The 280,467-nt window shown below is 40.7% G+C and overlaps 1 protein-coding gene across 1 annotated transcript; it reads right to left on the minus strand.

Moving 5' to 3' along the window:
• Positions 1-100,696: 100,696 nt before the first annotated feature.
• On the minus strand, positions 100,697-240,421 carry ofcc1 (orofacial cleft 1 candidate 1). The gene is made up of 23 exons (XM_084939934.1): positions 240,400-240,421; positions 221,868-222,110; positions 173,765-173,944; positions 171,275-171,379; positions 170,562-170,645; positions 168,239-168,463; positions 167,813-167,910; positions 166,332-166,418; positions 166,173-166,243; positions 164,804-164,927; positions 160,114-160,356; positions 156,904-157,052; positions 156,498-156,612; positions 155,375-155,672; positions 149,476-149,567; positions 147,542-147,687; positions 135,836-136,090; positions 133,538-133,790; positions 132,991-133,154; positions 126,684-126,843; positions 109,264-109,464; positions 103,891-104,023; positions 100,697-103,698 (listed from the first exon to the last, which is right to left on the minus strand). Exons 1-23 carry the CDS (start codon positions 240,419-240,421, stop codon positions 103,625-103,627), a joined length of 3,522 nt encoding a protein of 1,173 aa, XP_084796060.1. The 3' UTR covers positions 100,697-103,624.
• Between the last annotated feature and the right edge of the window lie 40,046 nt (positions 240,422-280,467).

Genomic DNA, 280,467 nt, shown 5'->3' on the forward strand with positions numbered 1-280,467 from the left:
TGTCCACACACAGAGCCCATATTTGCAACACATACACACACACACACACATACACAGTCGAATGCACCTATACAGACTTGGGCATACTTCCACACACATGTACACACACAGTTAGAAGCACATCAATTACCAGGGCCCGAGTTTTACATTTAATCTTCTTATTGGATCCTTGTTAATGTTAACCACTTCCTTCCCCTGCAGTTTATTTTGCTTTTGTGCATGTGGCCTCTGCTCTCAGCGAGTGTTCGTGGACCAGACCATCCATAACCACACAGACAGACAGACAGAGGACGGGGGTGGGTGGTGGGGGGGGTGGGCACACGGAGCAGCTGGCCTTTCTGAAAGCGTCGGTTAACTGGAAACAAAAGTGATGCGTCTATTTAAGGACAATCGTGGCCATTTATTTCAACCTTTCCTCTCGAAAACATGAGCAGAGAAAGTTCATGATACGATTCACCCTCCTCAGACTGGCCTTACGTAATCTCCCAGTGCTCTAAAGTAAACTAAACAGATGCTGGCATTTTTTGTGTGTGTGTTTTTGCTGTCACACCTGGCCACAGTTTCATTTCCAGTAATGCTTTTACTACAGACATCTTTGTTACAGTAAACCAGTGATGCTATCATGTAAAAATGGCCAGTGAGAATTATCTCACCGGTGTCACCTATGAGTCAGTGGCAGAAAGTGAGATAAAGACTGTCAGTTACTAGTTAAGGTAAAATTCAGTGTTGTTGAAACTTCCTGGTAAACAGTTTCAGTGCTACAAAAAGTAAAAGCCCCACTGTGGATAGTGTCCATTTCTTGTAAGCACTCTTTAACTGATCTTTAAACTTTTCAGACAGCAGACATTATAAAATGTTGATTTTCTTTATAACTTCCAGACTTCTGTGAGTTAACACCACTCCCTATCTTGGTTTCCCGACCAGCGCACGAGCATTCCCACCACTTCCCAAAGAACCTGACCGCTTAACCCCTCCTTCCAGCCCGCACTGGTGCAACATTTTCCCTGTCTAATTACGTAATCAGTGTCCTCTTAAAGGTATAAGCAAATCACCATCAGGGTGAGCCGCTGACCCTCTCTGTGAAAATTTGAGGCTTAGAAAAACGCGATTTGTACCAATCAGGGAGAGCCGAGTCTTGACTCAGAGCCGCGGACAGAGAGTCAGGACCTCTCTAATTAAGACTCCTAACCCCGCACTGACAGACAGATTTGTTTTTGCCTTGCCTAGTGTTTGGCCAAGATCTGCTGGGACCCCCGAGATCAGCAGATATGCGAAGTGAACTACCAGCATCCAGCGATTGCTGTTCATTAACTGACTTGTTCAAACAAAACACAATCAAACCCCAAAAGCTGCCTCGGTGTGCAGTCCAAATAATAGAAATAATGGGTCTTTTCCTCTTACTTTTTACCCTGCAAACACTGAGGGTTATAGCTCATACGTTATTAGCTGTAATTATGCTAAAATAAAGGGAGCAGAGAGCAGACACGACATTCACTTTGAAATGAGACAAATGTCGGCCTTTTTGCAAAAAAAACCTTGTTTTTCCTGATATAAATTGCACAACTATATGTCAGACTAAAGGAGGCATAGAGTCTGCATGTGGATAGTAATAATTGATCTGGTGCATTTCATTTTAGACATGGGGGGAGCTTGTTGGGTAAAGAGTGAATCCAGGCCATCAGTGCTTCCTATTAGGCATCTCTGGTATTTTCCAAACAGCTGCCTTTGATTATTCGCAGCAGGGGCTGCCACAATACTGCCATGAGATAGCATCAGCTGCCTCCAATGGCGCAGGCAGGGACAGGCAACAAGGACAGGATGCAGATGCAAACTCATACGCAGACAGACACACACACGCACGCACACACATGCCAAGTAAAGACAAAGGCCAAGTAGCAAGGAGGAGGAGGTAAAGGAGTAGGGGGAGATGGCCTGCAGTGGCTCTTCAGGGCTTCCTGTCTTTTTTTCTTTCTTTTTTTTCCACTCCCTCGAGGCCAAAGATTCTTCCCATGGCTGGTCACGCTCATGCAGACCATTTCACATAGAACTCAAACCTTATTTGATGTCATACATAACCGCAAACCAGACCCATTTCCCCTCCCTGGCAATTGCTTTTATTAAGCAACTGAGTGATGCTTTTACGGAAAGTGATCTTATTTGCACAGTCAGCCCCCATTATGTAGACATGAAAACTTAATCATTTCAGATTTCGGCATTATTATCAGTGACTGCATTTGTAATACATTAAGCCGTGATAGTCTTTTAAGAGGACACAGATGTCTCTGTGGGTCGCCGCCCATAAAATGTAATCTGATTAGAGATAAGTTAAGGTGAGTTAGAATTAATAATAATTGCGACTCATGCATTAGCTTCAAACATGCACCGTAATGTCACGATAAGCAGCAAAAAATAAAATAAAATACACATATTTAGGAAACCGATAATCAGGTGCAGTATTAGATTAGGGCATAGAGTCTCCATAATAACTCAAATGATGTTCTGGTCTGATTAAAATGCCAAAGTGAGGTGTTCTACCTCCATCTGTTGAATGCCTCTAAATTGAAAATATGCTTGAGGAAGTGGGGGTCGGGTGTTTGTAGGGAGGGGGCTGCTGTTGATGTGGATGTGGCGCTTAAAGCCTTTTCCATTTTGGATCAAACTGAGATGAAACTTCCCCCCGCTGCTCGCTTTACAGCAGGTGCTTCATGGTGTGTGCCTCTCTAAACTCAACCCCCTTTTTACCCACTGACATTTAGCAGGCACACACATTTTGATCCCCTGCTGCCACGCTGCCAAATATTGAAAGGCAACGAGGAACATAAAGAGCGCGTATTTACTTAGCGCTCGGCAATGACACTGCACGGGAGGCTGAGGGAGAGGAAGAGGGTGACAGAGAGAGGTTGAGAGGAGGGGTGTGTGTGGGGGGTGGTGTTATCTGTATCCATAGAAAGGCTCAATCAAAGCCGGTTTTGCGACCTCGCGTTTTAGCAGTTTGCGATTTTCGCGAAAACAGTTAAGGGTGAAAACTACTTGGGAAGCACTCAACGTGCCAACCATCAAGCTTCTCAGTTTGCAAGAGCCATTTGGCAAATAATCAGTTTGTTATTGGTCTTAAATAGTTCCCAATTAAAAGAGTGACCTCAGCCAGGCACCCTCATCCTACACCTAACCTAAACAGGAAAAATCTGTTTAATTGCAGCTGGAAAAAAAAGAAAAAGAAAAGAGTTTTTTTTTTTTGAATGGGGTGGTGAGAGGTAATTGACCCTCTGTGAAATAAATGAATCCTCGGGGGAATCGGGCTCAAATGGATGTTTAAATGCAAACAGTAGTCAGTCCACTCACAGCGAAAAGGGGGCCGAGAAGCAAGCAGCCCGCCCGGTCCCCGCTGAAATCCTATAAAATCAAATCAAAGAATCTGACATTTTCACTAACCAGAGGCCCTGGCGCTGGTTCCGCTACAATAACAAATGGACTAACGGGACAAATTGAAATGAAAGTTGTAAATGAATTCACGTTAAAAAGGTGCTGAGAGTGGGAGGGAGGGAGGGATGCAGAGAGAGAGAGAGAGACTAGAAGTGAGAGGAGAGAAAGAGAGAAGATTAGTGGTTAGGTGAAAATGTTTATTTTCACACTTCAAAGTTCCCAGCTCAGTGTGTGTGTTTAAGATCAACAGACCTTGTGATGAACAACCTGTTCCATGCTGGAAATACATTCTGTGAAACACAACAGTCCTCTGTAGAAAGCCTGCAAAGCACTGACTGGGGAGTATTGAATTACAACTCTACTGCTCTGTGAAGCAGAGAGAGAAATACACTTTCGCTCCCCTTTTCAAAAGATGTCACTTTTATCTGCGTGCCTCAACCTCGACACGCATCGAGGCCTTTTCATCTCTCTAAAGAGACGGCGCAGGAACCTGCCGAATAACTTGTACAGCACGCCGAGGCGCACCTCCACATCATGACTGGGCTGTGAGGAACTGAAGCTGTACAGTAAAGTCTACTGTACCCACTTAAATTTACGGTACCGCTGCAGAAAGGTACTCATTGAGTTTAGTCTGCATTTTCTTTAGTGGAGTTTTTATTTAAGTGGTAATATATTTCATATCCTCATATTTGTACTACAGAGAGTTAATTAAAGCATTTTAAAACATTTATTTCAGCTAGCGTACTCTCTTTTATAGCTAAAAATATCAAAAAGTAATAAACAGATACCAGACAGTTTATGCTTACCTCGCTGTGCTCGGATTTGTATTTATTGTGACGTCATATTGTTGGATAAATCCATCCCTCTGTCAAAGAACGATTTGAGGAAACGTGCATTAAAAATATAAGCAAAGTATTTGATCACATGTTGGGTATCTGATCCTCCAGCACGACTCTTTGAAACCCTTCGGCAAATCAGAATCACATTTTATTTATTTATTTTCTTCCATGCCCAGCAGAGACCTAGCCTCCAGTGGCCTTCGACATATGATTGAAGTCACAGTCTTGAGCCACCATGGGTCCCCCTTTTTTGTAAAAGTGCTCATTTTTGGTGCCAAGAGATGGCAGTATTTCACAGAATATGTGTCAGTGAGCGGCGTAGAGGTGGTGGGGGTTTATCTGAAGCCACTGCAGCACTGGTTTACAGCTTTTTCTGTTTGAATTTTTTTTAAAGGGAAAAGAAAGAACGAAAAAAGAAGGTCTAAGGAGAACTTGTAAAGGAATATCTGAGGAGCGTATTGTCATTCCTTTTTACATCTCTATACTGTATGTCTCTTAATATTTACATCTCCCTGTTGGATTTAATTCTGCTACTGCCCCTCGGTTCCAGTGTGTATTTAAAAGATGAAAGAGTGAGCTGTAAATGTTGATGAAGTAATATACTGCATCCGAGTGAACGCATTTGGTTGGAGCAGATGGAGCCCCCTTTTTTCTGCGTGCTGGTTTTACTCTCAGTGATTATTGCAGAGATATCTGTCTGTGTTTCAGACAATGCTAGGATAAAGCAGCAAGAAATATAGAGGTGGTAGTGTTTAAAGATTTCTGTTTTTATCCTATATCATGATCATATCATGTCATGTTATAACATCATTTAATTTTACAATTAAATAGAAAACTGATAAAACAAGAACCTCCCAAATGTTCATCGCTGGTCTTAAAAAGTCTAAATCATCAAGCCGGCAACACACTTTTTTTTTGTGCCCTTGAATGAGATATTTGTGAGGCATGTATTGAGAGGCAGCTGCTCAAATGTTAGGGGAGGAAATGAAATCTAAATAAACAAGTTGCACCAAATGTTTCGTCAGCTGTCAAGACGGGATGAGGAGGGTCACACAATGAGCATCGAGGCTTCCTCCTCTGTGTCGCCCTGCATGCTCCTGGAAAGCCTGCCAAAGTTTTGTGTAACATTTTCACAGAGTCAGTATTTTAAAAAAAAGGAGATCTTTATAGTTCTGCTTGTATTAATGCAGTTTGTGTGTGTGTGTGTGTGTGTGTGTGTGTGTGTGTGTCTCGTTAGAGTATGGTACAGTGCATATACATAAAAGTATCTCTGTCAAAGCATACGTTACACTGTGATGTGTGCGAGTTTCTCTTTTTATTTGCTTGTGTCCTGTGCTTATCTGACCATCTTGTGTGTGTGTGTGTGTGTGTGTGTGTGTGTGTGTGTGTGTGTGTGTGTGTTACAGTGTAGAGGTGTGTGCGAAGGCTAGAAGTCAGGCCTAGGCCTTTGTAATGAGCAGCCTGGGTTCTTTCTGGTTCAGCTGCTCCTCTCTCTTATTTCACGCTGCGCTGCTCTTCAACTCCAGCGGCCCAGTGACTAGAGTCCTGCCTCTCTCTCTCTCTCCTTCCTTTATACGCTCTCTCTCTCTCTCTTTTTAGTCTGCCTTATATCTCCTCTCTTTTTGTTTCACCTTCTTCTCTTCCTTAATTGTTTCCTAATTCTTTGTCCGCTTCTTCCCTTTCCTGGTAGTTCTTGTTTCACGAGGCTAAAAATCTCAAATAGGGAACAGTGAGGGGATTGGGAGAGAGCACGCACATGAGAGAGAGAGGTAAAAGAGCATGCATGAATGGTCACTACTGCTCCATACCATTCATTCCAGGCAGCAAAGGGAACTGCCCTCCACCTCCCCTCCTCCTTTTTTCCCCCTCTGCAGCTACCACCACCTCATCTGCAGGCTTCGGTGGAGCAAAGGGGCATGAGCTGCTTTTAGTGTCGACTGATTTTAACAAGATGTTTCTGCACACAGAATCACACATACGTCCACGTGGATGTATAGATAGGAACTGTATCGCCTACTTCCTGTTGTGTGTCGGCATTAAAAGCCACAATCTCAGGATTCACGGATTTATTTTTGTGTAATAATCATTTGCTCTCTCTTACATTTCACTTCAGTCTTTTCATTAATGTGACCTTGTGTTGAGCACTGTTTAAGTCGCTCAGACATACCGTAGCAGGAACGGTATGAGAAGAACGAGGAGGCTGAGTCCCCTCGGTTTGCACATGCATCCATCACTCCATCCGTCCACATTTACACACTGAAGCTTAGAGTACAAATGCGGTCAGTAAAGTGGAGCTGCCTCACTGTAGCGCTTCATAACCACACATTCAGTGGCTGCTTTGAGAAGACGAAGGCATGAACAAATATGAAGTATTATTAGAATTGTAATAAAAGAGAGGTGGGAGGGGGTGGGGAGGTGGGGGTGCGAATACGCCTTGACTTATTTTCCTCCTTTTGATGAGGGGGAAGAAAGGATGTTCCACAAAGGGTCCAATAAAAGCAGGTTTCCCTGAGTGGAGGCAGAGCGACATGTTTTTGAACTCCGGGGCGGGGGGCGGGGGGCTTCCAGGCCACTCTTTTGAATGGGTGGGAATCTGTCACTTACTGAGCCTAAGGTGTGCTGTGGAATTTAAAATCGTGTGAGTGACAGCCGCATATGGGTTTTTTTTCTCTCTTTTTTGTTATGGGCCAAATCTGATGAATCTTGTAAATGTTCTTGTTGACAGACAAGCAGTGAAATCAGCTGTTTTGATTATTGGTGGGTGTGGGTGGCAGTCAGTGTCTTTGAAGGCTACGCATGAGAAGAGATGAAATTCTTTTAGGGAAATATTAAAATGCTTTTATTTTGATTTTCATGATGCTTTTTTTGGGATTCGGATTTTCAAAGGAAAAAAAAAAACGCATTTCTTCCTCTTAAATTTACACACGAAGAAAAGTTTTTCGTATTTTGTTTAATCGGGGGAAAAAAATAAAATCCTTAAATGCAATTTTTTGGTTATGTGGTTCTGTTTACACCATATTTTAATCCCAACCAATTTGCCACTTATTGTGGCTGTGGCGTAATGCGCTGTGGCATGCATGAAAGCATGTGTGCAGTAGTGTAAGTGCAGATGTGTCATCTAAGTACAAACATTAATGCATTTAATTCAATCCAATCGTGACTTTAAAAAAAGGGTAGAAAGAGCAAAATAATGTTTACTCGACATTTTGTTACTTTAATTTTGCGACGCTGCGCCGTTTCCTGCAAGCGCCTGTTTTTGCAGTCTTACATGTCAGATGCCAGGTGCCTTATTTGGGTGCAGAACTCTTCACACCTTGCCCTCCTGTGACAGCAATCCTCAGAGAATGAATCAATTTACACCACACTATGGATATTAAAGCAGGTGATAAATATAATCGTCTCTGGCGATCACCTTCCAAAGTAGCCGTGTAACTGTTTTCAGCGGCGTGAAATCCTTTATCAAGCCGTCGCTGGTTGACAGAAACAATTATCCAGAGAGGGAGGTAAATGAATAAAATTAGCACTCGGAGCCCCTTTGCACATTTGTGCCCGTGGCTATCACCATGCAATGAGTTCCCAAACTCTTATCGTGAGCCTGACACCAGAACGGCATGGGCTTTGTGTCACACGGCAACCCCTCAACCGTTTTCACAATGCCACCCCGCTCTGCACATACGCACACATTTTACCCCCACGAACCGTGCTTGGTTTAATCACACTGTCTTGCTTGGGCAGCGGCAGTACGGTTCAATATGTGCTCATTTTTGCTGTGGAGGAAACCAGAATGCTGCCCTTCCATCGTGTATGTGTGGCTGTATATGTGTGTGTGTGTGTGCTCAACAGGCTTAGCGAAGAGAGGAACCTCGGTTCACATACTTGACATACATTTTTATTGCAACAGGAAACACTTAGGCCAAATGCTTGCATGTTCAGAGGTGACTTGCGGTTTTGAAACTGGGCATTCCTTTCCGATCTCTGCCTGGGAGCCCAAAGAAAGAGAGACTATTAAATGAGGTCATAATTGTTTCCTCCCTCCCTTCCTTAAACCCCCTCCCCCAGTCTTCACCCCCCACCTTTTTCACTAGTCCCCCGCATAGTATTTCCTGTTAGGACAGCAACCAGACAGCCTTTATTTAGCCTGTGCTCATTTCCCTAAATTAATACCCCTTCGCCCACATCTATGGCATGGGATCTTGTTTTGTGAACCTAATAAAAGTTTGGTAAATGCTCTGCAATTTGTTCCACTGGAAATAACTGAGCCTGGAGTGCTGGGCGAGGTGGTGTTAGCGAGGGCCTTGTTTTAGTGCTGCAATTATCAGCGGGGAGGATGTATAACAAATACACACTTCCTCCGAAGACACATTTCACAGAAGTGCCAAAAGAGTACGCTGCGCATTGTTGCACGGACATTACGACCAGAGTTATCTGTGCTATATGGGTATGAGGTGCACATATTATACCAACAGAGGGAAATGTGAGTGCATTTGTTATGTTTGAGGAATTAGGTTGTGTGGAAGTCTCGAGTGATCCCTGGAAACTCATCTAAGACTCCCGGGGGTCTGCGGACCTCGTTTTACAACCCACCAAAATTATTGTTCAAGGAGGAAAAGCACTTGTCTCTGCTAATACTGCACAATCTTGTCGTTCATCTTCTTCTGTATATACATCTGCTCATATCCTTCTCGGATGGATTGTGGTCTCTTTTTTCACCACAAATACACACTTTTAAGATGAAAAACCTCCTTGTTGAGGGTAATAAAGTGACTGTTTGTCTTGGGAGTCTTTACTTTATCTGTGCTGTGCTTTTATATGATTTTTCTATTAAATATCATCTTTATTAACATCAAATGGCGAGACTTACAGCCGCTCAGCCAGTCTGTTGTCTCAGCTTCTGCTCAAATGCGCTGAAAGTGCTACATCCTTATAAGAGAGTGCCACTGGTTATCTTCTTAACTCCTCAGAAATCTAATTTCTCTCTGGGCAAGCATTTAAATGCCTAATGACTGATAAGTGCAGCTTGGACTGCATGCGTGTGGTTCCTCCTTCAGCTGGATGGAGATAAGAAACTTTGCTGAGCGTCTTCATTCGCGGCTTATTTGGGATCATTATGTGTAATCGGTCTAACAGAGAGTGTCGGTGGCAGTACGTGGTGTTTGAGGCTCGCTTTGAATAGGTAGCCTTCACGGAATGACATTTTCAGATGAATCTTCGGGGTAAATTGAGGGTTTCGTGTTACAAAATTTGAGTATTGATCCCCATCCTACCAGCCTTGTAGCCAAAACTAAGAAAGAGAAAAAGCACCAGAGAGAAAGGAAGAGGGATAAGCAGTATAGGATATCCAGGAAAACACTCTATTGCTATGGCTAAGCCACGAATAATGACTTTATTGAATTTGACTGTGGTGCATTACAGTCTTGCATTCTTGAATGGCAGACTTCTCTCTTCTAATGTTTTCTTTTCTTCTTCTTCTTCTTCTTCTTCTTCTTTTCTCTGCCCCTGTAAGACATTCATCTTTGGTCAGAGACCTAAAAAATAATGTTTCTCCGAGGCGATCGCCAGTTGACCTTGGGGTTTGTTTTTGCCAGCAAAAATTGTACTTTGCTAATTGTGCATAAAAATGTGCTTTGAACTCGGTGGGGGAAGTTGAACGTGATTTTTGCCTATAACTGACGCTCTGGCACTTTTGGTTCACAATTTCTGTCACTGTTTTGAATATTGTACTTTTTGTTCAGTTGTTTCTTCCTCCCCCGCCCCTACCACAAGTAGAGTACCTCATCAAAATCCAGCGCTGTCGCCACCTCCAAAGGCGATGCCTCTGCTCGAATAGTTTAAACGGAAAGTGCACCACGTTCAATTCACGCCATCGACAAACACACACTGATCCCACTGTCCGCACGCCGACATGTATGCACACACACATGCTTACACTGTCACAATGAAAAGCACGACATAACGCCACACATCTCACGCGCCTCCTCAGTCCCCCGACGCGCTCACATTCGCTCACATGCAGGCAGAGTCCCTAAACCATGACATTCAGGACCGTGCTATAATTACAAGGCAGATGAACACATGGCGACAAAGCGGTCTCGGGAGGGGAGCGGAGCAGAGCGGAGCGACAGAGGTAATGATCTCTGGAACAAAGAAGCAGACCTGGGAGAACAGGTTCAAGAGTCAGCCACAGGGCCGCACGACACCACAGGCACGACCTTGGAGAACTTTCAGGAACACTCGAGACTCTTTCTCCCGCTCTCCCGTGCGATATGTGTCCTTGTGTTTATGTGCAAGTGTGTGCTAGTGTGCTTGCGAGCCTCTTCGTCAGTGCCTATGCGTGACTGGTTGTGTGTGAGCTGGTTGCGTTCAAAGGCAGACGTGTCCTCGGGGGAGGAAAACCCTAGAAATTGGTTATTGTATCACTGAGGCTATTTACCTATTTTGGGGATTAACATATTTAATTCCCCCTCTTAATCCCGTTGGAGTTAATGCCCTCGCATTTCCAATTATCTGACTAAGTGTAACGCAGAGGGAGTCAGGGCTTCTCCTCTTGCCTGTAACTGGGTTTAGCATGCAGGTCGCAGAGCTGTAGCTACAGTGTGTGGTGTCTTCAAAGGCAGCTTGTTTACGCAATGGTTTAATTGACTTACCAGGCTCACTAACTTTGTCCTGTGACATTTTTTGAAATGTTAACTTTATTTAACCTAGCGAGAATGAAAGCGGTGGTGTAATAAATTCTCCTCTTTAATGGTTCTGCTTCTGGTTCTGCAATATATCGTGAGTGGAGCTGCTGCTGTGATCCAGAATACAGTAGCTGCTCCATGTATAAAAATCTTGGCCTTCTTGATCATTTTCCTGCATTTATTTTGGATATGACTACAAGACGCCTGCCATTTACACAGCTATTGGGTGTGTGGTGATTCAGTTTCAGCTTTGGAAAGAGGGCTCGGTATTAAAGACACCTGTGAGATGTAAGGGGATATTTAAATGAAAGATCAGTTGAATTAATCAAAGAAAATCTGGCCTGTCTGAGCGTTTCTTTGCCAAAACAAGAGAGATGAAAACCTAGGAGAATTAGAAATCCTCAAAATAATGGTCCTAGATATGACTCAGAGTTTACAGAAGCACATGAGAATACAGTTTTAATATTGAGTAATGATTAGGAGGTAAGAATATTACTAATATCAAGAAAGGATCTGAACTTTATCCAAATCTTCCACATGTATTTTCCACCTATTTCCTAACGGCAGTTTCAATCAGGTCCATCTAGTGTGAGTCAGCCTCTAAAGCTTGGCTGAGTCACATGCAGACACACATGAACGCATGCAGACCAAAATATCTAGGCAGCATACGTTGATGCACACAACGAAATGTCAAAACAAACAAATATACGCTGACGTATATTTGCACATGGGGTATTTGCACATTTGCCTGTGCAAATACCCCTTCCGAGAGGCTGAATCATGTGGGTCAGTGTGCTCAGTGTTGGTTATCAGTCAGTCCTGGGCCTATGTTCAGTTTATAAAAGATGAACATCAACATAACCTGAAAAAGAGATCATGAGAGCAATTGTGGAAGAGATTGAGGTTAAGCAATAAGTATCATGCACTGTGGGCATCATAGTTGGTTGACAAGACCACTTGATGTGATGAATGAGGTGGAGCAGGAAAGACAGAACGGCGATGTTTACCGAAAGCGCAACAGCGCTTCATAATCAGATGATGAAGATAAACTGATCATAAGTCAAAGAAGCCTCTTGTGTTTTAAAAAACTGAAAAAACATATTTTTTTCTCTTTGTAGACATTCATGTCCAAAAATGAGAAGAAAATAGTAGGTTAAGGACCAGAGGAACACAAAAAAAACATGTTGCACATACAAGGACACCGCATATGTGCGTGGATGTGCGGATTGAGGCTGTTTTGGTGCTGCCCGTGAACACAAGTGATTGCACTTACCTTCGTACTGCGTCGCAAGTTCATCATCTCAAAAGGAGCATGCTATGCATACTATAACCCACTTCCTCAACGTATAGTAATTGCCCCTTCTGGTGATCTGTGCATTCTTCATTAATCCAATAATTACACAAAGACTGCACAGAGCTAAGTTGTAAACCTTTAAGATGTTTTCTCTACGCTCTTGCGCATTCACTGGTAATTACCGTGTGCCAGTATCGGCATGCCAAGTGAACAGAGGGAGCGTGTGCATCTGTCAAATCTGATTCAAGTCCTGAAAATTCTGCATCATTTAGGATCCATTTTCTTTAAAATATCTCAAGTGTAAAAGGTGAAATGTCAAGCTCGTTCTGAAACATGCTCACGCTGTCTTCAAGGGATTTTTTTTTGTGTGCAGAACTTGAAAGCGAGCAAAATTTAGAGACATTCTGTCTCAGCCAATATCAAAAGACTATTCAGTGTCATCTCCATTACCCATAAGCCGTCTATTGTGGACGAAGACATTCCCTGTCACAAGACTCCAGTTCACTGGCACCATCTCCAGACCCACGATCCTGCTAACAAACCATTAATGAATGCATCAGATTCATGGCTGTAACATAAAACACGATGACATACCAGCTGATGGTATGTTGGTGTGATTCTCTTGTGCACGAATGTGTGTGTGAGTAATGTTTGCTCTGATAAAGTATCCTTTGACTCGTTGTTATGCAGTGTGCTCCATAAATGTACAGAAACCTTGTTGAAACCAGATTCATGAGGAAAATTTATCTGCCTTTGGCAATAAAACTGTTTGCAGCCAATGACTAATTAGCACCAAAACGTGTTCTGTTACTGCCACTGCTGCTGTGTAATTCACTTCAGATCATACACAAGGTCATATAAGGCTTCATAAACAGCTATGCAGTCTTACTGCCATCATATACTGTGCGTTAGAACAACAGGAGCCCAGAATCTTGGCAGGAAATGTGTTTGTACCTTTTGAGCGCACTGATGAGGTCAGGAATATCATGCATTGTGCAGAAGTGAGAAGCTACAATATATGAAGATTGTTAAATCTTCAAAAAAGAAAAAGAGCAGTAAGGGCATTTGCTAATGCCCAAAAGTGAGTTAGTGAATGTAGAAAAAATAAATAAATCTTTTAACTTTTTTTCCACACACATTTTTGTATTTTTGTTAAATCGGGGCACACAAAAAATAGTTATTAATGTCTAATGAGTATTTATTTTTAAGTCACATTTATCTAGACTGCCTAAACATTTGACAGAACTATTTTTCGAGGCGACAACAAACTCTTGATTCAATCTTGATGCTTTAAAAAGCGGCCGTGTGAAGGGCATTATTTACAAAAAGTCGTGCAGCCCAGTCACTCTGGACAAATTCTCCCTCCTCCTCTCCACATAAAGGTCTCTTTATCTGCCCTCTGAAGTGAGAGGGCCAATCCGGCATCTCTCCTGTCCGTCAGCACTTGTTGTACTACAACTCATTCCTGATAAAGAAAAGCTCCAGTCTTTCATTCGACAAGTTTGGGTCTTCCTCCGCCTCCTCCCTCTTCTGACCCCCGCTTTAGTTCTTCTCCCCCTCCCTTCCCCTACTCAATTCGGTGGTGACAATCCGGTCATTATACCATCTTCACCCTGTCTGCAAAGCACCCCCTCCCACCTCATCCCAACTTCTGTGCTGCCCTCAGTCCTTTCCTATCACCCCTCCCCTCTTGCTGAGCCACCATGAGCTATATTACTTTGACCCCAGCCCATCAATCTGCTTCAATTGGATAATGATCTGTAATCACGTTCTTTCAGGGGAGTCTATAAAACGAGCCAGGGCCTCAGCACCCTGCCTGAGAGGGCTCCTTCTGTTCCCTCACCCCCCCTCTCTCCGCACACACACACATTTGATCCAGGCGCTTCTCCTTTCAGCTTTCAGGCCCCCACTAAATACCCTCGCACATGGGCAGCCTCTGCAGCCGGCGGTGGGCCTTGTAAAGGGACTGGAAGAGAGTGCGTGGGGTGGGGGGAGTTGATGGCTCCGCTGTTGATTTTTCATGGCCCTCGCTCTTCAATGGAAAGGGTCTAAGAGGGACAAGGTGGAGCCCAGCAGGAGGGAGCAGGGACACAGGAGAAGGAGAAGCAGAAAGAAGGGGTGTATAAAACCAGGCTCAGTTCCTACTAAGACAGGGGGCCCCCGCCCCTCACATTAAAGCTGACCCTCCATTAGGTCGTTTTGTACGACAAGCTTGTAATCGATAGAGGCTTATAACTGAACAGGAGGAACAGCCAGGGGTAGGGCTAGACCGCATTAGGGTGAGTGTGGGGGCAGCGGGCATCATGGCTGTCAAGGAAAGCGTAGGCGGGGAGGGAAAAAGAGTGAGATTAGGATGAAGTTGATGGACAGGGAGAAAGAGGCAATGAATGAATAAGTAAATGAATGAAGTGGAATGGAAAGCAAATTAAGCCATGAGCTTGGTTTTTCCCACCTTGTTTTAGCCCCTTTTTTCAGTTAAACTGCATTTCAGGACAAAAAGAAAAAAAGAAAAAGCGATCATCAAATTTGGACTTGCTGATAAAAATCAGCAGAAAAAACACGGCTAATAATGATCTAGTGCTGAATGTTTTTTTCCACCAACGTTCCTCTTCAGTTTGTTTGGAGAGGGAAATGACTTAATGTGTGTTACTGTATGAGATCTTAAGTGGTGTTATCACATGCGGAGATAAGATCTGAAGGGGTGAGAGAGCGAACACAAGAGGGCTGTTTTCACAGCATATTGCACATTTCCAAGTCCAAACCGACCCAGCTTGCCACTCTCGGTTAACAGTTATCAATTGTTCCGTGGCGCCTCCATCGTCACCGGTGGAGCTGCGAGCTGCGTTTCCCTTCTCGCAAAACACGCGTCCGTATTCCTGACACGGTTCAGAAGGCGAGCGGAGCAGCTTGACCACGATTTAAAACGCCATCAGTTCGGCGGGGGCTTTTGTGTAATGTCTTCTGCACTCTTGAATACACATAAAAAGGCTGCAGAGTTTAAAGAGCCGTACAATAAACTGATGAATGGAGTATTTTCTCTGTCTTCCTCGGTCACTCTCTCCTTCTATGAAGTGAGGGGCCCGTCCTGTATATCATTATTCCTTCCATCCATTCTTTTGCAGGTTTAGGCCTCTCACATGTGGAGCATATGTCTATTGAAAGGGTGGCACCACGCGAGGCAGGCACAGATGGAGTCACCCTCCCCGTCAATGGGCAGACAATAGAAAATGGAAATCAAAGTTAAAGGGGTGCATCCAGCCCCATTTAGCCCATACAAAAGGTGCTTGTAGGAGGCAGGGCGTGCATGCTGAAGGGAGGGGAGAGGAGGGCATGACAGGGTGGAGGAACATGTCCCTGGCTACAAGGGTCCATCCTCAGCTGGCCTCTCCATCACTGAGGTGATAGAGACACGCTGACACTGTGCTAGACACCCCGGCCTTGCTACTTTTAACTCCCCTGTCGCCCTGGTTGATAAATCGCACAAAGTGATAATTGAATTCTTGTATTTGTTCTTAATGTCTGCGCTTAAAGCACAGTTTCTCACCTAAAATTGCGTCTCACACTTTACAACTTTAAATAAAAATGTAACAAAAAGTGCCTCGGCTGGCCTCTCTCCGCTTCCTGTTGGGAAAAAAAAATGCTGGCATAGTGCTTGAAAGCCAGGGATAGATGTATGAGAAAACACAGCCCGAATGCATTAAACTTCTACTTTTGCTGCAAACAGTCACTTTACAAGACTTGTTATTTGTATGGGTTATTATTTTCACAAGTGAGGATGTGGGGTAAGCGTGAAAAATCTGTATTTAGAGCATTTAAAATATTAAAATATGTCGAAAGGTCAGAATAATTGCAGTATTTACAGTCTGAGTAGCAACTTGGAGCAATTAAGTTTGCATAAACAGTGAGACAAGAATCCCTTAATTGAGCATTTTCAATCCTTAAGATAGTTCCACGCATGTCATGCAGATATCTGACCACGAGGTGGACATTTTAATCCTGTCTTGTAATCGTGGAATTTTTACGAATCGATTTAAACACAGCTTGAAATGATCTCGAGCTTGCGTTCAAGTGAAACGCTAAAGACATTTTTATAAATGAAGAGAAGCATAAACACCTTAAACCCAAGGATTTTTGGTATTTTCAGCATTTGTTTGTCTTATTTAGTGATGCAATATCTTAGATATTTATTAGTAGCAAAAAGCACGTCACCATTCATGAATGACTCATAATGTAATCTGTGTGGGAATCACTTCCACTGTCATTAGCTGTTTTGTTTTTTTAGCAAATCAGCCAATCAGATTTCTTTCATCACTCTTCTGCTGGTTTCAAGTGGTCCTCAGTAACATATGTTGGTACTTTTGAGGGGTCTGCTTCTCCAAAAAGCATCTAAAAAAGGTAATGGCTTGAGCTTTTCTTCTTGCCCAGCTGGTTTCATGGATATTAATATTCTTTAGAAGTGCTTGAAATGTTTCTTCTGATTTTGTTTAAGTTTAAAGTGATTTTATCCACACCTCGTAGAAGAGCTTCTCTCTTGTTTGTAGCTGTGTATTGGCGATTCTGATCCTGAGCAACTTAAAAACAGAAATATTTCCAAAAGTAATCAAGGACAATTCTTTTAGCCCTCATATTAAACATATAAGCCTTAATCAGACTTTTTAAATATACGTTACACAAAAATAGGACGTTGCTATACTGCTGTTTACCCTTTTAATGCTACTATTACCACTACTATCAGTGTTTTTCTTGACTTATGGTTTAAACTGAAAACTGAATGACGTTTTGTTTTAATGCATGTGACAAACGCCTCTGCTCGTGTCTCTTCTAGCAGGCGACACAATAGCTGTGACACCCTAATGGTAAATAAAAGCATTAACAGAGGAAGTAAAATAAACTGGAGGAGGAAGAGGTGAGCGGTCCATCCTGTTGTTGCGGTGGATGCTTGCTTTGAACGCAGCTCTGATGAGCCCTATAAAACAGTATGTGCTTTTTTAAGAGACAGTGATTTCACTCCCATTAAATATTACTGCACTCTATTGTACATGAGTTTATGGCAAATGTGTGTCTAACGATACACTTACTGTGCCCTCTCTCGGCTTGTGTGCTCATTAAAAGAAAACCCCCCAAAAACACCTCTATGAGGAACAGGTGAATCACAGTCACTGAACCTGTTTTTTAGACAGCTAAGCTTTAATTGTACAACATAATGTATATAAGAGGCAGTTTTCATCGTGACTGTTCATCCTGCAGGTAGAATATGTTTACTGAGGTCCATATCAATATGTAAATAAAAGTGCATAGTTCCTAGATAATCAGTAAACAAAAACAAAACATGTGTTGCCTCATAATCCAGGAATATTAATATTTTAAAAACTCTCCAGCAGCTTTTAGTTTAAAGTGAGTCAGCAGCTTAGTTATTACACGTTTCCCTTTTATCATGAAGGTCTAAATGAACGTAATCCTTCATTTGATCTTTTGGTGCCATGTGGAGCCGCTGACAGTGGGATGTTGGTATCTTTAGTATGATCTGTAAGAGATCATAAAGAACCCCCATCTGACCTTTGACCTCCTACCCCTAACAGCATCAGCAGCTGAAGGCTGACACAAATACACTGTTTGTGCGGTATTGTGTGTGCACAAACATCTCTGAGATGTCCTGCATAAGTAATGTTACGTTTTCTTAGATTTTATTTATTTTTTGAAACCCTAAAGAAATACTGCGTTAAATGAAGAGACGCGTCACTCTCAAGAAGAATTAACATCCTCACGAACCGTTTTTTGTGTTTTTAAATTTGCCTAAACTAAATCATTTGTTGCTTTGTCCATCTGTTAAGAGTTTGTCCATATTCCTGTTTTATTATTCAGAATACTGAAATTCTTTTCAGCTGGAGAGAATTCACCTTAGACACCCTTCTGTTTTCTCACTTTTTGTGTGTTGTATGTCAGCAACCATGTCGTGCCCCCTGGATGGGGGGCACGACATGGTTGCTGAGGCGTAATACCCTCTGACATAATTGTGCTGTCAATCTACAATATCTCTAATGCATGAATAACTCATGACTGCAAGTGTGATGTCTGCTGTCTGTGGCTCGAATGAGATTTCTCTTTCCATTTCACATCTCTTTTGTATCTATTTTACCTCATTTGCAGCTGAATATATCCATGTGAAAGAAACACAGAATTTCATTCTGCTTAGTAAAGCTGAAGTTTGCAATAAATAACAAGAAAGAACATATGGATAGGATATGAAACGGCAGCAAAATGGTGAATATAATGTACGAGTGAGAAATCGTTAAAATATTAAGATCTTCATGTTTAGGTTAAGGTTGTCTATGACGACTATCTAATATACTAATGTAGACAGCTTGATCTTTGCCTGCTGTTTGGATATTAAAGATCTGGGAATATTTTATCATTGAAATTTTACTAAAAGGAGTTGTTTCTGTAAAATATTTAAAAAGCTCAAAATACCTGTCCCACTATATTTTGACATTTAAAGCAGGAAAGTTTATTAATGCAGTTAATTTTATTTATATAACACCAAATTACAACAACAGTCGCTTCAGTGTGCTTTATATTTTAAGGTAGATACAATAAATAAATAAATAAAAAAAACCTCAAATCAGATGACCCCCTATGAGCGAGCACTTGGTGATAGTGGGAAGGAAAAACTCCCTTTTAACAGGAAGAAACCTCCAGCAGAACCAGAGGACAGGACAAAATAAAAGGGACAAACATCAGTGGGAAGTATGCCAGCTATCTCTGGGAAACATGCATTCTTGTCGTGTTTTTGTATTTTCTATTGAACAATATGATTTTTCTGCTTGCTTTTCTTTAGTGATTCTCATGTTGCCAAATTTCTCTCAGTAGGGACCCTCAGCACAGATGCCTAACTAGTGAACAAGTCACAAGTGAGGCCATTTTTTCAAAGCCTAACACAGATTAGGTAAAGCTTCCGAAAAAGCTGCCTTTAACTTACTTTAATTTCATCCTCCTCTTTACATTTCCACAAGAATAGACAATCACAGCAACAGATTTTCTTTTCAAGTAGACTGACCTCTGAGCATCTAGATTGACCTCATAATTGTATGCTGTGTTTGCACATGTATCTACATGAGTGCACTTTAGTCTTCCATCTCATTGATCCCCCACAAGCACAAGCATCCACTACAAACACCCAGATTGAATATTACAGCGATATAAAATGCTTTCGCTAAGCCATCTCCTTTGTATTAGAATAAAATATTTTTAGTCGGTTTGGATAACGGTGCCGTCCTGTATTTACTGTATGCAAATAAACTGTACAGAAACACCTGAGGACACAGACACATGCAGCTGCTCATGCCAAGCCTCTCCAATAATTGACTTATCTATCTAGCTTGTCGTGGGTTCCGCCTGCCTCCTCACAGTGACTTATCAAATCAATCCAGGCTCTTGTCCTAAATGACATGTCCCGTAACAAATTACAGCTAATGAAATAACCATCAGAATATCATTACATGGGCGGGCCTGCAGTATTATTGCCCAGCGTGGGCCTACATGTGCATGTGTGTGTGTTGGATGGAAAGAGAGGAAATGTGAGTGCTCATAAATAGCCTCGGTTATGCTGTTGTTACTCCGCACGCTATTTAGCACCTGAGTCATTCTCTGTGACCAACGGCTCTAATGAGGGACTTCTGTCATCCGCCTTTGTTTTTATTTGGGTCAAACATGATCTGAAGTCCTCAATAATTATGAAGAATTATATTTTTTGATTCGACAAAAAGTTCATAATAGCCATTTTTGTCTGGATAATAAAACCCCCACCTTTTGAGGCCTTGAAAGACGGATGCAGTGATTTTCTTTTCAGGGTTGGACCTGCCGTTTTTTTGGAACTCATTTTTGTTTATTTGCATAACCAGACTGGTCATTTGCAGCAAAGATCCCATTTAGCTTCCTCAGTCTCGTGCACTGTCAATGTCCCTCTGACAAGAGACCACTGCGGCAGCCCGCACTCTCCACGTGAGTCCAGCTCCTTCCATTCTGCAGCCAAATGTATCGCTTGTCTCCCATTGCCTTCCTCTACCATCTCCTCCTCCACCACCTCTACTACCATTCCAGAGCTGACAGCAGATGGTGTTTTAATAAAGTCCAGTAGGAATAGGACTGTGAGTAAACAATGCAGCACATGCCAACTCAGTAATTGCTGGGCACTATTACAACCCCTATGTCTGGCAAGGGAGGGAAGGATGAGAGGCAGAGAGGATAAAAAAGAGAGGATGTAGCAGACACACAGTGAAAGGACAAATCAGGGAAACCAAGAGAACAAGGAAAACCAGAAAGGGAAAACATGAGAGATGTAGGGGGAAAAGACTGGGTATGGTGGGGGCGGGCAACATACACACATATACACCTAGCAGCTGGAGCCAGAAAAGCGCAGCTGGTGAAGGTGCAGGGAGGCCACAGGGAGGGGGTGGGGGGGCTGAGCAGAGCAGGGATGGGCTGGTCTAGGCTGTGCTGGGCTGGGCTGGTCTAGGCCAGTGGGTGCAGTGCTGGGCCTATAGCCTCCAGGCTATGGGATTCAAGCCCAGTCTCTGAGTCCCAGGCCTTCACTCTGTGGTCTCCATTGCTGACACGAGGCCAATGCAGTTCCTTGTCAAACCCCACGTCAATGGTCAGACACACTCTGAAGGAGGTGGACTGAAGCAAGACCAAAGTTAAAGCTCCCGTTCCCTGTGGTAGTGATACCTCAGCTCAGCGTGTAGCAGGAAAGATGAAGACAGTGATATTTTTAATACTCAGAACTGAAAATCTCACCAGCTGAACTAATACGTTGCATTACACTGATTTTATACTCAAGTGCAAAATTACTGCATGCTGGCCCTTTGACAGTAAAAGCAGCAAAATGGATGTAGAACAAATACCCCCTTTATTTCTCTCTCTCTCTCTCTCTCTCTCGCTATATATATATATATATATATATATATATATATATGTACATAAAATACATAGATATATAGATGTGCATTTTGCCACAAAAAACGTACCCTACACACACACACACACACACACACACACTTTGTGCTATTTGATCCTTTTTTTCACTAAGCCTTCATCACATAGGAGAGGTGTTCTTGCAAGTCTGCAAAGAGCTTTCCCATGATGCACTATTAAACTTGTTGCCTCCAGGGGTGTCAATCAGAAACCATCTCTCTGCAAGCCTGACAGCTCAGCTGCCTTACGTCACACACCTGTTTGGCTGAGGCATTTTAAAAGAAAATATGTGAAATGATAGATAACTAAGAAATACGCCGGTGAGCGCTTTAAACATATGCAAGACCCAAATAATTTATCTTACAGTGCATGAATATTTTAGATTTCCCAAAGATGCTTGAGCATCTCCAAATGATAATAGGTAGACTCGAGCAAAGCAATAACATTTCACTTTTACTGGGGTAAAACTTGATGAAGCACTTCCCAAAGCTATGTAGTTAGTGGCTCTCATCAAAGACAATTAAGGAAAATGGCTTTTATTTTAAAGCTAAGGTTAAATGACCAGTCTCCTTAACCTTGAAGTTCTCTGTCCACATGAATATTGAATGATTCTTAACCTTCTGTTCTAATGCTAATTGAAGCAGAGGGGGATATTACATATTTGTAATTAGGAGGCTCCTGGATAGGGTTTAAGCTCTAAGCCTCATTAGTTTAATCATGAGGACTCTATCAATTATGCAGGTGGAGGTATGGTGGTGATTTGAAAAATATTCTGCTCTGTAGAAAACTAGAGTAATTATATTGATGAATTTCTCCAATCTTATCATTAATCCCAATCCCTGTTTGGGCGCCCTTTTCCCCTTTCGATGGGGATATTTATGGATGCCGATTGTTGATGAGTTTGACACCAAAATTGCTGCGTCTTCCACTGATTGAGATTCTCGGGCAAGGCTGCGCTATATGAAGCTAATCCTTATGGAAGCTAACACAAACAGGGCGCCTGAGGACATCACCCAAATACGACATCAAACGGCCTCCTGACAGGTTTGCTGATGAGCACAAACAAGGCTTCATGTCGAAACACAACTTCTCCTCTATGACATCTTGAACTTCTGTCCAACCAAGTCTTCTCGCATACTTTCAGGCCTTGAGAATTTGCTTTTTTACCCCCTCGAGGCACCAAGGCAGAGAGACAGAAAGAGTGAAAGACAGAGATCTTGGCTGCTCAGAGAGAGTGAAATATGAGTTCCCCTTTCCTGAAACAAGATTAGTAAGATCAGTCTTCACCGTAAGGACAGTCCCTGTTAACCCTGCCGTATTTATGTGCGTACAGTCCTACACAACTACATAAATGCACACATATCTGCGCTCTGAACGTCTGCCAGGTCTTACCTCAGACATCTTCCTTACATCCAGTTTGCCAGCAGGTCTGGGTTCACACCATTAATCTTGACTGAGAAAGTGGGAGAGGAGATGGCGGTGGGGAATCCACGGGAGGCGGAAAAGGTGGGAAAGTGGGTCAGAGAACTTAGACCGAGGCGAAGACAGCTGCCCCTTCGCCACCTCGGTCTTCCTCCAGAATCTTCCACATCGCCCTCCTTCCTCTCGGTGGTGTGGAGGTGACAGTTGGTGAGGGACCTCGGAGAGGCTCGCACGCTGGCTTTGGCTTTTCTATACTGCCCCACTCTTGTATGTGAAAATGTTTCTCAGAATTGGAACAGCACTTTAGAGAGATCTCTTTGGTCAAGTGATGTGAAATTAAGAGAGTGAAGCAGTCTCAGATGTAAACTGCTATATCCGTCACGCTTACTTACTGACGTACTTGGACTTTTCTATTCCCGGCAGGTGCAAGTGTCCAACTTCCCTCTGGATTTTCTGATATTTTCTGACCCTCATTCACTTTAAGCATTTTTAGGCATGTACATGTGCCTGCAGTTGAAACCTGAATTTGCACATCAACATTTAATGGTGCAAATGCTGTTCTTGCTAGCGTTGGTGAATTGGCTTAATCACCAAAAATATTTTTTGCTAAAAATTAACCAAAAAATGATGCTGCACTTCCATCACCCTCTCCAAATGAACCCAAATAAAATTACATGTTTTAGCACAGAAACAGTGTTTCCAGCATCAAGGGGTCTTGAAAATATATACCTATAAATGTTTTAAAATATTGCTTTTACACCCCATCTATCATGAGTGCAATTTCACGGGTCACCTTTTTAAAAATGAATTTAATTCTTTGACCTGTTACGAGTGGAAGCGCTAACATGGGTAGGCTCTGAGTTAAATTGCACTTGTGACTTCATGGATCACATTTTCAATTACCTCTGAACACCGCGTGGTAAGATAGGGAGAAAGAGAGGGGTGGCGAGGGGAAAAGGAGGGAGAGAGAGAGATGATTACGAAGGCAGCGTGGGCCAACATCAACTTTATTTACTGGGACAAGTGGTATGGAAAAGTGATATTTAATGAGCTATGTTAAACAGCAAGAAGGTAATGGAGTACAAGCAGAAATATCCAGCAGACGATGACTGGTAGTCGATTGACTGCACACTGTCTGCTGTGGCAAACCTAAACTGGGGTGAGCCTTATTACAAAAATGACATGACACACACTTCTGAAAGTTTACTCAAGTCTGTCCTGACACGTGTTCCATATTTACCTCCACTTATTGCCAATATATGATGATACCGTGCGATATGACAATGACCAAACTCATCGGCCTGTCTGTTTGTTTAGAAGCTTTCTCCAATTATTTACATTGGAATATTTAGCAGATTTCAACCTTCACAGGTTGTATTTTAGCCTTTACGCCAACATCCCGCGACGGATTCGTGACGGATCGTCATTAATGTTGAATTTGGTGGTGAAAACGGTGGATTCATTCTTAGCTGACTCTTGGGTGTCACGGCAACAAACAGCCGTGCGCACGGGCAAAGGCAGAGATCATGTCATCTCTGACTTCCCTGTAAACACTGGGCTGAAAGGATATCCCGCATCCCTTCATCATGTGAAAAAGTGTAACAAACAAATGCTCTTTTTATGGTATAGTTGGGCTGGGTTCTGTCATCCCGCTGTGTGTCCTAACCAAGAAAATTCAGTCTCAATTCAATCCAGATGGACACAAACCTTTTTCTTTTGTGATTTTGTAAATATTAAGAGAAAAGACTCGTATTTATTGTGGATTACTGTCTATGGGGGACATGTCCACATGTCCCAGCCCTAAGGTAAATATAAACATTACCAATAACGCAGACTCCATTTGTACCCAACACTGTTTTCTCAAGGATTAAGAACCCTGCACAGACTCTTGTAAGGCGAAATCCGCTGAAATTTCTGTAATTTGGCTAAAGTTCAAAAAGGCACCCATTAAGTTCATAAGCTTTAAGTTTGTACTATAGCTTTCCTGTCATTCCCATTACCCAAAGGGCACTCCCATGTGATTAAGTACTAAACAGTGACAGTTGCTGGGAAGACAAAAGCTTAAGTCAAGGAAACACAATGTGGTGAGCAAAGAGAAAAATGCACCTCAGTCTATTGTACAACCAAGAAACCCTTAAAATTAAATATCATATTTTATTACCCGAGTCACCTCGTTTGAAAAAAGAAAAAAAAAAGAAAAAAGCAGCTGCCAAATCAAACAAAGAGTGATCTGTTTGTGAAAAGCCGGCCGCTTCACAGGTTTATTTTGTGAAAGTTAAAAGATATAGGGAGACAAGGATCCCACCAATGAGAGCACAAGACTGTGTCATATAATTACAGGGCTCAATCACTGGAGTAATCCGAAAAGCTAATGTTGACTTACCACATAACCTTTCAACTGGCTAATTCCACCCCTCCTCTGCTTTCGGAAGAGGTGAAAATGTAGCCGCCTCTTTCCTGAGGGTGAACTGTCTTCACAGGCATTACAGAAGAAAAAGAAAGAAAAGTCGCTCAGTGATAGATACGAGAGCGCATCCATGCCATGTCAACCACATCCTGAGGTGAAGAGGACACAGTGAATCATTAAGTGGGAGTGCTGCACAATTTTCTAATGGTCCTCTTATCGTCTCACTTTGAAAAGAAAAATCAGCTTTCAAAAAGGTGTGTTTATTTTAAAGCAAATGAACTGCATTGCACGTTTGAGCTTTCTAAGGTTTTATTAGCAACAGTGCCAGTTTGATCTAGAGAGGCATGGGAAACACAAAAAAGAGCATTTGGAGTACTAAAGTGTTAATGAATCAAGCAGTCTTGTGCTAAATGTTTCTCTGTTTGATACATAATGAGTAACGGCCTTTATTTATTAATTCATTACCTAAAATAGAAGCTGAGTGTTTTGGAAAGCAGCTCCTCAGTTGTTCCTAACCTTGTTTTGTTATCATGGCATGGCTGTTGTCAATGCCAACCGAGCTACAGTACAAGCTCAGAGGCTCTGCCATGTGGATGTAATTTTACTAGGATGATTTTTTTTTTCTACCGCAAATCAAATAAAAGATTCAGCTTTGAGGGTAGAAAATAAACCCAGAACTGATCTGCATTACACCGAAACAAACAAGAGTGAAGTAAGAAAATGAGAGAGACAAAATCTGAATGTAATGGTTGTGGAGCTATACACATTTCCTTTGATTACAAGGTATTAGTGTCATCCATGGGCCCATTGGCAGGAAACGCTGGGCTGTTCACCACATTGGAACAAACACAAATGTCAATGTCTATTAATTCACTTATAATCATATTTGAATGGATCTTCACTGCGCTGCCTATCTGTCTTTCTCCACGCAGTTTTGAATGAGTGCTCTCAGGGATTCTTGAATCACAGCGGAAACCACACAACTGGATCGCGTTTGTCGAAGATATATTAAGAGGAAAAAGTTTCCGACGGTGGTGATCGCATCTAGAAAATCCCGAATTGATAATGAAGAGAGCGAGCGTAAGTAAAATAGGTTTCAGAAATCATGATTCTGAAACACTGACATGATTATTCATTGTAGGTAAAATCATCTCAGCAGACTTGCACACTATATCTATAATAAAGAATGAAAACTAACATTAACTTTGAATTTAAGAAAGCTAAAAACACCATTGGGTTTTTTGGATATCGTCAGGCCATATCCAGTGTAGTGTACTCAAAATCATAAGTATTCTCTAATTCGTCTCCAGCCAATAACATTTTTATTCAAAAATACCTCTTTTATTGTTTCATGCATCTTGCAATTCTTTTTTAGAAAAACTTGCAGTGATATCTAAATATGTATATCTCGTCAGAGTACATTTTTATTTATTTTAACTGTGCTAACAGCAAAACTGTTGGGATTTGTGAATTCCCACATGGCTGTGGCACTAATGCCACATTAAAGCTGTGAGGAAACTGTAGAAATAAAGGGACTGGAGGACAGAAGGACTGTCTGCTTCATCGATCTTTAGCTTGTGGATGTTCATCCCCGCGGTTACGAAAACGGACAACTACGGATACCGTAAAGCACCCCTCACCCAAAAGAAAAAAAGCCCAACAACTTCAGAGCCGAGTGTCAAAGTTGATCTAAAAAGGCAATTTTTCAACTATGACAAAATAGCACTTTGCAAAATGGAGACCATGGTCGCAGTCAAATAAATGTCGTTCAGCAATGTTGACAAATTGCTTGAGTAGTGGCACGCGATGCCACAAAGGCACTGTTGAAGCAGTGCAGCGTAGCCTCTGCGCAGCCTCCCACTCCCACCCATCCTCCCAATTAATCAGGCTTATCTTCACCTCCATCACTGCTGTCAGTCACACTGGAAAAGCCTTCCACGGCAGCATGCGTGTGCATCATGGAGTCTGAGACGGGAGTATGCGCCTGTGAGCTCTATACACACTTGTGTGCAGGGCCAGTGTGTGTTTGCGTGCAGGAAGTAGAGCAGTAAACATCTGTATCTGGTCAATCCACATAGCCAAGCTGATTTCTCAGCTCATCTTAAGACTAAATGTTCAAGACTGTCCGTCACACTTAAGCATCAGTGTTCAGAAAAGTGTTTGCCAAGGAAAACTGAAGACCCTTGCTGTGTCGGATCCCTAAAATTTGTCCTTATAACATCTGGAGCAAAACACATTTAAATCTTAGCAGGTTCACTCAGTGGATGTAAGACAGCAAGATGATCAGAAGCTGGGTAAACTGGGTAAAACATAAAAGCCGAGCAAACTTTGAAGCAACTGAATTTAATTATTGAATATCACTGAATTATTGAAAGACAGTTTTTCCTGCAGTTAGCACTTTATTACACCTAACCTACTTTTCAGCAAAGTGTTACTATGGACACATCAGAATTCAAGTGTTCAAACTGTGGATTAAGAAAAAAAACAGTAAAGTTTTGAAATGTTGCACGCCAAAACAAACTCAGTCTGTGATGCATATCTGAATGTGAATGAAATCAGTCTGACATTAAAAGCAAATGAGATAAACTGTGTGTGTGTGTATATATATATATATATATATATATATATATATATATATATATAAAAATAGCATGATCAGGATTTCTGACATTTCTTCCGCAAAACCGCCATGGGACACTTCGCTCATCTGACAGTTTTATGGAATCTTTGTTTTGATAATCCTTGTATTGGTGCTACCTGTCATAACACACAGTAGTAACCACCAAACACCCCCAACCCCTCACCCCTCAATCTCTCAGCTAAATCTCCCTGTCTACACAACATTGGTCCCATGATAAGAAGGTGACACTGTCACTCCAGCCCACACACACACACACACACACTGATCACTCTCACGCACGCACACACACATACACGCGTGCACACAAACAGCCTCGGAGGCGTGCAGCGTGCATAGGCGTTCGGCATCATGCTAATTTTCATTGTTGTGATAAAAATAAACAGGTCTGGGGAGCCGAATCTGAAGGCCCGAGGGTCACGGCGCGCTCGACTGACAACGACGGGGAGGGGGGAGGGGGAGGTGGGGGCGGGAGGGGCGGGTTTGGGACGGAGGCTCAGACTGAATTACCTTGATCCACCACGACAGCCTCACATCACTGTCACCAGCCTGTTTGGAAGGCTTGATGGGGCCGCGGCGCTAAGTTGGAGTAAGCCGACTGCGATGGATGTGTGTTGACAGTGCACTGTATTCAAGGGCACATTGAAATGAGGAGGTGAAACAGGGGGAAAGTTTGCTAAGCCATGTGTGCCATAATTATCCCGGGCTCTCCTCGTGCCTCTTATCTGGTGGCTGGTGGTGACTGTCAGATGAGTGAGGGATCGACTGTGACATTATCTCTGTCTCACTATAGCCCCTCACCCCCCTCGAAAAAAATCGCAGAACAGACAGGAGGTGTTACCGTATGCTGAAGCCATTTCTGCTGCATTTTCCTCTTCAAGGGCCATGTCATATAATTAATATTTTTATTGCAATATAACATTAAGGTAGAGTTGCTGTTTTGAGCATTACAAAAATAATATAAATTACCCTCCTGACAGTGTATAGTCTGATCTCCTACTACTCATAAACTCAGTATTAATGGATTATATAAAAGATAAATAACTATTATAATGAGTGTAATGCAAAAGCATGCACTTGCCTTTCACTGGCAATATACAATATATAGTTTATTAAAATAAATTTTAAAGTATTCAGATATAAACATTCAAAATTATATCCCTTGCACTTATTGCTTCCTCCAGTGTTTCAAGCTTACACCCTGATTGTAACAGTTGAGGTGTTTTCCATCACAGGTGAGGTGCCACACTCGAGCACTAGGTGGTGCTTGAACACAGCCCTCACACAGACACACACTCGCTGACACACACGCATATTTAAACACACACCTCTTTCCCCCTCTCTTAACACTATCATCAGCTCCCTTTCTATTCATTCTAAGAGAACAACAAAACACCCCACCCCTGCCCTTACACACAGCTCGCACACATGCGTACGTACACACAAAGAAAGCCAAAAGATGCCAGGCTCAACTTACAGGCCTCTTCTCTGTTCATTTGATATGAAGCGGCTTCCCTTTCACCTCTCCCGCCTCACCTGTCATGCACACAAACAGACGCACACACTCGCAGATGCACTGCTCTCCGCCCTACTCATCAAATCTGGGCTCCACGTGTCTGCAGCCATGATATCCATCTAATCGTCCAACCTTTTCAACTCTGGCTGCTTTTGGGACTTCGAGGAAGATGTGGTAGCATGCTCAGTGTTTCAGGGGCAGGCGACCAGTTGCAACACTACACTTTTGCAACCGCACACACAAAAAGACACAAACTTACAGCTTTTCCATTAAAAAAGAAACCAATGTATGCATGCTAAAACAAATTTCTTAAGTACAGCTCTGTGGGTCGGTTGTTGTCATTTGGCTCTTATGCAATGAATTGAAATTTCTCACTAGATCTTTATTAAAGGCTTTTGATTTCCATTGATCTGCTGATGTTGGTGTAAAACATGCACAGAGGAGCATCTTAATCAACAGCTTTCCATTTTGATTTATTTTTAATATTTATCTGGAATTTATTGAACATGAACCTTTAAATTACAGGTTTATGGATGTGCCCAAACCAATCAAAAGTAAATTACAGACTTTCATTATATGATTGCTGTTGTAAGCTTGAACAGTGCTGATGCTAGCACACTGTAATTTTACAAATATTTTTCTCACCACTCTAGATGACTAAGATGATGACTGCGCTCATATATGTGTATTCTGTTTAAAGACGCTAAAGCGCTTTACCCACTGCTGTAAATACAGTCACTGAATAGCAAAACCAATCACGTTTGCATTAGTACAAATGAGGCTGCTGCACTCCAAATATAAATGATAACTGACCAATAGTTTAATGCATGCCCTGATGCAGCGCAGCATCAGCAAAAATTAAACAGGATGTCAATTCTATTAAATAAACACGTCACTGTGCATCAGAAAGGGCTGCATGTTTAATGACCACACTGTACGCGTGTGTGTTCATGCATGTGTGTGGCTGGTGCCCGTAGCTACAGTGTGACTGTACTAATGGGAGAGGTTGTTTGAGTCCCTGTGTGGCCCTTTTCTCATGCTAAACCAGCCAGTGTTTAGCGGTGTGTGTTGTCTGAACCAGGGGCTACACAGGGACACTGTGTACGTGCCCGTACGTGCGTGTGTGTGTATTCACGATCGACTTTCGGTCTTACGTGTGCGCGTGTAGCGAGGGTGAGCGCGCATATCTGCACGTGTGTTTGCTTCGCCTCTGCTATGCTGTGTGTGTGCTCACCGGTGCTTCTACGGGGCAGCTGCGTGAGCATTCCTGTTGACGTTAAGCAGCTAAACAGTACCAGCTTGCTGGGCTCCTAACCTCCCCTTTCAGAGAGAGAGCCCTAATGAAGTCCTGAAAGGCTTCCTGACTCCCTCATCTGGCTTTGTTTAGGCCCCGCTCTCCCTCGCTTTGCTTGAGGAAAGCCATTAACCCATTGAGAAGACAGTCACACAGACCCTGGAAGACAGTTAACAAGAAAAAAACAACAACTGTAGTGGTGTGTCTAAGATCCTCAGTGTCTCTCAAAGCGTACATTGGAGGTGCCTGGAAAAACCATAAGGTCCCACCGCAGTGTGTCCTTCGTGGCTGGAATTCTTGGAGAGCTTTGAATAGTTTTGGACACATCAGAAGATTAGTTTGAGTTTTTTTCAGTTTTCCAAAACATGCAGTGTGGAAAGTTTTCCGCTTGTTAATTAGTGTCTGATGACAAACAGCTATAACAAATCTCTGATACATGTTAAATCTACCACAAAGATGGCAGTTAACAATAATAATACCATTCTCATTAATCTAGATTCATTATATTGAGAAGATCTATTTTGGATTTTGTGACAAATGATTTTTTTTAAAAGACATGAAAGGTATTATTTAGAGCTGGATGGGCATCAAGTCAAATCTGGAACACTTAAGATGGTATCTATTCTAAATGGGTGCTCCATTAAACTTGCCAGGAAACAAGGCATAAAACATTAGCAACATGTAGTGAGCGGGTTATGGAACAAGGAGGAGAGAGAGAGCGGTATGGGCAGAGACTGATGGACGGAAGGAATAAAAGAAATTGGACGGATCACTCTCTGTTCCTGAGATTTCCAAACCCCCGCGCACGTGTAATAGCACTTCATTTTAATTTTATAGTTTGTGTATACTCAATAAAGGAAAATTGTTTCTATGTGGTTATGCCAGTCTATTGAGAGCAAGGCAAGTGAAAAGGTAAAGGAGGGGGTACATGCATGGCAAATAAAAAACTGCAGCAGTTAAAATTGAATTTGTATTCACCAGGAAGTGGGTTAACCCAGTTAAAAGTCAGGGAATCCAATAGCACCGACTGATATGTGATGTCGAGACAATCTCCTTTGGGGAGCTAAGGCGCTTGGCTCATATGCTGCCTACCCGGGCTCAGAGCGTGTTTTCAGGTAATAATAATACATCATATTGCTTAACGGCATATTTATGTAAGAACTCAGCGCGAGGAGCCTTCTGGAGTGCACTGGTGTTGTTCTTTGAAATCACCTCCTTCAGATATGTGCCACTCGCAGTTGTTATGTTTTCTCTTCCTTATCAGTTTTGCCGAAATGGAAAATTCTATTACAGAGCCTATTTGGTTTGTCACAGTCAGATGCCTTCTCCTCAGGTTGCATTTTGCGGGGGGCGCAGGCATTTTCCCCTAGATTTCTCCTTTTTAAGAGACAGCGCAACTGTGTTTGTGTGCATCTGCGGCTCTGCCGCCGCCCGCTTCTTTGTATGCTAAAGAAGAAAGGCATGTTTTTTCCATCAAAAAAAAAACAGAGTGGGAAAATGACAAATCTCCCCGTCTTTGTTATTGGAATATATTGACTGCCCTTGGTTCATTGACTTTTTATTACAGGAGGTAGCACAACTGTCAGCAAATAGGGAAAAAATTGTTTCAGCCATTTGCTTTGGAACATTTGAAGCTTATAATTTTTGTACTCCACGTAGGCACAGTTTTTTTTTGTGTGTGTGTCAGCAGCAAGCATGTTTTTGCTGTGTGTGTGTGTATGTGGATTTGAGTGTAGGAGGTGCAGCTGTAAGCACTGATGATGGTGTTCACAATAAAAAAAAAAGGAGGAGGAAGAGGAAGAACTGGAGACAGGGAGAAAAGATAGAAGGAGGGAGGGGTAGACTAAAGCAGAGAGAGACAGAGAGCCAGACAGAGAGGTGGTTTCGGTCTACCAGGAGCACACAGCTCTAGCCGCCAGCATTGTGTCAGTGGTGGTCCCCTCATCCAGTCTGCTGCAGCATCTGCCACAGAGGCACCAGGCTGAGCGAGACCCAGATCCTTTCACGGCCCTATCTCAGGACCAGAGCCCCATCAACTTGCCTTCTCCTCGAGGCCCAGCTGTCTTGCTCAGCTCTTCCCGCCCCATACTTCTCTCTGTCTTCACACCAAGCCATGTTAATAACCCTGAATCAGAACCCGCGGGCTTGTATCTCTTCTTTTCATGCAGCCTCAGCTCCCTCCAGCCCCATTCCCTCATATTCCACTGCTACAAAAACCATCCTTAGCCTCTGAAGACCCCCAACCTCATATCTATCATCCGTCCTCTTGCAATCCAAATACAGAATCATCCCAACCTACATCCATACAGAGCTGTATAACAGTCTGTGCTATAAATGAAAGTCTAAGTCATATAAGCAGAGCAATTGTGACGAAGAATTGCAAACATGCAAACAACACGTCTGCATGTTTGTTATGCATAAATTGTAGATTTTTGACTGGGAAAAGAGTAACAGGAAGTGATGCCTCTTTAAAAATTCAACAATGCCATCATCAATGTTAACCAGTAACTATGAAGTCATAGCAAGTATCCAGTATGGCTGAACAGGCACAACAAAGAGATCTGACCTCCAGGAACTGAAAACCTGATGCTACTTGGAAATTACGTCAGTATGCAAGTGATAGCAAGGACGTGGAAGCAACGTGAATAAAACCTGCATGCTTAGAGTAACGAGGTGCAGCGTGACCCCCGTTTAACATTCAGTACATTTTAGATTTTTTTACCGATAAAAAAAAAAGAAAAAGAAAGACTGTTCTGTAGCTATTTCATTAGCTACACACTTCAATTATTCTGAGCTACTGTCTCAGCCGTCAATAGCCCATAAAATGGTAAGAATGATTAACTTGTCAGTTAATTAATAACAAGTGAGATCACCTCGCAGGCACTTTGATGTGTGCACTTTTTTTTCACCTGCTGCTCCCACTTCATTCCTTTTTTCCTCCTCAGTCTCTACCTGATTTACACCAGCTTTATTTGTTCATATTACAAGGACCAAATAAACGCAGCAGTGAAACAGCTGTTGCTGTAGTGTGCCTCTAGTAAGAGCAAAACATAACAACAAACAAGTGAAGTCGCCTTCAGTGAATATTTTCTTACTGTTTTAGTTCTCCGGTGTTGAGAGCCACCTCGAGGACCTATAACCTTTAACCCCAGGTCTGACCTGTTCCTTTTTCCCCTGGATCACTCAGTCATTGCTCTGTGCCTTCCTCCCCATTCCCTTCCCATTACCCCGCAACAAACATTCTCCTCGAGCCCTATCTCCATTTAAAGCCCTTTCTCTCTTCCTGCTGGGGCTGGAGAGGGGCTGAAGCTGCAGCATCTCCCCATCCGTTAGCCAGGAGCCAGAGATCCCAGCCAGACATGCCATCTGATACAAGTCTATCATAATGAAGGTCCAGCATGGGGCTAAATGAGTTTCCACCTCAGCCGCGCAAGGGGCTAATGACAAAACAGCCTCCCTGTGCTCCTTGGCCTGCCGCTAGCTTTAATCAGGGCATATGGCACTTGCCTAAACTGCTTGCCTATGAGGAAAGAAGAAAAGAGGAGTGGAGAGGATTTGGGAGAATGCAGAAGGGAGAACCTTGAGAAAGTGCCGAGGAGATGAAGAAAAAGACAAGGAGAAGGCGAAGAGTTTGCCAAGACATTTTGAAAGTTTACACTGCTGCGTTTTACCTGAAACAATGCAATAAGTCCAGCGTATTATATACAGCAAAGTTGACAGCAGACGTCTTTTTAGCTATTTTAAGACATACTCTCGGTTACAAAGGCAGGCCTTTCTGGCTGTCTGATGCAGAGTGGAACTCGCTAATAGCTTCCATAGATTTATATTAATTTGCAGGATTTAATGTGCCTTAAATGGCAGATGATCAACAAGGGAAAACAAAAGTGTATTAGTGCCCCGGTGGCATAAAAAGAGTGTGGAAGGGGGTGGGAGCTTAACAAATAGGCTACTCCATTTCATAGCCCACTTTATGGCTCCCCAACCTATCCAAATTAGCTTAAAGGATTGATAATTCTTTACTAATATAAAACTGTTACTGAGCCCTAAACTGTGACTTGCCCTTTTTAGTTTTTTTCAAACACTAAATAGAGGGCTTGGTTGTGGAAATTAAATTGAAATCGCATAACAAGGCTTCCTTTTAATTTGATTAATTCTTTGTTGTTGTTTTAGATCCCTCGCAAAGACACCCATGACGTTTCGAGGTTATTTGTTCCACTGTCTAATGACAATTTTCTTGCACAATAACAGCAGTTAAAGAGCTGCCTCAGAGCGAGTTTTTTTTCCTACTTGAAATCACAGACAAGGCTAAGCCAAAGGGGGACTAATAAACCTCACTCTTAATTCCACTGTGAGGCTACTGCTGTGACTGCTTACACTACAACTTCCCCAGAGCCCTAATTGTATAGAGAAGGATGATCAAAACTTCATTTAGCCTTCTTGGCTCAGCTTTGGAGGCAATGGTCATTTTAAAATAAATATATGGTGGTATGTGTAAGAGACCATTGTGAACAGCTGACTGATGACCTCTCCGTTTCCAATCTCAAGCCTATTAAAGTTTCAGCAAATGTAATAGATGTAGCTGTGGATGTTTTTACACTTGAAGAATTTTAATCATTTCAAATGATTTCTCACTGCGTGCACAAAGCAGCTCATTCTACCTCAGTTACTGTGAACATGTTTAAAATGAATTCGAGTGCTTAGAAGATTTTGGTTCCATTTTAAGCTGGTGTACTGTAGGATCTATTTTGGCAGGAAGAGGGGAAAAAAAACAGAAGTCAGGCTGTACCAGGCTGTACTCAGCATGGAGAAAATGAACCTCCGAAACCCATGCTGACAGTTTTGGACCCTACTGTTCCTGATTTCAACAGCACCATAACCAGTCTTGGCAAACAACAAGCCCCCGGTACAAATTAGCCAGCCATCAGCAGGGTGCAAGGATTGCTTTTCCATGACAGGGAAAAGACAGAGGAAGGCTGAGTTTATCTAGGCAAAGGCCTCCACAGACAGTTTCTTGGACTTCCTACTGAAGCCTCCAGTTGTTTCTGCTGCGTTCCTTTCCCTGCTCTCTGATATATCTCTTCCTCAATCTCTCACTTGCACAATCCTTCCTCACTCCAAAGAGTGTCGCCCAGGTTTCCCCTCAGAGTGGGGTGATTGCTTGCAGCTGGGGTGCATTGAGAACATTTTAATATTATGCAGAAGATTAGAGCAAACTAACTACATTATTCTCCAATTACACTCATTTCATCCAACTGATGTCTTTATATCCTTCCCCTCGCCTCGATTAGCCTAATGTGAAAATGGAATGGGGGAATGCGCTTAGGACTGTACCGATTGTTCCTCGGTTGCCTATTATTTCAGAGCACCATTAAAAGGGAGGCGTCTTTTATAGTGACTGTAAATAAAACGATTAGGGGCAGATCCAGCCGGGTGCTGAGGAAGATTTCATTTCAGGGATCTGCTTATCAACGTTCTTGGAGGGTTTGGAAGGATTGCGAGAGCCCGCCACAGACGAGAAGCTACCTTCCCCCACCTTCATCCCACAACGGCTCTCTGTCTCTCTGAATCCGCATTACAGTAGCAAATCTCACACTCGCTTTGCATCCTTGTCATAAAATAAATAAATCAATTACATTCCCGCACACATACGCGGCTTCTATCTAACACGAGTTCAAATCGTTTCGTTTCACATTGCCTGTAAGCCTGCTTAATATCCCGCCAAGCATGCCCAAATTATTAGAAAGTACACGAGTGACAATTGTCAGCCAATGTTGGTGATCTGCACGCGCGGATATAAAAAAATATGCTGTCTGCCTGTAAGTGGAAAAGAAAAAAGCTCCCTCACTTCATAAACCCCTTGCTGAGAAGGAAGCTTTTTGAATTGTGGGTGTTCTATACAAAGCAAATGCGACAAACAACATGGAAGAAGACCTCAAACCAGAGAGCTCCTCCAGCACAGTTACCCTGGGTCTGATTTCTATGCGTGCAACAAGTCCCTGAGCCATACTTGGAAGCAAGCAGCGCCTTTCTGAAAGTTTTTAATGGATTTTTGGCATGTTTGGGACTTTAATCGTTCACAAACATGTGGAAACCTAATCTGTTTACCGTACATCAGGAATAATCCCACATCAATTAATACAACAAAGCTACCATCAACAAGAAAGAGGTCTCACGATATCAAATGCTGGACTTATATGGAGTACACTATGGTGGCCCTATGGGGTCAAATGCACTGAACTTAAATACTAGCAAATAGAAAAAAAAAACCCTGAAAAACATGCAAAACAAAACTGAAGTTGAATAAAACACAACGGAAAAAAAATGTAAATGTTCACAAGAAAAAGGGGAACCTTTTTGGGGAGATAAGAACATGATGGACCAGCTGCATAACTGACAAGCTAATGGCTAATGGCAAATATGTATCGACAAGCTTATATGAATCATGGGATTTCAAACACATGTTACGTAGCGACACTGATCAATCCTCCACTCCTTTAAAGCTAATCTCTGTGCAATCCTTTGCATGTTTGAGTTTTTGTCCTGTTTGCAGCTGTGCCGTCACACTATCCCCCAAAAAACACTTTTGTTACTTTTTTGTTTTGTAAGCTTTTGCAGCATCTATTTCCACTGCGTTTTATTCAACTTCTGTTGTGTTTTAACAGAAGTTGAATTGTGTTTTAACACAACAGAAGTGTGTGTTGTAGCAGCGTTGTAGCAGTGTGTGTTGTAACTTTTTGAGCGTTTTTCCATTTGCTTGCATTGTCTTCAGTTGCAGTGCCTTTGAGCCCTCAGGGCTACCGTAGCACACTGGTTATTAACATAAATATTTAGGATAAGTGGTGTAGAACAATTGAGTTCTGAGAAATGTTTTTAAAGTGAACTTAATAAACCTCTTGTGTTTCTGTTAGTCTTTTGAGTGCATATTTTTACTTGTCTTACCTTTTTTTGCATGGATAGAATATAGAGTTTTTTTCCAGGTGCCTCCCATACTGTATGCTTTTGTTGGGGATGGGGCCAACCAATATTATGTTTTATTGCCAGCTGATTCTACCAGTTATCTACAGCTAGACTCATCAGTCACATTCTTCTGTGTACAGTTAGTATCAAGCACACTTGTCTTGTAGAGTGGATATGTCTTTCTTAAAAAATACAAAAAAGAAATACTTATGTTATTATTATATCAACTCATTACATGCTGTGCTACATATTAGGCATTGCTGTGAAATTATTGTACAGTGAAACCCCTTTCGGCTACAGTGAGGCACCGTTGTAATGTTTGTTTTCTTTTTCCCCTCTCTCTTTCCTCCTCTCTCTCCTTTAGTTTTTTGGATTGACTCCCCTTTTGTGTTGGATAGCAGGGACACACAGTGTTGATTTCAGTTGTTCGGCAGTTGTTTCATAGCTCGCAGCATGTTTGTCTATGGTGGCATTCCTCAATTCCATTCAGCACACAAGAGCAGCCCCTGGGGCCGGGCATATCCCAGCATCCTCTGCTCCTCCACCATCCCAGTGATGGACCAGGCAAACATCTGATCTCTTACCCAAACACGCTAGTGCGTCCACAGATGCACAAATAAAGAAACGAGCTCACACAAACGCAGCGACACACACATTCTCGTGCACGCTAAGACACACCGCAAACCACCGTCTCCACACTCAATACTTGCTCCTATCATATTGCAGTAAATCCAGTTAAGAAGCTCTGTGAGGAGAGAAAATAAAAGATACAGTTACCAGGTCTAGAAAGGTTTGACCTAAGCTGTGTCATCATGTACCAATGCTATTGTCCAATGACATGTTTGAATGTGACAGATCCACAAAGCCTTTTAGCATGTCAGCATTGGTAATGTATTATAGTGAAATTTCCCACTTAAAGAACCTTTAACAGCGTGCTTCTTTCACACATTTCTCTTTAACTTCTGTGTTAAAACATAAAAAGCGTGACTCTTACATTCTCCTCAAATCCCCGAAATGAAAAAGACAACCAAATTTGGTTCAGTGCTTTGTTTGGATTTGTAGGCCTTTTCAGTCCAATTTAGTCTGAGGTAGCGATAAAAAAAAAAGAGCACTGCTTCTTTGTGCAACCAGAGGTTATGTTTTATTGCTGGGGAGATAAGCTCTTGAAAGGTTTGACAGATGATTTTGTTTACTGAAAGTAAAACTACTCCGACCATAATTCCCGTTGGAACTGGAGCAAACTCTGGTGCTTTGACCTTTTGTAAATGTATCTGAGCAAACCTGAGCACCTCATGTGATTACACAGCAAAACTGCTTTGACAGGACCTATCTGGACTGAATTGCTAACCTTATATCAGTTTAGACTCACTGTCTTGGAGAAAGACTGCTGCCGTTTTCTGCAGCGGTGATATAGCAAAGCTGTAACACGTCTCTGTAAGATGTGCAGAAGACTGTTTCACTTATACCCAAGGAAAATAAGACAAGTAGAGGAGAAATAAGGGATAGAAATGCTAAAATTGATATCTGTCCATCTTACTGTTAAAGACCCTTAAAGTAAATGAAGCTAAACAACCACGTGGTTTCCTATGGAGCCCATGTTGTGGAACCAACAACTGCTGCACACAGAACAAGCAGCACCTGAGTGGATAAGCCTTAAAATAGGAGCCATCGTTCACAGTGTGTGTCCTACTGCCTCGGGGACATCAGGGCTGACCAGACGACATTCATCTTCAAACTATCATGAACTGTTTTTTTTTTTGGGGGGGGCGGGGGGCAGACAACAACTGAAGTCTCAAGTGTCTTTCCTCCAAAGTATGACTTTACAGGCCTTGTTTAACAACCGATTTTTAGGTTACACCAGCTATTCCTGTCACTGAGGCACTAACACATTTTCAGATGTATGCACCTGAAAGTTTATTCAGTTAAAAGTACGTGAAAACGAGTGAAAGCTGCCAATTATCAATTCAAGTGTCTACTTAAAAGCGAATATTGCTGAGAAACTACTCGTTCTTTAATTAGATGACATGTGTCCTCTCAGCCGTGAAGGGTGATTTAAAGAGATGCACATCATTAAATGTAAATGTAGGTAAATAGGCTACTACTTGTTTTTGTCTGTTACCTTATACTGACAATATAACCCTCACTTGGTGTAAAGCATTACACCAAGTGAGTGAACAAAAAACACACAGCATACTTAGTAAAGATAACCTTTACAAGTGTAATGCAAGTAAGAAATGTAACCTAGAATCATTTTTGTGTGGTTTACCTGATGTTTAAATCATGCAGTGAGAGTTATTTCACCTGGAGTATCTGCTGAAAAATATATGTGTAAAGAAACGCTCTCAGAGAGTGCAAACCTGCACCATTCAGCTCACTTTCTGGGCAGTATTTACTTATAAGGGAATAATATCGTATTCTGCATGTGCTCATTTTGGTTTGTTTGTTTGTTCTTTTTGAATTTAAAAAGTTTGCAGTGCAGAAAAAACAAGTGCAAAGTGCAGGCTTTCATGCATTTGCTCTGATACATTTTAAATATATCTCATAGTACATCTGTGACATGGATTTCAATTTGTAGTAAATTGTTTATTATGTGTATTTAAATGGTTATAAGCTGGTACTGTAATGTACACAACAAAGACACAATAAAATAGTTAGAAGTTCCATATATAATTTCCTATATGTTTCCAGTACAAACAATGGCAGTAGCATTATTAGCACTATTATAGCATTATCACTTTGAGTTAGAGGTCAAAGGTCAAATGTGACATATTTTTAATCTTTATATGGTACTTTCTATATGTTGATTCACACACACACACACACACACACACATAGATATATATATACATATATGTACATCATTAAGATGACCTTTGAAAAACATTTCGAGCTATCATGTTTACAGATGGAATGACGCGCTAACAAACCCTAGCAAAAACATAACCTCCTCGGTGGAGGTAAAGAGAGTGGCCTCCTGCGGTGCATAACTCAAATATTAGTGTGAAGACACTCTCAGGCTTTGTTTACTGTCAGCATTCGACATTGTTTCAGAAATTCAAGATGGCAAAATAACAGGAATGTTTCCGAGCCCGCTTAAACATGAACTCTTCAGTCATTCTCGAAATAATGGGTTTTGAGATACCAATCAAACCTGACCTAAACAGAAGACACAATTGCACCCTATCAATCAAACGGTGATGATACGCTGTCTTAGAAATGCGCTCTGGCTGGCATGCCGTAAAGCGGTTCTGTTTTGCAATACCCTGAGAAATGAGGGTGGATAGATGTGCTTATAGTGGCAACTCGGATAAAATAGCCTATATCTCACCTTTCGCATACTCATTCCCTAGTCTCTTCCCTCCACTCCCCTCCTTGTGTTAGATGAGTTTAAAGCAGATCGTATTTCCACAGGTGGCTGTGACACGAACTTACCCTGGAATGTTGAGCGGCATAAATCTCCGTAATTGCACGGTATCGACCACATAACTGGAGCTGCAACTGTTAAGGGAGACGCCCTCTCTCTTTTTTTTCTTTCTTCTTCTTTTTTTTGCTCCATGCCATTTTTCATGCTTTTATCTGACATTGAGAAAGGGGCGTTAATCACTGCACATGCACACTTATACGAGAGCCAGTCTCCTTCCCACACACACACACACACACACACACACACACACACAAATGGTGATACATCCATGTCAAGCAGAGCTACTGACACTCCTATGGAAAAAGTGAGGATGTCAGGGATGTGCTCAGAATATGTTTTGACTGCTCTGACTTTGACTGCATATATTGAAAGTATTCCCAGAGAGGCCCGTGACATCGGTGTCCTGTAATTGATGGGACAATGTCAAGACTTTTAAAATCTGTAAACTTCTGCAGCTTGACTGCACAGTTTGATGACTTGACTGAGGAAAGAGAGACAAGTCTTTTCATCCAGACTGACTTCCGTGACATGTGACGATGTCTTTCTTGTTTTTCTTGTGTGCGCGGTCGCTTGACTGTACCGAACAAAGGCCTCAAACCTTTTTTAAAAAAGAAAGCAAAAAGTAATCCAGCCCCAGAAAGAATCTTGAACACTGTTTGGATGATTGTCTGCATGTCCCTGTTTACATAGTATGTATACATGTACATCACATAAGTCATTTTTCAAAGATTCTTCTCTGGGATTGTGCACACTTACAGATATCTTGAACTGATTAACCGTCAAAATTATGCTCTCCGATGTCTTATTAACATCTCTAAGTAAACGGGAAATGCATTTTCTGCTTTTTTTGTGCTATTGGAATCGAAATCTTGTCTGCAATTAGATTGTTGGCTATATTTTTTTTAATATTTTGGCTTGTTTAGTAAAACCTGGTTAAGCTAGCAGGTTTTGTTCTCAAGAGTTTAATCCACCCCCCTGTAAACACATGCCCTTCATGGTCTCCATTAACTTTTGTTTGCGTCTATTTTTTCCACAGTGCTCCTCTCATCATCCCAGTTGTTCAAGCAAAAAAAAAAGAAACCCCATAAAAGGTAAGAAAAAAAAGTTATACCATTGCAATTACATACATTTGAGGACAAAGCAAATGATAAAAAAAAAAGACTTCACCGCAAGATGTATACAGAACACGACCTGCCTAGAGAAACGATTTCAGATCCCACATACACGTACCAGTGTCTGTTGTAAACAAAGTAAGACAGCTCTTCCAGTTCATCCTTCTGAGCTTTAAAACCTCAAGTTGCCAAGAGTGACATCACTGGGTGCAGACACAGATACATCTCTTCCCTCGGGGTCTAGGGTAGAGGGAAGGGAAGAAGGTGGGATGGAAAGGTGGAGAAAGAGAAGCTGGGGGATGTGAGGGTTCTGAGGTCGGCCTGTGGAGGGTTGGAGGTCTCCTTTTCTGCCAGGTGTGCTTTTCACACACACACACACACACACACACACACACACACACACACACACACACACACACACACACACACACACACACACACACACAACCTCTCTCCTTCCATGGCGGTGTCAGTGCTGCGCTGAAAAATGACAAGGCCAGACACTGAAGCCGGCATGACAGGAGAGCTGCTGTGGCTGCAGTGAAGAGTTCCCACACAAGTCACAGCGGTGGGAAGAAAATACGCACACAAAAAACACAAGTCCAAGCCAGGAGTAATTTCTCATTTAAAACACAAGTTACACTCATTTTCCAAAACATAATATGACTAATCTTATAATACCTGTTCTCGGGTGTTTTCATGAGCTCATTGACACTTAAATGATTTTAGTTCGCTTAGCTTTGACAACACAAAAATGAGCTAATGTTTACAGGGGAACAAAAGTGACAGAAGAATGTCCTGAATTAATTTTTGTAAAAGTTTCCTATGAAAACTCGTGGAGCTGGACCAATATTAAATTTAGAGCAGAAGATGCGACTGTCTCCAGCTTGTGCTGATGAACAGGATATACAGTGACAGGACAAACATCCCTGGGTCACCATGCCATTGCTTCCCTGCCATTAATTACAGCTCAGCCGGTGCATGTAAGCTACTAAAGATTATCTAAGGATACAGAAGATTATCTCCGGATGTGAGCTCTTCGGGAAACATAAATAGTCTACCTCTTCTTTCCTCTTTTTATTCCACCCACTGCTTTGCCTGTGAAACCTGGGGTTCTTCACATGGTGTCCATTATGATTAAGAAAGAAAATGATGACCGGTTAAGACCACCGGGGCAGCTTTTAGACTGCCAGCAGAATTTACATTTCTCTTTGTCTTCTAATTGTTTTTTTTTTCATGCATGCATGCAAACACTCAGAAACAGAGAATTCTTTGTTTTAAAAAAATTTAAATACAAAACATCTTCATGACAGTACTGTAAATTCACCCCATTAGCCATTTGAGCTGAATGCCATTTGCATCTCCTTAAGTTTGTGTTTTGCATCGATTCATCGACATAACCTTACGGTGGACAATTTTACTTTTAGAATGGTTCCGACTCAAAGGACTTGAGTTTGACAAGGTAATGAAATACTAATGTGCAGTGACATAGGTAACCCTGAGCAATACTTGTGCAGCAGGGCTGGAAAATAAAACACTCCCACTCATTTTGTAAATGTTTTCGCTTTGAACCTCATTTGAGTATTTCGGCTAATTTATACTTCCACTCCACATTTGCCCTTCAGAAACAAATACTGCTGATTAATGATCCCGCATTTCCATTTCTCTTTCGTTAGTTGATTATCCGTTTTTAAAATTAAGCTTTTTGCGTAAAAAGAAAAAAATTGACACAAATGAGACGCTGCGTTGCCGGTGATTTTTTTGTTTTTAATTCTACCGATCTCGTGACACCTTGCACAAAACATTTGGTGCCTGTTGATATATTTCAGACTCTGCAAGACAAAAATGACACTTCCTCTAACATTGCACAGCTGGCATCATTAAAATCTGGAAAAAGCTGGAGTTATCCAAATATGTCATAAAAAGAAACAATTTGAGAAGAGCCAGAAAAACACTGATTAAATTTTTCCTTCCCATAACAATATCTTTCCTAACAGTAGGTAAACTTACCCATGTGTGGGTAGTATTACTCTTTTAACACCGCTAAATGCTGGTGGTACTTTGTTTAAGCTGTATGTATATGATCAAAATGACAATAATGGCTCAGCAATCACTGCCTCTGTGTACCATATTGAATATTAAGTATGTATTAAGTAATATTAATAAGTAAGTAGGGCACCTGCCACTGTCTGAAAAGGCATTACTGCTTGTCTAATGTCACTGGATTGCGTAATGTGCATTTTGTTTGTACAATGTAATTTTATGTCCCAATAAATACAAAATCTTTCTTATTTTCTAAAGAGCCTGCTGCTTTTTGATTTAATGCTCAAAATTTCTTGTGCTGCGAGTTCACCCGGTCTTTTGGCTTTGAAGTAAACACAAGCACTAATGAGAAAACAACAAAGCTAGAGAAAAAAAAGAAGAAATAAAATAACCGCCTGGAAGCCACTGTGTGCTTTAGATCATATGTTTATCAAGTCTGAATGGGAACACATGTCGAAAAGCAAAAATGCCCAAATGCCTTTTTATCAGCTGAAAATAAAAAAGTCTTGCAATCTGCCTTGTTTCCACCTTTTAGGGTTCATTTGCATAGATTTGTCCAGTTTGCAATTTCCCAGATAATTAAATTGATTCCCAAATGTCACTCATTTGATTGTTTTGTATTAATCCTCATATTTTATTTCTTGTCCATACAGAACTATGAGGCCAAAGGCAAAGCGTGACACTTTGAAAAAGCAAAGCATTCCAATAAATGAGTTCGCCGTTTGAGACTAAATGAACACTTATCAATGCTCATAATTTCTCTCCAAACTTTTAACCGCCTTCCTCACTTGCATGCGTGCGTTTTCATATTATTGCTGAGTTACAATTACTGCACCCTTCCTGTAATCCATTTACACGGAAAAGCGACTCTCAGCATGAGCTCATCAACTAAACATCCCTTCTAAACAATCGGTGAGACAACTGGCTTTCTGCTTTATCTGGAACAAAAGGCGTCTATGGTTACATCTTCTTGGTTACAGAAACATGACACAGTGTTTTTACTCCAGCACTTTTGACTGATTCCAGATTATCTTCCTCAGGGGGCTCCCGTGTAATTTGGTAATTTGTCTACGGCTACCTTTTAGCATTTTTACAACTTTTTTAAGGAATGCGGTCGTACAAAAGGCCAGTGTGGCATCACAATACAGGACAAAAAGTCTCTGGATCATACCCATGCTGCATCAGTGTGGAGTTACAATAATACTGTGAAGGTATGGTTACAGTGATAATGACAGCCGATGGTCTTTTTTTGTTGTTCAAGGAATTCCCCCTATTTTCTTTTGTTGAACTGTCAGTGAATTGGTGTCACCTTTGGATACTGTAACGATATATTGCATTGAAACATATGAAAATTACTGAGTAAATTATGGGAGATTGTGTAATTGAGTTCTGATGTGATAGTGTTTTTTCCCCCTCCGCAGCGCTGTGGGAGCATTCGGGTGGAGGGGGAAAGACCACAGGACACAGTGACAAGCTAGTGCTCTGCCTATTACCGGCCATGAGACTGTGCTCAGCTGATACGTCCTGTCACCCTTCTATACAAATCTTCCTGATATCGCCTCTGTGCACGCTTACACTCAGAGGCAGGCGGCGGCCTGAACTTGCTCTGTCACTCTGCTATACCCGGATTCCTACAGAGGAGAGAAGGGGCCCCCACGGGGACCCTAATCGCTAAAGCAAAGGGTCATCCATCAAGTCAGCCTCAGTGGGGACATTAGGGGAAAAGGCAGAGGAGGGATGAACGACACGGGGAGGGAGAAGTAACGGGGAGAGACAGAAGCAGAGAGTGGGAGGGGGGGAGACTGAGAGAGAAACAGATTGAAATACAATGAGCACAGAGAGAGAGAGAAAGAGGCATAGCAGAGCTTTCTGTTTGTTTAGGGTCTGTCTCTGTCATTGTGATGCCTTGGTAGAGAGGTTACCGGGGGTGCCTCTCGGACACTGGGGGCTGCCGTGCTCCGTTGACGGCCCTGCGACCGAGCATATGTCACAAGTCTAGTGCAAACGAGGGCGCTGCCTCTGCTGGGGCACACGTCATTAGCACCATCTGTGACAGTACCCATGAGGCCCTGGTATGCACAAATACACTGGTTTTGTTTTTGGGGGGAGGACGGGGAAATTGAGGAACATGTATCTGTGTGTGTACCAGTTCTTCCATGGTCACTGCTGCTATCGATCGAATGTGAGGGAAGGGCGAGAGGGAGGTTGAGATGAAACCAAAGATAGCAGCACAGTGTGCGTGTGAGGGTGTGAATGTGAATGCACTGTGTGATTTATGTTTATGTGTGTTTGTGTGTGAGATTTTGAGTCAGCATAGTGTCCAGTGCAGCAGTGAGTCCAGGATACCAGTATGGCAATGATTACAGCCCTCTGGGAGGGAGGTTAAGATGGGCCCAGGGTTCACTTGCTGCAGTCGTGTTGAGTCCAGATAGAGGAAATGCTGGAATAATAAGAACAGGAAGGGTAAATGGCCTATCAAACACACCCCTTTCTGACCTCCCCTGAGCCCGGCCGACCAGGATGAAAGATCCAGCCACTTTCTTCTTCTTAATGGTTTCCTCGGTAATCAGCGCAGCGGAAGTGCTCCAGTCCGGGGTGATTAGCCAGGGCTAGGATTCCTTAATCGCTCCAGCCTCATTCTCATGCTTTGAAAAAAAAAGGAGGGAGTGGGAAGGAGGGAAGAGGAAACAAGGGTGATAACAGGGCTGTATGTTTAAAGAGAAAGAAAAGGGGGGTATAAGGGGATGTGGAAAGGCCACAAGTAGAGAAGTTCAGTCAGATTTGTATGGATCAGACTAAATCATGTATGCTTTCAGTAAGGCAGATTTGTTTGTTGTTTCTTTGAACATGAACTGAGCTTGAAATATTTTTTTTACCTCATGATATATTATTTTTTTAATTGCTTTTTGTAGTTACTGTAGAGTCACGAGCAGCTCCAGCATTGAATAAGGTAGTAAATTTCTCAGACAGTAAAATGAGAACATATCTGTGGACTGGCGGTGACTGATGATGGGGTCAGAGCCTTGAGCCTAACCACAGAAATGGCTCAGCATGAGTCACTGTCACAGGCAATACTCTCTCTGTACCCACAGGTTGCTCCTCAAAACCTCTTGGGCTCGAGTGTTTTCCCCATGTTTGTTCTGAATAAACATCTCTGACCAACTTACCACTGGCTCTGGGATCCCCATGTATGTCTCTATTACAAGGAAATCTTTTTTCAGAATTATAATAATGAAAACAACAACAATATGGTTTTGGATGTTTAACCATTCTCAGTAAATTGCAGTCATTTGATGATTACCCCTCAGTTTTTATTTTAAATTCAAACTGATTGATCACCTTAGTTATGGAATAATAACTCACATAAAAAATAGAAATGAAAAGACAGCAGTCATGCTGCAGATTTGAATGAAGAAGTGATAATTTATAAGACAGAATTTCTATCTAGATGCTGATTGACTGGCTCTTTGGTTATGTCTCTATCGGGACCACCTGAAAACTTTCTGAGCTTCCTAGGTGGAATCGTGTTACCGAGCTTCACTCAAGCAGTTTCATTTTGTAGCTGCTTTTGTGGTTTTTCTTTTCAGAAGCCATGATAATACTCATCTGCTCTCCTTCGCTAATGTTCCCCGGCTGATTTATGCACTGTTTACTTTCCCTGCCAATGAAGCTGTACAGTGGCAGCATACTTGCAGCATACCTACGCCCTGGCCTGTTTGACAGTGCGGGGATTTGTTTTCATATAGGAATTCCCCCAGCGCTGCTGCTACTTTCTAAGTTCCCACCAAGTCCAACCTTCTTGTACCACATATTGTCCTCCGTACTGTTTTTCAGTGATCACGTTACAACGTCAGCTTCCAAAGCATCACCAGTATTGTGAACATGATCCCAAACAGGTATTGTGTGTATCTACAAATGTGCATGACAATCGGTGGCCCCGCCTGGACTTTTTGTCATAGCTGCTACAGAGATTTGGCGTCTCACGGGGAAACGTCTCATGTGTCGACCTTTAAAAATTCCCCTGTCCATGCTGTGTATGCCTTGCATATGAATAGCACGTATAGCACGCATGCAGACGGCTGCGGTGAACAGGATCACACATCGGCTTCACACACACCTGGTCATGCACTCGTGGACACTCACGTACACGCACTGTGGTTATTACAGATGATTTAATGCTCTTAAAGGATTGCTTTCACTCTTGTCTCTGCTATTTTTTAGTCCTGGGGGCTGAGTAGGTGTGTGTCTTCAAATACAGTGGACTTTTACACACACACACACACCAATGGCACTTGACTTCTACTTTACACCTCCGCTCAAACACCGTCATTTCTGCCATTCGTTTGTGCACGTTACCAAAAACAGGCAAACTGATATGAACACGTGACATTTAATGCTCTTAATCTTGAGTTAACGTGCTAATATTTTTTTTAAACAACAGTAAAGTAGGGTTCAGGGGGTTATCCACATTTTTTTCTCCCCCATTTAGCCTTAGTCTGGTGATAAAAGCATCAGTTTGTACCTGGTGTAACGGTTTCAAGCACAGTGTGTCTTTTGAACTTAGTATGCACTGAGGAGTGTAACTGTTTGAGCTGTAAAAGTCCCATGGTGCTACATCCCTTTGCCACCCCTATGGATAAAAGGAAGATGCACTGAAAGCAAGTCGGAGAGCAAGATGACAGATGCGCACAAAGCAGATAAGACAGAACAAAAGATGGTAGACAAAGTGATAAGAAGGGCGAATTCGACAGATAGACAGACACACCAGGCGTTTCTGTCTCACCATCCTGTAGTCAGTGAGCTGTCAGCGATCCTGCCTGCCTGCTCTATGGGTAGAGCCCCGCGAGCGATGGCATTTCAAATAGCCTTATAAATCAAGAGTTATGTCACTCTGCCACTGCCATTAACACACAGAAGAGAAAACCACCAGTTTTTTTCTTTTCTTTTTTTTTTCCTGCAGCACACAGGGCTTATATTACTGTGTGCATCCCCTACTGAACCATTAATACTCTACATCGGGCTCTCGCTCTCAGGCCGTAACTGAAATTTGAGAAATTTATCCTTAACATGGGTCCAAGTCTCAAGAAAACTTACCAGTGCTCCTGTCATCAGGGGACACGCCAGAAATCTGCCCCTGACCCATTTTTTTTTTTTTTTTGGCTCCTAACCTGTAGGTTAAGAAATTCTTTCTCCTCCCTCAACGATTACTTAAGAGTACTAAAGAGATACCCCTGAGCAAGGCACTTGACCTCCAATAGCTACACTGAAAATGCTCGCAGGTTATGAACACAACACTGTGGATCTGAAGGTTTACGCTTGTCGTGTCTGGAAAAAAAACCCAGCACGATCAACAGAAATAAAAACACACGGGCACACGTGATATCTTGAAAAAATATACTACAAATACAGGCTGTTGGAGCAATAATGCGTAATTTGCAATCATGGTTAATCGGTTTGAGACTAAATGAAAAATCGGTCTTTGATTCAACTATCAGCATCTAACAAACGCTTCAGACCTTTGTTTGATTAAGTGACTCACTCGCTATTCTGTGCCAGAGCGGTGCTGTTCCCAAACAACTTATCTTAATGATAGACAGATGGCAAAGGAATTCATTGCTACACCACTGCGCCCTGTGTCACCTTGAAAACTTTTTTTTTCATGCCCCACACGACCCTCTGCACCTGCCGCAAAAAACAGTTTTTCCCCACAAAGCAAGTCATCCATTCCACACGTAAGTCACGGCTGCTGGGGTTAAATATAGGAATCACGCATACGGGGGTAATCGGGAGTCTCGTTGCGAGATCCCCCGAGACTGATTCCCGGCGTGTGACATGGCTGTCAAAACACTGACGGATTGTTTTACCAGCACACTCGCACAAACACGCAGCTGTATGCATACACACATAGATGCAGACACACACTCCCGCACACGCGCAGACGAATACAAACACGTGCTTGTAAGTACACAAAATCACACTGACAGATTGTTTTATCAACTCCACGGGCTTGACTGACATCTGTTCTCCTGGGTATCCTCCCAGCTCTCAGCTTTATGAGGTACAATCAAACAGTTTAGTGCTGCAACTTTAGTTATTTTCTAAAGATTTTTATTTATTTTTTGCCAAATCACATTATTGCTAACTGCTATTTCTAGGCACGAGTTGCTCCTTAAATTCGTCTCTGCTGTTCTTCTTAGGATAAATAGGAAGCACACGTGCAAAGGTGCAGTGGCCAGGTGCACTGCTGGATTCTGTCGGCCACTCTGTCAGCCAGATCATGAACTTTTGAACATGTCAAAAAAAATCTAATAACACCATTAAACCATGTTGACATACTGTATGACAGTTAATTCTGTGGCCATATGTCACAATGGTGACTATATTGGTTAAATGCTTCCTGGGACAGATGCTACTTTTAGGCTAATCAGTAGTAATTGATGATCCAATTGGGTTAAAACGGCCTCGCTCTGGCCAGTGTCTTTGGCCTGAAGCTGTCAGGGGGATGGGCAGAGGAATGGGACAGACTGAGGCACTCCATCGTGCTAGCTTTGCCAGTGCTTCATTAAATGTGTCTGGGTCACAGCATGAAGAAACACAACACCTTGTACCCAAATGATGGCAATTTGTACGGACACTGTCAGACATTGTGAGCGAAAATGCTCAGTGCACAAATTTGCTGTATTCAGGGTTTATCTCAGGAACACTCACCCCTTACCCTCACCTCAGCAGCTAATGGATACACAGACATTTTGGGTTACTGGCCCAAGGAGACATGACGGTGTATTACTTAAAGGAAAAAGAAAACTTCTGTGAAGTCATAACACAGTACCTGCTGTTTTTATTTCGCTACTTGAGCTGCGTCCACACTGGAAGCAACGTGGGGACCAGAAACCATAAAATGTGAATGATATTCTGCAATTGGACGTGATGATGGGCGAAATAACCGCTGCATGACGCTACCAGTGAAAACGGCTACGATTAATTGATGTATGAACTGGCAGTAAATACATTTGAGGGTCACAGAGACAACTAGATGCTGGAATTTCCATAATGTCCAGCTGTTAGCGTCAAAGCTATGGGCGATGAGCTTCCAGTCCATGATCATTTCTGTAACTATAGCAACTTATTGCTATTGAAATTGTTTTTCATTGTTACTAGGTCTGCTGTTGCCATAGTTTGTTAGTTAAATTAATATTTATGGAGGTCATCTCCTGTATATAGTCATGGGAAACATATATTAACAATAATGCAGTTATCATGAGCACAAATACTGACTTTGAATTTAAACTGAAAAATAAAAAAACAAATACAGGAAGATATATTTCTAATTCTAGTTGGTAGATTAGAGTGGAGGCAATAACCACACCACTGTTTCCTCAAAGAAAGACGGTGTGACTCTGACGGGGCCTTCTGTTTGGAGTTTGCATGCTTTCCCCGTTTCTGTGTGGGTTCTCTCCACGCCAGCCGAAGCACCGGCTTCCCCACAACCCTGAGCTGGATGATCTGAAGAAGGTGGAACAACTGATGAATGGATAGATAGACAGCGGCATAGGAAACTGCAGATGTTGAGATAACATAATATTGTTACCTGTGCACACCGCACACTAATAACTGAGAGTCAGAGGAAAAACAACAGGAGAAACATCTGCACTAAAATAAAGACAGAGTTTTAATATCCCTTGCATGTTGACATAGAAATGATACGAATTTTAGTATTTGTGATTAAGATGTTTGGGTATTAGTTAACTTTAGCCACACATGATGCAGGAACAAACACTTCCCTAACTTATTTTACTAGCTACACCTTGCTAGTACCAGGTTGGACCCCAGAAGGCCATTAATGAGCAGAGCGTTTCTCATTAATGATTAATAATTGAATGAATATCAGCTGTATTTCATTTAGAAGTATTGCTTTATTTTTATGATGCTTGATTCGAATCACAGCAGGTCATCTTGGCTGTGTCTAAATGCCCTGGGTTTGTGCTATGTGATTGGCTGATTGGATATTTACATGGGTGATCTGTTGAAAAGACTCATATGAATACTGTGAATTTATTTTTTTTCACTTGTAAGAAGTGAAATATGTTTGAAAACGTCATACGATCTCACTTTAAACTCATGCAGGTACAACAGCTTCAAATTTATTAGCATACAATGAAAATAAAAGCTTCCATTATACTATACTTCAATGTTGCCTTGCCCAGCTTTATCGTACCCTTTGGTTTCCTTGTTATCTGTGACACGTGAGCTCCTCTAATGTCTTCTTTCTGACCTCTTAGCTGTATTCTTTAGCTCTGGGTTAGCCATCGTTGTCAATTTGCTATTTTACCTCTATTAACGCACCAAACTAGTTAGTCTCTCCGGTAAGATGTGTGTTACTGTACATAAACAATAACAATTACTTTATTCCTTTTTAACAAAAGCAGGTTTTGTTAAGTTTCCAATCACAGAAATGATATGATAGCAATGAATTCCTTTGATAAAAATGATAAAAATTAGATTTAAAAACGTAATTCTGTGAAACACCCTGACAGATCAAGCTAAGCCGAACTATGTTTCCCAGCAGCAGTGACACAAAGTAACTAACAACATCCCTCGAGACATTGCTAAACGAATAAACTGCAAATTAGGACGTTGAAAAACACTAATGATGCCCAGCAAATCATTTGACGCCTGAGCCTGCCATGTTTTAAAATGGCCTTCAGACTTTACTTTGTTGCATTATATATCAACCCTTACCCTAAATATTACATTTGTAATCCAGGGGCAAATATTTTCAGTGTGGGTAGTTCATTTCTATGCTTTAGCAATTCCATATCACAGCACTTGAGAGTTATCGCCACAGTGGCCGTAAGCTCCGGAGCAATTCATAATTGTATTCCCTCATTTCATATTGCAGTAGCTGAAGTTTGTACTTTCTTTTTTTCCTGCAACACACACACAACACACACACACACAAACAAATGAACACACACGTAATCACATATATGTCTCATCCCAGCACTTTTTTTGATGATACACTAAATGGCTTAAAGTTGCATCTTGCTCACTGTGCACACGGACGAGTGTGTGTATTTGTGTGTGTTTGTGTTTGAAGCAGGGTCCCTCCACCTGTGCTGGTTGGGAGTTAATCCGGTTAGATCCCAGTCTCGTTTCCATGGTTGAGCGGTGGTTGAAGCTCCACAGTGCCCTGCGGGGCCCCGAGGCGCCTCTCAAGTCCAACGCCTTGGCTTATGCGTGGCGCAGTAAGGAGATGAGGCCGGCTCGGCCCTCGTTACAGAAATTAGATGGATCAGGGAGTAAACATAACCAGCTTTTTATATGATCCCAGGCTCAGAGCAGACAGAGAGCGGAGAAGATGGAGGGGAAGGGAGGGGAGGGAGGAAGAGAAGGCGTGATTCCTACTCTAATTACTTCATGGGTCACTGCTCCTGCAGGCAGATGTCAAAATCCAACACTTTCTGATGTGAGGAGAGCGCTGGAGAATGGGTTAGATGTGAGTGTTAGTGTGAGCAACTTAAGTTAATGGGAGGTGGCACCGGTCTGTGGTGGTTTGATAATGCCATCTAACTGCAGTCCAATGCAGCAAACACATTAAAAGGCAAACTTCATACCCATGTCTGAGACACGACGATGAACCCACGCAAAAACAGAGGACCTGTGTTTATGAGTGGGCCGGTTGTTGGTTGTGGGTCAGTGTTGCACAGGGCTCTCTAAGGCCAGATTGAGGCTGATTTGGTCTCAGTGAATATGTCTCACTTCCCCCTCAGTGAAGCCGACATGCCCCCAGGTCCTGATTTACTTCTGATTTGTGGGCTGCCTCTGTCAAAACTAGGCACCATTCAGGCCTGTATGAGACAGAATACAATAAAAACACACACATCTACACAAAGAAAATATGCTCATGCATGCAGGTATGCACACCACAATTATTTGTATGTAGTTGGTGACATGTAAACTCACCTGTTCCACCTGAAAGATAGATAGATAGATAGATAGATAGATAGATAGATAGATAGATAGATAGATAGATAGATAGATAGATAGATAGATAGATAGATAGATAGATAGATAGATAGATAGATAGATAGATAGATAGAAGCAGATGGAGATCCCTTCGGCAATGACTTCTAAGCTCAGGTCTCCAGGGGCTGCCTGGGATTTTCATTTCAATGGACCCTAAATATTCATCACTTTCCCTCTCCCCACCCTGTCTTTAAACCTTCCTGCTGGCTGTTCGAGGCATGGAGTTTCCCAAAATGGCAACCCGGCCAGGATAAGTGAAACACAACTGAAGGCCTGGATAGACCAGCAAGTGGGTGGATGAAACTCACAGACTTACACTTACACACAAGCTCAAGCTCTGCAGTCCTACATGACACCCCCACCTCTACCACCCAGCACACACTACATCAAACACATGCACGCACACACACAAAGCATGTAACACGGAGCCAAGAGCCAACAATGTGCCTTTGTTTTAAGGAAAGCCCTCTTATTAAATCAAATATCGGGGCCGTCTTTCAAGCAAGTCTTTGTCTGTCTGTTCGGCTCTCTGGCCTTTCGGCCCCCCAATGGCCTGTGTATGAGCGTTAAGAGAACCCATTGACATCCTTGGATTAACATATATTAAGAGGTTAAATGGAAGTGCCATTATTGTGGTTTAAGAGTGAAAGCAACCCTTGGGATATTATGCTTCCCACTTGAAACTGTGAATGGCTAATGCTAAACAGCACTTTATTATGGCACCGCTCTTCATTGATGTTGTCTATCAGAACTGGAGATTTTTTAAAAAGCTTTGGAAGCTGCTAAAGTTAAACAGCTGAAATCCAAGCAGGCTGGTTTGATACTGTGAGGAGTGTACCACATGGGTAATAAAGCACAGTAGTGATTCAGTATTTCTGAAAAGATTTTATGTCTGGTTGATCTTTTTTGTGCATATTGCAAGTCAGCAAACCCCACACCAAAGAAATCCAGAGAAGCGCTATTGTGTTGTTTTGGTTTTTCTCCGGATGCTCGCTAAAGTATTTCTGCATTTTTGTGAGTTTTAGTTTGGGGATTTTTTTTTCTTTTTAATAATACTGCCACTCACTGCCTGATGCAAATGTGCAGAGAGTGACATCACTGCCTATAATGCAAAAATTGTTGAGACAGTAGTGGACTGCATGGAGATCGGTCCTCTTTTAAAGATCTGGAGGTTAAACTTTGAGTAATTCACAAGTTTGTTATCAAATGGAAAGTTCAGAAAAAAACTGTAGTTTGGATTCATTAAAAAACTAAAATCTCATTTTCAGTTCCAGCTTCAGAGACAACATATCCATATGAATGATAAAATAGGCGTTTTTTTATCTGAAATTTATATTGTTGCACTCTCTTTATATGTTATCATGTAAAATCTCAAGATAGAATCGATCGTTTAAGCTCTTGCCTGAAGCACATTTAAAAAAAATAAAAATTCTATTGTTTGTTTCATGGTGCAATCAGCTATCGCTGGATATTTTTTTCCTCTTGCAATGTTAAATGGGTCCTCTCTGAGGAGAGGTTCCTAGACAGGTCATTTACCGGTGCTGATGTACCACTAAATGAGCACACATTTAAGTATGTAATGACTCAGTGTCTGTCTGGAGACACCAAGGATCTACAGAGCTTTTCTAAGTTCAGGAGAAAAACCTTAAATCCTTAACACGCTTTCCCTCACTGCTACAAATGTAATGGCCTTTAATCAGGAAGTTACATATAAACTGGATTGTGCAGAATGCATGAACCTTATTTTTGTATAAATATGCCTGGGTATCAGAACTGGTTGCTCATCATGTGCTTGTGAGCAACATCTGACTCATGCACAAGATCCAAGGTAAAGTTTCCTCATTTCATAAAACACCGCCCAAATACAACACCGCCAATACCAAATTATTCTTTAAAGTATTCTATTGGACCCTTTTGTGATGAGAAAAAAATGTCTTTACTTTGTGAAAGCATGTGTGACTATAGGATTTTGACAGTGTCTCTCCCTAAGAACATGACTACAGGTGTCCATAACAGTGTAAAGGATCCTTGACGGGGATTTCCAGAATCCATGCCTATTGACATGGAGAATCAAGTGAAAGAGAGAAGCAGGGTACTATCTTGTGTCATCCCAACAGGAGCGGATTTGGTTACGGCCATCCTGTCTGAAAAGGAATTGTTGTTATTCTCATGGATACCTCAGAGTTCTTTTTTTTTTTTTCAACTTTAATTTTTACTAGTTTTAGTTAGCATTGAAGACGATACAGTAAAGAAAATTACAAACAAACAAACAGTCTGGAGTTTACATTTTGTTTTCCACCTTCTATCACATGCAAATCTCTTTTTATGTCGTGTTTTTGGTGTCACTTAAAAATGCTTTCCACTTCCTCCATTGTCTAGCATACTTACTCCCCATCAGTCTAATATTGAATGTGGATACCTCAGAGTTCAGAGATAAGGGAAGCAGGTAAACAGGTACATTTGGTACTGCAAGTTCAAAACGAGTTGAAAACAATGCAAGACTTTAATTAATGGGTTAGTATAGACCAGCTGACCACCTATGCCATAAATCTGAGCACAGGACAGAAAATAGCTCACATTATTAGAATTGTGTTACCTTAACGTTTACGCGGGCATTGCTGTAATGTCAGGCAGACAGAAGCCGTGTCATGTCTATCGGAGGAGGAGGAGTGATGAGAGCAAACTGGATGGAGACAGCGTCCACCCAGTCAGAGGCCTCATCAGTATGGCTGCAATCCTTTTGATCATCCCTCCTTCTCTCCCTCTCTTCTCTTCTGTCAGTTTGCCTGCCTCTGTCTCTGCTGTCTCTCTTCTACTATCCAAAAGGAGATGAGTGGTCGCCATGATGGCACGCCACGCACCCTTTTTGTCTTTTGAGTTTTTCCATCTCACTGACCCCCTCTGACACATCAACGCACACCCCTACCTACCCACTTGCATGCATGCGTGCTCACACTCACACACTTCCTGCCTCATCTCGGCTTCACTCGCAGGGCATACCAGATCCTATTGTGTGACACAGTGGAAATCTGCAAAGGTAATGATATCAAGGTGACGGTTTATTTGAACCAGGCTAAAAGCGATAGTTTGACTTTTCATAAAACACACATTGTTTTTTTTTCTTATCGAGAACTAGAAAAGACCACACTTATATCGGCACGCACTCTTTCAGTCAAAACCCTGTGAAGCAAACTACCCTGTTTGTGTTAAAAGGTAGTTTTTTTGTTTTTAGGGTTTTTTTAATGGCCACCAGCATCTTCCAAGCTCAGTTGTTTTGTCAGGTGTACAAAAAACAAAGGACAAAAGATATTGTCTTCAGTGTTTGGATGCTAAACGGCCTCTGAGTCTGGTTATGTTTTTTTTTTTTTTATATTTTAACTAGTGGCAGCAATGCAGATAAGCAGTATTATTAAATAAAATGCAGAATTGTGCCTTTAACCATCTGTTTTCCTGTGTAACAGGAAGAGACCTATAGTCAAACCAGGCTCAGCAAGGGGCAGCGATCTACTGATACTGGTAGGGGTGGGGGGAAAGAAAAGAGAAAAATGAGCATAGAGAAACCGTGAACAACAAACAGAGTCAAACACAGAGTATAAAAGAGAGAGAGAGAGAGAGGACAATTAATGACACGATACAATGGCGAGTCATTAGCTTTTGATGATCAGTGAAAATAGGGGATGAGTTATCAGTGCATCACTGGGAAGGCCCCCTAGGCAATTATACGATGGGATAACTAAGGTGCAGTTTGGCGTCACCTTATCTAACGCTAACTGTAACTGTTTTAAGCCTAATATTGTAAGTAAAGAGGATGTCTGTGTCCCAAACTCAAATTGGGAGCTTGTTCCACAGGAGTGGGATCTGATAGCTCAAGGCTCTGCCTCCTATTGTGTTTTTGGAAACTCCAGATACTGCAAATGATGTAAACCGTAAAGAAAAGTGCTCTATTTGTATTATATGGAACCATGAGGTCTTTAACATATGCTTTTAGTTTATCTAATTGATTTGCTTTTTCTGGCTTCATACATAAATATATTTGGTTATCATCTGCATAAATATGTAGTGTTTCCAATAATGTTGCCTAAAGAAGAACATGAAAAGTAACTCCATGACTAACATTTGTGTGAGAAAGACTCTTTGACTCACTGGAATCTATCAGAAAAGTAAACGCTATAACATAATCTCTGAAAAGATTATTAGTAATTTTCAATTGCGCTGTTTTTGTGTTATGGAAGCACCAGGAGGGAACTGTTTTTTTGATTTAGCACTATATAAATAAAATTGAATTGGACTGAATGATGTAGTCTAAATCCTGACGGAAGCTCTTCAGGTAAACCATTCCTCTGCAAGTGATTACATGTTGATGACATGTTGATGGTTTGGATGAGGCTTTTATTGAAGTTAGCTTAGAGAGAAGAGCAGCAGTTTTTAAAGCTGATTTACTTGATGATACCTGTGTGTCATCTGTGGGAAGGCTGTGGTTCTCTTTCTTTCTGAAGTCACTTCTTACCAAGACTTAAAGGAATAAAAGGATCAAAAGGGCTGTGATTCTCACTTACTTTCAATATGTAAACATCCTGCACACAACAGATTAACTTGAGTACAGAAGAAATAGAACGACAAATGTTGAAACTAATTATTTTATCCCATTATAATACCAGTCCAATAATAGCATGTGTTTTCAAATATTTCATCTTAAAAGCTCTCTTTATATCATTGATTTTCCCCAAATGTGCAAAATCTTATTTTCACAGCTTAGGCATAAAGGTGTGTTGCACCTTTCATGAAAGAAAAACAGAGGTCAAAGGTGAAATCTACTTGAAATGGGGAACAGATTTAGATGAAGTCAATGTTTGAGAGTTCATTGAGAATCCATTGTGAAGGTGGCAGGGCGTGGCATAAAGAAGAACTGTTGAGTGTGTGTTTGAATCTGTCATGTGTCACACAGCTACGCTTTGTAACTGTGCTACTTTTAAAACACACTCAACAACAAACCCAGGTCCAATTCAAACCAAAAGGCTGTGCAGACTCTGAGAAGACAGGCAATTATATGAGGTCGTGTCAAGTGCTTCAATATTAAAACCCTCAATGGTGAAATTGTAGACTGAAGTCATCGTTTAGATTCTGACAGCTTGTATAATGCGTGCGAGCGTTGTAGATATTTGGTTTCATGCCAGTTGTTTAAGCGCTCTGCTTCACTCGTTCGCAAAGTTACCTATCATATTACAAAACACTTGTTTTGGCAAGTTATTAAGATTGAATTCAAGCTAAAACCAACGTCTCAGCTGCTGGTATGACAGCTCTCAGTAGAACAAGAACGTACCCTGCAGATTATCGTAGTTGCTGGCTCCCGCTGAGGATTTAAGCAACAGAAAAGTGGCGCACTGACTCTGATACTTTGTTATTACGATGAAAGTAACCCCTGAAGTCTCTGCAAACCAAGTAAGCAAAGCTAATAGAAAATAATGCCGGCTTGATTAGCCTGCCTTATTATGTTGTTTGAATAGAACATCATTAGCAACTGCAGTCATTTCTCATGGCAGAGAATAAGAACTACTCCCTGTAGATTATTTGCTAATAAACAATAACAAAGAAACTATTAGTGAACTGGAGGTCAAATGGAGAATGTGACAAATAGTTTCTAGTAATATGGCTTTTAGTTCACTGTTAGTCAGTTTAGTATGATCACTTTGTATATGTTAAAACATCAGATAATGAATGAAATCACCAATGAGTGAATATTGATGCTTATATTTGGACATGGAAGAATTTGTTGTTCATAATATTCTTTTAAACAATCCCACAATCATAAAGAATCTACTTAGATTATTGTGTATCGAGTGATTTAAGGTCCGAACATTGCACTGACCATCCACATAATAACAGACCTCTGTCGCTGGCAATATCTTGCTAACCCAACTCTAATTGCAGTTTTCTAAAAGCAGTTAGCAGCAATTGTGATGGATTACATGCTGAAATTGTTCAGTGACTAGGTTTATTCTTCCGGGGGCTCTTTCACCGGAAAGAAGACTGTCTCCCCGTGTGACAGACCCAGATCATGTGACCAGGTTGATGAGGAAGTGCTGACAGAAGATTCCCTTAAAATACACATATAAGACACACAGAGTCAGCCCCGTGAAAGGGGATACCTTGTGAAAGTACTTGGTGATCCTTATGGAAAGTAAAGCAGGATTAGGATAAAGGGATGGAAAGGAAGAAACGAAGGCTAAAAATTGGGGAGCAAACAAAACACAGTCATCGCCGCCCCCCCATTTTCTTTTCCTCCTTCCTCACAGCTATGAGACAGCAGTGATTGTCCCCAGTTGGTCCCAGGGTCCCCGTGGTGAAGGCCTACCCTATAGTCATGCCTCCAGACACTGAGTCTGATGAGGAACACAAGGCCACGAAGGCTTACCCTGAAACCCCAGGGGAACACACACACACACACACACACACCGGACGCACACACACATACAAAGAGCAAAGCAGGCGAGCACAAATGCATGCAAAAAGGCGAGCAGACACATGTAAGCCTACCAGACATGTACAGTACACATATGAACACACAAACAGACAGATAAACACAAAAGCAGGTGGATGCACTTATTCACTGGCACACTTAAACACACACAGACACTGGCAAAGTATCAAAAACACAGCAAACCGTGGACTAACACAAACGCAGACCCGCTGGTACTCCCTGGCACAGCAACTTGCTATCACATCAAACATTTAACTGTACTGTCAGAAATAAACCCAGTACCAAATCAATATTTTCACTTTTCCGTTTGTATTTAATCTTTATTTACCCATATGTCACAATGGGATTGACATCTCTTTTACACAGGCCAAACAGCATTACTATGAAACTGGCATGAATGAAAACAATATAGGAGTGTTTTGGTTTTTTCAGTTAGTCAGTCCAGCTAAACCTTATCTCCTGTTCCTGTGCAATTACATTATTTTCTCAATAGCATTCAGGTGCAGTGTAATTGCTGGGTTACATGCAAAGGAAACCAAATCAGAAGTGGCTGATAGTGTGACTTAACCATGATTCATATCAGTGAGCGTGTTACTGATACTTTGACTATCAGTATTTTTGCATCTCGCCAACACTTTCTCATTATGCTGAGACAAAACGTAGCTCTGTAGTGTATTTGCACTGTAAGCAGAATGAGTTGATCTGTCAAAAAAGAGATTTTGCTTGTACGTTGCGATAACGCTGAGATAGCCTATTTAAAGCCTCACACGGATGGAGAATCAGATGCGTTTATTGTGAATAATGCGGCGCTATTGTGGATGTGTGAATAATCTGAGCTAAAAGAAGCATTATTATAATTGTTGACAAATTTTCCCGTCTTTGCTACATTGCCTTGAATTGTAGCCCCGGGCCTAGATATAACCACAAAATGTGAATACCTCAGTGGGACCAATTTTTGAATTTTTCCAAACAAAACATGATAGAGCACAGAAAAAAGAGTCATCTGCTATTGACACGAAGAGCTTAATCCTGCCTACCACTAACTAGCTCTTCTAAGACTAAACCTCTCACCTCTGAGTTGGCTAACTAGCCATCACTTCTGCCTGTTGGCTACACACCTGCCCCAGCAGCACCTAGAGGCAGAGGTGGGCCTCAAGAGAGCGTTCGCTCGCAAGAACACACAAACGCACACACACACATGCATGCGGGCGAGCGTGTGTATTCGCATCCCATAAACACCGACTCATAAGTTGCCCCTGCATACACATACACGGCAGGTAAACCTCCCCACGCATGAATACACGCACACACGCAGTGAACGCTAAGCCTGTGTGTCATTCACCCAATGTTGTTTGTCAAAGCCGTGGCAATTATTGCTAACAAATAAATGCCAGGTGCTAAAGAAACACCCAACGCGCTAAAGTAAATTAGTAATATTAGGAACGTGCACTCGTCATTTGCAGTCAATTTCCTGTCACTAATGAGATTAAAAACAATGCTGTCAGTCAAGAGACAGTGGAAACCATTTCCATTTTGTTATACTTTTTTCCCCCCACCATAATCAAGCCAATGCTTTAATAGTCACGAAAATAGCGGGATATGGCAGCACTGTTTAATTACATTTTGAATATCATGGAGTTTTTCAGTCACTCGGAAATGTCATTTCACATGATATTGGATTAATATTAACAGCAAATGAGACACACAATATGAAATTATAATTTTCCTGTGGATATGACAGGGGAATAGGATAACAGCAACTGCACAAACAAAGCAGGTTTACTTGCGATGATGAGAAAGGCACGCGGTATGAACGAGTGTTATTTACAAACAAGTGCCTAAGCTGTAATAATCCGCCGCCACATATTACAGGAGACGTCTGTAAGTACAGTACTGCCCCTCGTTTGTTCCGTGCCTTCAGTCTCCTCCTCTTTCACACATCTGTCTCTCCTGTCTTCTGCATCTCCTCCTTCTCCTCTCTTAGCTACCCCCCCCCCATCTCCTCCTCCTCCCTCCAGTGAGGACACTCTTGGAGTGGATGATGGTGATGGTGACCAGAAGAGGGCAGACATACTGTATTTAATCTCATATCCCATAATACATCTTTCTTTCTTTCTCTCTCCCTCCCTGGGCCTTACCCCTGTCATCATTTCTCTCCTTCTCTGAACTTTGATCAACAAGGGGATTTTCTGATACCCACCCACCCGCAGCCAACTCTTTGGTGTCTGCAGGGTGAGAGATCAGACTGGGCACTAAAAGTTAAGAAAAATCAGCCGTATACATTTTGTGTGCTCATTGTTTATTGATATTTTGTAGTTATAAATATGAATTAGATGGGTTTTTTTTCTTTGTATATAAATATATTTATACCTTGTGGCTTTACTAGATATCTCACATATATTCCTGTTCAGTTAATTTGCATCATAATTTCATTTGCATTAATTGCAAATATATGCTTGTATAGAATTAGTGGTGAAAAACGACAGAGACACAAAGTGTCAAGTACTGTCTTACACTAACCCTCTGAGGCCTAAATGGCAGTTTATTGTATATGTCATCACTGATGTCTGGATGCACAGGCATTTGCTTTCTATGTATCGTTACTTTGCTATAAATAAATTCCAAATTTGGATGCTGTTTCTACTGCATGTGGAGATTTGCACCACAAAGAGTGAACAGATCATTTGTTTATGTGTAAATGTAGCACAGCAGTGCTTAAGAGAGACTTGTTTGCTTACTCATCCAGGAAAGAGCAGGGCTGGAGACAGCACTGGGTATTATTACATATCGATTTAAATCCTTTCTCTTTTCCTCTCTGTATTATCTGATCAGACACAGGCACAGTGATTGTCTCTCTCTCTCTCTCTCTCTCTCTCTCTCTCACTCTGTTGCCTACGTGAATTTCTATCTGTCTGGCTCCCTGCTCTTTTTCTGAATCCTCCTTTCGGTGCATTTTAGATCTTGGGTGCCCCGGGCCTTAACGCACCTCAGTCCCTCCACCTCCACCTCACCCCTCCCTTGTGCTAATGAGTCGGTGGCACTAACAGTGCAGGGGTACCTAGCCTGCTGATGAAATGTAAATGGGCAGTAATGAGCACAATCATAGCCACTTGAGGGGAAAACTGCCATAACCAAGCACGCTGTCCCATCTTTCCATCACTCCATTCCTGATGGACAAGCCCCAGTCCCAGGGAGGGCATGTGACTGACAGGGCCTGGTGCTTGTGCTGGTGGGACCCCAGTGGGCCTCTGGAGTGGCCCTTCACGAGTGACCGCAGGGACAAGGATAGTGATGGTGGCGCGGGTCTCGCCGGCCGTTCTAAACCGGTCCATTAATTACACCAAACCCTTAGAGAAAATTAACAGGCAAATTTAATAACAGCGAGGAGGAGGTTTGTGTGTGTGGGGTGTATGTGTGAGTCAGGGATGGTATCCATACACAGTGGTGTTATTCACCCCCTGCTACTGTGAGGGAGGAATGCTCCAAGCTTATTGTCACTACTGACACTCATCAAAAAGGCTTTTTGACACTTAAGGTCAGTGATTTAGGGCCCAACAACCAGTTTAGTGTGAGCAATAAATTCCAACACTGTAGGCAATGAATTGCCACATTTGATCCTAAGTCATTCCTTTCCTCCAATTACATATATATATGATGATGTCTAAGTCTAAAATAAGTCTAAAATTATTATTAAAATAATTTTAAAATTATTATTATTATTATTATTATTATTATTATTATTATTATTATTGTTATATTGAAAACAGCTACTCAAGTCAAGGCTTAATTTTCATTCCATACATCATTAGCATGAGTCAGCTAATTACAAAAGAGGGAATTATTACATTTTTCAGCCATGTTTCTTCCCCTCGTGCTATATTGCCGTGACACTTGTATCACACTTGTATATAGCAAACAAATAAATGCCCAACTGGTCACTGCTCTTATTAAAATTATTTTATTTCCAAAGATATCCTCAAAGATATGACAGTACAAACAAATAACAATACAGCTGACACTCATTTGCTGTGGCACAGTGGTTAGCAGTTTGGACCTCGCAGCAAGAAGATTCCTGGTTTGAACCCTGGCTGTAGCTTCTCTGAGTGACGTTTGGATGTTCTCCCTGTGCCTGTGTGGGTTTTCTCTGGGTTCCCTCCACAGGCCTGTGACTTGCATGTTTGGTTAATTGATGGTTATAAATTGGCCATGGATGTGAGGAAGATAAAGTATAGAGAATAAATTAAAATGTGGATTGTAGTCTAAAGTGCTGTAAGATGAAATTCTAAACAGTAATATTTTGGAATTTCAGGTAGCTTTCAGGTAGCTTTTAGGCATTTTCACAGACTCAGGAATGTGCCTTTAGAATAGAATTGAAATATCCTTTATTGTCTCTCACTGGAGAAATTTCAGGTTTAAAAATCTAAATAACTACTCGACAATCAGGTTTGAAAATTCTATGATTTCTAAAAAAACAGCCAGCATGAAACTAAATTTATAGCACTTTTATAAATAAAATACTACTTTTGTATCGCTATTGCTATGAAAATGCATCATTCTCAAAGTGCTAGTAGAGCTATTCCTTCAAAGCTTAGATGCATTTGTCAATGCAGTGCGAAGGTTTCAAAGCACAATCCATGTGCTAACGTCACTAAACAATATCAATGTGCTCTGGGAGATTTGCAAAAGGAAATTCAAGTTGTAACAGCAAGTGGAAATCCCAGGGTGCTCCCACTGCATTCAAATGTTGTGCTCTTCTCAGTGTACAGTATTTCGCAGCTCTCGTCTCTCACGTACTGTACTGTTCAAAGACACGTATGCTAATGCAGAAAGTAGTTGGACTAAAGCGGTGTTATTGCAGTGCAATTGATGAAACCATCAGCTCGGCATATATCAAACTCCTGTGTGCATGTAGATATGGAAAGTAGAAGAAGTGAAGACTTTGGGGTTGCTGTGGCCCACTTCTTCTTCTTCTCCTCTGTATCCCTGCTTTCTCTGTGGTGCTGTCAGTCTCCCTGGGGTCGGATCAGTGCTGCTGCGATAGGTAGGCCGAGGCTATCAAAGTACATGTTTTAACTTTTTAAGACTTTGCAGGTTGGCTTTGTTCTCCTTTTCTCTCTGTTGTGTGGGCTCTCCTGGGCCCTGGGTGGGGAAGTCTCTCTGGGTGCTGGTGAGTGGCTTTGGGCTATTAAAAAATGCAGGTTATCTACAGGGAAAAGTGGAGGAGCCTTTCAAATTGGAGTGAACACTCACAAGCAGAGTTTTGAGGGGAAGGCAGAGAGGGAGGTATTGGTTACAATGATGAGTATGCATGTGCTGTGTACAGCTGTACACTGACGTTTCTAAGAGTGCGTGTAATGCAGTGGAATACCGCTGTGTCTTTACTGTCTTTTTACCGTTTCTGCACCTTGGCATGTTTTTCAAACCACAAGCCACCTCCTCGCTCTGTGAATGCTCACATAGATGAATTCACACAAAAATACACAGACACCAGCTTCATCACCCCCCCCCCCCGCCATGTCCACACACACATCTGCTCCATCCACCACTACTACTACATCTCTAACCAAAAGAAAAAAAAAACAAACCCCAGGCTCAAAGCCTTTGGGATGATTTGATTAGCAATGATATCTGAAAACGGCCTCATCGTGCTAACAAGATTAAGCTGAGGCCCTGTCTGTTTTCAGTGCTGGAAATTTGCTAGGTGATTAAAACTGGCTCTCTCTACTGGAACAAGAGCCTTAGCTGGCTAGTGGGACCGTTGCCAGGTAACAAGACATGACTGCTGTTTTGATGTTACTACACACGCAAAAGGCTAAAGCTACAGTGGGCTGGTTGGAGATAAAGTGGAAAAGCACGTCCTTGGCCAGGCGATACAGGAAGCAGAGAGCAACACTCACCTAATGTGCATCGCCGCTAATCCAGAGATAAAGCACTGAAATATTCCACAGTGAGGCTCTGCCCTGTGATCATCACGACACTCATAAAACCACCAATAAAAACAACAAATGATTTTACTGATTAGCATTTTCCTTCTTATAAATGATCATTGATGGATGGTAACACTTTTGGGCTCCTTGACTGTATTTCACAAATAACAGACTCCACTTTTTAGCATTAACATGACAATATTTATTTGTTATTTACCATTTTAGTAATAGATTGGGTTGATAATATTAATTTGGATGAAATAAACCTGTGCCATTTTGCAACGATCAACCAACAGACTGCTAAACCCCAAAAATACGCCTGTGCTCTGACCACTACAAACTGTCTTTATAGTACTAGTAAGTATAAAATTTTAATAGTAAATATTAAATGAAACCACTGGAAGCATTTGAGCTTTAGCTGCTACTTCACCTCGCAGTAGTTTCAGTATATTATTCTATATGAACAGGAGTCAAGCTGCAGAATCTCCAACTTTCAGTTTACCATAGGAGGGGTATTAATTCTTCACTCCAACCCTGTATTTATTCAATTGGATTATGTATGCATGGAAGACCTAATGAGGGCTTAAAAATGCAATTATTGCTTAAGCAAAAAATGTGACTTTTTTGATAAATGCTTCTATTCCCTAATAAATGGAGAATCAACAGACTTAGGAAACTGCTTTATTCAGGGCTTGAAATTAGCCCATCAATCATTTGCAGAGTTTGTTAACTATTTCTATCCGTCTCGCTTCTTTTTCTTCTCCCCTTTTTCTTGCCCCATCCTCAGAGGTCTGACAATATGCAAAACAGAAGAAGAGAAAGGAGACAGGGAGAGAGAGGAAAGCATGAAGAAGCATGAGAATAAACTCAACGAAACTAAAAACAAAACAAAACAGTGAGAGAGTTATCTCAGTTGGGACAAAAACGAAACACTTATGTGTAGGGTATGATATCCCTTAATGACTAGACTATGATAATGAACTGTATTTATAATTTATAAGGTCTATAGGCGCAGGTCAGTGGCGCAGTGTGAACAAGGTTAATCATAAGCAAGTGGGTTATGCGGTGCCATAAGGTCATCCTGATTTTTTTTATGAGCGTATTGATTATGTTCTCAGAACAATGAATATCACATAGTGGCATATGTGTGTGTTATTGTATTGATTTCATGTGTTCTCATCCATATGTGGGCTGCAAATATAAAATTGACCCCAAATAAATGAACTATTATGCTATTCAAGAAAGTCATTCACTGGGTCAGAACTCATCAGTGGCAGAGGGCCAGTGTAAAATATAATATAAATAATATGAACATTGGGAAAGCTGCATAATGCAGCCCTCTAGCTTGACCCAGGATTATCATCTATTCAGTGCAGTCATAACATATTCCTTTCTTCATAGTAGTGTTAAACATAATGTTTGGTTGATGAGATGCATTATGACACAGTTCATCTGCTCATTAGATACTATAACTCTCCCGCCACTTGAATTGCCAAACTTTTCACTTGCAAGACAATTTAATTTTCTGCTTTTCCCCACCATTCACTGCTGTTTTTGCCTTTTGTCCTTCATATCAGATGCAGAATGCAAAACCAGGCTAAAAAACAAAATTTTCTTTTTCTTAAAGAACATTTCCTAAAATTTAAAAACTTAAATAAACATGCAAAAACTGATTTCATCTATGTTTTTGTGTTGTATATGAATTTTTAACCAAGTCAAGCTGTGTTTCTTCTTTCCATAATCGTGGTTAGTGGAGTGCTTTACACATCACCTAGCAAGCAAAAGATCCCAGTTTGACACCAGGAGGAGACACGTGGCTCTTGGTGTTTTGTTTTTTTTCAGAAAGGGCATCTGGTGTAAAAATCTGCCAAAATATGCAACGTAGAGCTAATATGGTGAGCCGCGTTTCATACAAGCTGCAACATTTAGTATTCTGCATGTTTGCTATTTGGAAATAATGTAACGAGCAAGCTACTAATTTAACAACTGACAGCCTCAGAACGGTTTTACATGTTTTCTAATGTAATATAATGCAGTCTCGGGTTTTACTACTGGATTACAACTTGAGGTAGACTTGTGGTTACATCCACAAAGGGGTCTCTTCATTCCAAACTACAGTAGTTGTAATGTGATATTTAGTCAAAGCAGTCACATTTTAATGCAAGTTGTACCCTTTTAGTATCTTTTTCCAACATGCTCCAAAAAAAGCTTTTCTAGAAGAAGAAGAAGGTGTAGTCAGTCTTCATAATTACACTACTGTACTTAAGAGATTTTTATTTGTGACTTTTTTCTGTCTCTGTTTGGTTAAATTTAGGCATAAAATGTATGGCTTGGTTTATACAATAAGTTAAAAGACACATTTTAAAAGCTTTAGCCACAAATGAGGAAAACACAGTATCTTCTAACTGCATCCAGTGACAGCAAAGGACCTGTTGAACGGAATACCTTAAAATGTGATGCCTACAATTGAGAATACATTAAATATAAATTTCTCTCCTTAGCCCGTATTTCAAGCAAAACAAAAAGCTTTTTTTTTTTGGATGTACACCTTCATCTATTGCTTCGCCGCATCTTATGAAAAGCGGAGGTGTCGGATGCAGACATAACGTATCTCTATTTTGCACATCAACACTTATGTCAGTCAGCTAAGCTAAGCTTTTGTCTGTTGCCACATGCAATAATCCAAGGTAAGGAAGAGAGTCGAGGATATGTCTGCTGAGGAAAAACAATAAGGGCATTCCGTTTCATTCCCTCAGCCAATCTAAATGACTGGAAAGTGGTCCTTCTTGTCAGCGTTGATTGGGAAAATGTTGTGATAAGGGTGACACACAACACAAATCCCTGTACACACTGCTGTACATCAATTCAAACATAGGCGATGGGAATATTCAAAATATATTCATGGAATGTTCAGAGCTATTTCAGCAAGGGATCACACAATATTACCTCCATCCAGTGATAAGATAAGGTATTTTTCGTATTTCCATGTATTTTCATTCATTTTCCCATTTTGGGGAAAGAGGAGGAGGAAGAGTTTTGCCTTAGGCAAGATTAATAAGCATTTAAAACGGTTTCACTGCTAACCGGCAAATCACAGTGTGTGTTTCAGAGTATTGTTCACTACTGAGTGGCCATGAATGACATAAATAGATTGTCCTGGTATACCCCACCAAGCTACTGGGAAACACAGAAAAATAAACTAAACACAAGGACAGCACCCAGTGAATTCTCACACAAACCTAAATGCAAATGCAATTTAAAACTTACGTGCACATAAGTTAAAAAAAAAATCCAGCAGTGCTCATATTGCACTCCTTTTTCCATCTGAGCTGTAGTTAAATTAAATCTTCCCTTCTGGTGGTGTTTTCCTCAAAAGACAGATTTCGAAACACTTAACCCCTATTAGATACCAATTGACAAAGAAGCCTTAAATGATAGCTGCAGCCATTGGCTAAGACCAAATCAGTGTCAATAACTGGCTGAAAGTGGTTTGCAGTTAGCCTTCCTGCAAGAATGTGCCTTCTAGAGGAGGACAGATATATGCAACCTAAGAAAAAAGAAGACAAACACCTGTATACGAGTGCACATGTGTCCTGTGTGGATGAAAACTTGCAACAACTGTAAAGTGGTTTAATAGCTGATGTTCAAACAAGCAAGCGCTGCCACCATAATTGAAGCCCTCCCCAAATTGTGTTTTTATTTTGCTCCCCAGTTCTGAAATATAATCAGTTTGCCTAATTTTATTGCATTTCCTAATGATGCTCGCCCAGAGCAATTGTTCTGTGTGTTCCTTAGCAAACAGCGCGTGTCAGCTCACTGAGATTAATCTTGATTACTTTAGCCCTTGATGAAGTAGGCTACAATAATCCTTTAATTGGGGAATATTACCACATAGAGAAAAAAAATGGTGATAGATAGACTAGGAGATGGATGTTTGACTCCAAACTGCACTAATTGCAATGCTGTTTGGAGTGATTAACTTTGGATGGATCAGTGGCTGTGGCGGAAGGCAGAACATAAACAACAAATAGGGACCCACATCCATGACTGTAGTGTGCTGTAGCCATTGATGTTATGTCTTTGCTGTGCCACTGACTGACCTAACGACTGAGGTTTTATTATAAAGACAAACCCTATGCTTTGTAAAAGTCTGCATTCACCGAGAAGATTTCCAACAGATTCTCCAGATTATTTTTCTTTAATCCATTTTTCACTTTTCCAGTAAAGTGTTACTTGTTTCAGAGGGTGTACAAAACACTTTAAACACTTCTCTGTTTCTATTTCCTAACTTCAATTTCTATATTTCATATAAAGAATGTAAAAAATTGCCATTATAAATCGTCTCTATTTTAAAGCCATGTTTTAAAACATATCAGTATAGAACGATGTCTCATTATATCTGTTAAAGACTGTCTTGTCCATTGTGCCTGAATTAGTTGCGAGCACCGCAGCTACTGTCTTCTCTCCTTCTCTCTCTCATAGCCTTAATGAGTCGAGAGGTTCTTGTCTGAATTAAACATGCTCCGTACTGGAGATAAAATTCAGGACTATCCCTCCAACCTCATTACCTGGACCTGCAGTATAATCAAGGCACAAAAATATGGGTCTAAGGCCTGTCACGTCAGTGCTTATGGAGACCACAGCACACACCCTGGGGGCAACACCCAAATCTGCCCATGCAGCTCTCCTGCTATTCTGCCCCATCTTCACTTGTGCAGTATTGTACGTGACATGGGTCAGTACATGCACGCACTGTACAATGAAAAGCATCGCATGCATGCCCACGCGCGCACACACACACACACACAGCCGTGCACCACACCACACTGAAGCTGTAGGAGAGACCCAATCTGCTTGGTTGGGACAGTTGTCTTGCGAGGTGTTGTACGCCGACTGGACATATGCTGACCCCTTCTGATTTTTTTTTCTTTTGTGCTGACCTCCTCATTGGTGCCTCTTTGTGTCACTAGTTTGTGCTGAGTGTTGTTAGAGGGGCGGTGGGGGTTGCTTATACTGCATATGGAATAATCTTTGCTGTGCTTGTGTGTTTAATATGTTTGCGACAGAGGTGACAAACATAAACTGACCTTATGCAAACTCTTGTATACATACAGAGATATACACACATTTGTTAAGAACAAAAACATGTATATACAACTCCCCTATTTAATGAATAAACTGTTTCTGGCACAACAAAACTCACAGCAGTGCTTCTGCCCTGCTAAATCTCTGTCTAATCCCTGTGACTGACACCTGACAGATGTGTCTGGCTAGAGTTAAAGGTAAACACATACACACGCTCACACCTCCACAGAGCTTCTCACCTGCTTACACCAGGTGACCCGGAGAGGAGAAACTGGCGTTGGTGAAGGGGGTATAAGGACAACAGCCTAAGTGTGTGGACATTGGTTCTGTCTTTAGAAGGTGTGAATGTGTCATTGTGGAACATCACACACACACAGGAACAACACTCGCACAGTGAGTACAAGCAGGCAGGTTTCTTACAAGGAAAAACAGGTAATAAATACAGATATGTCCTATAGAAGTGCATCTTCATTTACACAGACGTACACGCACGCAAACTAAAACAGCCACAGTCCTTGGATGGGACTAGGAGGTCATCTACAGTCTACTGTTCAGCATGCCACATTTAATCCTGCTGCAGTGTGGTTGTGCATGTCAAAAAGGCCTTTCTTTCAGGAGACTGACAAGATGCAGAAGGATCAGTCACGCTGTACTTGAAAGATAACGTCACCAGAATCTGTTACGACATATTGAGGGGAGAGAAAAAAAAAAAATGACACATTCCACAAAAGCCAGGCTTAAAACAGGAGCGCTATAGTTATTTGGTGAAATTAATGTATGGCGACAACAAGTACAAAAAAAATCAATACAATTTTTTATGACATCTCCATTTCCTCTGGCCAGCATGTGATACTATTCAAATAGAAGCAGTGATGATAAGGTTTGGCCAAGGCTTCTATTATAAGGAGGGGTGGGGTGGGGGGTGGAAGACACGGATGATAGAGGACCCCCAGATAGCTCGCTTGAGGCTGTCTGCAGTGCCATAAGCTGTTGTTTTATTTCTCATTTTGTGGATATAATCAGAAAAACAAATACAGTATGTAGTTGGCAGGGAGGTATAAGGGTTCTCCCCATCTCTGGAATCATAAAGCCCATGATCTACATACTGTATGCCACAAAATGAATTACCGAGAAATGTGTCATCTTGGATCCCTACATAAGAAAATGGCCAAAGGTTAAATCTGTATTGTTCCAAGTGTGCTAGCTGTGATGTCTCTGTTGCAATAAATTCTTCATATACTGGAATTCAGAATGCAGTAATGCGACGCAAAGATGTATATATTTGACGTAATAACGGAAAATCATAAAATCACAAAAACGTTATGCGCTAATATCTTGGTTTGGGAATCTAATCAGTATGACCTTCCCGGGTGAATGTGTGTCATTTACTGAATGACACATTTCCTTCATCTGCAAGTAAGCACTAGGTGTTCATTTATTAATTTTTGTTTATGAGTGTGGCTTCTTGATTGCTTTCGAGTCAATTTCTTCATAATCTTTTGGCATTACCACGTGGAAAGTCCAACGACGGCTTTAGCACAGGAATTTCTGACAGTTGACAGTCACTCTTGGTTGGCTCATTAAAGCTTAGCAAGGCAAGCACAAACACACACAAACACGCATAGACACTGAAGGAGAGCCAACTGTACACTAAATAAACCTGCTTGTCATAATAATGATGAGAGCCGACTCCATTATGTTCTTTTGAGTTTATTTCTCTGATTTACCGCAGTCGAAGCGACGCGTGCCTGGGACGGTCTCCAAGGTTGCTGTCAGGGGGAATTTAATGTCCTTGGCTTTAACGTCTTTCCGGGAGCCTGTCACATCGGCTCAGCACTGACTGGCATACCAGACCATACCAGACCTCTGGCATTGTGAATATTAATAGAATATTGATACCTCCAAAACACTGTGGTGGGATGTTTCTGTGTCTTCCCCTCTTCTCTCCTTCTGCAGGACCTTAATCCACCTCTTTCGTCCCATTCCCCTCTCTGAATGCTCGTGCTTCAGCTTTTTTCCTGTTTTTTTTTTCATAATTCTGATGTTATGCAAAACCCACTTAATTAGTGTTTATACCTCCTGTCTTTGTTTAATCATTCATCAACATCAAACATCAACTTCATTGCTTTAATTATCAGTAGAACCGTTTTTTTATGATCTGTGGGCTTACTAGCAGAAAAGCTAAGCAGTGGAATCAAACTGCACACACACACAGGTATACTTATAGTACATGCACACTACAGTTCCTGTCACTGCTGTTGCATAAGACACACTATACATGTGCCTTCATGTGGACATTTTTAAAAACAATGACTCAGCCATGAAAAACTGGGAGTTCATCCAACTATCTTTATTCATGTTTCCACCACGGTTACACCAACCAGTACTGGCATGAATCCACAAGTCCTTTAAATTTTCCAACACTGTTACTTAAATCACGCCGGTATCCTTTCCCAGGCTTCTTTTCGAATGTGGTAAAGCGGTAGAATTTCCTGTTCTGTCACTTATACACCTTACACTGTGATGGCAAAGTCATATTGAATTTAGAGCTTGATGTAACAAACAATTCAGTAACATTACTTTTAAAAATTACAACTTCACATTGCAAGATTTTCGCCATTAAAAGGGTTGCTACCTTTTTATAACAGCGCTGTTTTGTAAGAAAAATAACTTGTGGGAGGCCTCGGGCTATTATAACATCTGTTATACATTTTCTTTCACATCTTACAGACTGCTTGAAATACACTTAGTCATCTTTTGCTAAAAGGAGAACATATACACTAACTAACAGTACAGTCGGTGTACTTTCACTAATACGAACAAGGCAGTATTCATTTTAATGCAAGCAGTCAAGTGCTATAGTGGTCTAGTAGTTAGTACTGTTGTCTCATTTTTGTACTTTTAAGTGATATTATTACATAAAATTGAATTAAATGTTTAGTAAACCATGTAAATTTTCTACCTATATTAGCACAAAGTGTTCATGTTTCATCAGACGGATAAAATCGGTGTTTTAACTTTTAGCTTTAACTTTTGTTAGCAGATGAAAATTACTGTACATCCAAAAAGTAGCTTCTTTAGAATTTCTCAAGTAAAGTTAATGCTGCAGGAGCCTGTCTTAAAACATACGTACTATATCAAACAAGAGCAGTCTTTAAATTAATAACATTACTATAGCAGTATCTAACAATGTCACTTTAAAAGTGTTTAGTATGTTCTTTTAAATTTGATGGGTATTGTTGGTTTTGCATTCAAGGAGAAATATTTCAATTTTTGCAGAAGAATTGTAACTATTTAATAAATAACTAATTTTTAACAAATGAGCTTTAATGATTAAAAAAGTGTTTCTAACCTAACTTACTTTTACAAACACAAAAGATATTTATAGATGTTAGGATATTACCAGACTAAATGATAGAGCTTACTCAAATAAAATAATAAGATCATTGTGGAGAATTATTTAAAAGCAACATAGGAAAAAGCATGACATTTATATCTGTATGTTCTAATGTAATATAATAAAGTATGACATCAATACAAACAGGATAATTGCATGTCTGTTACTATTACCCTCCATGTTACAATCTTGTATTCTAGATAGCATGAAAAAATGTACATTTTTTTATCAGTGTACTTGAAGCTAAAAGTGACGTGAGTTTAAATTCACAGAAACTAACTTTGGGTAGCAGAAGAAAATTACTACACATCCACAAAGTAACTTCCTCATCACAAAATCAGTTTTGTCCTTGAGAAATTCTGCAGAAGTTAACTAACCCTCCATTTCCTCCACTGACACAGACAGAATCCTAATGAGCGTGTGCAGAGTCAGTGCAATCACTCTAGATTGTTTCAGGATTGAGGAAATGAGTTCATGAATTTCCTCTCTTCTACCTACTTTTGCAGTAACATTGAAAACTCCTTTGTAATGTATTTTACCTGCTGGTTGTATTGTCCAGAGGATGTACGGCCCGCCTTACTGTACCTTACTGCACAACAAGGTAATATTAGCTAATAGACCACATAACCAGCACAATGAGGAATTTAGATAAGAGCTAGCACTTCCTGTTTTACACAAGAACCTTAACATTAAGTTAAAGCCAGTCATAATACCGGTGCCTCATTAAAGCTTGTCCTAAAAAAGGTACAATTTTAACAGTACTGCTCATTTGAATAAGTAACTTAATAACCAATTACATGGATTGCAAAAACCCCACAACCACGCACACATACACATTGCAACTTTGAAAACATTGCTGTCACAAAGAACATAACTTTACTGTATTGCCTTCGTATAATATTGAATCACATGATAAATTGTAATAGGCTCCATTTCATCACAAGGGGCATTGATTTTGATGTAAACATAATTATCAAAGAGCATCAGACTAAATTGGCCTGACAAGATAGAGAGTTCATTATCAGCCAAAACACTTGGGAGCGTGTTACTCTAATTAATTTTCTATAATGAACCCAATGTTTTTGTTAAGCTCGGAAATACCTCAATGACACTTTGTTTATTGAGAGACCTCATACAGCTCCAGCTCCACTGGGTTTTTGGAGTGGAGGCTCGTGTTGGGTTACATACTGCAGAGGCCTGGTGCATGCTCATGTTTTGTCAGCAACTCTGAACATACAAATTAATAAGAGTTAGAAAACGTGACAAGACAAGGTTCACTTCTTGCTTTCACTTCAACATGATGGAAGGTAAAGCCTTTATTTCAGGTGCGATATTCACTCAAAGCAGTCAATAACATTACAACGTTCCTTCCCTTTGGTCATATCAGCATTGTCCCCTCTCTGCATGCAATCGCCATACCAGGCGGTGTTGGCATCAGAAACTATTTTCAATAATTGATTCTGCACCCTAATTGAACAGCAAGACTGAACGACATAGCTCATTACTTTACTCATTAGTTAATTATCGGAGAAGTAGGACAAGTCAATAAAAGTGAAGGCAGTAAATTCCGATACTAATTAGCCGAGCTTCCTTCGAGACATATTTAAAGGCAGATTAGTTACCTGAATGTCCCGCGACGGGATAGGTGGGGGCTAGTGGGCGTTGTGGGTAGAGGGAGGGGGAGGCTTAGACGGGGGAGTCGGTTAAATCTTTCAAAAGTGACACATTGTAGGTAAAACTATGCAAGTGGCAAACTTTTCACCAACATGGGGATTCAAGGAAGGGCGAGTAAAGAGAGGTTAATAGCTACAGAAGAAATGACAAGAAGATCGTCTAAGTTATGGCTTTTGGTGGTTTTCTTTGTGGTGAAATTACCTTTGACATTTTAATTTATACTGCATCCATATTACCAATAATAAAAACATTAGTAATAATAGGAAAAACAAAGAGATATCCCTTAATATTACTTGAAATTTGAAGAATTTACAAAATAATGCTTTATGTGACTTGTCAGCAGTATCATCTGGGACTGTGTCTTTAACATATTGCTCCAAATTGATTAATGAGGAGAATTGATTAAAACAATTTATTCCCTTTCATTATGAGGCTCTCCGCCTCTATTTGTTTCCCTGGCTAACGCTGCCAATAATAACCGTTTGACATATTGGGCCCTCTGTGAATAGCCTTGAATGGGTTCATGCACTCCTAACAGGGGGGCTTTGCAACAGTGTAGCGCAGATGCGCTGTCAGCCAATCAAAAGGCAGGAAAAAGGGCCGGGGCGAAGCAAGCGCTAGCGTCTTTTTCACATGCAAATGCTACAATGTGATAATAAACACCTGACATGGAGCATGACTGAATTATCCTGCCTGTTTAATCAAAGGCACTTCTTATTGTAACTCCCCAACCTCATGTTGCCCTTCTCTTTTTCTCACATTCCTCTTCCTCAGTAACATCATCACCTTCTCTGTGGTTTGTTTTTTTTTGTTTGTTTTATTTGTTCATCACTTGGATTTCTCTCGTCCCTCTCTAAATTCTCTTCCTTCTTTCCTCTCACCTCACTTTCTCCCCTTCCCTCAAATCCACTTCCAAGCCAGTTAATCTCCCTCTCTGTCCATCCCCTCCCTCCTTTCTGTCACTCAGCTGTTTTCACAGTCATACATTATCACTTTTTCTGTCAATTGGCTTTAACAGTGCTAAGTTTTGTGAAGAGGCGTCGGGGGGGCCCCCTTGGGGATGAGGAAATGACAGAAGGCGGCCTTTATTTACCTCTGTGGCCCCTACCGTGTCATCTGCTTAATCATGTGGCTAATCGACAACACTGTCTCCCCGCTCGCCCGCACCAGGACAATAGGGAACCTCATTCATATTTAATACAATGGAGTGTTTAAGTCATTGCACGCGTCTGAGGAGGAGGATATTGTGTTTCATTGTGAAGGGCTCCACGGGGACCTCCTCCCTGCCCACCCAGGCCTTCCTATCAGCCCTCCTCCTTCCAACGAGCATATGCTTGGCACTTCTGGTGTTAAGCAGGCAGGCCGTGGCCAGTGCAGCTGGCTGGACGCAAGGACCTATAAAAGCTTTAATTCCCATGATTAATTCAAATGGTTAATTCTGCTTTATCATAGCGTACAAAAAAAATAACTAAGACAAATATGTACTCCGCTGCAGAATGAATTACATAGAGGTGTGTTTAATTATGCAACGGGGCGTGTAATAGGGGTTCTTTTTCCCTGCACTAATCTTTTTTTTTGCCACCTCCACTTTAGAGAGCACGATGCGAGATGCTGGGCACCATGTGCTGCCTCTGTTCTCTTTGTAAGAGGGATTTATCCGACAAAACAGATCACTGGGAGCTGGATCTGTTTAAGTGTCTGTTGCTGCTTAACCACTCTCCAAAACCACTTGAAATAGCATTTCAGTGGTCCAGTTTGGGTTTGGCAGAAATTATATAACGCCGCAAACAATTGATGGAAGCAATCAATATCTGGTCCCTCTCTCGCTGTCAAGCTTCCCTCTGCTCCCTCTCGTTGTCTGCTCTCCTCTCCATTTCTTTAAAAGATTAACCAGGGTCATTAAGGACACAGAGAAGGTTCATTTCGTCATTATGAGCGGCAAATTAATCATGGAGGGATGCCGTTTAATGACACACTTCCCCGGACTGATTACTTGTGTTCTTGCTAATTACATTGGTTAACTACAGTGCACCTATGATGGTCCTTTTGGTATTTGGTCTCTCAAGTCCATGGGCCTCCTTAAAGACACAATCACATGCTTTATTTTCTCCTCCGAGCAAATTAAGGAGCATAAAAGAAACAGCTGTACAAGGCACAGTTCCCCCAACGAGCCCATTACTTGCACGTCTGCCTGTGCCAGGAACTTAACTGTGTCCTATAACCTTAAAATGAGGGTGCGCCACTCACCACAGTTTTACTGTCGCAGTGCTGCGGCAGTTTGCCTCCTCATCTCTCGCTTCTTGTCTAAATGAAAGGAGCACAAAAGCTCAGTGTCATTAAAAACCACCACCATTAGGGCCGCCTGGCTTCATTTGTCCTCCATTATTACTGAAGACGGCTCAGCCTTCAGAGCCTCACAGCTGGGGAGGGGGTGATAGGCAGTAGAATACAGGTTAGACAGAGGGCCACAGCCCAGTTAATAAGAGAGGGAATCTTGGGGCAGGTAGGGGTCAAACTGGACACTTCCTAGCATGCAGCGAAGAGCCATTCATCTGAATGGAAATGTCAGCGGAGACCATCAGGTCAACAGCTCCAGGCTAACTTGGACCTGGGTGTGACTCCTGACACTCAACAGTGGACAGGGGCCAGATAATGGGTTTAGGACCCTGATGGTTATCGCTTCAACTCTGGCTTGTTTTCATTCCTCTCCTTCCCTGCCCCTCCTACCATTGCTCTGCTCACCCCCCTCCTCTACTGACAACTGAGGAGGGGTTAAATGGTCTAATTCCACAGAGATTTTTGGAGGGAGAAGATACGTGACAGATATATAGCGATAAACATGATGCTGGCATTACTTAGAAAAAGCAAGTAAGAAGCCAGAGACATGAATGAGAATGTTGTTTCCTTTGTGACGTATACCGGTGCTATTTATAGGGTGTGTGTAAACAACAAGAAGTCCTGCCTTATGACTATCATAATTGGTAGGTTCATTTATTTTTTTCAGATCAAACAAGACCCGGCGTTTTTTTGCACTCTTTGAGAAGCGAACTGATCTGAAGCTGAAAGCGGTTGTAAGGACTTGTTCCAAGTGTAATTGATTTTTCTTAATTGCTTTATATTTTCAGTCACCCTCATTTAAAAAATAATCTAATTGTAACTAGGAGACAAATTGCTGTAATATTAATTTGACTGCAGGAATTTATTCACAAGTGCAAAAAAAAAAGAAATGCGGTGCTATTTTTTTTTTTCAGGAATGCGACCACTTTGTGTGGAAAACAGCAGGCAAATATCCACATCTTCTTCATGTCAAAATCTGTCGAAGCATTCGGAGTCCTTTGATTTTTTTTTCCCTCTTGCTCATATTGAGACGGCTTAGAAGAGATCCTGAAAAGACCTTTTGAAATGGACCAGAGCTGGCAGTCTGGCTATTTGGTAACCCCCTCCTTCTCCTCGGCCTGTTTTACAATCTCATTAAATCAGCCCTTTGTTTTGCCACTTTCCAAGCTCTGATCTCTGGCTTAGGACGAGTCAAGAGGCCGAGACAGTTTGAAAAAGCCTCCCTCCTCCACAAAGAGGCCGCTTGTTCGCAATCATTCCCCTCTTCAACGCCGCCCAGACAAAAAAAAAAAAAAAAAGAGAGCGAGAGAGCAAGCGGGTCATTCACTGGCGCGATATCGTGAGAACTTAATGAAAGTTTTATAACACTTGAAATGTTTATGACCTTCCCACTCAACAGCTTGTCCCACCAATTAATGGCTGATTCTGACAGACTCGATGAGCTCAGCTGGCCCAACCAGATAAAACAAGGAAAAAAGTCAGTGAGAAAAATATTTCAAACGCCTGACACTGCTGACATGTTCATGATTTACTAAGTCATGTGATTAACATTCAAAGCTAAAACTACTACCTGAAACAAGATGCGGTACTCCTATTTTTTTATTAAGCAAGACTAATCCAACCTGGGTTGTTATTTACTTCCTGATAGTATATGCCATCAGTACTTTACGCTGGCTGTTCAGATGCTTCAGGGAAGCACAGCAAGGAGATATTGCAATCTCTCTGGCAGGCCAGGCCTCTCAGGCACAGCTAACAAAGTCTTCCTACTCTTCCCTGCCCAGAAGCTCTCCAGTGCTTGATAAATGCTGCTTTATAGAGGCCTTATTATGCAACCGTTCACTCGATTATGTCACGATGTTTACAGGGTATAAAAAAAGAAGGGGGAATTGAAAAGGCCACAATCAAAGGTTTCCAAATAATGCATTCAAAAGTGCTGCACCAAAGACCAAATGAACAGTAAGTGAAGCCTCTTTCATCCAGTAGACAGTAGTTACTGAATTACTCTTCTTGCATAGACTTAGCAGAGATCCATCTTGGTACCGTGAACCTGTCATAGAGCAATGAAGGGGAATCCAGCGCCCATCTGAAACAAATGACAAAGTCTATCGCCCAAGGCCCAACTCTCCCTCTTCTTAACAGCTATGCTGAGAAGCCATCACTGTCCACAAAATATGATAAAACCCATGCCATAATAGGATTCATAAACATGCCCAAATACAATTTGCTGAGATGTATTTCAGGAAAAGACAATCATTTACAACTTCTGAGGGAGATTTAGAATAAGTATGTTTGTATGCAAATCCGGCAAACACGTTTTATGTACTCCGCACCCACAGATCATGAAAGCGCATTAGATTTATGGCAATGCATGTGCATAATTGTGAAAATGGTGGGGTGGGGGAAAAGAAGGAGAAGAAGAAGAGGTCTCAGGATTTATACTGAGACCTTTTTTGGGGGGTTTTGATTAGTGTAGAACGAGCCCAGCTTTCATGCCCCCGACATGGAAAACAAACGCTGCCACTTGGCTGAGTCCTGGGCATCAGGGCCCCCATTGCTTCCACATGGGATGCCGCCAACATTCGCTTTTGGCAATAAAGATAGCTGAGGACAAAAAAACAGACAGCAAGTACCTCTTGGCAAGTTCTTATTGCAAGCAGGGCTTCTTAATTTATATATGTTTTATTTTTTTATAAGACCCGTTATGAGGAAAAAGTTAGACAGGAGAGGAATTTGGAGACTGGAGAATTATTCTGCTGCTTTAGTTTTGAAGAAATTCATTAATTAAACAGGGATTGACTTTATTATGTTAACATTCGCCCTAAAATTGCATTGTTAGGGTTTACATTTTTCTTTATTTTTCAGACATTAAAGATCATTTTCTGACTGATGTCATGGTTGCATTCCTCGCCACATTTCGCCACGTTTTTTGTTTTTTTTCTCCCATCAAGAAACTAAAGGATGTTTGTCTTCTGTGAAGATATGACTTTAAATACAGACACCAATATTGTGTGTAATGACTTTTTTTTCCAGACATGCTCTTATGTAAACACCGTTAGAAAGTTTAATCCAATAAAGTTCAATTTATAAACTCATTTATTACCAATAAAGAAGAATCCTAACCTCATTTTGACATGTTTTCTTTTTCTCACTCACATTATGTCTCGATTGTTGCTCTTTGCATAAATGTGGCGTAAATTTGGGTGTCTGAGACAGCAGCCACCTCTTCCTCTATTTGAACTACTGGTGGGAGAGAAATAGGAAAGGCGTGGGGGGGTTACCCAGGAATCTGGAGTTTTTTTTGGAATGAGAGTTCAAAGGAACTCCCCGCAGCCTACATAAACCACCCTCAATTGGCACAAAGAGGAAACTCAATTTGCAGGGAGCTGTGCTGTATACTTTTTATAGAGGAACTTTTAGTCATTAGGCCATATACTCCATCTCACTCAAAGAGCCAGGCGACGCGGCAGGAGGCTGCAACGTGCTTCTTCTACACAAAAAAGCAGGACAGAACCCCCCCCCCCGTCAACTCTAGAGAAGACAGAAAAAAGAAAAGAAAATGGTCTTAATGAGAGCCTAGTTAGTTCCTGTGTCTTCAGATGGTGTCCTGTTTGTTCGGCAAAGCAGGGGGATCTGTGTTAACCCTTCCACAACGAAATCTGCTTAGATGGTGTAATCCTATCTAGTATGCATGTAGCAGTCTTCAGGCGGGGCTGTGCGGGAAAAACAGCCAAAGATGCTGTATCAAATCAAACATATGTGTGAAAGAAGCACACTCTTTTGGGCAACAATCAGGCTGCATTGAAAGAGACTGAATTTGTTCTGAAAATCTAGTTTAGGGTTGTCATATTCATTTTAGTCAAATGGGATTTGAGAACAAAACGCAGTTTGAAACATGACAAAAGCAGACCCAATAGTTGATCTGTTTATAAAGAGAAAAAAAGAGAAAAACACATCTGCATTCTCTGTTCAGTCACTGTAGGACTTAAAGCAAGTCCACAGCACCTTAAATGAAATTGGGGGATATTACGACACACATTTAATACTAAAAGTTATTAAATACAATCATCTGAATATTATTGATGTAAATATTTTAGTACAATGGAGTTAGAAGTCATAAATAAAAGAGGTGCATTGGCAATGAGACATTTACTAATTGAAATTATGAGCTAGGAATGCATTTATATGTGTGTCATTTTCTTCTTCTTTGCATTGAAGTAGCAAGCATGAGACTTTGTTCCTGTCTTTTTGGAATTGCTGTGGTAAACAAAATCCTGTCATTCCAGTGTTTACTTTTTTTACTCGTTTGCTAAGTGAGCAAGTCAAATCTAAAGCCGTGTGTGCAGGTGGAGAAAATAAAGTTGCATTGCATTTGTGTGCTGCAACAATCATTAGGTTTATTTTCAGTTAAGACTCCATCCAAACGCTATCATTCATAATCTCCACCACCTCCTCTAGCCCACCTGGGTTCTTGCTAACCTTTGCGAACTTTGACCTTACCACACAACCCTTTGCCAGCCATCATATTTGTCTCTTTGTGTCCTTTGTTGCCCTTCTCTCCTCCCCATTCTCCCCCTTCACTATATATGGCAGATTAATGACAGCTAATAATATCTGATGTTCCTGGACATTGCGTCCGGTAATGAGATGCATTCCCAATGGGTAGGCAAGGTGTCACCACTAACAAATTCACCATTGCTGTGCGCAATTAGCCTGTAAAAAGGGTGGAAAAATACACTAAATCAGTATCGGCCAAGATGGATGAAGTGTGCTGAAAGAAAAATACCCCTTTGTTGCCAAAAACCCAGCATTGAAGAAGAGAGGGGGAGCGAGAAAAATGTCTCTTTTCCTCCTCCACATCTTTCTCCTGCAGGAGATGTGGACAGGTTACCTTTATGGAAACATTATTCCTTGACTGCTCCCTGGCAGGAGTTCATTACAGCTCAGCCTAACGTTGAAATATTCTCCGCAAAATGTCAGCATATGTAAATGAGGACTCAGCACTCATTCGCATGTCATGTTTTGTTAAAAGTTGTTGCAACCCCTCTTTGCTCGTTATTTCTGCCTTTCCTTTCCCCATTCTTCCTCATCAACAAGAATTCCGTCTACTTCCGAAATGATAGATGTCCGCTAAAAAAGGACGGAAAGGAAAATGTCTACTGGTGTATTTGTACAGTACTGATGATCCCTGGTGGCCATTTTTGATTTAATAAAGTATTAAATATTTTCAGTTTAAAATAAGACATGAAAGAGTTGTTGTCTCTTTAAAAAAAAAAAGTTAAATCTGAGACCAAATAATCGATTTTCTGTGTTATGTGGCTGTATTTATATCTGTACTAGTAGGCCATATTAAATCATGTTCAACAGTATTGATCCCTCAGGGCAGTTTAAATATTAGTGAGCATTAAATCAATATCAATGCAGGCTGTTGTTACACACTAAAAGGACGCTGGCATGATTCAACATTTATGCAAAACAACAGCTAAACTCTGGCATAATGTCTTGGCTGGTGCCATCCTCACTGTACAGGCCCTGTGGCTACTCCAAATGATGAGAATGGATAGAGCTTCCATTCACAACCATCCATGTGCACCCAGTAGCTTAAAGCATCAACTAGTTGCCCAGTCATTCCCCAATGTGACAGCTAGCTGCAGTCAGAGCAAGCGGCTAACGCTACGCTAATGCTGAAACACCACCCACTTCTTTGCTGTGAACTTGCGCGATATCATTGCTGATCAGCACCAGAATAAAAACTCTTTTTCTTACAAATCTGCGCGTGACGCTGGCTTAGATGGAGGGCAATATGGTAAATAATTTCCCACTTTTTCGGCGTCTTGTAGGGGGGTGCTCAATTTATGCTACTATGCATGCATGAATGCATTGACTTCTCAGCGTTGCACTGTCAAAAATTCATTTTATGCAAGGGTACAGTTTGAAGTTGCCAACTAGTTCACCTAGAGCTGTAAGAAAAGGGGATTTAGTGCATTGCGCCGCTGAAAAGAAAACTGCAGTACTCCCATATTCAACAGCCAGCTCCCTGCTCTGTTCTGTGCCCCTACTTTACCCGTATGCACAGGCTGGATCTGTGGGGGCTCTATCAGCAGCCTGATGAAAATTACATTCACACCCGTGCCATTCCTGCCTATACAGTCTACATTATGCAACAGATGAGCATTGGGGCCATGGTGTCTAAGTTTGATAGCATTTCTTAAGCAGGATCAGACTGGAAGCGCGGGAGGAGTGTTGGCAGTGATGTGAATTTGATGAGTTCAACAGTAAAAATATTCACTTTTCACGTATAATGAGTATGACAAACAGGTCGGCGCTGGGTAGACTTTTCGAGTAGACTTTTCAGGGGGTGAATCTTCTTTGCAATATCATTATGTGGGGTAAAATTGATATAAAAATGAACTTTTTGGAATAATTGACTCTGTGCTCATAAGGAGAGGGGATCCCGTCATTTGTTATGAGCCAAATGTATGCTACAATATAGGAAATCCAGTTAGAAGAAAAGTGATGAGTTTCAGGAAGGCACTGAAATCTACATGCAAATGCATAATAATCACACATCTACAATATTGCAGTGTTAAGAAAAAAAATACCTTGGATTCAATTATCATGTGGGCTGGAATAATCATAATGTTATTGGAAACTCAATTATGGAGGCAAGCCATGTCTGGAAATTAGCTGAACTTAGCTAAGGCAAGTCAGCCCCTTGAATTCATCAAGTATGGATTATCACAATATTACATGTTCACTTTGATTCTGCTGTCCAAAGACAAACATTCACAGTCACTGCTGCATAGTCCCTACGTTTGTTTTATTCATGAACTGCGCTCTGATCTATTATACATACAAAACTGATTCTATGCTGATCGCCCCAGGCTAAGAGGCTCAGACATAGAATTAATTATATTATATACACATGCATGATAATTGTGTACGATTCGGTCAAACACAGAGGTATTTCTCTATGTGTGATTACCATTGTTGCTTCACCGGCAATTATTTTCATTATTGTTGCTAATATTGTTAATGTTATTGTTTTCTCATTACAGCATTTCTCTGGGGCTTATTTTTAAGTTATTAGAATGTATGTGACCGCTACTCTGGAATAAATCATGGCATTGGCTGACGAGGCCCATGACATTAATACATAAACTGCATGCTCATATAGCAAGAAAATGACTTTGAAATTAAACACCAGGCTAGCACAGGTCGGGCACAGGAAATAGAGATAAGGGTGCTAATTCATTAAAAAATATTAATGAAATATCCCCCTCTACACAACATGCATGGAGACAACCATACTTTTGAATATTGCAACATTAAAAGCATTTCCTCTGGCTGATATGAACAGTAGATCTATCTTTATTATTAATAAGTTGATACTTTTAGCCTGTTTTCCACGCCTGAACGTGATTGAAAATATCATTTCCATTTGGTACTGGGAGCATCATGCATGGTTTTGTTATCAAATTCCAACACACACTGTGAGGTGATCCCAGCCCAAGATTGTCCAAAGACATTTACAATAAATACATCGGCTTTATGCAGATATGAAAAAAAAGGTCAATTGCATGCCTGGGTAGCATTTCTAATAACCATATTTAGGCCTGGACCATGAAAAAAAAGGTGCAAGGAACTTTATTGATATTTGCATAGATTCATCCACAATGTGAGAGCATTAGAAGGTCATAAAGAAGACAAAGGATCTTGTAGCACAAGAGGAAATTCCCTTCATTTTAAATGATCAGGGATGTTAGACGAATTATGCTAGTCCTATAATTTCTTCTTTTTTTTTTCTGTTGGCCAGCATCGAGGATTCTTGTCATTTGTGCGTTCCTGTCCTTGTGTGCATATCAGTGTGTATGCTTCTGTCAACTTTGAGAGTTCCTTTCAGTTCACTCTGTCACCAGCCTTACCCCCGTTCCCTCTGCACCACTGCTTGCCATGGCTGAGCTGGGGAACATGCAGCCTCGCTTCGAGACGACTTCAATCCCCTATTATCAGGAGAGCGCACATTGCCGCTCACAAGGGTTTAATTTATTTGTGCCTGTTTCAGCCCAAGATTAAAGTTTAATTGGCGCTGACTGGCAGCTCCCAAGTTTTGACTAATTCTCCTTATCGGGAATCCTTACCGAGTAGCTGTGGGCAATGTGAGGCCTGCCTGCCTGCTTGCCTGCCTGTGTGCATGGCAGCAGTGCCCCCCCCCCCCCCCCCACACACACACACACATTCAGCATAGTAATCCTTTATTTTAATTAGTCGATATATTGAGTACCTGTGACTTTGTGTTTATTTGAGTTGTGCGTTTTCTACTCGTGTGAGCTAGTGTGAAACCAATTATGTGCATTTGGGATTTTTAAATATATGTGTGTGTGTGTGTGTGTTTGCATGGTATTACGTGTGTTTGCTCCATTACTCCTTGGCAAGGCCCCTAAAAGCTTTTGAATTGTTGGGTAATAAGACACGCATCATATTATTTAGTCCGGACTTAATAATTGATTTGTAAAGGTGTAACCATTGTACTCTGTACACAGACCACTCGTGTTTCCGAAACACAGCCTGAGCCTTTGTGATACATGCACATGTAAGCATTAGCAGGAACCACGTCTATGTTGGGAAACAGGATGGGAAGAAATGCTAGTTAAAAAAGCAACTTTGGATTGTGGGTTGAATCTGCCTATATGCCGCCCCATTTTCCATGAATCATTTCGGCATAAATCATTGCTGTGTCTTACCACAGAAGGATTGCATTTCCATAAATGCGTGTTTATGCCAGAGAAATACAAGCGTAAATAACACTGATAATCTCAGTCTGTGTTTGATCAGTCAAATCTGAGTCTCAGGGTGCAATCATTTGTGACCTGTAATATTAGCGGCAGCTATTAAAAGCTGTAGAGGATTTGCAAAGCTTCATTTAGTCAGTCGGGGAGATGTGCGTGAAATAGAGTTCCTTTGGTCGTAACTAATGTCTCTAATTCTAATGAGCAGAGCTTCTGTGTTGCAGCTACATGCTCCTAAACTGGGAAGCACTGGATTAAGAGAGTTCTCATGAGGGCAAATGGACCCTAGTTCAAAGTCATCAGCTTTGATCATGCGTGCAGATGTACAAACTGGCATAAAAGCCTGTTTCAAATCACTCTACTGATGTACTATGCATGCTTAAACCACGCATACTCCCTTTCATCCTACAGATTTGAGGCACATTTGAATGTATGACCCTGACTTTTTTCCAACATTTGATAATTTGTCAGTGTTCCCCCATAAAAGGTTTGGATGCAACCCTACCAAAACCTACTTAGTACCACCCTTTATCCTGTATTAAATTACAGTTGTTTTAGAGGCTTTAATAAATAAACGATTTCAAAGAGAAAAAATAGAAAAAGAGCAGAGAAGAGAGTAAACAGACATCTATGCTGGGAATTGAGGACTGAAAAGAAAAAGTCAGGAAGGAAGGAGGGGATGACGCAACTTCAGAGAGTGGATCGGAATAAAAATTAGTGACACACGTAAACAGAAGAAGAAGAAAAAAAAGGAGGATGAGGAGGGTGGGGGGTGACTGAGCCAGGCTGGAAACAGTTTCTCATTCGGCAGAGCAAATCTGGGATAACGCCAAAACTCACAGGTAGCATGAGTGCTGTGTCCAGCTGGAGACAGCAGGTTCCCCTGTAGTACCAATAATGACTTAATATACAATCCCTGACCACATTAGCACATTTCCAGGTTGGGCTTGGCTGTGTGAGCAGACATACCACCACTGATTAGATGTATGCAGTAGAACAGAGCACAAAGTGGAAACAGCTCCTTGCTCATTTATACATATATGACTTCACCTAACAACTTCTGTTGATAGAAATCTTAAGAAGTCAAAAAAGAAGGAGAAAAATTTTAAATAGATATTCCACCTTCTGCAGCTCTCCCCTCCCTGTTGTAAGCCCAGGTGTCAGGGGGCATATTGTGCTTCCTACACACCAAAAAAACAGGTGAAAGTCTTCTTGTTCCTGCTACGGTCTGCAAAGAAGTGTGATTAGCCAAAGTCTCCCATAGCCTAGGTCTTCTAAACCCTGTAAACAGAGCAAAGAAGAGCTGCAGGAGTCTAGTCCCCTGCACTTGCATGTGATGAAAGGTTGTTATGGATTTTTATTTGGTTCAGTAATGCCAAAAAAACATGTTGCCAAGCCATGTACATAATCAATTTATCACAGGTAAGTCTCTCTCACAGAAGTTCTTTCATGACCTTTTGTCTTTTCAAAACTTGAGAAAAAAACAGTACAACGTTCAGGAGATACATTTATTATTTTCCTTGCCAGGCATTGATGAGACTATCAATTTTACTCTCATCTGTTTCTTATGTATGAAGCTGCAGTTTGACTTGTCCAAAAGCAATGGATTTTTTGAAAAAAGGCACACTAGTGAGATTTAGAGGTGGTTCTGGGTGGATGTTTGTTATCCAGTGAGCTGTTTAGCTAATCTAACCACATGGCAGGTCTGCTTATCTTCATATGTGTCTCTTATATTTGTTTAAAGGGTTAGCTAAGGCCAATACTATCACTATACTATACAACACTTCAAACTACAGTTTGTATTATGATACTTACACTGGTGCCGTATAAATCATAAAATCAATGCCTAGACACCATAACAAAACATTTTTATTCTAATTTGGGTTCCCTGTCATTCAAAATGTAAAACTAGGAGGAAGCAGCACAAGGAAAAATGATGAAAAACTGAGAGATAACTTCTTTAGTGATTCTGCTCTGATGTTATGTTATTGAAAGAGACAGCAAGCTTGTTGAAGTGTAGAAGAAGATACTTGTGAATGATGTTTTGTAGTTGGTGTGGTGTTTGCTAAAGTGGCCCTGTAGCATCACACACGTCCTCACAGGCAAAACAGAGAGGGCCAGGACACACGTGCACTGACAAACACTCACTCACAGACACACACATGGATACACGCTCCTCCTTGAACTTGGTGAGACTTTTCGCTGGGAGTCATTATTTGGAACAGACGGGAATGGAGTGTGTCTACCATGCACGTGTGTGTTTGGAAGTCAAGGGTGGAAGTGTGAAGGGCTGTCAGCTTGCTGAGATGGGGGCGGTTGTCCCTAATGAATCCCCCAGGTCTGAGGGTCCTTTTATTGACGGCTGCTAATTTCACCTGACACTGCTGAGCCGCTGCTGAGCACGGCCTCGCAACCAATCGGCATGCATCAGTCTCAATCAGAAAGGAGATGCCCCCTTTCTGGTGGTCACGTGCACGCTCACGCACAGACATGAACACTTTATACAGGGTCAGGGCTGCTATCAGGGTTCCCACATCGCCCGTCCCCAAGGAGAGCACCTGATCCTGACCAGGAGGAAGGTTTTTACTGAGTCTACCTCCACCTGACCTCTAGGTGCTAAAGACTGTTCTGACTCTGTTGTCACATCTGTCACACCTGAGGAAGAGGGCTAGCCGCTCTGGAGAAACACACTAATACAACACTCAGGGCCTCTTCTCTTCTCTTAGTAAAAACCCTTGACGAAACACTTTGGCTTATTGCCATCTTTGCACGCTCAATGAAAAGTGTTCTAAGACGCGGTTTGCAACACCTGACGAGCGCCAGACTAGATTCCTCTTGAGCTGAAGTCAAGCAGCACCAAACAAACAGCACCCAGCAGACTGATCGTGTCACGCTTTTGAGCTTGAGCACTTGGGAAGCACTTCCAAATAACCAGGATTTCCTATAAAAAGAGTGTATGAATCCACGTCATATGTTAATTTATTTATTTTATTAGCTCAAAGTCTCATATGTGCACGCTTACTTCAGCATTCGGACGGTGTCAGTAACTTGGCTGGAGAACTCTCGCATATAACACAGATGCAAGATGGCAGTCTCTGCTGGTCATTTGTGCAGCAATAACTCCACAAACATCTCTTTAATTCAGAAATCTGACAAATGCACAACCATCGTCTGCCTTCATCATCTTCCCACTGGTCCTTTTATTTGGGCTTTTTTTTTCAAGGTTGTTACTCCGGGGCACGAAAAAAAAAAAGCTTCTTTCTGCCATCCACTGTCGAGTTATGATGAACAAATCGTAAGGCAAGAGCTGTTTACAGGAGAAACAAAAAAACAAGAAACAATGTTGAAAAATGGGCTCCGCAGTTAGCTTTTGCGAAACAATTAATGTTGCTTGTGGTGGGCAAAAGCGCTCGGGGCCAAAACCCATCTCTCGTTCTCCTCAGCTTGTGTATGTAGTTGACGTTGTGGGTTTCTCACTGTGTCAAGATAGAACATATTCAAATGTGTATTGCTATTAAATGTTAATTTGCACAACAGATGAATGTCAAGTACAGTACTTTATCAAGAAAATGCCCCTTTGTTTCAGCATGCAAAGAGCCGGGCTTCCACCAAGTCGAATGAGCTCTTGATTTTGGCATTAAAGAAAAACTTATATTTCTTTACGAGCTTTGAAAAGTTTGCTCTTGTTTTTCCACCTAGCTTCACATTTGGAAGCGGTTGATGTTTTGTTCAGCTTGACAGCAGAAAGCTTTTAATGCAACTTATTTAAATAAAAGCTCTTTTTCTTTCAGCGGTGATCAAAACACTCATTTCTCTACTTCTGCTACACTGTACCGCGATGAGAAATGAATCTGAGCGAACAGCTTGAGCTGGCCGCAGACACAAAGTGGCTAATATGCTCGCTCTGTGCGGATTGAGGTGTCTTGATGGGAGCCTTTATTGGAAAAATGTCTTTAAGCACTGAAGATAACACTTTTTATCGCAGCTAGCTTAGTGTGTTGATAGATGGAGATTATCAGTGGCAACGGAGAGTTGTGCCTCTCAACACTTGAATGAGAATTTTAAATCCAAACTCAAACAGCGTTTGATTCCTTAATGCCTCATGTATCTTCAGCTAAAGAGTAGGTTAAACAATACTCTTACTGTTGCTTTTTTGAGAGAAAGGTTTGGCTACTACGCCCGCGCCTTCATCCTTTTTATATTACTCTATAGTTTTGTTCATGAATCCCTAGAAATGATGTTGGTGTGTCATATTAGGCTATGTGGGCTGTTTTAATCATACGTCATTCTTAAAATTATTAAAAAACGGTCTCGACCAGAGCTTAATCTTTTGTTCCCTGTCTGTACTGTAGCTAAACCACAAAGCAATGTCCAGAGGTGAGTCAGCCCCGCTCTCTTTCATCTACACATGCACTAAAGCGCCCCTGTCAGAAGTGCTCTCAGTGCATACACACCTGACACCTTCTCCCAGCCGCGATGAAGACACACAGCACGCTCGCACTCCAGATGCTGATGCGGAGACACAAAGAAAGGAAACAGCCTTCTGTGCCTCACACCCAAAGCTTGAGCTGATGTTGCTTGACACAGTCAAAACAAAGCTCGGTGTTCCTTCACCGCTACGTTAAGCATCGAGGATGGTGTGTCAGACCTTACCTGCTTCCTGTTTAAAGGCTCCATGGAAACACGTAGTGACGAAGCCACCTGGTCAGTGTCAGCAGAAGTCAGTATGAGACAGATAACAGGGGAAGGGAAATGGGGAATAAAGGAACACCAGATCCTCATACCGTTTCCCTTTAGTGAACCGCTGTCTGTATTTACCAGCATTACTTTGATCTAAAGCAGCACCATGCTGTATGTTGTCGGTCCCTGCTAGATTTTTCCACAATGCTGCTCTTTGGGCTTAATTTAGACAATATGGCATTGTACTAAACCCTCACATGGAGTGTTAATCACCCTGGATTAGAGTGCTTCTGGGACACATGTGAGAGGTAATTCTCAGAAATATTTCTCTGATAATGAACCTGTTTCTTATTTTTTATTTTATTTTTTGAGCTACAGTGTTGTCAAATGTAGCACATTGAGGCTAGAGAAACACAAGATGCCTCCGGGGGATTTTCTTTAAGCTGCTTGTGCATTTTAAGAAGTTACATACATAAAATGTATTCCTAGTGTCAGCCTATTATTTATTGATAACTGAAGCTGTCCCGTGTATTCATATTTTGTATTTTGTAAGCTTGATAAAAATAATAATAATAATAACAACAATGATAATAATAGATTCGGGAACATAATCTAGAAATTGTGGCTGATTTAAATGACAGTTGATTATGTAACGTGTCACTCTGTGCTTTTGAAGAAAGTGAAATATTGTACAATAGATACACAAGTTCTCCCAGAGTGACTCCAGTGGTGCTGTTCTTTGGCTGAATCCAACAACTGGGGAAACCCCAATGATCAAGTCTAAAAAGCTGCTATCTGATTTGCAGTATCTGCAATTAATTTACTTCCATTTTTGTGAAAAACTGTAAACAATCACGATGATAAAAGTAGGGCACTGCAGCACAAGTGCAATGCAGAAGGAGAAGCAGAACGCGTGCATGTTTTTTTTCAGCCTTCCCCCAAATTGAGGCCACACTTTTAAGGTCAGCAGAGTGCGAGGAAGTGCAGCGGGTTGCAGAATGTTGCTGGCACTTAGCTTGGCGCACTTCTGAACCTCGTAGACGTCTGTGGCAAGGTCACCGCAGGAAGCATAAATGGGAGTTGATGGCTCCGTTGTTCCGTGTCATCCGACGTGCTCGCCACCATATTTTTTTTTTTCAGGGACGGCACTACTGAGCGCAGCTGACGTCGTATGTGAAGAAAGGAGGAAGGCGATGTTGAAAACACGTGTGTGTGTGTGGGGGGGGGCAAAAAATAGAGCCGAGGTTGACATTATTAAGACACAAGCTTCAGTTAGCCCACACAATGTGACGATGGGAAATAATTGAGGCATCTCCCATTTTAAACCTGAGACAGCTTTTCACGCTAGCCTTCACAAACACACATCCTTGAGCCTTACGCCGTGCGAGTGCAAGTTTTTCAAATCTCCCCTTTCAAATGCAAAGGGATAATGGAAGCTGGTGATGCGAGGGCCAGAGTTGTCCTGATTCTCCGCTCATCCTTTTTCTACATGAGACTTTCTTTCTTTTCTTTTTTTTTTACTTTGGGAATGCATTGTTTTACTGCAAATTATAACCATAAAAAAGCCTCTGATCCCCCATTCTGTTAAATTAATAGAATTACGCAAAAAATGTAATGATAGCAATTAAGTCTTGAAAATGCAAATTTTATAGTCAAGGACGATTACCTCATTTATAGCATGTGCTGGAATGATGCCAGACGAAGGTAATTTAGATCCGGGTTGCTCACGGTTACATCATGATGAATATGAGGCGAATGGGGCCTCATCGCGTACCTCCAGTCACCCAACTCTCAATCAAACGAAGAGGCGGCGGGTGGGGGAGTTCTAGGGGATGAGGCGTACGTATGCTGTTAGGGACAGCTCTCCCCCAAGAAAGAAAGACATACATCAGGAGTAAATGGGACTTAAGGAGGTTATTCTACAGGTATTTCTCAAAGATTTTTTTTGTGTCTGTGGCATTTAAAAGGGCACTACGCACTGACCATAGGTTTTAAAGTGTCTGCTCTTGACTTCCGTGACTTTACAAATATTATGCATTCCAGCAACTTCCCACCAAGAGAAACAGTAATGCACTTTACAACCAATCTTGACATTTTAGACCAGGCTTTGATGGAAGCATCTCAGATGACAGCGAATGTCCTGTTAACCTCATAACGTTTATTGTCCCAGATTAAAAAGTCACATCAAAAGTCCGCTCACAAATGACATTTAAATGCACAGGTTTTTGAACGATAACTGCATTTGGCTGAGCAAAATACTCACATTAGTTAATTATTCGAGAAGGCAGCTGTGAATGGCATGAATCTTTTATGGTGTGTGTGGGTGGGGGGGTCTGCCTGGTGTCACGATCTCTAATAGCTTAACATTTCACTTTAGCACTCCCTCACTAGTGCAGTATAACCCAGGTCTGCCCTAATCAGAAAAATGCTTTACATGCTAGAGTGTGATGCTAACTTGAGTCCAAATCATGGGTGCTATTTTTGTTGTTTTTTTAATAAATCCTGAATTACTGTCTGTCTGCCACTGGTTTAATCGCTGCGGAGGATAACTGATTGCCATGAAAATCAAGAAAAAGATCATTTTGCTTTGGCGGTTTCAGTCGTATTTTCAAATATACTGATTTAGTTTGAGATCACCTCTAGGGAGAGACAATAGGGTAAAAAAAAGAAAAACGCCAAGATAAAATAAGAGAAATAGCACAAATATCCCTCCTGTTTCTTTTAAAACTGGAAAGCCATTTAACTAACATTTCACCCAGGCCTGGCTATTACACAGTCTATTGACACACATTGCACCCGGGCTGGACTCATTCTCAACCCCATCCATCGGTCACACAGAATGTCCCCTGGTAGGCAGAGGCCTGCGACGTTAATGGAAATGGGGCGATGCTGGGAGCATAGAGCCTGGAGAAGCCTGGATGATCCCTCAGGCCATGGCTGCCACGGGATGAAATAGAGAGACTATTACAGCAGAGTTGTAAAGCCCCACACGCTCCACGCACTATCATAATAGAATATTGATTCTATCAGATGCCAGGCCCCAGCCTGTCCCCGCAATGAAGAAAAGAGCACTAAAGGTCACTGTGCAAAAGAACAGTGTGGGGGAAGAGAGACAGAAGAGCAGAGAGGCAGAGTGGACAGGAAAGAACGAGTGGACTGCTGCTGATGTGATGCTGCATTTGTCTAATAACAGAACTTATGATGCTGGAGGCTCCGAGCTATAACTATTCGAAAAAAGTGTAACGGCAAAAATATATATATTTTGTTCCCAAGCATGTATGAATAAAGTTAAATAAATCTGAACTTCATTTCTGTTGTTCAATTAAACTTCTTTTTCCCACTATTATATACTTTATATATATATATATTTTTTTGCATTGCTGCATCTGTCTCCACAGCCATAAGTAACAGGGAAGCAATTTCAACCATTAATTGTTGATCAAGGCAGTTGGGAAAAGCGCCAAAGGAAAAGGATGACAAATAAGCGCCCACCACGCGAACAGCAGTACAAATTACACCACAAGCAGGAGACGTTTATGCTTGATTGGAGCAATTTAATGTTTTCTTACAAAAAAAAGCCCACAAATCCTGGGAGGACAGTTAAGGAAATGACTTTTTAATCATCCAAGGAGCCGCTGCGCCTTGTATCTCCTGATGGCCCCATATTGAAGACTTGAAGCCATTAGGAGAAGGACTTCATTGGTAGAAGCTGTTGTTAGCAACAGTTGGGCTTTTTAGGGATGAACTAGTCCAAACTGAAGAGCGCCTGGGATGAAACACTGGAAACATCTGATGTGCATTTCTTTTTTTCTTTATAAATAATGGTTTTAAAAATTCTGTTCTTTGTTCAGGCCGCTTGCTGCGTACATACGCATCGATAATATATGTTTTATAAGATTCGACACAGCTGCAAATCTACTCCCATTAAATTATAATTTATGGAGTATAGATTTAATTGGGCTCTAAGGCTTTTAGGAGAAACCCAAAACACAGTTTTACTAAAACAGCACAAAGTTTTGCACCCTGCCCACAACCATCCCACTCTGTAACTCTGCGAGTCAGGAGAGGCGTATGCTTAACAGTGCCACTGTGCATTAGGAGATTGACTAATCTTTGCTGTGACATTATGGCCTGTATACAAACTTCATGATGAATTCTGTTTTTCCTGGCCCTTGGAAAATATATTCATGAAATTTCAATGTCCGATGAGACAAGTCATCTTTTAACCAGAGCTTGACTGTGACATTCCATTCCTCATTTCTTTACCAGGCAAGGCTTTATTTTAGTCAAATAAATATCCATTTGTCTTGTTTTTTTTCCTTCTCCCCAATTCACAGACGTCCCCGGTAATTGAACAGTAGTTGTTGTCGAGAGGCCCCAGCAAATGAAACTGCCATTGTAGCATCAAAAATAATCAATTTGATGAGTCTTGTATATACTCCCATACTAAGTAATGCGATATTGATTTGCCACTCTGATGTAGTACTCCTCTCCTGCACCAGAATGATTATTGGCTTTTGACAAATTCCAGCACAATCTTTTATTCCCGCCCTCCTCGCTCTGCCCAGCCACCTCCTTTGTCTCAAAGTCCTCGGCACCAGTGCTACACGGCAGCCTGTCTTTCCGTGTGTTTGTAGCACACTCGGACAATAAAAGACGACTTCCTTTATTTCTTCTATCCTTTATTGCTAAACAACAGTGGGAATACAATTTGACCCAATCAGTCTGCATCAAACCATTTTACACGCAGCTCAATTTGCATCTAAAAGACATCCAATTTCATCTCCTTTGCTTTCCTTCACCTTCGCACACAAGCCTGCACGCACACACGCGCACCTTTAAGTTATTATGTTTCACAGTGTTGTGAGGTATTGTGGATGGTAGCTCTGAAAAACTAATACATTATTTAAATCCAAATCACCCTCCCCTGTCCAGCTACGTTATGGATGACAATAATGCTGCCAGCCCACAATTCACTGCCGCCACACTCCCACCTCTCTTTGCGCACTCTTTCTTTTACTCTTCACAACTTCTTGTGATGCCCCCCCCCCCCCCTTCCTGAATCAAAGGGATGCCAAGGACCGAGACAGTCATATAGAAGGAGTGATGGCTGGGCAGTGAAATGAGCGGATAAGAGCTGATAGATGGACGAGGAAGGGGATTGATGGCATTCAGGTGCGGAGAGGTGAAGGAGGGAAGGAAAATGATAGATGAGCGATGGGTGCTGGGGTGGAGGGTTGAAGAGGGTGTGTGTGTTGGGGAAAGATGAAAAGATGGCAAGCCTCAACGCCAGGTCAGTCTGTATTGATTAATGTGTACAAAATAAAGAAAGTGAGACACCTGGCCCCCGAGAGGCCACGGTTCACTCGGTGTCTGCTTTAACAAGAAGTGTACTGTATGCGTGTGCGAGCGCGCGTTTAAGATCTGAGACCGCCAAATATGCCGATGCCTGCATTTTACTCACAGAAATGCCAAAGGGTGTCTACAGAAATGAATAAATGAACAAGTACAGTATCTGTGCGTGTGCACCTGGGCATGCGTCTTTTTGTGCGGCGCATTTAACTGTGTGCGTGTGTGTGTTCGTGCATGCTGCAGGCTGCATTCCCTATGCACTGTGCATGAAAACACTTCACACACATGCACACACGCATACAACAAGGGCCTGCTCATGGAAAAATCAATTTGATGGTGATAGAAATATGCTTGAATTTGATAGATTGATCTGAGCTCCACAGAGAATCTGTCCGAAACCAAATAATGGTTAGGAGCCAGTGACCTCGAGATCTCTGCAGAAAACAATAATTATGACCACACTGTATATGCCTGGAATAAGCATAAAGGTGTGAAAGATGAACACTAATGTTACAAATATTGTGTTTCAGCATAAAAGACAAACCTGGAACTTTCAACAATAATTGCATTCACACTGTCAACACTTCTGTTTTCTTCTCAAATATGTGTCTTCTGGTACACATCATTTACCCTAGTTAACTATTTCCTGGCCACCTAATGATTCTCACTAAACTTGGTCACTTAAAGACAAAAAACCCTGGTTACTGTAGTAAACTTAGAGTGCTGTGAGTACTTTTTGAATGCATAAATTCGTAGGCGGACGTCAATAGATTATAAAAATATTGCCTAAAGTAAAATGTACACACAAAATGTTTTACAGAGGTTTCAATAATGAACACACATGAAACAAATAAAACACAAAAACCACACAAAAGCCTGAACAGATGAGTTTTAAGCTCCTATAGAGTCAGGGGTGAGAAGAATGGATGGTAAGCCGGTTTGGACTGTACAGTATCCTCAGTTTTTAGATGGGTAAATGCAATCACAAGAAGGGCTCTGAGCATAAATGAAGATATAAGAAGAATTAAGAAACAAAACAAAATAAAAGACAAATATTCTTTTATAGATTAAACTAAACTGAAAAAATCAATGTCACAAAACCCAGATTCAAATGCATCATGTTCAGCATGCAGACCTTTATGGTAATGCCTGTGTCCAACTTCTTCTTGGCAAATGCATTAACTGAGGCGAGTAAGACAGACTGATGGTGTGAAGCCAAAGCGTGCTGGAGGTCCTGTGGGTAGCACAGAACTAACTGGTCCAGCACTATTGTCAGGAACAGCCTAATGAAAATAAAATTTCTCAAATATATTCTGCCTTTTTTTTTTCCAATTATGTTACAGGAGCCAAAGGTTTTCCATATGAAAAACATTTCCAGGCTCAGACTGAGTCCTTTAAGTGTTTTGGTGGAGAATATGATATTAAATTGCCCAAGTCTAATTTTTAAGTAGCTGTTCATAATTGCAAATGAAAAAATATGCTAACATGTGACCTGGTCTTTTTCTCTCAAGGCTGGATCGGCCAACAGAAAAATCTTAATATTACCTACCAAGCCTAACATCAGCACAGCCACTTTTTGAGTGATGAGTCTCCTACAGGAACCAACAGCTGTATGTGCAAATCATGCATATAAATCAATTACCGGGGCCCTATGTACTTTAAATGCACCCATTAATTAAGCAATGTCAGACACAATGAACCGTGAAGTTCATTACATTTTTAGCATTCAAACCCAGGATTATTTGAAGAGTGCATGAGAGAGAGGGAGACGGGTTTACCTAATGATTAGCCCCATAGCTCAATGTCGGGCAGACGCCAGCGGAAATTTCAGGAAAGCTGTTGCAAGAGGAGACAGAACAGCAGTGAGCTGTCTCAGCAATCTACAAAACATGAAAGGGTTGATCAAAAGGAAGCTGGGAACAACAACAACAACAACTATGAGCTGTGCCCACTTTTTAAACTTTCAGCTCCAAAGAGCTTGATGCAACCGCTTAAACAACAATAGATCATCCAGTAGACGGTCAAGCTGCTGGATTGGAAAGAGACATACTTTACAGCCTCTTTTCCATTTTCTGAAGCTGTGCAAGCATCGCTCTGCACAAATGAAACACGTGACACACAGCAGCAGTCACTTTAGAAAGTATTCATATACCTTAACTTTTGGTTCTAAAGAGGAAAACTGATATTTTTACTTACAGGTGCACCCAAGAAACTATAATGATGCTAAAAATGATTCAAAATCTCTTAGTTTCCATACTTTGAAGCCCATTTGGTAACAAACACAGTCCTGCTGAGGTGATAGTGTAACATATCAGCCAGATCTGGTCTCAGGAGTTCTGACCAAAATTTCTGACTGATCAAATATGCTGTCGGCTTTATTCACATGTGGTTTGGCAAACTACATGCAGACATATCAGGATAATTTATACACACACAGTAAATCATGCAATTGTGTTAAACTGAAGTACTTCATAGAAGCAGCAGAGTTGTCTTAATCGGGAAATTGAACAACACAAGGTTTCCTTTTAGGTTTCCATATAGCTACGGAGACATCCAGGTGTCGTGTACCTGTAGCGTTTGTGAGTACCTTGCGTGCATTTGTGTGTTTTTTGTGAACTGTGTTGCCAGGCTGTAGTTTGGTTCAAGTTGCTATGAGATGACAGCAGAAATGGTGGTAGTGGTGGTGGTGGTGGTGAGGGGGGGGGGAGCTCATAGAGAAGAATCTAGGCCCAGCTGCCTGGCATTAAGCAATGACCTCTGCATAATGAAAGATGGCAACAACATTTCCCACTCATTACAAGGTTCCACACTGTGACAAGATTTGCATATTCATATATTTTTCCCTTCACCACCCCACCTCTCCCCCCCTTCTTTTTTTTTCTTTCCCCCCCACTGCAAATTATTTTTCCTGTGAGCAGGACATCTGCCTCCCCGACACTGCTCTGGAAGAGGAAAAATAAATAAATATGTGTGTGTAGAGAGGCACATGATCTATCCAGATGCCACAGAAATATGGCACGATGTTGACATCGTCACATACCCCGACCGTGTGGATTTTCCACAGCTTAAGCACCAGGGAATCCTTTTCGGGGTCAGCGGAGAAGAATACAGCCTGAGCATAAAAACCTGACAGAGGTCTGGAGTGTATATCTGTTTTGCATAATATTGTTCTTCCACAGTGGCACGAATGCTGCCATCGCACTGGTGTTGAGGTTTTACGGAGACCCTACTAAATTCATTTGACAAGAGGATCAGCGGACTTGCTGCTAAAGCTAGATCGCTATGCCTTGTATCTGATTTGGCACAATCTAAAGCAGAGGGATGCTTTCTTTAAAAATAACACATGAAATAATAGATAAAATAACGTAGCACACCTTTCTGACTCTAATGGTGCACACTCTATAAAAAAGTTTTGGATTTTAAGAAGTGTGTGCCAAGCAGTGCAGAGAAATACAAGATTTGGATTAACACTCGATCACTCTCTATGGTCTCAGACCTTCTTAAGGTCCCAAAGCAACAAGCTCTTTCACTCTTTACAAGACATAATACAATTTCAATATCAAACAAAGCAATGCCATAAATGGGGCTGTGCAAATAGAGAATCCAGGCGTGTATGCCAAAGACTAAAGGTAGAAAATTCCTCATCAAAAGAAATGCTCGGTTGCCTTAAAAACAGGTTTGAAAAGAAGAAAAAAAGTAGGAATTTGAATCCCTTTTATTTAGTTGAGCAACTTTAATTCAAATGAATCAGGCTGAGCTGCACCCGCCAACCCTGCCCGAAGAGTTGCCGATCTCAACGTGCAGCATAACGATCACGGCAGCACTTCTGAATACAAACGGTTTTATGTGAATACCTCAAGCTGAGGGCTACATAAATATAGAATTAGACAAAGTGTTATTTTTTCTTTTTATGTTTTATTTTCCCCCCTCTGTTCTCACTCTCCAGCAACATCCCCAGGTTGGGTTGGCTGCAAGCAGATGCAGGCACTTACTTCAAAAAGTTGCTGCTCCCTTATGATAGCACTGCAAAAAGGTTTTCTTTTAACTTAAATCAGCAAATGTGTGTAGCAGAGACCTAGCGGCGTGTTTCTCTCCCCTCAGAAATAATTGCTCCCAGGGATCAATTTGAAATTTAAATCGCTGTGAAACGGTGTTTGTCATTAGCAATCAAATATTTGAACCGCTGAAATACCTTTGCCCCCTCCGTTTCTGCACCCTCTGCCCCTAGTTGGGAAAAGAAAATACTGCACGGGGCTTTGTTTTGATGATTGCGAACAGAAAAAGTTGATGGAGCTCCCAGAGAACATCACACGAAAGAGAAAGCAGGAGGAGAAAGAAGAGCCATTCATCAAATTTTCTCTATTTATATATGAAAAAAGAGAATAACGTGCCAAAGCAAACGAGAAAACAGGTGAAAAATGTCCATCATTTAGCTGCGATGACCTCAGACCAAGGTCATGTCACATATATACTATAGAACAAAGTAAGACAGAGGACACTCAGTAGTTCCGTGAAATGACGCAGGCAGCAAGGTAAGAAAATTAGAGAAAGAGCTTCCTGTCATCTCTGAAAAACAGCGTCTCTGTTTAATGTTCATTTCAGGGCTGATTGAATTGGTGGGTGTAGCACTGTCACCGTTAATGGAGCGATCTCTAATTAGCTCTGTAGGTTCTGGCTAGTGTCAAAGGCAGACAGAAGGGCAAGGTGCAACACTACTCTGACACATCCTGCGAGTGCTGGAGGTACACTGTGATAAACAAATAGCTGACATTTGCATAAATTACAGATAACCTATCAACAAGTATCTCGATGTCTTCTAACTTCATTTTCTGTATTAAAAATGGACTTATGAGCCTTAAAGTGCTTTCATTCTTTTCTCTCTTTTAGAGGGATTGAGAGGCCTCTTGTATGTGTTTGTGTGTCCATACGCACTGTGCACCGGGCCATAGGGGCAGGGCTGTGATGGTTTAAACATGGAGGTGAGGAGCAACTTCAAGGCCAAAGTAAGGTGTGTTCGCGATAATGATGGGCCGCAAACGGGCGCTATCGCCATTCAGCAAGACCCAGAAGTTGATCTATAATGGCTGCCCATAAAGGAGAATCATCATCAATGAAAATGACAGGTTATTAAGATCCGATTTTAGGGGGGTGGCAGGGGGTGCTATGGCTTTAGTATGATAGGTTAGCTATCTATAAAACCTTTAAAGCCTGGCCCTCAATGACAGCAGTCCTGATCCTCATCTCCCTCCACCCTGTGCAGAGACACATGCTAATAAGCTCACAACCTTTAATTAAGCAATATGTGTAAGTAGGCGGCCATTACAGTCTGATTTGTGAGCCACTTCATTACACTAAGCACCGGCTAGCAGACACATATTCAATACAAATCAAGCTGGCCTGAATATTATCCTGCTTAATGTGGGGCCAATATTGATATTTTATCACTCGTGTTCTGATTAGTGACTTTAAGAATCTTCATATTTCATTGTGTTGAGGCAGTCCCCAGCACTTAACAACCTGTATCCATTAGAAGTGGTGGTGAAGTATTTATTTGCTTTATTAGGTCACAGATGGCTTATCAGTTCACATACACCATTTATGTTTACTTGCACAGGGTCTCAAGAGTGAAAAGTACAGTGCATTTCTCACTGTAATTCTTTGAAGTACTACACACATACACAGAACAGGGGGATGTTTTTTGTAACTACTAAAAAACAAACAGGTGATGAGAGCTGTTGTCAGATTAATAAATGCTGATTTTAACACAAAGAGCAGGAAAAGTAACATTCAGAATGCATAACTTCTGCAGTGCATTGCTAAATGATCAATAAGAGGACTCAGTGTTTATTCTCTCTTCCATCTGGTGTCATTGATTGAGGTCTTGTAGTGCAAAACTGGAGTCACACCTGTTTCCTCCTACTGGCTCAACACGATGGGACCCTAAGGGCAATGAAACGACTGATAAAACTGTGTCAATAACAGGTAGGTTTGCACAAGCAAGAGAGTCAGAGTGTGAGGTGAGGTGACTGGGACTACTGAATGTGCTCTAGTTGTGTGCTCTCAGTGTGATGAGCTAACTGTGAAAAACATATTTTTGTTACAGTGATAGAAATAACAGAGAGAGACACTCACGCCAGAATCGTTTCTTTCGTTTCCGTAGCTGGAGAGCGTCGCCTCCTTTGTCCTCCCTCTGTTTGTCAGAGCTCTGAGCCGGGCAGGGCACCGTGTTGGATGCGTTGTCGAGGCCTTCTATGTCACCCATCACCTTCAAAAAAAGAAAAAAAAAACCCACCCAAAGCATGCTTAAATCAGCCAGGTAGCATAAACGAGAAAAGGTAACAAAAAAGAAATGAACAGCACAACAATGATAAACCCGACTGTTTCAGGAGCCCCCGCGGCCTGTAAACGTATCAAGCGTCACAAAGTGCAGGTTGAACTTGGATGACAGTGACTGAGATTGGCAGAAGAACTGCGATTTTCCTCAAGGCCTGCGAATAGTGTTGTCATGCACAGTCTCTTCCTCTGTCCCCGTGCTTAGAGTGAAGTTGGAGGAGAAGCAGAAATGGAGACTTTATATGACACACTACCTCTCGTCCCAGAGGGGAAACGGCTCTCACAACTCTGGGTTGGCCTACTTATATACAGTGATAGGAAATATAACTTAAATCTCACTGGTATAAGCAATTACAGAATGATGAACCACACATTTGTCAAAAAAAGGCATATAAAAGAAGAGAATAATGTTTATCAGGTTGTGCTATACATCAAGTGGTCAGGCTGAAAATGCAGGCTGGCACAAAAGCACCCTATACATGAAACCAGTCTATATATTCAAAGTTTAGTTTTGCAAGTGTTGACAAAAAAATGTTTTCTTTTCTATTATTTATTTCATTTTAGCTCATTTTATTTTTTTATTTTTTCTAAAATTAGTATAAACTTGCTAGACAATTGCCTGTGGTGTACTTCAGGGAAGTCCTCCTATTAAACAGATATGACTGCCAGGGAGGCATTAATCTCCTCATGCAACATATAGTACATAGCCAAGGACATTCCCCTCCCTAATTCTTTTCCTCTGCCTCTCGTAGACACACGCGGCACATGAAACAACATCACACACACGCACGCACACAGAGAGCGCGCTCACTTCCTGTAAAAATCAAATTCATATTTCTGAGGGCTGCCGATGACCTCACGGCAAATGAAGCGCAGGTCTTCAGCTCCACAGCGGCAATCAAACATGCAGCAGAGTAATTACAAAAGAGGGGTAGGAGGGAGAATTGATGTGGTTTGTCAATTAATGTTGCTGCAAGGTGTTTTTTCAAAAGGTTAACTTCTTCATATTGTCTGCATGTTAAATTAGGTCAATATTGGTCCGGTGAAGAGTCGTCGTGTGCAGAAGGACAGTGGACTGAGCTGTGGGAAGGAAAACACACACACACACACACACACACACACACGCACACAAACAGCTCTGTTAATGAGAGATGGTATATAATGATTATTATGAAACCTCTTCCCAGCTTTGCATTGCTCTGCATCATTATTATCATATTTGTTTGCTTTGTCACTGTACTTGTAAAACTCCATAAGTCCAGCTGGGAAGGTAAACTAATAAATGTTATGGAGTTGAAACCGTATGTGTCTAAACTGCATAGCTTTGGTTTCTACAAACAGTTAAGTGCATTCCCAGAACAGGGAGAGAGAGAGGGGGGAGGAAAAAAAAAAGCACAGCTGAAATTGCAGAAAAAAAAAGTGTTTTTATTTATACAAGTCGCTGGAGATGCTCATCATCAGCGTTTTTTCCGAGCCATAAATAATTTGCAGAGAGAGGTAATATTCAAGCTGGCAGAGCCTTAGTTGTGCATCTTTAATGGAAGTTTTACAGAAGCTGAGCCAGTTCTTGCATATGCTGCTGCCTCCCATATGGAGGAAAGGAGACAAAAGGAGCACAGTTGGCTTGTCCTATCTTTTTATAAGTCCATCGACACTTAAATGTTAGCCCCGGAGAAAAAACGACACAGGGGGACATAAACCCACTGTGGTTTTAGGAGGGAAGATAATGACTTTGCCTGCATTAATTTCTTCATCAGCCATCTTGTTTCTCCAGACAGAGTGGTTATGAGTCCTTCTCTGAAGGTCCTAGGTTATATAGATGCATTTCCCTGCATAATTTTGGCCCTAACAGTTGTTGTCAGCAGTGCGTTTTGTGAGTCGGCAGCTGTGGAACATCTGTTTATAGGTAATGAGTGTTTGAAAAGCTACACCTCACTTTACCTTTAATGTCTTTTATTGGAGCACACTGATGGGAACGTAGCTTTAACTTTTTCTATTGTTGTGATTCAGCGAGAAGATTCCTTCAACATGGTCCATATTACAGACACCTGCCTTGGGCAACAAACTGAACGAGAGCATATGATGGATCATTAATATTAACTTTCTTTAAACAGAATTCAATATGCAAGTCAATAAAGACTTGAGCATCAGTTAATTTTTACCACGCACCCACGATTTCAGCTTTCCTCCGTTTGGTCCTACGTGTCACCGAGGACGGAAACAGAGGAAAGAAAAGAATGGAGCTGTTTCAACAGTAGCTGAATAAACAACAGAAATAGGTTAGTTTCTCGTGACTCTTGCTCAGACGTTCATTTTACAGCAAATCAAACAGTACACACCTAACTGTTTTGCTCCTTCCAAACGGTGTCTTACAGTGTCTATAGCTCAGGGCACTTCTTCTGGGACTTGCTTTTTAAAATGTGCATTTAGGCAAATCTTGGGTGTATATGTGTTGCGTTATGCAAAGCTACAGGCCCCTCGAGCTGTGGTCATGTTAGGCTAAGGGCGGAACAAGTCCTCCAGGGCACCGATGTCCAGGACGCTGCCTGAAAAAACAAAGGTTTTTAAAGGAAATGAGGCATCAGTCAATATTTCCACAGTAAATGGAAACAGACTCCTTAAGTAGTAAGATTAGCTTTTAAGCTAACTGAGGCGGAGAATCGAGTACTGTCAGTACACAGTTTAATTAAGATAAATGCTTTTGTCACTGGTTGTGAAAATTTCACAAATAAAGAATCCATGCAACTGTAGTGTAACCACATCATCACATCTCAAAACATGTTTTTTACATAAAAAAAACATGTTTTGAGATGTTTATATATATATATATATATATATATATATATATATATATATGTATGTATAATTTGTGCTGTTCTCATCTCTCAGCAGCAGTCACCTTACATTTTAAAGCCATTTTGTATATAGGACCCGGCTGCAGTGTGTATATCACTGCCAGAATTACATAAAGCACTAATAAAATCAGCTCAAGTGTTCTTCCAAGTGCTGGGGATGCCCTTTGGAGATTCTTAGATCTTGCCCTATACATAAAACCAGTCTATATATCCAGGGGATTCGTTTTGCATATGTAAAGAGGGGATCTGTTCTGAAAAGCAAAAGGAAGCGACAAAGTACTCTATTGGCGACTCCGCACATCGGCACTATCATACCCACCACTGGCGGGTGAAAGAGGATGCCATCAGCATGTCTTGCTGCTGGGGGTCCTTTGCCTGTGAAGTTGCAAGGAACAGACAGCGATACCCACGGGACATTGTGTGTGTGTGTGTGTGTGTGTGTGTGTGTGTGTGTGTGTAAGAGAGAGAGAAAAGGGATCAACAGAAAGATTATGAACAGCATGTGTCTCTGTGTGCATGTGTGTGTGTCTGTGCATGAGTGCGAGCCTGTTTTCCTGTTTTTCTGTGACACCTATCTTTCACTGACGGTGGCTTCTCTGACACTTCCTGCACTGTTTAAAGAATAGCATGTTGCCAGGTTGGGAATGAATTCTGTTTCTCTGAGTGAGCTAAGACTGTGTCTGCCAAGGTTATTGGTGTAGTAAATTTGTGTGTTTAAGCGAAGGGAGAGCGCTGAAGGTTTTGTGTGAACACTATAACTTATTTTTTTCACAGACAGAAAGGATATGTGAGTCGGTGTGTGCGCGGTTTTGTTGTTTGAAAAATCCTCCCAGATGTCTCATCTGCTATGCACAGGTCTAGAGGCTACGCACACACAAACAGACAGACAGTGTGACACCAGTAATAGATATACCATGCCATGTGTTTATTCACATAAGCGCTCCATCATTCAAATTATGATTGAGAGCTATTAGCGCACAACAGAGCCTCAGAGCTAATTGTTAGTGCGTATGACACCCTCTATCCTCACTCTGTTGACATATTTTGTTGGGACGATCCAGGTTGTGAGGGGAGTGACAGAATGATTGAGGAAAGGAAAACATTCTTGCCACAGCAGCAGTCGTTAGGAAGTCCTACTTTTAATTAGGCAACAAGCTATGAATCAGCTGGTTACTCTGGCCTGTCTCTCTTACAAGTGCTTAGAGGACAGCAATCAATATTTTCCAATGTCACCGTGAGTCGTGACTTAAACCGATGTCCGGGACTTTATACAGAGCAGACCTTTGCACCCCAAAAATTCTAAATGATTGTTACCCACACACACGGAGACAGAGGAAATTGTTTTGTTGGCTAAATTTCGGCTTGTAGTTACGCTCACATGTTGAACTCAGTCATGATTTGTTTCTCAAGGCAAATCCTGTCATTTTCTGTTTGAAAAGAAGAAAGAATTTCAAATCTGCTTTAGCCCAAGGATAACAACAAAAAGAAAAGAATCATAGTTATTCACCCTTTCAGGCCACAGAGCTGTACTGTTGCCTCTCATTGTGCTGAAAGTAGAATAAAGAAATAGTTGCTGGATCCACTTCTTTCCTTTCCCATTCTTACTCTATTCAGAGGGAATAAACCAAGTGATGCAAGGGCCAGTGAAACAATCACACCCTCTGTCTTCTTCTTGCTCTCTCTTGCCCTCTTCCTTTAATTTCAACGTCAGTAAGTATTAAAAGAAAGAGTGAGGGAATGAGATAAAACAAACTAAAATGGTCTCAAACTGAATAAAGATACAGATGAGTTTTATTAATATGATCTACATTAACAGATTTATTTTAGTCTCTTTTAGTATGACGTAAATCCCAGCAACTCCACATCAAATCAAACACCCGTTGTCATGACGCCTTGTGAATAGGGGAGCAGCCAAAGGTAGCTTTTTGTTTATTTACTGCTGATCTGAATGTAGATGAAGCAAAAAGCTTCAATTTTCAGGGAAGACAATACTCTGTTTTTTTTTAAATGATACAATTGTCTCATGTTTTGTCATTTGTACACCATCTGAAATTCTATCGCATTAGACCTTTAATTTGAATTGAAGTAAATCTTTGAAAAAACAGGACAGAGCAACAGAAGAGGGAGCCCTGTTTCAGGTTTTAAAGGCATATAAATTCAGCTCCAGTATAGATCACTATACAGTTTCATTTTGGAGCAAAACAGGAAGCAACGTCTTCCAACAACAGACTCTTTTTTCCTTCTTGTTTCACATTTGCATAAATTGGAGACATGCAAATAAATTAAGACTTCAGTGTCATCTCCATTGGTATCTCACCTCTATGATGGCTCCATCTGACTGTCGAAGAAAGTGCCTGTATATTTGTTTAAGCCCGCTGAGGTGCAGTGTGTAGACTGCCACGTGGGTGCTGGTCTCACCCTCTGGCATGTGCGCGCCATCCCTATGGGACTCATCGCTGGGCGCTGCAGAGTCTGACACGGGGTCCTCCGTTGTTAAGATGTAGTCATACACGGCCACCTTTGAGAGGGAGATAAGAACATAAAGGCCAGCTAACAGCAGGAACACATGAGAAGATATAAAAAAAACAAAACAAATATGAACGCCGTTGTGTTAAACAGGAGCTAACAGAGTGCATGAGTACCACGTGGCATGTAAAGAGACCAGTTGTTTCTCTGTGTGTCCATATGCACATATTAGGGATTACACACCTGTAATGTGCTGCCCTTCCCTATTAGGGTGAGGCATGGGGAGCAAGCGGCGCGTGTAACATGTTATGTAGGTCATGTAACTTGAAGTCATCCATGTGTGAAGATCATGGAAGCTCTCTTCCTCTCCGAGAGTGTCTGCTGGTAAAGTCTTGAACGTGTAATGGTCACAGATTGTATACGTCACTTCAACTGAAAGACCAGGTAGTAAAGCCACGAGCACCGCCCATCTAAATCTGGCTCACAGAGAGTCTTTAAATCAACTTTTTTCTTTCATATTCATAAACTGCGACTGTGACATTGCTGAATCGGTGACGCACTCTTTCTCTGCCTGTGTGTACGTGGCTGTACTTAAAGACATAATTTAAAGTCTAGCTCACAGCTACCGACCCAAAAGTGAACATTACACGCACGTAAACTGAGCCACACACAGAGAGTCAAAAGAAGGAGGAAGTTTTTCAAGGTGACCCTCTAATTGGTGGCATAATTATGATTCGTCTAAAAATACGGGAAAAAAGGCAAACTTATTCAGAGGGCCGTGAGTGGCAGGGTCAAGCTGAAGGAGAAGTTTAATTTGGTGGTGTATCGATGTCACCTCAGACTTGGAAACGGTTAGCCAAACACAACTCTAGGCGCTTCACTGAGAAAACAGTGGGAGCTATTACCCCTCTTGTAATTAGAAGCCTAGTATAAACTGCAAAGCACACGATCCAAAGAGTGGAAAAAGACCTCAGAGTCGAAATGTCAACGGGTTACGAGTGCAGAAAATAAGACTAGCTAAAAACACTCAAAGAAGATGTGTGTGTGTATTTGGTGTGTATGCTAGGATGGATCTCTTCGATGCTAATTCAGATGCTCATTTGTGGAATCCCCTCAGCTGCCTTGCCTCCAGCCTGGCCTCGGCCCACACGAGAGGGAAACTGATTACCTGGATTTCTTTTGTGTTTAGCGCCCCTGCAAGGCAACAATCAGTTTCGATAGGATGTTTACATCGATGTTGATATTCAGATTTTTATTGTTGTCATCTCTCTCTGAGTAAAAGCTACGTAGATCTCTTCCAATACCATGGTTCTCAGCAAGGTCAGACTGCATTTTTAAGGTCATTCATTAGTCTTAAAAAACGACCAAGAAAGCATCTTTTCCTCCTTTACTGGCCACAGGAAGTGTGCCTATGACTCAATTATGGCCCCTTTCCAGGATGTTTTAATCCAAGCTGTACAGTGGCGATAGAAACACCATGAATTCTGCCTCTGTGCTCTCAGTCACTTTGGTTAAACGCACCTGCTTGAATTCCCCCGGTATGGTGTGCTGCGTGTCTGCATTTTGGCTTGCATGAAAATGGATTTTTATTTATTTTTTTAAATGTTTGCCATGCCACCATCCTATGCTAATTAGCACGTGAAATCCAGTTGACAAGACGAGACAAAAGCTTGAAAAGGTGTTTGTGTGTTCGGTTTGGGTGATGCCATTTCATGCAATGCACCATGGCTCTCAAGAAGCATCATTGCAAAGACACAAAAAGGAAAGAGCATTAGAGGGCCTGTCTGCTCGACACTACTCTGTTCTGGTCTGTTGTGTTGTGTTATGGTGCTAGCCTGGCTTCTAGCCCTAGCTTGAGTGCTCCCTCCACTCCACCATTGTTCCATTTGATAGCACTAAGTGACTGATTTAGGTTCAATGCCTGCATGGAGCAGACAGGCCAGCTGTGGGTTAAGCAGATAGCATTCAAGTGAGCTAACCCAATTCAAACCCAATCAAGCCAGGATTTATCGTTGGGGTCTGTATTTAGAAATCTGATAGAGTCTGCATCAGTCCCTTGACTTGTATCAGGAGAGATGGGCCTTATTTCTTTTAGCGGAGGACTATAAATGGCAAACCATGTTTTCCAGCAGGGACATAAATTTCAGGATTTGTAGACATTACCGCAAATGCACATTGGGAATGGGAGGGAGGAGCAGGGGCACAGGAAGTGGGGATGGCACAGCTGCAGACGTGGCTCCATGGTTCGCAAATATAGTCTGTCTGTCTTTCTGGGAGAAGATGTGATTTCACACCTAGCGAATCATACCATACCACATATGAATGCAGAAGAAAAGCCATCAGTCTTTAAATACAAGCGCCTGTGGAAAGGTTCTCTTTAAAAAAAAAAATCCAGTGTGACTTGTGATAAAATTTGACTGACCTGACAGTCATTTTTATTCAAGTGCGTGTGCAAATATAAAGTCTAGCAACAGATGGATTTGGATTACCTGTCACCGATAGCATGATGCTTTGTTGCTTTTTTAGACTGAGGGCAAACAAAATAAAAAATAAACTGCGATCTGAGGCATCTATGGCTCAGAGATAAAAGTATAAATGCACTTCATTCTAAAAGGGTATTCTTTTGTGTTATATTTTAAGAGCGACCCATATTTATACCTAAAATAGGACTTGAACTTGCAAATAACAGCTAAAAAGAGGGCAGACGGAGAGACGCAGTTCCACTGGGTGACACATTTCTCTGGTAATGCGTGTCTGGGAAAGGTACAGTGTATTTTATTTGTTTGTCTTACATGGCCTTCCCCATCATACACATATACATGTGACATCTTGCTCCATTTTGTGGCATGACACATGTAAACACCATGTCTAGATTTGATTGTTATGAAAAAAAAAACCTGTCATGTCGCTCCTGACAATCAAAACAGTTCCCAAATGTAACCCTGTAACCTTGTAATGAACTGATCAAAACACTGTGTCAGAGCAGGGACTAATCACGGGGCCTCAAGAGCAAGTTAAAAATCTCCCACGAATGTAGAAATCCACTATTTTGCGAGTGAGTTAATTACATGTATTAGATATTAAAATGTTATTTTTAAAATGATGGGTTTACTATACTAAACTGCACAAACTTGTTTATACTTATACTGTATGATGCACTTGTGCAGCCAGAGTGTGTGTGTATGTTTGCAACTAAAGGGAGGAGGAAAGGAGAAGTTTCAATGAGCACACAAGCTGAGCCGGGCTGGCTACTGTCCAGAACAGGAGCCTAAGGCATGGGCACAAACAGGCTTGTCAGTCCCCCTGATCCCTTAATGATTGATCCAAACTAGATAGCCATCATTACCATTCATGCACTCTCTCTTCACCAGACCTCCCTACCTTCGCCTAATTTTACCTCCCATTTGCACGTTTCCATTGACTAATTAAACATTTCCCTCCTCTCTTGCTCTCTCTGTCTCCCTACCTCTTTCTGTCTCACTCTGTGTCCAGTGGTATGAAAAATAATGCAGCACATTTTTGGCACGTTATTATGTATGAAATGTGAGGGGCATAATGTATTCCAGCCGGTTGGAGTTCTCTTAGACTCGTCTTGCTTACATCGCCTTGCTTTACAGCCAGTGTGAAGGCTATACCTCCCATTTCTGCTTCCCTTCTTAAAAGCTGCTGACCTTGCCTCCGTCCCGCCCGTCACCAACTCACGCCTACTCCGCAAGGGCTGGGGTTTTCTCTACTGCCGTGATCCTTTTAGTTTGTAGTTCTGTCCCACTTGGCTTTAATTTACAGTGGGAAAATAATTAGAATCTCACTTTTGCAAAGAATGGAGTGAAAATGTAAACAATGCTTCCCTGCGGGTGGGTGCTTCATCACTTTGACAGGTGCATTTGAATTTGCCTGGGTGGCGGACAGGCTTGGTTATTTATGTGTCAGTCGCACATGGAAGCCCCGGCTGCGGCTGCAGTTGGGACTCAGACTAGGGACGAGATTGAAACTCAGTGGAGAGGGTGATACGGGGTTTGGATTTTGGGAGACTACAAAGGATGTTGCTGGTTCTGGACCCGGTGCTCAGAACGGTCCTGTGGCTCCTGGCATTTTTGCACATCTTGCCAACCAAAGCAGTTACAGCACCGGTGCCCAACCTAGCACCGCTTCCATGAACTGTCACCACAAAAAGACTGCTGCCCAGCAATTCTGTTTGCATCCAACAAGTTTGCTTGGTCCAAAGTCAGATCCACGGTCGTCATTGGTTACTGCAAGAAATTAATCAAAGAGTAGCAGATTCAGTCTACAGATTCCACCCACCGTGATTTTTTTTTTTACCATGTAAATTACCTCAAAAATATGCTGTCTAATATTTGTAATATTTGATTCTAAACCTGCTCGATCCATGCTGCTTCTTATAAGGTAGAAAGGCAGCACCAGCACTGGCACCAAATCAGTGGGAAAGAAGTGTAGAAGAGAGGAAAGAAATATGGGAGTGAATCTGGATATATGGAGGAGATTTAAGGCTATAGTGGTAAGAGACCCAGTAATGGGGAGAGTAGTAGGACCTATGTTGGATTAAAGAGGCTGATGTATGTCTGGGACTGTGTGTATGGATTACTGCTTTAATTTGCCTTATAGAGGTTTAGAAATAAAAAATAGAAGTCTGTGTACAGACTTGGTTTTGGGGTATCCTTAGCAAGTTACTTGGAGATTCTTACATAAGGAATACTTTGAGCACAAAGAAAGCTTTATGGAGTCACCTGGTTTTTAGCAGTCTTTCTGTAAATACATTTTATGCTGTGAACCAGATTAGAGTCATGTTGGCTGGAAATGCTGAACTGTGACATGATCCAAAAGGAAATATTTTAAGTGTTTCAGCAGATCCAGTGAAGCTTCATCTGGATCATTGCATTGCATTAAGTTTACGAAGTAGACTTTGTGTCATAGATAGATCGATTATTTAGTGGTATTGAACATAGGTACTTAAAACACATTAAAGCGATATTTTGTTTTCACATTTTCACTGTACATTGAATTAGTGCTCATTGGTATTACCATTTAATACGAATTCATCCATATACTTTAGAACAAAAGGCAATCACATCTAAGGCAGTAAATGCAGTGGGTTAGCACAGACAGATCTGAAAGAAGCATCAGTGATTATTACCAAGTGAGAAAAGAGGTAGACATGGTTGCTTCTTTTGTCCACATGTACACACAAACAAACACACACACACACACATACATACAGAGAGAGAGGAGAGAAACAGTAACACTCATATAAATACTAACACACACATACGACCATGCTCACAGACAGACAAAGCCCCACACAGTAAGGCAACGCATGCGTGCATCTCCAATGCCTGCGGGCGCTTAGGGCTATGCAGCAGGGAGTGGGGGGAGGCAGGGAGTAGTGGGTTGTGGGTTGATGGGGAGGAGGGTGTGTGTGTGTGTGTGTGTGTGTGTGTGTGTGTGTGTGTACTGTGCATTGAGGCTCTCTAAGCTATAGAGGGTCAATCCCTCCTCTCCAACACCACCATCGTTTCTGTCAGAGCTGGCTTGGGTTCAAGGCCTGGTTGCTGAACACGGGGTTCATGTAACAGATACAGGCAGTACGTAGAAACACAAACACACTGTCAACATGGACTCGTGGACACATGCACCACCAAAATGTAATTATACATTGCATGCAGCACAACAATTTGAATTAATAAGTGCATATGCTGTGGTGCAGATGCACAGATGCATTGCACGTACGTCAGAGGCTAAATTGTACTAAAGCACAAGCTCATTCTCTGATATCACTTCATGCATTTATGAACATAATGTTGGAAATGTTACTGGAAAATCAGTCACTTAAATCATAACATTATTTAAAAAGTAATCGCATTACTCATTACCCAGCAGCAAAAGTCATGAATAATCTGTTGTTACTCGACACTGATCTGAACGTTTACAAGAAAAACTTTATTTTGCATCTTAAGGAATTTTGTCTTCAAGGTCACATTAGCCTTATTTCTCAGCAGGTACACTATAACTGTTAAAGATAAAAACTAGGTGACTCCCAGTCGATAGCATGAAACTGTTTGAATTTACTAGAATTGGCATTTGTCTTTTGGTAGAGGTGAACCACCATCCTGGAACAGCTAATAAAAGAGCTAATAGGCCAACCACAAATGTCAAAGTAACTATGGAGGCACTGAGATTAGCAAATGTAATATAACAACTGAATTTCAAATTGTAACCATGTATAGTTCCTGTTAAAGGAAAAAAAATGCATCCACATTAGTGTAACATTTTTCTAAGTAACAAACTGCTGCACGCCACAGTGCATAGTAGCACACGAGGTTCGTGCAGCACACGAGGTTCGTGCAGCACACACACATCCAAAGCCAAGACACGCTACAGCACATTGCACATGGCTGGGAACAGACCAAACCATAAAGCATAAAAGACCACCGACATACATGCATGGATAAGCCAAGCAATGTCAGCCATTAGAATGGAAATAGATATGCTATTATTGCAAATTTAGCCAATATGTGGATGCTCAGCGGATATAATTGGAGCAGCTTGAAAATGGCATGGATGCACACTGTCTGCGTTGGGCCTGAGTTGGCTGAAGCAAAGGTCTGTGTCTGGTTAAACGCACCACTGGACAAGACAGGCCACCCATTCATATTTGCATGGAGGGACACACATACGTGCATGCGTATACACACACACGCACAGTGAGAAAATGACTGTTATGCTACAGTAGCTTCCACCCACCCTCCTCACATGGCTGTGCCCGTAAAGCAAAGATCACCGTCTGCATTTATTTCAACTTGAAGAATGATAGATTATAAGCAATAATACACTCCATCTAAAAGTAGCACAGGCTAAATTGGACTTCTAGAAAAGATAAACAAGCAAAAATGACTGTATTTACAGTCAGAATAAACCAAACGACTTTAAAAGAGATTATAAAATGAGATAGCATCTCTGACTGCCTGAGATAATCCAGAAAATAAGATATGCATAATTCGCCATTACTAATCTCCTTTGCAGAAAGCCTACTCTCAACCTACAGTAAACAACTCAGATAGCAGCCCATCTTTTTTTCTGCCACACCATGTCTGACTCACCCTGGGCCTTAAGGAGATCACTTTTTCCAGGTTTGTTCTGGAGAATATTGAAGTTTACTTGAAACTTTAACAAAAGATAAATAAGCCTGTGCCACATTTAAATGTTTCAATGTTTACAGATGACTCACAGTCACAAGTTTCTGCAAGTAAAGGTGATTAAAGTTGATCGGAATCTTCATCAGTGTTGAAATAATGAATCCACCGGGGAAAGGTGAACACGTAAACCAGTATCCACGAGCATTAAGACTCTTAAGACCAGGATCTGAACTGCTCTTGATAAGTCATGAGCTCACCTGATTATGATTTATGAAATGTTGCTGGTTTCTAAAATATTGATGATATGCTACTTTTTCCACACTCTTTTTTTCTGTATTTGAATTTCCATTGATCATGGGTTTTACTACAGTATTTCTCATGCATGATTCATTACTGCTTCACTTTTTTATAAGGAAACAGAATACACGCTCTCCTGCCAAGGAGCATAGTTTTCACTCTTACCTCCCGTAAAACAGAAAATAAATTAGTTACTATTAGTTAAATGTATGAACCTTAACATACTTAAGAATACTGACAAGCAGGGTGAAATAGTAAAGCAGGCACTCGTTCTCTCTGTCAGGAATAAACTGTATTACTGTTATTACTGGAATAAGAAACCTCTCTCTCATAAAGACGCACAGCAAGCAGCAGCTAGTTTTCAACTGTTTTCTTGTTATCCTTATTTTCACTAACAGAACTGATGATAAATGAAACTATAATCAAGTGTCAAACGTTTAGTAATTATTTTGTTTTGTCAACATTTGAACACACTCACACACACATGAATGCATTGGGGGCGACGCTACAACCCCAACCTCCAAGTGTCATATTGGCTTCTGTCTTTATTGGCTCCTTATTAAATCCAAAATCAAATTTAAAATCTTTCTACTCACATGCAAGTTCTTGAATTATCATTCCCCATCTTGTTTTAAAGATCTCATAGTAGAGTATCGTACTAACAGAGCACTTGGCTCTCAGACAACGGGCTTCCTTAAAGTATTTAAAAGTAGAATGGGAGGCAGAGTCATCAGCTTTCAGGACCCTCCTCTGTGGAATCAGCTCAACAGCTCCCAACCAGTCGCAACAGATGGCTGCTCCTCCATTAGCCTGGTTCTGCTGGAAGCTTCTTCCTGTTAAAATTGAGTTTTTCCTTTCCACTGTCGCCAAGTGCTCAAAGGAGGTCGTTTGATTTTTGGGGTTTTCTCTGTATTAATGTAGGGTCTCTTACAATGTTGCTATATAACTTAAATTGAATTGAAATGAACTGATTGGGGTTCAGTATCTTGCCCAAAGATACTTTGTCATGCAGACTGTAGTATCTGGGGAACAAACCACTGACCTTCCGATTGGTAGATGGGTCTTGCTAGACTTTTCCAGCCAGCCCCTACGGTCAGGACCATAACTTTCTAACATTAAGTGTATCAAGTTCAAACTAATTGTGTCACCAGTACTTTCCAACTTACTCATTTGGCATTTGTCGCATGGACTCCTCATGCTGGCCCTTTTGTGGTGGGAAAACACATTTCCGTGGAAGACGCATTTCAAAATGTCATGTTGAGTTCTTAAAATTTTAGGAGACCAGGCTTCGTATTAAGATGCTGCAGACAGATGCCAAAGTTGAGTATTGCCTTTGATATCCAGAATTTGACTTTGGAGTAGCTTCCACCTAATAAAGCCTCGAAGGCTGGAGGTGATAAGTATCCAAGCCAATAACCAAAATGAGAGCTGGGAATAAGTGGTAAGACTTCACACACGTTCTCACTCAGACACACTATAGCTGCATGTGCACACACACACACACACACACACACACACACACACACACACACACACACACACACACACACACACACACACCCTAAGTTGTCTCTTTAAGCTTATGAGGGGGGAAAAAAATCTCCAAATGTGGTGAAAAAAAAATCCGAATGTCTATCTCTCCTCTGGATGTCACGTGGGGCTGTTAAGACGCGACACCTGTCACAATCACCAGGACTTCTTCATCCCCTAAGGGCCACAGGAAGCGGCCAAGGTCAAACTCTTTAAAGGGGGAGTGAAGGGAGGAGAAGTAAGTAACGGCAGACAGTCGCAAAAAATCTGATCTGTCAAATTCAAGCCACAAAACCTCTGTGGAGCTAGAAGCTGTATACCTAAGCATGCATGTATGTTGAGTATGCATTACATACAACATCGCCCCAGTGTGTATGCAAAGTATATCTGCCTGCAGGGTACTTGCCCTGTAACATTTCCTCAGCTGATATAATCAAATCTTTTCCTCCAATAATGGCATCTCACTGTGTCATTAATCACTTAAAATGTTTGGTGAAACCACATTCTGCACCAGCTTCACAGATCCGAGCCAGGTGCTCTGGGTGAAAAACCTCTTTAACCGATGTAAAACGAGTCTTCCTAAATTTGTTCCATGGTTGGAAAGCTCTCGCTACAGTCTTTTTCTCACTTTCAAGAGTCCAATTTGTTGTCTTCTGTTTCACATTAGGGGATGGCAGTGCAGCAGAAAAAAAGGACTCTTTAGGACGTGGCCCGCTGGAGGAGGAAGAAGTCGAGGGAAGGAAGGCTTGAAAGTGGCGAAAACCTGTTGTCAGTTTAACCTCTTCCAGCTGCCCATGTTTTGACAGCTGACATGCAAAGCTTCATATTATGAAGAAATTATAGGGAAAAGCTTTTCCTCACTAATGGTTTCATGAGAGTCAAGTGTCCAAAATATTCAAACTCAATGTTTCGAAACAACACCCGAGCATATTACCTAAATCCTTTTGGTTGACACAGAGGTTGAACATAATATAGGCTGCTAACCAAAGGCGCTTCCTTGTTTAGACTCCTCTTTTTCCCCTCTCACATTCCATCTCTTTGAAAGAAAAGCCTGCCCAGGCCCAGGCATTGGTAGATAATGACATCCTCTCCCTGGATTAATTGTAAGGGACACATTAAGCAATGGAGCTGACACTCCCTGTAATTAAACTGTTCACACCGACGAGTTCATACTGGAACACTTTCTCCTTTCTCTTGCTATCTAATGTTGGAACTGTGCGCCTGTTTAGGAATGCAGGTTGACTATAAGAAAAGGAAGTGTGTGGTGAAATTTAAACCCAAATAAGATAGGGTTTGTGCTTTTTAACCCTCTTTATGAACCTGCAATGATCTCACTACATTTAAAAGTAGTCAGCTCATTTTACTGAAGATATTCTGTATTTGTGTCCATAAAATCTTGCGTGCGAATTGGAAAAGAGGTGAATGTGTTTGATCTTTATCTGTTTTTCCCCCCCTCTCTCTTCTTTTTTAACCACTGTGCACCACTTTCACACATTACTGCTCAGCAAAGTCCATGACCTTTTCAGGAACACAGGCATGTAGCCTTTGCAGTCATATCTCATATTGCGCTCCCTAATGCTCCGACTGTGGATGCTGTGCTTGCTGCTGTGTCGCTCCTGTCCTTGCCTGTCTGCTCGCTATCGCCTCGGGCCACTGGGGCCCTCAGCACTGTCCACTAAAAAAAGAAGAAACAAAAATCCACTGTAATTGAAGAAGTCTCTCTAATGTGACATGCACACGCAGGCAAGCAGAAAGGTTTGCATGCACACAGTCACACTTATAAATGTGCATGACAGTTTACACACATGCAGGCATACTGGGCCTACATGAACAGGTTTGCCTTCATACACACGCAACCAAGCAAATAAATGCACGCGTGCACACACACGAACACTTGCCCGCACACTGACCACATTGCTCTTTTGTAGAGCTTATTGGGGGTTGGGAGGACTATTTTGATCCCACGCACAAAGGCGCACACACACAGACACACACACACTACAGACCAGTAGTTGCCCTCTGACTCTAAAAACCCTTCCTGTGCCAGTGAACCACTCAGCTCTTCCTCTCCTCTCCCGGGGTTCCTGTGTTGCTGTTATGGGTTCCTTTTGAGGAGCTGAAGGTTCTATTGTTCTGTGACAGCGGTTCCTGTGTATCCTGTCACGGCCTACTGCTCCCTCTGTCTACCTTCCTCTCCAAAGCTTCTTTCTTTACATGAGTCTAGATTTGCATCTCAAGTGGCTCACACTCATTTAACTGTACTATTTGAACAAGCCCAAGATTGATGAGTACAAGTGCGCAGGCATGCACACTTGTAATGTTTTGAGGATTGAATTGTATTTATTTAACTATGGGATTAAGATTTTTTTGATGCCTCTGAAAATAGAGAACGTGCATGTCCTCATAGCTATTGTATAGATTAGGCAGGTATGATATTTGTAGCCTATATTATTTTGTCTGAATCCAGATTAACTTTTGCAAAGAGATTAAAGCTCAAAATCTATTTTTATCACTTGGTAATTGGTGCCAAAAGTGTGACCCTGACAGTCCTCCATGGTCAGGGGCTCACAACACACACAGGCTCTGGATTAAAATGGAGAACACACCTCATATGATTAACAGCCAGCCTCCCAGACACAAGTTATCATTACCACTCCAGTCTGTGCCGTTTGACTCTCAACAGGTTTACTCTCCACCAAGCGCACTGCTGTTGCAAAACACCTTGGGTGTTCCCAAACTCGCCTGCTGGTAACCCATTACCTAGACATACAGAGACAAACGGCACAAAGGTACGCAAATGTTGATGCAATCAGGTTGAGAAAACATCTCCAGGGCCATCATACAAACCCCCTCTCTCCACTCTCTCCCTCCTTCCTCACTTCTTTTAATCTCTCCCTCCCTCCTTCAATTAATACAATGTCACCACCACCACTGGGAAACTTTCCTTTCGGTGAATTAACAGCAACGGGAAAGCTGGTGCTCTACTCTGTCACTGTCATAGCGGTAGCTCCGACAAAACAGTTTGCGTACCTGCTTAAGTATTACAGAAATTAACACCTCCCTTCCAGGTACAGTAATCAAGGGGGTGACGGGAGACAATTAATTAGGTCCATCTGCATCACTGCCTTTACATAATTAATGGGGCTCATTACTGCACCACTAGTAAGATGTGGAGCATGCAAGCCCTCTCACTAGCTGGGAGCATTACTGACGGCACAGAAAAAGTGAAGATTTTTGTTTATTTGAAATCACTGAAATGCGCCTTTAGTTGGCTAACCTGTGGTACTGATTGCCGTCTACCAGCAAAATATGTGAAGTTTTTATTAATTTATTCCACAGGTTTTAAAAACATCATCCTGAGTCACAACATGTTGTATATCAGTCGTATATCAGGGCAAATGAAGAACATATGATGTTTTCTTTACGTCTCTCAGCTGTTTTCCATGATTGTATTTATCACACGATTAAATTAAAAAGCTACATACTAGTATTTTACTCGCCCTCTTTGCTTAGTCAGTGGACCCTGCTGTTGACATCTCCACCTGAGGAATTTTTAAACCTTCAAGCAACTCAATGGAACAACTCGATGGATGAATCTTATAATATAAAGTTAATTGGTGAGAAAGTAAAAATGAGATTATGTTTTATGACCACCTTGTGAAAATTACAAGTTTGATAATAATAGGCCATTTGCAGGTTGGTTATTGAATGTGGATTCTTTTTTTATTGTTTCATTGCTTGGGGGACATAGAGCATTACAGAGATTTTGCTGAGCATGCTAACACCATCAAGAATCTACTTTTAGCCTAACTGATTACCTGCCTCTCATATTTCTACTTGGTTTAATTTTAGCCTTTAAAAAAAATTCTTTAAAAAGAAACAGTGGGAAAAAAAATAAAATTCAGTTTTGGTATGACTTCATGTTGCACTTGGCAGGTCTGTTGTTTGGAGATTTTTGGAGAAATTGCCACCTGTTGCAGGGCTAATATTTATACCCCTGAAGTTTATCTGGACTGTTTTTTACTTTTACTGTACTATCGGTGGCTCCATTATTAGCATTGCACAATCTGTAAAGTCCTTGCTTCAAGGTGTTACATGGTAAGTCAGTTCATGATTTGTATGTGTTTAAAAATAATGGAGAAGTCTCAGCAATATAGCTTCTAGAACAGGTGCGGACATATAATAGAATCATACATTTCAGAAATTTGTAAATGATTGTCTGTAGAAATCTCCAAAATAGAAAAATAGGTGGTTCTACAACTTTTAAGGAGTGGAGATGTAAGTATAAGCCTAACCTTTATTGCTCGAAAGGAAAAGAAAGTGGGGGTAAAGTGGAACCCATGCCTAGGCCAGAAACAGCTATTCACTGCTAATGTCGTAACGTGCTACAAACGAATGTGTTACTTTAATCCAATTACAGTTACAAATATTTAATTACAAAGGTTCTCAGTGATTTCAACAGTAGTTAGAGAGAAAAAAGAAAACTTGCAGCTTGAAGGCTGAAGAAAACGGTGGCGCGGTCTAGATGCGGACATTACTTTTACTTGCACAAAAGGACGAGAGGTCAATAGTGAAGTGAAAAGAGCATCCAGGACAGAAACAACTACATTACGGGTAGCAAAGAACAGGGACGTCACTTAATCTTGCCATATGAGGGCCAATAAAAGTATTGTGTTGGCACAGCAAAAACTGAATTTCCAATTTTATTTTGCTGTTGTCAAATATAGGTTACCTGAAAAATATGGCAAAAAAGAGAGAACCCAAAACTCTGCTAATGCCCAGAATGAAGACTCACCAACGTTCACCTATGCTAACCAACTCTGTGATGATACAGTATAACATGTGTAACATGCACATTTAAAGTGCACACATCATGCTTGATGACATGGCTAAAGACTAGATATAGCACCCTGTTTTTTCCCATTATTATGAAGCCTCTTTGTATTTCAGTGAGGGTTAAAGAGGCTTTCTTTTAGCAGGTGAGCTTCTGTGCTACATGACAGTTAGGCAGCCAGAATATGTGCAGTTACAAACTTTCATATTTACACACTGTTTAAAATGATTTTAGCCTAGATGGATACCAGCTAGCTATTTAGGAGGAATCATAATCAGCAGACTTGTTTCATGTATTTACTTAAGTATGGATGGGATGAGAAGTTTTCCCCGGGCTGAGAAGAATCTGGAGGTATATCCATGATGACGCTGACACGGTGTGAGCACTGAGCAAAACCCGCCCTTTTGCGCATGGACCACACAAAGGTCAAGTGTGTGGTGGTGGCTGTCTGATGAATGCATTGTCTGCTTTCCAGGGGGGGAGAGGGAAAAAGGGGAAGTGGCTTTTCAAAGGTGACCACATTTCAGTAGAGGTGCGATGTTAAAAATAAAAAGCAATAATCGTTCTCTTCCCTTTTAAGGCTAAAGCTTCTTTCAGCTTTGGTCCAGTCTCAACACCTCTACAGGGTTAGAGGAGGATCTAAGACTATAAAAAATATTCAAAAGTGCCAGAGTTAGTTAAAACAAACATGGGCTATTTGCAGATCCCGATAGCCCGAGATCAGATTTGTTCAAAATATCTCACTCTATCTTTTTCAATAACGTTTTAAATTTGGTTACAAACTCTTGATGTTCCTATGGGTACCTTATTTTTCCTTCCCCTCATCCCTCCTTTCTCTCGCTCAGCTAATGAAGGTCTCGTAGCCCACTGTTATTAAAATTACGCCCTTGCCTCTGATATTAATTGGGTCCATAATAAGGAATGCGCCAGATTCATTATTTAATTGCAAGGGCACATTTGGAATACAGTTTCTGAAATGTATTTTTAATGAAAAACACTACATCCTGACCTAATCATATCAACCTTATTCTATCTAATTAAGGATGCAAAAAATCATTAGAGTTGCAAAATATTAGTTTCAGCTCTTTTGGGCTGCTCCTTTGCTCGCTTTCATGAATATATTTTTCCCCTGTCTATGATAAATAGTTAATGAGGGAAAAATGACAAAAATTTGCATGTAGTCAAATTAGTCTAATAGGGATATGTCTTTGCTGAGTTAGGAAAGTGACCCTTTTCATAGGAGAAACTGTTACAATAATTATGAAATAATGGTAAGGCCCATCTTATTTTGATGAAAAATGGTCTGCTTGAATAATGTAAAAATGTTAAAATGCAATAACCCTAAATTTTCATCAGACCAGAGAACGTGTTAACGTGTTAGCATTTTATCAGTTTAATAACATCAAATTAGGTATAATATGAAGTATGCTGTAATTGTTACCATGGAGAGGGATATGCAGTAATGCAAAGATGATTTAGCAGTGCACCACAGCAAGAGGCCATCAGCTGCTAAATGAGGCATTTTCTTAATCACAAACTTTGGGGATGTAATTTCTTTTAAAGTCTCCAAACAACGGAAGGCTCAATTTTCTTCCAATAAACAGGTCCATCACCATCCCATTAATGGCGGTGTAGTCACCTCTCAGAACAGGGGTTGCATTTCATTAAGGCATGAAGACCAATAAACAACAACAAAAAAAATACTTTAGAAAAAGAATAGCAATTACACGATTACAATTATACTATCTAGTTTAGCAATGTAGTGTAAAACCATTTAAAAAGTGTATTTTTTAGGTCCTGCTGATGCAAAATGTATTCCTCTGTTTCTCTCACTTTTGTAGCTGAGTTTTTGTACAATTTTCTATCAAGAAGAATCCAGCTTTTCAAAGGTATCCATTCCCCTGTGTCTGGCACGTCACAATCGACATAGTTAAATACTTTGTTTAGGAAAACAAGATTTTGCATACTGTTTTGTCTTCATGTTTCCTGCTTCCTGTTGCACGTCCTGTCTTTTGTTTCAAAATAAAGTGTAAATACAGATTAAAAAAAACCCAACAAAGCATTGCATCATTGAGAGGAAGACACAAGTTCTAATGCCATGTTGACACAACCGGCAACAAGCTCATTTTGTTGCATCGTTCACCGCTGAAGTTTTGTTCCGTCTCTGCCTGTGGGGCTCTGTTGGTTGCTGCTTCACCCTGTTATTACTGCCCTGAAGAAATTCAGGAATGTTTAACTTTGCTTTATCACATGTCACACCTGTCACACGGCGACAAGTGTCAGGTATGAGATAGCAGCTTCATGTTGCCTTTTTCATTGAAACGAAATTCGCTTTTCCACAGCGCTGTGAACGCAACATAATGAATGCAGTCTTGCTTGTAGTGTAAACTTTGTTAGGACACGGTTTGACGCGACTTTGATGTGTAGTCGTTCAGATATTAACTGCTACGACCCTCAAAAACTACATTTTGGTTTGGCCCATGCCGTTTTAGTTCTACAATTAGACAAAATAATGCATCACTTCCTAATACGCAGACCATCTTTCACCACAGTCCACTGCAGCTTCTCATCCCGTTGCCTCACATACTTATTTGAGAAAAGAGCAGGGGAGTTAATGAACATGGAGAACATGTAGCGAGCAGTGTGCTACTAAAATACCCTACAGAATAAATTAAAGGGGGCTGCAGTTTGATCGCTGCATTCTATTTCCCTTATCTCAACAAGTCACATTTTCAATCACTATGCAAAGATTTTACATCAGGGCTAGGCTTTGTGCTAATACACTGCCCTCTCCTGTGCCACCATCATCGACCTACACGGGGCTGGGCCACATGCGTCATCCTCTCCCTCGTGATAGTAATTTCATGGGGACAAGCATTTATTTCAGCTGCCTTAGATGATTTCGAAATGTCCGCAATAAGGGAATGCCCACTATATCTCACACACGCATTCCACTGTGTGTGTTGATTGAGCAGTCTCTCTTTAATGAAATATCTTCGAAAATTGGTTTCCACAGACTAATCAGGCTGCCTGTTAGCTGAGTTTCTGTTTTGGTAATTATCTTGTACTAATTAGAACGGAGCTAAAGACCTCTGAGATGAATTCTCAGCTTTCTCAAATGTAACTAAAGAAAATTTAATGATATAAAATGAACCTATTCTATACATCCTCTCGGATGTAATATCTCCTTTAAAGTGACCAGTGAATGCTAGCCCTGTGTTATCTTGGCTGCCTATAAATGCTTGTGTTAGTGCCTCACTGATCTCACCCAGCTCAGCACTTTCATTGAGCACCTGCACCACGGCAGAAGACCTTATTGGTTACAAACACCACAGTTAATTCCTCCCCTTTGACCAGGTTAATTGAAAAGACTAGTATCATTAGCCCAACAGGTCACTATTGGTTTAATTACAATGCAATTTATTTAGAGACAGCAAAGGAGACCAATAATGTATTTACCTTGCGCCTCTCTCCATTGAACCCTCTCCACTGCTCTGCTTTCTTGACAATGTAGCTCAGTTCCTGATTGGACAGCTCAAGGTCTTGAGGCAGGAAGTACACCCCCTCCCTGGCGGTGAGTCGCTGAAAGACATCCAGCATGCGACCATCATTGTGGAGTCTGGAAGGTGTGTGGTGAGAAAAAAGAAAAGATTCAGAAATGTAAGACGGAGCAACAACGTTTTTGACTAAACACAGCCTTTTGTAATAAAATACTGCACTGCATTCCTGATACAAAAAATATGGCTTCATATCTACATTTTAGCGTTATAATTTTTTAATTGCTGGTGGCAACTCAAGACTGATAAGAAGCTCTTTGAGCACATGAGAATATGCTTGCTATATGAGGGTACTTAGCCTGCAAATACAGCAGATATTAAAGAAACACAGAAGGGAATGGGAACTTCCCAATGACAGGGGATGAATGATGACCGATAAAGTATACAGCGGTAACTGTACTGCCCACCACAGACCTAGCCATTGTAAAGCCACATCTGGCCCTTTGGTTGTCCCTGACCAGCCCATGTTTGGTCAATCGGATTCAAATGTAAATACATGCATCATGTTGTTTTTCCTATTTCACCCATTAAACACTCTTTTTTATTGGAAATGTTTTGAAGAGGATTTCTCTATGTATGTGCATACATGTCTGCAAGGGGATATAGCTTCACTGTAAATGCACTGGAGCAGACAGTGATGAGAAATGTCAGATCACGGCAAAAAAAAAAAAGAATGACTGATGCAGACTGAATGTGGAGTTTTTGACAGGCCACGGACTTCTAAGTATTTATTTACTGAAGTCAGTAAAGCTATGTCCTTAGTTTTTGTCGAGCACATTGCTGTGTTTAAGAATTACACTTTGAATTGCCATTATGAGACTAAACACACAGAGAAATACAAGAACCTGACTGATGCAGCCTAGAAACCTTTACTGGCAAATGTGCAAAAGCAACAAAGACTTTTTACTCAGATTTACGCCTTAAATCATCAGACTTTACTGAAGCATTATAACACAAACACAACTAATGAGTGAAAATACTCATTTATGTTATTTCTACAAACACGTATGTATATCAATTTAGGAGTCACTGGCAATTAACCTGCTTTACCACTGACGTATGAGAACATGTTGCTTGTTTCATTGCCACCAAGAACCAATCTTTTTTTTTTTTCTTAGTTTGTTATTAAGAATATTAATTGCGTTCATTAAATCATGGTCGCTGGTTGTAAACAAGTGCACCTATGAGAAATGGAGGCTGGAGGATGGTGAACAAAAAAAATGTTTCCACTGTTGCAGAAACATGTCAATTGTGGTGCGTAATTAAATATATATGTTTGTTATTTCATAGGTTACTGCAGTATATGCCCTCAAAAGTTCCAAGAGCATTTGAAACATCACCTTTATTCACACATACCTAGAAAAGTTCATATGAAACCTATTTTTGGTTCCAGAACACAGACGTTGTGTGGATCTGCAGCTTGCAGAAATGCACAGGGCCAACTTTTTATTCTGACAGCTGGGTTGGATGCTCTATAAAAGTCTAATACATCAATTGAAACAGCAAAAGGAATCAAACAAATTGGCCTGTGAGTGGGAAGTATTTTGTGGACACAAGCTGAGTGTAGAAATGTCTGAGTTTGGCTGGGTGTCTGCATGGTTGCACAAATATTAATGTGTGGGAGTCGGATCCTGGGATGTTCTTCAGTGTTAATGCTGTGCTTCAAAGATGGCAGATACAGTGGACGTGCTGGTTGCAGATGCATCTGGAGAGCCCGGCTTGAGTCACAAGAAAATTTTCTGCCCAGCAGAAGCCATATTGATTCATACCTCCACATCAGTACGCATCACCAAAATGCTATTTTTCGTTTGCCACATGCAGCCAACCCCTAAAAAGAAACACCATGTCTGTAAACAAATGTCTTGGCTGACCATCAAAACCAACAGACCTTGTGCCCTTCCACAGAGATTCTAGCCTGTCAGAGGGTAATCAACTCTCAAATGAAACCAACATCAAGGAGGCTAGGATTTACACAAGAAGCTGGTACAGAGCTTTGAACTCAACATCATTCCCCATTGCTCTTGGGAGTGGGATGTTTGTAGAATCTTGACCTCAGACACAGGAATAGCATGCATTCATTTTAATCCTACACTTGAATTGTGCTTCTCATTCATTTATGCGGTTTCTCTCTTGGAGGAATTCACCATCTTTGCATCTCCGAGCTTCAAAACGGGCTAATTTCTTTGGTGTGGAAAAGGCCTGAATTTAAGTAATTCTTTACCATGTAGGTTGTGATCTGGATGACAAGGCTCATGGCAGGTCTTTGTTTAAGCACAAGGTTCACGGGTTGATGTCAGTGGATGAAAGGGTCAGAGAATAAAACACAAATGATTTGTCTTTCTAACGTATACGTTAGTATTATCTCACCCAAAGGTTTTTCTCACTTTGGTTGCTCCGTAGTGTAGTGGTTTACACATTTGCCTAGCAAGCAAAAGATGGGAAGTGACACAAATCCCTTTGGGGTTGCATCAAGAAAGGCATTCAGTGTGAAAACTGCTCAATCAAACATGCAGCGATACCCACTGTGGAAACCCTTTGTGAACAAAGGAGCAGTCAAAAGTAGCTTAAATGGTATTTCTCAATTTACAGAATGTGTGATTTATTTTAAAGGATCCTATCAAACTAAATTTAATGGAACAGAAGGATTCAGTGCAAACAAAGATACCTTCTTATCTTGTTCCATCGAAAACAAACTTACAAACCTCTTCTAATGAAGAAGGAAAACTGATAAAGAAACTGATGAAGTAGACACTTGCAGTAACTGAAATACTTTATACTTTTCAAGCTGCTCATTTTGGTTTCCATAAAGGGTCAAAGAATACAGAGGTATTTTACGTGTATTTTTGCAGGCAGTGAATAAAAGCTTCCTAAATGTAATTAAGAAAAAAGGATAACAGTCCATTCTATCTATACATACGGCCTGGAGCATATTTTTTAGAAATAGGTCATGGTCTGTGTCAGAGCCCCTTCCTTGTAGCCAATAGGAAATTGTAACCCATAAAATTATCAGCCTTGCTTCAGCCTCGTGGCCTACATTCAATACAAACCCGTGTGGCTGCTGAGTGGCAGAAGTCATTATTCCCGGCTGCTGTTTTAATATTGTCCATTTAGTCTGATCCCGATAAGCGTCTCGCTCACTGAAATTAGATGGCACCATCTCCTTGGCTGCCAATCTCAAACTGATTAATTCAATAGGCGTTTTCTTACATTTTAAGCTATTAATGGAATTTGGTCGTATGTTAGAGTGAGAGAACACACCTTGGATGAATACTGAGTTACACTATTCAGTAATTTATCACCTGCCTGCCTTTAAAGTGAGTCCTATATTGCAAAAAGTCTGTCAAATCAAATGCCTTTGAATGTTTGAGAAAGAGCAGTGTTTGTTTTGCCTGGGCTTTCGAACTAATCAGCAAAAGGTCTATAGATGACATGAAAAAGCCATAGTTGCCAAATCACAATGCAGGCTAGTAACCAAATGTTTCAACATGGCTGACCTCAATCTGCAAGACATGAGTGGAACACACAGTGCATTAAGATAGAGTATGTGTGTTCATCACCATCCGCACGCCGTCCTTTTCAATATGTATGAAACCTGCAGTGATCCCAACCATGCAAAACACCCAGCCTAATCGGATAAAGTAAGGGGGTTCCATATTCACGCTATATCAAAACACATCTAACTTTTGAATTAGAAATGATTTCCATTTTCCAGTGAATTGCAGCGAATGGTATGTTCAGGCAATCTAGCTGTGTGGTGCGTGTGTATATTCCTGATTCTGTGTTTAATAAGTTTGTGTATGCTTGTGTATGTGAGCCTTTGATGCATAACTCCATCAGCAATTCCCTGCAACTATAATTCAAAATAAATTACATCAACATTTGTTTATATTTTTGATTTTTTTTGTTTACAGTTTTTTTTGTGGACAGAAAAGGTGAATAAATACTTGATGAAGGGTGGAACAAGCAGGATAGTAAGATTTAGATATACTGTATTATTATTAACTGGTGCTATACTATCCGGTCGTTAAGTGATGACGTGACGAATCCTACTTCCGGGCCTAAAGTAGTCTGCGTTTAATATGGCTTTTGTGTTGTTAACATGTTTAATGTTTTGTATTTTCTTCTATTTAATCTCAAAAAGCTCCTAAAGCAGTCAGTGATCACTGTTGACCTCCCTCGGCTTTTATTACCGCTAATCATTTATTTAAGCTCAGTTTTTAAAACCTTAGGATGTAACTACAGCCCAGCCCATGCAGCAGTATATGAATGACTAACCTCGTATTGTGGATGGATTATCTCAGTTGTTCTCCTGGCTGAAGTTTGGTCCTTTTACAGCATCCTGCCATGCGATTACATTTGTTCCTGACCACCGAGAACACTCACGTTAACTTTTATCAAGTGGAAAAAAAGGTAGCTTGTTTCTATTATGCTAACATAGCTGTGTCGCTAGCGGTCACGTAGCACATCATTATATACCAGCTAGCCAAACTTCAGTAACCCTACAAACGTCACTGCTGTTTAGTTTTCTGTCTTCATTTATGTTGGAAGTGATAACAGAGCTGTACGTTTTAATTTGTTTCCAAAACCCCGCAGTCAGGACATGCTATATTGTATTTAGATAGAAGCTAGCGAGCTAACCTCCTGCTAACTTCTAACTCTGTTAAATGTCATAAATTCCGTTTTCATGGATGCCTGGATGTTAAACTCAATTGTTACACCTGGTAGAGCAGAACGCTGATCATTTTATTAAAGATGAAAGACTTTAGACAGTTTTTCAACTCTCAGTAATGCCATAGTGATCGTTTGATATATGGACCTGCAGCGGAGTTTAGGCCCAGACACGGCTGGTGACGTCAGACTTAACGACCGGATAGCAGGTTGGTGAGTGTCGGTGCATTTAAGAAAATATCTTCCTGTTCAGAGCCTGTAGCAGTCTACAGGAGTGCTCCTATATACCAAACTTGCCCACAACAGGTTTCAGTACGGCCCACTGGATGGCCTGATAGTAGAGAAGTCATCAATAATTTAAAACACATCAACGTGGTGATGCCTGCCAGCATTACTACACATGAGTGGAAATGTATAGAAAGTTAAATATATTTCTAGATCTCAAGACTCGTGAATTTTTCTTTAGTGCAAAAGCATTTTGTATGTGAGGGTTTTGTCCCTTTACACAGCTACTTTGATGTGTAATGCACATGTAATGAGCCTCGCAGGCCTGGAGACTAGCCAGCAACCCCTGTCAACCTCTAGTCCTTAAAGAAAAATGTGTATTTCCGGTTAGCAAGTGGTTGCTGGAAGTTGCTGTTCAAGAAGAGGTATACAGTCCTACACAAGAAACATCTTTATGATTGTTTTGTTGCTAGCAGATTGCTGTTTCCACCTGCAGTTTGCAAGTTGCAATCAAGTTTCACTACTCCTCGAGGAGCAGTTGGCCAGTGTTTGTAGGCAGGTAGCTGACTTCCAACTATAGGTGGCCACAGCTAGTTGCTAGCTGTATTTTAGCCGTGTGATTACTAGCAACCGAAGCAATCATAAAGAGATTTTTAATGCAGAAACTTTAGCAACCACTTCTTAACCACTTGTTAACAATGTTTCCCTCGAAAATAGAGGTTGTCAGGAGATCACTGACCTGTCTCTAGGCCGGTGTGACTGAGACCCAAAGAAACCAATTTCAAAATGTCATCGTTCTTTTTTACTAAATGGGGAGGAGGTAAGGTTTGGACGATTAAGGGCTGCTTGTGCATTTGTGTGCTGTGGGTTGTGGGGGTGTTATAGGTTTTACTGCAGTGGTTTTATTGTCCCAGCTCACTTGAGATCAGATTGACCTACATGTGGCCCCTGAAACAGAATTTAAGGCAGACTTATTTGTGGGTGTCTCATAAAGATACTTTGTATTTAATGCCACAGATACAACTGGCATTAACAAGTGATATAACTTGTTTTCAGATTCAAAACAAAGTTCTTGTAGATGGTTGACTTAAACCAAGCCAGCAAGTATTAAATAAGTTTATTGTACATATTATATACTAGGAGCATACCTAAAACAGAAACAAATTAACATTCAAAAATACATTCATTTTATCTCTAAAATAAGAAGAAAATTTGAGATTATTTTAATGTTAATGCCAGTTGCTTCAAAACATTTTGTGTTTAAGATAATGTAATTGTTTTCTTGCTATATTTGGTATTCTAACTGTGTAGCTCACCTGAGCAGGTACATGGAGAGGATGGTGATGGAAAGGAGAAAAATGACAGCATAGAGGAAGAGAGTGATGATCACCCCCGCTGCACCTGATTTGTCAGCTTGATAGAAGTGCCAATAAAGCTTGGCAGCATCCCCCACTGGTGTGTCAGGGCTGTAGGAGAGGCGCTAAGGAGACAAGGATTGAAAATAAATAATAAGTAGTTTCCTATAACTGTGGATGCAGAAAATCTCTTTTTCTAAATGAAGATCACAAGACAGTTCACAGATTTTCTTTCACATATTTCAAAAGTCAAAATATAACAACGTTTTCTCTCCCTTTTTACGTTTAAGTTGCTGCCTACATGAAACTGCAGCAAGAAATGTCCAATCCATTTCAGTCACCTTACACATCCAACCCGCTGCCAAAAAAGACACCCATCCAACCTTGCACATTTTGCTTCTCACCCTCTCTGCACTCTTTTTTTTTGTAATCTAAAGTCACTTTGCCAAGATAAAGTGAACTCCTATTTAAAGTGCACAAGTGTCCAAGTTATTTTTAAGTGACTTACCCCGAGGATGGCGTCCACTGCAAAGACTGCCAGGGGGTCGAGGACTGTCCACACTCCCTGAGCCATGATAAACTTTGACGTGAAGGAAGGGAGTGAGCCAAATATCTGTTGACAGCCCCATCTGATCAGAACCAGCAGGAACGTTATTGCGTTCAAGGTCAGGGGACCCACCACCACCATTGCCAACTCCTCCCGGGTGTGGAGTAAAGAACTCTGGTACACGAGGTCCACCGTGTGTGCGTGGAAGTGGAATCTGGTATGAGAGGAAAGTGTCAATATATGTGTACCATATTTGTGTTTGTGATGCTTTACAGCTCAAGGGCAGCTGTTTCCAGCAACTCCATATACTGTGTTATAGTATTTGTGGCTAATTCACTCAAATGACTTTGATGGCATTATGACTGACTGTTGTTAAGGAAACCTTTATACCTATTACTATCATAAAAGACACTAAAGATGCAAAGGACACTGAAAGTAAGAGTATTACCACCTTTGCCGATACATGGCAGAGCTTATCCAAGCCTGTTGTACGTTAAACTCCCCATTTACAGCAAGCCTCATGAGTTCCTTAATCTTCCCATCAGTCAGGAGGAGGTAGAGCCAGTGGTGGGAGAGGAGGGGTCCAGTTTTCTCTCATTAATTTCCATCTGATTTGCTCCAAGAGTCAAGCATCTCTCAGATTCTGTCCATTAATCTGACAGTAGAGGTCCATTGGTGTTTCATCTGAAGCAAATCTCTCAAGAGATTCAAGCCCCAAAAAGTCATTTCAGAGAACAGAGATTACCTCTCTGGATGACCGGTAAAGACATGAGACTTTGATGTGTTATTTTTTATATTTCCAGACAAAATTATAAGTAAAAATCTTAAGATCTCTCTCAAATGCTTCCTATTATTTTGGCACAAAATAAGATACATTTTGTGCTATAATTAAAGTAGATTTAGTTTAGTACAACTTTGACATACTTTTTCTGTCCTTGAAGAATGTGATTTATGCTACACTCTACTTCCGATTGCTCTCTTAACAGATTACATTGAAAAACATATTTAATAAGCACAAAAATATTATACTGCTTATGCCTACAGTATATGTTTACTTATAATTCAGGATATTCTGAACACAAGATGTTTAGTACCTTAGACCAGTGTATTACTGCTTTGTAACTTGAGTGAGTAAAAGAAAAGAAGAGAAGAAATGAAGCACTCATAGATGACTGTAGAAACACCGAAGGCCAGGGACTTTTGCTCTTGGGGACTCTTTGCAGTCCGATGATGTCCCGGGATGGATTATGGGAAGGGAGAATGCAAAAACAAACAGACACAGACGTAGAAAGAAAGAAAAAGGAACGAGTGTGAGATATAAGGGTGAAGTGAGGTATGCCTGTCATCATGCTAACCGCTCTGACTGTCACTTAGTCTCTCTCTCCCTCCCTCTCAATGGGCATCACCAGCTCTGACCATTGCATGGAGAGAGAAATGCTTGGAGGGAGAGCAGCAGATTTGGACATGTGGAAGTTGTCATCCAGCGTTGACCCCCTCTGTTTTCACATTTTTGTTTTCTATCCGCCCCCTCAGTCCATTCTTTTTTCCTTTTTTTTTCACTCAGCCACATTTTTTTTTCTTCCTGCGCTCTCCTCCATCACTTTCCATGATGTTTGCGCCCCTGAGTTATTGTAATAAAAACCTGGTTGTATGCATGTTTGCAGCCAGCCCTTTTATTGTGATGAATTAAATCAGCACCATATGCTATTCCAATGTGATTTAACAGTTCTGTGGCATCTTATTGCTGTTTATTATCAATGCTGCGTACCAAATAATAACAATAAATTCCTTCCAAATAATGTAGCCTTTTGGGACTTAAAGCTGTGTGGTGAGCAAACTCCCCCAGCAATGGTTTGTTAATATTGAGAAAGTCTTGTTAAAATGTTAATGGGGGGATTCCAAACAGATGATCTGGGTGTATCAAGCCTGCATTTGCCAACACACACTCCAAGACATACACAGCACATCCTCATCCTCTCAGCTTGTTGTCCTCTCCACATCGTATTTTCCCATAACTGTACACCGCATGTGTGTGAGCCTACATACAGGTCGTGTTATGTGTGGCCATGCTAATGAATTTACAGTATGGTAATATGCTACTATTATCTGGTATGTGTCAGTCCTCTGTTTTTATTAATGGATTTATGTCAGCAGCAATGTGTGCGCTTGAAAAGTTTTGCGCGTCTGTGTGTGTATTCATGCGATCCTCTTCCATGCATGCGTGTGTGTGCAGGGCAATATCAAAGGAAGCAAACTCACTTGTTGACAGGAACTGCTATGGCCTGGAGGTAGAGCCACTGGCTGCAGTAATGCAGGTAGAGCCTCAGAAACCACATCAAAGCCAGCAGCAGTATAATGAGGCCGAGCTGCTGAACGGAGCCATGCCAGCTACTATGCAGTTGTTGTTGTTGCCGCAGCAACGGCAGGCCCAGCTCAGATGGCAGCATGGAGAGAGCCAGACGCGCTCGGTCAGACAGACACGGAGGACAGGAGCCAGGTCCAGTCAGTTGTGATCTGTTTTCATAAGAGGAGGATCATACACACTGTACATGACTATCTGAAGTTTTCTTCACCATTTCTTTTTTTTTTTTTTTTTTAGACACTGATACTATTACTCAAGTATGTAATTATGTGAGTTCATTACTCCGATTTCCTCCAATGAAAGCATTGTAATCTCTTTTTTTCTCATTAATTTTACATCACACTTTCAGGCTGGATAAGAACGTTCATGCACAGGTGACCACATAAAGCAAGATTACTGAAACAGAACAAAGGTGTTGACTTTGTTCAGTCGATTTGGAGGTTATGACAATCACTTTGAATAACGATGCAAATCCTTCCTCCTCTTTCTGTTGCATACTATTCAGAAGCTTATTTCCATCATGACAGCCATGCAATAAACATTAAAGGTAGGGAAATGTAGTATTCAAACTGGCACACACACGCATACAATTGCCAACATATACACAAGTGCTCTCTCTTTTTTCCCCCTCACTAACACACCAAAGACACGCAAACAGATAGGAATCCCTTTCAGCGGTGCTCAGCTTCCCTCAGCACCTCTGCCTCCTATGTGCCGCCCTTTGTCAGGCCTGCTCAACTATTCCCTTTCATAAGGAGTGCACAGATGGAGCAGTGGAGGCAGGAGCAAAGGAAAGGAAAGGAAAGGAAAGGAAAGGAAAGGAAAGGAAATACCCTAACATAAAAACCTGACATTTCACATTTGTGTATAGGTAAATTAGGTGTGCATTTACAACATTCGTTGACTTTTATTCAATATAGTTTGCACATGTCAACAAGCAGTGATAGTGATGACTCCTAGCATTCGCCTGATAGTAATTAGAACAAGACTTAAAGTAGGTGTTTACAGTAGAGCTATGGCGAGGATCACACAATGTGACTTAAGGCCTATGCCTGTGGACATCCCCATGTCTCACCACTGTGTCCCAGAGCACAGTTGGAATTCACTTTGTAGTGTGTATCTAGGGAAAATGGTACATTGCCTAAAGACGAAAAACCGAATCAATTGTATTGCTCTCTCACCCCATTACCAAATGTGGGCTAGACTTGCATCAAAATGTACAAGTGCATTGTGTTCCCTGCTTCTACTAATACGAAAATATGGAGCCTCACATAGTTTTGTTCGAAACCAGAGATAATTTTGGCCGTCGCTGTGAGGTGTGAAGTGTGAAATTATCTGAAGTTGAATCACGTTTCCTCAGTGGATGCTATTTAGAGCAGTGGTATATTTTGCTGTACATGTGGGAAAAGTTTGAATTCATTGAAAAAAAAAAAAAAAGGTGCTCAGTCAAGAGTTTGGGCTGATAAATGTTCGAGCTTGGCTGAAATAACATTTATCCTGTTGGGCTAAATGTGTCATGAAAGTCTGTTATCACTCAGCTCTCTGTTTGAGATCTTAAACTAAAGTATACTCCACTGCAAATAAACTGCGTGTTTCCTGTGTGAAACCACTGGTTGCTCATGCACACAGAGTAAATATATATATTTATTCAGCCAAAGTCTTTGTTTACTATCACTGAAAAAGATCCAATTCAGTGCTTTTATACAAGATTTGGAGTTAAAACGCAGAGAGAAAGATGATGTCTTAGCAAACGCATCTCATGCTTCTCCACAAAAGCACTTCCAGCTTTATCGCAACTTCACTGTGTTGTACAAAAAATGCTCTCCGAATCCCTGTAAACGCAGTGTGTCGCAGACACAGGCGAGATGCTACCCTGTCAACTGGCATCGCGCAGAAACAGCAAATACAATCTGACGTCCATCTTTCATGTAATGAAGATATTGATGATGCATGAAAGAGGAATATTTTTAGACGTCTTCACGTAGCGGCCCCTTCTAAAGGAAACCGGTAACATGATGTGAAATCTGTTATCCCGACTGAATTGATTTCATTATGGCACCTCCAATTACAAAAGTATAATACAGAAAAACAGGGGAAGGCAGCGGGCGGACGTGTGGGATTTTTATCTCGCAGGGATGAAGGATGTTTCATTTCAATATCACAGCCTGTCCTCTGAATTGCTGATAGTATGTGGCACAGTGGCCAAGTGATGAAACCAACCATTTCAACAGGCATGCATGGGACATAATACTATATTTTAATTGTAGTTTTAATGCTTTTGTGAAATCTGGGCCAGAAGCTGTTTGCTCATTATCTTAGTTTTGATATGTTTGTTCTTCACACCCGTGTCATCAAAGCATATTGCAAAAGGACTCATCATCCACTCCAAACCTTTCCTGAGTGTGCCAAGGCCTGTAAATCAGATTTAACTAGCGTGTTTCTGTCAGAAGCATCTCCTGGACTGGTTTTCCCAGGCTGGTGTCCCTTAATGTTGTACGCTATGACAACAAACAGACGCTACGCTCTTAAAAATAGCACAAAGCGAAAAGCAAGTAGTGACATGCATTATACCTTGAAGATGGCACGGGTAATACGAGATGGAAGGGTGGATGGGGGAGGGAGTACAGTGGGGTGTTCCATTTAAAATAGCACACTTATGGTGTGAAGGCTCCAGGGCTGTAGGGAGTAAAGGTAACCCGCAGATTCCCTCTGCGTAGCCCCGATGGCTTAAACCCTCCAGTGTCAGACCACTTAAAGTCTTGGACTTATCCCTTTATTCGGAGGATTAAGATATTTTCTGTCACTTTCTTATTTAGGCCACCGGCATTGTTTTTAAATTCCCACACTTCTTTTCCCACCTAGTCGATGAACGGTTTGCTGTTGGGGAAACAGAGAAAGCAAAAAGAAAAAAAAAAACAACCCCACTGTGAAAATAGACTTAAGAGATTGACAGATAATGTAATTGTTTTCTTAGTGGCCCAGATGCATAAGTGTTGTGGTGATTATGGAAGTGTGATTATCTCTGTCAAGAGATAGGACTCAAGATACCACATCTTTGTTTATATTTCATTTTTGAGGAACGCTGATAATTAATTTGTTTTGAATTAGGAGAGTATCTGTCATCTGTCCTACGTGCGTTACACAATCAGGTCTAAGGCGTTGCTAGGGCTTGGAACGTGGTGAAAGGTTTTTGGTAATCTGAAAGAAACTTATAGATCATCATGTCAGCCTTGTCACCTGTGTTTGCAGTACCCATTTGATACATTAAGAGCTTAGAGGCATTGCTGGCTAATGACGGTTGCAGATGCAGGTAGTGGCAAAAAGCGTTTAACTGGAATAAAACAAAGAATGCTGTCTATCAGCCAAGAAAAGAGAGAGCAAGTAACTCGGAGAACAATTAGTGAGGGGATAACTGTGTATTTAAAAGTGGTGAGAGCGTCCAGAATAAAACTTGTGCTTTAAGTGGTCTTTCACAAATTTGATTGGCATTGTATATGTGCATCAGTATGCTGTCAGTGTAGATAGTTATGATGGGGCATGTAGAGGGGAAGACCTAAGCTACTAGAGTCCACAAAGCTGAATCAAAACATACCACAGGCATCACATCCAAAGCTGCGAGACTACTAAACACCTATATCGCTTTAGTCAGTCAGTCAGCCCAGCAACAACAGCATCCAGCATCACTGTCTTAAAATACAACAAAACAAACACAATATGATAAACAAAATGAATAATAAAAGTAATAAATCCTCTTTTGCTTTAGATGTTAAACTAAATGGCCTTTTTGTTTCAATGTTTCATACTTGTGTAATGTTAACCAGCCATTGCTCACTCCGGGCATGAGATATCTATCATTTTGTCAGAACATTGTTACATTTTACAAGTTGTTGGCACGCAAAAGTAGTTGGGAGCGCTTTGGCTTCTTTAGACTAACTAATTTAGCCTGGCATGCCACCTGCATAATCACTGTTACACACAAAGTAGACACACCAAGGCACTCCCTGGCCTCCCACAGCTGGATACTCCACAAAAACGAGTCCCCAACAGATTATTACTTGTTTCAATTGAATCGCTGCCAAAGCCATCACTGCTCCAGCTTCTTATGTCTTGCTTTTCATTTAACACTTTTTTTTTTGCATTTTGTCCCTGGAAACCAAAGAAGTGGATGTTATCAGTTATATTTGAATACTAATAATTATTTTTGATATTTGACTCTAATGCAAGTGATCCTGAAAAGCTTGAAAAGTTTTTGAAGCTGTTTTGCATCTCATGCAAGTGGTTTGTTTAGTTCTGTTGGAGATCTATAATGCGAGTGCAAAAAAAATCACAATAAAGAATTACTAACTAAAGCTGCCAAATAAGTTTCAGAAGTTTGTGTAAATAAAATTCACGTTTATGCATTTCAATTATGTGAACAAACGTATTTATTTTTAAATTTTATTCATGCAGAAGTACAGATGTTTATTGCAGTTCTGGCACTGAAGCAGTGCTTTGCACAGGTGGGCCAAATATAATGCACGAAGCTTACAAAGTGGAAACCATAAAGAAACACGCTCCCACAAGATGTATTAAATGATAATTATTGGTTTCTAAGCTGGTATCATTTTCCAAAGCACCTTGAACATGTATGTGTGTGTGCACAATAACAACTTGGACAGAGCATCTCTCTGTGCCTGTAAGGCTTTTAGATAATTGAGTCATTTTATATCATCTTGTGAGAACTTTTATTTATACAAGGGAAAAAAAAGAATCAGAAAACATGAAAAAAAAAATGCATCGGATACAACTTTGTGCTCACTCTTTCTCTCGTACTCCCTCCTCTCATTTGTTTCTTTTCTTTGCTTTATTTTTTCCAAGTGAAACTACCTTAACATGTTGAGGTTTTATAAGCACATTTATTTATTTATTTTTTTTGCAAATCTGCCAAAGAGTATATACATACCCTAAATGAGCTCCATTGACGAAACTGGAGCGCAGTGGCAGGTATTTGGAGTCAATTGCCATGTAATAAAACTTGTACACATCAGAATTAAAAATCAAGCCAATTACTTGCAACTAAACAGAAGTTATGGAAAACAGAATTTTAAAAAGTAAAAATATCTATGATACATTCATAGATGAGAGGTATAAAAACGGCTCTACAAGTCAAACCATGTAACCGTCTCATATCTCATATTTGTGGATAAACTAGTCTTAGATCATGAGCCATAATTTAGCAACTTGACTCTTGCATTGCCTAAACTCCTCCTGCAAAAACATTTTGGCCTCCTCGCACACATTGGAATAGTTTAGATGCATAAATGAGGTAGCTGTTTCATTGCTGAGCAACATGTGGCGTTTTTATGGAGTGCCTGACTTAGCACGAGAGGGAATTAAAAAATGGAAATGGCAGGTCCCTTGGTGCACCATAAAGTAGGGTGGAAACATTTCAAATGCAGATGCACCTGGGATGGACAAACACATACTGACTTTGCGAGTGCCACACACACACACACACACACACAGACACAAATGGTGCAACTACCACCACCCTGGTGCTCAACAATGAAGAACAGGTTATTGTTTTCTCGCCCTCTCTCTCTAGATTTTTGGGGGGCGCTGAGAAAATACAGATATGGATGCCAGTGGATGCGCAACACAATAAGCAATAAATGCAGAACAAATAAATGTTCCACATCCATCCATTCAGCAATCTGTGTGAGGTGTACAGGGACGGGTGCTGCAGAATGTATGTATGGCCCCCCAGAGAGTTGCATCAGTATTTAAATGGATTTCACTTTTTTGACCTTGCTTCATAACTGCAGGACATTGTCACCAGAGAGACAGAGACAGGATGGAGAGGGAAAGATGGAGAAAATGAGAGGCAGAGAAGTGAGATAAAGATGGAATTAACAGGAGGGAGGGAGAGGAAGCAAGGAAATAATAAAGAGCTATAGAGTCTAACTGTGCAGGTACGCAGAGATCAATTAAGTGAGTGCTAAAGACAAAAAGCAAACATGATGTTTGACTTGAAGACGTGGCCTGAAATGCCTTTTGGAGTAGGAGTCTGTAACTCTCAAACCACTTTTTTTCCAATCCCAGGCTTTGTTACAATACATTACCACTAATGGGGGCCAATTATGTTCACTGATGTAATGTTTTGTTATTGATTCAAATGCTTCATTCAAAGGAATCCAGCCTCAACACAAATATGGATTAACAAAGTTTTTTTTTATAGATACTATAACTGTAACTGTCTCCAAGCAAATATAAGAAGAAGGTAAATGCCTGTCATGCCTGCTCCACCTTTGTTCGTTGCTGATAATAATAGCTAAAACGTGTGCAGATGACATCATGCATATATATATATACAAACGCTGCAGTAGGCAACTGCAACTTCTGATTACATCGGCATCCAGAGAGCTTGTCAGTTATAGTATCAGAGCTGCCTGTCAGTAATATTTTCCTAAGAGTTCACATTTATTTGCACAGGACACAGTCCATTAGTGCATGTTTGTGCTACAGTGCATTGGCTGTTACATAGCTGCATGTAAAACTTGTAATTTCTGGAGGAGTTATGTGTTTATATAACGCTGGGGAACTAGTGATTACAGATATAAAAGAAAAAAGGAAGAGCGAAAGTTAAGTGCCACCTCTGGCTTAGCTCTATTTTTTCAAGTGCACACAAAGGCCTCATGCACAAATCATATGCGATCACTCATATATTCTTACATACAGCTCCTGCCACTTTTCAGTATCTGACACCTCCCCTCTTTCCCACGTGTCAGTGTGAAGCGCATTCATTTGACCCAGACCACCAATAGGACTGCAGTATGCGCCCACTGATGCACACCATCAGTGTGAATTAACCAATCATATTGCAGTGTTAGCCTGTCAAGGATGTGACAGCTCTGATTTCCATAAAGGAAGCGGCATGTTGATTTTGCGAGTATGTGTCTGTGAGATCTGAAAGTGACCCAGGGCACGTCTGGCCACTAAAAAAAAAAACCCTAACATGTGCACTCGGGCCGTGGTAGCCAGGGGCCACTCTTTCACACATGCAAGCAGGTACTTGGGCATGCAGAAGCGCAGACACTTCCCTGCTCCCTCAGTACAGGAAAGAGCCCTGGAAAGCGCTAGAGAGGGGTGACTAGCACCACCACGTCTCCACCCACTTATCCTACCAGTATTACATCAGAATTTATTGACCCTTGCACAGAGTTGTGATTCGTAGCTGCAGTTTGCAGAGGATTGACAGCCTGAAACTGGGTGTTATTTCAGGTGTTTTTCTGCCTTTTTTCTGTACACAACTTCAGGCTCGGCTTTCTTTCTCTCCACGACAGTTCCTGGTCTTTCCCAGGCGTGTGGCACTGCGGGGTTGCACGTTACCCTTGTTATAAACACGTAAAATAGAATAACACTTAACTTGTAATCTTATACTTGAGTGAGGAAACATACTCAAACAGATGGAGGGCACAGAATGATAGAGACACAGAGATACACATCAGGGAGCGCTCCTATAGGCTCGGTTGGGGGAAACGGGTGGAGAGGAACGTTGGTCCCCAACGAGGCGAGTTAACTGGGGGAAATTAGGTCAGTGTGTTCCCTCTGACTCCACAGCAAGAGCAGGCTGTGTGTGTGTGTGTGTGTGTGTGTGTGTGTGTGTGTGTGTGTGTGTGTGTGTGTGTGTGTGTGTGTGTGTGTGTGTGTGTTTTCCAGTGCACCTACAGTATAACACTGCACCACTATAGCAACATACTGTGCTACACAATCAAGGTCTGCTCCTGATTTCGTGTGTGTGTGGATTTGTGTACCTGTTTGAGACTTATTAGCATATGAGCTACTGTGCTACCAAAAGTTCAACCTAACTTTAATCTAGTTCACTGTCACCGCAGTGGCTTCTTCCTTACTTGAGTCCAGACTTAACGGTGGTGTTTAATAGCTGCAGCAATAACAGCTGAAACTGTATTTATTATTATTCATTCAACTTATCTGAGACGACAAACAAGCATGTAACTAATCATGGCATCATAATTAGCAGCAAAATAGTTCAGATTTTGAAACAACTAAAGGTTAAGCTACATTTATCCCCAGATGACCAAACAGCATTTTGTAATAAAAGCTTTGGGGACAGATGGGGACAGTTCTGCAGCCAGTTGTCCTCCAGAGAATGAAAACGCTCTCTGCTACCTTCAACACAGCTTTGTCTTCACTGTCGCTCTTCATGTTTCCCGATCAGGACGAGTCACACATACTATAATTGATATGAGATTTAGGGGATATATTTCAGTGTAATTAGAATCTTGATAATTGGACTAATTAGATCTAATTGCTATATGAGAATGACTTTGATTAAAACAGGTTTCTCTCCTCAAAACGAGAGTAGGAAAAAAAAAACAGTTGGGTGACATTGATGAGGTATAATACTACACTATAGCAATTTGATAATAATCATGTAAGTATGTGGTACACTACATAGGAAGAGGGTATATATTATCAGATAACAATTAATAGTAATTATTATTATTAGTAATAATTTGTCAATATCACACGTGATGAGGTTTCCACAGGTCGAATGTCAGCTACCATTAGTATCTCATCTCCGTGCTGAGTACACAAAATGTAAAATACAGCCAAAGTAGCCTTTAAAGTGTAAAATTAATTCAGCATGTTTATCCTCGACCAAAAGCATTAAATTGGCCCGATCGAATTACAACAGCCATATTGAATCAGGTGCTTTGATTTTGCTCAGTGCTATTCTGTGAGAAAAAAAGAGGAGTATTGAAAATTACACTTGTAGACATCAAATAAACTGGAGAGTCGGCTGGAGTCTTTCATGCGTGTTCAAACAGATATCAGCGGCACAGTAACGCTTGACAAAAAGATCATTCCTGACATGTTTTCAGACTTTTTCATTTGCCCAGAACTAATTTGCAATTGTCAATACCTGCAGTTTTTAAAAAAAGTGCATAGCATAGTGTTTTCTTTGATTTTCGACTTCATTATTTTTTTTATTTTATTTCTATGCCTTTTTAGATCACCAGCGTGGAAATGTGAAAACAATTACACAAGAAAGCCTGATCCTCACCCAATGAAACAAAGACTTTAAATAAAAAATATGCATGTGTGTACTATAATATATAAACAATCATATGCATTGGAAACATCTCCTCCCAAAATATGTATTTTGCAGTATTTCTGTCAAAGTAGATGACGTTGTCACCATTTGGAATAAAAAAAACTTTTGCATAAAACCTCTAGTAGTTTTCAGTCGTGTCGACTTGGTTCTACTTGTATCAGTATTATGTTTTTATGTAGTTGATACATTTAAAAAAAAAGTTTTTTTTATCCAATTTACAGTCCCACCTGTAACGCACACACAGTCTAAGCACTTGTATACAGGTCCCATACATACTGCAGATCTCTTTAAGACATTAGCCCACTTCATTCCAATTCATCGCACTGCATTTATTTTACTTGATGAATAAAGTGCTCCTGACTGCGACACATAAATGAATGCACTATGTTAAACCGCTCGTGTGATTCTCCGACTGTCTGAACTGAATCTTACTGTTTCAAAGTCTTTGCTTAATAATGCATGAGCATCTGATTTGCACGTTTGTGTCAGGACGCCTTATAAAAATCTCAATGAGCTCAGTCTCTTGTGGCTCAATAGATGGCAGTAATATCCCTCAATCACTTCAGTATGATTCCTTTCCTCAGTTAAAATACAAGAATATACAGGCAAGTGTGTGTGTGTGTGTGTGTGTGTGCATACTCTACTCGCTTGCATAGTCAAAAAATACTGTACACACCCTCTGTCTCTCACATTCGTCTACAGATGCGCATAAACACAGACACAGAGATAAAAACCCGAGCTCCCAAAATGCCAAAAGACGACGCGGGGCGAGATGACATCATTAAGGCAAAATAAATAAAAAAATATCTGTAAATAATCCCTTTTGTCGGCATCTCTGTCAGTCCTCAGGTAATGTAGACAAACCCAGAATAAGTCAAACAACACAGCGGGAGAGACAGATGAGAGACTGCTGCGTGTTTAACGTCACTGTGAAAGCCAGCACTGCCACTGTATCTTTCTAATAGTCTGATTAGGTGAGGGCAAAAAAAAAAAATAAAATTATCAGCCTTTAGCTCAAAGATACTGTAATGTGTGTGCTTGTAAAGATGAAATCAATAGCAGCAGCACCTTCACAGGGCATCAGGGAACAGCCGAGTCTCCAACTCAATACAATCCGTACCTATAACTGACAGAAATGTCTCATCTCACCGAACCCAGCAACTGCTCAGAGGTAAAAAGCGGCACTATGAATAATCGTGAAAACCATTTAATTGTGTCCCTTTGTGCGCAGTCTGCCCGGGCTCTGTGTTCATTTTTTTTTTTTTTTGTATTCACTTTCCCTCAAGATAGTCTCTATGTCGTCATTTGTTGGCAGGATACGCTGGTAATCATTTGAATTCCCTCAGTATGTTCAGAAGATGTCAGGGAGTAGTCTCTGATCTTGTTTAATATGTGACCAGCAGCTATAAATTACAAACTCCCAGAAATGAGGAAACATGGGTACTTTTAAATCTCCAGGGAGCGCTCGCTTTATGTCTCTCTTGCACATACATACAGTAGACTCTCTCGCTGTCTTTACTCTCCCCCCCAGTGCAGTAATGGTAATCTCCTCCCCTCAATTTAGTTGACATTCAAATAAAAACAAATACCTGTGACTTTTCTTGTTGAAATAAGCAATTTTGCTCTCAGTCTGTTTTGATGCTCCATGGGCACGCGGGTGCTACCTGGATGCTTTTAGCAAATTTGGCCGAGGTGTTTGAAATTCGGCGCTCTGTTTGTATTTCATACATTCCTGTTTTCTCATTAAAATCAAATGCTGTGAGCCACAATAAAGATGAAATGTAATTTCCACGCATTTTTGCAGAGGACTGGGAGACAACAACAAAAAAAATTCACGGGGACATTATTGTTATAGCTTGAGCAGCGTTTGATTTGGCTTTAAATGCAACACTGTCACAAAGCAAATTAGCTGAAATACGACTGATTATTTTGTCCTGAAAAGCAAAGCACAAAGAAACACTGACTGTTGATTGTGCAGTCTTGAGATCTAAGTCAAATGTAGGCAAGTACAGATTTAATTAACAGACAAAAGAGGACTTGTGACTTCTGAAAGTATCAAATATAAAAATGATAGTATTGTGGGCAGCTGAATTTCTGTGATTCCTCACCAAATTCTTATGGAGTGCTTTCCTTTCCTTCGGGACAGATGAGGCCATCAGGCTCTGGAAATTGCTTTGAGTGTGCCTTGTTTATGTTGGGAAATTAAAATTGAGTTATATGCGATTTAAGCTATACCACATACAAACTCATTTGGATTTCCCTCGAAAGACACTCGACTACTTTATCTATATCTGTTAAGGAGGTGTTCTAGGCACGTCTTGTTGTCAGAGTCTGTCTGGTTGATGCTGTACATTTCAGCGTCTGTGAGGCACAGAAACCACTTGTCACCCACGTTTTTCTTTCTTTTGCTTTTTTTTCTCTTTTCTTTCCCCCACACATTTGAATTTTGCAAGGCTGAGCCGGGATAATGAGTGGTGAGACTTACTGTAGGGAGAATGTACACTCCTCCATCTCCTCCGCGGAGAGGTTCTCCATTGAAGGCTGCATCTTCTGTTTGTCTGCCTGCCGAGGCGGTGCACTTCTGCCGCTCATGCTGGGGCCACAGCTATTTGTCTTCTTGATTGGCTTCTTCTGTGAGGAGCAGAAATCGGGGAGAACACATGCGGATGTCATTTGTAATCAAAGCAGGAAACAGGCCTCTGAATTTATCTTGGGGGATGCACACGGTGACAGTGACAGTGTGCGTGGCGCTTTGGAGCCTCTCCTATATCTCACCCGCGCCTCAATTGACACGAGACAAGAATGACGGCAAAATCGCATACGGCATGCAATCCTTCAACTTGAGTTCATTTGGGAAACATGCGTACAGTGATGGTGGCGTTAAATATGTGATATTTGAGCAGCTGGCACTGTTTTTTTCCACACAAGTCGTTTACTGTCATCGTCATAAACACAGTCAAATGGAGTTAGGAAGTGGGGTTTTAAATTTTTCACTAAGGTACTTGGGAGCAGATATTATTTGTTAAGCCGCCAACATGTTAACGGCTTGCTTTCCCTGGCCGTGTCAGCCCTGCCTGTGTTGCCCTTGGGTGGGCTTAGTGCCTTTCTGCTTGAAGTTGTGAAATACACACTGATGTATGTTAATGAGATCCACAGTTTGGAATAAGCAAGCTGCCTCTTTTTTCCACCCCTTTCTGACTCTACCTCTCTCCGTTTTATTTTTATTTTTTTCTTCATCTTCCCTTTCCTCCATCCCTCTCTGTCTCTCCCTCTGAGATAAACTAGGCCCAGGAAGTAGTAAATGGGCAGAGTCCCATAAAAGCTCCATCCGTTTTCATAGGGCAATCTTTGCCAAAGCAAGCTTGGATTCCAGAGTGATGATCACAATAAAAAGGTGGAAAAGAGTGAGAGAAAAAGGCAGAGAGACGGGGGGGGGGAAATGCAGGAGATATACCACAATGTTCTCCAGTGTCTCCACACAATAAATTTAATGCAATACCTTAAGAGTGGATTCCGTATATAGCTGAATTCCTGCCCTGTGGGCAAAGTGGTCGCCTGGAGAAAATTCATTTTAATTAGGCCTGCACTGCAGGTTGAAGGGCTGAAATCTGATCCCTAGCGCTTCCAGGCTGGGGCAGGTTGGAGATCACTCCACTTAATCATTAGACAACTGGGTTCCAACCAAGACATTTGACAGAGTTAGCAAGGTTTTAAAGATAGGCCAAGAGGGGAAGGAAAAACACGGTCAGCAGAGGCTGCAGAGATATAAAACCTCATATCAACAAACTCATTTATTTAACAGGTCATCCCTGATTAATGGTGGTCCAAAGAGCCTCTTGTACATCAGCTGGAGGAGGTTAGTAGGAATAAAGACGGGGAAGAAAGTGTGGTGGGTATATGTGTTTGAGAGAAGGAGGCTTGATGTTGTTCATAGGCGTCTAACTACCTCAACAATAACATCACAACAACAAAAGGCCGCAGCAGAGGCACAATGGAAGGGGCGGACCGGGAGGCAGCAATGCCAGATCAGCACATGGAGTAATTTTGCAATTACCACTTCAAAGTATGGCAGGTAACACGCAGGCTTTGATTAATTTAGCGTAAGTCGTCTGTAGCCCAGGAAGAGGCGTGTTTAGAACGGTTTGGAGGAAGAAAAAAAAAAGGCGAGGCCTGGCTAGCGTTGCTGATTTCACACAATTTGAGCTGCTTTGGCTTGTCAAGCAGATCAAAACTGGCTTTGAAGGCTGAAAAATACCTGTTAGTGTGAAATGTATTTTGACAAATCTCGGATAATAAGCCGGGGAGGTGCGCGCAAGGCCGCAGAGAGGGGCGGGAAGGAAAGGGAGGGAATGGAAGGGGAAAGCAGAAAGGGTGCTCATTTTAAGGGTGGGAACACTTCCCCTTAAATCACAGTGTTACCTTGTAGTGATTCCCACCCTCTGCTTTCTCCCTGCATGGATCACTCTTCTCTCCGGTGCTTCCAGAAATGGCTCCTGATGAGAAATTCTTGCCTGCACGCCCAAAAGAGAAATAATGTGCAGTAAGTGTAAAGAGGAAAAGAATATTTAAGGTTGTTTTCTCTTGCATACCACACTTTATCATTATAATTTCAGGGCTGAGTAATATTAATACACTTATATAATAAAAAAAAGGGGAAGAAAAAATATATAGGGAGATACAGTAAGATATATAGATATGGATATATATGCAATTACAAATGATGAAAAATCAAAAAATAAATTAAATTTTGGTTATGATACATTTTCACACATTTTCCCATCATTTCCCTTCTTCTGAAGTGTTTTTCATCCTCCATTTCTTTTTTCTTTTCTCTGTCTCGCATTTTTTTTCTTGCTGTAATTTAAATGGTAAGCCGCCAGATGTGTGTCTCATGCTTGAAGAGTCGAAGATCTGCATTATTTAGCATATTAACATTCACAGAATTTAAAAAAGGGTTCCTGCTTTGCCTGGAGGTTGCAATTAAGTAAACCTTAGCTTGATACATGTAAAAATCTCACTATGTGAAACTTTTTTTTCCCCCCGTGGAACCAATCACATCTATATAATACATATGGAAGCCTCAGCAATGATATAATTTTTCTCCTGCTGTGGGATTAAATATATCAGTAATAATAACTTAAATATTAGCCACACATCAGAAATCCTCCTGACAGCTAAATTTTTACTGCATTTAAATGGCAGGAAGATTCTGCTCACCTCTATTTTTCACAGAGTCTGAAATCAGATTTCACACAGATGCAGTTTTTAATTACCACCCCTTTGCTGGTAAACATTTGCCCTGGTGTTATAGTTAGTCTATTCTCAGGATAAATTTTTTATTTCTACATTATAAAGACGTTACATAACCGTGTACTCAGTTGTGTGGTCACATCAGGGCTTGGGATAAACACACTTGCCAGCCACAAGATTAAAACAGCAGGTGACTAGAACTGACCACTTTGTTAAATGCAATGTTTTGCTCTCTTTCTTGTTAGTCACTGCAGGCCAGGCCAGAAGACTTTAAGCCAAAAAGTGCTCAGTAATGACTCAAACAAGGAGAATAAGAGCCTGAGAAATATACCTGGTCTTTCAAACTCCCTTGTTACCAATCCAATCGAGCATTCACAGTATGCACAGAGACTCCACCCCTGCAAACCACAGGAACTAAAGGATCTAAACACCATGGGACACCTCCAGACATCCTCTGTGCCAGTTTTTACTGGTTAGAACTGGTTTGGTGGCATGAAAAGAACTTGCACAATATTAGACAAGTGATTTTAAAGTTGTGTCAGATTGGTATGTCTTAGTATAAAGAGTATAAAAAAGTAGTGTCAAAAAAATCAAAGAATCTTTTCGTAAACTATAGGATGTTACCCTACCTTGTTTTAAAAAGCATAGTCGGATTAAATAGCACACAGTGACACTGGTGACTTTAGTTTACATTGGACAGAAGTCTTTTTAATGTTGCACATGAGCACTACATCTGTGCTCATGTGCAGACAGTCTGAGTCAGAACAATGCTCTCACACACAAATACACACACCCCTCATACTCTCTTAGCTGAAGCATCAACCACATAAACTCACAGACTTGGACCACCGTGGATTAGGATCTTTTCAGAGACTGTACTACCACACACACACAAACACGAACTTATTACACTAGGCCCCACTTGCTTACGCTCAGACGCTATGGAACGAGAATCAGTGCGGAGGCAGCATCGACAGCTCTGACAGCTAAAGGCTACGTCCATGAACTCAGAGTGCTAGAGCTGCCACAACTCCAGCCTCCCTGGGCACCCAAGGCCAACAACAAACTCCTTGTTTTCCCCCCTGTGCTCTGAGCTATAAGACCAGAACACATACTCATCCACTGCACACACACACACACACACACACTCTGTATTGATGCACCCACACACAAAAAGGCAAAAATATTAATATGTAGACACTTGCATATATGGACAAACATTTTCCAGGGTAGAAATGTAAGAGTCTACCTCACAAAACGCATAACTCAACGCGCCTCTTTTCTTTCTTGCTTACACACAAAAACAGGCCAAGTAAAAAGAAAAGCCCGAGGCCTGTAACACCGTCGAGACCCCATCACTGTGTTACTGGTGAGATGGAACCAGACTGAGATGGCAGTTCTTGTTCACCTAGGCCCTTAATTGCCTGATGACTGGTCCAAATTTACAGAGGAATCGAAGGTTAGCAACTCACGGATTACCCTTGAGTCTGTCAGGCTCTCATGTTGAGGTTGCTATGATACGGTGCAGATTTATTGTTGCTTCACTCAAGTTTTTTTTCTTTCTTTCTTGTAATCCATTGCATTTTAATGACTATCAAACACTGCAGTGCATACCAATGTGTAAATAGTTATGTGCCATTATATCAGGAGTTACCAGTAAATTCTGTAGGTCTTGCAGGTTAAATCTGTCTACATCGTACCTGCTGAATCAAACACAGCCTTCACTTTTCTGGGACCTTCCATTGTGTTTGTCCCATGCAGTCTGCTTATACTAAAGTAAAGCTTTAAATGTGTGTTTCTGCATACATTTGGAAGTTGGACATTAACATTGTCGAATTAATCATCAGGAAGTGGCATGCGGCTGATTGAGAGTTTATGATGTAACATCGCGGTTTGAAATGCTGATGACTGGGAGTGGCCTGGAGGGGGGAAAAAAACATCCTGAAAGTAAAGGGCAACGCTCCAAAAGAGAGATGAGATGAGGAATCCTCGAAATCACCATCTATGCTCAAGGGGATGGATGTTAAGATGCCTTTGTGGGATAAAATAAATAAATGAGTTCAAAAAACGAGAGGAAAAAAAAGGAAGCAGTGTCATAGTTACGGCAGACTCATCTGCATGCTCATAGTGATCCACTAAAGGCTATCATGAAACAAGATGCTAATCTAATTAGTCATTTGGGTTCAAGTAAACCCATACTAACTGGATCATTCAGTTAATGCGAAAGGTCACTTAACCCATTGTGCCTCCAGCCGATCACTGCGGTAAAAAGCCAAATACACTCCGTTCTGCTTGGACAAGTCAACTGACGTAAATCAGATTATTACCATCCAATAGCTAATAATAATAATAATCTGAAACAGAAACACATTAATGCCCACATAAAATTGTTTTGATTGAAACTCGTCAGAGTTATAATCTTGGTTTGGGATGTCAGGTTTCGTTCCGTATAGACACCTCACCAACGCTGTGTTTCTTCTGTGGGGATTAATTAACTTAAGGCCCGAGGAATGCAATCTTCAAGTCTCACTGTCAAGCTCTGCACTGTGCAGATTATCGCAATGACAAGAGATCTCCATATACTTGTCCTGACTCAGAGACAAATGGGTAATGAGGAAAATCTAGGCGTTACATGCAGAGAGAAAGTGAGCTCCACGCAGAAGACATCAGAAACAGGGAGGCATGAAATAGGAAGGAAATGTCTGAAAACCCTCAGACTTGACTAAAAACTGAGAAGGAGGTGGGGTAGGGGGGTAATTCGTTCCTCTTTTCCTTGCTGAATTGGATTTCCATTTTTGGCTAGGTTAAAGTTGTCCATCCAATCGCTCCATTCAACCTTGACGTATCACCCCATCTGAACACCATAATTCGCTCCAGAGGTAATGCAACATGAACGGATCTGTATGCAAATGAGGCACAAACGTCAGGTCGGCTTAGGGAACAGCGCAGATGAGGTGTTGTGCAGGACACCTTTTGATCCGTTATTTCACTTGCGGATTGGGTTCACTTCCCAAGCAACCTCCTCACCTGTGAGAATGTGTATGCGTGCGCGCAAGTGCTTGTGTGTTGACATCTCTGCCTGCGTGCAAGCCAGAGTTTGAAGCCATGTGCGGTGAAGAGACCTGGTACCTTTTGCCTTGTGTGGCAGAACATAAATCTCCCATAGTGAGTGCTCCTCTCCCTCCCTCGCTCTCTTTCTTTCTCTCTGGAAAGGCAGTCAGTTCTTTGGGGACACTTCCCTTGTGGGCGTTAGGATCTCTGTGGGGGGTCACAGGTCAGCCAGCGGAGGAAGCGACAAGCTGTGAAATGTAAAAGACCAATTTCTTCCACATGTTTCAGTGCTGGGAGAACACTGCCAAGCTGTCAGCCGGCATCACGTTTAAAATGGGCCAGGGTGCTACCCAGCAGACCTGTCACAACTCATTTGTAATTAAAAAGCCTGTGTGATGTTTAAAGCAGAGCACCCCAGAAACTTTTGAGGACTGTTAAATAAAGATGAGCTGTGCGTGCAAAAAAATAGAAAGAAAGAAAGCCAGAAAAGGAAAAAAAGGCCAGTGTATTAATAACAAAGAAGCTAGCCAGTCGTCTTTGTTGAGGATCAATACCAAATGAGTCTGCACTTGATTTGTGGCAATGGCCAGAATGCTAGATGACTAAAACTAGTATGGTTTTTTTTTAAAATAAGGAGATGGACTCTAATATTATCATTATCAACAAAATCATTAGCCCCAATTAAATGTGGTTATGATTAAATATGTGATTTCAGCATTTTTATCACTTAGCTCAAACTTTGGACATTGTAAGATTCATACTTATATCACTTCACTCCATTTCAGTAATGAAATAAAGCAAAAACTATATTAACCCGGGCCCTCTACTAATATACCTGGGTTGGACCACCACATAAGCAAGGAAACCATAAAAAAACATTTCTCCTACGTAGCTAAAGGATACCTTAATACCTACGTTGTATGACACAGGATATTATCTCTGCATGCTGTAAAAGGAAAGCAAAGGAGCGCCCATCCCTCACTTAAACATGACTTGCATGTGTTAAGATTTAAAGAAGTAACTACAGGACACAGGAAGAGGTCATACATATATAAGGGAACACACAAACTCTAAAAGCCTCTCCTTGACTTGAAGCAACAGTAAAGACTGAACCAAGATGAAGTCTCATAACTAAATCTAAAATTTCATCATCTGTTTTATATCTTATCTTCCTAAGGAGAAATCATATAAAATAAAGCTAACCGGATGTTATTGAAATGGTGAGTTGTGGATAAAAAGGCAGATGAAGTTAAGATGGTAATCAGAGCGCCTACTATGTATTGAACTTAAGGAATTTCGGTCAACTGGCAGAAAATTGCTATATAGCTCTTTTTATAGCTCGAACTCGGTAATTATAAGTTAGTCATCCACAGTGAACCAAAGCCAGACCACAAAACACAGCAATGTGTGTCTTCCAGGTCATGTAAGCATGTAAAATGTTTAGTTTGGCTCAGCTGGACACAGAATATAAAGAAGAAAATGTGGTTATAAATTCCAAAACCTTTGTTGTGCTAATCATGGCAGCTAGGCTAACCACTGTTCACCGATAGCTAGCTTGTCTGTGAAGGTTCTCAGTCATCCAGGTCATTGTAGTCAAAGGAGCTTGCAAAGAAAAGCGTCTGGACTTCTTTAAGTTGCTTGAAGATAGCTAGCTTGATTGGACTTATTTAACCAGCACTTTACATGCCAGGTTTTTGTTTGCTTGCTGAAGTGGTGGTTTTATTTATCTAAATGTCTGTCAACTATCAGGTTCTGCTAATGTTGTGCACGATACTTTGCCTATGCTAACACTAACATTAGAGTCTATATATTTTACACATAATCTAACTGAGAAAACAAATATAATGTTTGTCTGTCAAGCATTCCCCTACCAAACCCTACCCTCAAGCACATTCACCTCAGTGGAGCTTTGCTGTAAGGGAGGCCTGTCATTCTTCTTTTCCCAGTGTTGGTGACATTAGGGTGACATTTTCTCCACACTGTGGCATAGTTGGGGGTTGTAACATCGGAGCCCTACCTGGCAGAGATGAGGAAGAACAAGCAGAATCAGCTGACAGGTTGAGAGGGGACCCCCGGTGAGAATGTACCACAGAGGGATCTCCCGCTCTGCAGCTGGGGTCCGTACAGGCCTGCTGTTGGGACTGGGGATGAACGAGCTGAGGACAGAGCTGGTGCTGCGATGGGGGCTTGGGCTGGAGTGGCAGCTGGTTCTGGTGGACCTCAGATTGGGGAATGATAGGTTGTTTAGAAGAGGGGATCGATAGAGTGATGCAGTGCTCTGGTCCCCGAGATGCTCCAGGTGGGAGTCTCTTTACCTAAAACACAAGAAACCAGAAGAAGAACAGGCCTGCTTCGCGTGTGTCAGAGGTCTGCATATGTGTTCAGTGAACATTAACAGCTTGTAATAATCAGTAGTTATGTGCATAATGTTCCATTGCATCATCATTGTTTGTGGGAGAACATCTTGCTGTATGAATAACATTACAGGTGTTCAAAACTGCAGGCACAGAGAACTACTAGCATTTGTCAAAGTGTGCAGTAAAACAATTCAATAAAATCTATAAATGTGACAAGAATATTGTGCTTGTTGTTGTGCTGTGCATATGCAGAGATACAAAAAAAAATATCCCACAGCAATCAAAGCAACCGTACCAACAGTAATGATAATGCAGTAATACAAACAACATGTCACAGTCAAAGGGACAAATAAAGAAGCAAATCCAAGACAGAGAGCTTTGTTCTGGTTTTTAATTCAATTAAGATGTTTACTAATCTAATCAATGCATCAGCTCTAATGCTTTCAGAATTGCTGGGTAAAGATGTGGTTCTTGTTTGCTCTCTGGGGCCAATTTTCAATTTCTCTGTAAAAGCTTTTTATCGTTGAAAATCCAAAAATCCAACCCCCCATCTTTTCAGATCCACCGTTCTGCCCCCTAAACATTCCAAATAAAAGAAGAGGATCAGAGTGAAAAAGACACAAAAAAAATGGCACACACAAGCACATGGTTTACAACTGAGACCAAGAAATAAACACGCACATACTGTACCTGCACGCAATTACAAATTTAAATAGAATAATCGAGAGGTTCGCGTCATCAAAACAAACATGTGAACACGGGGTTTCGTAATTGCACACACACCTGAAAATACAGGTTGCACAGCCAGTGGTCGAGATCAGAGGAGATGAGGGCTTCAATCTTTTTAAACTGGTCCAGCTGTGTGCTGGGCTCGCCCCGGATCAGTGGCGTTTTGAACCTGTGCACATAACAGAAACCTGTCACTGTACAAAGAAATACTCATAAAAGTTGCAGGTTGCATTTTTTTGGACTGCAGGTATTTTCTCTGAAAATGAATTACAGCCATCCATTTTCATTACCAGCTATCCTATCTGGGGTAACTGGGGGGGAGGCAGGGTGCACATGCTAAAAACTAACACGCTTAAGCTAAAGAGCTTGTCTTTGGACTGAGTCAGGGGGAAACTCGCAGAATGACAGAGGGAAACACGTGAAGATCATTTTGCTGTTCATCACAGTGGTTTTGACTCACATGCCCTCGACCAAACCGAGACTTGGCCCACAAGCAGGAAATGCTGCCCAGGCCAACGCAGAGCTGACGTGACTTCTATCTCCCGGTGCTGTGATCAGGTGGAAAACCAGCACCGTGGAAGGGATGATATTACAGGTGGAAGGTAAGACCTGGATAAACATACAGAGAAATATAAGGAAAGAAGAAAGTTGCTCACAGTTTCAGTCAGCTGAGCGCACATGCCTACAGGGCGCATGCATTAACGCATGCACACATGCAGACACATCAACAGCAGAGTATCTCATGCTAACTGCCTTTTAATCTACATCCTACACTTGAATCCTCCTGTAACTTATCTGCTGTCTTAGAATTGTTCTAAACTGCCACTCTAACCCATCGAGCTCAGAAAATTGCCTAAAAGGAGATGTCGGCGTGATAAAGACTGCGGCATCAAACACTGCGAAGAGGGCAACTCGAGTTTGCTGTTGTAGAGCGTGAGCTGACAGTTACCGAATTTGTGATTCAGAGAAGCCATCATCAATCAGACTGATAATATCAAGGGTGTCTTGCGCGAAGCAAAAATTGTTAGTGGTTAGCAGTCAATGGAAAACACATACATTCTTATTTACCCAGAGAACGGTGGGTTTGCTTAAAAAATGAACTGACAGTGAGGTGCGTGCGACATCATCCATCACTGGGTGGAAATATTTTATCCCTTTATTAGTTGTAATGGAAAATGCAGAGGACTTGTTTTAACACATAAATCATTTGTATCCCGTTCTCTTCAACCCCCCGCCCCCCTGTAAATCAGCCTTTGGTATGCACCTGTGAAATGATGGGTAGTAGTGTCTGACTCAGGACATAAATTTATGGAATAATATCAGAGATTATAGATATTGAGGATATTCATATTATTCATTTACTGTAAGAAATGTGACCTGCATAAATAGTCATTTACGTGCGCGCGCAGTGCCTTTGTGTAGACACGTGGGCATATGTGCGTATGTGGTGAGAGGTTTGTGAGACTTGATATGCGTCAGAGTTTTTTCTGCTCCTCTGTTTATGGAGGATCTACTTAAACTATTACAGGTTTAAGTAGGTTACAGGTTGACTTTTTTTTAAAGTGCTGAGGGGAAATTAACGGCTACAGTTGTGCAGTTCACAGTAAACTGATCAAAAGTGATCTTTTAGCAATAAGCACAACACATGACAAAAGATTTAAAAAGTGGAAAAGACAAGAATAAATTCATATACCTCCAAGGATCTTTCCTAATTTTCTTCCTGTCCACTCCCCTCCTCCCCTCTTTAATTAGAATGTGGATCATTTCTTTTCCTTTTTCGGTATAAAACTCTAAAATGAGTCTCGGCCCTTCTCAACTCTTTTCAAGCATTCCCACTCTTCTGCATATCCAAGACATTTCAAAACTAAGCGGCACTGTTTCTGTCTAAATCCAAACCCAGACACACAAAGCAAAGGGTGAATGAAAAAAAGTGGGAGAGAGATATGGAGAAAGAGGAAAGGAAAATAAGCTCCTGGCTTCCTCCTACCATCACTAATTCCTCATTTCCTCTTAGAAGGCACTGCAAGCTCCACTGAAATCGCACGCTATCGTGTGGGCAAGAGGCGAGAGAGACGGAGAGAAAACCAGCTAAGCCAATCCTGGTAGTCTCAGACAAATCTGATCAACGTTCCAACTACTATCAATGAAGACAACAACAACTGGTTTGTCTATAAAGCACAGCTGAGGGCTTGGGGAGGAGAGGAAGGAAGGCAGAGTGACACGAGGCATTTACCATGCTGTACTTAAACCTTTTTCTTTTTCCTCTTTCTTTTTACCTCTGACGCAGAGCCCAGGTTTTGCTTTCAGTTCGTGCCAGATTTTACCCCATCTTTTATGTTTCATGGGAGCTTGTGACAATATTATCAGAATGCTCTAGCTCAGTGAATACACCCACCAGCACGCTGACAGTGTCCACATGTGCTAAATGCTCCAGCTAGGCCTTTAGAGTTGCCATCACAACAGTGAAGAAATGCTTTCTCAGCCTGTATGAGACTCTATGGGATCAAGAGGGACACTGCATTTAGTGGTTTCTGTTTTAAGGTTTTGCTTGTGAATCTTTTGTACCGTGCACACATCACTGAATGAATAAACCAAAGAGTTCTAATCCACTGGTCAATATCGACCATCTATAATAAGTATGTGGTTTTTTTTTAAAGATTAGCACAGCTTATATAGAAGATCCGCTCCTTCATATCCAAAGGTTTAGGAAAGGGGTTGTGAAATGTGCATAATTTCATCTAATGTAATCTGCTGTGTTGTTTCAATAAAAGAACCAAATGGGAAAACATATTTAGTCATCTATTATGCAATAGAAATGTAGGCTGACATTTTTAAAAATATGTTTCAAATACGTATTTTTGTCAGTTCTGCCTAACTTTTCTATTTTTGCTTTTATTTGCCTTGATCCGGCTCAAGCATGTGGCAGATGCTGAAAGACACACAGGAAAGAAACGAAATGTTTCATTCCATTTGTGCTCCATTTTTATTCCAATAAAACATTATTTCTTCTATATGAATGAATAATTGATATTGGATTTGATTTACATGCATGGATTAAATGTCATGTTTGAGAAGTTGTTGTTTTATTCATATAGGGATCCCTAGAGAAAAACCTAGAGGCTGTGTGTGACATATTTTCATACGCTGCCTTTACAGTAATATAACTTCTCATAACCCTTTCAGTGTAGAAACTGCTCCATCTTCACTGCAGCTGATGAAAATAAAGGCAGAAGAAGAAAGAGAAATTCTGAAATAGCACCAGAAATGCAGTGTTGTAGCTTCTGTCGTTTTAGCACGTGCAGCTTTATTGTTTGACCAATTTATAAATATTATTAAATTTCTTGCCTCCTCAGTGTCAAAACTGCTTCCCGGCGAAAGATGTATTTTATATTTAGTTCCATTTTTCTTTGAAAAAATAAAAATTAAATGCAAGTTTTCCAATTGTCAACTGCAAAACAAAATTATACTATATTTATACTATTTCTTAACACTTAATAGTCACAACCAGGGACAGATTGTGTGTATTTTCCCTGATGTGTGTTGTTGTATTATTGTCAACAGAGAAAAGACGCATGACACTAAAAGTAAAACTTTTCTTTTGTTGTCAGAGCTCAGTGGATATCACCCCATTAGAGCACACCTCATGCCCTGATGCTTAAACAAAGGCTACCATGAACAGACTCTGGTTAATGTGGAGGTCAATGTCGTAGAAGCGTCCCCGATGCTCAGTGGGCTCAGTAGACGCTGCCCAAACATGTTGCCCTTTCCTACTGCACCAGGCCAGGGCTGGACCCCCTAGATGGCTGTGAAGTGCCACTCTGACAGTATAGAGACCCCTGGGAAGTCTGTCCCTCGTGGCTCTTAGGCAACGCACACACACCTCCACGGGCTGGGGAGCACTCCTCTGGTCCGCCTACAAAAAAGTACAGGCTTGATTTTATTATCTTTCTTTATTCGTGGAAACTGTGATTATAAAAATATTTTCTTAGAGAAAATACTGTTATTTAATCAACACCCTTATTGAACCAACACTTCTGTAACTTTGTAAATAACTGTGAGTGTAAATAAAGTTTGTCAAATTCTATTTGAACAGCTTTTCTCTATACTTAAATATAAATATAAATTATTGTATGCTAAGGAAACTACGGGACAATTAATAATTATATTAATAGATTTTGCCTGTCAACAGTGTCTTTGACTGCTGAGGATATATGAGACCCCCTGAGGAGTTTGCCAAATGGCATCTTAACGTCTGTATTATTTATCATGTAAGCTAAATATTGTGCTTACTTTAATGCTGGTGGCAACATCATTAGAACAAACAAATAAACAGACAGATGGACAAACAAACTAAAAACCCTCATACGAGTATATCTTTCAAACAAGAATTACATTTTTATCTCTCAAAAAATAAATACTCAGATTACAGGTGTTTCAAATGTGATTCCACTAAAGACAAGCTCAGTAAAGTCGCAATCTCCTATCTACATATCTCCATTCAATCCCTCAGCGTTTAAAGCTCAAGGCCTTGCTCAAGGGAATATCAGCATTCCTTGATAACGAAACTAGATTCCCTATTCAGACGACTGGTTTTAAAAAAAAAACCATCCTTGTGTTACTAAGATTATCCCGTTAACCTTCAGGCTACATCATTCCACTTGCAAATGCCTTTGTTTGCTTTGGTGACATGTGCCTTGTTTCAGAGCTTAGGATGAGTAATAGTCTAAGCAGGCTAGACAGTCATTTTTATTTTGTTCTAATGAAACATAATCAGACAACAATGTATATACTTTTTAGCCTTTTGTGTCCTATGGCATCTGTTGAACAGCAGTGGATGAAAAGTCAATCTAGTTTAAACAGAAAGCCCAGATCTTAGTCACAATTTATTTACTTTTTTAGCACAAACAGTACATTTCGCCCATTGCTTGCCTTTGCATGGCAACGTTGTAATAACCTGTACAATGTAATTATGTGCTGTTTCTAAATTTCAGTGCAATTCATATTTGAGTTTAGTTTAAGTGTAGGTTAAGATTACAGCAACTCCACTCATGAGTTCATGTTCCATCAGGGCCACTTGCAAGGGAGTCTGGAAAGAATGAGACCCTGTGGAGCATGTGCATGTTTGTGTGTGTGTGATGTGACATCATGCACCATAAGCCACTTTACAGCATTTGCCATTTTGATTTCACACATCAAACAGGAAGCAGCACTGCAGCCACCTGATAGCAATCACAGATCACCACAACCAGCCGGAATATAAGCTTTCTTATGTGCACATGTCATTTTTAAAAATATATATTTATTTTATTTAACCAGTAACTGCATATTTTATAATCATTTGAAAACCAGCAGGAGAAACTGTCCCATCAACAAGAAATGTTAAAGTCTTATGGGTGATATATATATTAGCCAATATACCACTTAAAAAACTAGAAGAAAAGTTGAGCTTATAGTTTAACTCCAGCTACTTCTGCTTATTCACATCATAACATCATTTACTGCAGGCTTCTAGCTGGATTGCAACTACTCCCCACAGAAAATATTCTGTGTTTCTGTTAATATATTCTCTACTCTTGGCTAGTATTTTTGTGTCATTGCAGGAGTGTTATATTAAGAACAGCATTGTGAGTACATGGCCATTGCAACCAAATCTATATGACGTTGGCAAAAATGGCTGAATGTTAATATCTCCAAAAGTTGATTCTGTTCATCTCGACGTAACGTTTTTGATGTTCATCCAGATGAACAGAATCAACTTTTGGAGATTTACTTACCTGGATGATTGAGCATGCATCAAGATGAATGTTAATATGTCAAAAATACTCACCCTGATTAGTGTATTAATGGTCAAAAGTGACCATGCCAACAATATACCGCTGCATATTGAAATAATTATGCATTAACATCAAGATATTACTGTTTATCTACCAACCTATACCATAGGATAGCACGAAATTTGGTCCTTACTTTGCTAAGTTGTCGGGTAATACAACTTTATAGTTATGTTACCATGAGACTACTGATACATTGCTATAATATTAACTACTTGTAACCTATCTGTAAGCTGCCATCTGAAGTTTTAAGCAGCTCTCCTGACCTAATCCTGCTGCCAGATGAAGGTAAATAAATCCACAATACAATTCGCACAGTGATACTCAACATATCATCCTATCCTATCCTAAATAAGTGTTGACATTATCTAAGGTCCAACTTCTAATTCCTATTTATTTTATGTGCTCAAATTTACACCATGTTAACCAGTCGCCAGGGGCAAATTCTGAGTGTTTGGCAATTAAAGACCTCAGTTCCAATCAATGATATAGCATCACTCAGGGGCTAGTGTCTATACTCATATGCACGCACTTTCACACAGTGCTGTTTGTACCTGAGATTGTTCCCTGCTATTTCACAGTCACGCACCACACACGTTCACCTAGCAAGGGCTGGTGATCCCCATTGCTCTGCCAGGCAATGCAGGGGTGTGTGTGCTGAGCCCTGCAGTAATGCCCCGCAATCTCCCCTCTGTGAGCATCTTTGCATACCAAAACAACTAAAACAATTTAGGCAGAAGCGAAATTAGTATAATTGGTGGCAAAGCCGTTTAGCCCACACATCTCACATTTGGGAGGAGGGGATGAAGACCTCCAAACCCCCACACTGGAACGAGATGTATGCATGCAGACAAGAAAGGAAGAGAAGGAGGAGGAGAAAGGAGCATAAAGAAGCACCGGAATAAAAAATAATAACGTCATACCGGTGTCCAATTTGTAAGCATTGTTATTATCAAGCCCAAATGCTTGCACAGGCATCACAGGAGTCAGTCGAGACAGCAAGGTGAAGGTAAAAGGTGAAGTGAGCCAATTTTCCATATCAGAGGTGGTTTGTTTGCCCCAAGCTTGAGTTGTGCCTAAAGTGCCATAACATTACAGCACTCCTACAGATGAGATCAAAGGCTCCAGCGAGGGATCCTCCGTGGTTTTGCTGGCAAGCGGCCGTCCTTTCACTGAAATATCTTTTCAGGGCTTTCCACACATTGACTGATCACACAAAATGCACTCTTAATAGAGACAGGAAATGCCACATACAAAAACTTCCTTTCTTTCTAAGTATGGGCTAATATTCAGAGATTAAGCTTTCTCGTTAATTATTTTCATTTTAATTAGTATATCTTAATTAACAATGAACATTTACCCTTAAAATTTTTTGGCTTTGGAATGAAGGAGGGGGGGTGAAGAAAGGAGAGAATAAATATGACAATCTTTTTGGGACCTCCGGGCAGGATTACTGATGCAGGCTGCCTTAGTTATTAAACACGTTCTAAATTAAATGCCTCCATGAATTTTGCACAGAAATATATTTTCATAGTTTTGCATGCCAAATGTGACATTTTATATTTCAGATTCATCTCGCTGCAGTGATTTTAGGGAAATGTCATATAAACAAAGATTTTGTCATTTACCAAAGGAAATTACTATGCGTGGCAGGTTTGGCCATTGCTTTCTCTTCTTTCTCTCTTTCCCTCTCCCTCTTTTGCCCCCTATTCTGCCTGTGCTAGTTGTTTCAAGTCAGCAAGCCATAAAAAATCTTTATCTCAGTGAAACACAGCAATTTGGGAGATAATCGAATGGTGACTGGGGGGCACAAACGCCAGTCTGAGGAATTATACCACAATCTCCCCTGCATTTACAACCTTCCTCAAAGCCAGTTGTCACCCTGGAAGGAAAGCCCCCGACTGAAGATTCATTACATCTTTAAGCCAGCACGGTGGCATGGCAGCCTCATCCCCAGATGCAACACAACAGCACACTCCTCCCACAGCTGGTGATGCTACCACTAAAGCTGCAGTCCCCTTCTCTCTCTTTCCTACTCGGTTATCTTTTCTCTCCTCGAACTCTGTTCCCCCCTTTTTCATCTCTAAAGGCTCCCTTTTCCTCCTACTTATTTTGCAAAAACCAAAGACAGCATCCACACAGAAAAAAAATTCTTTATATGCTACGTAAAAATACATTGTGTCAATATATATAGTGATATTGTGACTACTTATTTAGCACGCCGTATAAGGAAAACTGTTTTAGTCAGTGCTGTATTGCAAATATATGTGCCTTTGCGCAGGCGTGTGCACATACAGGAGCGAAATTTGAAAATCTAGAAAATAAAGGATTTTTTTTGGATACTCTAACAGGTTACAGGATTTCACAAAATTACATCATTCACTTTTGCTTTTTGTGGTTATTTGTAAACACTTCAGGATCAATATCTTCTCCTGCGAGACCACCCTTTTACAGATTAAGGGTATGTCACTTCCTGTTTACATGCTTTCTGTCCTCGGTGAATGTGTGGCTCGCTCTAACAGATCTTACCTGCCACAGGGGCCGTGATGCTGCAGAGGAGGATTCTGGGAGCTCTGTCATCTGGCTGTATTTGGCCATCGCTTCTTCTTGGCCTTCCCCCAACGCTCTGAGTGACGGGCTTTCGATGTCGCTGCTGCTACGTGCACAAACACACACTTGTATGCGATGCGCACAAACACAAGAGGCTAACCCTGTTAACAGCCACCTGCATTTTGGACCCTCTGTTGTTCCACTCTGTAGCCAACAGCGGCTCAATCTAATAACACCACAACAAAACACTTTCCACTGTCTCTCGCTCTCTCTGTCTTTCTCTCCCCCTCCTCTTTTTCTTCTCTCTGCCTTTCAATCTTATCAGTGGTAATGTAATAAGCGGTTGCTTCGCTCTGTCTCCTCGCCACCTCTCTTAATTCCTCAAAATAAAGCAATATCACAAGGGCCCTGGCCTGCCTGTAACTGGGGATAAGATGCTTGTAAAAGGGAGGATAATTCAGCAAATAAATGCTGCGCATCAAAGGCGAGCACTCTTTCTTTTCTTTCTCTCCTTCACTCCCTCCTCTCTGTTTGCCTATCAAAAGTATTACATGTGCTTTCATCAGTTCACAACAAGGCACAATGTGCTTCCTAATGCAATTACTCAACCTCCATTAAATTAGAAACAGTGGAAACAAATGAATTACACATTTGTTACAAAAACCACAAGTCAGCTCCGTGTCTCTGCTCTTTAATTTTTTTCTTTCACAGGCATAGAGAGAGAGCGAGAGAGAGAGAGAGAGAGAAAGTGAAATAATTTCTCATTCAATTTCAGGCAGATGTAGCCCTAGGTGATGCATAGAAAGTCTCCCATGTCTAATAGCCACCCACCATTGATATCAGAGGGAATTTACAGGGTTCAAGGCTGTCGAGAGGAGGTCATCTCGCTAAACTCCAAACCACATTCATCTGACAGGGCTGGTGTCCGACTGCCACCCACCCATAATACAACCCGGTGCGAGACGAGATGCTGATGTGTACAGTGGTGTCTTGATTTTATCGTGTCAGCCGGCGTGGTAGTCCGTAATTACTTAAAACTTAAACATGCTAAGCTGATTGCCTTTGGGGCTCTCGCTTCAAGATGTGATGTGTGATCTCTGAATAAAGCGGATGGACCAAGAATTGATGCACCTCCGAGCCCAGTGACATGGACAGATTTCTGTGCCCCGGAGCCATAGTACCCACAACGCAATGTCTGCCGACAAGAGAAGCCATGCAGGGGACACATGAATTACATTCCTTCCCGAACGTCAGTGGGAATACAAATGCTTTTAACACAATTAATGATTACAGTCATGTGACATAAATTTTACATATGGAAAGAAATATGAAATGGGCTGGACTTTACCACGGAAGCAGTGTGTTCATCATGGGTTGTGGTCTCACTGCCTCATCGCTGTCTCTTTGTGAACCGGGCTCCTTTAATTTAAAGTGGATATGTTGTGTTCTCATATGTAGCAAAACAGCAACATCTCTGCTCTGCACTATACAATACATGATCATTTACCTTAAAATCACCAGTGAAGAAAGCCATTAGTCTTTTCTTTCTCTTTGCCCACTCGCTTCTCTTCGGGGGTCCATTCTGAGCCACTTGCTGAAAACATGTTCAAAATCACATGCACGCGTTCTTATGGATGCAGCTTTGTGAAACAGTGCAGTGCACCATAATGGCAGAATTAAGCACAAGGAGCAACTGTAATGCAATCTGCAGGCAATCGATACCGAGCCAGACCCTAAAGACATGTAGCGTTTGATGAGTATTTCTGCCGGTTTTACATTCAGTCAGCACATTCACACTCCCCATTCAGACACATTGACACTGCTAAGTGACAATGTCTCGCACTGCAGCGGCTTTGTGCGGCAGAATAGAGAAAGAAGAAAAACGCTATTATTTTTAAAATAGATGTGAAATCTCTGGTGGATAATGTGCTTTCAATGGGAGGTGGGAGTGGAAACAGTAGGAGAGCGCATACATATTATTGTCGAATAAGATAACACCGATCCCACTACTGATACAGTACACAGTAGATGCCGCTGATTATCCAGTGAGGGAAGATGAGTCAACTGTTGCTGTGACTTCGGAGTGACAGTAATTCATTGTTGAGTATTTTGTTTCCCGGTTACATTTACTTTCTATTCATGTAACTTGATACTCTCTCTCCTCTCTTTTCAAATGGGATTAGAACTAAAAATACAGTGGATGGAAGTCCTGCATTCCTGTGTTTACATATGCATTAATGTGTTTCTTTGGAACCTAGATTTGCCTACACAATGAGAACCTGCTGTTCTTCTATCCACTCCCATTTCTCTTCTGTCTGATCGAATGCAAACACTTGTTTTGAACGAAGCTTCAGATCTTAAAGCTAGTTCAGAAAATCCTCAGTTGGAAAATGAAAAGTAGTCATGATCTTTTATTTTTTTCCTGAAAAGACCGTGAGACTTGTAAAGCACCGAGGAAATTCAGCTTCTGTTAGAAACAAATATGCATAATAATGCACAACAAAGTGGAAAGAGAGAAGAAGAGAGTCTGCATAAATCAAATAAATTAGTGGTTTGAGCTTATCATATGTAGAATAGGATATCGATTTAAAATCCATGTTCTAATTTTGAGTCAAGGATGAATGAGTAATCTAACCTCTGAAGTACCTTGAATGCCCGCTGTTCAAAAGAAACATGAGTGCATTCAGCTGAGACCATCTTCCAAGAAAATGAAATGGATTGAGAAGGGGGGGGGGGGGGGGGGGGGGGAGGTTTGGGACAACATAGAAAAGAAGAAAAATGGAAAATGAGAAGAAGAAAATTAAGCCAAGGAAGTTACTCACTTTGCAAACAGGCATGTGAAGAGACAAAAAACAGATAGACGTACATGCACACATGCACAGACTCTATGTCCATTAGCCAAGCCACTGGTACACAGCATAATGGACATGGCTGATGTGCTGGTGAATATGGGATGATGACACAGATATTCCTCTTTGTAGCGCTGACCTGCTGCAGTGAAAGGCTGCCAAGCATGATCATGTCAGGCCGCGCACGCTCCTTCAGCTGCTGGGTGTAGTGGGGGATCACCTCCTCAGCTGTCCTCACTGCAAGAAATATTACAGAGGCAGCAAAAGCATTCTAATATTTAACAAAACTACAAGATTACCAAAGCATGCATGATTCTTTGAATATTATGTCAAGTCTCCCATTGCATCATTGATCCAATCGTGCAACCCTGAATTGAATTAATTCATTTTGCAATGCTGAAATAATATCATGTTACCTTTAACTTTGATTTCATGAGACATTTTCTGCTCTCCAATATATATTTGTTTTAATCAGATAATCCGTTTAATTTAGTGCTATAAAATAGTACTATGTATATATGTATAGGATCAATCAACATTAAAACGAATAACAGGATAGCATTACTTTTTACAGTGCTCTCTCTGCCCATTACCATCCTCCCTGCTTCGAGTCCAGCCTCTCCTCCCAGCTCAGTACTACCCTCAGCCTGGGTTTTGGCAATGGTATGGGCCTGGGAGGGCCTGGAGCCCGAGGCATCACCACCACTGTGGAGCAGCAGTCGCCGCTGAAGCACCAGATCACCCGCCTTCACCTCCAACACCTCCTCATCCCTGGAGGCTAGCAGCGTACCTGGAGAGATTCGCATCAGTGGGCATGTGCAGACACACGCACAACCAGACATACACAAACACACACACGCACACGGATTTCCACTCGTAAACACTGGAACATGCATTCACATACTGATGGATGAGCATATTTAGCACATCCAGAAACAGGCACAAACTGATAGATATGTGTATGTTTGCAAACAGTATGATGTACTGAAGTGGAAGTTTGTACAAAAACACAATGGTGAACAGTCAAAAAGCATCATATTCAATTCACACATCCACATGTTTGGCTTAAAACTATACTGAGGCAGGACTTTTGTTTAGAGAAGGAACAAAAAAGAAATGCTGAATCCTATAATGTCAGTTTTTTATTATAAGAGGTGTACAAAAATATCTTTTTTTAGTTAGTTTAAAAAAAATAGGATGAATCAATGAATATAGCACATTTCATCAAATTGCTCTATTTCAGTAAAAGGCATTCTACAGGCTAGGCTAATCTAACATGCCCAGACTGAAATGGGACCAAGCCTCTAAACTGAAAAAAACATATGCAAAGTAGTTTTAAGTTAGTAACCTAAAAATCATTACTGAATGGAGAGAGGCATTGTTTGCAGTAGCTTATCATGCTCGCTGTTTCTGTTTCAGTTTTGCTGTGCTGGCTCATTGGTAGAAATGTGATGTATTCTTCAACAATCTCTATATTCAACGTGTGCAGTCCAACGTGTGCAAGAGCCAAATCTGTTAAAACTGCTTAATGCTTTTCATATAGAGGCTGATAGCGACGCCTAACGCCTTACAGAAAACCAGAATACCAGTTTTGTGGTCTTTCATCTCCAAGCCAAAGCAAAGGAATTCATCAAGATAAAAAAGAAGAAGAGCTGAAGATCCAAGGCAGACAGACAAGACTTCTCCAGGATTTTTTTTTTTCTTAAAAAAGGAAAGAAAAAAAGCTCCAACACTGGCCACTGTCCATTTCATTAATGTTTTGTGTTATTCAGGTTCTTTCTTGTGAAATGTGTATGGTGCTTTGTGACAGGCTGTAAAAGCCAAAACAAAAGCCTGAGAAGCAGTCACAAAATGTCAGGATCAGGACTGACATACTCTGAGCCCTCTGCAAAGAACACTTGAAGCCTACACCGGTGGGAGGCATCCATACAACTGCATAAGGTCATTGTCTTGAAGTCTATTGTAGCTCAGTAAAGTGCTAACTGGCAGTAGTGTTGGACAGTACAGAAGTACAAGCTCTCTCTCTCTCTCTGTTTTCCTGTCTCTCTTTCCTTCCCTTTCTCTCAGCCTATTGCATGAAGCAACTCTTAATCCAAGATCCTCTTTACTTTCTCTGTGGGATTTCATGAACATTCCAAAACAATGGATGGGGTTGCTAATCTCGGTGGTACAGCTAAATCCAAAACAATAGGAAATAATACAAGCCTGCTAAATTCTACCGTGTTGAAGCGGGCCTAAACCCATCACTTGTGCGCTGGAATTACAAGAGAGATGTGCGTCATGTCAACAGGATCTGGTATGACTGTCTTCACCCAGAACAATGCTAAGCTTAAACCATCTCAGTATTGCCTGGATGGCTACATATTTAAATGAAACTGAGCTAATGAGAAAAGGCACGACTACTGTGAGACAATAGGGTTGCTTGGAAAGCACCGTCTGCTGGTGAGCGTCCCTTTCTAGTTTACTCTTTGTTCTATGGTAGTGCTGCTTTTAGTGTTAGTGGGAAATACAGCATCATATTTTTGGGTGGATGGTTTTTGTTATTTACATTTAACATTAGAAAGTAGAACACACAAGAAAATATGACATTCTTGGTCACAAAATTGTGTTTTTAATGATATTTTAATACAGATGGAAGTTAACAGAAAGATGTATCTCTAAAGTCTGAAAACAAATTTCGTGCTTCTGCACTATCTACACTAACCAGCATGTCTGTGAATTATACCAATGATTTAAACCAGCAATACAAGCAAATACATGCAAATTAGTTTAAGTGATACACATAGGTTAAATGTGCAAAACTGGATAAAATTTGGCTAAATATCACAATAAATCAAGGACCCACAAATCACTATGGCACTGTAGTATAGCTAATAGATGATACATACCAGGTAAGTCAATGAAGGTGTCTTCGTCATCCAGCAACGCAGTTATTCTTTCATACAGTTTCTTTTCATCAGCAGTGAAAGTTTCTGTAAATCCAAACAAGTATATTTGAATGGTGCCAAAAAAAAGAAATATATTTCTTTTTGTGTGCTTTAATAATTACTTTCTACTTATCAGCCAACTCAATCTAAACTGCATCTTAACGTGCAAATTAGTCGTGGGGAAGGGTGAAAATCAAGTGTATGTAGAGGGGTAATGAAATGGGAGCATTAACATGCCTGTTAGCTGGCCTGTCATCATGTGATGAGATTTGATTTGGTGGATCCTTTGATATTACACGGCAGTGATATCCAAAAGATACAGGTGAAATGCCTTCTCCATTAATAGCCAGGTTTCATTATAACATGCATATTACTTGGCTCCCAAGAGCTTGCCTTTAATAGGCCTACTTTAGGAGGGGGCTGCAAACTCCTCATATGGCTCTGCACGTGTCATTTGACGGGGGGGAGAGAAAATGCCACGGTGAAATGAAAACTGACCAATGATACATGACCTTCATCAATGACAACGACTTGGGTAGCCAATCTAGTGATGCCATCACTTGGTGTATTTACATAGACCGCCGTGGCATCACGAATGGCAGCCTGTTACTAGTGATCTCTCTCACCCCTCTTTAATGAACCGAGGAGAACCATTATGACAGAGAATGGCATACTTAATTCCAGCTCATCTTCAGCGCTGACCCCAGTCGTCCTGCAATGCCCCGAGTCCGTCTGCCTTGTCGATGATGGGTCAAAGTAATTTTGTGCACGTTCATTTCCTGTGGAAAGTGCACGACGAGGAAAGCGAATGAGAGAAAGAGGGATTGGGAGTTGGCGGGGTGGTAAGGGAGGGGAAGGAGGGAGTTGTACAGGTTCAGGTTAGTGGTTATTAGAAGCACATGAAGCAAAATGTTAATTTTGAAACCCACACTGTCGAAGGGCAGTGGTAGTGGCTGCTACTAGATAAGGCAGAGCCAAGATGAGACAGGAGTTCAGAGGCGCAGAGAAAGAACTGGGAAAAAGACTCCTGGGTTTCTCAGTGCACCTCTCCACGGCCTGCGGTGCTCTGGGGCCTAATTAGCATGCTGCAAAAGGTCATGGCAAGCAATCTCTTAAATATGACTGCCATATGTTTTCCATGTTCAAAAGGAACTAATGAGAAAGTCTACAAGCCCAAAAGTACCTGGAATTTCAAAGACAATACCAGCTAAATACTCCGAGGTCAGCGGCCTAGAGAAGGAGGCAAGTTTGGGGGAGCAGATCCAAAGGAAAATAACTTGAGCCCATGTCTCATTGACTTCTTATTAGCAATCACTGACCTATGGGTATCAAGTCTGCTCCACAGAGTTTATGGGAATCAGTTGGCTCAGGGGCACTTTCTATTAAAGGTACACCCCACCTACAGCTTTTTTTTAACCCCTGGAATCATTATCATTGCAAGCCTTGAATATTTTGCTCCAATCTAAATTGCTTGACTTGTATTTCTCAGATTGTGGGGGGAAAATGGATTAAGTCATGTTATATATTCCACACAAGGCGCGTTTATAGAAGTCTGAGGGCTTCAGTGATTGGTTGCATAAAAATGCGAGTTTGTTTGCATAAAAGGACCACTGGCCACTCGGCCACTACCCCCAAAAAAATTCCACAGAAATTCTTTTGTGTTCTTGTAAAATATCTGCATGAGGTTTTCCTGCTCTTTCATACTCCAACTTAAACACTCAGACTGAAATACTTATTAAGAGTCATGCTGCTACATGACTCTTCAATGGTGTCATAAATTGACTGTGAAATTCACATGTTAAATCCCGGTACATTGTTAGCAGAGAGTTTGAACAATTTCTCCGCAAATAGCTCTGAGGTTATGAAACCCTTTTTTCAAATACAAATTTGCATAATGGTAGTAGCTTCATGAATCGCCTTTTGAATCATAGCTGTGATTTACCTAAATAGTCTGGCTGCCCTCCAATTCATCTCTCTAATGAAAATTTCAATTATCTGTTCTTACATGCACAATATCTGTAACTAGCACTTCTTGGCAGCCAGAGATACTGTTAGCAGAGACCAAGAGATAATGAAAGAGTCTGGAAAAGGCCAAAGTGTCACAAACATGGAACATTTTCTGTTTGGATCTTCCAGTAAAGGCACACAAGTCAGAAGTGCTTATTGCGTGCTACTGATTCATAGTTTGTGGATTCAGAGCCCATAAATTCTTCAGTGCGTGTTCAAATTTATTTATTTGCAGTGTTTCAGCAACCATAAATTGCCTTCCTAATCAAGTCCATGTAAAAATGAAGGCAGTCCATCAAAGCAGGCTTCCCTTGTCCAATTGCAGCGCTACTCTGAGTTACTGGCAGTCAGATGTAACGCTCTTCTCTGAACGGATGGGGCTCGCTCTCTGATTCCGGATTTGGTCGCCTACCTTGCAAATCCTTATAATGGATATTGACAGTGTTTAATTCACACCAAATGCGAGCCGCTGGTGGGAGAGAAGAAAAAAGATGATTGCTTTTCCAGAGCAACTTGAGAATGAACTTTATTTTCCACCCAGAATTTGCTCTGCCTCTTGTGCATAAAAAATAATGACAAAATAGATAATAATTACTAGCCATACACAGCAAAAGCAAAATAAACCATATTAAATCAAGAATCTAACATGTGACTCATCCCCGAGAAAACTGGCACACTCACAACCTCGAACACATCCTAATTTACCATCCCATTCCTCAAGAGTTCTCTCTGACATACTGAATTATAAGGGGGCATATTTGTATGCCTGATTGGCCTTAAGCTGTGTTTTGGGGGCGTTGTGAGTACACCACACAGACAGCGGATCGGCTCGATAGCGTAGTAGCGTATGTAAATGCACTCTCCTATGACTCCAACCCACCACAAGGCATGTAGCCGAGAGTGGGAGTCAAGGCTGATTGTGTCGAGGGTACTTCTAGATAGAGATAGAACACCCACTACTGTAGCGTTCTCCAGCGAAGGAAGAAGTTATACGAGGGTTGCTTGTTAGGACACGCTTGCTTTGGAATGCAGGGACCAAGGGCCCCCCAAATGGAAAGCTACAGACTGAGAGAAGGAAAGAGGCAGTGAGAGAAAGGTTAGATCAGGAACACATCTACTGTCAACAAATTTGAGGCTAATGAAGAATGAAGCTTCACCTCTTTCTTTGGCAGGGGCTCGCGGCTCCATTTTTTTTTGGTGAGCTGCAAGGGTGCTATCTGGCCTGTCACCTCGAATTTCTCTCCCGAGCCAAACCGGAGGAATGGAACGCTCGGTGCTTCTTTCTCCATCAAAGGCTGGGTTTTCAATGCCCACCACATTAGCTCTCGCTTCTCTCCCTGACAGAATAAATAGAAACATAAATGAAAATACAATGACACGCAGGGCCGGGACAACACTTACATCAAAGTGAGTCATTAAGAGAAAAAAGAAAAAAACAAGGCATATTTATAAACAACAGAATTCTATTGGTGCTTTGACTGCCCCAAAATGTTCAAGCGCATCCTCCTCGAATGATGCTAAAACACAATTAGGTTAAAATTAAATCAGAATCTTGCAGAAGGAGGAGAAAAAAAAGAGGAGAAGAAGAAATGATTAAAATAATTACAAATTGCGCCCTGACAAGCAAGAGCAAAATTTAGCCCAAAGCCATTTGTCTGTAATTAGTTAATTAATCCTTACACAAATTATGAGCAATAACTCATCAAGCAGGACTCACCCATCAGAAATTCAGCCGACTTGGATTTCTTCTGCTTAGGTTGCTGCAGAGCCTTCTGCTGTAACTTCTGGAGGGAAATTGTTAAATGAATAAATTAGCTGCAGAATGAAGATCATCATTTATGATCCGCAACTAACGCAGTATTTTAAATATGGGACGACACTGAAATGTCATTTAATTTACATCGCCGCTAAAGGGGTCAAGCACTAATTGAACAACAGGAGTGGAAAAGAATTTAATCATAAATAGATAAGAAAAGTTGACATGAATGTGTAATGAAGGTCACATTAAAATACTCCCTCCTTGTTTCTAAAAAGAATGGGAAACAACACTCGCGCCTGGAAAATTATGCATTTTCTTTCTTTCTTTCTTTTTTTCTGCACAAGCTGCATGTGAGTACACCGTCTCGGTGTGCAAATGAGTATGGAAATCCAGGCACACTTCTCATTACTTCCATTCACATGAACTCAACCTAAAAACCCTCAAAGGAGGGAGAGAAGTGGTGTTTAAATAACATGTCAGGTCTCCTGCATTTGGTAAAGACAGATTTTTGATGAAGGACTTATTCTTGAAGATGCCACAAATTTAATATAAATTGCGGCAGGGGGAATACAAAGACAGGCTAAGTGAACACTATTCCGACTTGGAGTTGTAGGTGGTCTTCACTGGTATGAAGGGGAAAGAAAAAAGAAGAAGGGCTATAAGAGAGAAAGTATGGGTTTCTTTGAAATCAAGAGTATGTGGAACAAACCCCACACTCCCACATTTCTCTCATTTCTGCGGACAAGCAGAACAATAAGAAAGCCGAGGTAAAAAGCATAAGTAGTTGTTTTTGTTATTGATATGTTTACATAAGAATGCGCCATATAAAAGAGCTTTGTTGCTCAGAGCGTATGGAGCTTTTTAAGCATCATTTTATGCAGATTTCAGTGATGAACTGTGCTCATGCCCATGAACAGCATGTATTTGTATACAATATTTAATTTCAAAGGAAAAATCAAGGGGCAGAATGGGTGGGGAGGGCTTATTTCGACTCTAAATGACAGAGCAATTAAAATAGCAGAGGACTACTTCCAGACCAATCTGGTAAGAGGAGTTTTTGTAAATCTGTTTTTACATTCAACAAGCCCTACAGCAAGACATTCATTTATACCACTGAGATTAATGCTTATCTAATTGTAACTTATTTAAAAACCATTTTCTTTTCGACTGGGTACCAATCATTTTCTCTGAGTTGCACATACAAAAATGAGAGACAAATTTGGCATTGGTGAAGATGTCTCCATGTCGTTTCTTTCATTTTCTTCTTCTTCTTCTCTCTCTCTCTCTGATTTTTTTTTTTTTACATTTCAGTAAACAATTTACAGAACTTTCTGCACTAATGTTCAGGTGCATACTCAAATTATCGACATTCCCCCAACAATTAGAAGAAAATTAATCAAACAGTTCTTTTTTTGCTAATACAAATGCACACACTCCTCATTTGTACACCAGACAACTTAAATAATATTATCCTGCAAACTAAATCAGTGATTTGAATAAGCTAAATGGTATTTGCATTCTTTATATGGTATTAAAATGCTGATTGTTATTGGAACCTCAGAGCCAATTCGGAAATCCTTAATGACTAAATATAAAATAATGTCCATCCACACTACATTTTCCCCCCTTGACACTAAAAGCTTGTTGTTCAGCCTTTTAACAACACATACTGTGATTAGAAACATTTCAGATTTGTTTGCTACTGTAATTGATTTTCAGACTAGAAAAATAATCTTTAATAGTCTGCATATATAAGTCCTTTCAACACAGGTGTTTGCTATTATTGTTCAATGTTTCTCCCAAGGACACTGTGGCATGTGGCTGGGGATTGAACCACAAACTATCTGAAGAGTGGACGTTTAAGATGAAGCCACCCTTTATGCTAACAGCCCAATTCGAAATATCTGCAATATCATTTACTTCATAATTTATAGCAGACTTTACATTTTAAGCACATAACATGAAGGGTTTTTGGCACTGTTTTTTTTTTTTCTTTCTTTGTCTTTACACTGGTTGTCCTCAAAGCATAGTTTGTATTACTCTGATTTATGAAAGTGTTTCTAACTGTGCATAGTGTGATAGCTTCATGCCCTGCAAATAAAAGTGTCAATTTGAATATAAGGTAACCAAGTAAAGAGCCTAGACTCTATATGGTAGCCCCAGACTCTGGGTGCACATCCTGCCATGTAAAACTCTCTGTCATGAAAGTTAAGAAAGGACTCATTAAAAAAAAAAAAAAAAAGCCAACTAACTGGTCAGGTGCAGGACTTACTATGCAGTACACTGAGAAATGTGAAAACCAGCCCAAGCCAAAGTTTCTGCTGTTTTCTGTGACTTTGCACAAACATGTGTTAAACTTTTGGAACCGCACCAAAATTACACGCCAAGAAATTTGGATGTATTATACCATTCACAACAGCCATACTGTAAATAGTAGCACAGCACAACAGGCCCATTCTCTTCCCATCTGAAGGCATCTACATATGCCCCTTTAAATCCACCCACTCCACCTCATTTCACTGTGAAGCACACCAAATGCTTACTTTGCAGCCAACATGGGAAAAAAATCATTTACAACGGGTGACAAAAAAGGAGAATCGTGACTTTTTTCCCTTTCTTTCTTTTTAAATGTGATTGTTGTCAAAAGGAATTGAGCACAACAATGCCTTGTTCAGTTCTTGTTGCATTCAAAGGCATAGCTAGAAGGGCTTGGGGAAGACCGCTCGCTGCTAGGGGCTGGTGGGCACAGACCAGCTAGAAAGTGAATTTTGCATACTGTACGGATCATCGCCCAGTTCAGCCCAGTCACATTGAATCTGCCATCAACCAATTGTGCTTCATGAAACCGTCAACCCTCATTTACGTCTGCCTGTTTTCTTCCCCACACAGCTGTAAACAAGGCCCCAGCTTTGAGCTGTCTTCCTCTGTTCCTGCGCGCTGCTTGCCAGGGGAGAGTAGACAGCAAAACCTTGTCTTCACTGAGCTACTTAAAGCTACCATTTCCAGACAAGCACCCTGCGCACTAGGCAAAGGATTCAGGGACAAGAGTGATTCTGGAAGTGACAAGAGTTTTAAGAGCTTTACACAGAGATCCCATAATGTGTTTTGTGTCTTCACTGAGCTCCAACTTGTACCCAAAAATAATTTCTTATTTGTCTTGATCAACACAGTTTGAATCCAAGGGCATGATACACACAGCGAGTACAGTCATTAATATACATATATGTGCGACTACACATCATAACTCCATGCAATAAAACGATGTGACACGCAAAAGTTGAGCCTTACTAAATCAATGACCACTTTTGTTTTCATGTTGACAAAGTCTCTTTTTATCTATCCACAGAATAAAAATGGTTATATTGATAAAATGTCATACGAATAATTAAAACATCTACAAAGCATCTCTATTTAAATGAGTATAGATAAGGTTAGCATTTTGTTTCAAAAGCATACAAAGCCAATTCTACCCTTAAAATGTGAAACAGTCTCAATTTATAGAGCAGCCTTATATGTGCATGGTAATTGTGACCCACCAAACAGTTTCTTCTAAACAACAACCGCGTCAGTTGGTGTAGACAGAAAACATAATTAGTATTCAAGCTTAATTAATCTACGCTGGCCCCCTTTAAGTGAATTAGTCAATTATTTATGCATGTGTGCTCCTTTGATGCTAACAGATTATGTATGTTGCTGGAAAAAACCTTGAAAAATGACTTTGAAAACTTTCTACCATAAAATGTCACTACAAGCTTTTGTACCGACTTAGAAATGTCATTGAAGGGCATGAATTCTGAATGGATGTGAAAACATAAACTGCAGAGAATCTGTAAATTCTTATTGTTGCCAAAATTTTAGATAAGTCGTCTAAACGCTGCAATTCCAAAATCCAGGGAAAAATACAAAACAAATACCAAAATAATGCCAGTAAATATGAGCCAAATATGCTCTTTTTGTCCTAATCCATGGAATGGAAATCTAACACAGGTCGGATCAAGGTCTTTCCTAGGATCATGGGAACTCCTTGGGATTTTCAAGAGCCTTTTTGTTTTTACCCTTGAGAACCAGGCACTGGCCTCTGCATCTCTCAGTCCCCCCCCATTGAAAACCCAGAGGCAGCACAGAGGAATGCTAAATGTCAATGGTCAGGCTGCTCCAGCACCTTGAGAGAGAGGGAGAGCTGGAGGTACAAGGATTTGACCTCGCTGTGTTCAGTCACACTGTTATGAGGGCCAGAAGTGAAACTGTACTCACACTGCCAAAGGTGTCCATCTCCACAAACTGCAAAAGATCATCACTGGCTGACCCTGATTTCTGAACTTAGACCAGGCCTAAAAAAAACAGAATGTGTGAAAAATGGTGGAAAAAAACAGTTAAACCGAGGCTCATGAAAAACTAAAAACTAAATAAAAAGCACAAAGAGATGCTGCTATTGACTTAATTTCAAACTTTAAATTTGCCTCTTAATTTAAAGCATGCTATATTATTAGAGCTATAAATCAAAAAAAGGTTTATTTGAATGTGCGTACGAAAGCCTTTACTGCAGCACACACAGCATTACACACTCTCCTCCTGCTTGTGTGCTTAAAACCGTTATCTCTGCAATGCATCTCAGAGAATGTAGGACACTAAACACCATTCATTATCACAGATAACAAATTATTTGCCTTGATTATTCAAAGTGTTTATTCATTTACATCTGATACAATATCATTTGGTATTTTTATCGTCTTTCCCTATGGTAATTCACATGGCTTGCACAAGTTTCTGCTGAAATAGCAAAACAAACCCCAGGCAAAATGTGAAAGATTATCCCATACCATGCGAGCTAGGATGAAATGCTATACTTTTTCACACTGAACACTGCTCCACTGGGTGTGATTGAAAAACATGTAAAGCTATTGAATCTGTGGTTTGTATATGTGAGGGAAAATGAGTGTTGTAACAAGTGGGCCAGTGTTTTTGTAATTGTTTCAAATTACACTCGACGTAATAACTCAGTGAAAGCGGAGCCAGTGTGCGGTCCGCGCACATTAACTAGGCAAAGACCACAGGATATCCATGCACCTTATCACGGCCACAAAAAAAGAGAGAAAAAAAAGAAAAGGAAAAAGCGATCGCGTAAACAACTGTGGAGAGTAAAACTTTTCAGCTACATTTCCAGCTGCATCTATTTGTGTCTAATGGCGCTTATCACCAGAAGAAGGATAATACTTTTAGATAAAGAGGTGCTTTGTAGCATTTCCTGTACATGTGTATTTTATTGAATTAAAGACACCCTAACATTCCTGTTTTTAATTTGGTGAACTGTTTTTCTGGCATTGTGTGTTTGCATGTGTGTTTGTGTGTGCAAACGTTTTACACAGGCTGTAAAATTGTGATGCTGTGAGAAAAATAAGTCCATTAGTAGTTAAAACTGAACACCCCCTGCCAAATACTGAGATTGCCAGTACTCTTGTTAACCATATAAAGGACTGGCTCACTTTTCTGCTTTCCGTCAACAGCCATATGTGAATATATTACAGCAAGGAACAAACCCCAAAAGTCCAGGAAGTTTAATGCACTTTCTGGACTTGGACTATCAATCCAAAAAAAAAAAAAGACAAGAAGTTTGGAGTTCTCTGCTGTGTTAATTTAACTCATGTGTTTACTGAGCAATACACCCATGCAAACACACTCTGCCGACACGAGCCAGGGTGCAGCTAAATGATCTATATACGGTTTCCTGCAATTGCATTTGTTTTTGACCTGCACACCACAAAACTGTTCAATCACAGCAAAATGGTGGGAACAAGCAGCTCGGTTCAGAGTTTAAAAAGACAACGCTGCCGTCGATTGATTGCTGTTTTAAATTTTGGAACTGAAAATATTTCGGCTTTTAAAGAACTTTTTCACGACTTTTTCTGGACCTTTCCACACAAAGCAGCATTTTAAAGGTTTTCTCTCAAAACTTTTTAAGAGTTAAACTTTATTCACATAAATTCAAACACTGAATATATTAAATAAGGAGCTTGTGCTTTACCCTAGAAGTCTAAAATAGTGACAGCACTAATATGAACAATGGATCTACTGATTAAAAATACCGCAAGTGTGTGCATTGTTCCTCAGGAATGTCACTATATTTGACCTGCAACCTTTTTCCATCTACTTCTTTCGCCCTGAGAAAGACCATCTCCTCTGTCATCTAGTCAGCTAAGCTCAATCAGCCCCTAATCCAGAATGACAGTGGGATCAGTGTTTGCAGTAGACAAGGCACTTCCCCTTTTTTTGAGGCATGGTGTGACCTGAAATCTTCCCTGACATTTTTTTTTTCCGTTTCCACAAACACGGATCGGGTCTGTAATTCAATAGTCACAAAGAGACAGGGCATCGCGCACCAAAGAATATTTTATTTGCTTGCAGACAGAAGCCTTTTCTTGTTCTTTGACAACCGTCAGTCTCCCCCAAAACACACAGTTCACACGGCTGACAATAAGAGTCAAAAAAGGGGCCATGCTTTTTAACATTTTGCATGCATATTTACTTTAAATGTGCTCTTTGCACTTTATAAATTCATAGTAACACAAGAAACAATCCCTTTTTCTGAGTTCTGTCAAACTGCTCCTCTTCAGGTAAATTAAAAGCAGGTAAGAAGGCTTTTCACTAAACTATGTAATTTGATCTGAATGGATTATTAAGCCAAACTTTTGCAAATAACTAGCACACCATAACAGTAACTGAATACATAGATATTGTTATTACTTAGGATTAAGAGGTATGTTACCTTGTGAAGTCAGAATCCTCCCTCTTTATGGTTAGCTACACCTCAGTCGCCAAGGCGATAGTGACGCAGGTCCTAACAGCAAGCCCTTACACTTGGTGTCAGATGACCTCCTCATGTTCACTTTCACTGGGTGAAAGTACACGCGTCCGGTTTTAAACTTTTTATATTTGAAAGATAGCACACAATTCATTATTCGAGAGCGGCAAGATGACTGTCATGAATACGACATGAATGACAGAAGCAGGAACTGTGAGTTATCCAATTTCACATTTTGGGGAAGGACATTTCTGACAGTTTGTGGCAACCCATGACCAACACCATTAAGCTAGCAAGATAAAGTCTGGTCTGTGCAATAGTTTCATCTAACAGATGGCATCACTGCTCAACAAGGCTGAATTATTAATGCGGAGTGCGGTATGGCGCTTCTTCAAACAAATGTTTATATATAGTTTCACCTGAACAAAAGTACGAAACTTCCCCCTTTTGTCATCGCTCAGTGTCGATTCCAGTGAACCTCCCAAACTGACGTTAAAGTGCTCGTGCTGCTGTGTAAACATCCATTATGTAGTATGTGACAATTCACACGAGTTGCATGCATTATTTAAAGGAAAGTGCAGACAAATGTATTTCTCAGCCAAAGAAAACCAAGCAAGCTTTACAGCTGCTATGAAGGATAGTCACAAAATGCCCAGCGGATTGGCCCATTCATGTTTGGCATAAGGCATATTAACACTAATGTCTCCTTAAAACAGATCATGAACTACTAATGCTTCCCTTAGAACAAACAGTCAGCCTCTGTTTTATTTATGACTGCAAAGCCATCAGGCCATTGGTGGCCTTTTCAACTGAGGAAGAGAGATTGCTCATATGTATCAGCAATGAATAGCCCTCATTTGTTTTTTGCCACTACGGAGTCACTGTTTTGTTTTATCAAAAGTTTATGATAGCTGCTGTGAACACTCTGAGCTCATTCAGGGGACCCGTATCACACTCTTTCTTTGGTTAATGAACAAAGCCGAAAACAATCAGAAGTTAACTACGAACAACAACGCATCATTAATGCACGTTTGAATCAAAAGCAGTATTTACAGAATCTATATTACAAACCTCTGGGATTTTTACATTTGTTTAATTTTATTTTTGCTTATTAAGCTGGTTAAATATATTCTAAATAAGATGCCCACCGATTTGGACCTCCCATTTTCTGCCTAAGCTGTCATTGATCGTTTATGCGATTAAATATAGACCTAAATCTCCATCTTATCCAATTAATTCTCTTTGCAGGCATGAGAGTGGCTAATGATGTTATCTTACCTAATTAACCTGTATAGGGATTCAACTCCAGGACAGGGGATTGTTCATCCTTCATCCAAGTGTTCATTATTATCATTACAATCATTATCATAAAAGGGCCAACTTATGATGTTGGCCATTCCACCACTATTAATCTAGATTGAGTCTTTTTTTTTTTTTTTCATTTTGGGGAGGGGGATCCTTTGGGTCATTTTTAATTATCACTAAAAGAATGGGAATTCTTGCAAAGCTGAGTAAGTTCAGTTGTGGTCACAGCAATCACTGAAATCCCACGAGGCCACATTACGCGAATGTGATCCGACTGTCTATGACTGAAGGGACATTTCAGATTTTTGCTGTGTTTAGGGCCCCGTGTCCCAAATACATTGAAACTGTTTCTACAGCTTTCTGTCAGCTTTCCATTTGAGTGTGGGCTTCAACCTATTAACTCCGCATACTTGAAGAAGATCAATAGCCTTCATTGGGCCATGTGTCATTAGCTAATCGGATATTGATGAGGGTATTGACACACACCTAATTAATCTCAGGCCTGGTGCTGGCTTTCATATGTTTCCTTAATTATGCACTTCATCTTAGTCCCAACACATCAGCAGATTTCTGCTTCCTGTGTGACAGTGAGTAAAAGTTACCTGTCAAGTCTCACTCTAGCATTTAAAGTTTTTTTTTCCTATGTTGCTCTTTTAAAACTGGTATTAATTTTAGGAGCACTGAAGTAAACAAGCATGTTAAGCACGTTTAGTTCTGAGTCAGTTTCCTAAACCTAGTATTATTGTAATCATTGCCAGGGAAATCCTATTAATATAACCTAAATGATAATATGTTTAAGTTCTAATACAAACTTATATCAGGTGTCACATGTTTTTTTTACATTCCCTATATTGTTTGTGTTCACTTGTCTGCACTGGTGAAAGCATCTTCCTGCATACATGGCACAAGTTTAATGTGAAGAATGAGTAAAGCATGCCAGCTTTATGCATGTGTGCACAAAAAGTATGCATACACACACTATATAGGTAGGAGGACCTATGCATTCATGTGCACGTCTTTGCACAAACCTTTCATATACGTTCGCATGTGCTTTGTGTGCAGCTGTATATGTATATCTGTTGTGTTGAAACATCCCGGCTGATCAATAGAACAGCGCGCTGGTGTACAGATGAGAGAGCACCTGAAGGTGACCCTGACTACTGGCAACACCACAGGGCTCCAATAAGCTGCTCCTCAACCGCTGCTCTGCAAACCACAAATCTCCAACTTTTAGCCTGCTGCTGTTGGTTTGATTATTGTTTATAGATACAGCCGAGAATTAAAGCATGGCCCGCAGGCAGCATAATTATTTACAGCTGAAAACTCATATCATTACCAGCATGCTCCTAATTGCCAGAAGTAATATCAATGTTAGTTGATTAAGCTTATTTTTTTCATCTTCACTCTCTGTAATGTGCAGAGATTGTTTTCCCTCAGCATATGGGGTGACGGTTTATCTCAATACAGCTGTTCATCTGGCTTCACTTCTATTTTTTTCCCCCCCCGCTGTTCATTCCAAAATACAATATTGTGGTATCTTCAGAGGGTAGAGATCGATTGCTCTACTTTTTGTATTTTGCTCACAAGGTCAAAGAAAACACAAGAGATTCATCCTTCATTGCTCAAAAATAATTTATCTCTGTAAAGATTTTCCCTAAATAGACACAGATGTGACTTACAGGAGCAATTGCACATTCTGACTCAAGGTGATGTCAGAGTTACAGAGAAAGGTCCAGCGAGATGTAAACCTACCGTTAATTCACAATCGAATGATTAATTCAAACAAATGTTTCTTTGGCCTGGACCTCTCTCCCTTTGCTATGGACTTGTCAAAATATTTCACCCTGTATTTAAGGCAGCAAGAAAGATGAGGCTATTAATAACATCGCCCATGAAGGGAAAATATATAAACCTTGAAGGCTACATTATTATTCGCATGTACTGTAGATTACTCAAACATGAATGTGGCGCTGCAGCACCATAAACCTATTTCTTGGATCCAAGTATAGGAAACTGATGTAAAAAAAAAAAAAGTTTATCCTGTTGTTTTATGCTAAATGTTAAAATTAAAAAGGATGAAACACTGATCTGTATTATATACTGTTTATCTGAAACTGCCTCCTATGCGTGTACATAATGCCTTAACATCCACCAGGTTATTGGGAATCCATTCAGTGTTAAGGGCAAGGTTTGGGGTCTGTGTGCGTTTTTACAGAAATGGAAAAAAGCTTTTCACAGAGAAACTGTAATGGCAAAATCTATGACATTTTTTTTTTATTTTAACATCCTCTAATATAGAAAAACCTGCCTTTTAAAACAATACCCAACTGTAACCCTAAACCTTGACGAGTCATTGGTGACCTGGCGGATTTTATAGGTGAGTGAAACTGGAAAAGGTGTTGCTAAGAGTAAGTGTTAGTGCAATTCTGTCAAAAAGAAAAAAAATTCTGTATCTATTGTCAAGATTTTTTTTCTGAATTCGATTTGCTGTCTCTTTCACCATAGAGTTCATGTAGATCTATAAGAGTGGGAGTGAGTGACATTTTTTTTTTAAAGTGGCTTGCATGTAAAACCTCAACTTTGGTTTCATCAATCTCGAGAAAAATTACTGTAGAAGGAAACTTGCTTTACATGATGCACCATAAGCACTTGTGAACTCACTTTAAAATTTCACATCACTTATTTTGAATGCCTCAAATGTCAAAAAGAAAACTGACGTGGCCCTAAAAGATTGCGTCTATAAGGGAGTTAATCACAAGAATCCTTCTCCTGTTTCTATGGTTAAAATTGTGCAGAGGAGTGGAATAATTTTTAAAAGGGCAATGCAAATAGTGATTAAAAGTGTGCCTAGGGTCATCATTAGGGCATGATCTCACAGAAATTGAGAGTAAGAGGGACGTGTTTGAGAAACATTTTGGTGACCAACAAGGGGCTTTTCACATGCAAATGACTCCATATGACAAGAATTTATTATTTATTATTTTTGACAGGCAGTGAGTCTGCCCCTTTTGATGAGCACCCAAAGTGCTTGAGGAAATTAGACAATTGTTAGGAAACTTTGTGCTATAAATACATTGTTTTTCTTTCTTTGCCATTTATTCTGAAATACAGCGAAGACATGTCAGAGTGAAGGACTTATGATCTCTTTTTAAAGATCAGGAAGCCAGAGGCTGCACTCTGTTAGTGGCTCAAAGGGTTGGAGTGTATAGGATACGATAAGAAATACAGTCTGAGACAAGAGTGAACATACAAGTTTGGCTTTATCGATTGCTGCAACTTAACTTTGGTGACTCACAGCAAACATCAAAAGAAATATGTAATATAAAACCGTACTGCTGCTTGGTGATTGGTTATATTTAGCTTAAAGTATCTTGAGTTTATTGACTTATTTGAACAACTAAACATCAAAAATGTAACAAAAACATGACATACAACATTGTGTAAAAGTCTTAAGCAGCCAAACTTTCTTTTAATTTGTAATTCATCACTTTATAAGAATTATAAAGTGATAAATCCAAATTTAAAATTTTGGTTTAAATCATCAATATATGTGGAGAAGTCCGGGACAGAGGTACAACAATGAGTGTGGGCCATCTGGAAAGCATCTGATTGGCAGCAGCTTCATTTTTCAGCATGACAATGAATGCAAACACAGTAATGCGGTAAAATCATACCTGGATATAAAAACACACAATAAAAGACTATCTGTCGTGGATTAGCCTCCCCAGAGCCTAAACCTCAACATTACTTAAGCAGTGTGGGATCATCTCGACAGAGAATAGAACAAATAAGCAGACAACATCCACAGATGAAGAAGAAGAAGAAGAGCTCTGAATGCCAATTACAGAAGCCTGGAGAACTATTCCTGAAGACCACTTAAAGAAATTACAAGAAAGCTTGACTAAGAAAGTTCGGTTTGTTTTGAAGAAGAATTGATGTTAAGGTTTGCTGGAATTGTACAAACTCTGTTTTGCCTTGTATATTGTATTTCCTTGTATATTTGGGCATGTTCCAATCTAATACCCTTTGTTTGCAATAAAAAGTGCAATTACATTAATATGTTCATTAATAAATTCTAATTGAATTACAATCCTAACTGTACTGTAATGACATTAAATTATTCCTATAATATATAATAGTGGGAGTAGTTACTTGGGTTTTAAAACCTGACATCAGGTGTGATCACTGCAGATCAGAGTAAATCCAGACATTTTTTTCCCTATTAAGTACAGTTTAATTCCTATTATATACACACAGTTGCAAAGCTGGACGAGCTTCTGCTTAGAAAAACCGTCTGTATTCCCGTTTAACTTCATTTCTGAAAAAAAGGTTTCCTCAATAACATAATCTTAAACTTTAACTGTCATTCGAACTGTATGAGAAAATTGTTAACTCGTTGGGTTTGAAAGATTGATTTGATTTGATTTGATTGAATCTTTATTTTGAACATGTTGAAAAAGTACAACAACATAGAATTAAAAAGAGACAAACAAACAAAGCAAAACAAAAGGAAAACGAGCAACCACAACTACAAATAACTTTCATGTTCAAAAAAGGAGCAGGAAGAAGCATACGCTTATTTAATCCCACCCCTTTTCCACTATCTAGTAATCAACAGACTACAGAAATACCTCCTTGCAATTACATTATATGTCACGTGTATTTTTATTTATTTATTTATTTATTATATATCTATCCATACATACATATATACGCATACACAGATATACACATTTTCAATAACCCCAGTAACACCTCAAAGGATACACAACCTACAGATATATATACCCATACCAACATACCTGTGCACCCACACACACATGAAAATATTGGACAAGGACACCCTATCAAATCTCTACCTCCTCCCTGTACCCTGCAAAAACCATATCCTTAAACCGCTTTTTAAACTGAGCCATGCTTGGACATTGCTTCATGTCTTTACTTAGTCTGTTCCACAGCTTCACTCCACACACAGAGATGCAAAAACTTTTTAATGTTGTACGGATACAAGGATGTTTTAAATTTAATTCCCCCCTCAAATTGTATCCCCGTTCCCTTTTAGAAAACAGTTTTAGAATACTGTCAGGAAGCAGGTTATTTATTGCTTCATACATAATTTGTGCAGTGAGAAAATGAACCAGATCTGTGAATTTTAGAATTTTTGATTTTAAGAATAGTGGATTTGTATGATCTCTGTAACCAGTTTTATGGATTATCCTTATGGCCCTTTTTTGTAATATAAAGATTGATGATAGCGAACATTTGTAAGTATTGCCCCAAACCTCTGCACAGTAATGCAAATACGGTACAATCAGGGAACAATAGAGAATGTGGAGTGATTTGTGGTCCAGAATGTGTTTTACTTTACTCAAGATTGAGACACTTCTTGAAATTTTGTTATGTATATGATTTATATGAGACTTCCAGTTTAATTTATCATCTATAATCACACCAAGAAACTTATGTTCAAGTACTCTTTCAATTTCCACACCATCTATATGAATCTGCACTTGTGCATTTCTAAGGGAATTCCCAAATAAGATTATTTTAGTTTTACTTAGATTTAGCGATAGTTTGTTCCTGTTAAACCATTTTTTAATTTTGCACATTTCTGAAGTAATTGTATCCAGCAGCTCCTTTAGATTCCCCCCAGAACAAAAAAGATTTGTGTTGTCGGCAAATGATACTAATTTTAATATATCAGATGCCTTACAAATATCATTTATATAAATAATAAATAATTTTGGACCCAGTACAGAGCCTTGTGGAACACTGCAAACAATGTCCAAGCATGATGAGGAATGGACACCCAGCTTCACAAATTGTTTCCTGTCACTTTAATAATTTTTCACCCAGTGCAGTACAACCCCCTTCATCCCATACCATTCCAGTTTATTAATTAATATGTCATGATTGATTGTGTCGAATGCTTTCTTGAGATCCTGAAATAGTCCAGCTGCATACTGTTTCTGATCTATAGCATTTGTAATCTCCTCAATTGATTGATTAATGCCAGAGATGTTGATCTTTTTGATCTGAATCCATATTGACTGTCAGAGAGTAATTTATATTTATCTAAGAATTTGTCTAATCATTTATTAAACAGGTTTTCTAGGATTTTCAGTTCATTCTTCTTGACATTCAACAGTTTATCCTGTCAAACAACTTTCTAATGTTGTGATGCTTTGTATTAAATTATAGACAGATAGTATACATTGTATACATTTCCTGACAGTCATGCATTCACATTCAATGTGAACAGTAAGAACTGCTGTGTAGCACAGAAATGCCTGTGTATGTAAGACAACTTAATTAAATATTCAGAGAGGATGTTTGCTTAATTTTTTGAAATCTCAAAAAGTGACTCTAGAAAATACTGTACGCAAGGTTTCTGAAGTTTATTTAAACCAGTTCATCAATGGCTCACAAGGACATATCCTGTTTTAATTAATGTACCAGGAAATAGTTGAGCTGTCCAGGTTAACCTCTTTCTGTAACAGCAGCTGATTGCCTCAAATGAGTTCAACCATGATCTCTGAGGTTGTTAGCTAACCCACACGTGTGTCTAAATTTCTAAGAGTACGTTTGAAATGTTAATGTCCAATGAGCAACTCCTCTTAGCTTGTCTTCAGTGGACATGCAACACTGACCCTGAAGGCAGTAGCAAGCTCATTGGACTATTCATAGACTATGTGTCCTCTGTCTCTTGCCTTTTAAGTTTTTTAAAGGGTATAATGTTCACTCTGTGAGTTTAACCTAGATCTCTTTTGAACTTTTAATGATCTATTTCCTACAGTTAATGATTCAACACTCGGTTTACTACTGTGTGTGTGCACTGACATATTAACGCACAAGGGAAGCAAGGACACATTGAGAACTAGGAGTTCTCTGGGGTAAAATTGCATTTTTCTCTGTTTGTGTCACTCTCAATGTTGTTGTAGATGTTGTAGATTTCAAAATTTGTATGTGTGTGTGTAATATAAAGGTTCTTTTCAAAATAAGACTTGAAATTTGTCACACATTTTTAGACCAGCAGCTAACTAAGCTTTATTTATTTACAATCATGTAAACATCTATCAGATCAAAAGTCAACAAATTTCTACAAAAATATTATTTCACACAGAGCCTGGTGTTTTGCAGTCACTGTTTAGGATGTTTAATAGGTGATAATATATATCTCCCTCCCACTGCTTTACTGATAGCTGGCCTGATCCATGACAGAGGTGAGCTGCTACCCTGGACTGCCTGCTGTAGTTCTCTTTCTTTCATTTTCCAAATCTCTTGTTTCTTGGGATTGTGGCAACTGCTGAATACAAAAGCAGTATGTTACATCAGCGGTCCCCAACCCCCGGGCCTCGGACCGGTACCGGTCCGTGAGTCGTTTGGTACCGGGCCGCAAGAGTTGAGGCTTAGGTGTGAAATGTATGGTTTTCAGGGTTTTTATCGGTTTTCAGCGTTATTTTGTTATCGTTTTCATCGTTAACTCGGTTTTCCTTGGTCTTTTCACGTGTGTTATGAATAAATCTTCTTTTTTTCGGTACCAGTACTAGTTTTATTTTGTTGTATTTATCCGCGACACATTAAAGGCTGGTCCGTGAAAATATTGTCGGGCATAAACCGGTCCGTGGCGCAAACAAGGTTGGAGACCGCTGTGTTACATGATAATTAAGGGTTAATCAGCATTAAATGAATATGCAACATTTAAGGTTTAAAGACATTTGATCGATAACAGTGACCGACACTGATTTAGGTTTGTGACTTGCATTTTTGAATTGTAATTTTTTTTGGAGAATGCTAGGAATATTTCAGTCTGATGATGAGCAAATTATCCAAACTATTCAGGGCATCAACTCTGTCGTCTCTGTTGTTTTTTCCCTCTGCAGCATGTCACGCAATTTGCTGCTACTCATGTCTTGCAGAGAACTTTGATATATTCTTTCATTTTGTTTGTACTGCTACATTGTCCACTCAGAGCAAAAGCCCAACCCCATGAAGCACCCACAGAACCAGACACCTGGTTTGTCCACTCTGACTAGATGTGTTTACGTTGTTTTCATCCAAAATAATAATGATAATTATTAAAAAGTATTTGTGTAGACAAATGATCACCTAATTCTCTCAGCAATCAAACAAAGAGACTGACTGAGCTCACGCGTTGCTTTTTATAAGCTAAAAGTGGATTATCATTGCTTGTGTTTGGCTGGCTGTATTAAATTGATTGATGGAACATGGATGAGGCTAGGGCAAACACCATCATTACCTGGCTCACCAGAAAAAAGCAGCTTGGAGACATAATGGCGGTCGATTGGCAGGCTTAGCTGCTTATGTGTGGTCTGGCAAAATTATAAAAATATAGTTGCTGGAAATTACATTCTTTAATTGGGAATTGTGTGCTGTGGGCAAAATTTAAGATTAAAATTGAAATAAAAAATAAAAACCACAAAAAAAACTGTCTTGCAAAAAGTGCACTTACCAAGGAAGAGGCCAAAAGGACAGGTGCTTGAGCGCCACTGTCAAGACTCCTCCCAGAAACACGTGACTTGAATATGGCTACATGACCTCGGTGTCTTTACATCTTGAACATATTACAAAATAACCTTTAACATTAGCTAATCTAAAGGCAATAGCAGAGGTGAGTAAACAGTATATCAAAGAAAATTTTGGTAGCCCACACAGCAACTTCTTGTGGGTTTTTGTTGTTTACTTTATTGTTTAATTTTGCAGGGACACCATATCTTTACAAGTAGCTGTAACAGAGTAAGCTAGCAGCTTTCTAGCATTGAGCAGTCAGATAGCCCAAATAAAAAGGCAGTCAGAAAGAAGACTGGGATATAGGTAAAATTTTAAGCTATAAGGATTGTAAGCTAGCTCCTTTAGTGGTTATGAGAAAACCACAAGTTTCTTTTCAATTTGATTTCCCAAATTAATTTTCCACATATGCTAGCTAGACAGCTCCTTCATGTCAGTACAAAAAAAAGAGGTTTCAATGGGGATTATGTGCTCTCATAGGAATGTGAAAGTCTACAACAAGATATTAATGCTATATGTTTTGGCATTTGCCTTGACAGCATTCACGCAGACATATAATTTGATTTTTATTTATGAACGCTTTCAGGGCTAACACCCAAAAGTCATAAGTGATGGATTCTCAAGAATGCAGTCTCTAAAGCTGGGTAATCCATTGTTTGTTTGCTGTGAGATGAGCAGCATTAATAGCTACTGTGTAGAAGATGTTTAACCATAGATGAAAAGTACATAAAAGGCTGGAGTCAAAATTCATTTCGTGAACGCATGTTATAACTCAGGTTTGTTAATCCTTGAGTCAACACGTCACCCCGGAGTCCTTCAGAAATCCGACTTCACTTTTCTGTTAAGATCTGACAAAATTATTTGACTGGATTGTGTTCAGCAAAGCTTTTGTCAAATACAGTAAACCCTCCAGATTCCTTTTCTGTCTGTCTTTTCAGGGCTTCAATGAAGAAAGGCATTTTAAAAGCAGGTAACATATCTCAGGGTGCTTATACTGCTTTGTCAGTTCATATTTTTCATGCGTCTATGCTCCCTAAAAACATATATTTTTAAAAAGCGTGTTATTATTTATAATCACCCCTGATTACCTGACATCTGAGCATTTTGTCCTGCTGTAAACTATAGGTTATAAGTAAAGCTTGCAAAAGTCTGTTTTTTAAGTGTTGTTATCGCAAAATCCTTATCTGTAAAATTATCCACATTTTCTGAATCTCAAAAGGAAATGATAAGATCTTTTTAGAAGTTTAACCACTGAATAGCTTTGAGTGATGATTTATGTCCAATTGCACTCTTTCCCTCAGATGCTTTGTCACATCTACCTCTCTTTTTCAAGACAAAAAAAAATGCAACTGAAGGGAAGACTGTCAAATCTGACGGCAATCACAGTACCACTCTCACATGAGCCAGTGTTTAATGTGGGCCTGTGTGGAGAAACTCTATAAGCTCAATATCTCCAGCACATGAAGTTATAAAGAAGACAGAAGCAAAGCATCCTCTGTTGTATAAAAGTCATACATCGCTCGCAGGCACCAAAACACAAAAGAAGTTGAGTCGTGAAAGTATTATGAAACAAGATTGGAGAGTGGCAAATTGGTAATTAGCCTCTGCGTTGCAAATGAGCATTACAGTCTTGCTTATGACTTTCCTCTCTGGTCCCCAAAGCCTCTTCTATTAATTTAGCTCTGAGGGGCCATCCATAAACAGGCTGAATAAGCTGTTAGCCTAAATGACGAGTGCAAATGAAGGGCTGGCTAAATATGCTGAAGGTAACCGAGATAGTGAAACATCCAGTACACAAATTACAGTGAAGAGAAAGTGAAGAAGCTGGAAGTAAATATGCTTTCTCAGGTATAGCTGTCATCATTTTTCAGCATATTTTCTGTGTAATTCCACTGAAAAAGCCCCATACTCCTTCCAAAAGTGTTTTTAGTATTTGATGATGTTTGTATCTTGGGAAACAGTATACAGCAATATAAGGTTTTAGGGACCGTACCATCAGGAAGGTGTATGATTGATCCCAGGTTCGCTCTGCAGGACAGGCAACCATAAATAAATATACACTTCATCATATTGTTTGCAATCTCCAAAGGTAGTTTGGGATTACATGAAATATCTGGAAAAAGTCTAAATTCCCAAAAGACTTATGGAAAGATTCTCCTAGAACAGACTTGGCCAACTCCAGGCCTTGAGGGCCGGTGTCCTGCAGGTTTTAGATCGCACCCTGGGTCAACACACCTGAATCAAATGTTTAGTTCATTATCAAGCCTCTGGAGAACTTCAAGACATGTTGAGGAGGTCATTTAGCCATTTAAATCAGCTGTGATGGATCAAGGACACATCTAAAACCTGCAGGACACCGGCCCTCGAGGCCTGAGTTTGGACACCACTGTCCTAGAACATCTAGCAGCTGTACCTAGAATTAGTGGTGGTCTGTAGATAGTTTGGTTACACAATAAGTGGATTTATTTTACTGGACTATAAGAAGTTACAATAAAACTATTTTAAGATGGTTACTTTACTTTTAGTTACTTTGCACAACACTACAGTTTGTCTATTTGAATCATCTTTCCAATTACCATCGCACAAATTAAGCTGTTTCTAATTAAAAAATGTGGTAATAATGTGTTAAATTATCTTCCTATTAACAGAGAACAAATGACTCATCTTTTTTTCCCTCCATGTGCGGCATTTGTCACATATTGCGTTCAGTCTCCCGGTTTTAATAGAAACCGTTCTGAACTCTTGGAGTTTTGCTTTCCCTCATGAGGTCAGATTCCTGCTTCTAAATTCATTCAGCCCTCTAGTTGTCTTGCATAAAAAGAAGTACAGCCCATTACTACCAAATGAAAAGGAAGTAAGACAGAAACTTCCAAATTAATTTACAGTAGAACACACCTTACAGGTAACTGACTGAAGTTTGATGTAATTACTCTAGAAACCATAAATGGCTGTAATTGAGAATAAGCCTACAGCACACAAGGATAACGAATGGCAAGATAATGGAAGCAGTGAAAGTCTTAGGTATTCAGATTGATGTGGGAGGGAGACACATCTAGCTTCTTTGAGATGGGAAATTCTTGCAAATACTTCTCACCAACACTGGTAGCAGTGCTGCCCTGTTCATGCCCTCCCCTGAGCATGGTGCTTATATTCAGATGAGCCAGCCATTAACACTAAGTGGTCTTTAGCCCCAAATTCAGCCATTTCACAAATTAGCCAATTTCAACATTAGATGTTAGCCGGTGGCTAGGGTCAAAAGGTCAGCTGTGGTAAATATGAGGTGCAAACCTGCAGTTAAGGGGATTAATAAGGGATCCCTGAAAAGCACTTAAATATAGCATGCACGTTTTAGGAAAAGAAACGTTCCGGCAATTCAGGATGAGTGACATTTCAGTGTTTTAAAATACTGGAGATATTTCACTGAGAAAGAGCTGTGCACTGCACTAACCTCAGCTACGGATGGCACAGGTTTTAAAGTTGTCTCTTTCTGGCTTTGTGTGGCCTATATAGTGGCCTAAATGGCCACTCCATGGTTTAATGCAATAGACAAAACAGCATTAAGCTTTCGCTCTGCACCAGAGTTGGGAGAAAAGCTTGTCAGCCCTGCAAAAATAGGCTGGAAGTAGAGAGAGAATAAAAAAGAGAGAGCACTCTCACATCCCTGTTCTTCCACTCCATCGAGTATGCACCAGGGCAGACAGACATATGGGTGACGCTACATTCTCTAAAGAGAGTGAAGCAAATTCCTGACCCCCTATTCCCACCCCCATCCCTCTCTCCTGGCCTGTCGCTCACAAATTGCCCGTTCGAATGTCAGCCCTCCTCTTTATCAAATAAGTTCATTGTCTGCCAATTCGTGGGGCACTGACGAGAAGGGCTAGCAAACTGTGGAACCTCTCATCTGTGAATGAGTGTGTGCGCGTTTAGATATGCTTGCTATCTGTCGTGTTAGCAGTCAGCCTCTTGAACACGGGGGCACGCAGTTAGACACACAGCCAAAAAAATCAATACAGCTTTGCATCGGCCTGACCCACATACAGAGAGGCCAGTGGCTGTCAAGGCTGTTCCATTATTTTGAAAGCAAATGTATGAATGCATGTATGGACAAGTCTGTGCTTACATACATCGCTGCAAATATTTTTATGAATTTATGGCCGTGCGTGTCTCTGCACATACACTGCTCATTTGCATGTGTGCAAGTCAGAGGCTGCGTGATTGTTGATTTGACTAGGGAGGTTTTGTTTTTTTTTGTGATGATGCATATGTACACATTTGTGTGTATGTGTGTGTCTGTGTGTGTGCAAGTCTGAACATTGGGCCAGAGTGGGTGTTGAGTTCACACAAGCCCTTCCTGCTGCCTGACTTCACTGTCACTGATTGCAAGCGACGCAGAGCTAATAAAAGAGCAAAGCTGACTGTCAGCAGTGATTAGGCTGGCTACACAGACAAGACAAAGAGAGGAGGGAGCACAGCAGCATTAGCCATGGTCATTAAACAACTTGAGTCAAGGAGATTTTCAGACTAACCAGGTCTATTAAAGGAGAGGGGGCCAGTGGTGCGGGGCCTGCTTACTACAATTTCGCCACAACATTTTAAGTAAAAATTGCAACTGAAAATCAACATGTGTGAACAGTGGTGATAGAGTAGAGAAATAAAAATGAATTTTAGAAAATGAGCAATGCACGAGCATTCATTCAACAGCTTCTCTACCATTCAGCCTGTGCAGTGAGTAAGCTAATCAAAAATGTATCTGTCTGCATGTGTCTACCATTTTTATTCTACTCAGACTCATACCTGTGCACTCTGCCCTTTTATTTATATTTAGTTCATGTCCACAAGAAAGACGAGACATCACATATCAGAAAGAAGAGAGGAAACCCCAGGTTTCTATCAACACTCCGCTCAAAAATGAAACGCTTAGCTTCTTCACATCTTGCTGTCCTACTGTCTTGTTTTGGCTACAGCTCAGTTGTTAACGATTTCTTCCGTATTGCTTGAAAGAAAAGGAAGTGGTATAATTTTGTAGGACTGACCTTTTTGATTGGCATGACCATGACTCATAATAATGAGATGATGTTTCTGGTTAATTACAATACAATTCTGTGTAATTCTGTGCCTTTATGTCCAGATTTATTCAGATTTTTCTGTCATAAAATGTTAACCAGTGTTTTGATGGTGAAATTTTGTAATTTTTCAACTTATGCTTGCTTTGTTTATTTTTGCTCAGTGCCCACTTATTTGGATTATTTGCACACACATCCCGGCATTGCTTGCAGTTGTTTAAGATCTATGTCTCACTAGTCCATGGTTGCTTTTTAATAACTTATTCATATAGTCAAAAAAGTGTATAAACACAAACAAACACACTGGCTGCAGTAGCAGGTACCTGTAGATCTTCTGAAAAATGGGTGGGAAGTCTCTTTGCTTTCAGCAGTACTAACTCTCCAGCTGGCTGAGTGGCTACCAGGAATGCTGCCGCACCATGTCCTCTCCCCAACCCCTGCCCATTATCGCCATCCATATCAATAATAGTGCTGTTAGATAAATAGTATCTGGAAGCAAACCATCTGGTTATCTTAGGATTAAGGGGGGAAACAAGTTAGGTGTTTAAATGTATGAATGAGATTGGGAGTGTGTGTGTTTGCAAAGCAGCTTTGCAAATGCTGCTTGTAATCAAAAAATTAAGGAGAGCTTCTGGCACGTCAGCACTTAGTACTACATTTATGAGCAGGTTGTTCAGGGTATCTCATCCAAAATCTTCATCAAATATCTGCTTACTCTGCTCTACCACCGACACCGTCAATAATTCAACATGTATCCTACCTTGGCATCATCCTCCACGATGTTACACATCATCAGAGCCACATTTTTCAAATAAATGTTGCCCTTATTTAAAGTGATCCAGTGGAGAAAAAAAAATACACCTGTCAGAATTAAAGTCCATCTTGCTTGGGCTGAACTATTCAAAGTCAAGGTCCAAAAGGCTAAATGGGAAAACTGGGGAAAAAAATGGATGAAAGGAAGGACAGACGGATGGAGCTAATTAAAGGTAAGAGGTGACCTCAAAGCCCAGACAGGAGGCAGTAAAAACAGCAGTTAGAGTTGCATGTGTAACTTCTTAGGAAAACATGTAAGTGAGATGGAAACGTGTATCTCTGCTGAGATTTCAAACCTTGACTCAAAAATGAGATCACAACCCTGATAGTTTATAATGTATTCAACTGTGCTAGATTTACAGGATGTTTTAAAAAGAATAATCCGATTACAAAGTGGTTTCATTCCACGGCCGTTCACTAGTAATGACTGAAACACATATTGTTGGAATTCGTATTTTAAAATTTACCGTAAGCTTCTCTCGCCTTTACTTTGAAAAATATAGCCTTTTCAAATCGGATGACTCTTTTTAAAACACCCTGTACTTACCGTAACACCCACTTATACCTACAGACGTACCTGTGCCTACACCTAAAAAATATAGTTGTTGAAAGATGTAAATTGAGTAATTCTGTCATGAATACTTGCAGCACAATCAGAATTCAGCATTTGAGTAACATGAAATGAAATAAGTTAACATGAAATGTTAACACTTTTTCTGCTCCTCAGGCAATTTACTTCAAACAAAATAAAAAGAATGAAGACTTCAAATTTTTATGCTTTTTGTTTGATTCTGTCATTTATACATTCACATATAAATCCAAAATTTATCTTTCACTTTGATTAAAAGTTTAGTAACGACACAAGAGCCCTCTGCAAGAACATTTTGTAATCCTTTTGTTGCATGGACAGAAGAAGAAATGATTCGCTTTTTTAGAAACCAGTTGCTTTCGGATCTCTTCTTTTTCCTAGTCTCCAGCTAATTCCCGTTTCCTCCTCTATGTTTCATTTATGTTTTTCAGCAGCTTTATCTAGTCGTGGATCTGTTTTTACCTTCTGTAATCCACACACATTTGCACAGGTGCATGCACAAGTTATCCCACAAAACAAAAGCCCGTCTAAAATGCACATGCCTGAGAAACAGACGTACTCTGAAAATACACTCACTCGTACAAAAACAAAACGCGCACAGAGAATGACTCAGAAGCGCAGACGTGCGCACACAAACCCGAAGCCTGTTTTTCTAGCTTGTGTTAGATATGAGTGCCAAGAAGCAGGGATATCCCACAAGCCCTGTAGCCAAGAGACCAAGGTTGATAACCAGATTGAAACTTTATGTGAGTGCTTGTGTGGATATGTAGGTGAGAGGAAGGAGGGTTTTTGTTAAGCATCTGTAGCATCAGTGAGAATTTCTTTCCCAGCTTTATATGTTCTTGTATGTCCTTTTATTTATTTTTTTAAAAACCCAAACATTATGATTAAGTGCTCCAATGCATCAAGTTTTTTGCTTGTTTTCATATTCATGCGGGCACTAAGTGTGGGTTGTCCCTGACTCTCTTCAACTAACCTGCCTTTGAAGGTCTTATTACTCCCCTTTGCCTCTGTAGGTCACCCTCCTTGTGAAAAGGTTGGAGGTCTCCCCCCTAAGCTTGGCCTCCCCGGAGGTCCCCCACCCACACAAGAAAAAGCACATGACGAAGGTTTTGCACTAATGATCTAATATATTACTTGTTGCACTGCTTTGGTGCAGCAAACCAGTCTGTGCAAGACTCCACGCTTGACACAAACAGGAGCCTGCCATTCCGGCTGCAGCAGAGGGCAGACTTTTACATTGTCTCCTCTATTTCTTCATTTTATATATCTTGCAAAATAACACGAACATTTGATACAAGATACACATTTTTGCATGTGTACATGAGAGAACGAGACAACGAGTCAGGCAGAATATATGATAAAAGCAAAACAGCATAATAACTATTTTGCTCTTTAGGTTTTTTTTGGGGGGGGGGTTTGTTGTTTTCTTTTTTTCTGTGGACATTCATACGGTTTCACTTGAGTAGTTATCCATATGCAAATCTGATTTAGTGTAGCTTGCAGCAAAAGAGAGTGTGTTAGTGAGAGATTAACTTGCCTACAGATGAGAAAATATGTCTTTGAGCCATGAGCCATAACTGACATTACCAGTTCCTCTCAGTGACTCTGATTAACTGTTGTCTGTGACTTTGTTCAGATGCAGCCATGAATTTCTGCAGTAAAAGCATGCGTGAAATACGAATTTTATTTCACAATAAAAAGCCTAATGCAAGCATTGGAGTCCCTTACTCGGCACTTTTATGCAGGTTTGAATGCAAAGTGCAAAATATTACTGCTGCATTAACAAACACGGAAGCTACCGCAATGAGTATGACAGCCTTTAAACCACATTCCCTTCAGCTTTGAACTTTAACTCTGTGTCACACTGATCTATATATGTAGCTGCACTGTGCAGGAACAGTGTACAGATACACCCGCAGAAGGACTCTAAACCTTTTGCCTCCACCTCTTTAGCTTTCATCTTAGTTTTTTATACCTCAAAGCTGTTTCTCAAATTCAAGTTTAACAACCCAATGAGCCTTTTTATATCTGGAAGTCAACATTGGTAAAAAAAAAAAAAAAAATGTGGTCAATAGAATATACACATCCAGATACAGAAGTGAGCAAATACACACACACATGCATGCACACATAACACACATTCACAATCTCAGAGCTCCAAACATTACCAACAGATACTTTTTTTGAACTGCTCCACATGCTCTGCAAATCAATACAATTATCTTTTGTTCTTGGTAGTATGTGTTTTCTTTCCCCAATAAAAATCGAAATGTATTTTTATATGCCTAACAAACACAGGCAAAATGTTCAATGACAACACAGCGTCTGGGGAATGAGGGAAGTCTTCGTCCCAGCAAACAAATGCGTGCATGCTATTTTTTGCTCCTCCAAGATCAGATATTTAGGGCAAGGTGTTCGCAGTTTCCTCGTGGGTCTCTCGAGGGAGTCATGTTTTGTGCTTTGTCTTCAGTCTGAGATAAATGAAAAACCTTTTGACTTTCCCTCCAAGGAGAGACTGCAAGTAGGGAGGAACTGTGAGCTATGCTGAGCAGAACCCTGGATGCCTCCAACGGCGAGAGAAAAAGAGAAAAGGGGGAAAACATTAATAAAACAATTTTTTCTCATTATAATACTCTATTTTTATTTTGCATTGAGGAACCTGCGTGTCACTTTAGTTCGCAGTGATTTGACGTAGCAGCCTTTGCCACCGTGGCACACAATTGCATGCTCTTGCCATCACTCAATGTCACTTTTTTTATGACATTCCATAATGTCACATATTTGCCTGTTGAAATAATGATAACCGTGGCATATTGTAAACAATGTTTTGTTTCTCATTTAATTTTAAGGCTTAAAGCTGTGCAATTTTTTTTATTCATCTCATACCAGGCATATTTTGCGTTATGTTTTTTTTTTAAAGCGTCAGTAGGAATGTGACATCACAAAGTGTTTTTTAAGCTTTATACTTTAGTGTTTTTGTTTAAACAACCTACATTTTCCCTTTTAAGCTATATATTGCACCATTGCCTACTTAACATCCATCCACTTTAACATGCTGTTCTTCATCACACTCTTGTTAACATCGTACAGCTGTGCTTCTCTCAATAAGGAACTTTTACATTAATGTATTCGCATATATAGTTAGTGTTATGAAATTGTCATTGTCTCGATAGCTTAAATGAGATTTCACCTTATTACATATTATGAAGCAATAAAATAGGGTTTGTGTTAACTGTGAATGTAATATCTTCAACACATAAGTGCAGATTCACACACTCGCTAAACTAAAAAACATTAAGTAGTTGTTGGCGTCACAGTGGCGTGGTGGCTGGGTTTGAATTCACCTACTATGCGAGGTTTGAATGTTCTTCCTGTGCTTGTCTATGGGTTCTTTCTGAGTTCCACCCACAGTCCAAAGACATGCATGTTAGGTTAACTAGTAATTTGTGAATGTTTTACAGTACCTGGTGACACGTCCACGGTGTTGCCTGCCTCTAACCTTATGGCAGCTGTGATAGGATACAGCCCAACCACTTGAATTGACCCCCTGTGTATATATTGCCTGTGTTTCCCTCTGTTCTCTGTTGTGTTCTTCTTCATTGTGTGTGATCTTTGTCAATCAGTTCCTGACCTGCCTTATCACTGTTTGCTATTTGCTTTCCCTGCTGTTTTGCCAGCATTAATAAAGCCAAGATTTAGAGATGGGTCCTGTGTCTGGGTTCGCTCCCTGCTTGCCACACGCCCGTACGTGACAGATGAATTAAAATGGTTTACACTGCCTTAGTGGCATTAAAAATTTATCTATAGCATTTGCAGATCACTTGAATTTAGTCTGATCTTACTTAGAAGACCAGAAGCAATGTTTCCTCGATTTGTTTCAGCCTTTAGCTTAAATTCTCTGATGTGATAAACTGTTGTGGTTAAATCACTGGTGCACCATGTTTATTCTGGAACTGAACTGGTTGAATTAGCAACATGTAACCAGTTAAAACAATGTTAAAAAACACCTTGATGTTATTTAGTTTTGCAGGCATTTTTTTTTTCTGGGGCAATTTGACTCTTGTAGGGTCACCCTAGACAAACTTATATTTTCCAAGACTACTGCTATAAGAAGAAGTGAGTTATGTTTGAAAGAAAACGGCTAAATCTAGTTTGGATTTACCTAAATGTTCAGGTTCTTGAGCCAATCTTTTGGAGAGAGGCTGGACTCTATTGGTCTCTGGAGTTGCCCTGGGTAAGAAGCAGTGCACAGTGGTGTACACTGCAGTACTCTTGGCTCCAGGTTTAGTGGCCATACATTTTGCTTTTCTCCAGTGCTTTCATTGTACTCTTGGGTTGGGGAACTACTTCAAGCGTCTCTCTGGACTCCTTTGGTGTGACTCCAGTGGGGCCTTCAGTGCTCACTTGGGCAGTGGAATGGGACTGCGGTGTGATCAGCAAGAACTGTCTGACCAACTCGTTGTGTTTCATCACAAAAGTGTCAGTTTAGGCAATTAGTAATCTGTGATCTCTTCAAATCTTGCAAAGATGTTGAAGCCTTATGTAAGAGTGTGGGGAACCAATGTTCCATGTTCCACATCTCTATTGCTTTGGTGGCTGTGCTGGTGTCAAAAGGCTGTTGTGGACACCATTGGTGAAGAAAGTTTCCTATAGCACTTGGCTGGTTTAAAGAGCAAAGATCTGTATTTTAGCATGTATCTTGGCTCTGGACACACTTGCCATGAGCCCAATTACCTTATCTACCAAAGAGGAGGGATGGCACGAACCCTTTCTGCGCAGAGTTTGGTCGCACAATAGCATAATAGCATGTTGTCTTTGGAGGTGGTTTTTTTATTTTGGTCACATAAAGTAAATGATCAAGTTGTAAAGTCTAAATCCCAGACTACTGTGTTTCAGTTACAGGCTGTTCAGGCATTTCTGAACAACCTGGACAGCTTTTTTCATTTCTAACATCCTGAACACTTGCAAAAAAGATTATTCTCCACACCGTTTTGAAGACAATAACACCTCTCAAGGTCATGTGTCCTCCTCTATTCTGCCCCCTGTAAACACCCAGATAGGCAGGAGAATATGGACCGATGACAAGAGCAGCAGAAATTTAAAGTGTGTAATTTTTTTGTAATGTGTTCATACAGGTCCTATATATCAGTGTATACTCTGTACATCTGTGTGGGTGTGTATAAAGTGGTGCGGGACGTGAGATACAAGCAGAAAGAGAAGGTGTGGTATTGTTAACAAACCTGTCGCCACCTGCCAGAATCACAGATGGGTAGCGTTGGGTCATGAGTATGTTTATATCTCCTAACATGTGGACTTGAATTAATGAAAAGAGAGACAGTTGACCTTAAATTAAAAAAAAGGCAATCTTCCCACGCTGGTAGGTGACACACACACATACACACACATTCATAAACTTGTCTCTTGTCTCCTTTTGTTTATCTGGGTGTTCTTCCTATCTCTACATCTCTTTGAATTTCCTCAGTAACTATGCACTACCTTTTACGTATTAGTCATCAGCGTAACAGGCTTCTAATCTTTCTGTACTATTAGATCTGCTATGACTCATACTCTCTCTACTCTTCAGATAAATATTTCATCTGAGGCAGCACAGACCACATGAATGTGCCCGTGCAATCAATTGTGCTGCTATGTTCTAGAATCACAAAAAGATTTTTGGTGCATATACAAGTTTGTTTTTGGATACCAGGCTTTTCTCCATTGCTGCGTCATTAAAAAAACAAATAAATACATAAAAGTTTGACATTTGTCATCATGTATCGTAACACTCCCAACTTGGAGCTGCACAAAATCTCCTGTTTCAGACATTCACCGTTTCAAACATAAAATTCCTGTGGAACCAGTCCCGGCATCTTGCACAGTGTCGTGAGAAAGGCTCGACAACAGAGTTATGAGCTTTCATGACACAGTCAAGTTGAAGGCTCATATAACCATGTACAATTTACCCTTTTATTTCTTGAATTGCTTTCTGGTTCAAACATGCATGGCAAATGACACCAATACTACACCTAGCCATTGTGTAGCTTCCAATGGAGGAGAGAGATGGAGAGGGTTGATGGAGCTGGAGGCAGAGACAGGTTTGCCTTTACAAAGGTGTAGAGTTACATTTTGTCCATTTAAAGAGACCAAACAAAACCTTCTAAATATGCCATTTTGATTAAGAGAGATGAGCTTTTAGGGGTTTAATCAATACTGGGAGAGAAACTTTCAGATGACTTGTTACACTGCTGGTGTGTGCACTAACCACAAATAGGAATTAAAATCATGGCGTGAAAGGCAGAAGCGTGGTCATTTATTTTCTTCATTGCATAAAGGGTGGGGACGGAACGAGCAAAAGCCACCTCTATCATGTTCATCAAAGTCCCTAACCACATGTTGAGAGGAGAGAAATCCTTTAAACTTGCTCAAGTGGAGGTGTACGTTCAACTTCAGGCAGGGCAAAAACAGCATTAAAAAAGCTCAATGTTCCCCAGTAATCCAATCGCATCACACCAGTCCCTAAATCTTTGTCAAGGAAATGCAATTGTTATAATGCATTTATTGAAACTTGGGCAAGGTTTTATTTAATCATGCCTTGCTCTAACAGCACTGGCGGTAGATGAGAAAAACACACAATCTTTCATCACACCATCATCCTTGGGAAATCCAATTTATTGCTATTCCTCTCACCCTGGTGCGTACCAAACGTGTGATTGCTACGTGGTACAGCTTAGAACATGGAGTAAAGTGTGTTGCATGTGTTTTTCCCTTTTATGTTGCATTATGTGTCATAGCTGTTTCATTTTTCTGGTGATTATCAGAGTAATTCAGTGTGTGAGGAAGACAGGGGGTCTGTGCTGAAGAAGAGCATGTGCATCGTTGTGCGTGTGTGTGGAAACATTCATATTCAAACTTATTCATCTTACACGTATAAGAAAAATATAATATACACAGACTTAATTGTGTGCCACCTTTATCACATTTCAGAGGGGGGATCTGCTTGGTGATTTTATAGCACAAAGGAAGGTTGTTTACTGCAAGCTTGACACTAGCTAAGAATTGATATGAAAAATTACTTGAATAAAAATAATGCTTAATAAATGCCAAGGAGAAAAGGGGAGAGGCTTGTTTATCTTTCAGTTTTACAGCATATACTCAGTAGAGAAAGCAGAAGTGAAGTCAACATTGCCACAATAACCTGTTTATCAATTCCTATTGGTGCTTTGAATAATTATGCTCAGATTATGGTTAACTGTTGCCACAAAACCCCACTCCACAGTTCAACTATTTATATCTATGGAATAATTTTAGAATCACCAGTTGACCAAAACACACCAACTGCATGTCTTTGGATCATAGAAGAAGACACGGGAAAAACATGCAAACGCCGCACAGAAAGGCCTCGGCCAGTTGCTGGATTCAAACCCAGGACTCCAGCAGCAGCAGTAACCAGGAAACACTTTGGTAATAATAGACCAGTTGTGTGTTGTTTTGACTTGTACTTACGGCTGTGCATTTATCTATTTTTTTAACGTTTTATTAAATGGTTTCTGAGTATCAACTAAACGAAACAGTGCTGTAGGCCTCTTCTAAGTAGCACACAGACCCACACACATACATTTACACCTAAGCCTAAACATTATTTATTGGAGTGTTTGAGTTGCTGACAGCTCCCAGGTCTGGGGCTCACCGTGCCTTCTTTGCAGTAAAGGTCAGGGCGACAATTGCAAAACACACTGGTTGGACTACATGATACTTCACAATGATCTCTCTGTGTGTGTGTGTGTGTGTGTGTGTGTGTGTGTGTATGTGTGTGTGTGTGTGTGTGCGTGTGTGTGTGTGTGTGTGTGTGTGTGCGTGTGTGCACATGCATGTAAATGTAAAACACTCAGTGACCATCTAAGATGACGACTGTGTTTGGTGTGTTTATTTGGGATAACTAACACAACCGCACAAACGTGTGTTGGTTAACTTTCAAGGTCGAGCTGCTTGGCATCGGTAGCCGACACACCCTGGCAATGGGAAGTCTAGTCGCTTCATGTGCACGTAGGTGTGTGCGTGTGTGTGTGGTTATAAAAATTTAACAGTGACTGCTCCTCACTCTTCCACCTGCCAACTTGACATCAGTTTCTCTCTCTTTCTCTCTTCTCTCTCTCTCGTAAAAGTTGCCAGATGTTACAGATTAGTCAACATTTCACTCTGGCTCTAGTCTTAAGTCAAATGCCATCACCTCAAGCCACCCCTAGGTAACCATAAAGGCTTGAGGTTAACCAAATGGAGGAGGGCAACAAAATATAGTTGGGCATTGTTTGCAGATGGGAAACCTTATTGGTTGTAAACCAGAAAGGCTCTAATCCAGCTGTGTTTTGAGCCATTACTGTGATGTAGCCTCAGAGGAAAGGAATTTTACTCCAACATTTCAGCCAATTATGTTCTGCTCAGTGCCTCATATGTAGCTGGCATCAGTGTGTTGAAGACCAAACCTTGCAGTTGGGAACTGAAGGCGTAAAAGTTTCACTTTCACAATATAATTACTATTAGTTTTAATAGAATGCTAATATTCTTCCTTACTACTCTTTTTTGAGTACTGTACATATTCAATGTTAACTTGTGTTCCAAGATATTATACACCTGTACAGACTACCTGGCCAAAGGAAAGTAAGTAAGTTTATGGTGTCCTTGAAAGGTCAATGTACTAAATAGGATAATGCCAAAAAAACAAAGCACACAAAACACGATGGAAATGTTTTTCATGACGAGCTAACTGTAAAAGCAAACATGTATCTGCAGTGTTATATGACTCATGCAATTAAAGCAAACACTTCCTTGTATCTTCTTCTTCAAAACAGCGGTGAATGCTCTACTCCTTTGAAGCTTGTCTCAGTGCAATCCTTTTCATGTTGTGTTGTGCATGTTCTGTCACTTCCACAGCTGTTCGCTCAAGTTATTGTCTCCAAAAAGCACTTCTGTTGTGTTTTGTGTGCTTTTACAGCATTTTTCTTTTTGCTGGTGTTTTCTTAAGTCGAAGTGTGTTTGACTTCTCAGGGCCACCATATTCCTTGGGTCAAAAAGGCAGCAGAGCCCCAAACACAGGAAATCCAAAGTTGACAGGGAGCAAAAAGAAGTATTGGATGTTCAGAAAAGGTGTGCCAGGCCAACCATACTAGCAGGACTACTTCAACCTCAAGTTGAACCTGTCAGATCGATTGTGACGATCAATAACAAAAGCAGAATTATTAATAGTGGCAGGGTTATTGTTTCAAAACGACTGCACCATAAAGGTGACTGACACTTTCATCGTCAATGTCATTGTTAGTTTATTTTTACAATGGCACTGTCACATTTTTTTAAACATACCATGCACCATATTATGTGCAAACAGTAGAACACGAGATGCAACAAATGATGCTCTATTGTGTCGCCGTATCTCTTACATTTGTTTGTATGAAAAGATAAGAAGAAATTTGAATATCTCCTTAGTTTTTTTTGGGGGGGAGGGAATTTTGGGAAAGCTTGAGGCCATTGCTGTTAGAATCACAGTTAGAGAAACGTATGCATTTTATCTCATAGTGAGCCATTCAGAAGAAGTATTTTGAATGGGAAATATGTCATTGCATTGTGTTCCCATTCTTCCCAAATCTGCATGACACGCAGTTTACGTGGAAACACATATCACAAAACAAAGAACAAAGATACTCTATGTAAATAATTCTAATCCAAGTATTAGCATGCTTCCTTCTAAAAACTCATGCACACATATACCAGCCAGATAAAATCAACCGTCACCAAACAACACGAACGGGCATACACAAAGCCACGCCACACAAGCCTACTGACAGGGTGTTGTGTGTGTGTTTGTAGTTTATAGTGTGTGTGCATGTGCAGCATTAAGGTGCTTCAGATGTTGTGGAAGCTCAGGCCCTCTGGCTTCAGCCAGCTGGAGTTCTCTAAATTAGCCCGGCATTTCATTATGCAGCTCCTGTCTCCTTTCTCATCCCCAATGCTCCCTTCTTCCACCTCACCTCCCCGTTTTTCCCAACCCTCACCCAGCATCTCACATTATTTTTCATGCTGATTAAAGAAAACTTGCTCCCCAACACTCGTAGCACTGTCAAAATCTGATATAAAATTCTAAAATCAGAAACTGAACAACAGAAGAGAAAAAAAAATATCCATTCTTTCGAGATTTGCGTTTAACCACCTCCTCTTCTGGTCTTGCCCTGTTGTCCTGCTGCCCATTTCTTCCCCCTCTCCATGTCTCTGTCCTCACCCCCCTTTCCTCCCTCGTCTCTTACTCCACTCTTCTTCAGATATTTAGCTCCAGGTAACAGTGAGCAAACCCTTTCGCTGCTATGAAGCTTTTGTCCTTTTGCTCATAATTGCACCAAGGCTTTCAATACAGTGTGTGTGTGTGTGTGTGTATGGGTGCATGTGGGGATGACTGTGAATGTGTGTGTACTGTACATGTGTCAAAGAGAAAGAAAAAAACAAGGAGAGGCTGGTAGGAGGACTGATAGCTTGTTTAAGTATGCGTGTGCATATATATGTGTTTTAACTCATACCTCCTTTGCTTTTTCATCTGTTGCCTGTGCCCTCCATGCACAAATACGCACACACTCATACACACAGATTTACAGCCCTGAAGTGAGGTTGTTAGCAGGTGCATGCAGTTTATGTTAGCATTAGCCAAGGTTAGCCTAGCCACCGTAGCCCCCTGTGACTTTCTGTCTCAGTAGAATCCAGGGATTTCTCTTCATTTTAGGGCTGAAGGGAGGGCCTCAGTTTCAGACTCACACACACACACATACACACACTGGGGGGCCTGAGGGAGGGCCAGTAACTGAGCCACCAGCCAAGGGAGCTGGACCAATTACATTGTTAGGATAAATGTAGCGCTGGCTATGCATGGATTGTGGTACTTAACAGCTGGCGCGAAAAAGAAAAGCCCTCCCTTTCCTTGCCTTCTCCTCTCTCCCGTTTGCCCAGGCGTTTTTTAATGGAGGGGAATTTAAAAACAGATTTATGGGTCAGTTAAATATAGTAGGCAAAACTGATTCCCTATCCAACCACCCCCTCCTCTGTAACTCCCTCCTTCCATCCCTCCCTTGTATCACCACCACCCACCCAACCCAGCCCCCAGTTTTTGTCTCCATTTCCCTCCCTTTGGTCGTTTATAAAATGATATATCTCTTAAAAAGGATGGAACAGTTCCCCCAGTGGAACGCTCAAACACAAATTGACAATCCAGGCCTTGTGGTTTAATAGGCACCCTGTATCTCCCTCTCAAGCTTCCCCCTCCCTTTGTTTCTTTCTATCTCCGTCTCCCTCCCGCCCTCCTCTCTCCTGTCTCTTATTCTCCTGACCAACAAGGACTTATTAAATGAAGCCTTAACTAAATCTGAGTTAATGAATTATTCTAACACCTACGATGTGATTATTGTAATTAATGGACCACCGTCGTACCTACCTTCAGACCAGGTTTCCTAAATGAACATCTTGCTCAGGCCTAATGTCTTTCTTTTTGACAAGGATTTAAAGCTTCCTCTAGCTTCCTTCCCTCCTCTTCAACTAACAACCCAAAATGCACTTTGGGATAGAAATCTGGGTCTGACATTCATTTTTCTTCTCTTAGGAGTGAAAAAATACCCATGGTTATTTATATTATGGTTTTAATAAATTCAAAAGCACTTAAATTAGTGTTTAAAGCATTAGCTGATCTCAGTGGGCATATTTTTATGTCACTGCTAGTTTCTGTAGAGATGGTGACCGCACATAATTTGCTTTCCATTTTGTCAGCAGGCGTAAGCCCAACTGATGGTATTGGGAATGTTTGCATTTGGATGACAGGGATCATTTGGCAATCCAAAATGTTTGTTTTAGGGGCAAAGAGAATCCCTCCTCTGTAGCACTGCTATTTTAGATATGTTTTTGTTGCTTTTCCTTTAAAAAAAAATCTACTGTGGAGGGGAGGGTGGGGGTTCAGTTTCACTAAAAATGTGTTTACCTCACCATACTGAGAGTTGTAAATGCAACGGTTAGCAGGTTTTCAGCAGCATGCATGGAGGTGCGAATCTTTCCTCCTCACCACACGCTAGCCTCCAGCGCCAACGCACAGACATGCACACATAGTTTTTTTTTTTTCATACACACGTACACACTCTGCTTGAGTCTGCTCGCAGCTAATCCTGTGTACCAGCAAAATCCACTTTAAGGGCTGCGCTACTGCAGGCGCGCCAAACAGGCCACAAGTTTGGTTCCCTCTCCAAGACACACAGTTCTAGGCCATGTTTGAGATTCTGTTTCAGCAGCAAACACACAAACCAGCACTGTTCAAAGTTCTGGTAGTATAAAAGCAGATAATTTGACAACAAACAACCTTCCCGGTGTCGGCACTAGTTCACGAACCTCGGCCAAGCCTTTCATCCCACAGCCAATGTGTATGGGGCAAACATTCACTGAGCTTTGATTTTCTACACATTTAAGAAGATTTGGTCATGCTTAATCCAGTTTCTCATCCAAATTTCCCTCCAAGCTGGCAATTACGGCTGAATAAAGTGCATACTCGAAGTATTGCTGTCGTTGCTGTTGTCAAGCCCTGAGCCAAGTGTCGTACCTGTGCTGTTTACTTGCAGGTAAACTAAGAAAGTCACTGACCTGTTCTTCCATGTTAGCTTTGTGGTAAAGCCAAACTGACTTGTACCTAATTGACTGGTATCTGCTGATGTGGATATTTGTTTTTAGGGCAGTGACTTCTACATTAGTGTGTTAAGGAGTCCAGCAAGAAGCAGTTATGGGGGAGTTGGGACAGTGAGCTTTAACCACTTTGTCAGCAGATGTTACGTTTCACTCACTGGGTACCAATTATTTACTTTTCCTTCTAGCCTAAAAGGGGGGCTGAACTGTGTGAACCACAGGCTCTGTTTCAAGAATTCCTGCTACTACACCATCATATGTTTAAGCTTGTGTAACTTTTCTTTATTTTTATTTTATAACAATTCATTAGAGCTGAAATACATTTGAATACATGTCGTATTTCGAAGAAATAACTTACTAAAGAGGAAATGCTTTGTGTGCAGATTATCTCATCACAACTTTCTTGTTGTATGACTGGATTATCCGTCTGTTTTCGTGTCAAACTCGGTGCTTACATCTTTTCTCTATCCTGCTTATGGTTGCATGGTGTCTTTGAAATCACCTTTAGAGCACAACTTTAAAACAAAGCTTGTCTGTGTTTCTTTCTTAGGACATTTTTTCATGTTTCAACAGGTGCATTGTGAAGTTTGTGTTTCTGAATTTAAATTTCACAAAATTAACATGATTTTTCTTTTGTATTTAGATTTTATTTTATGTGACAGCAGTCCTTTTTCACAGAGAGACAACAATACATAACAAATAACTTTGACCAGATCACCTCAGGAAATTTAAGCATTTTTAGCTTCTTCATTTGTTTACATAATTTTTGTCTGGTTGTATTAGAATACAGTATGTATTATGTTTTTAAAGAAAAACACCTTCTTTTTTTTTCTTTGTACGTGAGCCCAACAAGAATAATTTTCCTTTTTCTTTTTTTTCCCCCGTCTTTTATGTATCAAGTCTACCAAACTGCATCTCCCAGGTATGCTCATTGTGCAGAAATGTGCAGGGTACAGGGTTGACCCATGTGGACCCTCGGCTGGTCTGTGTGCTCTGCGCCTGCAGCAAAAGACAGCCCAGCACTGATGAGAATCCCTATAATTGGCCCAAACCTGCACACATGGCCTCAAGCTCCTCCACTCTACATTGCCAATGAGAGAGTGGAGGATAAAGATGGAGAAAGTGTAGCAGAAAAAGAGAGCTGACCTGACTGAAGATGCACTACACACTGGTCTATGTGAAAAGAGTCTGAGTTACCAAATTCTGGGGAATGCATCATTTTTAATGCAGAGTCATCCAGAAGCTGAAAAATCTTCCAAGAGACGTGAACATCAATTTTTTCTTACTTTCTTTCTTTTGTTTTTTTACCTTTAGTTTATTCCCTGTATCTTTGGGACATTTTCCCTTAAGCGTCCCGATACATACATTGCTCAATGTCTTCATTTTCACTGTCAGTCCATGTGTGTGGATGTCTGCATGTGTATGGTGCACCACTGCACGTGGGCTTGCTATCTCCTAGCCACACTTCTGGGGCTGGCAGTGGGACAGAACATCCTGAGGGCCCAAACTTTCCCCAGGCTCCCCGCCCCTCCCTCTATTCTCTGTTTCTCTGTTTGTTAGCTATCCAAGAATATGCCAGTCAGGTCCTGGGCAATCTTCATGCTGCCCTCATGCCATCTCCTACATCCTCTCTTCTCCTCTCTCTTTCCATTCTCACTTCCACTTTTCCTTTCTCTCTCTCTTCATCTTCTCTTTACATCTTTCAGTCCCACATTTTTTTCCTCCACACACCTCATACTCCTTTCCTCTCTGGCCTTTGGCAGCCACTGTAAACCCACTGCATGAAGTGGTGTCTGTTTGTAGCTCAGTACAGTATGTGTGGTGACGCCCTCTGGACATGTTGGCACACTCGCTGACAGCTTGATTTGGACTCAGAGTAGCAGACTGGCATTAGGGATTGTGGCAATATTTAAGCATTTTTATGTATATTTATGTATCACTTATGTTTCCTTTTTTTACTTTAAATTACATTTTTAATAAAAAAATTTCTCTGTGGATCTTCTAACTATAGCAAAAATAAGCATTTTTTAAAAATTGGGTCTAAACAGGCTTATCTTTAGCATCAGGTACTTCTTTGTGTTACATCTTGTACTTTTGACAAACCACTACTGGGTCATTCCAGAATGAGGATGATTTAGGCTTCAAAACTGGTGAAATAAAAGAAATAGACCCTTTACTTTATAATTCTCCATTATGCATTTAAGACATTAACAATAAATCATTAAAAGTTATTCTTGCTCAGATGAGGCATTAACTGCACATTTTTACAAGATATTTTAGTTGCTGTGTGCTATGAATAAACCATCACCATTAAGTTACCCTGATACTGCATAGTCATTCAGTTTTAGATAAGCCCAACTTTTCATTAGTCATTTTGTTACAGTTTTTTTAAAGTTATACTTTTTTGTAACAGGATTGATCTTAAAGTTCCACTAGATCACAGTGTTAAATGAATATATTACTTTTAATTGTAGATTAGGACATAAGTGTGAAAAATAAATACTCAGTACCACAGAAATGTTGCTTAATAATATTTTATATGGTTTTAACATATGTTTGTAACATTTGCTTTACATGTATCCTAATAGGGTTGCAAACAGTATTTGTGTTTTCTCAACAACAACAACAACAAAAAAGATGCCAACAGGGGAAAGTAATGCAATGTAAAATGAAGTTATATAAATAAAGTAAGGAAACTGAAATTGATATGTTTTGTTTCGTTAGACTGACATACTCGATCTAGTCAGAAAAGACTGGAAGAATACAAAACATCAACAAGCACCGACCTCGGTGTTACGACGCGACTCAATTTTCCTAAATAGTTTCCAGTAACAGGGTTGCACATGTGCAGTGTGCAGTGCAAAATTATTTATTTATGTTAAACTGGTTTAACAGTTATTAAAAGGCACATATCAATACAATCAAAACAAAAATAACTTATTTCACCTGCAATTTGGTAACCAAAAGTTGCCTTTTTGGGAGGTGCTCAAAAGCTATTTCATTTTGGTTATTTCTATAAATACTATTTTGGAACTGTTTTTCCACAAATTGGTTCACATGTTGTCTCAGGAGAAGACACCAAATGTATGTTTTAGTATTTTGAACATGAGTTATTCAAATTCCAGATTAGGACAGAAACTGCCCTGCAATGCTTGAATGACCTTAACTTCATTTCTGCTGCACAAAATGCACTCAGATACACATAATTAGCTTGTGAAAATATAGTTTATTCAAATATGATTGACTGCTGTGGAACAAAACTGCCCTTTCTAATCTGCTTCTAACCTGAACCGCTGCTGTATGCTGAAACCTGATGTGCCTGCATGTGGTTTGTATCTGTAACTATGGCAAACATCACAAAAGGTCAGGACTAAAAATGTTTTTGCTCATTACTGAATTATGAAACAGTACTTCAAATTTAACCTCCAGACTTCTAAGTAGATCTCTCAGCCATATTACTACCTGCAAAAGAGTTTCTTCAGGTTAAGAAAAATTCCTGAGGCTTTGTGTTACATTACTGTTTCAGGATAAAGAAAAGGCTTTAATACTTAAACATTGTTGCATTGTTGCTTTCTGTTTGTTAAATTTGTTATTACTTTTCTGTAATACTGACCTTATCACTCTCCCTACTGATACTTTATTTAAGTTACATTATGGAAGTTTTTTTTTCTTGATGCAGTCCACAATCCACAGGATGTACACAGTGTTTGGGTTGAATAGTGGACACATCAATAGGCAATTGACTTGCTGTTATTGAATGTTACTGACTGGCCATGTGATTCCGCTGTATATGAATTGGTGTAACTTCACTGTAGGCCACATCTGTGTGGAAACAAATGAGAGGAAACACAGCAGCCACCATAGCAGGACCTCCTTTGAAAAGAACTGATTAATGCAGACTCCTTAAGGGGTAAAGATGGAGGGATGGATGGATGGATGCTAAAGAGGAGAGCCTGGCAGCTAGCTCATAATGCTACAGGGAGAGTGACAAGAGGGAGGGAGGAGAAGGAGCGAGAACATCCGGGGGCAGGCATGCAGGAGCAAATACGCACACAGACACACACACACTACACACTACATTGGGAGGATTTTGACTCTTTAATCTTGCCCTGTGTAGCTTTGATAAGAAGAGAAATCCCTTCCTTGCAACGAAGATAGAGCTGTTCTCCTTTTGTCTTAAAGTTACGGGAATATTTATGCATGAGCTGTTTATTTGTGTCAGGCTTACAAATTAATTTTTTAGAGTCCTCCAAAAAAAAATAAAAAATAAAGTGTGAGCCCAAGTTTAATGTGACTTTGCAGAGTTTTGAGACAAAGAGAGCCAATGCTGATGCCTGTGTACTGATTACTTCTTAGTGTAAAGAATAGCTCGGCTGCATCTATGAGCATTTTGTGTTAAGATCAGGATGTCAATCAAGTCCCCTTAAGCAAGTACATACCAAAGTGGCAACAGGTCAGTGGATGTCAAGTGCATCACAGCCATTGCTTTTCCCCAGTTGTTCTGAAAGTGGTGGCAATAACTTTATAACGAGTTTTTGGGAAGATGAACATCTGCCTGCATTAAATGGGAATTATCTGAAGCACTTTCAAGGATTTTTGAATTGGAACTAAAATTAAAAATTAAAATATGTACATGCCAAAAGTGGGACAGTGATTTTGTCATAATGTCTGCTCACATGAGGAAAAACCTACTGAATATAACTGAAAACTTGTTGCAGTATTCTGTTCCTGAGTGCTTCTACATACAAGCCTCGTTCACTGAACATCTCCTTTCCCCAACGCATTGTTACGAAAGTGTTTCCACTGTTGAGCCATCAAGATAAAGCGATAGGTATTCTTGGCAGCTTTTCATTAAAACCCACCCATTTCAAAACGTTCCATTTTCATACCTCACAAACAGGTTTAGACTTCTACAAACATTATGTAGCTGTCAGAAGTGACGAGCTCTGCTTTGAAGCTGCTTCCAGGCTTTCAAGTTACTGACCTTTTGGTGTGGCTTGTCACACATGGATGCAGAACTGGATTGTCAAGTTGCCACAGCCTTTCGCCACGGTGACTGCCACTAAAAAAAAGGTATATATATATATATATACATATATATATATATATATTTATATGTACACATAGACAGGCCTTCTCAGAACAGAGTGAAGCACATGTTCAACTAGTAGGGTGCACATATATTTTACTAAAAATGTTTTTTTTTAATATTAATGTTTTTAAAAAACAATAACACACTCAGGGGAAGGGAAATTCCTAAAATGGGAATGCAGTCATTTTCTTAACCTGTTGTCCAGTTAGGGGTTATGGGGTATGGTGGGGGTTAGAGGTACACCCTGTGCCAGAGTGCCAGTCTGTCATGTTGCCAACACATAGAGATGCTCACATTCACATCTATGGCCAATTTAGAATCCCCAGTGACCCTAACAAACATGTGTTTGGACTGTGGGAGGATGCCGGGGAACCTGGAGAGAACCCGTGCAGGTACAGGGAGGCATGCGGAGTCCACACAGAAAGGTTCCGCCTGGCTGACAGATTCAGGTCTGTGAGTTGGCAGTGCTAACCACTTCACCACTGGGCCGCCTGTCATGGTAAAATGCGGTGTTAAAAACACAGAAACACACACAGACACACACACACAACAGGGATTTATACGTGTTCGTAAACATTACCCTGCTGTGTACGTACTTCTGTTCTTGTGTGTGCAAGAGGGGAACTTGCATACATCTGTTTATGAGTGTGTGCTCACATTTAATGTCTCTCAGGATCACTTTTTTCTTTCCCTCTTCCAGACAGTTACTCATGCACTTAATTTATGGCACACCTGCAGAGTCTGTGTGTGTGTATATGCGTGTGTTTTTGTATTCGTGTCTGTGGGTATGACTGTGTGGTAACTCTCAGGCTCGCAGGGGAACTGTTGATGAAGGAATGCTTCTCGCTCTGACTCACCTGATGATTTGTCCCTTACTTTGTAATCAGCACAGCAGGCAGATCCCGCACAATAGGAAGGCAATGAGCAACACACAACAGTGCTTTTCAGTTCATGAGTTGAGATTCAAAGACAATGCTGCTTTCTTAGACACAGTTGGATAAAATATGAATTTTAAGATAGCAGCCACTCTGTTCCCAACACAGTTTAGAGAAGCTCCATCAGAAGCAGATACAAGTAAAAAAATTCTGCCCCACAATACCATTCAGTTACTACATGGGTGAAATAAGGAGTCGCTGATCAAACACGCAAACATGTAAGAAAGAACACCCACTCACACTTATCCTTCACACACAGTCCTAAAAGAACTGAGTGTCTCATGAGACATATTGCAGGCCGGTGCTAGATAAACGCTAAGCCAGTATAATCACATAATCAATGACTAAAAAGTTCAGTCCGCTGCCCTTTCTTAAGACAGGCACTGACAGACAGGCAATGGGAAACAGTCGGGTGGGTGGTATTTAAAGTTCACATGTGTAAAAGGTTTGAGTGCTGCCTTGGATGGATGGACTCATTTGCATTTTTGCTTCTTTACACTCACGTCTGTCTCCTGAAGCATGGTCTACAGAGAATCGCTCCAGCATGCTGCCATCTTTCTTTCTCTCTTTCACACACACAAACTTTGAACTGTCAGTTGTGTAAATACAAGGGATGCTTCCAGTTAAGCCTCTAGGCTAGCTAGAGTACACCCTAATTATGTAAAATATGATTTTGAGTATGCTGTTGTTAGAATGGTTACTGTTTCTTGGCCGAGGTAAGGTAGACGGATCTCCACGGGGACTTTTCAATGTGGATTGAAGTAAACATGACTGTGTGATATTTTTTTGCCTTCAACCTTCACATCTGACTTCTGGGGACAGATTTAAACCTGATTTAAAGCCAAAGTTTGCTCATTCATATTCAATGAATTAGCCAGTTATTATTAATAACATACAGGAAAAAATATAGTTGAAGTTGACCAAAGAATGAGATAGTTCGAGTATATGACTGGACTTAAAACTGACTGCACTCAAAGGGTCTTGCAATCTATGCGTCATACAAGACTGTCTAAGCTACATCATCTCTTTGAGAGCACTACGCTAAGTATATCTTAGTGTCAGTACTTAAAACCGCTGCTAATTTTTGAACATCACAAAGGTGTATTTTAGTTCCTCGTTTAGGCAGACTGCAAAGTTTGCATGTCATAGTTATTACAAAATTCCTTTGTGTGGAGTAAGATCACCTGATATCCTGAGTCATAAGTTGAAGACAGACTGTGGCTCTGTGTTTGTGTTGGTACTAAGAAAACTGATACAAATGGCAATTTTTAAAGAAAATTGTATCACCTGTTAAACAGTACTAAGTGTTGCTGACATACTCCATGTGTACAGAAATTGCATTAACATTTATGTTTTATTTAAACATTTTAGGTCACATCAGATCACATGCTATGAAAGAAATTTAAAGAATAGGGGAAGTAATCTATCCTAATGTCGGCATTTGTTGTTTTGTCTGCTCATTGTATTTAAACCATATGTTTGTGATCAGCAGCAACACATGGCATGAGCATGGGATCCTGGGAAAGAAAGGACAGAGATGGGGCCCACACATCCTGTTGGAAAGTAAAAGAGAAAACGACAGATTGCCTCTGTGTTAGCAGGGTTTGGACACCAGGCTTATGTGTTCTTTTGAGCTTAGGTCAGCGCTTATTAAAGAAATACATATTTCTCATTATCAGATTTCTCTTGCTCTGTTTTCCACCCCCCCACCCCACCCCAGTCTCGAGAGACGGCAAGAACATTAAAGTACCTGAAAGGGATCAGCGTTAAAAATGGCTATTGGATGGTGACAGTCAGTAGTAGCAGCAGAGCTACTACTCCAAGCCCCCGCAGCCATGTGACAGTGATGTGATCTAGTTTAAACAACAGCTGTTTGTGATTCCAAGGGAAATTAGGAGCAAGATTCCCCTTGAGATGACAGTGGCTCACTACTCCAGTTATCTAAATGAGGTGTCTCCACGTCTCAGGCACGCTCACCTTGTAAAAACACACCACCTTCTTCTCTGCTGCCTCTGATGTGTGGAGCTGTTACATCACTTCTGAGTCTGCTTTTCTCTTTTCTCCCTCTCTTGTGGATCATAACACAAACTATCCAACTTATTTTCTTTTCTTACTCATTTGCTACCCTTTTCTTTCGCTTCCTTGAGTTCACTTCTTATCGTATGTCATCTTCTCGTAATGTCCCCGAAGGTTTCATGAATGTCACCTGTTGCTGGGAATGTGTGTGCTTGTGGACATAAAGCTATCTTCCTGCCTACCTCGGTGCTGTATTGAAATGATTAGTGAGCCATTTTTTATGATGCCTCCCTGCTTTTTGAGCGTGTGAATACTTGTGCAGGAGTTAGACCGAGCTCCCCTCCATCCCCCAACCCTCCCCTCCAGCTATCCCTGCCTCGTCCCATAAAAAATGATGCAACGCAACTGAATTACAAAGGCTGAGATAATCTGTAAACGAAGCAGCATTGAGCTCCCTATAAATTCCTTTAAATTACAAAAAAAGGGGTTTAATGTAAGTCTGCTGTTTTTGTCACATTTAACCCTTCTGTGAATGTTTTTTTTCTAGCAGGAGGATTTGTAATGTTGAAAATCAACACTTACATGTTAACTAAACTCTGATATGACTGGTATGACAGAAAATCTTACATATATTGAAAAAGGAGGGAGAGTCGAATAAGTGTCTAAATGCCCTTTCAGGCTTGCAATAGCCAATGACCACACACGTCAGGGTAATATTCCTCATACATTTACATGAATTAATGGGTTTCATTTGCTCAATGTGACTCCTAAATAAATGGCTGTAAAACTTAGATGCCAGGACACAGTGAGACTATTGGAAGTAAGATCAACTAGATAAACAACAGATGCCATTGATAGTTCAAGCAGGCCACAAATATCTCAAAGTGAAACCAAGTATGCTTCATCATTAGAGCAAGTTATAGGAAAGTTACTAATTGTGCCACACCTAGAATTCTGTCCTAAAGAAGACACCAACCAACACAAAGTCTCAAAAGTGACCAGTTTAATTTTAGTGGTAAAAATGTGAATGTTGCTGCATATATGTAAGCTGCATGTCCGGGATGTAAATCTTCCATTGAACCATATCCCAGGCCCAATCCATGCTCTCTTAGATTGAGATTTGGTGACTGGGGAGCTCATTTATGCACAGTGATGTCATTGTCATGTTTAGGAAACCAGTTTGAGATTATCTGAGCTTTATTACATGACATGTTATCTTCCTTGAAGCAGCCATCAGGAGATGGAGAAACTGTGGTCATAAAGGGATGGGCATGGTCAGCAGCAATACTTGAGTAGGCTGTGGTGATCAAATGGTGAGCAGTTCATACTAAAGGACCCCAAGGATGCCAAGAAGGCATCCCCACACCATCACATCACTAGCCTGAACCTTTGATACAAGTCATGATGCATTCATGTTGTTTGACCCTACCACTGGGCAACATTTTTCTACTTTGGTAACACTGTGCAAATTATAAGTTTATAATATTATAAACTTAGTTTCTGGCATAAACTGACTGGAGTGGTCTGCTGCTGTTGCCCATCTCCTAAAAGGTCCAACATGTTTTGCATTCAGTGATGCACTTATCATTTTGAATCAGTCCATTCTCCTCAGTTTTCTTGATTCTCTTAAACAACATATATAAATTCACCTTTAAATTTGTAGTTCTCCATTGAAAAAAAAAACAATGGGTGATGTGAATTACATATGGCTCTGTAAACCATTTGTTTTCCATCTTATATCTGTATTTCTAAGAGAAAAACACACACATGGATTCCAAATTTAACTGGCTTTAACCCTGAAGTACCACCACGGCTACACTGCTTCTGGGAAACCCAGAATTTCAGCTAGCCCATGAAACCCTAGCCTCCCTTTTCCCCTCACGTGTCTTTAACCAGGTCGTATTGTTTCTGCTCTGTGTCAAGTTGTTGTACCAGCCAACACATGGGTGTGCTTAATTAAAGTTATATAGCCTCTGTAAATGGAGTTGCCATGATGGATAAGGAACCTTTATAGGAACTTAAAAAATTAAACAGTTTCTTTGAAGTGTGAACCACTTATAGCCATAAAAGTTGTTGAGTCACACACATTTGAATGATATTTTTACTTTTTCCATAAAACACCTGGGTTTGATGTCAAACTTTATAGTTCTGGTAGAAGTATTAATTGGTTATTTTAAAAAGATTATATTGGCCAACTTAAAAGTTTTATAAACTGAAAAGCACATTGGCAGCATATGTATGTGTCTTGATGTATGGGAATGGGACAAGGTGCAGCACATTGCTATAATACAAGCATTGCCCTAAATTCTTTCGATTTATAAACTTGAGCTTAAGGGAAGAAGCTGTAAAACCCAAATTCTTTTTCTGTGCGGGACAACATCTCTCGTTTTACTTTCTTGGTAAAGTATTGTGTCAGCAGTGCACATCAGAATTACAAAGCTGAGAATTATGAAACACATTAGTTGAAATCTTATTCATAAAGTAATTAATCCAGTTTCTAAGGTTTCTCTTTATGCAGATGATGCCATAATGTAAATTCTGCACTTAGTTCTGTATACTTAAAAGTCCATGACAGCACATAAGAAATAAAAATATTCGATGTACACTAAAATACATTTAAAAGACAGATTACGAGACAGTTTGGGAAAATAAAATCTGTGGTAGCCTTTCACTGAGCTGTGATTCTCTCTTAGAGCTAAAGGCTTTGTTGTCAAGTTCTAGCCACAAAAATAACTTCTCACACCAGACTGCACATTGGCCACCAGTAGTCCCACAAATATGCACTCATTCATCAAATCAATGCATTCCCCTCCCATTCACCGAGATCTCCTCCAGCAGAGAACAGCACAGCCCAGCACAGCAGCAAACTAGACATGTCTGTTGGAGACTTCACAATGGTTCAGCAAGCAAACATACTTCCCTTAAGGCCCTTGGGACAAACACAGCATCAAGCAGAGGCACTCTATGAGTGGTTGCTGTGGTCTTTTTTCCTTGTGTGTGTGCTTTCCAATGTGTATTGTGTGTTATGAGTGTGTTCTTGAACTGTTCTACCTGTATGTTTCACCATCATCAGATTATTCTCCAAATAACAGCGTTTTCATTATTTCTCACTGTCTTAAGCTCAGTTTTAGGTTAAATTAAAATATTTTTTCTTGATTTGTTTTCCATCTCTTGAGATCTCAGTGTATGTCAATTATGTGATACAGTGCAGCAAAAGCACATTTAGGGAATAAAGCAACAACCACTAATTAAAGGAAAAGGGCATCATAACAGAGTTTGATGAGTGAAGAGAATCCATCTTTGGGCTGTCTTGGATGCATAAATATGGCTGAAATTGCGGAGAATTAAATGAAACAGATGAAAGTTTGGTGAAATAAAATAATGCCAAGTGGCCATAACTGGCTATGGCCACTGGCCACTTGGTTATGGCGTTCCATCTTGCATCTTGCACCCAGCTGTTATGGGCTGGATTGTCTTGGGGGCATCTTTGCACAGCATGCACCTGGGGTCTTGCCTGGTGTGGTTAGACCCCAGCCTCTATCGATCTTGTGCTGAGAGCTTGTTCCTGTGCTGTGCTGCCTCCGTGTTGCCTTTCAGTCCAGCTTTGTCCATCCACCAGTAGGATTCTGGATGTTAGCCACTTCTTGCATCTGCTGGGAATACATACCGTACCGTCTCAGGGTGCTGGATTTGGGGTGAAATCCTCCATGCATCGTCAGGAGCTTCCTGGTCTTGTTGTCAGTGAGGGTGTAGGTGTTAATTGTCTCGATCGTGTTCATTTCATTCAGCTGACTCCTCAGGACTTGCCTTTCCCTCTGCAGGTATTTGGTAGTTACGGGTGTCCTAGCAGCCTCTTCGTGGTTCCCATTCGTCTGTGGGATTCCCAGGCACTTGTAGCTGTCCCCAATTTCTGCAATGTTATATACATGTATATGACTTTTTTATTGAGTCAGCAGAACACTGACCGCTTTTACACGCTATACAATGCAACACTCTGTGACCCTGCTCTGCAGCTTTACATGGTCTACCACATTGTGGCTGAGCTGCTGTGGTTGCAGTGATGGATTCCTATTACAGTACAATGCCCAAATTTAGAGATCCTTAGAAAAAAGAACTTCTTTTAGAATTTTTTGTAAGTATAGACTGCATGACTAGGTGCTTAATTTTATACACCTGTGGCAACTGGACTGAAAACACCTGACTTTAATGGTCAAGAGGTGTGGCCCAGTGCTTTTTTCCATATAGTGTGTGTAGGTTTGTAACTTTTTTTAGCCTTTGCTGATCTTAAACTACCAACTCCTATGTGCATTAGTTATCTTCTCTCGGTGATAACTAATCAGTAATGATGTAATACTCTGTAGCTCTCTAGCTTACAGAAGGGAAGAGAAGCAGACTTAATTTTGCACACACTGTTGGAAATATTAAATATGAAATATTAAACAAACAAATCAAATCAATGAGTTAATTTAATGGGATGTCATTTTGGCAAAGCAACAGTGGGGTTTTTTTTTAAATCCTGTATATGTTTTTCAGTGACACATTCAACTATCCACAGGTTGTCATGAATCACTGAGTAAGTGGGGTGGGGGGTCCACCCAGGTTAGCACACCGCACTGGGCCTGTCAGAAAAAGTGGGAAGGGTTCACATTCTTCACCTCCCCCAGAATGGCACCTTCCAAAGCAGATCCCCTGTCTACCCATTCCCCAGGCCCCAGATAAGAAGCTCATCCGTCATCCACTGGGGCTGCATTAAATTTTAACTCTGGTTACCGAGTGTGGCCATTCAAACTTTTATCTCAAACCTTCTTTATCTTCTTTTCATTAAGTTCTCAAGCACTAATAGCCCTGCGAGTCTCCGCCGGGGTAAGGATGATGTTCTGAATAATGAAAGCTCATTATTTCTCTACAGAATGCTTGTTAATTCAAATGATGATATTAAAACTATAGTAGCCCTCAGCAGTCGGGTGATTTCTAGCATACTTTATCATGTATCAATATATACTCTGTTTGTCAAAACTGCCCCAAGCCTGGGCTGACATTCTCCTCCCGAGGAGTGGAGTGCTTCAGCAGGCCTGAAATACTCTACGGTGACAACTGGCAGAGTTTGTGCCTTTAGGAAAGTAGGGGAAGGAGGGATGAAGGCAGTGATGGGGAGACAGATGAAACCGTCATTGTGCTCCCATGTCTGTTCGACATTTTTCAATCATGCACACACGAATACCCCACACCACACCCCACCCCACCCCAGCTCACCCCCCCATCCCGCACACTCCCACATGCACGAATACACTCACATCTGTCACCCTCATCTGTCTTACCCGATATGTGCACATGTGAGCAGACATTTGCGCATATTCTCATAAGTTCATATGAAAACACATTCACACACAGCCGTGCATTCACAGTCACATCCACGTGGACACCCAAGGCCATTAACCTTTAAATATACCACTCTATCGTTTTATCTCCAAGACATGACTTGTGCCCGTGGATGTAAGTATATAATTGTGAATGAATTTTGAGATTATTTTTCATCATCATTCCTTCCATGCCATGAACAGTAGTCGCATCATTAAGTGCAGCTGTTACGGTCTGAGACATCAGGATTGTTTGTTCATCTGTCAATCCGCCATCAGATTAGATACTTAATATGACAGCGAGATGAAAACGAGATCGAAACAATATTTAATTCCCTGCCTTTAGAGGTGTTTTCTGTGGCATTATTACGTTAAATTAAGTTGTAACATGCAACAACATATAATATGTGATTTAATGTGCATTTGCCTTACTCTACTTTTCCCTTATATTTTATTGAGGTTAAAATATCACTCTTAAAACCCCTTTGTTGTCTTTGTTGTAGATTGCCTGTGTTTTTAGGCAGTCCCGTACTAGAAAGCACGCGATCAAATACGATGAAAAAAAATGAATGAGTCAAGTGTTGAAATTTCACTAAGGATCTTACTGTTCTAAATATAATCAGTCTTATTCCATTACCTGAAGCGCAGCATTTATGCTTTGGCATCTCTCAAAAAAATTCCAGTGGTTCTTTCCTTGAAATTCATATCTTGGGGGTGAAAGTGATGACAATATGTTTCAAACAGTGTGGAGGGCATATTTATTTTGGGTTCCTCGAGAGTACAAAACCTAAGAAAGAGGGTGGAGAGTGGAGGATTCAAAAAGGGCCTTAGGTGCCATAGATGACACACTTTGATAGGTGTGCTCCTGGACACGCCTTGTTAACAACAGATGCAAGCAAAATTATCAAATTACATTTCTGCATTGCATGTTTGTGTGTGCCGCTCGTATGCGTACAGATGCACCCTGTGCCTTTGGATTTGTGTGCAGCCACATTTGTGTTCATATACCTTGTGGGTATATGAAAGGAAAAAATCAGAAGCTTGGCTCTCACACGGAAACACACAAAATAACAACGAGCCACAGTGGCCCGACTGGTTAGTCTGCTCTGCTGCAACTTACATTACACCCCCCCTCTCCAGCTGACCCATTATCTGTAAGCTTTGCTCTAGGCGTCAGGTTTCATAAGGGAGAGCCTCCAGCACAATGTCACTAAGCCACAGGGCCTAGGGCCCTAAGCACAACACACATTTATGTTAATCTCTGAATACACGCTCTCAGTAGCTAAAACTTGCCTTCAACTTAACGCAAGGGAGAGTAGGTGAAAAGCAACAAGAGGGAATTTTTGCAAGGTTAACTTGGAGCTGTGTGTTGCAGTTGGATATTGACTATGTGGGAGTGGGGGAACAGGTGAAAGGTTTGCGGTCAGAGTTGATAAATTTCAGGTTAAATGATGGTTAAACTGGCATCTGTTTCTGCTAGATATATAGAGGAGGGGAATATGAAGCACTTGATTACAGCTGCTTCAAACAGACAGTTTGCATACCTGCTGTAGCTTTATTTTTAATTTACTACTTTCAGATTGAGAATGGATAAGTAAATGTTTGTCTTAATGTTGTTTTACTAAAAGATCTACTAAAAGAATCTAACTGCTATATTGTTTTTTTCTACCTCCAATAGCAATACTGCTAGTCGTTTTAAACATTGTACATAAAGTACACCTGTCTCTTTTATATGTTGAGTGAGTATTCTTGTGTCGTCCTTTTTTTTGTCTCACTTTTTGCCCCTGAACTTTTCCTTGAAAGGCTTTTAAAAGAGCATAGTGAGTACTGAGAGAGTGGCAGGCAGCCAAGGACAGTGGACCTGAGGGGTAGACAGCATTAGTCGAGAATTAGACACACTCACGCTCAGGCTGGCACACTGGCCATCAGTACTGCTACATCGGTCCTTGGTTAGTCCGCAGTTTGCCTGTGTGTGTGTGTGTGTGTGTGTGTGTGTGTGTGTGTGTGTGTGTGTGTGTGTGTGTGTGTGTGTGTGTGTGTGTGTGTGAGAATAAGTAAATGCTGCCAGTTGCCGGTAGTGTTTCAGTGTTCCCAATATCTCAACCAGTCACAACAAGCAAAACCCACTGAGGCACTAAACTCACAGCATCACTATGATGCAGCTTTCTGTGGATGTCTGGGTCGAGAAATGTTACTTTAGATCAGCAGACGTCTTGCTGATTTGTGATTCTGACAACTGTTTTTATGAGATGACTTGTTCTATCCTTGCATACCTGCATACATTTGAGCAAATATATTTGCTCAAATGTATGCGGATGATGCAGTTATATATACGCAAGCAAATAGTGTCCAGCAGGTGGCAAAAGATCTTACAGCTGCTTTAGCATTAATGCATAGCTGTATATTTTAATCATATACGTAATAATTTAAATATGAATGTTGCAAAAACTTATTTTTACTCAATGATCATCTCTCATATGGACTATTGTTTGACGTCCTGGTCACTTGCTTGTCCAACAACACTTAAAACTATTGAAAACATTTATAAAAGAAGTTTAAAACTACTTGACAAAAAACCGACTTCCCACCACTACTGTCATGTGTTAAAAAAACATAAATTACTGAACTTCAATAACTTAGTGAAACTTAAAAGAGTGTGTTTAATATATAAAGTCTTACACTCCCTTGCTCCACCACCACTAAAGCAGTTCATTAGGCATAAAGAAAGCTCAGACAGGACCACTCGAGCTACAATCCGAGGAGACTTGTTTATACCCCACAGACGGACATCATTTGGGCAGAACGTCCTCTCTGTTAAGGGTGGCCATCTGTGGAACAGTCTTCCTCAACCCATTAGAGAATGCTCTACACTCAATTTGTTTAAGGCAAAGGTTAAAAACTGGTTATGGACAAATCAAGTGTGTGATCATGTATAAGTTTTATAGTTTTAATGTTTTATTTGGGAACAGAATGGTGTGTATGTGTAAGTTTGGTGATGGAGTTTTTATTATGAATGAATGATGAATTTTTATGAATTATTATGTCTATTTTTTTATGTTTAAGGACAACAGATGGAAATTAGCCTTTGGCTATAATCTGGCATGTTTACATTCATGTAATTTTTTTTTTTTTACATTTATGTTCATTAACATGCACTGTCCTAAATAAATAAATATTAAAATGAGTAATTAGAGACATTCTAACATTAGCTATGTATTATAATATCTGGTTGTTGGAATGCTAAAAAAAAGCCACCCACTTGACATACTTCATGCTCATGCTTCATCTAATATTATCTCTGAAGTCATGCAGGTAACATGTTGAGTTGCTCAACTGTCACAAGGATTTACACACCCTCGAACACATTTGAACTTGTTTCACTTTTTGCACAGGCTTGTCTTGATTATATATCACATTATATAGTATCAGTAAATACAGTGGGAACTGTCAGCTATGGCTAGGAGATGAATGTGTAGTTGTGGTCATAAGTTTAAATACATTCACCAGAATGCCTAATTTCATGGTAAATTTGGGCTGGGAAAAAGAACAGCTTAAAGTGGTGAAGTCCAGTTTTTATCATTTAAGGCGACTGGCAAGAGTAAAATCTTTTCTTTCGAGGCAGCACCTTGAAACAGTGATCCATGCTTTTATTTCTTCCCGCCTGGACTACTGTAACTCACTTTATGTGGGGGTCAGTCAGTCATTGCTCTCACGTCTGCAGCTGGTTCAAAATGCAGCTGCACGACTCCTAACAGGAACTCGAAAAAGAGAGCATATAACCCCCGTGCTAGCCTCCCTGCACTGGCTGCCTGTGTCTTTTAGAGTTAATTTTAAAATTCTTATGTTTGTTTTTAAATGCCTTCACAGTCTTGCTCCGCCTTACCTCTCTGAGCTTCTTCATCCCCACATACCCTGTCGGTCTCTCAGGTCAGCTGACCAGCTGCTCCTGGAGGTACCGAGATCCAGGAGGAAGCTCAGAGGGGACAGGGCCTTCTCTATTGTGGCTCCAAAATTATGGAATAATTTGCCCATGCACGTTAGAGAGGCCCCTTCACTGTCCAGTTTTAAATCACGTCTTAAAACCCACTTTTATTCCTTGGCTTTTAACCTCAGTGAGACTTAGTTTTCTCTTTTAATTGAAGTAGTTATTTAATTAATGATTTCACTCTTCTTTTATTTGTTTTTTATTTATATCTCATGTAATTTTATTTTATAGTTCCAATGTACAGCACTTTGTGTCAGCTGTGGTTGTTTTAAAGTGCTTTATAAATAAAGTTGATGATGATGATGAAAGGAATCATCCGAAGTCCAAATTAATATTCACACCCATGATGTTTATATGTAAACTCTAAATCTGTTAGATTTATGTGAATATTGACATTCTGCTCCCTTATGCTGGATCACACGTTTTATCTGCACTGTGGATAATACAGTCATCAGTTTTTTAACTGTTATTTGCAGTGTTTAAATTATATTTCCAGTGACTCATAATCTGGTTTGAAAACCTATTGTATACCTCATCCCCCATCTCTCCTTCTCTTTCTCCCTGTCTTCTCTCCTCCATATAGTATACAGTGTGAGTGAAGCAGTGTGGAAACTGTTGTCCTACCTGATAATGGATTTGGTGGCCCCCCTGCAGGCATGAACCATTGGCACATACTGAATACCACTATGAGATCAATGGGAGAACGAGAGGACAGAAAAGGGGGACGTTAGGGAGGGAGGAAGAGAAAGAAGATGAAGAAGGGATGGGGCGGATAAAAACAGAAATCCCATGGTTTCTCCTGTTTGCGAGTGGGGTAGGGTAAAGCCACAGCTGTAATCTGTTGTCAAGAGACAAGGCCCCTGTAATGTTTTCCATCAGCAAGTGGATTATGTGCAGGGGAATTGTAATTTACACCAGCTTCACTTTTATGCGTCACTCAGCTTAAAAGTTAATAGCATTTAGCTCAACAATAGCCCAGCCACATCGAACCCAGTCTGCAGCATAAAAATCTACAAGTGAGGTGCCATTGATGCACAGTTGCCTCGAACCCTAAACAATAGGGTTTTCCCACTGAGCTAATTAGCTGACGCCTGCCTATCTCACACCACACATGTCCATTGTTGCTGTCACTGTACGAATTCTATCCGACTGTACTGCTACAGGCTTTTGTTTGCCCAGGTTCTTTTCAATAATCCTGTGTAACGCCTGCATGTTTTGTCTTAAGGTTGTGAGTCCTGAAGTGACATGGCCAGACACGGCTTCATAGACAGTGTTTGATTTCCCGTCAGTTCCTCCATTTTGCCCTTTGTCTCCAAGGAATTATAGGCATTAAGAGATAAAGCCCCATGTTCACAACTCAAGTTATTGAAAATAACCTTCAAGAATAACACAGATTCATAATTTAAATAAGACTGTGGCATATCTTAAAGCCACGTCTGAAAGATTATCTTAAAAACAGCTTTGTTTGAATTTAAACAGAGAGCTATACAGTATATACTCAGTGTTTCTATTTGACCCAGACAAGATTTAGGTCAGCCTATTAAAAATAGCGACAATTTAGAGGGCAAGTCTGTTATTTTGAACATCCAGTACTTTGTGTCAGACTACTGGCTGGGAAAATTAGTCATGATATTGTTAAAACACAGTAATTTCCAACATGGGCTGACCTCTTGAGTTGCAGCAAGAGACTGCAGAGAGAAAGTGAGGAGTGAGAAAGGCAAAGCCTACCTCAGATATTTTCCCAAGCCATTTCGCCCTTGGGGAAGACAGGTGTGATGTTGCGAGATGTCCTCTGTTCTCTCCAGGAGCACTTGAGAGGAGGGTGTTGGGATTTAGAAATGAAATAAGGGTGTGGGGAGTTAAGATATACAGATAATCTGACAATGAGTTATGCATTTGAGAGTGTGTGAAAACAGCTGCTTTTAGCAAGCTACAGTACCAAAGCAGGTGGCAGACTCACCCTGTCAATCATTATGAAAGGACACTGCGACCTGCAGTTCCTTTGCAAAAATGTCTCTATACTGTTAAACCAGGTGCCCACCAATAGTGTTTAGACAACTTTAAATGAGGTGCTTATGAGACCTGGAGGAAGATAAATACCCCATTTTTGCCAGTGACATTAACCAAAATAAACAGTGGCTTTGCTACTCAGGTCTAATAAAGTATATCAGAAGCTCCCCCATATTATAATGTCATGCAAGGACAATGATAGAAAAAGCTATTATACCATTTATTAGTTACCTGCAGCATGTAATTTGGTGTGACTGCAGTGTAAGAAGTGCTCTTTGTGTATAAAGCACAAAACCCTGGTTCTGGATATTTGTATTCACATTCTCGCCCCCGTGTGTGTGTGGAGGACCAAAACTGCCATTGTTAAAAATTTGAAAAAGGAAGGAAATAATTGACAGACATATTGATTATTTATTATTAATAATATAATTTTTGTTTATGTTATATTTATACATTTACAAATAAAGAAAACATACATATATACAGAAATATAAGCCACAATTACTCATTTTGATGAAATACAGGAAATTCAGTTCAATTCAGATTGATTTGTATAACAGTCACCTCAAGGCTCTATATATTGTAAGGTAAAAATCCTACTGGAGAATACCACAACAATCAGATGACCTCCTATGAACAAGCACTTAGCAACGGTGGGAAGGAAAAACTCAATTTTAACAGGATGAAATGTCGGGCAGAACCAGACTCAGGGAGGGGCAGCCATCTGCACTGAATGGTTGGGAAGTGAGGGAAAAGAAAAAGACAAGAGAAAGCAAAGACTAAGAAAAAAGAAAAAAAAATGACATGATGAAGTTTTATGTAAAGCACAGGGAGTGAAAATAGGGGAGTGGAGAAGTTCAGTGTATGACAAGAAGTCCTGGAGCAGGCTGAGCCTATAGCAGCATAACTAAAGGATGATTCAGGGTTACCTGATCCAGCCCGAACTATTAACTTTATCAATAACAAAAGTTTTAAGTTTAATCCTAAAAGTAGAGAAAGTGTCTTTCCCCAAAATCCAAAATGGGAGCTGGCTCCACAGGAGAGGGGCCTGATAGCTGAAGGCTCAGACTCCCATTCTACTTTAAGAAACTTTGGGACACACAATTAAGCCTGCAGTTAAGAGTGTAGAGCTCTATTAGGATGAAGTTATTGGATAATGAGGTATTAGATATGACAGGTCCTGATTATTCAAGATTTTTATGTGAGCAGCAAGATTTTACATTCAATTCAAGAGAAGCAGTAAAATAAAAATGTGGTTTCTCTCTTTGGTCACATTTGGTCACACACGCTTGCATTTTGGATCAACTGGAGAGTTTTTAGGGAGTTCTTAGGACAGCCTGATAATAATGAATCACAACAGTCCAGCCTAGAAGTAATAAATGCATGAACTAGTTTTTCAGCATCACTGAGATATAATGTTTCTCATTTTAGATAAACTGCGCAAATCAAAGAAAGCAGTCCTATATATTTGTTTAGTGTGTGTAGTGAAGGACATACCCTGATCAAAACTGACTCTCACAATGTTGCTGGAGGCAAAGGTGATGTCATTTAGACTATGTGGTTAGATCTCATGTTTCTAAGATTTTTATGGCCAAGTAATAATTTCAGCCTTACTTAAAATTAGAGGAAATTAGAGGTCATCTAGGCCTTTATGTCTTTGCGACATTGCTTAAAGTAACTAATTCTTGTGTGTCATCTGGGTTCATGGATAAATACAGAAAGGTATCATCTGCACAGCAATAACAATGCACACTTTAATTTTTAATAATATTGCCCAAGGGAAGAATGTGTAATGGAAAAAGCATTGGTCCCAGAAAAGAACCCAGTGGAACTCCAAAATTAACCTTAGTGGGTGAAAAAGACCCCCTCGCAATTTACAAGCATCAAATTCATATGATACAAACCACTGCAGCACACTTCCTTTAATACCAATAATTGTATTGTAGTCTAGTATGTAATAAAACGTTATCCTCAACACTATTGAATATTGTAGACTTTTTAATGATTTTAATGATGGAAGAAATTATTTAAGTTAGTTTGTAAAGATCAACAGTAGAGGACGAGTACATATCAGCAGGACATCAGCAGAGGGAGTGGTGTTTGATTGGTAATTGTAGTAGTTGGGTGGTACATGTGAGCACCCAGAGAAAGGTGCAGCATGTGAGTGGTGTAAACAATAGGTTATATTTGCAGACAACAGACAAGAACCAGCTATACTGAGATGCAAACTGGTAAAGCCCTCTATGCTTCCAAACTAAGATATGCTCAGGAGTCCAAATCTAACTGCCAGGTGTTGACCGTTGACAGTTTAATAAGAGACACAAGAATGTAAAACAAATGTTTAATGATAAAGGCAGATAAGAAGTTAGTAAAACTTAGTAAATACAGGACCTGCTGCCAGACTAACAGAACATCAACAGATGCAACTTTGTATAAATCTTTTACCAATTAGTATAAAGTAAACTATACATTCCTTATATGTCTTTCTGTGTTCCTGTTATTCACCAGTCTGTGACTGCCTTACTTTGATTATTAAAGATGCATCAAGCTGTAGCTTCGATGTTCTCTCACAGGGGTACTTTTAAAAGATTAGAGCCATTAATGCAACTTCTGTTCTTTTCTGTTATTTGTTTAGAAAATCACATTCATTAGTGTTTTATGGAATCTACTGGATTACTCAACCTCCAACAAATGAATAGCAACTTTTGCTAAATGGCACGCAAACACATTTACCTAGAAGCTAACAAAGGTCTTGCATCCTATGAGCAAACATGTTTGTGTTCTATTTGTTGTTTTTTGTATATTTCTATTTATTCATTTTTATTTCAATTTATGTATATTTTATATAAAGAGTATTGTCCTCACTCCAACTGTGGTGCTTTTAAAATCTATTGTTGGTATTTCAGCCAAAAACATCTGAACTTAAGTAACTAAAACAAAATCATTCTCAGTTTCTAATTGTGACACAAACTTTTGTAGCTGTTGCATATTAAATATGAAATAGTTACAAACATGCTATCTCTTTGTGTAAATGCACATGGATTGCAGATTCTTTTTTTGTTTGTTTTTAATTCCAAATTTGAATCTTATGTATTTAAACTGCCAGAATATTTTATACACATTTGGACTCTTCTGACTTTAGACACAGAAAAAAGTAATGTTGAAGTAATCACTCTAGATGACTCTACATGATCTTTTCCTAAGCCTAAATATAAACACCTGCATAAAATATAAATGTTAAAATATAAATATAATGTGGACATAAATCAGTATAAACAATGTGGTGTTTCATGAACAAGAAAAAAAAAATGGGGTGCTGGAAGTCAATTTTCCAAACTGATCAAAATGTATGCGTAATTCGCAAATGGCTGTGATAATGTGTTATAATTTCACTGGATTGGAAAAGTGCCACTCTTCTAAAAAAATTGCAGTGGACCCAACATCTTACCAATATAATTTGATTTGAATTTCATTTGATGCAATCTGAAATCAATAAAATAGCACCAAAACATCAACTTTCGATATTGTCATGGCTACCATAGTTTTGAATTCCCGGCATGCACTGCAACACAGAGGCAGCACGCTAAAATGCGCGGCGCTTTTAAGATCTGCTACTTTAATGGCAAAACAGGTAAAGGCTCCACCAGTTTTATTAGCTTCACTTCCCTCTCCTGCCACACCCAGAGCCTAATATGTTCTAAAGGTATATGAGGCGAATAAGTGCAGTGTTGAATAAGTAAAACTCCATTTCAGTACTCTGCTCTATTATTAATACCGAGCAGGCTGATCTTTGATTAAGCTACTCAAGTGTTCTTCCTGTGTGGGATTTTGATTAAGACTGGGCTGTGTCTTAGAGCTGAAGAAAATGGCGGCTCCTTTCTCTCCATTCAAATTTATACTTTGTACATTTGTGGTGATGTCAGTGCATCTGCGCTTCTCCTCCAGATCATAAACGCCTCAGTCTGCCATTTCTCTGTGACTCATTTACCCTTCAACGCGGTGAATGTTTAAACAGATCATTTGTCAACCATTCATCATTTGTCACCTTACCAAGAACTTCACAGTGAAACCTTTCATCTAAAACAATTGCAAATGCTTCCAGTCAGTGGACTTGGATTACTTTAATATGAGTTTTGACATGAAGGGGACAGTTCCCTGTTTCATTTCTTTGGTCTTTTTGGAATGCATTTTAATTATGAAGTGACAGCTTAATAGACACCACTGCATAACTGAATTTATGTGGCGTGTCACACGTTTGTCAACATTTAGTTAAACGCAGGACCACCAGAGAGCTTCATGCATGCCACGATCAGCAAACTAAAGTAAGCAGTTTCCTGTTTTCCAGCGCCTGGGAAAGAGATGTATCATCAAAGGATCTTAAACCACACCTTGTTTGAAAATACATCTGCAATGCATGTCACTTGTTTGACTGGAAAACTGAAAAGCTAAGTCAAACACTTCAGTTTGTAAGCAATCAAACTTGTTAAAGATCCATGCATAGATAAGGTAAAACAGTATATCTGTGCCTGAGGATAAACTGTTTCCTTAACTCGTGTTACTTGTTATTTTCTTTGGCAGGAAAGTGAAAACTCAAGCAATGTGCTGCATGTATGCTACTGATGATCACAGTAAAAAAAATGCAGAAAGTTTTAAAGTGTTTTTATTCTAAAGTAAAAAAAAAAAAACAAGTAAATATTCAAACAAGAAGTTATAGGTCTGCAGCTTGAACTGTAACTCATTGATCTGTAAATATATTTTATATCCATGTGTCTCATATTTTTCTTCAGAAAGTAAGATGTTTCCATGCGAGCAGTTTTTTTCTTCATTTCTAATGTCAACATCTCTCAACATGCATTGCTGCAGCATTCATTGTTGTTGTTGCATTGTTATAACATGTTTGTAACACTGAGCCACCTGATCAGTCCCTCTTCGTGCATTGCATGCAATGTATACATCAACACACACACACACACACACACACCGGCGCACGTGCATACGTGCAAACTCACACACAATATTGCCGCACAATTGGCGAGTGATGTCAGTTGTCTTCCAAAGTCTATTTCTCTTCCTTGAGGTGCTTTGAACAACATCTCAGTGTGCTCTCCTTCTATCCTTTCGCGCACAGTTTTCCCATGATCCTTTTATGAACACCTCCTCATGCAAAGCTTTCTTCTCCACTTCGGGCTACTTCTGTTCCATTATGCATGGTGGCGGGATTAAAACTGTAGACGTGATGGCTTCCCCCTTTCAGCGTCACGTGCAGGCACTGGGCGACCAATGGTGTGCAAGTGTGGCACGCAACAGGGCGCCCCGCTTGGCCACCCACACATCTAGAGGAGCGGGGTGCATGTGTGAGGAGCACGGTATCAAACGGGGAACATCTGTGGCCACTGGGCTGTGGAGACCGGGGACAATGGTGGCCCCGGGGCAGTCGTGGAGCCCTGGACCGTGCCGCAAAGGCTAGACACGGGCTAGGGAGCCAGCAGTCCACACACACACATGCATAAACACACACACACACCCCAAAGGGTGGGATCCCATGCATACACACATATAACATTGCAGCAGCAAACAAATAAAGCTGGTGTAAGGCACACACACACACAGACAAGGAGCCAAAACAAGTTTGATCTAATCTGTAGAATATTGGGAAGAAACTAAACTGATCTAGTTTGCCAGTTATGCATAACGTCATGTAAAATAGCCTTTCAGCCAATTCAGTTATAGGAAGCATAGCTCACATGACTTTAGACTGAGGTTTGAAGGGGGAGAATAAGCTTTGGCCACTTTTTCACATGTTTTTCTTGTGTTTGCTGTCTGACTGTTGTTATTTTAATTCAAAAAGTGTTATGTAAATCCGTTAAATCTTTCCTGAGTCACTCATTGCTATGCTACAGTAAATGCAGAGAGGTAAGTGATTCTCTATAAGCTCCCCACAGAGACACATCAGTGCCGTTTATTCTTACAAGCAGAGATGATAACGCAAGCGCGCACACACATATTAATGCCGCGACGCACACACACACACACAAACAGTCACACACCATTTGAATAACATATTCCACAGCTGCCGCAGCTCTCAATCGCCTCCCATGTGGCTTTTGTGTGTTGACATGTGTGAAAAGTGTGGGCATGGAAACATACACAGATGCACATGGACACAGACACACACAGCAGATCTCCTTATTCGCTGTGATGTTACCTTGTACAAAAAGCCCGCTCCACCCTGTCATGTTGTCGTATCCCATGTCTAAAATCAAATGCCCACTGACGTGAAATATGACACGAGACTGTGTATGTGTGTCTCTGTATGTGTGGACCCAGGTGCAAAGACCTCCCCATTAGGGATGTGTAGGCTGGTGGTGCTCCATCTCACTATATCAGGTCCCCAGTGTGTATACACACACTTGCACACACCTGCGTAACACCAACAGTAGCTGCAGTTGGGTCATGAGTGACACTGAGTGGAGTGCTTTTCAGGGCCTGCGTTATGTGGAAATGTTATTTGCTTAAAGCTTCTTTAGCTGTGGGGAAATAGTTGTTTTCTTCCTTCCTTTGATGCCAATGTTCTGCATGTTTGAGGCATCACAATGCAGATTCAAAGGTTTACCAGGGTTATTTAGAGTTATTTAAAAATCCAGTTGTGAGGTTGCAGGCAATCATTTAATAAAGTCGATCGTTTAATAGCAAATCTATGATATGCAAGCTTAAAATGATTATCTTTCATTATGTCACCCAAAGAGATTTGTGCTATCAATCATATGGATGTCACGCTCCTCACATGGTGAAGACCCTACCGTGGAAGATACTTCTCCCCAAGACATACGGCTTTGCAGTTTCACTGTCTGATTAACTTGTAATTCACCTCTGTGCGTCTTCTTTTTCTCACGCTTTAAATGAGTGAATCCTCTCACCACTCAGAGCCATGTACCACCGCAGTTTGACAAGATGATTCATTTCACTTGGAGACAACAGCGCTGTCTGCGAGTCGTGTATTTGCACATCCTGTTTGAGTTTTAAATTTCACACACCATCCGTAATCACAAAGACACATGCAAACACACACCTAATCAGAGATACACAAATATATTTTTTCAGACTCAAACACACACCCTTTTCACACCTAACAGCGATCTTAAGAGGGTTTTTTTCCTCCTTTTTTTGACAAGTGATTCCTTCCTGTATCAGTTGGCCTCTGGATAGGAATAATTAGCAAGATAACCCTGGGAAGAGAACCACAATCATGAATCTGAGAAAGCTTTGACTGCTGGTCAAGAAAGAAAAATGTCAGTCAGCTGTGGGAAAAAAATGCAAGCTGTATTAAAAAACAATTTTTTTCGCTTTCACTTTATGGGGGGATTCTTAAAAAACTCTGGAACTTCCAGTGTATTCCTGTGCTAGCTTTTCTTGTTTTTCCATTTTTCCCTGTCTATTTGTGTACATGTACCGGGTGTGGCGTCTTCCTATTTGCTACCTGAACCACAGCACACCTGCACACCATCATCCAATCAGCCCCTGTAGAGATCCCTCTATCACCTCGATCCAATTCTAGTGAAGTCCCTAAGTCCTTTTTCTACTGTTAACTTTTCTCTCTATCACTCTGACATGATCCTGATCATCCTCCTTCAATTCTGACTCTTCCCAAAAGTTTCTACTCGCTACAAGCAGCTTTTACGATCAACACTTGCTTTTTGCCCAAATCAGAACAGAAATATTTACATGAGAAACATTTTGACAAAAACTATAAATCACAAAAAACACAATTATCTGCATTATAGAGACTGCATCAAACCCAACAACTCACTTCTGAAATTCTTTTGGTCTTTTTGATATGTAGCATATGTAATTAATCAATCTGTGTTGTAATACCAAAGCCATTGAACTTTTTTTTTAATAAAAGGCCTTTTGAGGACATTTTTGTGGATATAAATATTTAGATAAAGGAAGTGATTTTGTAAAGCTGTAGTCTTACATTTGTTCAACAGATGAGATATAAATGATCACAAATGACAAATGACAAGCTTGTTAAAGCCACAGCATTGGGGAGACCTCTAACTTTAGCCGTGCAGTCACTCAATGATTTTAATTGCAGCGGCTAATCTGCACAGTGCTGGATCTTAAGAATTTACATTATTTATTTCACTTGTTTGTTAAAGCCACCATTTCTGATAGTCTGTGTCTGAGACTCGGCATTCGGACATAAGATGAAGGGTTTCATTTTGTTCAGGATTTGCTTCACAATACAAAGCAAGGCTAGATAAAGGTGGAAAGTGTGGAAATGTTTTTAAGGTATATAACGGGATTAGTAAAAGGTTGATGGATAAAACAATGTAAAATTTATTAAGTCATACTCTTCAGAAAGAAAATGTGAAGCCTTAGGGAAAAGCTTGCTGCTACTCTGTAGTAAATAACACACAAAGTTTGGACAGGAAGTGCCATTTTATTTAACCAAGGCTTAGAAGTGATTGACGTTTGACCAGTGCCATGTCTCCATTGCCTTGTCCCCACATTAATCCCACTTACTTGAACAAAATGCAATTCTGATCTGTGCATTTATGCTGTCATTCAGTCTGCAGCACCAATATTTCATACATTTGAAGTATAACAACAACAAAATGTCATTTTACTGCACTTTTTTGAGATTTTATAATACGTGCTTCACCTGGAGAGTGACAGACCGTGATGGATCGACTTACCGATGTGCACACATATAAACATACACACACAGAGGGAGAACAACTTGAGGAGAGACAAGGAGAGAGGGCATAAGAGGTGTAAATGGAGAGTGAAAGATGGAGAAAGAGAGAGAAAGAAGGAGGGATAGAAAGAAAGAATTGAGTGAGAGGGGTTTGATATTTCTGTGGCCGTACACTTGTAAGCTCAAGCAGTTTCTTCCCTCCAAGGGACAGGTTCCGTTAAGTAGCTCTCCAGTGCCTACAGTTTAGAAAAGGACCCAGGCAATACTGGACTAATTTAATCAAAGGTTACAGGCCCAGCATAGAAACACAATATTATGGCGATTGTACAGAAAAAAGGAAGGTGGGGGGATGTGTCATTTCACCAGGCAAGGCTTAGACCTGCTACTTTATCTCAACAGTGTGAAAGCTAAGTCCCCCAACAGTCTCCAACTACTGGCACTAACACACATTTCCATTTTAGCTGGCGGGCTCAAGAGGTTGATATTGTATGACTGGCTGGCCAGCAAGATGAGTGACTGAGTCCCGTGGCTAGAAGAGTGGAAGGTTGTCTTTCTTTATAAATTGTATAAAGGTGTCTATTAGAAGTTTTAAAATTTAAATAGTGCCTCAGTTTACCCCAAAACTTGTCTATAAAACTCATTTTATAATTGACATTAGATGGTGACCAGTGGGAAAACGTAAAAATTTGTTCTTAGTCCACTCAAGAAAATTCTGATGGATTTTTGGTCAGTGGGAAATCATTTGTTCTACTCTTATGGAAATACTGGCAAGGTGTGCGTTGTGTATAACCTGTTTAACCGACTCACTGACTGTGTCACTGTATAATAAACACAAGGGTAAATTTTGTCAATCATCATTCCTAGGACTGCATGTTCAGGTTTACATACCTACTACATATGAGTGCCTATCTGTGTATCCTGTGAGCGTTTTCTATTTGTGTGTGATCATGATGCATGGTTCAGCCATGTCTGCATGCATGTCTGTACGTATAGTTAAGTGTGTGCACTAGGGAGGGATTTTATAGATTTTACAAAAATGCTCCTCCTGCGAGATCTGGCATGAGCTCCAGCCCCCTGTGGATGGATGGATGAATTTACAAGGCTCTGCTTACAATGCTAAATATGAAAAAGATCTGCAGTGATGCTGAATCATAAATTCATGACAACAAACTTACTCTAATGGACCTGTGTGATGGAGCAACAGCTGGTTTGTATTACAGATTGTGCCCCATCCACAGTCGTAATTAATGCAGTTAGTCTATTTTGAGCTTAGACGTTAGAGCAGTAACAGCAGACAGGGACAGGGAGAGTGAAGTATGCCATGTTGTCTTTTCATGTGCAAATAAGATTGTGAGAAAATGTTTTTCTCACCATCTCAGAAAAGGCTCCAAAGAAGCTATTATAGCGTGAGAGGAATGCAAAACAACACAGTTTACACACAGACTGATTTCCAAATAGATGGGGGAGATGTGAATGACCAGAGCTTTGGCCTTGCTTCACAGTGAAGGGGTGGGTGGGGGCTTGGTTAGAGGTGGAGGTGGTGTCAGGGCGTGAGTTTATCAAAAAGAAATCAGCTCACCAGCTCTCTGGGTGCAGAAAGGCGCATCTCGTCGGCTTTCATGGACCAAGATTGCTTTCACCTGCGTTCCCTGGGGCAACGCACAAAACACAGGCCTCAGCCGGCCTGCTAGTCACACATACTCATGCATGGGCACACACGAAAACATATAGATGAAGAAACATTTCTATTCTTTCTATCTTTCATGCCTGACTACAACAGAATCATATTAACTAGCCATGCAAATATACCAAACACGCAGCTTTATGTGGGAACGTAATGTCAGCGAAAGTCACAATTAGCGAAGACATTTATAGTCCCTTTGTTTCTGCATGTGTGTGTGTGTGTGTGTGCTTGTGTGAAAGTCTGATAGCTATTCTGAAATAGTCTGAAAACTGCGTTCAGTTGATCTTCCAGGAGGTGGAAAAATGATGTCAAAAAGGCAAATCTGTATTTACCGGCAGACAGGTATCCTTGACTTGACAGCTATACAGTCATTATCTGCCTGTCATGTGTCGCCCGAGGGCCACCCTGCCTTCTCCCAAAGCTCACGGTTCCCATGCATCAGACGCAGCCCTATTAGCTTACCTGTTTCCAATTCAAAGGCCATCGTGAACCAAAAAGACGCCAGAAGGACAAAACAAGGTGTCATATTTATGAATGTGTCAGCACGGGCCCTCCTGAAACCCAGCGCACACCTTGAGCAATGAGCCTGACAACTCAACAGGGGCTTTTTCCAGTCAAGAGAAATGATACCTTCAAAAACCACTGGCGGGATGAAACCAGAATCTGTGCCGCAACAGCGGCGACACGGGGGGAAAAGCACTCGTAAATCGCATTGGTGTTATTCAGCCCAATTAGGGGAAACTCAACCTGTTACACTGAATAAAAGAGAGCGAATATCAGATGTGGGATAATGACGGGATGAGTTTTAGAAGTCGAACTGGAGACAAGTGGAGGCTGGGGTTAGTGGCAGTGATCATTACCTCAGCGTTGACTGCTCAGGTGTGTTTTCAGGTGTGTGTGTGTGTACATGGTAGGAAGGTGACATCTCTTAAGCATATCCAGGTGCAGGCTCTGCACTACACTTTCTACATTTGCACTGTGGGTAAATGACTGGGTAATTGCTCCCAATTTACTTAGCCGGTTGCAGGTAAAACCTCATGTTTTGCCAGGCGATCATTGTTAGATATTCTTAGTTTACCTTTTTAGGTGGTAATGGGTTTGCATTGCCTGCTTGTTGCCATATCATTTGCAGAAGAGATTAACTGTTGCAGTTTAGATTTATGTATCTGTGTGGATAAAATGTCCTCTGTCCTATACTATGACCTATAACCCCTACCAACGTGTCAGAGAAGGACGCATGGAGAAAAGACAACAAATGAAAAAAGGGGTAAGTAGCACAGAAGGACGGAAAAGCACATCTCCCAACCATCAAGAACAATCAAGTGTTACCATTCATTTCCATTTATGTGTTAAGTGTCACATATGTTTAAATTTCATGTTTCCTGCAGTCGCACACTGTATTTTTTTGGTTTGTAGAAATCTTTATCAAAACTATAGATGGGTAGGCCTATGATATTAATCTTCTTCTGTTTTTTTCCTGAAGTTCTTTGCTGGCACCATCCGCCATCCTGAGAGCCAAAAGCATTACAGCCAGATCAATACAAACTGGTAGCTCAGAATTTATATCATCAGCAGTGCCATTGATCTCTATCAACAGTTAAGTTTCTGGGGCAAAAATAGGGCAGCTGTTTCTTGGTGCTTGTGGATTTCTTTTGAGCAAACACAGTGATGCACAGACATTTAATGACTATGCAGGGGTAGAAACTTTATACATCACTGTGTTTCATTTGATAGCAAAACATACTTTATCTACCCACATGCAGCTTTGTGGAAAGCAAGAATAATGTTTGTTCTGAGGGACATGTGGGTAGTCTGCTTGTCTTAGTAGCTGTAGCCTACCCACTCGGCATAGATACTAAATGTAGATCTATTTGTTTTACCATAAGATGTTAAAACGACATCTGGAATTTAAGCACTTCCTGGGTTTACTATGGAACAGAAAATGAGATTGTTCTTTGTTCCTTACTCCTGAGATACACAGTTTACTTACTTTACTGTATTTAAGACAGTAGCAATCTACTGGTCAAAGTGTCAGGTATTTGTAAATTTTGCCCCTGTACAATTAGGGAAAGTCCAAGAAATTGAAGTTTTAGATTGGTTTGGAAATTCAATTCAATTCAATTCAATTCAATTCAATTCAATTCAATTCAATTTTAGTTCAATAGCACCAAATGAGAACAGCAGTCACCTCAAATTACTTTCATATTGTAAGGTATTGTAAGTCTTATCCCCCCCCCCCCCCCCCCCCCCAAAAAAAACAAAACAAAACAAAAAAAAAACCAAAAACAAATAAGTAAGTACTTAGCGACAGTGGGAAGGAAAAACTTCCTTTTAACTGGAAGAAACATTCGAAAGAACTAGGCTCAGGAAGGGACTGCTATCTGCTGCGACCGCTTGGGGTTGAGGGGAGGAAAACAGGACAAAAGACATTCTCTGGAAATCCCTGCAACCATCAAATTTTACTTTTTGAAGTGCTACTTTGTTTTCCTTTAAGGGCATTTTAGAGGCAAATTTACCAAACGGGGCAAAAATACTGTCTGAAAGCAAGTCTTTTCACCATGAGAAAGGAACTCTCAGAAGTACATATGCAACAGGAACAGTTGCAAAATCTCTAAATTCCCACCTCTCACATGCAATCGTGTCACTGTGACCTGTTTTTAAATATTAACAGCACTTTGTTTTGCAAAAACCCACTTGACAGTAAATGTGGCCCATAGTGATTGTGTTAAAAAAAAAAAAAACAGTACCAGAAAAATCATCAATGTGTTTGTTTGGTTTTTTTTTAAACATAAACCAGACACACTCTCTCTGCCTCCCTGTGCCAGCCATGGGAGAGTGACAAGTGTCCCAGTTAAGCATTGTAGTCTCTTTGGGTCAGAAGGCAGCTGGTCAAGACTTTAGACTGTGTGTGGGTGGGTGCTTGTGTGTGTGTGCGTGCGTGCGTGCGTGCGTGCATGAAGGATTACTCATGTTGTGGGGTACTGAATCTCTTCGGACAGTCACACTCACAACAGAAATAATAATTTTTAAATTTAAAGTGACACTTGGTTTACGTTTGTGGTATGGTTATGGTTTTTGGGGCAAGTAGTAGTTAAAAGTCAGAGAAAGTCACCAAGAATGTGTGTGTGGTGTAACGGGGCTGTCTTGCCAGAGTTTAAGCCCCAGCACTCTGGCCTTTTATAGGTCATGACTTTGTGGTAATGAATACAAACTGAGCCTTCACTAAAGACAATTTGGGTTGAAGCTGGCTGTATCAAATCATCCATTTGATTTTTACAACCCAGGATGTATTCTAAACCTTTTAAATTTGTGTATATTGTTCCAGGGGCATTGTATTCAATATTGTTGGCATTACTTTTAAATTTTTTATTTCACCATGCATAAATTAAAGAGGGAAGGCTTTATTCTTGTTTCTATAGTACCAATCGTTAAAACAAAAAGCACTGCCACCCTAAAGCTTTGCGTTACTTTAGCTTTATTTAAAAAAAAGCCAAAAACAAAAAAGCAAATATCTACTCGCATGCAAACATCTACTACAAAGTCAGATAAGTTATACTGCTAAGGGAAAGGAAGGGTTTTTTTGTTCACATTTCTATAGCGCAACTGAGTGAATCCATATGCGCTGTGCCCTCTTCACTGACTCCTCCATAAAAGGCATGTTATTAAGTAATTAGGACTGATTATTTTTACAGTATATTTAATACTCTCAGTGCCACGTATCTGTGAATTTTATAGTTTTTTTCCCTGCTCCATCTGATTTAACAGTTTATGTTGTAATCAAGAATCCTAACACCAATAATCACACGGCATCGGAAGCCGTAGAGATTTTCTGTTAAACTTACTTTGACATTGTTTAATTCCTACGGTTGAGTTATGGAGGACGTACGCACATTGATATATGATGACTAAAACAAAATGCCTCTGAAGTTTGGGGATTTGTGCCTCCTGGTAGGTTTCTTGTGTGAGTAACTCTTCTGTCACCAGTGATGAAAGTTGCTGCTTTAGGCCAAGTCCTTTAGAACAAACAAATGTCATTTATGAACTCATATTTAACTGTCCGTCTGCATCGCAGCTTGTTTGTCTATCTCCTTATGCTGTATTTGTATATGTGTACCTGCTCAAATAGATAGATAGATACCGTGCAGTGACAAATAAGACACTAGACTATCACTCTGACAGCTCAGATCGCCCTGAAATCCCACTCAAGAAACAGATGCAGATTTTCCCAGGCCCTGCATCAACACAGGGAGGTGCACACACACATGCATGCAAACACACACACGCATGCCTCAATAGGGACAGCAGCCCAACTGTTCTGAAAAAGAACATATCACACACTCTTCAGCCGTCCCACTGGAGACTTGTCAGTTGTGCAGGGAGCCAAATAACCAGCCGCTGAACTACCTCCTGTTAACCAACAGTACTCAGAGTATACAGGTGATCTCAGCTTTCTAACCAACAACTAAATAATTCAGTCTGGTCATTTGTTTAGGCATATGCATTACTTTCACCAAAATTCTGTTTCTGTCTGTACGTTTGGACTGTTACTTGTCAAAAGATATTTCAGAATATTGTACTCTGTGTTGTCCATATTTCAAGGAATATGTATCCAAAAAATATATACCATATAAAAAATAACATACAGGGTAAATGGGAAAAGTGTGTGTGTCAAGTTAAAATCATTGCAGCATTGTTGATTACAGTTGATTGTCTATTATCCTGTTTTTTCTTTCTGCAACTCCTGTGCATTGTTGCAGTAAAATTCATATGCCTATGATAGTATTCTCAAAGTCTTTGCAAACTAAACAAGACAAAAAACAGCATGTTTAGAACTGAAATTGGCCCCTTATAGAAAAGAAAGCAGCAAAACACATAATAACCTTTTACAACAGCTTCACACGTATGAGTGTGGTTTTATGTGTGACTGTGTGTGTTTCCTTGTTTGTGTTGTGTGCTGAGCTTGGCACCTGTTAACAGTGCCAAATAATGTGCTCTGTTGAAATTTTAATCACCTGCAAGTGCAAAACAAGAGCAATGCAATCAGGACCTAATTAGCACAGCAATTAACACCTCTCTTTCTCACACTTTGTGTGTGCCAGAGCTCACACGTTCAGCTCGTGTGATTGCAAGTTCTCGTTTCATTAGCATTTATGCTTTGATTGAATATGTTTTATTTATCAGCAAACATTTGTTTGTTGTTGTTGTTGTAGTGGCATTGTTAGCTGCCTTGGTCCCCGCTCCCTAGTGCAACTACATATTGTAAATGCTGCAAAAAATGTTGCTAAAATCAATAACTGTTTTTTTTTTTTTAGTAGATTTCATTTTTCAGTAAATATATTTGCATGTAAGTATAACAGTTTTCTTGATGGAGTACATACTGGTAAATGCAGTGAACGAAAAGGGAATATAGCACAATTTTAATGTAGACAGTTTGTGTAGTCGACCACGAGAGAATAATTTGGAAGCGAGAAGTATAATGAGTGACTATATCATGAGTAGTACAAGAAAAAAAAAGAACGTCCGTCTAGCCTCTAAATGCAGGTTTAAAAACGTTCTGTGCACGCTGCAGAGGCTCGCCTCAAGAAGTCCAACAGCCTCAATCTGAAGGATATCATAAGGAATCATGGCTTAATAAGCAGTTGGTGCTGCAAACGACTGCCTGACTGTGCGATAACAGTAAAGTATGAATAATTAGATTTTGATTGGCATTTGTAACAATTGATCAGTGACCCAAGCAAGCAATCGATTGCTGTACTTCTGACACCCTGTTAGTTTTTGCTGTAAAGATGCATATTTAGCAATGTGCAAGCACAAGCAAGCACACGCTTTCTTTCTTTAAGATTGTGAAGGATACCTGAACAGGCTAATATAATATTTTTGCATATATAAAAATTATTTCTGTATTGACACACACACACATATATGTTCAAAGGGTATATAAATTTACAGATTGCTTTATTTGTGCCTTACAGTTGGGGTTTTTACATGGGCAAGGTCACTGATGACTATTGATCAGGCTGCAGCTCAACCAGCCGGCACAGTCTGTCATGTAGGGAATGGGGATAGATTTGTGTGTCACTCTCTGTCTGACTGTAGGCCTCCCGGGGAGCGGGCGTATGTTTGTGTTTTCATCTGTGTATTCTGTTCGCAAGTGTGTATGCAGTGCACTCTGGCTACATTTGGGTTATCCATTACAACCTGTCCAGAAAACAAATAAGCCTCACTTCAACTTGAGAAATATTAACTTTCCCCTGGATGGCAAGCTAATTATGGCACAGGAGCTCTCACACCTAACCCTGTCCAAGACACACAGTATCACTGCTATAAAGACAGCCCGAAAGCCACAATGACAGCAGCTGATCAATACATCGGACCATAAAGATGATGGACTGAGGGATTTGACTTGTCTGCCTGATGTCATTGACTTTCTGTGAATTTTTAGACCAACTGTGTTGACTTGTAAAATCTAACTTTATCAACGGCTAAAGTGCTCGGGAAAAATGCCCAACTTTCAGTTTCTATTGCCTGTATTGACTTTTGGATAATACGTTCATGGCATGTATGAAAACATGTATCATGTCATGGCGTAAAAATTCTCTCGACAGTTTTGTCATTTTGCCTTTTCATTCCGTCCTCTGGTATGTACAGTTGTTCAGACCCAGACACTGCTGAAGAAAACCGTCTGCCACTCCATGCAGACAGGAAGTCTATTTGGATGACTTGCTCTCAGTGTAAGAAACTTTGTTAGCACTCCATTTATCCTTGTAGATGTCAAATCACAGCGTCTTTGGTGGTATTTCGGGTGGGGGTATTTTGGGTAATTGAATGTGCCAGGGCGCTGTAGATCTAATTTGATTTGAACAGATACAGTTTTAGTAGGCAGCAGTGACATCACTTCCCTCTCAGTGTGCATACTTTGACATCTGTGTCATCAGCCTCATTTTGGAATTCAACAGATGACTTATTGTAGTGGGAATGTGAGTCTTGATCTGAGCTTATATGTCTTAGGGTTAATCATAACTTCTGCATCCCACCAGATAATAGAAACAAACAAACAATGGAGCACAAAATTTACCGCTCCATCGTGTCTTTTACAAATGATCAATATAGCAGCTTATCAAGTTAAACTCATTATAAGAAAAGCTATTTTTATATAATGCTTGTATATCTTAATATATGCATATGAAATCATGCACACAAAGTGTTCCCACACTAAATTGCTTACTGTGATATAGAGTACATAACGTTTGGCCAAAATTAGAACGGCATGAAAGCGAGATAAAATACACGCAAAGTTCAAGAGAGAACGATGTTTACTTCACCAACAGTCATCTGATCTGATGCCATTGTATGACAGCCACGCTTATTTTCAAGACGAAAGAAGAGGGGAGAACAGAAAGACAGAGACTCACATATGCCACCAAATCCCCTCGGGGCGTCTATGTTTTCTGGCGTTCCAGAGCGATGTAGTGCTCAGGCCCTGTGTATGACCATGACTTCTCAACCCTGCCTCCTCTACTCAACCACAGTTCAAGACCAGAGTTTGGGAAGCTCCCTCTTCTTTGACACAATTTTCTGAATTTTCTGCTTGACTGTGATGGGAAATGTATGAAAGCCTGCTCTGTGCATTTCTGAAGGCTCATCCCTCACAGATGGCCCTGTGTCGAGTGGCAACTGCTGCCCAAGACTCCCACAGATGGAGGACGCAGAAGAGAACGTTTGAGGGAGACCATTTCAGGAGCACGTGTTGGTGTGAATTGTTTTTTTCACATTGTTGACTTTTCTCCACTTTTTTGGGTGTCTGTAAGTTTCCTATTTCACTTATGGATATCCCGGCATTCTGCAGTTTGTTCTCACGCTTAAGACAAAACACGTCATCGTCAGAAAAAAAAAGCTTCTCTTTTTGTTGCCAGGCCAATCAGAGCTAGCCTGTTGTAGCAGAGCTTCAGAGAACATGTTATGGCTTTAGTGAGACAGACTTGTGAGTCACCACACCGACTGGTTTTTAGTGCCTAAACCTGAGCACCAACTGAAAGCCTAAGAAAAAGATGAGTGAAAAACAAATCAATCAGCAAGTAAAATAAAGAGCAAATCAAGGTGCATAAAAGGACAGTCCTAACATTATGCTATGAAAATATGACAACTCCAGCATCCTACCTCAGACTTTGCAGGTCTCTAAACACTGAGGAATACCATGTGTGTAATGAAGAGACACAGATGGCATTTGGAAAAAAATATATATTTCACATTGCGGAGGTGCTGTGTTTTTAATGATATTGCATAAGGCGGAAACAAGGACCTTACATTAGCTAACTGCACCAACGTGACCTGTCACATGAAAAGTAATGGTGATGATGTGAACAGAAAAAATATTAAACAGGCAGCATTTGGTGTGGAATAGACACGATGTTATAGCCTCAGTGTTATTTTAAATGCACAGCTTTCCCATCACAGGCAACTTAAAAAAATGTACTAGTCTGGAAGCCGTGGCGGACACACACAACCTCTAAAAAGTAGGGTGGGCTATGTGTTTTATCTGTTTTATTTGCAAATGATTCATTTCTGCGCGTGTGTTGGGCAGTGCTGGACGTAACATATTCCCAATTGCATTACATTTTTCAGTAACACAGTAATGAAACATGCTAATGTGCTACATTCAGTAATTACATTACATTTATATCTGTGGTGTTACTTGCATTACATAGGTTCTTCAGTTATCTGCACACCGCAAGTCCTTTCAGTACATGAAAGGACTTACAAGAAGGTGGCGGTGAAATGCTAACTGTTAGCAACTGCATTATAATGCTAACACAACTTAAGCTGTTTGCAAGCATCTGTACAGACAGGATGCTAACACTAAGTTAGCACAGAACCCAGAATGATGTTAAACCGACGCCATCAAGGTAACAAAAGCAGTAATGAGCACTCAGGCTCGCAGCATTGTAGCCTCCATTTCTGCCCGTACATGTCTCTGCAGTGGAATCACTGTGGCTTTGAAGTCTCTTTGTGCTGATTTTCATCTTTGCTTTGTGTTGTTGGGTTTATGTTCATTCGTTAAAAGTAAAAGAAAGATCGTAAGTGTGTCCTCATTAGAATAGGGATTTGTCTTGTAACCTCAGCTGTTTTTTGTCAGTTTAAGGAATAGTAGTAGTATCACAAATTACTTTCTCCGGTGAGTAATTAAGTAACATACTGCATTACTTTAAGGAAAAGTCAGAGGGAATGTGTAACACATTAATGTTTTGTGTAACGACCCCAACACTTGTGCCAGATTTGTCCTTTCAAGCATCTGATCTGGCACTAAACCTCTTTTCTTCCTGAAGCAGCAGGAAAGTAACTGGAGATAGTAATGAAGAAGCAGATGGGTCTTCGTCCAGCTTGAGAGATACCTTACAACTGCAGACAAGCAGACTTCCTGTATTGTCACAGTTCCTCTCGTTTTACTAATCACCAGAGCAGAAACGACATAAAAGTAGATCATTGCACAAATGCAAGCTTTCAGTGGAACCTTATTACAGCAAAAACTCTCTCAGTGAAATTGCTGAATTTATGATCTGCTTAATGACAAATTCATCAGACCTGCTATCAGACTCAGAGCGATGTCACTGGGGACTTGTTTTTAGTTTTTAATTTGGAACATGTTTGCACTGGGGAAATCATGCTTTGTTATCACAATCTTAACACAGACTTTGCCTCTTGCTTTTCAGTTTATTAACAGCGTGATACAACAAGGCCTACAAATATGTTAGCTTTAAGTCGAGTTATAGAGTAATAAGAAGAAACTAATGGTTATTTAATTGTTTTACACATGTTGTTGCCCTTTGTGTTCGATTTGATTTTACAAACAGACAGGATGAAATCATACTCCTTCATTTCTGTGACTGTTGCTCACATACAGCAAAAAATCTGCAAAATTCACTCACGTTTTCGTTATCTCAGTATGGTCAGCTCTTTTCCTGATCCACCGTTTTCCCTAACCTAACTCAATGAAATGCTGCATCAGCTGTTACCAAAGCTCAATGAATTTGGATTTAAAAATGGAGTACTGCCCAGAGACAAAATTATCCGATGAGGGGAAAAGGGAAAAAAAAAATCTGGCAGAGGAACTTGGTGTGATCATTTGGGTGCCTGAACAGACTGCTATTTGCATGAACGCACTCCTCATTAACATATTCATGATTTACAAATATATAGAGATCTTTAGGAGGAAAAAACTGAATTTAAAAGCAGTTTTTATTCTATGATGTCAGTGCTAAAAGTTTGACTGGCTTTTTCCCGGTTGCATGGCCAAGCACCAGAGTGCTGTTGGTTTACAGAGCAATATGAAAGAAAGGACTGTGTCGAGTTTATTTAGATGTTTCCACCCTAAATCTCTATCTCTCCCACTCCCCATTGGAGGTGGGTAATTAGGAGTGAGTGTGTTGAGGTCGGGGATTTGGGGGAGGTGGGAGGTCCTATAATCTTTTGCTGAGAAGGCACCTTGTCCTCTCCCCTGTTTATAACATCATCAAAGTTTTGCCTCTGGGTGCCCCCAGCTTCGTTAATAATTTAGGTGTGTGCTGGCCTGCCTGGCTGAGGCAGGAAGCCCTTACTTATTGAGTTTGTAAACCATGTGATGATTTACAAGAACACCTTTACATTCATCATGCTTTAAATAAAATCCTCTCCATTTCCTTCTGTTTCTGTGTTCAACTCCAAGACAAGCAGCGTTAAACTCCATTACCACCAGTTGGGTTTTGATGGTAACAGGCTGAGAGATACTTGGAAACAGATACAGACAGGTTGTTGGATGGATTTACGGAGAATGAGAGGGTGAAAAGAAAAAGGGGACAAGTGAGGAGAAAAGGGGGAGAATGTTTTTCTCCTACTCTGTGGACATAACAGGAAATCAAAGAGAGAATAGATCATACAAAGAAAAAGATAAAGAAGGGCATTTTTCATTTTTAATAAACATCATAATCTGCTGCTCAGGACTGCACGCTTCCCGTCTCTTGAATTTTCCTTCCCGACCACAACATTTTGAAAGATCTGCAGTAAAACTTCATTTTCTTTCCACGCTTTATACAGTCATCTATTATTCAACAATGTCTTTTGTAAATTAATTCCTCATCTAAGGGCAATGATGTATCCCAGAGTTTCCTGTACGGCTGAATAAATGGGGTGGGTCAACCTGCCTTGAGCGGCTGCTAACCCACCTAAAATCATTTCATTAGTCTGCTGTGGTGTTAGGTGCTTTAACCCTGATGAGAATAATTTTCTGCTGAATCCGGTAATTGTCTGGCATTAAAAAGGTCAAATTTAATGATACACAAAATGAAAATCAATACATAAATGCACAATGTCTGTTTCCAGTATCTGGCATTCAAAGACCAGAGTTCCAAAGAGTTTCAGTGCTGGAAGGTGGTATATTAAGGCATCCTGTGGCAGCTTGTTTGGACATGGTGTTGAAGGTAAGTACTTCACGCTCTGATAGCAGTCAAAGTGGGCTGAGCTGACCCTCTCACAGCACCTTTCACTGCAATGTAACTTGTGCAATTGATTGCGATATGGCTTGGCAGAGGCTGGGTCAGAGGGATGGTGCACAGTAAGAGGCTGTAGAAATGGAATATTTCGTCATCCCAGGATTTATGGCTTCTGAAAAGCTGTTCGCGGCATGTGGAGCGGGTGATTGGACAGTGCGTGCATGCATGCATGTATGTGCACGCTATATAATTGTGTGCATGGCACAATCAAGAAGGAATGTGGTGTAAAGGTGAGGTTGGATGGATGTGTGATAAAATTAAGACAAGAAAATCATAGGGGCATATATAAATAATAAAGGAGTGTTGAAAAAAGAAAGAGAACGTGAAGGACAGGATAGAGGGAGGGGGACCGTAATGTGTTGTCACCTCTTTGGCACTATGCGCAAACGAAACCCCTTGAGTTTATTATCTGCCTGTGACTAACTGATAAACACTGTCAGGAGATTTCTTCACATGGAAAAGATCCAGCAACTAAGTTTTGTACAAAAGCCTTGTAATCAGACTGTTATAACTATGTAACTAATAAGATTAACACCAGTGCTTACTTCGGGCCCAAATGCATAGGATGGTTGCAAACGCTGTAGAATATTTATTTAAGTTTGAATTATGTTTTGTGTCCCCTGAGGGCAGGGCAGCTAAAAAAGAATTTGTTTGTTTTACTAGCTCACTTGTTGCTTTAGAGTCAGTTAGGCCAAATTAACACCATTACATCTCTTCTTTAAACACACATTATGTTGTTTAAACCACATGTAGCATGTTTGCTCAGGAAGCAACCATCCATCCAGCCAATTATTGCAAATATATCCCAGGAAATTTTGAGAGTAAACATGCAATCGTCCGTTTATAAATCCACTTGATAGGCCCCCTGTCACAATTTAGAGGCCCGCAAAGTTTGCTTATTTTACTCTCTCTCTGCCGTTATCTTCTTCTTTGAGGATTTGGATGGTGTCACCCTAATGGGTTTTACAGTTTTTAAAGAGATTATACTTTGGGATTACTACCTGAGCAGGAGGGACTTGGAAAAGTTCAGCAATGCCTTTGATGTCGCCGAGTGTAAACACAACCTAAGGCTACTATGCAAGGAGGGGTCCTGGTTTTGTTATTCAGAGCCAAGGCCCTTAATTGTGGTCGTCGGGACAAAAGGAAAAAGGTAACATTTTTCTAAAAAAGTGGCAGGGGAGGGGCTCTGCGAATGGTCAAAAAGGCCACAATTTACATACCTGTGTAAACAAGAGCTAAAGATTCCACGCTGGGGTCAATTAAGCACATCACAGGTTTGGTATTATATGATTGTCTTAACTTCTACGACTTTTCAAAAAAGCATTTCAAACAAAGCCTATAGTCCTGAGTGCATACTGTACACATTTCAAAGGAGAGAAAGGCATAACAAAGAAGCCCGACGCAGACAGTTAGCAGTGTTTTAAATCATCCAGAACAAGCTATCGTGGGGACTCATTATTTGTTGAGTAAAAGACTCAATGCTCTGCTTCCCTACAATATTTAAACCTACAGCTCCAGTGAGCCTAAGTGCAGAGATGGGGTTCTCTGTTGGTGTTATGGACATGCAAATAGGCCTTAATGTGTCCACAAGGCCCTCTAAAGGCAAATACCTCCACTCTCACTCACAAAGATGAGTTTCCTTCTGGTGCGGGCTGCACTGAGCTCTGCTCCGCTTCAACACTCTTGTGCATTCAAATTAAATGCTGATGTCTGTAGACATAGATCTGGGTAACATTTAAAGTTTATTGATTACATTTGCGTCCAAGTCATTTGGTGGATGCCATTTTGTTTGAGTACCTATCACAATTATCATCACCATCACTTAAGGTTAATAAAATGTGGAACAAAATTCAATCACCATCTTTATGGAATTGCTGCTTTCTTTCTCTTGCTCTCACAAACTTGATGTAGCACACAAGATATTGAGAACTCTGATCGTGTCCCTTGACACCGACTCGCTCCCCTTGACAAAAATAAATGAGCTATCGAAAACATATCACACCATAAATAGAGGAAAAAGCTGATACAGAGAGGAGAAGAGACAAGAAAAGCGGCACGTTGCAACAGTTATAGCCCCCCATTACATTTGATTCGGAGTCGCTATCCCGCCCTGTCAAAAAAGAAAAGGCAAATCAATATTGTCATTCACAACTTCAGATTAAACCCACCTTGCTTTTACTGCTTCCATGTTCTTTTTTTGGGCCATTCAATCCGCCGTAACAGTGACAAACGCATCTGAATCGATTGCTGGTGAGATCAGCGAATTAACAAGTGGAATGCTTTTTTTTTTCTCTTTCCCCTTTGTTTTTTCCTCCAAAATGGGCAAGGAGTGAAGCAATGGAGCAAAACACATAAAAAGACGGCAGTCATCAACAAACACAATAAAACCCTGATCTAGAAACTACTTTCCAAGGCGAGGGAGTATTGCCGTGCAAATGTTTTTGCAATTTAGAGTCAGTTGCCACAAACCACTAAATGCCCTTAAATAGTACTATGCAGTTAAGGTTTCTAACAGAAAAGTAGTTTTCGTGGGGCCAGACATGGGAATCATTGAAAAAAAAAAAACCACACACACACACACAAATATGCGAGGTAAAGAGCAAACGCAAAGTATTAAAAATATCCTCCTCAATTCATCCCAGACATTTGCATGTATCGACAATGTGGTTTTAATAGATCCTCATTGTTCCTCACGGCATCTGCAGACATGTAAACAAAAGTCAGCAGTGTCTCTCTGCACATGGACATCCACACGTGTTTCCATAAAAGATAAAGTGTGCTGGCATCCGTGACTTCTTTCTCTAATCCTCACCAATGCCGATACAGAGACACAGCTTGCACCAGCATGGAGAAGCACACTTGGCACAAGCACGGCTGGGTCCATAACGAGTTAGGTGGGGTGGGTGATTAGGTAGGCACTTTAAAGCTGTCAATTTTAAAAATTGTTAAGCTGATGGCATTGGGTGGAGGAGGATGGCGTGCTACAGAACTCTTTAAGATACCAGTGTTGTCTAAAACAGCGCCAAGGTAGATTAGAGACTGGCTTTGGTGTGTCATTGAAGAGGCTCAAAAGGGTGGATTCTGCTTTTGATTGGAAGAAGTGCAGGTCGGGGTCATGAGTTCACATTCTGCGTGGATCGTGCATCATCACACACTCAAGTGCTGCGGTAATGCTCTGGTCCCACCTGACTTAGTCAGGTAGTAAGGAAAGAAAGGCTGACAATGTTCCCCCCGCAAATCCACCTCCTCAACACTTACGCGGTGTCTCCAAAGCCAGTCTGCATCTGCGTGTCTTAGAGGAGAATACCAGTATTTAGCTGTTTGGATAGACACTGATGACTCCGGCTTCAGAGGATAATTCTTTCATGCAGCAGCCTTTTGACTGTTTGACCTGAGAAGGGTCAGAGAATTGGGGGGAGGGGAAATGGATTGCTTTGGAAGGCCATTAAGAAACGAGCAGTTAGAGTCGATGGTAAGCTACAAGAAGTCACAGGATTTTTAGCTGAGGCTTTGCTGATTGGCATTGTTTGTTAAAACTGAGTGGAAAAAACGTTTTTCATTTAAATACTTTGAAGTTTTGCAAATGTTTGAGTTAAGAGAACCCAACTCAGATGATTCCCAGGAGAAGGACCATCTGACTAAAATTTAAACATGGGTTTCAGCATCTTTTAAGCATAGACTGGACAAGACTAAGTGCTTGTATACATGTGTGATTACTTGCATATGTGTCTCTGCAGTGTATCTTTCTATGTGTGTTTGTATATATGAGTAAATGCAGATGCATCGGCGAGTACTCGTGTAGCAGAATTTTATTGAGACACAGAATGACACTCTGTGAGCTCATCTAGCTGATAATTTCTCAATTTCCAGCAAATGTAGCAGAGGTCACACATCAAAGCGGCCAATAATGACTGAACAAAAAAAGGGCCCGATCTAAAGAACCTGCCCAAGCTTGCTCTCCTGGATTTAGACACTTAGCAGTGCATAAACCAAAAGGCTTTGGATTTTGTTTCTCAGGATGCACTGTCAGACATAGATACACAGCTATACTCTTAATTGCCTGCGCTCATTCTCCAGGTCTGCACAAACAACCTGCAAGCAAACACAATTTTAAACATAGCGATGAAAGGGAATAGAATCCTGCCCAACTTTCTGTCATCAGCAATGAAGAAATGTTTGTGCATATAGTGAAAAGCTGACTATGACTTTTTTTTTTTCTCATTTATAAAAATAGCCTTTGGAAAGACCAAACTCCAGCTCCCACCAGAGAGCTGCCCAGGATAACCAGTCATGCCCTGCTCACCACTGAATAGATCTGATGAAGCAGTTTGAGGGTAAAGTGTCTTCACATAGGCTCACAGAACTGCTAGGAAAACATAAGGAGTGTTTTTCATCCACAGCCATCTAGAGTTAACATGTTGCTATGAGGCAGTTTGGTGCAGGTAGCCCTCAGTCACAGTTACGTTTACTCTCTCTACTCAACTCTACTGCAGCATTGGTGAGGCCTGAAGAGGCTCACGAGGCCTGACCAAAGTCTGTCATGAACGTTCTTTCATTTTTTTTAAAGACATAGACAAGTACATGGATATTCAGTCACTTCAGACAGATGCGTGACAATGTTACACATGTGGTTACTCTATACTTTCAACCATGAAAAAGGGCAAAATAAAATAAGAACACGTAAACTGTAAGCTTTTGAAATATGTACAAAAAATGTATCAATATTTAGGAGCATTTGCTGGACTGAGCTCTAATAGAGAGCGCAGCAACAGAAAAGTTGAGCAGCTTCACTTAAAATAAAGTTTCAGTATACTGGTTAAAATGTATTATTCATATAAAAGCAGAGTTATGCAAGCATTTTTAGTGTAAGACGTATGGACTTGCTAAAAGACTGTGGACAACAACAACACATGATTTTCCAGCCATGACACATGCATGAAACGTGCATGCACGCACTCACATTCACAGGCACAGCAATGTGTGTTCTCTTCTGCAGTGATGTTAAAATAGCAAGGTATTTACACTCCTGCTTGGCTTATCAGATTTCAGTAGCTCCCCTCAGGTGCTGCTACACAAAAAGATAGATAGCCATCCAGGCATGACCTTAAACATATGCACAGGACACACACACACACCTGCACACACAAACTCATAGTAGATAGATGACAACCCGGGCATGACGTCAAACCTAATCCATGACTAGCTTCTTCCCAGTTGGGAATTAAACAGAAGCCAGAATAGCTTTAGTAGTTTCAGAGTATTATGGAGAGTATATTTCTGTAATACACGTGGGTGCCTAATTATACGATTTTAAGCATTTTGAAATGTTCAGTATGAGTTTATAGAACATGTAATAATCCTTTTTCAAACATACTGGCATGGGTAGAGTTTAACTGCTATGCTATATCAAGTGTACCTCTGTGCACAAATGTTTCTGCTGCCTGTGTCATCCAGCGTAGTGTTCGTCACTTTGTTATCAGCAATCGTGGAATATCTGTGCAGTAGACCAAGCATGAGAAAAATATGCTTTGCTGTGGATTGATCATTTTTCACTTATGACATTCTGTCTGCATATTGTTCACACTGATAAGCTGGGTGAAAACTCGATCAGATAAGGGATGACACTATATTTTGCAGAATATATGCATGCTGGTGGGAGCTTACAAGCAAAGCAAAGGACACTTTACGCTGTACTCCACGTTTTATCGTTTCTGTGGAAGGGGATGAACTCCAAGATTCCATTTGCATTTTAGTTGCACTTTATGCATTGCCCATGTCCGGATTTAAGAAGAAATATATGGAAATCCTCCTAATTTTGCGGTGCACATGGCAGTAATTCATGTTGTTGTTGTTCCAGAGCCAGGTGAGTCCAGTTTCACCTGGTTGATAGCATCTAATTTCAGATCAGCTCTGCCTCTGGGCCCTGAGGCCACATCGCTGTTTATTTAACTCTAATCATTTTAAGGGATCTTCTCTTTACCACTATCACTAAAAGATAGAATGAGATTGACTAGCAAAACAGAGCAAAGGAAAAGGGGAAAAAAGCACGACAAAGAGTAAAAGGGCATAAAGAAATGTAAATCAACAGACAAATGAATCTTCGAATTTCTAGTTCTATCCTCATCTTGCCCCATCTAGTCTAGCATTTTTCTTCTTTTTCCACAGAAACACATTTTTCTTCTCTGTTACCAGAAAGTAGCGCACACATGTAACACACGGGGACAACAATATGATGACGGGGTTTGTAGGGGGTGAAAGGTCAAATAATGTAAGTGAGAACATGGACTTTGAAGTTTCGCAGCAGGTATCCCTGCACCTCCCTCTTCTTCCCCATCCTCCCTCGGGCTAATTTCCTCTCCCCCGTCTGTCCGTCTGTAGGGTTTTTTTTTTTTTTTTCATTCTTTCTCTTAAAATGCATTTTTCCCTTTTCTATCTCTTCCTCTCTGAAAATATCACTTAGGTGCAATTTGTCTCTTGTTGTCATTTCGCATCCCAGTTTTTTCAATTTTTTTGTAACTGTATATTATTTTTCTTCAAGATGTTTTGTGAATATATGTGAATAATAATAATAATAATTATTATTATTATTATTATTATTATTTATTTATTTTTTATTATTATTATTATTATTATTATTATATTGAATCATTTTTAATCTTGTTGATTATGTTTATGAATCATAAGAATTGTATGAGGCGGTTTGGTTTGGATGGAGCTGCAGAGACATGAACTTGTTGCAGCATTAGCATGCCGTTACAAAGGTAACATCAAGCTGCCTTTCCAGTGGATACTCGTTGTGCATCACTTTGAAGTTGACATTCCACGAAGCAGTTACCTAGGTAACCATCTAATGTATTTTCTACCAAGTCGTCTTTCACTCAGCAGTATCCCGCACTCTCATTTAGTTGCTTGTAGGACCTTTGCATCACCAATGTTTTTTCGCCCATATTTGCTGGAGGTCATTGAACGTCATTGACTTTCCGTGGTCACCACATCACTTCCAGTTACTTTCAGTCTGGGCGCAACTTTAGCGCGGACTATAAAATATACAGAGTACGTTTTTAAATCTTTGTTCACACTGGAAACAATTAGCTCATTGGCCATTGCTTTAAAGCTGATGGTTGCTAGCAGACATGTCAAGCTCTGGTTGCCCAGGTAACTCTCTAATGTACAAGGTCATATGCCATTCAACCCTGTGCTCTCATTGGTAGTTTCAATCACCAGGAGTTGGTAAAAGTTTATCCCAGGAACATCCTACTTTTGTGATTTGGCGCTAAAAAATTGCATTATTTTCCCCAAAGTCACCAAACGTCATTCTTTAGATGTTGGTTGCCATGTCAGTTAACACAGATATAGTAGTTTACGTTTTTAGGCAATACCTTTCCTTGGTGGCTGCGGTGTAATAAGCAAATTGCTGCAACTTTTATAAAAGACATGTTGATCTTCCATTTCAACAAAATGTTGCTAAACAACTTCTTTGACTTGGTGTCAGTTGATTTGGAGCTGACAGTGAAAAAAAGTTCAGATGTTGCCTCTTTCTCCTACTAGAAGTAATGTAGAAATCCTGAAAAGCTTTTGATGGAACCCTTGTTCTCAATCAAAGTAAGTTTTTTCAATTTTTATTATGGTATTATCTACAATAAAGCATGTATACCATTCCAATATGCTTGACATTCACACCTAGTTCCTTCACTACTGCTGGCTTGTAGAGGTGTGCCATGATTCAAGCATGTACTACACTCTGTCAAAATTTAGCAGCAGAAAACAGCTCTTTTTGTGGGAGTTACAACCTTAGCAAGAAATAGATTGTTTAGTGGAAACACTCTGGGAGAATTCCTTTGCCTAAGGGAGTAAGTGAGATCTGTGTGCGGCCCCCCTACAGTCAGTCCAAGGCTCGCAAAAGCATCCACACACTAATCACACACACACCTTTATACCGAAATGCACAAATCCCCCACATACAAACACACTCACACATACACTCACCTGAACGTACCTGGAGACACCTATTATATGCATGAATGTACAGTAGTTGCACACTCACATCTACACACTCTTAAGGTCTCGCACTCACACACTACAGTTCTCAGATCAGTTTCTTTGCAGCACTTCTGCAGTGTCCCCAGAGTGCCAGGACTGCACCGCACAGTGTCATCTAAAGAGCAGACATTTGTACCTGTTACTCTCTCACTCTGATGAGAAGCTGTGATGATACCACTTCTAGCAGTTTCCTTGGCTTGTGTGTGAAAGGGAGAAAAGTGAGTTGCACAGAAAGGGCTTTAGATAGAAAAGAGGAGGATGGCAGACGATGGGTGCAGACAGAGGGAGACAGAGAAAGGGGAACAGAAGCCTGATGCCAGTGCAGTGTTGGAACACACGGCTCAACATTATCATAAAGAAAAACTTTTTTTTAAATAGAGTTACAGTCAAAAACTAAAATACTGAGCATCGTAGTGAAAGAACACATTTTATCTGTAGATATATGAATTCGTGGGACATGTGGGCCAGTATTATTAAGGGTTTCATTTATTTTTGGTTCTCTTAACAATCACCCCGTATTAAAATGTCAATTAGTAACCACACACCAACTTGATACATACTCCAACACTTCTAGTTCTTTAATCCTGGTCTTCATTGATAATTTTCATCATGAGACTGCTGTGAGACTTATTTTAAGGTACCTGAAATTATTCTGGTTGAAGGTCCTGAGTAAGTAACCCTCTGGGAATTTTAGCAAAGATCTCTATGGGGTTATTGCCAGAGGCAGACATGTTTTGCCCCCGGACAACTTGGTGTTCACCCTCAGGGTCCTATAACCTGTTTTTGTTTTTTTGTTCTGTTATTGTTTTTTTTTTTCACTGAATTCTATAAATATTAAAGTCAGTTTGATTTGAAGTTTTGTTTTATTTGGACTTTAATGACAAAGTTATTTTCATATTAAGAGTTTTCCAAAGCACTTTAATGTGTTCCACATTCAACCAAAGAAGAAACTTCTTTGTATTACGTAACATTTTCATCAAAATAAGACAAAATGAGCATATGGTGAAATAACGTATTAAAAAAAATAAACATGCGCAAAGTTAATTCGTTCCTAATCACCCACATGTTACACCAACTTGCTTGACCCCTCGCTGAGGAGAGTCTACTTCCTCCTCCATGTGTTTTGAGTTGCTCTCACACTGAACACACAAATGGGTCCTCTTCTCTCTCTCTCTCCTCTCGCAGTGCTCTCACTAATGGACAGATGGCATCCCATTGTTTACTGAGCCAAGGTACAATGCCTTATCGGCCATAGCAGCGGAAACTGGGCTAGCGTTTATGCTTGACCCAGCTTAAATCTGCCACCAAAAAAAAGGAGGAGGGGAAGAAGGCAGGAGGAAAAAGAGAGGGAGGAAGGGTATATGAGAACGGCCAGCCAATATAGATTCTTGCAACAAAAAAAAAAAACGAAAAAAAAAAAAAGACATGCAATGAAATTTTTGGCCTTCTGCTTTGACCTCTCTGCCCCTGGTGTGTACATTTCTGTGTGTGCGTCTTTGTGTGTTGCAATGGTTGAGCCCTCTCCCCCCCCCCTCCATTTCCTTTCTCACCTCCCAGTAATCAAGTGAACTGTGACAGCCCCCATCATATATACTCACCCAAACACGAGCACATAAACACAAAATACACACACGCCTCGGGGCTAGAGGTGAATTCTTGATGATGGGATCCAATCAGCTCAGAGCCAATCAGTAATGAGGGTTAATCAGCTGATCGATCGGAGAAGAGGGTCTCCGTGGCTACAGTCCTCGCTTCACTGTGACTTTGCTGTAATGTGTGGTGCACCAGGTAGGATGAATTATGTGTTTGAGACATCATTAAATAAATACAATCAACATGGATTGCAGTGCACAAAAAGAGAAAGAAAAATAAAGTGAAAAAAACACAATATTTTCATATTAAAGCCAGAGCTGGATTAACATAGCAGGGTGGAAGTAAAAGGCAGACTAGCCTTTACATCAAACCTGAACCAGAGGGTTTCAGGTAAATGACTACCCTAAGTTTTACAATACTGTGCATTTTATTTTTAAATTTAAATTTAGTATTTATTTGTATTTGGGCAAGTCTCCGATATGAAAATAACTGTTTTGTTTCAGTGCGTCTCTCATTATGAATTTTTGGTTGGAGTCTCTATAGGCCGACATGTAAAAAAAAAATCGGTTGCTGATTCTTGAATTTGTGTGTCCATGTGTGTGTGCGTCTATGTGTGTGTGGGTGTATTTTTCCCTCTGTGATGACTTCACAAACACCAGCCATTCAAAATAACCAGTGAATCAAGACAGACTTGTAATATATGTACTTATAAAGCATAAGAACCTACATATCTTCTCCTTTTTTAATCTGCTTTTTTCTAAAGGTCAGACTTAATTGGGACACAACTTAATTGCACTTCATTGATTGTTCTATCTGTTATGCTGGTGCAGTCACCCAAAAGAGTGGCTAGTACATCACTACTACTGAGAGCGCCTATTTCACTCAGTCAGTCCTCAGCTCCTCCCCTCCTGTTAACCCCTGAGGGCCTGAGACCTGGGGAACTTTTAATTATCCACACCCCCAGCTCTCTTCTCCAGTGGCCACTGAATGGTCAACAGGCTTTTTACTACTTACCGAGGCATCAGTGCCTGAGTAATAATAGAAAACAATGTCAGCGTGCAAGGAGAAGTGTTGGGGGGGGCAAGCTGAGAGAGAGAGGGATAGAAAGAAAGAGAGAGATAGGGGTATCATTAGATGAGCCTGTCGGTTAATTAGCCCCCCTCCTGATGCCAAGAATGGCCATCAGGCGTTATCCGTGATCGCCTATTTTTTATGGTCCTTTGCGGACTCCACTGACGAGGTTGTTAAGCAGCATGGACGGCATATGGTGCCAGGATAGAAACACACTGTTGTCAGTCAGTTGTACATTGACTGAAAAATAAAAGTTTTTTTACGCTGTTGCAGAGGCGGGACTGGAGACGCCGCAGCTGTTTGTTAGCCATGGACTTTAAAACAAGATCCCCACGAGTAATGGAGGTGTTTGGACTATTCATCAGGTTAGCTGTGTGGGAGGGAAGCTGACAACACAGGCTGCACCTACCGATGTCTAGATTCACAAGATTTACATCAGTAGCAGAACATTTTTTCCCAAGGACACCTGCCAGAAGCTGTGCTAGAGAGATAAAGATATCACAGTGTTTATTTGGACAAGAATTGCTTTGATTTAAAGGGTTGATTCAAATACCAAAAACATTCTGCTGGATACTTTCAATTTGGAAGAACATTGTGAGGTTTTCAGATTCTTACTGACATTGGTAGATGTAGTAGGGAGTTCTCAGTATCTTAGTAATAATGACATGAGAGTGAAGCTCCTCTTGTTTGGATGTTTTAAAGTATATATTGGGTTGGAAAAATATTATAACAATATTACAACAGTTGTCACACGGTTTACACGCAGTTGTTTTTATTTGGTCAGTTTGGGTTTCTTGCACACATGCTGAGGGCCTAATGCCAGCAAACACCAGATAAGAGCAAATTCCACCTTTTTGTATATGTTTCCTGTTTTATACTGATGGGTTTTCTTTCTTTCTTTCTTTCTTTCTTTCTTTTGTTTCTGTTACTTCATAATGTTTTTGTTTCCAGTTAATCACAAAAGACTCTTGGTTTCCCTGAAGCATATTTAAGAGGACGTACAATAGCGAGAAAGCGTTTACACAAACATAACTTCTCTTTCTCTTTCTTTCTTTCTTGCTTTCTTTCTTCATGCCCATGCACTTACAATCACGCCTGCACATTTTACCTTTCACCTCCCTCTGTTAGCCTTACACACTTTTGTCCCTTACTGCCACCTTCGCCCTTCTTCACTTGCATGCAGTCCTTCACATATCCAAATCTCTAAACTATTTCTAATTTTTGCCCTCATCTCTTCATCTCACCTGTACTTTACCCTGCTCTGTCTTTCTCTTCTCTTCCCTCTCTCTCTCATAGTGGTGGCTGGGTAGGCTGAGCCCCAGGGCAAGAGAAGCAGCGCCCAGATCTGTTGTGTGTGTCGTATGACTAGTTATTTTATCTCAAGTCACTTTCTAAACCCGAACAGTTCCATCTCCATCCCCTTCTCCTCGCCCTCCCTCTCTCTCTCTTTGTATTTCATTTTCATTTCATTTTTTTTTTCTTTTCATTTTTGGCAGGGTTCCTGGTTTATTTACTGTACTGTATTTACTTCTTGCAAGCAGTGTTGCTGTGTAAGATAAGACGAGTGGGCAGTGTTTGTGTGCGTACAAGCCCATGTGTGTGCGTCTGCTGTAAAATGATTCAACTTGCTTTCTGTCATTGAGGTTGGCATGCATAAATACAGACCTGCTCTCTCTGCTGGTAAAATGGGTAAATGCTAGTGAAAATCCCAATAAGTCTTTTTTTTTTGCAAAATACATCAGCATGCAAGTATGACTTCCACTCTGTAGCCACATTGTATCAACATCAGAATCTGCTGTTCTGGAAAAACACCTTGGAGATTAGTCCTGGAGAGTTGTGGGCATGTTGGTAACAACTAAATACCATGTCAGGAAAGAGGACACACAGCACACATATACACATCCACACACACATAGTCTGCTCTTCGGGAGAAAGCCTATTGTGTGGAGCAGAGATCGATGGAGGGGTCAGGCCATGTCAGAAGAGGTAAGGCAGAAACAAGAAGAAGATTGTTTTCTGTGTCTCTCTCCTCCACTGTCTAGAGACCCTGCTGCTCGATGCTTTGCATCAAGGTACAACCTTTCGGTTCAGGGAGAAGGCACTGTTCACTTGCAGTAGAAAATCACTTTGTGCAAATGTACTTCACAATGTAAAAATATATATATATATATACATATATATAAAAATCATCAGAGCTCTCCCCATTGGCTCCATGAATATTTTTTTGTGTTTGCATCAAACTGTCTATTACGTTTTTTGTATCTTAAAACACTAATTTAATAGCCAGTATTTGCTCTGATCTTATATAAATATAATAACAGCAGATTACTGAGTAATAACTATCCATTTTTATCACAACCGTTAATTGACGGGATCTTGCTGTTATTAGCCATCAGCTGTTATTTTCAGATTTTGGCCTCTAACTGATAAGTGTGGGAAAGAAACATGTGGTTCTCCACACTTGTCCTCTAGTCTCACCCACAATGGTCTGCTTTGTCCACGTCACCTCCCGCCTGCCCTGTCTTGGGCGATTCATAGAGTTGGCATTGTGCTTAATAAAGTTACAGTGGCCCTAAGACATCTGCCTTCACTGGGCAGCAAAAGCCAGCACATTAGGGGTTTAACAAGCTGGGACAAAAGACCTCCACCTCCACTTTGCCAGAGTCAGAGCAGCAAGACTGAGCAGAACAAAACTACCTAGTGAGGTTGAACCAAGCCATGAAATGCAATTATCATTCAAAATCCTACCAACATGACACATTTCTGATGTATTTAAAATAAAGGAGAGTCTGTCTGGAGGGCAGATCACTGACATGGCTAATGAGTTAGTCCTGGCTGGCACCAAACCAAGCTAATGATTCACTTGGGCTTTTCTGTGACCCTAAAATCCTCCTGTACTAAAAAGAAAAGAGAAAAAAAAAGCAAGGTTGCCTATTCAAATACTTAGCATTTAAAAAAAAATAGCCACTAAGCAGTGGCTCCAGGACAAAGTAAGACAAATAAGTGATATGTGATGCACTAATGGTGATTGGTGATGATGATGAAAACACCCACACATGCTTCCTTTTATTTATTTATTTTTCTCATCTTTTGCTGTGAGTTTAGTTAAGATGAACAATCTTATCTACACAAAAGTGTAACTGGAAACAGATGTCATTCAGGTGTCACGGAAATCGGTGACTTAAGATTATCTGAATAAAAGCCATAAGGACTTAGCTTTTTCTTGCACTTTGCTAAATTACTTTTGTTTCATGATTCCTAAATACTCTTTTGCTTATTGTTCGATTCTCTTGTGGCTCATATTCATTCCCATTCCTGGCAAAGCATCGCCCCGTGTATCACCTTTAGACTTTGTTTGTTTGCTGCCCATACAGCAGCTTTGCTCATGTCACAGCCAGCACATGGCCAACTCTTGACTGATGGCATGCTCTCGTTCCCCAGAGCTGCCAGGTCTCTGGGTTGTCTCACTCTCCCCCACCACAAAGATCCCTCAGGGTGTCAAACACCAGTGTGCATGTTGACTGAGTGTGAGTTTGTTAAAGTGTGTGCATGTGCTGTATCTCTCCTATGCAGGTAGCTAACTGTGACAGCTCAGTCCACAGGTAATAGTCAGGTGGCTGAAAAGAGAGCCCCCTTGGGAAGATCCCAGTCCACCAGACCCCAAGGGAGCGAGAGAAAGAGAGACAGAGGCTCAGAGGTAGGTGGATAGGTCAACCAGCAAGGGGTTTCAGTGTTGGCCCATGACTTGCCTACAACCACTATTCAGTTTGGCATGGCTGTCCTCAGGCTGTGTGTGTGTCAATCCATAAACACACTGATGGTTCAGAATTATTCTGGATGCAATGTGGGTGCATGAATGGGAATCCTAGGGCTGCGGTAAAAAGGTCAAAATTTGAGAAGTTAGTGACAAATTGCAGCTTTATCCTTCCAATTTGTCCTAATGACGATCGCAGCCAGTTGCTGAAAGAGTTTAGACCCATGAAAACTTTTAACAGCTAACATTAAGACAGCACAACAGCACAATCTAGTTAAATCTCTGTAGTTACTTCTGTTTGGGGTTTGTGTTAACCCAAAATTAGGTTGTAGAGTTAGATTTCATTAACTTAGCCAAGGATTTTTTCCAGTTTTGGGAGACACAACACTCTTAGCCACCAACTGTCAGTGTTTCAGAAAATGTATACAATATGTCTGTGTTTATGACACATGCATGTAGTATAGTATAATATGTTCATGATTAAAGAAAGATTTTGATTACTCCAAATACACTATGTTGCTGAACTAAAACAGTTGATTCGGAGTATAGGTGGTGAGAGTAGTAACAAATTAAAACTCAATTATGTGCTGCAGACCATCAAACACATCCCACCCCAACTCTGTTATGCTATAAACTGAGCATTAGAAAAACCCTGCTTTGGCACTGCGCCACAGCAAATCCAAGATGTTGCCCCAAAACTGATTCAGAGGCGCAGAGTATAAAAAAGCAGAACTGCACATCAGTGCATCAAAACTGCATCAGTGATGTAACTTTTGTATTGTGACACTTGACTAGATGTGCTGGAGAAAGCCCTGTGATTTTAGTCGTTGAATCTAAAGGCCTGTCAATGGATATCCTGCTTTCTAACAGGTATGCACAATGCAGTCTTAGCACACCTAAATACATTAATGAAATAAGGCTTATCATCCTTAATACCTGTGCATGGGAAGGTGGTGAATTTATAGCCACACTAAACCTGTAGAGTATTACAGCAGGTGTTTGCAGGATTCTTAATAGCTCCTCATGTGTCTGAACATGCCTTGGCCTACACTTACAGTAAGTGTGCATTCAGAGGATGGATCAAGGTGGATTTACACGCATGCTGTTCAAAACTCTTTTTCTTTTCTCTCCAGAACTGCATGTTTGATGTAGTCTTTTCAGGATGTGGGAGGGGAGGACACTATTGTGTTGTCTGTTCTTCTAGCTAACCACACAGTTTGAGTCAGACAGTTTACTCGGTTCTGGAAACATTCTGACTCATGTGTCACGAGACCGCGAGACCTCCTAACATCTTGTTCTGCATTGCAAACGAACCCCTTTAAGAAAACTCTCCTAAAAGGCAACACAAACAAGATCCTTCTCCTCTTGACTCTTCTTGTCAGGGACGCCCTTTATCACCCGCTCTGTTTTTTATGAAGAGAGGCCTATCTTTGGACTATCATTTGACATCATGTACACATTCCTCCTACCAGATGCTCCCTTGTGATATGCTGTGTGTGTCCTCCCCCCCCTTGCTATGTGAGTCAATGGGTTGCTTTCTTCCTCTGGAGATTCCCCCCCCCCGCACCTCTTCCATCCACACACAAACATATAGACCATGTCACCCACAAAGTCCATTCAGCTGACGGAGACGGTTGTCTGTGGGTGGGGCGGGCGGTGGGTGATGGGGTAGGGGGTTGAGCCACCACATGATTGTGGGTATGGCCCCTCACAGAAAACCACCTTTTCTGTCAGAGGGGGAAACAGACAATGCTTTGTGGACCATATAGAGGGAGTCTACCCCTTCTATTAAAGGCACTGACACCCAGCTGCTTAAGCACGTTGACTAAACTATGGACCATTGTTCCATGCATGCCTGCTTTAGTCACAATCCTTCCTCGATAGTCAGCTAGTAATGATCAATGGCTGGGCCCTGCTGGAGTGGCCGAGGGTCTGCGGCACCCCACAGGTCTCCGTCCTGGGCCCACTCATCTTGAGAGTGATTGCCTGTCACTCTCCACCCTCTCCACACCCCTGGACTGCAAGAGGCACTCATCTTGTCTCCTCAATTAAACCCACACAGCAGGTCACAGACTCCTTGCTACTGGTTGCTAGCTTTGTCAACCTGAAACAGCAGCTAACATTGTTTTTTTGGGGGGTTTTTTCCCCTCCACGTTGAAGTACAGTTTTTATTGGTTTGGAGATTGCAGGAGATAGGTGTACCAGTTCTTATGATTTTCATCCCGTCTCCATTTTACGACAGCCTTTAAAAAGCTAATGTCTGTCATCTCATCTGTTTGGTGCAATTAAATTCTTCTTTTAGTGGTATTGCAAGGAGGCCTCAGCTAGCACGTCCATCAGAAGAAGAGCTGTGTATAGTAGACATGCTCAGTTAGACCGCATGGTCATAAAGGTTATATTAATGGTTTATGTACCCCAGTGCAGCATTGTTAATGGCAAATGGCATTTACTGGGTTCTGCAGAAGAAGGCCATTCAATCCACTGTATGGTTTATCTATCATGTCAAGCGCTCAATAAAAAAGCCCTCAGTAATATCAAAGAAGACTCAACACAAAGGCTCTACCCTTGGGCTAGATTTAAACCTTCTCTTGTGTTCTACATAACAAAATGAATAGTTTATATTTTCAAAATCCGTCTGAAATTAATCAAATTTAATTCCTCTTTGCGCTGAGCCTAAGTACATGCACATGGACACGCAGAGAGAAACACACACCACGGCGTGTCTGTGTGCGTGCACTCGCGAGGCAACAATGCGACCCGCACACAGGGAAACAAACCCTATTAAAAGAATTTCAGGGGTCGTTTCAAATCTGGCTCTGTGAAATAGCTCGCGCCTGATCCAGCGACTGGTTTCATGTGTCCATTTGATTGTTTGGCATTTCTTTATCGGCGCTGATGTCATCAGAATGGCCCCGCACCACAGCAGCACCTCGCCGGCTTTACAGTTAAGCAATGTTGGCTGAATGCTGAAGAGGATAACGATAATGATGATGGAGGTTATCGTGGAGTAATTACTGTGCACAGAGGATTCTACACAGTGTGAATGAGTAAAACACCCAAGCGAGCGAGATTGAAAGAGGGAATGAGGAAACAACACTGAAGGAGGGAGGTAGTGGGGGTGGGGGTCTCTAAATGTGTCGCTTGATTGAAGTGCGTAAGGTTCTGAGCTAATTACACCCAGAACCACAGCCTAGGAACAGATGCCACACTTGTGCATCAATAAATGCTTATAAGTAACTTATTTAGGGCTGCCTGCCATGCAAGGAAATGGCATGACTTAAAGCACAAGTGCCCGGGGGCTATTCCCCGGCTCTTTGTCTTGTCATCCTGCATCTTTTAAATCTATTCACCGCTTCAAAACAACACAGGCAGACAGCAGGGCAGGCAGGGGAAAAAAAAGAGTAGAGAAAGAAAAAAAACGATACAATATTCACACTTTGCAGACAGTATTATGTTTGCTGCTTGGGTTGTCTGGCATCAAAAGAAAACGCTGTCTTCTCTTAGATTTGTGAGTCGTAAAAGGAGTGGTAAGAACACTGCTTTAAGGCCAAGCTCCTGTTTGATGAAATGCAGCTGTTCTTTAAAGTTTTAAGATAAATATATTTTGACTTGAGTGTAGAGAGATAGATTAGCTTGACAAGTTGTTGCTATGTTTTATTTAGCTTTTCCTGTAATAAGCTGTTTTTGTGCCTGAAAGTTGTGTGCTGTCGGAAATGAAAGGTGGATGTGAGATAACTTTCTTGTTGTTTCCCTTGTTTAGCATACATAAATATGAAGGTATCTTTATCTTTAATGCTAAACAAGAAAAATGGATCCTAGCAGACAGCTTGATTGAAAACTTGTTAGCAGAGCACACATTATGGCGGTGGCTAAGAAGGTAGAAAGGGCTGCGTACCATTTGGAAGACTGGTGGACTGACTCCTCAGCTACTCTAGTATCATTGGGAAAGACACTGAACACTGAGTTGCCCTGATTGGATGTGTTTAAGTCTACATGCAAATGTTAGCCAAAGCGCTAAAGTATAGAGGGGAAAAAAATGGAAAAGAAATATGCACGTGATTCCTTGTACTATTAGTTAGACTAGAACATAACATAACATGTAATCAAAGGTGGATTTAAGACTGGCTTAACTCAGTATATGCTTTTAATTGACACAATTAAAGTCAAAGTTAGTCTAGAACAGCCTGGAGTTATTGAAATACCATTCAAGTCATTAGTGTGTTACTTGATATATCTTTCCTTTCTAATGTCCAAATACCTTCTGCTAAAACTTTACGTAACTCCGACCCAATACCACAGTTTCCGTGGTCTCTCGTAACTCTTATTGTGTGCATATGCACTCTGGCTTGCGAACTGTATGTGCATGTTCTGCAGCTTGCTAGTGGTTCTTGCCAAACTCGCAAAGCTATATAAAGCAGCAAAGCCAGAAAATCAACTGTGTGTTACCAAAGGGCCTCCGCACATTCCCAAAGATTTACACACAGAGAGAAAGGCCAACCTGATGACTGATTGCTGTCACTGTTGCAAGCTGTAAAAGGGGAAAGTCTGTAGAATTCTGCACAGCCTGCGCAACCGGTACCAGAAACACTGTGGTGCCTAACACAATGCTAATGCAGCTGGAGAGGAACCATTTTTCTTCCTTTACTTTTTGTTTAAATGCAACAAGCTGTTTTACAAATGATAATTTAAGCAACTTTGCAGTTACACCACACTACATATATTCTGTTGGTACATTAACACATTCGAAACGTGTGTGATCTTTCATTTTAGCAGACTATGCAAATGAGGGTCTAACCAATGGGAAAGTACAATGACCCTGTTTGTTTTGTAATACGGGGCATAATGACCTTAGAAATAAGTTTGCAATGCAATTCTCACCCCGACCTATCTTTTTGTTGTCACCGCAGGCAAATTATATCCAGAACAACATCCTGCCAAAATCTGCATGCACATGCGCAAACACACGCACGCACACACAAACACACACAAACAATGAGATTTCTTAGTTTATGAACAATGTGAGTACTTTCAGAAAGAGAGGTTGGTTAAACTAGAAGACTTAATTTAAGGGAAAAAACCTAACAGTTAGCATGTATATGGGTCCTTGCGTGTATTTGCATATGTACACGCATGCTTGTAGCTGCACACAAACACACAGTTAAAAGGTGTATTTGTCACCTTCTCAAGAAGGCGTAGCATGTGAAGACATAAAAGTTGCCAAACGTGGTACCTTTTCCACGACATCACTCATCTGCTGTTAATAGTATTCCCACTATCCCACTTTCCTTTTCTCTTTGAGATATCAGATATACTATGAGTTAGTATTTTATAGGAGCTCCAAGAGGCCTCCTGCCAGAACCCCTGCGTTTTGTTTCCTTGTACTACTAATTTGTCACACCCATTTCTTACTCTTTCTTCTTCAAATGTGCATATTGTCTTTGGCTTTAGTTGGGACACTTCTGTACCGTATTTCCAAAAAAACAAACAACAAAAAAAACCCAGTGTGCAGTATGTATTTAGAGTCTGTTATTAATTATTATTATTATTTATGCTTTCATTAACTTCTTCCCAACAGTTAATAATGAATACAGGATGCCCAGTCCAATGATCAACAGGATCTATATTTTCACTAACACTCTATTAATCTTAATCCACGTTATGAGATTTTTTAAACATGGTGTACAAAATTGTTTGAACTGTCAAACAATCAAACTTGAAGCCTTATTAGTGCCAAAGCAGCTGGAACATACTTTCTCACTGCGCGAAGTGAGTCTTTAAAGCCATGCACAGTATGTGACAAGTATGAAAAAAAAAAAGTAATCCGAGGTGTCTGATTTCACCTTCAGGGCAGAGGTGTGTGTGTGTGTGTGTGTGTGTGTGTGTGTGTGTGCGTGTGTGTGTGTGTGTGTTGGGAGGGGGGCAGCTTTGTAAAAAAGGCCTCATATTTGAATGCTTTAAAAAAAATTACCGCTCGCTGTTTGTCGACTTTTTTGGGCAATGAGCAAACACTCTTGGCATATATACCTCCTGGCCCCACCTCTCTCCTACAATCCACAGCTGCAACCACCGGCCCCAATCGTTTTGATCTAATTTCCTCTCTTTTTTTTTCCTTCTTCCTTTACCTTTCCTGCTGAAATTGATTTCTGCTTGTTTGGTTTGGCAGTAATAAGATCAACAGTAGGATCATGTTTCAATGGCATACTACCTTGAACCCCAGGCAAATGATTTGTCCAAACTTAATAATGGAAATACTTAGGATGTATTGGGAGATGTAAACAGTAGTTGTAATAAAAAAGTGCCGGAAGGTAAGGGCTCCTTTAAGTTGCAAAGCCTTTCCACTTATGTTGGCCGTACACACCTCGGGCTCTCCCCAAACACCGCGAATAAAATGTATCCCCATTTAGCCTGGCGAAAAGTCACCCAATAAAAGCTATTTAACTGGAGTGCGGTCTGGAGCGTGGCATGTTTAGCCCACTGCAAAGTTTGACCGCCAATGACAAAGCTGTCAGCAGAACAGGAAACAGCTAATGCTTCACTACACAGACAATTAGTTTAAGCCACAGCTCAAGTCGCACACATATAGACACTGGTTAAGTCCCACTTTACACTTTCATAAAGTTACATACAACACTGTTTGTCCTCTGCAAACACGGATAAACAAGAAATCCCCAAAGAAAATCACATATGCCTAAACTGTTTGCAATCAGGGTTGAGTTTTTTTCTTTTCAAAGTTTCAAAGGTTTTTTTTTTCTTCCTACTAACACAGGGTGCTACTCTCAAGCCAGCTTTTGTCCTTCTCCACATTGTAAACCCTCACGACTACATACAAGTACAGACATTTCTGAAGCAATTTAACACAGCGCATTTAAGGGGACTTGTTTGGGATTTGGGGATATATTGTCTTCTTAAAACCTGTCTACACAGACATTACAATAAAACCTCAGCAATTTGCTAAAGTCACAGAAGTACCAATTTTAGGTTATATTTAGGCCTTCAAAAGCTATATTGTCTGCGTGTCAGTTTCTAATTAAAGCCTTCAAGAGTTTTGTTTACAGGCTGCTGCCTCACACCTTGTATGCATTGGCCCACGTACATTCCTCAAAGTGAATTAGATTAGTTTCACTTCATGCAGGATGGCAGAGTTGCTCTCTGTCTTGCGCCATAATGTGAAAATGTATCCATTCAGGAAATGCTTCACATCCTCCCTCCTTCTTTCCCACAGAATTAAAAAAATAGATACTTTACCAAAGCTTCTACACCTAATAGTACATAAGTTCAGGATGCTGGGATATTACTAGCGTATTTTCTATAAACTTACATTTGTTCTTCTCATCCTCTGCTTCATTCGGTCACTGGATAAGATATAAATCTTGAAAACATTTCTGCAGCTGCACTCTGTGGAGCTATTGCCCCAAAATAGACAGATTCACGGCGTATTTAGTTCTGTATCACACCCAGTGTTGTCTGCCTCATGCAGTCCTTGTGACCAAGCCACAGAATCAAGATTTAAAAAAAAAAAAAAAACAACCTTTATGACTGAAAGACAAAAGCTTGCACTTTGTGAGGCAGATGTTTCAGTATAGATACTTTAAATATCTATAAAGCAACTGTTAAATGCTGTATTAATGCATTTATGAACACAGACTCAAAGCAAATGCATGCCAGGAAAAAAGAAGACAAATGCTTGCTCATGCTTAGCTAAAAGTCTATTACCCCAAAAGCTCTTCTTTGACCGCTGTCCCTGCACAAAGACTCCATTGAACCAACAGCAACATGTCTCTCCTGCCTATAAAAAAATGAAGCACGTTAAACAAATTGAATTTCAGTTTGTCCAGATTCAATTTGTTATTACGATGCATTTATTTCTTTCTCCAACACAAATGATAAGATAACAGAAAAAGCCCTCTTGGACATTGGTCGGCTTTGTTGCTGGTGAAACTGGGGAACTGATCATTCTTACCCTGACATGTTTACACATAAATCAGTTTGCAGTGTTACAAGTGAGTCAGTGTTAAACCTCCACTGCTGCTCTTGCAGGCTAATTCTTAGGTTCTCTCCTTGCCATGGAAAGAAACCACTAAAAAGAGGCTTAGCTGGTCATAATACAGAAAATGTTCACCAATTAACTGCCAAGGGCCCAGTGTTTCTCCTCAGGACTTGCTTTTTCTGGAACACAGGCAAATATAAAACCAAACAGGAAAATAAAGTATAAACGATGTGATTCGATGCTGTCATCTACTGCGTGGTTTCATTTTTTTAACCCTTAGCCGAGGGTAGAAATGGAAACCCTGGAAGTTGGTCGAAATAAACAGCGGTGTCAGCGTGGGGGGCGGATTCGTAAAACACCTGTTTGCAGTATGGGGCCTGAAAGCAGAAGTTGTTAATAGCTGGCCATAAATCGCTCACTCCATTGTTCTGTCACCAACTCGCAGGCCTGGATTTCTCAGCGGGATTCATGAGGTAAAACTTTGTTGAGAGCGCAACACCGGCCGCCGCCCACCTCCTTCTCTGCTATGGCATCAAACATTTAAAGCATCAATCGCCAGGCACTCCTTGTGAACCTGTGAAACTGGAAAATGAACTTCTGAGCCGTAAATGTGCACCGTGGCGCAAACTGCCCTTTGAATTTCGACTTCTCTCCAAGTCACTCAGCTCCCTTCTAATAATCTGCGTAAAAAACATTTCACAAATTTGAATAAAAAATGAACGTCTCCTTTTGTGGCATATGATTTAACTACATTGTAAATTAGTCGCGGCCCTTTAGCAGACGCTTTTTGGTGGGATGCTGATATTAAGATTAATGTTTGCAGAAAAACACACTAATTTATCATAATTTAGCTGCTGTTGACCTTTTCAGGAGGGCTCGGGAGAGCCAGCTGAGAGGGGTCTTTTTCCTAATCGGTCTTTTGACAACAAACACAAGCTGTTTGGACCACAGAAAACATTGAAGTTGTATGAAAATTCCATTCATGTCTGCGCTTACGTCACCTGGACAGCCCTCTTTTCTAAAATAGAGCTGCCAGACAAAAAAAGGAAAGAAAAGGAAAAGAAAAAGAAAAAAGGAGGCAGAGAAATTGCTCTTGGGGAGGGGAACCAAAAAAAAAAAAAAGAGCAGTTGCTGCAGACAAGTCTGTGCGGGACAGGAGGTTGACCTCTGGCCTTCTACCAGCCGTCCCTCAGAGTCGCCTCAGAGTAAGGGATCAGCTCACTGTAACAAGCTGCACAAAGACAGCAGGAAGAGCAGAGGGAGGAGGGCTGAACACCTGAGATCAGATCTGCTGATCACTTGACTGCATTAAAGAGTCATCTCAACATTCCTCCTTTAAAGAGCCAAGTCTCTGATATGAGACAAGGATACGCTGTTTCACTCATTTAAAACATGAATTATGTTTGGTTTTTTTACTACATTGTTGCCAGTTCTAAACTGCAGAAGTTTCTGTTTTCCATGAACAGCTTCAACTTAATTTAAATGTTAATTTTAGTGATTACAGATTGTTATTTTAAAGAGTTTAAGTGCACTATAAGTCTTTCGAAATGTGGAATTCTAAGTATGGAAGCCTGTGTGCTCTTGTTGTAAATAGAAGGAGTTAAAAAAAAGATAAGGGTTACACCAGCTTTTCTACATTCTCTGTCTAGTTAATGTTGGGAGGCTCTAATAAAAAGCCACCATGTGCCAATTGAGCGCCTACAATTAACAGATTAGAGTGATAAAGAGGTTGCATGGCTGTGAGGCAAGGGGGCCGCCTCCCCGGGCCCTCAGGGCTCCACCATGGGCAGGACCGTGAGGGGGAGGTGGAGGAGGAGGGAGGCTGAACCACTGATGAAGGGCCCAGATAATCTCCTCCTCCCTCCTTCTATCCCTTTCCCTCCACCCTTCCCTCTCACTTCACCTCCCCTCTCCCAGCCACCCCACCCAATCCCTTGCACTCTGTGCCCTGGAGCACCTTTTTGCAAATACCTGCTCAATATTCTAGTTGGGGGTGCAGCGGCGGCGGCGGCGGTGGTGGTGGTGGGGCATGTGGTGTGTCTGCAAAGGGGAGATACAACACACAGAAAAGCTGCTTGAAACAAAAAGCGGAACATCTGCTAAAGCGATTGTGGGGTAAATATGTTTGACAATTATTGTTTACAGTGACAGTGGTAACAGTTTCAACAGCAAAATCAAAACCCCACCATTTCTCTATTTGGTGTGAAACAGATGGGCCTAAAGCGATCCATTAGCAACCTGTCAAAGGCTTCATTCTCAACTTACTTTTATGTCTTTGCTTCTTTTGCTGTGTGACTGAGGAGAGGCGCTATTTGGGCGTGATGATTATTATCGGCCCGGCATAAATCAGATACCTACTGCTCATTGTATATATGTTTTTCTTTTTTCTTCTTGTCTCTCTGTTTCTTTACTTTCTTCTCATGCCAGTGTTTGCTGTTCAAGGAGAGCTGCTTGAATCCACATTTGTTTCTCCCTCTTCTTATATTATTGTATTATTGATGGCGAAACGCTCCACGTTGCGCTTGAAAGAACCTGCGAAAGAGATAACGATTTTTCACTTTCTCTTGTTTTGTTTTTTGTTGTTGTTTGTTTGCTTCGGCACCGAGCTCCGTCTAATACTTTGGGGGCATTTCTGATTTTGTGCGAGCGGGATTATTCAACAATAGAAATTATTAACAAGCCGCTGCTTTTATCAGGGACTCTCAATATTCTCACATTACCTTGAGAGATCAACAAATGTAGTTGTGAGTGAGTATTCAAAGCAAGGACTTTTACTATATGATGTTTGGACCTCAATCAAATCAACTGGCCAAAAGTTAGGAAACAAGGAAGCTTTGACAGATTAAAATTAAGAATGCTGTCTTATAAATTTCATTAGCTAAGGCTACGTCTAGGTCTAGATGAAGATCCGGGTTAAATGGGTTAGGGTAAGTCTCTAGGAAAGCCAATGCATGAAAACAGTGCTGTGTCTGCATCTCTTTGTGTGTATGTGTGTGCACATCGGCATGCACGTGTCTGTCACTCTCTTCCTGTGACTGTGGAGTGCTCATCAATAAAGACTAAGGTGCTATCCACCGCCACCACTGTCCCCGTTCTTCCCACCACTGTGTTGTGCTCTAAATATGCTCAATCAAATAATGTGTTGGGAATAATTAACCCCAGAGCCCCCATTGGTTCTAATTGGCACCTATTAGAGGGCTGTATGATTTCTTGATAAACAGAGGAGGGAGAGAGCAAATGGCAGCAGTGGTGGGCGGAGATTTGATTGGTAAGCAAAGTGCGGGAGCGATGCATACCAGGGGTAACCAACATTTAATTATCAATGAGGTTTTCGCAACACTTTAGAGCGGCCCCGGGCACCGTTTCCTTCAGTAGTAGTAATGGGCTCTTTTTAATGGAACTTGTGTTAAACACGGTGCTGCCACTGCAAAGCTTTGGCGCTCAGCACCAGCCCCCTTAGTTGTGGCTGCTTTAATTTAGGTGAAAGAAGACAGAGCTCATTTGGGTTACACGCTCACTGAAAGCGTGCGGCAGAGCCATGGAGGGGAGATAAAGGGGGATGCCCACAGTGAGTTCACATAGTCTGCTTTAACATTTTCTCATTTGCATCCGATTTGCCACTTCTTTAGGAAATGATTCATTTATTCAGGTTGCATCTAAGAGGTTAGGACTAATCTACACTTAACTAAACTTTTTTTTTTATCAAAGGAAGTAAAAGTACCTCCGAATTGACTTTTAACTATATGCACATTTTAATCTGTTGAGCCACCGCAGCGGAGCCCCAGTGTTTTAAATGACTTGTGGTTGAATGTCACTCTAATGTCAAACTCCACCAGCTGTCACCACAGTCATTAAAGTGGTTTGCCAGTAAGACCAGTGTGAACTTTATACATGTCATGTGATTTCTTCACCAAACAAACTGGTCTCTGTATTCTGTATTTGAAGCATTTGTTTATCCTAAAGCATTAAAATATGTTTTTAGTCCTTTCTGCTTTACATGTGCTGTCTAATAACACTCTGGCAGGTCAAAAACGAGTTACCATGAGGCCTTAATATGTTGCACTATGTATGAATATTGGGTTCAAAGCAGTTGAACATCTGTTATTATTTCTGTCTCTTTTGCTTTTATATTTACCATTCGCAATCAATTTAATTTGTGTTCTGTCACCAGATTGGAGCCATGGCTGTCAAACCAATAAACATAAAGGCTTCTTAGTCTGCTTGTTAGAAAAAAAGGATAAACGCTTAAAAATATATATCTTTGAAAAGGCCGAAGAAAGATGTGAAGTCGGTCCGTGCTGGACATGACAAAAACAAAGTGTTTTTAGTGATCATTTAAGCATAAATATATAAATGTATTTTTAGTTACAAATAAGAAGAAAGAATGATTCTGATTTTAAATCTATGTTGGGAGAGGGCTTGAGCTTTGGCCTTCATCCGAGGCCTGGGGCTTGATCCTTCTCTTCCACTCTTTCATTGGGACCGGCGTTGGGGCAAAGGGGCTCGAGGCAGAGCCAAGCCCAAGAATGACCCAGTTTTCAGGGGTTCCTGATAGCAGGCGACCGGGAGTCTCAGGGTAACCCTCCATCAGCACCAGCTCCTGTAATCTGGCCTAGCATGTGCCAATCAAGCCGACCACGATGACAAGCTCACGATGACACGGCCATCGTCCACTCTCCTCTCCTTTGCTGCCTGGACATCTCAAAAGCACGAAAACATCCCAGTGATTATGGCATTTCAGTGTCAACTGGCATGTTGAGTTTGGCCAGAACCTTGAGATTGACAGTGTGGAGACAACATGTTTGTGAGCTTTGCAAAGTTTATTGGGAAAGGTTGAGGTTTTTGGCACACAAGTGTTCAACAGTATTACATAAAACTTGTTTGTGAAAGCAAACTATCAGTTCACATTTAAATCTGTAAATCTGTAAAGATAAAAAAAACTTGAAAAATAACTTTAAAAAAAAACATTTTTTCAACCATATTTTATTTATATGCTTCTTTCATTTGGTTCGTACATTTAACAGCTGTCAGGGGGGAATCCTTTTTCTGGACACTGACATATAAGCATAATGGAGGAGAGTAGGGGAGAGAGAGCGAGAGAGAGAGATACTTAGTGGGAGAAAGGGAGAGAGAGCAGCACATCTGACAATCCACTGGCATGAAAGTGAGCCCCTCAAGCTAACAAATTCAGAGAGAAAATTACAGTTTTGTGCGTTTGTGTCAATATGCATGTCAAAAGGTAATTGGGAAATTGTTCTGCAATGTCAAGTCCTGTTGGCAGTGTTTAGCCTGTGGTGAGATCAAAACCATTTCTTCACAGGCTCTGAGAGGCCAGACCAAGCTCTCTTACTCTCACAGCCACACAAGGCTCTCCTTTAAGCTAATAACGTGGCTGTTTATCTCTAAGTTATTACATTACTATCAGCTGCTCTACTGAAAATGACAGAGAAATGTAATTGCGCTTCTGACATGCCACGTGCTATTTTTATGTAAATCTATTTTTGTGTCCATGAGATCACTAACATTGAGACAATCAGCGAAGATGAACTCAGTGCGAGAAATAAAAAGCATTTGTCCTTCAAAAACATTAGAAAGGAGGAGATTGTAAAGTAAGTCAGCAAACAAATTTTTTGCGCACAAGTTTTTAAAGATTGTTAAAAATACAGTCGCATCTAAATTTCAGAGTATTTAATGTTCACTTCCCGGTGTCGTCTATGAAAATCAAAACAAAATGAAACTGTAACTGCATGAAAAGCTACTCACACAGTGATGATAAATGATCACAAATTCCCTGAGATGACTTGAAGTGTAGTGTTTTAGTAAGGAATTATATTTTGTTAGATGCTACATCAAAAATCTTTTCCCCTACAAAACAACTGTGATTTTAACGAATACTCAAACAAAGAATACACTGTAACAGAGCTCTATAAAGCATAGCCTCATCACATCTGTGTGAATTCATTTGATTTTCTTTAAATCCTAATTTGTTGTAAATAATTTAAATGGTGTCCTCTGAGACTAAATACTGTATACCCACAAGGACCAGCATGCCTTAAGATGCTGTCAAGGCAGTAGTTTCACACTTTTACTCTAACATGTTCTATTATGCCCGGTCGTTCTCAGCTATGTGTGGTATTCTGAACTAAACAGTGAAACTTTGCGGTATTAAGTCATGTTTAATAAGGGCAATGAGCAGAAAAATTATCAAAATGAAAAAACTGGCTACCTCAAAGTGGCTTTTTTTCTTCTTATTCTCCTTTATACTGCCTTTTACAGATAGTGGCTATTCTATTAGGGCAAGAGTAATAATTTAAGCATATTTAAGCCTGGTTCAAAAATATTTGCTACTTCTTGTCATAAAAATAAATAACGCTATAGAAAACACCCACAAGACTCTCGTGAGACATTCAAACTCCCACATCTCACTGCTGGAAGGAGTCTTGGCTTGGAACTGGCTCATGACCTTTGTCACGTGTCACAGACATTTTTTTTTCTCCATCTCTTTATTCCTTCCCCTTGATACTTTTGTTAATGTATCAGTGATTAAAACACACACAAAAAAA

This window comes from Perissodus microlepis, chromosome 9, assembly GCF_051167445.1.
Source record: "Perissodus microlepis isolate ML-2025 ecotype Zambia chromosome 9, ASM5116744v1, whole genome shotgun sequence".
Taxonomy (NCBI): domain Eukaryota; kingdom Metazoa; phylum Chordata; class Actinopteri; order Cichliformes; family Cichlidae; genus Perissodus; species Perissodus microlepis.

What these genes read in the sequence shown, in the direction of transcription:
- ofcc1 (XM_084939934.1), bottom strand. Translation starts at nt 240,421, where the DNA reads ATGGCCTTTGAATTGGAAACAG. An exon ending in AGGGTGGGAATCACTACAAG is followed by an intron (nt 147,688 to 149,475) that starts GTAACACTGTGA and finishes TGCTCCTCACAG; the next exon opens with AAGAAGCCAATCAAGAAGAC. An exon ending in ACGAAAGAAACGATTCTGGC is followed by an intron (nt 103,699 to 103,890) that starts GTGAGTGTCTCT and finishes CATTGCCCTTAG; the next exon opens with GGTCCCATCGTGTTGAGCCA.